At 60.5% G+C, this 225946-nt stretch overlaps 18 protein-coding genes across 34 annotated transcripts; 6 read left to right on the top strand and 12 right to left on the bottom strand.

Moving 5' to 3' along the window:
* Positions 1 to 2707: 2707 nt before the first annotated feature.
* LOC147599344 (uncharacterized) lies at positions 2708 to 7350 on the top strand. 2 transcript variants are annotated; one of them, XM_086756495.1, is made up of 5 exons: positions 2708 to 2864; positions 3225 to 3626; positions 4918 to 5022; positions 5679 to 5713; positions 6736 to 7350. In XM_086756495.1, exons 1-5 carry the CDS (start codon positions 2813 to 2815, stop codon positions 6925 to 6927), a joined length of 786 nt encoding a protein of 261 aa, XP_086612621.1. In that variant the 5' UTR covers positions 2708 to 2812; the 3' UTR covers positions 6928 to 7350. The 2 variants fall into 2 exon arrangements, with proteins under 2 accessions (XP_086612621.1, XP_086612622.1); XM_086756496.1 differs by lacking the exon at positions 4918 to 5022.
* Positions 7351 to 10518: 3168 nt separating this feature from the next.
* LOC147599343 (uncharacterized) lies at positions 10519 to 17109 on the top strand. Its single transcript, XM_086756084.1, has 11 exons — positions 10519 to 10608; positions 10801 to 10855; positions 12196 to 12540; positions 13343 to 13612; positions 14142 to 14258; positions 14786 to 14887; positions 15303 to 15425; positions 15606 to 15698; positions 15968 to 16060; positions 16273 to 16330; positions 16930 to 17109. The coding sequence occupies exons 2-11, from the start codon at positions 10801 to 10803 to the stop codon at positions 16979 to 16981; spliced, it is 1308 nt and encodes a 435-aa protein (XP_086612210.1). The 5' UTR covers positions 10519 to 10608; the 3' UTR covers positions 16982 to 17109.
* Positions 17110 to 19408: 2299 nt separating this feature from the next.
* Positions 19409 to 27271, top strand: LOC147599342 (uncharacterized). The gene is made up of 11 exons (XM_086756430.1): positions 19409 to 19431; positions 19852 to 19977; positions 20966 to 21307; positions 21908 to 22177; positions 22353 to 22469; positions 23355 to 23456; positions 23632 to 23754; positions 23955 to 24050; positions 24401 to 24493; positions 25672 to 25745; positions 26100 to 27271. The coding sequence occupies exons 2-11, from the start codon at positions 19944 to 19946 to the stop codon at positions 26295 to 26297; spliced, it is 1449 nt and encodes a 482-aa protein (XP_086612556.1). The 5' UTR covers positions 19409 to 19431; positions 19852 to 19943; the 3' UTR covers positions 26298 to 27271.
* A 1577-nt stretch (positions 27272 to 28848) lies between these two features.
* On the bottom strand, positions 28849 to 32144 carry LOC147599341 (HEPACAM family member 2-like). 2 transcript variants are annotated; one of them, XM_086756706.1, is made up of 5 exons: positions 30772 to 31414; positions 30401 to 30670; positions 30181 to 30240; positions 29479 to 29530; positions 28849 to 29258 (listed from the first exon to the last, which is right to left on the bottom strand). In XM_086756706.1, exons 1-5 carry the CDS (start codon positions 31133 to 31135, stop codon positions 29255 to 29257), a joined length of 750 nt encoding a protein of 249 aa, XP_086612832.1. In that variant the 5' UTR covers positions 31136 to 31414; the 3' UTR covers positions 28849 to 29254. The 2 variants fall into 2 exon arrangements, with proteins under 2 accessions (XP_086612832.1, XP_086612834.1); XM_086756708.1 differs by lacking the exon at positions 28849 to 29258 and adding an exon at positions 31798 to 32144 and having other exon boundaries at positions 29475 to 29530; positions 30772 to 31101.
* Positions 32145 to 37791: 5647 nt separating this feature from the next.
* LOC147599340 (tumor necrosis factor ligand superfamily member 10-like) lies at positions 37792 to 42640 on the top strand. Of its 2 annotated transcripts, none has more exons than XM_086756668.1 (5): positions 37792 to 38045; positions 40138 to 40284; positions 40531 to 40567; positions 41014 to 41121; positions 41384 to 42640. In XM_086756668.1, the coding sequence occupies exons 1-5, from the start codon at positions 37824 to 37826 to the stop codon at positions 41824 to 41826; spliced, it is 957 nt and encodes a 318-aa protein (XP_086612794.1). In that variant the 5' UTR covers positions 37792 to 37823; the 3' UTR covers positions 41827 to 42640. The 2 variants fall into 2 exon arrangements, with proteins under 2 accessions (XP_086612794.1, XP_086612793.1); XM_086756667.1 differs by having other exon boundaries at positions 40927 to 41121.
* Positions 42641 to 48921: 6281 nt separating this feature from the next.
* Positions 48922 to 84548, bottom strand: LOC104486771 (Cl-/H+ antiporter 5). 4 transcript variants are annotated; one of them, XM_086756664.1, is made up of 14 exons: positions 84530 to 84548; positions 83974 to 84046; positions 71017 to 71166; positions 62966 to 63117; positions 60670 to 60769; positions 59019 to 59203; positions 58305 to 58427; positions 57633 to 57839; positions 56897 to 56977; positions 55468 to 56010; positions 54140 to 54326; positions 52866 to 53264; positions 50786 to 51002; positions 48922 to 50148 (listed from the first exon to the last, which is right to left on the bottom strand). In XM_086756664.1, the coding sequence occupies exons 2-14, from the start codon at positions 83975 to 83977 to the stop codon at positions 50058 to 50060; spliced, it is 2439 nt and encodes an 812-aa protein (XP_086612790.1). In that variant the 5' UTR covers positions 83978 to 84046; positions 84530 to 84548; the 3' UTR covers positions 48922 to 50057. The 4 variants fall into 4 exon arrangements, with proteins under 4 accessions (XP_086612790.1, XP_086612789.1, XP_086612791.1 ...); XM_086756663.1 differs by lacking the exons at positions 83974 to 84046; positions 84530 to 84548 and adding an exon at positions 81671 to 81795; XM_086756665.1 differs by lacking the exons at positions 71017 to 71166; positions 84530 to 84548 and having other exon boundaries at positions 83974 to 84059.
* Positions 84549 to 89281: 4733 nt separating this feature from the next.
* LOC147599339 (regulator of cell cycle RGCC-like) lies at positions 89282 to 91902 on the bottom strand. The gene is made up of 4 exons (XM_086756641.1): positions 91400 to 91902; positions 90947 to 91027; positions 90575 to 90637; positions 89282 to 89866 (listed from the first exon to the last, which is right to left on the bottom strand). The coding sequence occupies exons 1-4, from the start codon at positions 91551 to 91553 to the stop codon at positions 89859 to 89861; spliced, it is 306 nt and encodes a 101-aa protein (XP_086612767.1). The 5' UTR covers positions 91554 to 91902; the 3' UTR covers positions 89282 to 89858.
* Positions 91903 to 93881: 1979 nt separating this feature from the next.
* ARHGAP36 (Rho GTPase activating protein 36) lies at positions 93882 to 105171 on the bottom strand. Of its 4 annotated transcripts, none has more exons than XM_086756726.1 (11): positions 104567 to 105171; positions 102062 to 102217; positions 100349 to 100411; positions 99434 to 99690; positions 98734 to 98929; positions 98252 to 98307; positions 97579 to 97726; positions 96849 to 96997; positions 96060 to 96234; positions 95391 to 95488; positions 93882 to 94711 (listed from the first exon to the last, which is right to left on the bottom strand). In XM_086756726.1, exons 2-11 carry the CDS (start codon positions 102174 to 102176, stop codon positions 94580 to 94582), a joined length of 1389 nt encoding a protein of 462 aa, XP_086612852.1. In that variant the 5' UTR covers positions 102177 to 102217; positions 104567 to 105171; the 3' UTR covers positions 93882 to 94579. The 4 variants fall into 4 exon arrangements, with proteins under 4 accessions (XP_086612852.1, XP_086612851.1, XP_086612854.1 ...); XM_086756725.1 differs by having other exon boundaries at positions 96064 to 96234; positions 104567 to 105169; XM_086756728.1 differs by lacking the exon at positions 100349 to 100411 and having other exon boundaries at positions 96064 to 96234; positions 104567 to 105169.
* Positions 105172 to 105626: 455 nt separating this feature from the next.
* On the bottom strand, positions 105627 to 131429 carry ENOX2 (ecto-NOX disulfide-thiol exchanger 2). Of its 4 annotated transcripts, none has more exons than XM_086756723.1 (15): positions 131407 to 131429; positions 126370 to 126513; positions 125116 to 125250; positions 122991 to 123146; positions 121161 to 121367; positions 120332 to 120565; positions 119516 to 119728; positions 117803 to 117909; positions 115265 to 115379; positions 114057 to 114238; positions 112539 to 112646; positions 111692 to 111748; positions 110448 to 110556; positions 109633 to 109718; positions 105627 to 107283 (listed from the first exon to the last, which is right to left on the bottom strand). In XM_086756723.1, the coding sequence occupies exons 3-15, from the start codon at positions 125210 to 125212 to the stop codon at positions 107152 to 107154; spliced, it is 1803 nt and encodes a 600-aa protein (XP_086612849.1). In that variant the 5' UTR covers positions 125213 to 125250; positions 126370 to 126513; positions 131407 to 131429; the 3' UTR covers positions 105627 to 107151. The 4 variants fall into 4 exon arrangements, with proteins under 4 accessions (XP_086612849.1, XP_086612847.1, XP_086612846.1 ...); XM_086756721.1 differs by lacking the exon at positions 131407 to 131429 and adding an exon at positions 130996 to 131298; XM_086756720.1 differs by lacking the exon at positions 131407 to 131429 and adding an exon at positions 128913 to 129030 and having other exon boundaries at positions 125116 to 125247.
* Positions 131430 to 133404: 1975 nt separating this feature from the next.
* Positions 133405 to 134394, bottom strand: GPR119 (G protein-coupled receptor 119). The gene has a single exon (XM_086756639.1). It carries the CDS (start codon positions 134383 to 134385, stop codon positions 133405 to 133407), a length of 981 nt encoding a protein of 326 aa, XP_086612765.1. The 5' UTR covers positions 134386 to 134394.
* A 3317-nt stretch (positions 134395 to 137711) lies between these two features.
* SLC25A14 (solute carrier family 25 member 14) lies at positions 137712 to 145986 on the bottom strand. Of its 2 annotated transcripts, none has more exons than XM_086756511.1 (9): positions 145899 to 145986; positions 145653 to 145800; positions 144893 to 144987; positions 143295 to 143380; positions 142468 to 142563; positions 140372 to 140496; positions 139255 to 139390; positions 138831 to 138911; positions 137712 to 138171 (listed from the first exon to the last, which is right to left on the bottom strand). In XM_086756511.1, exons 1-9 carry the CDS (start codon positions 145960 to 145962, stop codon positions 138130 to 138132), a joined length of 873 nt encoding a protein of 290 aa, XP_086612637.1. In that variant the 5' UTR covers positions 145963 to 145986; the 3' UTR covers positions 137712 to 138129. The 2 variants fall into 2 exon arrangements, 1 of the variants encoding a protein (XP_086612637.1); XR_015259722.1 differs by lacking the exon at positions 137712 to 138171 and adding an exon at positions 139692 to 139897.
* Positions 145987 to 146348: 362 nt separating this feature from the next.
* On the bottom strand, positions 146349 to 148353 carry RBMX2 (RNA binding motif protein X-linked 2; the record flags this gene model as incomplete). Its single annotated transcript, XM_086756672.1, has 5 exons — positions 146349 to 147085; positions 147486 to 147666; positions 147810 to 147939; positions 148011 to 148062; positions 148161 to 148353. Coding segments are annotated over 5 exons (987 nt in total), but the record flags the coding sequence as incomplete, so codon positions are not given.
* Positions 148354 to 148559: 206 nt separating this feature from the next.
* RAB33A (RAB33A, member RAS oncogene family) lies at positions 148560 to 152400 on the bottom strand. 2 transcript variants are annotated; one of them, XM_086756304.1, is made up of 3 exons: positions 152123 to 152400; positions 148711 to 149167; positions 148560 to 148673 (listed from the first exon to the last, which is right to left on the bottom strand). In XM_086756304.1, the coding sequence occupies exons 1-2, from the start codon at positions 152339 to 152341 to the stop codon at positions 148712 to 148714; spliced, it is 675 nt and encodes a 224-aa protein (XP_086612430.1). In that variant the 5' UTR covers positions 152342 to 152400; the 3' UTR covers positions 148560 to 148673; position 148711. The 2 variants fall into 2 exon arrangements, with proteins under 2 accessions (XP_086612430.1, XP_086612429.1); XM_086756303.1 differs by having other exon boundaries at positions 148560 to 149167.
* A 1926-nt stretch (positions 152401 to 154326) lies between these two features.
* MARS2 (methionyl-tRNA synthetase 2, mitochondrial) lies at positions 154327 to 159315 on the bottom strand. The gene is made up of 3 exons (XM_086756302.1): positions 159100 to 159315; positions 158418 to 158752; positions 154327 to 155549 (listed from the first exon to the last, which is right to left on the bottom strand). The coding sequence occupies exons 1-3, from the start codon at positions 159305 to 159307 to the stop codon at positions 154371 to 154373; spliced, it is 1722 nt and encodes a 573-aa protein (XP_086612428.1). The 5' UTR covers positions 159308 to 159315; the 3' UTR covers positions 154327 to 154370.
* A 77-nt stretch (positions 159316 to 159392) lies between these two features.
* Positions 159393 to 173965, top strand: AIFM1 (apoptosis inducing factor mitochondria associated 1). Of its 2 annotated transcripts, none has more exons than XM_086756301.1 (17): positions 159393 to 159520; positions 161925 to 162052; positions 163374 to 163467; positions 164235 to 164264; positions 165252 to 165364; positions 165480 to 165610; positions 166161 to 166251; positions 166984 to 167068; positions 167700 to 167776; positions 167995 to 168103; positions 168798 to 168905; positions 169654 to 169742; positions 169823 to 169963; positions 170473 to 170615; positions 171950 to 172074; positions 172656 to 172852; positions 173745 to 173965. In XM_086756301.1, exons 1-17 carry the CDS (start codon positions 159424 to 159426, stop codon positions 173814 to 173816), a joined length of 1830 nt encoding a protein of 609 aa, XP_086612427.1. In that variant the 5' UTR covers positions 159393 to 159423; the 3' UTR covers positions 173817 to 173965. The 2 variants fall into 2 exon arrangements, with proteins under 2 accessions (XP_086612427.1, XP_086612426.1); XM_086756300.1 differs by lacking the exon at positions 161925 to 162052 and adding an exon at positions 160955 to 161097 and having other exon boundaries at positions 159400 to 159520.
* A 1360-nt stretch (positions 173966 to 175325) lies between these two features.
* BCORL1 (BCL6 corepressor like 1) lies at positions 175326 to 198751 on the bottom strand. Its single transcript, XM_086756305.1, has 14 exons — positions 198682 to 198751; positions 191197 to 191331; positions 188642 to 188732; positions 185844 to 188411; positions 185365 to 185527; positions 185040 to 185120; positions 184460 to 184885; positions 182657 to 182886; positions 182335 to 182541; positions 182077 to 182243; positions 181754 to 181899; positions 181401 to 181478; positions 177262 to 177415; positions 175326 to 176884 (listed from the first exon to the last, which is right to left on the bottom strand). The coding sequence occupies exons 2-14, from the start codon at positions 191280 to 191282 to the stop codon at positions 176608 to 176610; spliced, it is 4674 nt and encodes a 1557-aa protein (XP_086612431.1). The 5' UTR covers positions 191283 to 191331; positions 198682 to 198751; the 3' UTR covers positions 175326 to 176607.
* An 8529-nt stretch (positions 198752 to 207280) lies between these two features.
* Positions 207281 to 212799, bottom strand: UTP14A (UTP14A small subunit processome component). 2 transcript variants are annotated; one of them, XM_086756532.1, is made up of 14 exons: positions 212494 to 212799; positions 212194 to 212258; positions 211883 to 211947; positions 211585 to 211727; positions 211266 to 211421; positions 210400 to 210519; positions 210226 to 210320; positions 209883 to 210006; positions 209717 to 209794; positions 208984 to 209356; positions 208440 to 208858; positions 208152 to 208339; positions 207981 to 208080; positions 207281 to 207728 (listed from the first exon to the last, which is right to left on the bottom strand). In XM_086756532.1, exons 1-14 carry the CDS (start codon positions 212551 to 212553, stop codon positions 207456 to 207458), a joined length of 2259 nt encoding a protein of 752 aa, XP_086612658.1. In that variant the 5' UTR covers positions 212554 to 212799; the 3' UTR covers positions 207281 to 207455. The 2 variants fall into 2 exon arrangements, with proteins under 2 accessions (XP_086612658.1, XP_086612657.1); XM_086756531.1 differs by having other exon boundaries at positions 212194 to 212264; positions 212494 to 212798.
* A 246-nt stretch (positions 212800 to 213045) lies between these two features.
* ZDHHC9 (zDHHC palmitoyltransferase 9) lies at positions 213046 to 225657 on the top strand. Its single transcript, XM_086756535.1, has 10 exons — positions 213046 to 213123; positions 213446 to 213715; positions 220629 to 220789; positions 221351 to 221509; positions 222467 to 222604; positions 222758 to 222806; positions 223092 to 223194; positions 223364 to 223467; positions 223977 to 224145; positions 224948 to 225657. The coding sequence occupies exons 2-10, from the start codon at positions 213549 to 213551 to the stop codon at positions 225050 to 225052; spliced, it is 1155 nt and encodes a 384-aa protein (XP_086612661.1). The 5' UTR covers positions 213046 to 213123; positions 213446 to 213548; the 3' UTR covers positions 225053 to 225657.
* Positions 225658 to 225946: the final 289 nt, after the last annotated feature.

Raw genomic sequence — 225946 nt, 5'->3', positions numbered from 1 at the left:
GACATCTGGAGGGGGTTTGGGGGCGCATGGAGGAAAGTGGAGGTGATGTGGAGGCTCATGAGGTGGGAAGGAAGCTGAGGTGAGCACGATCTGAGGGCAAGCAGCAGGAGCTGGCCCCTCCCGGGTGTGCGGTACAGCCCCTGGTTCAGCTTCTGCTGCTCCTCAGTCCTTCAGTGGAAGCAGAGCCCGCCCCACCCCTGCCCTTTGTAGCACGGGAAATATGAAAGGCAGCACGCAGACCGCCCGGTGAGCAACCTCAGGAGCAAACTCTCCTGGAACCTTCCTTATCTCTGCTGCTCTTAAATTCCCAAATAATCCACAGCAGCAGAGATCGCTGCTTTGAGTTGACGGTTTCGAGCAGGGAGACGCGGGTTTTCTCTCCAGCGCACCAAACAAGCGGGAGCTGCTGATTTTACCCAGTCTCTCTTCTCTCCTCGCTTTTTTTTGTTTGAACTTCAAAAACCCCCGTAGTCGTTAGCCAGAGAACCTGCGTATGCGCTGGCAAATGTCGCTGTGCTGCTAATGGGCAGTGCCCGTTTCCAGTTCATCAACTGGTGCCGTAGCCTACGCTCTGTTGTCGGAATGGAATGGGGAAAAATATACTGGATATAAATATAATATAATAAATATACTGGATGTGGGAGGGAAGCAGATTATCACCTAGCCCCCCTTCAATAACTTCAATGACATGGTGGTTAATTGATCCCTTACAGCATCCCTAAGGCGTTTAGGGCTGGGCACAGCGGTGGGGCTGGGGGCGCCCGGGCTGGCAGAGCACCCTCTGCTCCAGCTGCTCTGCCCTCCAGCCCGAAGAGGCAAAAAGGGGACCAGAAAGGGGGTCTGCGTACAAACAGCCCCTGGGACTCGCCGTAAAACCTGCTGCTCAAAAGCAGTTTGGTTTCTCCAAACAGCCAAGCCTCAGAGTGTTCTACAGGCAGGGAATTCTATTATTTTACTGAAAAAAAACCAAAGGCAAAAGCAGCTTTGTGGTTCAGAAGGGGCAGAACTATTCCCTGCGTAAGTTTAGGGAAAGAAGAAGCGAGTAGATGTTGAATGACGAGATTGTATAGACCCGAGCCCTCCAGAGCCTGTCATTCGGCTCGTCTGGAAAAGCCCGCGTGCAGCGGGACGAGCTCTGCAGGGACAGCCCCTGGCAAGGCTCTGCCTCGGCAGGTTTGCAGATCACCTGCAGAAAGGATGCACGTCAGCTTCTTCCTCCACTTTCCACATTTAATCTTGATTTCCTCGGGATTTTTGTTTTATTTCTGTGTCCTTTCCACATGTTTGCAGCCGTTGTGTGTGTCTTCCTGGATATTGCTTTTCTTTCACTGCGGCTGCAGGTGAAGAGGGTTTGGGGGACAGCGGGGTGATAAAAGGGCCGTCTTCCCGTCAGCGCCTTGATGAATTCTGCTGCACAAAATCAGCCCTGAAGCTTTCCCTGGGGAGCGGAGGCCGAGGGGCTCGTGCTGGGTTTCTGTGCCCACGATGGACGGAAAGCACTGCAGGCGGGGCCGCGTCTCTTGCTGTGCGCAGCAAGAACGAGCTGGGCTCTCTGGTGGGCAGCGGGGTGGGGATTTTGGATTTTCCACCTTTCCCAGAGCATGTTTGAGGAGGAAGCCAGAGGGGGACCGCTGTGTCCCAGGATGAGGTGATCCTCCCTAGGAAAGCATGCCGTCCTGTCCCAGGTGTGCTTTGCCAGGCTAAAACCGAAAGGAAGCAATTTCACTCCCCCTCTCCAGGGGAGACGCCTCTGCCACGTGGGCTCACACGGCTCTCGGGCGTCGAGGTGAATTCTCTGTGGGTGTAACTGTTGGGAAGGTGGGTGGTGAGGGATGATAACGCCTCGTGGCCTGGGGTGGCGGGGGTGGTGGTCACCTGGCAGCTCTGCTCTCACAGGTGGTGAGAAGCTGGTTTCTTTATATTGAGATATTAAGTGGTTGTGGTGGAATAGCAATTTTTTCCTTTAGATCGAGTGTTTCTTAGCTATCCTTAGATCAGACTTCAATTTCTTTATGTTTAAGAGTTTTTTTATTTTTTTGGATGGGAAAGTCACATCTGTGGGCTCCCAGGCATTACGTGAGCGTGTGGTGCCGAACACACAGCGCTCTGCCATGGAAACGGGCTGCCTGGGCCGATGAGCTGTCGCTGGTTTCCCGGTGTCTCCCGACTGGTGGATGCGCCGTTCCCCATGGCGAGGGGCTGGTGATGGTCCCACCTTAGTGCGAGGTGGAGGCCTCCCCCACTTCAGACAGGTCATTTTGCACCCTCTCCCCATCCAGTGCCCCCTCTCCAGCCGAGCGGACGCCCCTTCCCCCGGCAGCTCCATCCCCGCAGAGGCTGGGGCTGCGCAGCAGCATCGCTCTGGGCTGTCCCGGCAGCCGCGCAAGAGGAGAGGTAACTTTGCAAAGCTCCTCGGCGGGCCCAAAGTGCGCAGGCACCTCGGCCGGGAGCTCTGCGAAGCCTTCACCGCGGCGAGGAGCAGCAGCGAGCGGGGCAGGGGAGCGAGGCGGCTGCTCCCCAGGAATCCGCCGGGCCGATCTTCACCTGGGACCCCCCGTTTGCCCGCGCCAGCAGCCCCCGAGCTGCAATTGTCGCGCACAGGAAGAAAAGCCTGGGCTGTGAAATAAACAAACCCTGCGGCGCGCAGGCTGCTGAGGAGCTCACCAACTTCCTCCTCGCGGAGATGCTCGCCGGCTGCCCGGGCGTGGAGTGTGGTGGGTCCCAGCCCGGGACAGTGCGCTGAGCACCCGGCCAGAGCTCCCGCTCCGGTTCCTGCGCCGCGGTGGGGGCTGGCCCCCGGCAACCAGAGGAGATGTCCTCCGGCCGGCGCCGCTGGAGCCTGGGCTCCCTGCTGCTGCTCCTGGGTGAGTCTGGGCCGAACTGGGGGTCCCGGGGGGGGACGGGGGGTGCTGCCAGGAGCAGCCCGAGGGAGGGGTGCCACGCGGGGCAAGGTCGGTGCGGCTCCTTGGCAGGGTGGCGGTGGGTGGCTGTCCCCTGGGGTGGCTGTCCCCATGGCACGTGCCATCACAGACCCGCGCTGGCGTCGATGCTGGTGGCAGGGGCAGCTCCGTCTGCCAGCAGTTGAAGAGGAGGGGGCTGCGCCTTCGCCTGCTGAGCATCACTTCGCGCATAGATGGCAGAGGGGTGGCGGGGCTCTGCGTGGGGAGGGGAAGGGGCAGCAGGGCCAAGCATGTGGCTGATCTGCCCCTTCCCCTTCCCTGCAGGGAGAAGCCTGGCTGTCCTCGTGGAAATCCATCGGGATTCGGTCAACGGCACCGTGGGCCAGCCTGTGCTCCTGCCGGTCTCCTACAGATTTGAGGGTGCCCCTCACTTCCCGGTGTCCATTGTCTGGACGCCCCCTAACTCCTCGGACCCGCTCATCACCTGCACAGTGTTCAACTGCTCCCTGGGGGCCTGGGGGGCTCCCAGCGACTGCTCTGCAAAACATTTCCTGCACCCCACGTACCACAACCGCGCCAAGCTCTTCCCCGAGAACGGGTCCCTGCTGCTGTGGGACCTGCGGCTCGGCGACAGCGGGGTTTACGGGATCACCTTCAGGCCCTCGTCCCAAACCTGGCACTTCACCCTGACTGTGCACAACCCACGTCTCGCCCTAGAGCATCCAGGTGAGCGAGCGTGAGCGTGGTGTGCGTGGGCATCTCCCAGCCAGGCGTGCGGGAAGGAGCAGGTGCTGGCAGAGCACTTGTCCCTCCTCTCAAAGAGATGGGCTTTCGCGGCGGAGCGGGGATTTCCAGGGATGTGTTGTACGGGGCTGCAGGTTTCTTATGACAGGAAGCCCATCCTGTCCTGCAGCGGCAGCTTTACCGCAGTGCGAGAGCTTCCCGTGCGGCCGGCTGTCCCTGCACGAGAAACGCTCCCTGCCAGCCTCCCCCTACCCAACGTGCATGGCTGCGGGTAAGCGGGACGTGCTGGGAAACCCAGGCACAGGGTTTGGGTCCTGCGCTGGACCGAATCCAGCGTTAGCTGGGGAGAGCAGGGTGCTCAGGGACAAACCTGCGACTGCATGGGCCAGGAAAAACGTGCCCAAAGCATTGCCACGTACGCCTGTGCACGGTGCGGTTAAGCCGGCAGCCTTCGGCGGGGTGGGCTCCTGCCTTCACCTGCCCGAGCTGCCAGGCGTCCTGACGCCATGCTTCGCCCCTGCCCCTCTCTGCATTTGTCCCTTGCTGCTCCCCGCCTGGTCTGTTGCTCTCCTCAGTGAACACGGGGGCTTTGACGTCCCAGCTCCGCATCCCGTAAATTCCCAGTTCCCTCCCTGGGTGTTTTGCCTGCTCGGCAAAATCTCCCCGGGATGAAACGGAGCTCGCTTCCTCCGTGCCAGTGACTCTTGCACAGCTCTGCTCCCACCCTACGTGCAACGTACGTGGAACCATCTCCGTTGGCGGTACCGGCATGGATCCGTGCCGGTCGCCATGTGTAGTGCTGGAATGTCCGTGCCATCCGGGCTGGGACCGGCGAGCTCCTTCCCGATCCCCTCCGGCCGTGCCGCGAGATGTGCGCGTGACTCCTACCCTCTCCGGGATGGAAATACCTCTGGAATATTGTCTGGGCTGACACACGAATTCCAGCCCCCGGCCAGCACGGGGTGAAGCTGCAAGCTGCGAGCTGAGCGCCCGCGCTCCCGGGTCCGGCACCGGCCCGCTGTGGCAGAGCCACCGCCACGTCTCGGCGCGGGGCGCACCGCAGGTGGGGCGCAGGCAGCGTGCGAAAGGAAACCGGCTGACACCTCGGCCAGAGGTGCCCTGGGGTTTTGTCGCAATGCAGCTTTTCCTCTGGCCCGCGCGTCCGTCGCGCTGCTCCCTATTCCCAAGATTGCCAAAACTGCCAGGAACGCTCTGGAAAATGTGCAATGTCGTCTTTAGCAAACGCTTACCCCACGTGTTTCCCTTCAAACAGCGAACACGGTGGCGCAGAACCGCATCCATCACTGGGCAATCGGCATTTGCTGTTCCGTTGCGCTGCTCCTGCTGCTCCTGCTCCTCGGCTGCGCGCGGCGCCGGGGTGAGTGGCTCTGCCTCCGCTCGTCGCCCTCCGGTGCGCCCGGCGTACCCCCGGCTGTCGGGGTAGCGGAGGGCTGGGGGGGTTGCCAGGGTTCGGCTCTTCGCTCCCAAATTTATTCGCTCCCAAACGTGCCAGCCCGTCCCACTCGTAGGAGTGGTGGCACGCATTTTGGGGTTCTCCGTGCGGATTCACGAAGCAGGAGCACAGCGCGGGGCCGCTGCCGTGGTTTTCTGGAGAGCTCGTCCCGTTTTGGTGCTGAGACCGGAGTCGGGAGACTGCAGGGCTCCGGTCTGTAAAGCAGGTCCGGTTCCGCGGGCTCTGAGGATGCATCCTCCACGTGTGGCCACCACCATTAAAACTCCAGCCGGGGGATACCTCGGGGGGGTCTCGGCTTTAAAACAAGCCAGCAAGGTGCCTACATCCACAGCTTCCATCAGTGATTTTTGGGTTTTTTTTCCAAAACCATCGTCGCTGAGGATGCCTTGGTCAGGAAGCAAATCCATTTCTTCCCACATCACCCACTGGTGAAACTGCCGTCGGGGTGATCCCGGTCCTGCAGTGCTGGGAGAGGGAAGGTGCAGGCCATCGGTCTGTCTGCCAGATAATAAAACTCTTCTTTTTTTTTTTCTTCCCCCCCCCCCACCGGCCACGTGCAGCTCGGCAGCGGCGGAGGAGCACTGAGCAGCGGCAGGTACGGGGGGACGGTCTGAAAGCGCTCGGGCACAGGCGGCCGCTAACCGCTGGCTTGGATACAGCGCACCGCGCCGCAGGAGCTGGGTCCTGGGTGTAAATTCGGGAATTTGGTTCGTTATTGTAAGGGAAGGCTGCCAAGGGCCCTCCTTCCACGGCTGGCGAGCCGCGGGGCAGCTTTGGCTGGCAGCAGCAGGGAAAATAGAGAACGGTTAAATGCAGGTAAATGTGAAGAAAATCCCAGAATCACGGAGCAGTTTGGGTTGGAAGGGACCTTCAAAGGCCCCCCAGGGGCCTTCAGGGGTCAGTGTGGGTGATCTAGGGACTCACCTCACAGTTTTGCCTGTGAGAAATAAATAAAGCACAGAGAAAGACGCAAAGAAACCGAAGAAGGAGACACGAGGCCACGACGGCTCAAGTGCTGGGGAGGGGGGCGTCGCGGGGGTGTCCCAGAAGGACCAGGGCACCCCAGTGAGCATGTCTTGCAGATCCTAGCAGCTACGGTTGTTTCCACACAAAGAGGGTGAGGAGGGTTTTTGAGCAACCTGATCCAGTTGGAGATGTCCCTGCTCCTGGCAGGGGGTTGGACTGGGTGGGCTTTAACGCTCCCTTCCCACCCAAACTGTCCTATGATTATTTTTTCCAGTGAAAATAGCCAAGACTGAGGGTATGTTCTTCACCCTCTGGTCTGGAAACAACCACAAAACTTCAGCAAAGGTTTTTTAGCTCCGTTTCCAGTGTCCATTGAGCTCTCCCACCGGCTCTCCAGGCCATGGCTGTTTTGTCTGAGAGGTCCTTGGCCAAAGGAGACGTCACCCTCCAGCGCACCCGATGGGCTGTGCCGGTTTTGCATCCGTGGGGCGGGGAAGCTGGGACCAGCGTTGTCCCACCGCTGCTGTGGGCAAAGCCGTCTGGGCTTACGTAGCTCCTCTGCCTGCAGCCAGGAGCTCTGGACCGCTCCCGATCCCAGCACAGCCCCTGGAGAAGGCTCTCCCCCTTGACGTTCTCTTGGTGCTTCTCTAGGTCCCAGATGCGGAGGCGTCCCGCGCGGGAAGCGCTGCGGTGAGGGGCGCAGACGTGGAAACCATCTACTCCAGAGTCGGAGACCGCTTCGGAGAGCCACGGCCGAGGATGGTGGCAGAGGTCGTTTACACGTCCATGGCTAGTCCCAACCCCCCAAGACTGACCGCCGGCCCCTACCAACTCCTGGTCTGACCCCGGGAGCTGCCGCAAGCGGGAGCTCCGCGGAAGGTAGCCGTGCCTCAGAGCCAGGAGGACAGCTCTTGTCGCTGACACCGCACCCTCCGCGCTCCCCCTCGGGCAGCTCCGCACGCTGAGCCAAGGCCGCAAAGGGTCTGGAGCGGCAGAGTACGGAAATGCATTAATTCGCCTCAAACTGCAGTCCCATGTGGATTTGAGGGACAAGCTGGGTTTAGCTTCTCCTTGCGACTTCCCAGAGTCCGAAGATGCTCAATGTGAGAGAAAGATGCCTGAGAGAAAGGAACGGTTCGTCCCTGGGAAGCTTGCTTCCATAGACTCGCCGTAATTTGAGGGGTAACGGAGAGCATTAAATGGGTTTTAACAATGTCCGCTACCAGTAGCCTGGCCGTATTAAAAGGATATTTGAAGATCCCTTGACGTGCAAAGTTGTCCTTATTTTTACCAGCGTGCCAAGGAACCGTGGAGCGGACTCATCCCATGATGAATCCCGCTCGAGCGCGGGATGCCAGGACAAAGCTCCCAGGGAGGGCTGGACGTCTGCGGCACGGACCTGCTCGTCGGGGGGTTAAACCCTCCCCGTGGGACCCGGGCCGTGGCCCCACACCGGGAGCTGGGTCTGAAGAGGGCCAATCTCGGTTTGGGGGCTTTCTCGAGCTCCAGCAAGGCGGTAAGCTACAACCCGTGGTCCTCCTGAAGGGTGAGTTGAGCTGAGGGGAAATTATGGCACTTTGCATGCTGCTGATAGCATAAAAATGGGATTGGGGGCAAGCAGCCAACTGGGTGATAGCAGTCGGAATGAAATTGGTCTCTTGGAATGAAATTATACTTCAGCGACCAGGGGAAAGACAGACCCCTCCCCAATTATGCCAGAGACAGACTGAAAACAGCCCAAATTCAGGTTTTGCAAGAGTTTCCAGAATTGGATCTCTCCTTCTGCTTTTTGGTGAGGGTGGGATGCAGAGAGGAAGGGGAACCGAGCGTTTGACACAGACCGACGGCTGCGGCTCCGTGCAAAAATCCACGGGGGTGTGGCGGGCGCGAGAGGGAGAGGAGCACAGCCCGGGACATCGCCCACCGCCGAGCGATCAGTTTTTGGGCCAAAACTGATTTTGTGCGTTGAAAATTGGCACCCAGGCGAACACCGGTGATGGCCAGGAGTGCACCGGCCACGGCAAAGCCCTCGGCTGTGGGGACGGGGGCGCCTCCTCGGGCTGGGGGCTGCGGGGGGGTGAGCGGCCGTCAGCTGCTCCGTGCGCCTTTGCAGCGTCCTGGGCTGGGTGCTGCTGGGGGCCGAGGGGTCTCCGGCCGCTGTCTGCGACGGGGATGCTGAGCTTGACCAGCAAATGCACTGGAATTTTTTTTTTTTAAAAATTTTTTTTTCCATCCATGCATTTCTGATCTCCAGCAGAGACGGGCAATCGCCCTTTCCTGCCTTTGGGGTTGCAACCGCGTGGGAGGGGGCACGGGGGGGGCGAGACTGGGGCTGCCCTTTGGCCAGCCCGCAGCCCCGGTTTCACATCTGCTGTCGGTTCTCGGCTCCTCCCGTCTCTCCAACCGCAAGAAGCCGCGCTGGCCGGCGCGGCGGGCGCGCAAACCCTCCCTGGCAGCGGGGTCCGCGGGTGTGGGCTGCTGTCCGCTTTCGCGCAGCCCTGCAGGCGGTGCAGGGTGCGATGCAAGTGCTGCGGGAGCAGTGGAATTATAGAATCACAGAATGGTTTGGGTGGGAAGGGACCTTGGAAGGCCACCCAGTCCAGCCCCCCCGCCAGGAGCAGGGACTGTGGATGATGGGGACGTGGTGGGAGCGGCGGGTGGGCAGCGCTCGTCTGCGGCAGCTCGTCCTTCCTGCAAGCAAATGAGAGATGCGCCCGGAGAATGCGCGCGTCGTCCTTCGGCGCCTTTCTGAAGACCCCTTGGGGTGAGCGGTCGCCCCAAGCGTGGCTGGTGCACGTTGGCACGTCCGCAGCGGCTGCCAAGGGCCCACGAAACGCGCGGCTCCGGGGACAGAGCGTCCCTGGGGGAACGGACGGAGCTGCTTTTCCTTTCCACAAATGGCGTTTTCCCGCCCGTGCCTTTGCCTTTCAGTTCCCTTTAGCCCCCGGGACATCCCAAGATCACCCAAACGGCAGGCGGCACGCGCAGCCCTTCGCTGCGGGGACAAAACGCCGCTGGAGGCGTGGCGGGACCTCACGCACACCCGGCCTCCGCGCTGAGGAGCCGAGAGGACGGGACGGAGGACCCCCGCTCTGCTGGGCGCAGGGAGGAAGAGGAGGTAAATTAAAACCAAAAATGCATGTCTGGCCACAAACCGGCAGAATCCGAGCGGGAGCAGCTTCCCCTTTCACGCAGCAAAGCGAAACAGAAAGCTTTGCTCGGCACGCAGCTTGGAGGGAGCGAAGGCGTGAGCCGAAATCCTCTGAAAGATCATCGCCCTTCCTCCTCGGAAGCGCCTGTCCTGCGCGGGGGCTGCAGGTACGCGGCCCCCCGCTGCCCAGGCTCTCGCCGGCGGCTGGAAAAACCCCTGACGCAGGCAGACGTGACGCCCGACAGCGTGAGGAGCACCCAACGCGGAGCTGGCGCCTGACGTACGGCTGGGTTTGGTGGGGGGGACGTGGGAAACAACGGAGCTTCCCGGATAACCGTGGGAAGCACGGGGGGCACCTGGAGGGGAAATTGCGAGGCCAGCATTGCCCAGGTAAAACTGAACTGGGAATACCAGCGAAAGCCGCGATTGCCTGGTAATAGTGTCGGGAATATGGAATTTGGGGATGGATGGAGCAGCATGAGGACCAGTGTGGGAAAAGCCATGGAGCCCACAGGTGTGACCGTGTTGGTGCTCCGGCCCCGATGACTCCTGCGTCCACCCACCGCTTCCTGATGCTTACACACCCTCTCCTGTCCCAGCACCCACGTCTCTGGTTTTGGTGGTCCGGGGAGTCAGACAGGACCAGCCACGCTCAGCGGAGCGGGAAAGCTTTTTCCAGCACTCCGGAGCAGAGCCCAAACCTTCCCACACCTTCCATCCCTCCGCTCTCCAGTCCAGAGCCTGCAACCTGCTCCAGGGTGGTCCTCTGCTCCCAGGGGCGTCTCTCCCTTGAGCTGGAATTCCCTTTGCAGAGAGCTCGTGGGGACATGGATGATCCCAGTGGGTTCCTTGGTGGAGGAAAAGCTGCTGGCGGTGGGACAGTGCTTCAGAGCCCCCCGAGCCCCCGGCCACCGCTGGACAGGGGCTGGAGGGTGAGGATGGCTGAGCTGTGGGAAAGGAACAGGGATGGGTCTCCTGGCCTCGGGGCGTGGGAATGGTCCGTGACATCCCCCGTCACTTACATCTCTGCGACATCTGAAATAGGAAACCCGCTCCGCACGCGCCGTCGGGATCCCGCTCTGCCCTGCCCCAGCAGAACGGCCGTCGGGAGCCGAGCGCTGGCCGCCGTGGCTCCCCGCCAGCCGTCGGGGATCAGGCGCCTCTGCCTCTGCGCGGGGAGCGGCCGGCACCGAGAGCGTGGGGGCGAGAGCGGGAGCTGGGAAAACCTCCCGGGAAGAGTCCTGCAAGGAAGGAGGGGAGCCAGCGGCGGGGAAACGGCGAGGCTGGAACTGGTCCAGGCTGGGATTACGCACGGTGCTGCCCTCACGAGCGTCTGAAATCCGGTCCCTGAGACCTCGGCGACGCCTTGCACGGTACCGACCCGCTATTCTTGCTACGGTGTGGGATTTTAGGGGGGTCGTTACAGTACCGACCCGCTATTCTCATTACGGTGTGGGATTTTAGGGGGGCCGTTACTGTACTGACCCGCTATTCTCGTTACGGTGTGGGATTTTAGGGGGCTGTTTGAAAAGCGTGCCGACTTTTGAGCTGTTTTTCCTCGGCAGATGCGGATGTGCCGTCCCGCGGAGCTGCTGGGGATCGGCTGGCTGCTCCTTGCAGGTAAGGCGTCCCCGGCGGGCGAGGGGCTGGTGCCGCTGTGCGCGGGGGTCTCTGGTCCGTATGGGTTCGGCAAAACGCTTGACCCGAAAGGGAAAGGCATCTCTGCTTCGCTGCCCCAGGATGGAGGGGGCAGGCGCGTCCCGGGAGCTCGGCGCGGTGCCGGGGCCGCGGGCAGAGCTGTGCCGAGGCTGCTGCGCATACCACGCGACATTTCTCGCAGCTGTAGTCACGCGAACCATCTCGCTGTGCTCCTTACGGATGCACCAGCTGCCTCGCAGCACAAAACATAGACAGCTTTTCAGGGCGAGCGTCTGAAACAGACACGGAACGCCTTGCCTGTCGCCTGGATTTTCAGACATCACGGTCGCAGGGCGCTCCGAGCGTCTATGGGTCAGGCTCTGGGTACGGCAGCTGGGAAAGCTGCCTGCAAGGAAATGTCTCCTCGTACCTCCCGCTAGCGGTGCCGCACGCTCCGTGTAAACAGCGTTCCCTCAGAGCGAGGGGGTTTCGGTGGCAGGATTGTTCCTCTCCCTGCACGCCCTGCGCTTTGGGAGGCACCAAGGCACAGAAATAAAAACCGGTGGCGTTTGTCAGGGTTACGGCAGTGAGAAACAAAAATCGCCACCTGAGCTGGATCTACTTGGGTGGTTACGCCGATTTTCTTTCCCACCTGTGCTGCAAAATTGCAAAGCGGGTCAGGGCGCAAGGGCGAGCTCTCGGGACTGTTTGCAGAGACGGCGGGCGGCAGGGCAAATGCGTGCGAACATCTGCTTATCGGGGCAGGAGCCCAGAGACGGTGGAGAGAAGAGCAAACACAGAGCCGGCAGCCGGCGGTTGTGCTGGGAGCAGCCAGCCGCCCGCGGCATGAGCATCCCTCCCGGTCCCCAGCATCCTTTCTGGTCCCCAGCATCCCTCCCAGCTCCCAGCATCCCTCACAGTCCCTGGCATCCCTCCCGGCCCCCAGCATCCCTCCCAGCCCCCGGCATCCCTTCTGGTCCCCGGCATCCCTTCTGGTCCCCAGCATCGCTCCCTCAGCTCGCTGCCGGCAGCCAGGTGTTCAGGGCTGCCAGCGATGGAGACGGGTTTCCATGATGTCTAACTGGACCTCTACCTGGGTCGATAAATCCCCTTTCTTCCGTTTCCTCTGCCTAGGGCTGGCTCTGTGCTTTAAACATTTTAACCTCTTCTTAAAAAAAAAAAAAACCAAACAAATCCATTTTACAAGCTGGGACTGTGGTAGTGGTCCGGGTACCACCCACGTGTCCGTGGCGCAGGGGGTGCCCGCGCCTCTCCCGGGCCGTGCCGACTTTCTCCATCTCTTCCCGTCCCCCGCCACCCAGGGCTGCTGGCGCCTTTGCGACGGGCTGCGGAAGCGGCGGGACCCCTTGAGAGAAAAGTGGCCGCCGTGGGATCCCGGGTGCTGCTTCCTGGGCCGGATAACACCACGCGCGCCCACTCCTTGCGGTGGGAGTTCCTCGACGGCACCAGCGCCCACGCCATCCTGGACTACCCCAGCGGGTCCCGCAGCCCGGCCATCCACGCGCCCTACGCGGGACGAGCCGTTTTCCATCCGGCCAACAGATCCCTCTTGCTGGAGGACGTCAGGGAAAGCGACAGCGGCACCTACAGAGTGACCACCAACGCGGGGGACGGGGAGAGCCTGGAAATGCTGCTGGAAGTCCTCAGTAAGCGGTGGGCGCGGAGGGAGGAGCGGGGTGGCGGGTGCGAGCAGGGCAGTGGCATTGGCTGGGTACGGACCGTTTGAACCCACCGCGCATGGAGACGTTCTCCAGGGAGGCTTTGGGAAGCGGTTCCCAACCTCTCCCAGTGGAGAAGGTCTGGTGGCACTGGGAGTTTTCCACTCGCAGCGCCGGGACGGAGGGGCCGGCGTGACGCCGTGTACCCGCTGCCGCCCGCGGGGAGCATCTCCGGCGCTTTCACAGGGGAGAGCGGGCAGAGCCGGCGGAGCTGAGCCCAGCGGGGTGGGCTCTGTGGAGAAGTCATGGAAAAAAAAAACCCCGGCGCTCAGACCATGCCAGCTGAAAGTCTGTTTGCGCCGCGGGCGCCAGCCGCCGCCGCGATAAGAGCAGGCTTTAACGACAGAGGAGCTCCTCCTCGGTGTCCCTCTCGGCAATTTCCTTAATTCGCCTTGGCATCGTCCTTCCCCTGCTACCACAGCGCTGCCAAAGCGCGACCGCAGCCCCTCACCAGCCATTTCTCCCTTCCGCCACACACAATTCTGCCTGGGATCCGCATCCTTTTCCCCTTTTTTCTCGTTTTCTGAGGTATTTTTAATTGCCTGTTTTCCCTGCACTCGTGTACGCACAGTGACTCAGCGAGGAAAGAACGCCCCAGCCCGGAAAGTGCTGCTCTTCCCAGGGGAAGGCACCTGCGGCGGCACCGCTGCAGACGCGAGGATGCCGCGGTGACCGCTGCAGCCCGGGTCCCCATGGCGGGTGCTCCAGCTGTTTCTGTCCCCTTTCCCAGAGCCCGTGTCTCGCCCTCGGCTGCGGAGCAGCGTCCTCGTGGCCCGGACCACCGGTGAGCTGCGTTGTGAGGTGGCGGAGGGCAGGGTGGACGCCTTCACCTGGAAGAAGGACGGGCAGCCCCTTCCCGCGGACAGAGGTTTCCACCTCTCCGGGAACCTCAGTGTTCTGCACCTGAGGCCGGCGAAGAAGTCGGACTGCGGCTCCTACTCCTGCAACGCCAGCAACGCCATCAGCTGGCAGGAAGCCTCCCTGAACGTCACCGTTGCAGGTGATCGCTGCTGGGGTTTCGCCTCCCAGCGCCCTTCCCTCTCTCCACCCTTCCCTGGGGATCCCTGGGTGGTCCCACCCCATCCCTCTGCCTCCGTCCCCCAGGGCCTGGCCACCCTCTCGTGAGGTTGTGGCCCACGTGCTGTTGGCAGCAGCTCCCCGCCGTAGGGTGGCCAACAGCAATTCCCAGTCCCCGATCCCACCAAGGCGTGGTCCTTGGCAAGATGGGCAGCGGGAGATTGACTGCTCCTTTTTGGAGAAGGTCCCAAGCGACGGCCCGTGGCCAAGGTGATGGCGGGCAGGACACGGGCGGGGGGTGGTGGCCAGGAAGTCCCTGGGCAGAACACGTCTTGGGTTGGACACTTCATGGACCACAGCCTTCAGCAGCAAGCGTGGATTTGGCCACCAGCCAGCGAATAAATTGAACCCATCCTGGTGACGGGGTCTGAACCCCGCAGCCCACCAGCGCCGCCCGTGCCGCTCCCGCCCGTGGCCTGACGCCTGGCCCCTCGGGGCTTTGTCTTCCCCAGGTCTCTCCCCTGCGCTGCAGCATGCGCTGAGGATCGCGGTGGTTGCCGTGGTCTTCGCTGCCGTCTCGGGATGGGGAATAATTTTTCCCGTCTGCCAGTCTGAAAAGCTACGGATCAGTGAGTCTGCAGGGGGGACAGCCGGACCCCCGTTCCCCTTGTCTGGTGGGGGGGAGCGGCTGTGGGAAGGGCTGGGGATGGGATAATTCCCTTCCAGCTTTCCGAAGATCTCGCCTCGTGCCACCTGGCAGGTCTCTGTAGGAGCAGAGAAACCCTCCTTGGCAGGTTTTTAATGGTGAAAACTGGTTTTACTCTGTTCTCCAGCTGGGTTGGATCCTGGTACTTCCCAGACATTTCTGTTCCAGGGAGCTGCGGTGACTGGCTGATGCTTTTATAGAAAAATGCATTTCGCAGCAGCTTTTTTTTAATTAATTCCAAGGCTCCATTTTTAAGAGAACGTGTTTAATAATTCACTGTACCCGGGGCACAGAGCCCCTTCCAGCGCCCACACTGAGCGGGTCAAACCCACCGAGCCCCGCAGCGTCCCGGGTGGGGACGGGCCGCATCCCCCCCGAGAGAGGGGTGGGGGCTGGCTGGGACGTCCCGGGGGGTCCCGGCAGTCACTCCACGCCGCTCTGGGTGTCTAGGGGGGGAGCTCTGGAGGTGGCTCAGCGTCTACATCTGCGGGCTGGTGTGCATCGCCTCCGTCCTGGCAGGCACCGCCGGGGTCCTCTGGATGCGAGAGGAAGGTAGGAGGGGGCTGCGGGGTGGTTTTGTGGGGGGGGGGTGGTGCTGGGCAGACCCTGCTCCTGTCCCCTGTGCAATCCTGGCTGTGCAAGTGGGGTGAAGACCCCGCGGGAGGTGTAGAGCCTCATGGGCGAGGGTCAGGCTGCCGAACGCGTGGGGATAGACCCAGCCGGGGCGACGCCTCTGCCGCGCGTGCGATCTCAGCTGGTCGCGGTGGGCTGGGCCGCTGGCCGGACTGCGCACCCACCCGTACGATGGATGCGGTCGTCCCGCTTCGCCCAGAGCCGTTAAGTGATCGAGGATGGAGAGGCTGGAAGGGCTGGGAGTGGGGAGAGGGACGCGATGGCGGGTTACAACAGGGTGAAGGGGGTGGACAGTGGAAGAGCTGGTGCTCTGCCTGGTCCCGTTCCCTTCCAGGCCCTTCCATTGCGATCATACTGCCGGAGATCGCCCTGACGTACGTGATCGTGGTGACCTTCCTGGTGTCTGCCACCGTCACCTTCCAGCCTACAAAGCTCATCCAGCTGAAAAGCAAAACAGGTGAGCTGCTTTGCCAGGATGGCAGGGAGGGAGATAAAACCTCCCCACGGGGTTTTTATTTTGCCCAGAACTTTGTAAAACAAAACCTTTATTTCTGCTTCCATGCGAACTCAGGCTGGTGGATTCCAACCCCGTCTCGTAACACACATTAACGTCGCTTTATCGTCTTTCCCTCGGCAGCGCAGAGCACGATGGGCTACGCCGCTCCCGGAGGGGTGATCTCGGTGGTGCTGATGAGCAGCTTACTCATAAAGAACATCCACCATCGCCACGGTGAGAGGAGATGCTCCAGGGACAGCCCCCAGCATTTGTCACACGGGGGCTAAAATTTGTCCATGATATATAATCCTGCTATCACTTCAACTCGGCCATTCAGAGTTAACCTGCTCAGGGAAGCAAAGTCTTTGCAGAAGGGTTTTTTGGGTTTTTTTTGGTTTTTTTTTAACGTGTGCATGTTCTGACGGTGGCAATTTGCCTTCCTTCTTTCTCTCCTTCTGCATCGGGCGGCGGTTTGTGCTGCCGCTGGGTTGGTTTGAGCGCAGAAGAAGGATGCACGAAGTTCGTGGACGTGACCGCCCTCATGGTCAGCACGGCGGCCGTCTCGGCCCTCCCACTCCTCGCCATCTTCCTCTGCTGTGAGTCCCCCTGCCCCCCCGAGCGCCTCGTGTTTAGCGAGCTGCTTCCCCTCTGTCCCCTCGCGAGCAAGCAGCCATGCAAATTATTTGTCCGGCTCTCATGAAGACCCCGAGGCCTCTCCAGTGACCGTTTCCCTTCCCCGGTGAGCCCCAGGCACCAGCAGCGAGTACGCTGGGCGCCTCTCACGCGCTTTCTCCATGTCCTGTCGCAGATCACACCACTCAGGGGCGGATGAAGGAGCGCGAGTCCGGTTGGGCGGACAAGGAGAGGTAGACGCTCCATTGCCTTTTTCCACGTAAATTCCTACCATCTTGAAGGGAAAAGAGCGGGATACGGAAACGGCCCTGAGCCTTGACTTAAGTCCTGGACCCCGAGAAAGATGCAGGCCAGTGCTGCCCTCCCGGCCCCTGGTGTCACCCCGGGCTCACTGGGTACCTGTGGGGCAGGTCATCGTCCAGCAAAGTGCTTGGGCATCTGCTCAAATCTCCCCACAAATCCCTCCCTCCTGGCCTCAGCCCGAAGCCTTTAAGCCTTAATTCCCGCCGGCTTCGTCCCAGGGCTGTGGATTTCAGCTGTGCCGTGGGCGCGTTGGGGCTTAGCCAACCGGCGTGCTGCGCGGGAACACGTCGCAACTTCGTGGGCCTCAACCGGCTCCTCTGTGCCCCAGCCAAAACCACCCTGAGACACAGAGGAACGAGTACCTACACCCAGCACCCTTCGCAGGGTCTTCTCATTTCTTCGGGTCACACGAGGGTGGGTGCAGAGAGAGGCCCTTGCTCTGCCCGGCGCGCGGGGCTGGTCCAGGCGGGCACGCCCGAGCCCCTGGCTCTGGTGACGCTCAGCACGTCCCACCTTCTCTTCCTTCCAGGTCCTTGGAAATGTCTCAGCCCAGCAGCAAGGATGCTGGCTCCTCCCGGTAGAAGCCCAGCGGCGTTTCTTGCGCGGATGAGTCAACCCCATCTTTCTCCTGGGTTTAATGGGCTCAGGGCTCTTGGTTTTGGTGGGTTTGGTTCTCTGCAGTGTCTGTAATAAACAGCGACAGCATGGACTCGTTTCTGCCTTTTTTTTCTTTAACCCAGAGCCAGGCCAGCCCAGACGTACATTTTTCCCGTTCTTGCTCTTTAAAACCAGGGCGAAGGCTGGCGATGGGGAGCCAGGGTTTGGAGGGGGCCGTTCTGCCCGCACCACAGGGCAGGGTGGTCTCGCTCCTTGTGGTCAGCAGGAGTCTGGATCCTTATAAACTTTTTTTTTTTTTTTTTTTTTTTTTTTTTTTTTTTTTTTTTTTTTTTTGTCTTCCTCCATGTTTTTTCCTGCCTGAACAGGCAGGGTCACATCCACACCTCAGCTCCCCCCCCACTTTCCCCCTTCTCAGCAACACCTGGCCCTCTTGGATCAAGAAAATGGGAAAAAATCCCGTTAGCTACGGCGGGAATCGTGCTTTCTACAGGCCCTTCTCCAAACAACCCGATTTAGGAGGAGCATGCAGCCGAGGATCAGGAGCTGGGTAAGGTAGAGGCATAAGGAAAATCCACGTAAATACGAGAAGTGGGGGGTGAGCGTCAGCGCGCTGTGGGTTTGCCCCGTGAAGCGATGATTCACGGCCGGCTGTAACTGCAGGGAAGCCGCGAGGTGCAGCTCAGTCTCGGGTTGAGCGTTCGGAGCCTGGGGGGTTTCGGGGCCGTCAAACCGCAAGAGGCCGCAGGGGTCGTGAGCCCGTTGCACGAGGCGAATCAGCGGAGATCTCGGGCGAAACGCCCACATTCTATGACCACACCAACGCGATGCTCGGCTTCTTCCTGGCACCCGAGAGCCACCTGCTCTGCTCTACCAGAGAGGGCAGCTGTGTTGGAGGCAGGAGTGAAGAATTCGCCCGTTTCTAGGGCTTCTTAAAGTCACTTTTTTCAGTTTCACCCCCACCAGGTGTTCCTAAAAATGTAACTGAGCCCTGCACGTGTGGGAAACCCCGCAGCCAGCACGAGGGGAAGCAAACGCAGGCAGACCAACCCTCGCTGCCATTTGTAAAGGGAATTTTCTCCTCGTACAAGCGCAATATCACAAGACTCTCTGGTTAATACCGGATGGAAAGGAGTTTCGCCGGGGTAACGGTCGTGTTTGTGTAGCTCGAGCCCTGCGCCCCATGTTCCTGTTGCCCTGGGAGCCGTGAACATGAATTATCTATTGACTTTCTGTTTGCGTAGCCCTTGTCAGCAGCATCGCTGGCTGTTCTGTAACACCGTTAAGGTTAAAGGATGGAGAGTCCCCAGCCTCTCTGGGCAACCTGTGCCAGCACATAGCCACCCCCACGGTAAGACGGTGTCTTCTTGTATTATGATTTCGTTCCTTTCTCATCTGTGCCCACCGCCTCTCGTCCTGTCAGTGGGCACCCCAGAAAAGCCTGGTTCCCTCTTCGTTACAACCCCCGTTAGATGTTTATCCCCCTTGAGGAGACCCCACCAAGCCTCCCAGGCTTGGCCAACGGTTGACGTCTAAAGGGTTGTACGTGCGCTGCCCATCCGTTCCATCACTCAGCCAAGATTTCGAGGTTTTGACGCTCTTGTTCCCAATTCATTTACTGAGTAGCTGGCGCAATGAGGGATCTCTCGGCCTCGACGCGTGACATTGAGAGGCGTTCCCTAGCCCAGGGGAGACGCCGGCACGCGGCCCGCTGCCGTGCGGGAGAGCCCCAGGGGCTCTGGGGCTGCTCGCTGTTTATGGCGTAAGAGAACGGGCTCACAGCCATGGTTGCACCCCGACAGCAGATGTTGGGTTCTGCCAAACGCGGCTGGAGCCGGGCATCGCCCAGCACTGTGGCTGGGTGGGCGCATCGCCATTGCCTCCCCCAAATCCACTTTAAGCCGGACACTTCCATCATGACCAGATGCTTCCATCGCGCCCGTCACTGGTGGGTACCGCTGGAGCAGGGTTACGGGGATGCTGGCCATGTCGGGGTGGGAGCACAGCATCACAGCCGTGGAGGGGGGGCAGAGGGAGCTCGTCGCTGCGTGGGGGCCCCGTGGCTTAGGAAGTGGGCGAGGGGCTCAGCAGAAGCCAGGCCACAGCTGCTTCCAGCGGCTTTGCGGGGATGGGGTGCAGAGCGGGAATGGGAGGGGACGGAGGAGGGACGGGACGGGATGGGGGGCGGAGGGAATGGGAGGGGTGCGACGGGACGGGACGGGACGGGACAGAGAAGGGACAGGATGGACGGCGGAGGGGACGGAGACCCCCAGAGAGGTCCCCACGGGGAACAGCGGGGTTCCCCGCACCCCATGCCCCGCCCTGGGGGCAGGTAGCCGAGGGAGGGGCAGCCCCGTCCCGCCCTGCGCCCTCCCGGCCCCTCCCGCCCCCCCGGACATCCCGGTGCGCAGCGGCGGTGTGTGCGGGGCCGGGGGTCCCGTCGCGGGGGATGGGGGGATGAGGATGGGGGCTGGAGGGTTGAGAATGGGGCCAGGGAGCAAGGACTGGAGCGGTGGCGCTGGGGACGAGTGATTGTGCTGGGGACTGGACCCATGGGGCCGGGGGCAGGACCCATAGGGATGAGGACAGGGACTGGAATGAGAGGACCAGGGACTGGAGTGCTGGGAACAGCGACTGGAGCAGTGAGCCTGGATACCGGCCCCACGGGGCTGGGGACGGAGCGATGGGAACGGAGCGATGGGGCTGTTGTCGCTGCGCCTCGGCGGAGGCGAAGCAGGAAGCAGAGCTCGGCGGGGTTCCGTGTTTGCCTCTGCGACGTTTAATCTTTCAAAGCTGAAAGATTTTTTTTTTTTGCTTCTGACGGTGTTCCTCACAGCCCTGTCCACAGAGCCTAGAGCGGCCATCCCAAGAGCGCGTTGCTGGAGAAGGAGCCTGCCCCTCGTTTGAAAGGATCCATGGGGCTTTACCATGGCAGCGTGGCCACGGGCAGTCATCATGTGCTGTGAGTATGACAGGGGACTCGCGTGGGGCTCGCCTCGGCCGGGCACCTCCTTAGAGAGCGCGTGCTTGCAGCGTTGCCGCGCCCTCCCTGCACCCCTGCTCCGGGCCGCGGCAGCGCTGGTAGAGGCGTGCACCGGGGAGCCAGTGCCGCGGCATGGCCGTACCTGGGTGCCACCGCCTCCTCTTACCAAGCAGCCCTCCTTCGCCGCCTGCCTAAGGGCTGCTTCCCTGGGGTTCTTCTCCGCTCTCCGACTGTGGTGTACCTGCCAGTACCCTTCCCTGTCATCCTTCCTCTCTGCTTAGACGGGTTTTGCTTTTGGTTCCTGTTCCTGGAGCTCCTTCCCTCTCCAGCCACTAGCACGACCTTTTAACCATGCTGAAAGCGGCTCCGGCACGACGGTTGTGGCAGATTTGGGGGCTGGAGGTGTCGGACGTGGCTTCCCGCTCACTAAGACCTTCAGTGCCAGCAGTTCTACAAGGGGGCTCTGGCGTCCGGGTGCTGTACAGCCAAGGGGACGCTTGCGGATTGACCCCCGACGTTGGCTTCATTTTCCCTGGGGGAAACCATAAAAGCAATTTTATAAAAACCATAAATACATTTTGAAGGCAAAGGCTCTTCCGCAAAGGCCTGGTTAGGTCCCTTCCCGTGCCGCCGTGGTGCTGAGGGGGGCCAGGAGAGGTGAATGCCTGGGGGATCAGCTCCTCCCGATGGGTGAGGCCACTGAGACCCCGGCCAAGTGCGAGCATCGCCTTCACAGGGCTTAAACCCCTCTTGAGAGGATGGTGAGGCCAAGGCCAAAACAAAACGTTACGGTTTTTATCTTGACGAGGGAGGAAGGAAATCGGCTGAGTGGTATAACGTACCAGGAAGTCAGTTGGTAACTTCTGTCAAAAATAAACAAAAATGGGGCGTAGGAGCAGATTAAGCCACTCTGTGGCTTCTCCTTTAAAACTAACCTGTCCAGCTCCAGCACCTCTCCTCTTTCCAGATGCGTTGCTGGTTTTGCAGGGGTCCTCCACAGCGGTGGAGGTCACAGAAAGAAGAGTGGCAGCCGAAGGGTCCTCCGTGCTGCTGCACGCACCCAGTGTCGCCAACGTTAGCGTCATTGAGTGGGAATACACACGGAACGCCACTGCCGAGTTCATCCTGCAGTCCTACGCGGACCACCCGTCCCCAACCATTTACTCGGCTTACCAAGGCAGGGTCATCTTCTACCCGGAGAACGGCTCGATCCTCCTGCAGAGGCTACGAGAGGCAGACAGCGGCCTGTACAAAGCAACAGTTGACCTGATGCAGCACAAAGCCAGGACAACCCTCCTTGAGGTCATCAGTAAGTCGAACGCGTTAAGAGAACGGTTTCCTCAAAGATTTGCCAGTCAGTCATCTTGGTTGCCTTCCTCTGGACACACTCCAGCAGTTTGATGTCCTGCTATTGAGGCACCCAAACTGCACACAGTGCTCGTGGTGGGGCCGCACCAGTGCGGCGTGGAGTGGGACGATCGCCTCCCTCGACCGGCTCGCCATGCTGCGCTTGGTGCCCTTCCCGGGACACGGTCGGCCCTTCTGGCTGCCAGGGCAGGCTGTTGACTCCTAGTCAACTGGCCATCAACCCAAACACCCAGATCTCTTTCCTTGGGGCTGCTCGCCAGCCTCTCGTCCCCCAGTTCCTACATATAGCCATGTGTCCGTGTAGGGGTGGCGGGTGGCAGGGACAGGGACATCTGCTTTCTGCGTTGAACTTGGTGGACGTTGCCCTGCTCCTGCAGTATCTTCTCTCCCTCCAAACCCCCCTGGGGTGTAAGCCAGAAGGGAAGGCCCCGCTGGCTCCCCAAGTGAGCCGGTGCTCTTGCCCGCCAGCCGGTTTCCAGGTCCAAAGCAAGGCAGCGCTCCTGCTCCCGGGGGTGCTACCGTGCTGCTCTCCGCGTTCCAGAGCCAGTGCCCCAGCCCGAGCTCCAGTGCAGGTCGAACCTGGCCGGTTCACCCATCGATCTGGTCTGCGTGGTGCCAGAGGGAACGGTGGCTTCCATCTCCTGGAATAAGGAGGGACATCCCCTTCCAAACAAAATGTACTACCTGCTGGCTGAAAACACGACCGTGCTGCGGATCCGGAACGGGGAGAAGTCGGACTGCGGCTCCTACTCCTGCAACGTCAGCAACGCCATCAGCTGGAAGGAGGCAGCCCTGAACCTGACGGTGACAGGTCCGCTGATTTGTCCTGTTGTCGCAGGTCCACCCCACACCTTGGGGTTTCACGGGCAAGGAAGACCCAGGACTGGTCCCTCAGCTTTTCCAGCATTCTGCAGTTTCCTGGGATGGCCGCTCTGCGTTGCGGGGTTGTTCCCAGCGCGGGGTTTCCCTCCTGCCCTGCCTTGCAGGTCTCTCGCCTCCCCTACACCACGCGCAGAGGCTGGCCGTCGTCGCGCTGATGCTCGTTGCCGTCCCTGCCATCAGCATCGTTACCCTGCTCTGTCAGCCGACGGAGCACAGGCTCGGTGAGTGCCAGGACCCCAGCTCCCCAAACCAAATATCACAGTACCAAGCGTACGAGTCATTCCTTGCCCATTCCTGGGCATCCCCGGGGAAGAAATAAAATTGCGGGACGCGCAGGCCGCGTGGAAGCACCTCCCTGCCTGGGCTGGGCCAAAGGTGATGTCTCATGGGTCCTGGTGACCAAGCACACTGGTGTGTGGGTCATGGCGTTGGATCCGTACCCAAGGAGCGTGCAGGTTAAGGTGGGTGCCTCAGTAGCGACGTATATATTGATTAACAGAAAGCAGACCCAAAGACCTAGCCAACAGCAAGCCCACCAAAGTCTGTAATCTCCTAGCCGTGGTCCTCTGCCCACCAGAAATAACCCGCAGCGTAATGGAGACCACCCGGAGAGCCAAGGCGAAGCCCTGCAGCTGGCAGGAGAGCTCTCCCGCGTGTTTGTCTCTCAGCACGAACGCTGGGGACACATGCAGCATTGAGTCTTGCCTTTGAGTGATCTCCCCCGAGGAGCTCTCCGTGCTTGGCACTTGTGGCAGGAGCTCCTGCCACGGGGACTTCCCCCCACGAACTGGGTCTCCAGAGGAAATCCAGCACTTGTCAGGTCACCACAGGAGGCAAAAACTCGGTGGGAGTGCTGTAAGGTGCCTGGCTTTGTGGAACTGGTCTCTGGTTCAATGTGGAAGAACGCCAGATCCGGCTGTTTTTTCCTGGTTTCCCTGGAATTCAAAGCAAGCCCTTGAATGTTCACCAGGTTTTCTTTTCAGGGTTTCTAAACCTCAGGGATTCAATCATTTACAAAGAAAACGTGTGCTTGTTCCTCATCTTCCCTTCGCAGGTTGCACTCAGCCCGTTCGTGTGCTACTGAGTGCATTTGCCTTTTTTCCCAGGAGAGGAGGCTCAGAAATACATCGACCTCTCCGTGCACGGACTGCTGTGCGTCTCCTCTCTCCTCCTGCTTGCCACCTGCATCATCTGGATGCAGGAAGAAGGTAGGATTCATTTAACCCGATTTGTTCCCGATTGCTTCAGCGTCTCATCCATCTTCTTCCTCGCGAGAGACCTTCCAGGGTAAAACCTGTCCTCAGCTGTAGGATATGCCTTGTTCTCAGACCACTGCCTCCACCAGTTGCCATCTCACCTTCAGGTTTCCTTCCGCCCCCGCAGGTCTTTCTGCTCCCTTCGTCCTGCTCGGGCTGTTCTTCTTTGCTGCGGCGCTGGGAACGGCCCAGGTGGCAGCGGCACTGGTGTGGCGACCGGCAGTTCCCAAGCTCTTCAAAACCAGAGTGCGTAAGTTGCTGCTTATGCTCTAAACCTCCGGTGGAAAAGGCCAGCTGTGAGCCCGGGAGTAAGCTCCGTAGGTTTTCACGCCCAGGAGGGAGCGGAGGCTCGGCACGCTGCTGCGGTGCACGTCCAGAGATGCCCGGCTCCGCCGCCTGCATCCCTTGGGCGTTTTCCTCTCAGTCATCAGCGGTTCTTCCCTCTCGCAGGCCACCATGTCATCTGGATCTCCATAGGCCCCACAACGCTGACCGTCAACACCTTGTTCACCACCCTCCTGATCCACAACATCTGGCAGCTCCACGGTGAGGGCTGGCCCGGGCTGGCACCGTTCGTGCCCTTGCTCGCCTTTCTTCGGGGAAGCGCTGGGGTATCTGGGGGGGGCGTTGGCTTCACACGGGGCAGAGAGAGTCCTTGGGTGGCTTTGCACACCTGGTCCAGCAAGAAACCTTCTTGTTGTTGACGTAGCGATGGCAGCTTCACACTGAGCGGGGAGGTTGTAGCTCTTCCGTAGCAAAGAGAGATTCTCCCCGCTGGCTCCACAGTTTTGGAACACAAGGAGCCCCCCTCTCCGTCGCACAGGATTAAATCGTTCAAAGTGGGGGTGGCATCCAGATGAGCAACTGCTGGCAAGTTCTCCCTTTCTCCTCGGCAGAGCGGGGCTGTGCGGAGGCCGTTGATCTGACCACCAGCTATGTCTCGGCGGCCGTCGCAGACCTGGCAGCGCTGCTGCTGCTCCTCCTCTGCTGTACGTAGCCCCGCGGTTTCCTTCCAGCCACCAAGAAACCCCCCCGGCTCCGCTCTCGCACCCTCCCCTGGCAGCAGGCACGAGGGGAGACGCTTTCAGTTCCATAAAAGCCAGATTTCTCTTTGAGAGAGCAGGGCTGTCCAAATCAGCTGAGGAGCCAACTCTGGCTTCCGTCCTTTTCGGAAAGCCACAGTAGGTGCTGGTCCCCGCCTGCGGTCCTTGCCAGCACCTTGGCTTTGCGCACAGCTTTGCGCAAGGAGAGTGGTTTCTCCTCCGGAATCACAGAATCATAGAATCTTAAGGTTGGAAGAGACCTCCAAGATCATCAAGTCCAACCGTCCACCCAACACCACCATGTCCGCTAACCCGTGTCCTGGAGCGCCACCTCTACACATTCTTTGAACACCTCCAGGGACGGTGACTCCACCACTGCCCTGGGCAGCCTGTCCCAGTGCCCGACCACTCTGTCAGTGAAGAAGTGTTTCCTGATATCCAACCCAAACCTCCCCTGCTGCAACTTGAGGCTGTTTCCTCTCGTCCTATCACAAGTTATTGTCCTATCACAAGAACATCCTACCGTAGTCTTCTCTAGTGAGCCATACCCTGGTCACAAAACCCTCAGCTGTGGCAAGCTTGGGGAGGAGAAAACTCGGGATAAACAGGCAGAAATATGTCTGGGACCATCTTATGACTCAGGAGAGCAGCTGACCAGTCATCCCAGTGAGGTCAGGTAGTTCATTTCCCATCCTCCAGCTCTGGGAGGTGCTTTCCACAGTCTACTGCAGTTTTCCCAGCTTCTCCTTTTAAATTTCCTGGCTTCTGTGGTCTTGCCATGTGAATCTGGCCTCCCCCTGCATGGGGGACAGCTGGCTGTCCCAGCAGCCTTCCCGAAAACGCCGGCTCAGCCTTCGGGATCCCACGTAGCATCTCGGGGACCTGGTAGGAAGGAGTGTGACCAGCATACCGAGGAGAGGATCGAAAGGGGCTCTCGTGCTTTTACAGACTTGCTCTCCACGCTGCCTTCTTGCTTCCCCCCTCAAAACGGGGCTGTACTGGTTTTGAAAACAGAGGGGCTCTCCCTGGTGAAAGGCTCCCTCCCACGAAACACGAGGCGCGGCCTGAATGGCCGGGGGTTGTTGGGAAACCCAGGAGTTACTTGACCCTTCCTTTATTTCCAGATCTCAGGAACAAGCGGAAGAAGACGAGGAAAAACCAGTATGCCACACAGCTCACACCAGTCACGCACACCTTGGTAACTCTGCCATAAGGTGGTTCTCTGCTACCGCAAATCCTTATTATTTAACGATAAACCTGTGGTTTAACGGTGAAAATGAATATGTACGAATATTTAATTCGGAATGACGCGGGAGCATCTGCCGGGCTCCCTGCAGAATGCCACGGGCTTTGTCACCTCGAGGTGATGTGGGGGGATTTACTGCCTGCCCCCAGTCTCTGTGGGTGACTGGAGGGACTGGGGTGTTTGAGAGGGGTGCGAGGGCACCGCGTGCTCGTCCCAGGGCTCGCCCTGCCACGGGATGCTGCACTGGGGCCGAAGAGCTCCAGGTCCCTTCCGCGCCACCAAAGGACACGGTCCCTGTGTTTTCAGCAGGCACTGGAAGAAACCCAAGGACCGAGGGAGGAAGGGGAGCAGGGGGGCGTCCCTCCATCGGCCAGGGAGCCGGGCTCGCACACCGCGAGGAGCCCCGAGGAGCTGAAGCCGGGCGGCCATCAGCTCCGCCTCTACCCGAGCATCAGAGAGGCAGAGCTCTCGGCAAAATATCCCGGCACCCCAGCCTCCGAGTGAGAGCTCCAGGTGAGAAACGCCACGTACCTGCCCTCCGTCCATAAACCCCAGGCTGGGAGGGAACACGGGCCTTCCTAACACCGCTCGTCGGCCAAGCAGGGGCAGCTTTTCCGTGAGCCAGGAAACGTTAATGAGTCAAAAAAAATGGAAAAAAAAAAAAAACACCACAAAAAGGACATGTAAATGTCAATCAGGGGAAAAAGCCGATGCTCTTCTGCTGAGCGTTTCGAGGCACTGGATCCGGTTCTCTCAGCTGGAACGTAGTGCTGCCGTGCTCGCGCAGACACCCGCAGCAGGGCAGGTCGGCTCCAGCGTCAGCCGCTGGCCAGGCAGCATCCGTTACGGGATAAGGACGAGTGTGCGGCGCTGCCAGGCACCACCCGGGCCCGCTGCTGCTGCAGAGCCGCCCCATCTCCGCCTCTCCTCCCAGAGCTTCAGCCCGGGTGACGATTTCGGCATCGCCACCCCTGTCCTCCGCCCGCCTTTCCCAGACCATTTCCCACCTTCCCCCGCAGCTTGCCTTCCCTCAATTTTTGCAAGGCAAACGTCCCCGCACCGCGTGACCTTCCTCAGAAACCTCGTCCCCTGCCCCGTCCCCGCTCTGTGCCCGCTGACGGCCGCAGCTTTGGCTCCCCGCTCCCACCCTCAGACAGGGTCCCTCGCCCTTGGCAGGGTGAGCGGGAAGGGCAGCTCCGGCAGCATCCCTAGGTACCTACCTCAGGGGGGGATTTTTTTTTTTTTTTATATATTTTTGTTGGGTTTTTTTAAATGTACTTTAAAGCATCCCTGAACTAGCTTGGCCTGAGCCGATTTCCCTTCCCCGGGACCCTGCACCAGCCGGCAGCAGCTCCCTTTGAGGGTGTCTCATTTTAGGTGAAGCCGGAGTAAGCTCTGCTATGGTCCCGTTTATTTTTGGTCCCACTTGGCCAGTATGCCAGCTCTAAAATGTGATCATCAGTTACATAAATAAAGGAAAAAATACCTCATGTTGCTTTTTTCTTCACTTTGTTATAGCTGCTCTAACAAACTTATTTCACGCGGATGCTTCCATGGGTATCCCTGCCTTGCTCCCTCAAGCAGAAGATGCCTCCATCCCCTTCCCGGCCCCTCTCACAGACTGGTTCCTGCCCTGGCAGGTGCTGGGCCAGGGAATCGTCTGGGCGCGAGGCCCTGTTTCGGCAGGGAGCCGGCTGGGATGCTGAGCCAGCTCCTTTCAGGTTATGGGATCGGGGATCTGTGCAAAGCGGGCGCAGAGACACAGCCCAGGCAGACGGGGGCGAGGGGCGACGATGCCAAAGACCCAAAAAATCTCCAGTCACCAGTCTTGGAGAGGACAAACCTGGAGTTTGCCTTGTCAAGAAGGAGGAAGATGAGGATGCAGGATATTTGAGGGGGGGACGTGGCACTGGGGGAAAAAACTTCTTATGGAATGGCTGGGAGAAAGGGGCTGCCTGTGCGTGAACAGCGCTCGTCTGCCCCAGCCCCCAGAGCCCGCAACAGCCCGAGACCCCTCGACAAACACAGAGCCAAGAACCGGCAACAAGCAAACCATATGGGAAGGGGAAAATGAGTCAAAAAAAAGGTGGAAAACCACCTGGGAAAGTAGGAATCGGCAAAAGGTATCGGCTGCTTCAGCTGGAGGAGGAGAGAAACGGCGCGGGAAAGCAAAGATTGGGCTGAGAAAAATAGGAAATGACATTATCGATGGGCTGTTCCAGGTGAAAGAGAAGCAGCTCCGAACAGCAGGGTCCCACGCCCCCTCACATCGCCATGGTATAAAAATTCCTTGCTTTCTCCCCAAAAGGGAGCCTCACTCTGTGAGAATGGGACCCCGCTGGGTGCTGCCTGCCCGCCTCCCGGTCCCCGACACAGATCGGGAGGGAGACGCTCCTGCTGCCCGGGACAGGTGCTCGGTTAGGTTTTATTTACCCTGCTACAGCAAAACGGTTGAATTCCAGAGCCTTTCGCTAACAGCTCTGCTAATTAGGCGTACAGCGCGTCAAGGCTGCCCAGGGAGGGGGAAGAGGCACGGGAGGGAGGAAGGACACGAAGGCACGAGCACAAGGAGAGGGATGCACCGTGAACCTTGAAGCCCAGCCCTCCCCGGAGAAGCACCCAGCGGGTGCAGCCCCGCGGCGTCTCCCACCCCGTCGCGCTCGGCTGGCACCTTCCCCCGGGGCTGGGGGCGGCTGCTCGCCAGGTCCCGGTGACTCAGGGAATCGGCGCGGGTTAAAAATAACCCTCACCCGGCGTCGCAGCCAGGCTCTCGGGTTGGGTTTCCCCCCAGCTCAGCTGCCCCCCCCCAGCTGCGACGGCCGCAGGAGGAGCTGGGAGGGGGACGGGGACGCAGGAGCCCCAGTGCGGCAGCGAGCGACCTCCCCGAGCGCAGAGCGGGACATCGGGGTAAATCCAGAACCCCCAGCTGGATGCAGCCCAGCACCGAGGCCCACACGGGGTCCGGCAGCAGGGAACAAGTCCCCCCGCCACCGTGGGCTTCGGGAACACCGAGGGGCTCGTTCCCAGCCCTGAAGAGCACGACAGCATCCACCGAGATCATGCATGCGCTTTATTACCAGCAACAGACATTAAAAAACCACAACGTCTCCAAAACGACTCACAGCCAGCTCTCCCAAGAGCCTAGAAAAGTATTTTTTTGGTAAAACATGTGGCTGCATCCGTTCCACACCTGCAAGCGCACCAGGGGACCTGACAACCTGCGCCGCAGCTTAAAGCCGAGGCCGAAATCCAGCTCACCCCGCCCAGACCGCTCCGCCTCCTTGACTGCTTTAACTGCGACGTGGGAGAGCGCGCGTCAAAACAGTTGTGGGGTCCGGCAGCTTGAGCCATTCGGAGGCGAGCCCAGAAGAGGCTGGGACGGCGTCAGACGTCCAGCGCTCCCCAGGCAGCATCCACCACCATCTCCATCACCACCACCCGGGCACAGCCGCCCAAGCTCTCTACCTGCAAGGAGAAAAGAGGTCCTCTCCTGAGCCACGTCCCGGGTGCGGATCCTCGTCTGCCACGCACTCGGACTCTCCCCGAGGCCTTGGGTGGCCGTGGGGGCATCACGTGGTGGTGGTGGCCGTGCTGAGAAGGGCTGGACCTGTGCTCCACCCGAGATTTCAGGAGCTGCCTCAGGAGGAGTCATCTGGGGCCCCAAGAGGGGCCGAAGGCATCTTACCTACAGCCGTTGCGACACGGGCGGTCCCTCCTCCTGCACCAGACAAAGACACCTGGGGACAAACCAGTCACCATCTCCTTAAACGCCCGGTTTGGAGATGGTGCTCAGGCTGGGAAACCTCGAGCCCGGAGCGCTCCCTGACGCAGGGAGGGTGTTTGGGGTCTGGAGGAAACCGTCCCCACCCATCTCCACGCTACCCCACGGGCACCCAGCACCCCAGCTCGGGGAGCGGAGCCGGCCCCAGCCCCGGCCACGCGTGAGCAGGGACGAGGGGAGCATGACGGGGACGATGGCGAGAGCAGCAGCATGCCAACAAGCTCTCCCAGCGCCCGCAGGCTTCTCGCTGGAAAAACCCGAAAACTTTGTGCAATAGCAAAACAGACACATAAATCACCGAGGGGGAACCTCCCTCTCCTGCTTTGAGCCGCCAGATCCTCTTCCCAGGTCCAGATTTGGGCATTAAATTGGAATTAAAATCCCCACTTTGCCAGAGATCGGAGACGCAGGAGGCGCTTTCACTGCAGCCCTCCCTCCCACGTCGGACACCATTGCCTCCTCGGACCGGGGACACCCCGCTCGAATCGACGGCAGTGACGCCCAGCCCCTATCCCGGGTGGGAAACCCAGGTCCCAGCGAGGACGCGCCACAGCCCCCTGGCCCTGTCCCTCCCCGCCCGGGTACGGGGTCAGCCCTGGCACTCACCCGCGAGCGAGCCCACGGCAACGCACGCCAGGATCACGGGCAGCACCACGTCCGCAGCGTCTGCAGAGGAGAGGCCCCACAGTCCCCGCAGCCAGGCCGAATTTAACCCCCGGCCCACGCCCTCCGAGCAGAAACCCGCCGCCGGGCAGCTCGGGAGTGAGGGGATGGGGTGTTCGGGGCCGTTTCCTTCCCCGGGGGGTCAGGAAGAACCCCCACTTACTCTGGACGTGCAGCAGGAAGGAGGTTTCGTTCTGGCTGACCTCATTGCGGACCACGCACGCGTAGTAGCCGCTGTCGTTCATCGACGCTTTAACGATGCACAGGGTGCTGTTGTCAACAAACTGCAGGCGGTCGCTTTCCGGCAGCAGCTCCCCGTTTTTCTTCCACCGGAACAGGTCCACCTTCCCCTCCAGAACGTTGCAAACTAGTTTGGCGTTGCCTCCTTCCTTCACGGACGAGTTGCCCACGATTTCCGGCTCGGACAGCGGTTCTGGGAGAGACGGAGCGACCGTCAGCGGTCAAACGCGCGGCGCCCTGGGTGCCAGGCCCCAGGCACCTTCCGGCACAGGGTTTGCCACCCCCCCTGCTCACCGACAACGCGCAGCCGCAGCCAGCCCGTGGCCTCCGACTCGGACCTGAAGCGGTACAGCCCGTCGTCCCCGCGCCGCAGCACGATCCGCAGCGAGAAGTCCGTCTCGTTGAAGGCCGTGCGGTTCTCGTAGGGGCGAGCGGTGTCGGCGGCTCCGTCGAAGGCATAGCTGACGACGGCCCCTTCCCGCGGGCCGCTTCTGCGCTCCCAGGACACGGCTTCACTGGCCCGCAGCGGCGGGGCTGTCAAAAGCACGGTGCAGCCCACGGCCGACACAAGGCTCTCCGACGCCGGCCTGAGGTCAGCCGAGTAGCACGGAGAAAGTGTCCGGGCTGGAAAAATCCAGACGTTACTCTGCGGCTTCATGCCGCGGATGAGATTCAGCTCCGTTTGCTGGGGGCGGCTGCAGAAACCGCGTCCCGCAGCGCTAGGGGCTCCGCTTTTGGCGCAACCGGCGCCGCGGGAAAGCAGAAGGTGCCGACGGGCGCCTACGAGCTCCCTTTGGGTCTCTTGCCCAAAACCCGCGGTTGTTCCCCTCGGCGGCCGGCTGGTACCCGGGGATGGCGGCCGCGGACCCCCTTCTCCTCCCTCCCACTCTACCAGGGGCGCAAACCCACGGGTGACCAAGCCAAAGCTGCCCGCACCACGCACCGGCCCCTTCCCGTGGGATCACTGCCAAGAAGCCGCAGGAGGAGACGGGAAAGCCCCTTCCCAAATTTCCCCCAAAAGCTTTTCCCCGGGGAGAGAACGGGGAGCGCCCACGCCCGGGACTTCAAAAAGAAGCCGGGAAAAAAAAGAAACCACTCGTGGGTTTAAAAAAAAAAAAAAACCCACCCCTGAACCCGGGCAAGGCGCAGCCCGGCCACAACGCTCCCCGGGCCGGCAAACGGCCCCGAAAGGCGCCGTGCCCGGCCCACGGGCACCCGCACAGCGCGACCGGCCACCCACGCGGGACGCGGCCCCGGGCGCGCGGAGCGGGGGCCCGAATCGCGCCCCCCCCCCCCCCCCGCCCCGGGACAGGGACTTGCCTGTGATCCCCAGGGCCGCGGCGGGGGGCGGCAGGAGGAGGAGGAGGAGGAAGAGGAGGAGGAGGAGGGGGCGGCGGCCGGGCAGCATCTGCGCGGCCGTGGCGGGGGCCGCGGGGCCGGGGCACCGGACGCGCCCGCCGCGGAGGGGGCGGGGGGGAACGGGCGCGTCCCTCGTGGGTTGGGCTTCGGGCTGGGCACCGGGCACGGGGCCCCGGGGGCTCCTCCTCCTCCTCCCGGGAGGGGCCGGGGCGGGGGGGCCGCGGGTTGGGCTTCGGGCTCCCGGCCGCGCTTCCCCTCTTCCCCTCTCCCGCTGTCCTCCACCCGGCTGCTTCCTCTCCACTTCTCTTCTTCCTCTCCTTCTCCTCTTCTCTTCCTCTTCTCCACCCTCTTCTCCTCTTCCTCCTCTTCTCCACCTCTTTTCTTCCTCTCCTCTTCCTCTCCTCCCCTCTTCCTCCTCTCCTTTCCTTCTCTTCCTTTTCTCCTCCTCTCCTCTTCTTCTTCTCCTTCTCTCCTCTCCTCCTCCTCTCTTCTTCCTTTCTTCCTCCTCGTCTCCTCTTCCTCTCCTCTTCCTCTTTTCCTTCTTTCCTCTTCTCCTCCCCTTCTCTTCCTCTTTTCCTCCTCTTCCCCTCCACTCCTCTCCTCTTCCTCTCTTCCTTCTCTCCTCTTCTCCTCCTCCTCTCTTCCTCTCTTCCTCCTCCTCTCCTCTTCCTCTCTTCCTCCTCCTCTCTTCCTCCTCCTCTCCTCTTCCTCTCTTCCTCCTCCTCTCCTCTTCCTCTCTTCCTTCTCTCCTCTTCTCCACCTCCTCTCTTCCTCTCTTCCTTCTCTCCTCTTCTCCTCTTCCTCCTCCTCTCCTCTTCCTCTCTTCCTTCTTTCCTCTTCTCCTCCCCTTCTCTTCCTCTTTTCCTCCTCATCCCCTCCTCTCCTCTCCTTTTCTCTTCCTCTCTTCCTCCTCCTCTCCTCCTCCTCTCCTCCTTCTTCTCTCCCCTCCCCTCTCCTCTCCATCCCAGGGCGACCAAACCTCCACATTCTGGTCAAACCCCACAGGCAGGGCCTGCGCCCACCCCTCACATGCCCACTCCACGCCCCACACTGCGACGCAGCCCCAGGTGCCAGCTCGGAAGGGTGCGGGGGGATCGGCACCTTCCCCAGACCCGCGGCTCCTGCAGGGCTGTGAGGGTGAGCGAAGGAGCCCGGAAAACAGCCGAGAACGGGGATTTTAGTAATTTGTGGGAGCAGCCTTCCAGCTGGAGGGTTCGGGACCGTGGCTGAGCGATGGCCCTGCGTGTGCGGGGCTCCCACGTACGGGTTACCAGCCAGCGGCCGTGGCGCGGGGGAGCTTTTTTCCCTTTTTCCCCTTCCCCACGCTGGTTCCATCACCTCAGCAGCGGAGGGCCTTCACGTGAACGCTGCCGTTCGGCCACAACAGAACCGTACGCCGCGCTTCGCGTGAGCTGGCGCCTGCCAAAAGCAGCCCTGCAGACACACAGACACACGGACGTACGGAGAGACAGATGCGAAACCGAAGCCGAGCCAAACTGGTTTGAGAGCTCCCCGTGCGGGCACGCTTCCTGCTGAAGGCAGGTCCGGACACCACCGCGCCGCTGTTCCCAGCCCCAAGCAACTTCTCAAACGCAACGAGCTCAACCCCGCCCCGGCTGGGTCCCGTCCCGAGGCGGGTGGAGGGTGGGTGCTGGGGGTCCTTCCAATGTCCCCCCAGATGCTCCTCTAACTGGGTATGTTCCCCTGAACCGGGCAGAGCTGCTGCACAAACCAAATGCACGCCATCGTGATGCACAAATGGATTTTTTTTTTTTTTTGGGAAAAAAAAAAAAAAAAAAAAAAGGACGCGGGTCCCAGGTGGGTCCTGGCAGGGGGTGGGGAGCCGGGGTACACCCAGACAGCGCAGGCATCCTGGGTCAAGGCCAAGTGCTGGCCCAGGGATGGACTGATGTCCCGCAGCAGTTAACGAGAAGTCAAAGTTCCCAGGAGTTAACGAAAAGAAGAAAAAGCCTGAGGGACGATAGGTGATGGAGACACACGGGGGAACCAAGCAAGGAATGACCCTGTTGGCTTAAGAAAAGGCTTGGTTTCGAACATACCAAAAAGCAGCACAGGTAAAGCCCAAAAGATCGCTGGGTTGGCGGTCGCAGCCCCAGCGTCCCATTCCCGGATGGCAGCACATCAGTCGTTCTGGCTCCTTGAGGTCGGGAGCAGCTGGGGTACCTGGGGTTATTTTCCTCGCAATGAGGCTCAGAGCTCCTGGCTTGGAGGCAGAGCCCTAAATCTTCTGAGTGTTTCCAGGGATGGGGCATCCACCACCTCTCCGGGCAACCTGGGCCAGTGCCTCACCACCCACGCCATAATAAATTTTTTCATTGTGGCCAATCTAAATCTGCCCTCTTTCAGTTTAAGACCATGACCCCTCGCCCCATGGCAACAGGCCCTGCTGAACAGCCTCTCCCCGTGTTTTTTATCGTCTGTGCATCACAGGGAGCAGCGCAGGGACGCGTGTGCGCCGTCCCACTAGAGGGGGCGAGAAGCTCGGCTCTCGGCGGAGGCAAGCGGAAGAGTTGGGACCAAGGAGCCCAACCCAGCCAAGAGGCCACCGGCAGAGAAACTTGGAGAAACTCGCCGGTCTGTGGCTTTACGGGGCTGGCCCCAGCCTCCCCGGTCCGTCCATCCCTCAACAAACCCCGAAAAGCCAACAAACCCCCAAAGCAGAGAGCCAGCAACGAGCGGGGCAGGGCTGACGCAGGCGCCTTGCTTGGGGCACGACATTGGGGAGGGCTGGTTGCCGACGTCTGGACGCTTGAAAGCTGTAGAAATGAGCCAGGCCCTGAGGAAAAGGTTTGGCGCAGTCTGGCCCGGCCCAGGAGGGTGGCAGCCGCTGAGGTCTCCGTCTCCTTTTCCCGCTCCACGGAAACCAGGCTGCGCGCCGAGCATCACAGGAACGGGATGGGACACGGGACGGAGGAGGGCGTTTCGGTCACCCCATCCCCTGCCACCACATCTGGCCAACACCCCGGACGCGCAGCCTCGGGACAGGGATGTCGTGCTGGGCGGCGGGATGCCGGGGCGGCAGTGGGACACAGAGCGGGTGCCCGGACACCTTCTGTGCCCGGGCCTCGGTTCCCGCTGCGAGAGCAGGAGCCGACAGCGGCCCGGGCGGAAAACGAGGGAAGTGGGGCTGAGCCTACACAGGCGGCTGACGCGCCCGCACCCCAGCTGGGCTGTGCTCTGGCTGTCCTTTTTCTTCTTTTTTTTTTTTTTTTTTCCTTCCTTTTTTTTTTCTGATGCTCTGCTTTGCCAGGAGCTTGCAAAACCCAGGCGATGAGTCAAAACAACCCCAAGCTCCTCTTTACCCCCCGCAGCCCCACAGCCAGCCCCCGGCGATGGGCAAGGATGGGTCCTCCTGGCCGATGCCCGCCCCTCGCAGCCCCACAGCCGGCACCCAGTGGGGCGGGGGGGGCTAAAACCAGCTACCCCTCAGCCAAAGCCGGGCGTCCCTCCAGCCGGGATGAGCGAGGTTCACCCAAAAAAAGTGTTTTGATTGAAATATAAGCAGGCGGCGAGCAGAGGCCGGAGGAGGGGAAGGGGCCTCTCGCAGCTCTGCGGGTGGGAAGGGTCTCAGCATCTTTCCGAGGGGCTCGCGGAGGGAGGAAGGTAGGAAAAAGCCCTGAGCCAGCAGAAAACCTGCAGTGGGGAAGCTCTGAGTCAGCTCCAACCACCGCTCTGCTGGAACCAGTCCCCTTCCCAGCCTCCGCACGGCTTGGGCCGTTCCCCGAATTCCCAGGAACCAAGCGAAGTCTCCATTTAACGGGAGCACTGGGACTGCGGCAGCAAAGGACGCCGTGCGCGGTGCGGTGCCGCGGGGAAACCGAGGCAAGGAGCCGGGCCAAACCCTGCGCTTGGTCCCTGCCAACCCCCGGAGAGCGGTTTTTCCCCCAAAAAAAAATCTCAGCACAGGAACCGGTTGGCCCAAACCGAAAGGCAGCGCGGCTGGCGTGAGCGCTCCGGGGAGGTTAGCAGAGGCCGTCCCAAGCCGCACGCAATGACCTCACCTCCCGCGGGGCTGCTGGCTCCCGGCCGGACGCGGCGTAGCCAACACGGCAGAAAGCAGCAGCTGCTGGAGCCGGGGGCCAGGCTGGGCTCCTGCGAAACCAGCAGCCCGGCGAGCGCCGGGGCTCTGCTCCGGACGGCACGAACCGGGAGGGTCGCGCTGCTGCTGCCCCAAAAGCCTCGAGAGGGGTCCAGCCCGGGACCCAAGCGGTTCCGCACACACCGTGGCCCCATCAAACGCTGGAAAGCAAAAGGGACCGGCTGGAAGATCCCGGAGATGCAGCTCATGTCTCCATGCGGGAGCTCTCCGCCTGGTCCCCCCCACCCCAGCGCTGCGCTGGCCACACTGGCAAGACCCCAGAAAAAAAAAAAAATAAAATAAAATAAACCCTTCTCCCGCACTTGCTCTGCACCACTGAGTGCTGAGGAAACAAACTTCCAGGCTCAGCTGACCCGGCTCTCCTGTGCACACACCAGGAAACACTCAAAGTGAAAAACAACTCCTCAGCCAGCATCAGGAGGAATTTTTTTAAAAATATTTTATTTACCTGGCTCTCGCCCAGCGCTCCTTGTGCAGTTCCAGTTCTGGTCTTGCTCTCCAAACCTCCCGTTTCCCAGGCACGGAGAGCAGCCCCGGGCTACCAAGTTCCTGTGTGTGCACGCTTTCGACAGCCCACGTGCGCCCGCGCCCCGTCCGACCCAGCAGCGCTCGGCCCGGGGTCGCAGCCGGTGGCTGCGCGTACGTCTTCACACTTCAAGCAGGAGCTCGGCCCCGTCCTGCAGTTCTGCTAAAAAAGAAGGAAAAAAAAACGTTTTGCCACCCAGACGATGCCAAGGAAACCACCAGCCCCGCTTTCCCCGTGTTTGGGGGGTGATGGTAGCCGGCGACGCGGCCCCTCTGTGGCCTGGAGGGGCCCGACGCACCCGGCCGGCGCTGCCGAAGGCTGCAACCGGGCATCGCCGCCCGTAAGAGAATAAGCAGGACCGGGAAGGCGCCTGGGGCTTTTTGGCTTGGTGGCCACGCTCCTGCGGCACGGCCCTGTGAACGCCCCGTGGCCTGACGTCCCGGGCCGCAGGGCAGCCGCCTCCGTCGCAGCTCCTGTCCCAGGTCCAAATTCTCCTGCCGCCCGTCCTAAGCTGCCCGCGGCCCCAGGCTCGGGGTCGCCGGAGCTGCCTGCGGGTTTGGGCCGGGGCCAGCCTGTGTCTCCCACGCCCCGGCCTTGGAGGAAAGGGGAGCGGCGCTGGGGCGGCCGAAGCGCTCGCGTGTTCTATCAAGATCTCGCTTTCGCTTCGGAGATAAAAAGCCGCAGACACACCTGAGCGCGGCGCGGCTGCCGCGGTCAGCAGGTCACAGCCCTGCTGTTTGCTCTCCAAACAACCCAGCGCTCCCAGTCCAGCGGGGTGGGGGGCTCTGCCCGCCGCAGGACCGAGCCGCGGGGGGACGGCCTGCCCTGCTCCCGGCCCCGCATGGGCTCTCACTGGTGGGCAGCAGGCACGTTCCCCGCACCGGGAGGTGCTCAGCAGCAACTGACCCCCTTTCTGCAAACCTTTCCCCCCTTTTTCTTGGGGTGGGCAGCTGAGCCCTGGCCGCGTCTGCGGGTCCTGTGCCCGCCAGGTCATGGACCCCCCCCTATTCCGGGTGTCCCCACACGACCCTGTGGTCCCACTGCCCGTCTCCCACTGCTGACGGGGCACCTGCTGCCACTGCACCGTGTCCCCGCAGCCAGGCTGCGTCCCCAACCCTGGCACCCCCCCACGGCCCCCAGCCCCGGGACCCACCCACTGTCCCCAACCCTGGCATCCCCCCCCCCACGGCCCCCCGTGTCCCGGACCCCCACGGACGGGAGGTGGGTGCGGGAAGGCCCCGCCCCTTATCGCACAAGCCCCGCCCCTCGTCCCCGCCCCGCCCGTCCCGGTCCCCCTGGCAGCGCGGCGGGTGCGGGGCGGCGGGCTCGGGGCGGCGGGCGATGGCCCCGCACCAGCCCAGCGCCGGGCAGTTCCTGCGCTCCGACAGCGGCGGCTCGGAGGCCCCGATGCTGGGGGGCAGCCCCGGGGGGGAGCGGGGCGGCGGGGGGGCGCGGCGGCGGTGCGGGCCGCTGTGGGGCAGCGTGGCCGTGATGGCCATCCTGGCCCTGCAGATCGCCTCCACCACCGGCCTCTTCGTCTACTTCACCATGGCCATCTCCAAGGTGAGCTGGGGGGGGGGGGCGGGGGGGCACTGCCTCGGGACCCCCGGGAGCCGCGGGGCCAGATGTGGGGCGGGGCGGGGCGGCGGACACCGCCCCCGCCTCCGCGCATCCAGATGTGGCGAGAAGGAGCCTTTGTCCCGGCTCCGCCCGGAGCTGAGGGTCCGCGCTGGGGCCGGGGGTGCCTGGGGTCCCCCAGAGCCCGCAGCTCCGGTTGGGGTGAGGGGGTCCTGGGGTCCCCCCAGAGCCTGCAGCTCCGGTTGGGGTGAGGGGGTCCTGGGGTCCCCCCAGAGCCTGCAGCTCCGGTTGGGGTGAGGGGGGGGGTCCTGGGGTCCCCCTAGAGCCCGCAGCTCCGGATGGGGTGGAGAGGGGAAGTCCTGGGGTCCCACTAGAGCGCGCAGCTCCGGATCGGGGTGAGGAGCTGCCCTGGGGTCCCCCCCCCGAGCCTGCAGCTCTGGATGGGGTGTGGGGACCCTGGGCTCCAGCCCCCATTCGCCCCTGGGTCCCACTTCATCCCCCTCCCCGCCGTTCCTGTCCCACCCACCTTAGGACCCTCCGAATCCTCCTCACCCCCTCTGTGGGGTGCTGGGACCCCCCTCGCCCCCCACACCAGCAGCTGTGGCTGAATCACACCAAACAGCCCCCTCCCGCAGCATTGCCCCTGCCAAACCCTTCCCAAACTGGGACGCGACCCCTGCTAACAGACCCCCCCCCAGCTCAGCCCACTGGGGCCCAGGGCGATCCCCGAGCAAGGGGCGGGGGGGGAAACACCAAACAGGAGAGACCTTTGCCGTGGGGAGGGGAATTCGGGGCGCCAGGCTGCTCCGCCGACGGCACCCACGGAGGGCGTCCAGAAATGGGTCAAGCGTGACAAAATCCACAACCGAGGCGAGCAGTAAAACAAAAAAAAAGGACAAAGCCCAGCGCCTGGCGGCAGGGGAGCGGCCTGCACGCGGCGAGCATCCTCTGCAGCCGACCTCAGCCCTCGCTTCGGGCTTTGTTTCCAGCCCTGGATCCCATCTGGGCCGGGAGGGATTCATGTGAAAGGCACGGGGGAGAGGAGGGGAGCGCGGGCGGATGGAGCCACAGGGAAGACAAAGCCCCGCAAATCGACCTCTTGCGGCTGATTCCCGAGGCTCGGTCCCCGCCTGGGCTCCGTCCTGGGACCTGGGAACGGCCCGGGTGGCGACAGGAGGATGCTCAAGGTGCCGGCTCCTGGCACACCGATTTTGGGGCAGCCGTCCCATCCGTGCCTCAGTTTCCCCACGCCCTAGGCAGCAGCACCCTACAGCCCGCCACACCTGCCCCCCGCTGCGACGCCACAGCCGGAGCCGAGCCGGGACAACCCTGGGAAGAGGGAGCTCGCCGGCGTCACGTGGAGGGAAGGCTTCCCAGCCCAAACCACAAGCCAGCACAGGCCAAGCACGGCTGAGATCTGCCCAGGCTGACGCGGCGCTGCCAGCGCTCGGAGCCCCGGCTCCGGCCAGCGCGGCTCGGCAGCTGGAGGGGCACAGCTGGCTTTGCAAGGCTGGCTGAGGCCGGCAGCGGGAAGGCACAAAGAGCCAAGCCTCGCAGGGCAGCCGGGAACATCTCGGTCACGGCTCGGGCTGGGTTTCGCTGCTTGAGAAGCCCCAGTCCCCCGGGCTGGGAAAGGAGGAGGTGATGGAGACGGAGAGTGGGAAACGCGGGTGCCGGTTCCTTACCTGGTGCTCAGCAGCTTGCGCAAGTCCTCGAGCCTGGCCGCCTCCTCGCGCTCGGCGCTGGGACTTGACGGGCCGTTGCGTTTCCCGGAGAGCTGGGATGAGCGAGACTCGCTTCTGCCAGGGGTCATCGGAGGACGAGATGCGATTTAACCTGTCCCATTCCCAAAAGCAGATTTTTTTTTTTTTTTGACAGACCTTGGGATTCACCCGGCCTCCTGCCCCCCGACTCCATCCCGGCACGGGAGGCGCAGGCGGTGTCCGCATCCCGCCCCGTCCCAGCGCCAGCTCTGCTGGTTCTGCGCAGCTCGGGGCTGTTCCCGCGCCCCGCGCCGTGCCGTGCCGCTGCGGGAGCCGGCCCTGACGCGGGGCTGTTCTGCGTGTTTGCGTTCCAGCTGAAGGCCCAGGCGCCGGGGAGCGCGGAGGAGCTGCGGTGCCTGCAGGCCATCAACCAGCAGCCGGAGGGCTCCAGCCTGGAGGAGCTGATCAGCAACCGCTCCTGCCTCAAGCTGGCCAACACCATCAAAGCCTACGTGGCCACGGTGAGCCTGCGCCCGCCGGCTTTGGGGACTGGGGGGGGGATTGGGACAGCCGCCGGGAGAGCTCCCCTCTGCCTCCCTGCCTCAGTTTCCCCGTCAGCCTCACCGGAGCGGGGGCAGAGGGGATGGTTTCAGAGGGGAGCGGGGCTGCGCGCGGCGAGGGGCTGGAAGAGACGAGAGGAGCTGGGGCGCGGGGAACGCCTGCTGCACCTTTAACCGTGGGACTGTTTCTCCTCTCTGGCGGCCCAGGTGACGGAGAACGTTATCCGCAGGAGCGCGGTGAAGGGTGAGTCCCTCCGGCCCAGCCGCAGGGCCGCCCGTGCAGCATCAGCAGCCTCTTTGCCGGGGGGACAGACGGAGCCGCGGGCCACGTGCGCAGAGCTCGGCGTGCGGCCGGGGGTGCCAGCGGGCTGGGGGTATCCGTCCCCCACGGGGCAAACTCCGCCGGGCTCGGCGCTGCGAGCTGGGGCAGGAGAGGGGCGAGCAAGGGGCGTCCCAGCGGGCGGGTGAAGGGCGTACGGCCCCGGGGAACGGGTCGGAGGGGCAGCCGCGTACACCTGTTGGGAGCCCGGGCCACAGAAAGGTTAGATAATGATTGACCAGGCACCTCCATCACCAAATAACCCCCCCTCTTCCCCGGGGCAGTGGGGCAGTTCCCGGGCTTGCGCAGCAGCACGGGGCTGGGCGTCCCCACGCTCGCTCCTCCGCAGCCGCACGTCCCTCTTCTGGCAGAGGCCCGGCGGAGCTACTTCAATGCCTCGGAGGGGCTGGTGCCTCCCAAAACAGCCGGCAAGCCCTCGGCGCATCTCACCCTCCGCCCGCAGAGCCTGGCCCAGCACGGTGAGTCGGGGAGCCTCGCCGGGCGCTGGCGCGTTTCTGAGGTGGGAACGGGGGAAAGATCTCATCCAGAGGGAAGGGGGGCGGGAGGAGAGGATGTGTTCGGTGGCAGATGGGGAGATGTTTCTCCTGTCCGGTCCAAGACCACCTTCTCCGCCTCTCCAAGCTGGATGAGTGTGGGAGAGAGCGTTAGAGCCACCCCTACCCTTCTCCTGACCCTGATGGGAACACCTCGCTCCCCTCACTGACTCTCTCTTCTCCCCAGGAAACTCCAAGCGCTTCGGGAACCTCTCGCAGTCCTGCCGCCACGCCATCGCCCGCTGGGCAGACAGCACCGTCCACTCGCACCTGCAGAACATCACCTACCGGGACGGTCGGCTGCGCGTCAACCAGGCGGGCAAGTACTACGTCTACTCCCAGATCTACTTCCGCTACCCCAGCGACAGGGCCAGCGCCCGAGCCTCCGGCCCCCAGCTCGTCCAGTGCATCAACTGGAAGACCTCCTACAGCCAGCCCATCCTCCTGCTCAAAGGGGTGGGCACCAAGTGCTGGTCGCCCGAGGCGGACTACGGCCTCCACGCGCTCTACCAGGGCGGGCTGTTCGAGCTGAAGGCCGGCGACGAGCTCTTCGTCTCCGTCTCCTCCTTGGCCATCGACTACAACGACGCAGCAGCCAGCTACTTCGGAGCCTTTCGGCTCGACCTGTGACGGCCGCCTCCGCCTCCCCCCTTCCCGCCGCTCCTGCCCATCGCCTGTCCCGCGGGGCAGCAGCTCTTCGAACGGGACAACGGCCAAACGGCCCAGGCGCGGGGCCATGGCGGGACGGCCCTCAGCAAGTCCGACCGGGGAAGACCCATCCAGCCAGGCCACGGGCGCGCGGGGACCCCAAGCCGGAGGCGCTGGGACAGAAGCCGGGGTGAGCGGAGAGCAGCGGTGCGGGGTGAAGCCGCAGGGGCCTGCGTCAGCCGGAGGTGCCGGAGTTCCAGTTCGGGCCAATTGGAAACCTGGAGCGAGGCCAGCAGCCGGCTTCGGCGCGGTCAAAGAGCAGGACCACGACGCCGGCGCGGTCAGCAGCCCAAGCAACCGCACCCGGGCACGTGGCGGAGCGGCACGTTTCGCCCCGGCAAAGGAGCAGGAGCTTCCCGCGACACCTCCCCTTCGCTTCTGACCGAGCGCCTCTTTCCACGGGGCTTTTTGGGCCTCCCTGCCCCCCCGGACCAGCACGGCCCCCAGTTTACTCACGTGCCCAGCCCCGGCGCTCGCCAATCTGCAGGATTCTGACAAGTGCAGCCCCTCGCCGCCAAAGGCCGCGGCAGGTGCAAACGGTGGGGTCGAGCGGGGCAGAGCGGGCTCGGCGCAGATGCTGGGCTGGACGCAGCCCCCTTCCCTCGGTGCCTGTTTACTCTCTGTATCACAGCGAGAGCGCTGGCGCGGACGGGCAGGCCGGCAGCGCGGGCTCCCACGAAGGACGCGAGCAGCCTCCGCCCCAGGACGGGGTTTCAATAAAGCCTGTACTCCAGCACCGCTCCAGCACCTCTTGGCGTCCAGCAGCCGGGCGACGCGTCCCGGGGCTCCACGCGCACCAGACATTTTGGGGTCCGGGCCGGTTCCCACGCTCGGCTGGGACGCCGGGGCCCAGGCAGCCCCCCCTCTTTCCCTGCCCTGGCGCAGAGGCTGGCAGCGAGCGGAGCTCTGTGCTGGGACGCCGGCAGAGCAGCCCAGTGCGATGGCGGAGCTGCCGGGTGCCGAGCCCTGGGGAAACGGGCTGGTGCGGTTCCCAGGAGCTCTGGCCCCGAGAGCTGCAGACGGAGCCCAGCGCAGGCTGCGGGCAACAGCCGGGCCCTGCCTTGTCTTGCAGCTGTAGCGGCTGGAAGGGCTCCACCGCCGCCGCCGCCTCTCCCCCACGGACGCCCGGGGCGTTCCCAGGGAGATGCGCTCCTGCTCCGGAGCCCAGCGCCTCCCCTCTGGAGCTCCAGCGCCATCTCCCCTGCTCCCATCAGCTCTCAGGGGCTCCGTCTCACCGGGATCCCGGTGCTGCTCATCCTCTCTCCACTTTGGGGTCACCAAACCCAGCCCCAAACCCGGGGAGCTTGCTCCCCGTCACGCCGCGGCCAGGCAGGGGCTGCTCCTCGCTCCGGCCATCCGTCCCACAGCTTTCCAGCCCGGAGCCCTCTCTCCTTGCATCCTCGGCCCCGACCAACACAAACACAACCCAAAAGCACACAGCACGGCTGGGTCCCCCATGACACCGCTCAGCAAAGACCCCCAAACGCGCCAGGCCCTGCTGCTCCCAGGGCTCTTAAAATCCTTTCTGGCCCCGGGGCTCAGGGTTGAACCTGGGGCTGCGGGAAACGCAGCAGGTGGCTCAAAGTTTTCCTTTGAAATAAGAAAAACTTAAAATAGCGGCGGAGTGGGCAGGAGGTTGGCGTTTGCTGCACAGCGAGCGGGAGCCGGCGCAGGTAACGCAGCCCCGTGCGTGAGCCGGGCTCCGCGCCAGCGCCGCGACGGGCCGCCCCGCTTTCCTGGAAGGGAGAGGACTTCGTGGGCGGATGTTTTCAGAGGAGACAAACTCCTCGAGCGTCAGGCCAGACGGAGCCTCGCCAAGTCCGCCCAGAACCAAGCAGCGTGGGGCAAGGGGACGGATTCGGGGGGAAAGAGCGGGCAGGGTGGGGCGTGGGCCAGCCCCGGCCTGGGAGCGTGAGCCGAGGTCCCGGCTCTGCAGCTTTTCCAGGGGCTCCTCACAGGCGTCCCCCAGCCCTGGGTGCGCGTCCCAGATGGGTTTGAGAGGCACAGGGACTCGATGGGCTGCTCCAGGAAGGTCACCGGGCCCCGACGCTTCATCTCGCCATCCCCCCCCCCCCCGAAATCTCCCCTCCCAGAGCAACCTCGCGATCCTAGAGGAGCCTTAATGCAGAAAAAAAAAAAAAAAAAAAAAAAAAACCAAAAAAAAAACCACCGCAAGAAGCCAAAAAATAAAAAAACCTAGGAGGCTGAGAAAAGCAAAACAATCCTGGGAACCCACTGCACATTTGACATGCGCCAAACTGGAAGACAGCTTTTGGTTTCCCAAACTCGTCTGAAACTGAACACAAGCAGCCAGGGCCGCGGGACAGCGGAGCCTCCCCGTCCAGCACATCCCGCCCCGGCACATCCCGCCCCAGCTCTCCCGCCCCGCTTTCGTTCCCAGTCACGCCAACGCGCCCGGGGCCCGGCGAGGCCGCGTGCCTGTGCAGAAGCAGGCGCTGGCTTTTCCGAGGTCGCCGTTGATGGCAAGCCCTGAGGCCCAGGCAAAGACCGACCCCGTGGCCACACGTGCCGTGGCTCGTGGACGCATTACGCAAAGATTTGGGTTTTTTTCAGGAAGGCCTGGCGGTGTGAGGAGGATGGGGGAGTCGCAGCCCACCAGCCCTCCCCTCTGATTCCCACAGCTGCCGCGGTTGGGGGAAGCAGACTGAGGTGGGCAGGAACTGGTGGCTCATGAAGCCTCCGTGCCTCAGTTTCCCCACTTGCAGGGGATTCCTGTGGACATGGGGCTTCGTAACCGGCTCCAGCCCGCGGGTGAAGGCCCCTTGCTCCCACACCAAAACGTGGGGGCTGGCGGGGCACAAGCACACGCAGAGCACGCGGCCCCTCACTGTGTATAAAACGATTCCGCGGGCCGGCTGCCCGGGCAGGGCGGCTTTGCCCTGCCGTGATTTCTGCCTGCAGCTGCGAGGGCGGAGCGGGGCAATGCCAGGGAAGGCTGCTGGGAGGCACCTGTGGTTTCGGGGAAGAGGATGGGTGCTCAAGAACTACATATTTAAAAAAAAAAAAAAAAAAAAAAAAATCACCTGAAAGAGAAAGCTGGCCCAGCTCCGCAGCCCGGTCCTCGCCAGATGACGGCTCAGAAGCCTCCCCGGCCCTTTCCTCCCGCTCCGAAAAGACCGGAGGGGCGGGGAGGACAAGTGCAGCTCTAAACATTTTCAGGTTGACCTTATTTCTCCCGGCTCTGTCGTGCCGATGCGGTCCGGACACACGCCCCTTCCTCGCCATCGCTGCCAAAGGCCCATCGCATCCTCGCCGCCGCGAAGCCCTGCTTTCAGCTCAGCGCCGAGCAGCACGCCAGCCAGCACAGGGCGTTTACGGCCCTAACTCTGCTCTCCTTTGTCTCAGAATAAATTCTGGGGCCGGGATCTCTTTTATTTCCCCCCGCTCTGTTGTTATTAACCAGCCCACCGCTACACCCAAGCCTTTTGTTCCCTTCCAAACAAGACCTTGTTTGACTTCCCCGTCCCGGGCCCAGAACGGGCTCGCCGCGGGAAGGAGGAAATCCACACCGAAAAACACAGCAACACCCCAGGAAATCATTTCTTGGGACATTGTAAATAAAGCGTTCAAAGCGAGCCAGCCCAGGGCGGTGACCCCGCCGGCACCCCCGGCTCTGCCCGACGTGCAGCCAGACCCCGACGTGGCACCCGGCCACCCCCAGGCGCGGGCTAACCCCCCCACAGGGACCGGGGTCCCGCTGCGACGCTGCTCTGCGGGCGATTTTTCCCTCCCCTTGCAGAGGGAATTGCCTTTTACTGCTCAGACCTTGGACTCTGAGCAACGGGCCTCGGGGCTGACGGCAGCAGCTCGGCCGTTCCCCGTGCGTGGCCCGCGGACGCAGCCCCGCGTGCCTGCCTGCCCTGCCAGCACCGACAACTCCCCGGCGCTGCCCCTGGGATGAGCCGTACGCACCAAACAGCTGAGCCAGCGCGATCCGGACGCAGGGATCTCGTGCACGAAGGACACGGATTTCCCCGCGTGAGACAAGCTGGACCTACCAGGAAGGAAAAATTCCCCTCACCTGCTGCCAGGGAGGCGGGAGCCCGTCCCTGGGCACGCGGACAAAGCTGCTAAAGACATCCTGACCCTGCAGGAGCCCACCCCTCCCAGACATCCCCACATCCACAGACTTAATCCAGCTGGAAACACGCAGGGTGGGAAGGGATGCACAGCATCAGGCTCCCTTCTCCACCGCCTTTCACCAAGGCCACGTGCCGAGGACGGGAGCTTTTCCGTGGGCAGGCAGAGAAGAGGAGGCCGCGCTGGCCCCGCAGCCCCGTAACAAACCCCCTCGTGCATCCAGCGTCCCGTTCCAACCCCAGCGCCGGGCCGGGGGGCCGAGCCAACCACCCCACCTCGCGTCCCGCCGTTAAGAAGGCTGAGGGGTAGGGCAGGCACCCGCACCCCTCCCGGAGCGGTCCCCAGCACGTCCTGCACAGACAGGACACTGGGTGAGGGTGCCCCACGGCCACCTCCTCGCACGGAGCCTCCCCCCGGGGTTGGGAGCTTTTCGCAGGAGACAGAAAAGGCGTTTACGAGAACATCAACCGCGTCCATCTGTGGTTGTCCAGCCCGGCGCTGCGAGCGAGGTTTCTCGCTCAGCCGAGGAGATCCCAGGCTCCGTGGTATTCATCCAACGAACGGATTGCCTCCAGCTCCCGCTCGCAGAACCAGCCCTTTGCTGAAGAGAAACCGCAGGGCTCCTCCTGGAGTCGCTCGGAAGGTAAGGCAGTGGAGACGCAGCAGCTGGAGCGGGCAAAACCCTGAGCTGTAAGGCAACAGAAAACCAAGAGCCGGACCAGGAAAAACCCGGCGCAGCAGCTCCGCTGCCCAGGGCAGGGGAGCCCCTTCCAGCCAGCGCCGCCGAGCAGGGCACATGGAGAAATGCTCCAGTTAAACAAAACTTGAGTTTGGTCTCTCCCCTGAACAGAATTTTTGAGGAAAGAGCTGAACTTGTATTTGTAGGAATGTAAGGAATTCAGGAAAAGCAGACGGGGAACGGCGCTGTAGCCCACAGCTCGCCGGGGAAGGAAGGCACCACTCCCAGCACCGCGCCGTACATCTCCTCCCGGATAACCCCACAGGAGCCCCCCGTTCCGGGCACAGCTCGGCACCGCTGCAGCTAACGCAGCGACGACCATCGGCTCACTCGGCCTCAAAGCGCCCTGCACAGAGAACGACGGCTTAGAAACAGGTCGGAGCGCAAAGGAGTGTTTCCCTCACGTTCTGTGAGGGTTACTGGGGCCGGGAGGTGTTCACAGGCTGAGCAGCCACAAAGCCTCGCTCCAAGCTCCCATCTCCACCCTGCCCACGCGCACCAGGCCTCCAGCCGTCAAAGCGTGCACCCCCGTCCGCAGGGAAACTACCAGTTTCCATGTTAAAAAGCAGCAAGGGTGGAGAGATCTGCTCCAGCAAGCAGCAAAGGAAGGTCTCGTACCATCACAGCGTTTCCCTTCTGCTTGCCCATAGTCACCGTGTTCGGTTTGGCATCAAACCCTGCCTGCCCCAAGGACTGAGCCGCTCTAAAGCCCGGCTCTACCGGGCTTTCCCGCAAAGCCAGGGGCTGTTTTCCCACACTCTCACCTTCCTGCGTGGGATTTTCTCCGGCCAGCCTCCCAAGGACGCCTCTCCCACGCAAAAAAAAAATAAATAAATAAAGCCACATGATGCGCAGACCGACGGCCGCGGCAGAGCTGGGAGCTCGCCTGCCAGGCAGATGTTTCCTGCCCCAAGCTCCCATTTCCAGCGCTTCCATGCCCAGACAGCACAGCGGCTGCGGTCCCGCTCCGACGGAGCTCTCCCTGCCCTGCCGCTTCCCCGGGAGCCTCCGGGATGACCCCCAGCCAGCTGCGACGCTCCCGCCTGCTCAGGGGTTTCCCTTTCGGCACCTTCTGCCCTCACCTTCGCAGCCAGCCGCAGCAGCCTGCCCACAAGAGGGAGAGGAATGGGCTCACGTATCGCAGGTGTCATTGAAGCAGGGACCGTATTTTTCAAGCTAGAGCTCTCCTGAGTACTCTAAGGTTAAGAGAAAAGCGGAAAAAGCTTTGTCTGTCTTGTGTTCCAGACGTGCCACAGGGAACAGGAGCCCGCACACACACGATGCAGCCTCTTCCAGCGGAGGCAGCCCCCAGGGAAGGGGAAGGCAGCGGCTTCTCCCCCGAGCTCAGACCCAGACTCACAGAGCACCCATCTGGGGAGAGGGGACAGCCCTCTGCAAAGGGCATGACGACGCACCCAAAGGCAGAGCCTGCTGCCAGCCAAGGCAGAACACACAGCATTCCAGACCGAGTGACTTACGGGCACGCTGCGCTCTTTGTTTCAAACTCAGCAACCGCCTCCTGCGGTACAAAACCGCCCCAGGCAAAGGCACGGCATTTATCATCTACACAGAAGATGTCTGACCCATGGGCAGCGTCTTGGTTCGATTCAGCTTCACGCTGTACGAGAGCCCGGGGCAGCAGCACCTCGCTGCCAGGCGACAGCGGCGGCAGGCACCTGCCATCGGACGGCTCTGGGAAACACGCAAGCAGGCTTCTGCTCCAAGGAGAGATGAGGAATTCGTTTATATCCGCGAGAGTTTAAGATGGACCAAACTCCAGCCAGGAGCCCCCACAGGCCAGGTTTATCACGGGCAGCGGCAGCAGCCTCGCGCAGACAGCCCAGCACCTCCCGTCACCGAGCCCCAGCCTGCATCTGCCAGTGCCTCCGAGGGACACAGGGAGTTCCTACCACGGCCTCCGCCCGCGCGAAGCACAACACCTGCTCACCAGCCAGAGGTCTGCTGTCAGGAAGCAGAGTCAGAGCCCTCGCTCCGTAATTCTTGGCCGTTACTCAGCGGCTTGGCTCCCTCCTGCAGCCTCGCTGGCAAGGCAGAGGTGAGAGGAAGCCCTGCTGCCACTGATGAGCCCCAGCCACGGACAGAAACAGGACATCCGCCACAGACTGAGCCACGATGAACAACATCGCCCTCCAAAAGCGGTCAGGTACCTTCCAAACTCCAGGCAACGGTCACAGTTTTATTAACAGGAAAATAATTTGCTAAGATCTGGGAGAGGGGCTTGAGGAGCACAGAGGTGGAAGGAGCTACTTGGCCGACCGTGGCCAGGAAGGGCTTTATTGCATAGTTGTTGGCAAAAGGAGAGACACCGAGCGGTGCACGTCCGTCAAGTGGCAGTGCTGCCGACCCCGGAGCCGGGATCCGCGCCCGAGCCGGGTGCGGGGAGCAGCACACGCAGCCATGTAACGTCCTGGCGCAGGGCTCTCCAGCGGGACGTCCTCAGCCACCCAAGACATCGAGGAAGAGGTCAGTTGTGCAATATCAACGCGATCAGTTCACCGGGAAGTGCGGGAACGGCGGGGCAATAACCTAGGACTCGGCCCTTGCGATTTTAATTACATGCTGAAGGGACGTCAAGGGGAAGATTCGTTAGGCGTGTATGTAAAAAAGGAGCCAAGATGAGACTACGACTGTTAACTCCTCCTGCCTCCTGCTCTCCTGGCAAGGCAGCATCAGAGTAACAAAATACATTCACAGGAGATTAATCAAATACGCTTCTTCCCAGTCAGAAACTGGGCTCCATTTTAAGGAGATCTGGTCTTCTGGGGGGTTTGGTTTTGTGGATTTTTTTTTTTTCCTTCTTTCAGCAAAATATCCTCAGCTAGCCCATTTTTTTTTCCCCTCCCCTCTTTTTTCTTATTTTCACCAAGTGGCTAATCGGGAATACACCGCCCCTGAGCTACGTTTCTACCACCACCTGAATGCTGTGTGCAAAATCATCCTTCTTCAACTCTTCTGAAGGTACAGACCTTGTCTTTTCTCCCTACGTTAGTAACAAGAGTTCAGACAAGATAGGAAGAGGAGATAGAATTCTATAGGCGTTTGCTTTTACTCCTTCATGGAATCTTTCCAACGCAACTTCACAAAAGCAACGTAAATAAAGTCTTTTTTCTTCTAAAAAGAAGATTATCTTCCACAGATTATGTAGTGCAATTGGTTATCTGGTAGAAAAAAAATTGTCTTCTTCAGCTCCATGGAAGGAAACGCTGAAAACAGTTCCATGGTCTCAGTAAAAATCGGACAGTACATCCAGGACCTCCCACAGAGTTCCTTTTGTGCTGCGCACACCACACCTCTAATTGAAGAGTATGGAGTCCGGGTCCTGGTTAGCCAGCTGTGCGATGTGCTTCAGTACGTCCTTTTTGGTAATGATTCCCAGCAGCTTCCTGGAAAAGGAAACCACATTTTAGTGCACCAGCACCCACAGAAGGCATCCCGGCTCCCACACCACCTCCTCTGACAAGATCAACCTGAACGGCCGGCGCTGCACTTCAGTCCTAGAGCTCTCGGCGGCTCTGCTGTCAGAAAGCACCAAAGGCACGCCAGGAAGGAGGGAATCGGGCAGGGTCTGCTGCGGAGAGACGCCGAGCAGCCAGGAGCTGGTCCAAACGCACCGCAGCAGGGAACGGGGAGAGCATTCCTGCTGGTGCCACACTTTGGGGAACAGATCGCTCTGTTTCTGCCCTCATTCCTTCCCGTCTCACCAAACACACCGCTTCTGACCGACCCCAAAGCCAATTCAGGCAGTTACGTGACACCCGTGGCCAGATGTGAGAGGAGGCCATCAGCCTTCCCACCAATTTGAGAGACCCATCACCCTACGGAGCCATGTCTTCGCCTTACAGGCTTTGTGCTACTGCTTCAACGGGAAGCAGCTCAGGGGTTCCACAACAGCTTTTTTCCAGATAACAACTGCTCCAGCTGGAGAGACCAGAGGCCTTTGTCAGCTGGAAGGAGAGGCGGCTTTGACTCCTGTCTGCAGGCAACCCCGGGAGCCCAGGGCTCTGCCGGCAGTGCTCTTACCCATTGTGAGTAACCAGGCACTGGCGCAATCCCAGCTTGCGGAATATATCCACGACGATTTCCATGGGCGTTTGGTCTGTCACCGTGAAAGGACTGAGGTCCAGGATGCTCCTGAGTTTCAGCATAGAGGGGGAGCTTGGAGGCAGCGGAGGAGAGTGGTCCGTGAAATAAATAATTGAGGTGCTCACAATCCCATCCTGCTTCTTCCGGGCATTTTCTGGAAGAATAAATATTTGATTAAATGTCATCCCTCCTGTCCTTCTCCAAACTGGAGAGTATACTCTTCTCTCTCTGCCCACACTGGAATGGCCTTAAAGATCATAGAATCATAGAATCATAGAATGGTTAGGGTTGGAAGGGACCTTCAAAGGTCATCTAGTCCAACCCCCCTGCAAGGAGCAGGGACATCCCTGACTAGATCCACTCCTTCCCTTGCCTGCGCTGTTTCTCTGGGCAGCCGATGGCCCAAGGAGGGTGCGAGACGTTTCCATCCCATCCAATAACTACATCGCAACCCCTCAGGACTCCAAGGTTCCCCCCAGGTGAGATCAGCACAGGCTTTGCGTCACGGCAAGGCTGCCACGCATCTCAGCATCTTGCTCTGGCCGTGGAAATGCACGTTGGGGATATCTAACTTCCCAGTTTTAAGAGGAGGTAGGTAAAATGCTTCACGCTTTCAGCAGCCACCGATTTGGGTCCCACGCAGAGTAGCTAACAAAGTATTTTTAAGCACTTCACCTGCTGGCTCAGGCTCCACGCCCGTGACCAGGGTGAAGAACAGGAACAAGGGACGTGCTTGCCACCGCTCAGGTATCTACACCAGTGCATCACAGCCCACCCCTGCCACACGGGCCACGTGGCCGTCCGCCGCACGGCAGCTTCGGTTTGGTATTTCCACCCGAGACTCCCCGGGGAGGGCCAGCCCGGCAGCCCAACACCAGACCGGGTGCTGGGAGCCGGCTGTCCAGAGCCAGCTCCCTGTCTGCGGCACGCAGCAGCGCACTGCTGTGCGTATCTCGGGGAAAAGATTACTGCTCACGAGTCCCCGGAGAGCCAAAGCAAAACAAATGCAAGAACTGGTGGTCAGACCACAAACTGCCTGACAGGAGGAAGGCAACGCACATAATTATAACTGAGAGCGCGCTTTCTTCTGTCTTTCATTCCACATCGGCATAAGGGTTTGGCCAGACGCTTATCAGGAGGAGAGCAGCACTATTCCCGTGCTCCTAAGGACTGCACTGCACACCCCAAAACCGACACCGAAACACTCACCTGAGAGGAGAGAGGGAACACACGGGGCTGTTTCCAAGCTGCAGGCAACCTAACGATAAGAACTACTGCAGCTCTGTCACGGGACAAAGCCAGCCCAGGACCAAGCCTTCATACATTCCACTCGGGTCTCACGCTGGGAAACAGCGCTTGCAGGATTCTAGGAAACTGGAGAGCAAGAGGAACCCAAACGTGCCCTAAACTGTAATATGGCAACGCTGCTTCCAAAGGAGCTCAGCTCACACCACGGATGGAAGCTGCACCTGAGCGACGTCAGGACAGTGTTTACCCAGTCCCACAGCACCGCACACCACCTGCCTCACCACCACCACGAGTGGCACAAGTGAACGACCAGGCTGGCTTTCCGTGGTGAAGAGAGAAGAAAGACTTGAACCCCAGTATCGACATTTACAGGTTTGCCAGCACCACCTCAGCAGTGACCCAACAGTCACAGACCAACCAGACCTCTTTCCTTGACTAAACAAAGTAAGGTTTGAGACGCCAACAGTTAAGAAAGCTTTTCGCGCCCAGCCAGGAAGGCTTAGTTCTTGTTGGCAAGAACTCTCAAGCTTCACAACCGTGCCCTAAGGTTTATGAATTCAGCAGAGCCATGCGAACTGCACCGGGCAAGCCATCCTGTGCTTCGCGCTCAACGCACGCAGACCCCACGCTGCCCGGGGACGGAGATGCAGGCACCACTGCGCATAGCCGCCATCGCCGCTGGGTGTTTAAACTCGCCAAGCAAATCACGGCTGGTGCCGCTTAAGGCCTCCAACAGCATCATTTATCTACGCGGTATCCTGCCCCTTACCAATTGAAATGATGAGGTCTCTCCTGAGGACAAACCCAACGAGCCTTTGGGACTCCCGTGACACCACCACGGGATAGCCGCTGTACGTGGTTTCATTGACGATGGTCTCCACATCTTCTACGGTCATGCTGTCCTGAGTGATGACAGTCAGAGGCGGATCGTTCCTCCGCGGCCTCATTACGTCCATCGCAAGTGTCTTGTGCGAGAACTCTTCCTTGGCCTCCAAGAAAGGGTATCCGTTGAGGCGGATGTGGGCATCATAGATGCCCTCCCGCCCAATGGCGTCGGCCACCCACTTGCTGGTCATGGCTGCTGCCATCAGAGGAACGATGTACTCCAGTCCACCAGTTAGCTCAAACATAATGACCACCAGTGACACAGTCATTCGGGTCACCCCACCTGCAGACAGAACACAGAAGACGTGACATGAACAGGCAATTTTGGGGGTTTCCAGGCAGAAGAGCTGTTCTGAGGTTTGCTACAGTTCTCCTCTGCCAACACATCTCGAGAAGGTCCTGCACCAGCAAGAGGTTGTGCTGCTGGGCTCCCACACCACGTTCAGCATCGCAGGGGAAGTCAAACATAAGCTTGTTTTAACTATGCTTTTGAGATTCAAGTCCCAAAGCTACTCTGAAATACTTCAGAGCAGTTCCTTTCCAATCACCACCTCCTCAAGGGGCACACGCCCTTTTGTACTGGCCAGTGGCAAACAGAACAGTTAACAAAGCGGAACCGTATTTATTTTTCATCTATTACATGCAAACAAGAAGGTTTCTCCCCTTTGAAAAGGCCGAGGACAGGGTTTGGTAGCATGCTCTTATTGCTCCTGAAATTAGACTGTCTCCTGATACAGCAAGGCAGTCCCTTAGGAGTTAAACATGTTACTCCGAGGAGGAGATGACTGGGAATTACAGTGAACGTGAAGTTCAGGCGCCGGCACTCAACTCCTCACATTCAGCCAAGCAGAAGAACAGTTCCCAAAAACAGATAGCTTGAAAGAAGAGTCACATCGTAAGATTTAGGGCCAGAACAGGAAGTAAAATGAATTAAAACCCCACAGGAAAATCCAAAATCCCTGGAATCCCTGTTCTTGGAAAAGAACACAAACGGGATGAGAAACACATGGGACACTCTACTCCAAACTTTCCTGCTCTTGAGATGAAGCCACCTTCTAGGCACTGCAAGAAGAGCAGCAGCACCTCACTCCCGAGCTTCTTTACCCAGCCGGCCAAGCCCCACACCGCGGCCCGGGCCCCACAAGCGCCCTCGCTTACCTAGACACGCCGCAGCGCCAACCATGGCGTAGAGGCCGGGGGTGATGCAGTCGGCTCCTTGGCTGCACCAGCCGCTGAAGATGGCCCAGTCGTGGTGGTAAAAGGCCAGCTGCTCCACGGCTACGCCGAGCAATCTGCCCGCGATGGCACCCACCGCCATGCTGGGGATGAACAGACCCGAGGGGACCTGCGAAAGCACGCAGCGGTAAGGCGCCGGCTCTCAGACAGCTCAGAGGCTAGCGACGGAGTTCAAACAGGGCCAGGAGTTAAAACTGGCAGGGACGCCTCGCTCTATCGCCTCTGCCCTTCCTGCACCCTCACGCTCTGGAGTCTCCCCAACAGAGTTTGGATGTACTCCTATCTGAGCAGGAGAAACAGCCACACAGGAGGTCAGTGTGGCCAGAACGAGCCTTTTTCCAAAGCTTCTTTCCCAAGAGAACTTAACAGAGCTCCACTGGCACGCTGCTACACTCCCCCGTGCCTTCCCAGCCACACCAGTACGTGTTCACTGCGGGGGTGGGATTTTCCCACTCCACTGGCTTTACTGGGAGTGGAATCATCCTCCTTCCCTGGCGGAAACTCAGACTCTGCTGCGAAGGTGAGGGTTCCTGGAATCAGACACGCAGCACAGTGACACCCACAGAGCCACCGCCAGCGAGTTTCACCTCTGCACTTCAGCTGCTCCGGGACTCGAAAGCTCCTGTTCCTTGAAGGCAGAATCTCCCCCTGCTGTTCTACACATCTGTCACACAGCTTTCTCACAGATGTGATGATTGCCCTGGAATGCCAGGGACCACCTCACAGCAACCACCATGTCCAAACCCCTGTGGTGGGGTCACCTCTCTGGACAGGCCACTGGAGGACTGGGGTGCGGGGAAGATGCTCAGCTCCACCTGCTGAACCTCACTGCAGGAAAGCTCAGGCCTAGGCACTGCATCCACAGCTCAGGAGGCTGCCACCGAGCAAGCTCTGAACCGTCTGACCAAGGAACAGCCACGAGAAGTGTTTACAAATTAAGCTTTGCAATTAGCCATTGCATATCTATCAAAAAGGCTTAAGGCAGGACAATTCAGAAGCATCCTGTATGGAAAACGGGACACGAAGCCCCGAGACAACAGCTTCAGTGGCTGCACCTGGCACCCACGCTCAGGCTAAAAAGTTTCTACTGCCCTCAGTTACGAGCAACCGGACAAATAACTGCAGTCTGTCACTGCGCCCCCTTCTTAACAGGGCCCGGGGAGGAAAACAGGTCTGTTTATTGAGCAAACAGAACTTTAAGACCTGCAGAGGACGAGAAGAACGCAAGTTCCTCTACAGGCAGCTCTCACCTTCATGCCAAAGGTGAAAATCGTGATGAAGACTTTCATTACCAGGGCCAAGGCCAGCTGCCACATGGCTGTGTAAACTCCCGGGCCAGCAGCCCGGTCTGGCAGGTCGTCCCCTTTGGTGCTGTTGAAATCGTTCACATACTCGCAGAGCTTGGAAGAGTCCAAAATCCCACAGTCGTTGAAGAGCTCAGAAATCAGCTCGCTGGTGCTCATCCTGGTGTACTCGTTGGGGAAGGCCAGAAGAGCCGTGATGGCGGTCACCACAAACACCTCCAGCACCGGGTATTTACCAAGCTTGGTCGTCTTGCGCCGCCTGCACCAGGCAATGTTGCTGCGAATGAAGAACGCTCCCCAAAGCCCACCAAATATTCCCAAAAGGATGAACGGCACGAGCTCCAGAAGATGCCACGGCATGTGAAACTCCACGTAGAAGAGAACCAGGCGGCTGTTCCCAAAAGGGTTGATGGAGCGCAGGGTGAAGGCGGCGACCAGAGCAGCAAAGAAGGAGCGCCACAGCGTCTTGAGCGGAAAGTAGTAACTGACCTGAAAAGGAAAAACCCAGCAGAGTCAGTCACTTTAACACCTGTCACTACCCCCATTGCTGCCCAGTAACAATAAAACAAAAGCGAGGCCCGAGATCGACATGCACTGGGCACACGCCCTCTCCCCCACCAAGCAGCCCAGGCTTTATTCTGAGCCCCCGTTCAACGCGGCTTGCAACGACCAGGACGCGTCCTGGCCTGCACACATCCAGTGCCGCAAGTGCCCCCTGTGATGCTTGAAGCGCAGGTGACTTCCTGGGATAATAAAAGCTGTTACAAACCAGCTCCGAGCTGAACCCTGAGAAATATTTGCCTTGCACGCTCTGCAAGGTCCAGAAGTGCCAAACAACAGTGATCGCCGCAGCTGCCGCCACAACTACCGTGCAGCTGAGCGAGACCATCCCACGCCCCCTCTGAGCTGAGCCCTGCAGCGAGTAGTGCTGATTCATTCCACGTCTGGATCTAAAGAACGAGGATGACAAGTTCCGTGGGAAGAGAAGGGGTTTGGTAAGCCAGACCGGTTTGTTCTCAGGTACCCTGGGACAGAGCTGTCAGCAGTGAGCGCGTGTACGGAAAACATGCTGGAGGCGGTGGCTGTGAGCGGTCAGCGGTGCTGAGCACGGACAGACCAGGGGGAACCAACGGCTTTACTGCAAAGCTACAGAGACACATCATCCACAGTAAATGCTCCAGAATTGGGAAGAATTACCTGAAACCCCAATAAGTTTTCAGGTTGCTTGGCCTTGTACATACACCACCACTCAGTATTCAAGAGGGTCTCCTTTCCACACCCAAGCAGTTAGGAGAGGGCTGTATTTTTAAACCAGCAGGGTCAGCTCTTGCAATAAAACAGCTCGCCAAGAGTGAATAGAAAATGCTGATGTTACCTCTTCCAGGCTAAAGAGCACTCCTCCGATCGGGGCACCAAAAGCTACAGACACACCAGCAGCTGCAGCTGCTGACAAAACCTGAGAGAGAAAGCAGAGACAGTCAGACGTTTTCAGCTCCCTCCCACTCCAAACCTTCCCCTCTTTTTCATTGTCTTTACTCAAATTTGTACAACTTTTATCTGCAGTGAAGGCACAGTAAGCCAAGGCCTGACTGTTTGAAGACAGCAGGGAAAAGACGGAGTGAGCCAGTGCGACACTACGCATCCCACAGCAACTGCTCTCCAGTGACTCGTCCAGACAAAAGCCTTGCAGCACTGCGAGAGAACTCTCACGAACCTCACCCTAGGTGGTAGCTGGGCTCTTACCCATCTCCATCGCTGTGTCCCTGCCAGCAAAGCCCTCCAGCCTACTCCTACAGCTAGGGCCAGGTCCCTCAGACACTCCCAGCACAGTTTATGGAGTTCCACGGCAAACACACACGAGCGTTGCAGAACGGGGCCGCAGCAGGTTAGTGCCAGCGAACGCTCCCACCACAAATGAGATGATGACCTGCGCTGGGTGATGCTGCGGTGTCTCTTCCTAACCGAGACGGCTTTTGCCCCAACTAGGCGTTGCGGTGAGGCACACCGAGAACGCGACAGATCAGAACAATCCACACTCAGGGCAAAGCGCCAGACCCGTCCGTCTCCCCACGCCACCTCAGCCGTTTCACACCACCACCGTCTCTCCATACCTCTCTGCGCTTCGCTTCGTTCTTCCTGTATTTGGTGAAGAGGTGACACAAGATGTTTCCGCAGCAGCAGGCGACGTGCACCAGGGGCCCCTCTTTTCCCAGGCTCAGCCCAGAGGACACGGCCAGCACTAAGGTGATGGTTTTGATGACCAGCGTCCACTTGCCCAGGTAGCCTCTAATGATGAAACCACTTAAGATAGTTTTGATCTGGAAGTCAAGCACACAAAGCTCTACAGGCTTTCATTCAAGCCCTGCTCAGAGCTCCTGTTTTACTGGGCGCTCCCAATCCTGCTCTCAACTTTCCCCCACAGCTTTCAGCGTCCCTCCCCAGCTGTCAGTAAAAACATCCCTCCGTGCAAAGGCAGAAACAGCCTTCCGAGTCCCTCCTTTAGGGCTGCTCTCCTTGCTGAAGGAAAATCCGAGGCTAGCTCTCATAGCTTTACACAAATGGTGCGCTTTACTTTGTACCTCCTGCAGTAAATGCCAAAATATTTTAGTTTTTAAAGGGATTACACAGAGACTTAAGTACTAGACATGTTTCAGTAAAAAGCATATATTAAGCTACCATCTAACGTGCAAGAAACCGTTATTCCATAGCAGGCATGCGTAATCTTTGGGTGGTGGATCCCCACCCCACCTTAAAAAACCCAGCCCCCTTTCTTTCTCACTCACCTCTGGGATTCCTGAGCCACAGGCGTAAGGAGCAAACCCCTTCACAAGTAACACAGCGAGCAGGGAGAACAACAAGGCCCAGATAACGTACATGAAGTAGTTGAGAATATATGCGAAAGCCCCCTGCAACGCAGAGAAAGTTACCAAAATCAGATCATTTCCGCTGAGATCACACCAAACCTGCACGCTGAAGCGAGCACACAAACAGCAGGTAATCTCATACACGTTATCAGCCAAAAGCGAACTACAGTACGCCTGAGGTTTCAAGGACAAGTGTTTGCTGGGTTATGGGGACAGGAACCAATTGCACCTCCAAAGCCTGTCATATAAAATAACAAACGAGGTATACGAGTGGCCTGGTCGGGGGATCAGTGCTGTCCCGGGCAAGCGGGCTGCTCCACTGGACAGAGCTGCTGGAAACACAGGGCTTGAGCTCCCCTGGCATTCCTCTAAAGCATTCACGGGCAAAACATCCCCTGAGCAGCAAGTCTCAGACACTCGGCTGAAACACTGCCCCTGCAAACACGTCAGTGTTCTGCTTCCTCCCATCCCCGCCAAGGGCAGCACAAGTAACCTGTCTGAGTTTGTTTACTCCCCTGGAAGTAAACCACCGAACCACCTAGAGCCTGCGCTTCCAGATCACCGGCAAGTGACACCAGAGGCCGGGGAAACGGACACGCGGCAGCAAAACCAGCTGTAGGCACACATCATCACCTCTCCGTGGCCAAGGATCAGCTGGGACCAGCTCTTCCACTCCGGACACTTGTCCCTGTCCGTGAAGGTTGTGTGGGACTTCCAGCAGCAGTGCTCGTGGTTAAACCAGAAGCCTGCTAAACACACGCCTTCTTTCAAATCTGTCATCCAGTGGGCAGAGATGTCTATCAGACCCGCTAAGGAACCTAGATTACAGGGGGAAAAAAAAAAAAAAAAAAAAAAAAAAGATAAAAATGTAATAATTGTCTTGTGCAGATTCAAATATCTGAAGGTTACAGTCTGCCCTACTAATTCTTTACTCACCTACCAACAAATAGAGCAGTGCTGATATTTTTGACTACAATTCATTTTTATTCTATAGAGAGCTAAACAGCTTACATATATAAATTGAAAAGAGTAGGTCAGGAAACAAAGCATGCCTAATAATATTGCAAAGGCTGACCGCCACAAACTGCACTGAAATCCAGCCTACATCACTAGAAATTAACTCTTCTCGATTACACTGACAGAGCACTCCTTAAATCCAGCGCAGCATGCGGTCTGAGAGCAATGTACCACACCTCAGGAGGACGCAGACAAAATGTGTCACTGGCTTCCAGCACAAGAGCTGGAATCCAGGAATTACACTAACAGACTGTGACAGGAACAACTTTGAATTTGGAGAAAAAATTGCCAATCCCAATCTAAAAGAAAAGAAAAAAAAAAAAAAAAGAGGGGAAAGTTACAAGTCTGCCAAGTGGAACAAAGCAAGCAGAGAGCCAGTACAGAAAGTAATTCAGCTTTTACAAGAGGAATCTTCAAGCAATTTCTTATTTTTATGTGAAGAATAACTCCTGCAACGCCCAAAGATAAACGCTGCAGCCAGCTCTGTTCTCAACTAAAACTCTACATCCACAGAGAGGGCAGGGGCAGAGACCCCTGACCCGTGTGAGCAAGCGCTGGCACAAGCTGCAGAGGCAGCAATACACATTTAGCAAATCTTCCAGTTAATGGAAAACTGGCTAGCAGCTTTCCTATGTAAATATTAACAGGAGAGTTCATTTCATTCCGTGCTGAACACTTAGCTGCTCTCTATCGGGAAGATCTGTATCCAGCTGATTTACTCCGGCTGCCCTGGGTCCAAAGTTTGCTTCTGAAGGAACTGAAAAGGTCTCAGCCAGTCAGCCTCTGAAAGAAGCCTGACTTCCCGAGAAACACCGCTCACTTTTTATATCCAAGTATAGTAGGAAAAAAAGAAAAAGAAAATCTTGCTAGCATCCTTAGCATTAATCTCTCCAGTGTCAGCAAAGAGCGTTCAGCAGGGATGTACGGCGTGACACTCTCCTCTGACCCAGCACTCTGATCAGCTCTGCTTTGATGAATTTATTTCTTTTCATTTCAGAGCTCCGTACCAGCAGCAGATCCAGAGCAGAGTCCAGGACAGCCTTGTCTCAGTTTTGTATCTGGCTGTCCACACAAGCACAGCCTCAAAGTTTTTAAAAATAATTCCCCGTAAACTGCAAAGCAGCGGCAGAGCCATATCGGTGCAGCCCCTCGCGCAGCCGTTGCTCCAGAGAGAAAGCCTCCTGCCCCAGCCAGGGTTTGCGGAGGAATCGATACCGACGCTGCAGGGCAGAACTAGGACTCTGCTTTCATTGAGGTTTGCTCTCACCTGCCAGCAACCCGATGAGAAGCATCAGCAGCCAGCCGGAAAAGGCATCGCTCACGCTGTGTAGCAGCGCCCACGTGGACTCCTTACTTCTGCTGGTGATCTAAAGAAGTTTTTTCAAAAAGAAACAACAATCTGTTAATTCACTAATCTGCTTTGGTGTAAACACTCTAAAAACGACACGGTGCTGCTGTTAGTGGAAGATAGCCCCTGGCACTCCAAACAGCAGCTAGCACGACATGTCCTGCTTTGAGAGGAGAGAGAAAAAGCATTGGGCAGTGTCTGCTCTTACAGCTGGTCCAGCAACGCAGCTCTGGTGAGGAGATGTGCAAGAATTGATCCATTTTTCCCAGAAAAAAACCAAAGTGTTCAAGTAATGCTTTCCTCTTCTGCATAAGAACAGGACAAAATCCATCCCTCCACCTTCTACAGCCGTTACGAGTCAGTAACGGCAAGTTACGGACACGCTGACGCCACAAGCAAACATGAACGCTGAAGAAACCGTTCGAGTGCTTTGCCAGTGTCGCCTCGTGGGTCCTGACTCCCAGCAGCCGCGAGAGCGGAGAAGCTGTCACCAGCACTCCGTGGTCTCCAGCTACTGTCCCCACACCTCCAACACAAACTAGATGCTGCTTGGAGCGGAGGAGACCCTGCCAAGCGCCGGCCAGCCAGAGACGAGGTGGCTCGGGGGTTTAACCCCCAGTGGAATGGCCAGGCTGGGAAGCAGGCTGCACTGGCGGCACTGGAAAGCGGGACGCAGAGCCAGGACGTCCCAGGAGGGTGAGCTCCTCGGAGGCTGCAGCGCAGCTCTGCCAGCGTCTGGCAGGGACGGCTGAAGCCCATGGGTCTCACTGCTCTTGACAGGCGGACAGAAGGGCGACAGCACGGCTATTGTGTGCCCCCGGTACCCCGGCGGCCTCCCCCAAGTACACTCCAGTACAGCACTGCTATTCCCAGACAAAAAAGCACATTCATGTAAACAACCCGTGCTCACTGAACGAGGAACGGAGCAAGAACCCTTTCTGCCTGAGTGGGCATCGTTTGGTTTTTTCTCTGGATTTTTGTCTTTCAAATGCCACGCTGATCCTAAGAACTGCTACTGATTGGGGTGGGGTGGGTGCCAAACTATTTTCTTTGTATTTCTTTTCCCTGGACCAACCCCCACACCTCTTTGGCCAGCAGTAACTCCTGCCGTGACCTGATTTCAACTCCTTTCAATAAAGACAGAAGCGGACTTTTTATACCAGCATCTCTGCAGACAGGGAGTAGATCGTCCTGTTCCACGCGGACGGGCACCGTCTTTGTGCACGTGCATCTGTGCGAGGGGGCGTACGTGTGAGAAGCCTTTTGGGTTTGTACCCTTGGATGGGAACAGCTTTTTGGGCAGGAGGCAGCGGAGGCATGGAGCCCCTTAATGTGGCCAGCGCTTGCTCAGGTTTGGGCATTATACTGTGCTCTACGCGCTCACACGCCGAGCAGGGACGGTGTCCAGTTTGGCACTGTTACTGAGATACAAGTTGTTTTGTGAGGCTCAGGGGAAAAAAAAAAAAAAAAAAAAAAAAATGTTTTGGCAAACAAATAGACAAGTTCAGTTCAGTCACCACCCTACAAGAGTCCTGCCAGCAAAGGTTTCTCGTGAACCAGCAGCATGCTGGGGACACCAGTACTTTATTTAAAGCTCCCCTTGCCTGCTAAGCAGGTTCCTTCAACTGCAGGGAGCAGCGAAGTCCTGGGAATGGATTCTGAAGGAACTGCACTGAGTTTTCTCAAACATGCAGCATGAAACAACTCCAACAGAAAGAGCATCATTCACAAGTGCAGTTGCAGGAGCAAGAAAAGTCTGGTTTTTATCAATGACCAGGACCGTGGCTGCTCAGACTCTTCCGCTGCAAACCACGCAACAGCCACGTAACTCTTCCAGACAACCAGGCACCTTCCACGAGCAGGAGCGCAGGGCTTGCTGTGCTCCGAGTCGAGCAAGTTCAACACGGCACAAGACAACGTGCCACTAAGGCACTTAAGATGTCTACCAGAAATCCACCACAGCTTTTTAAGGAAATAAAAGCCTTCAGAGGAGAACTAGCAGTTGATGAACTGCAACACGTTCAGTTTAGCGTTCCTTTTCCTCAAACCGAAGATCCCGCAGAGAGGTTCTCAGCGCCCACCCTGGGGGCAACCCCTCCGTCCTAGGCGTGTCTCCAGTAAGTGCCTCCCTGGTCCCGCAATCAGAACTAAGATTAGCTCTAGCAAGTCAATTATTCCGCCTTCAGTGCCAGCAAGGCGCAGTACGAAATTTTACCTCTCTGTGCCTGTCCCGGTCCCTGGACTTCTCTCGCACCCAGTCTATAGTGTTAAAATCTTCGTAGGTCCCCACGCCAGGAAGAGGTTCCTCCAGGAAATCCATCATTGTGCTTGTGCCGTTCATCCCTCCTCCATTATATGAGGAAAATCCTGGGAGGAGAAAATAAAATAAAAATAAAAATAATCAAGCATTTCTTAGTTTTTCCCCTTTTTAGGAAAAAAAAATCCTTGTACGGTTTCCTAAAGCCCCTTGCAAGCCGTTTGAAGAAGGTGTTGAAACACAGAGGGAAAAACAAAACAAAGGTCTTTTAAACCTTATCCAAGGAAATCAAGCCGTTTTCTTGACAGATTAATTGAAACAGAACAAGTTTTTCTGTGCAGTTCAGCCCAAGCTTCATTCCTCTGCTTGTGCAAGCACCGAGGCCCCTGCTACAAGTCAACTCCACCAGAAGCCTTCAGTAACGACTCCATCTATTTTTCTTTCTAAGCCCCCGAATGCTGACAGGGCAAAAATTCCACGGGTTACTCCAAGAAACACTGTTCAGTCTCAGCAGAGGTGAAAGGTGCCCTGCAGTCCATTATCCACTACACAAAGGCGAGCTCAGAAAACCTAAGTGGCACTACGTTACACACCAATTGAAAGGTGGTGGAGAAGAGAGCGCCAAGACCCCCACACAGAAGGACAATGTTTAATATTTCATTAAGCGTATTTATGTGGTAGACACCACCAGGGCAAAGACGTCTTCGGACGGGGAGAAATAAGGAATTCAAACAGCTGCTCCCTACTCCACCACCTAAAAGCAAGAGAGAGGAAAGGACGACCTACGATGCCTTCCCAAGCGCATTTCCCAGACTGGCACAGCAGGCTCCTAACAGAGAAAAAGCCGCAGGAAGAGGAGATGAGTCATGTAGCAAACTGACAGCTACCACGAAACAGCCCACTCGAAAAGGCTCCTTGCTTCATTCTGGACAAGACGAGGGGAACTGAAGCTCTCCGGAGCTCTTTCCCAGCGGTGAGCGCACAGACTGAGCGCCACCTGCCCAGCCTGCAGGGTAAAGAAAATGGGGCAGATTTGGCACGTTTGCTGAGCGCCCCGAGGAACGACTCCTCGCATCCGCAGCGACACGCCGACACACAGCACTGAACGTCCCCCGGGTACCAGCCCGCCCGAGCCCACCTGCAGGGACCTGGCAACGGGGCCGAGGGCAGAAGGGACAGACGGTGCGACGGGGCTCGCGCGCTCGGGACCAGCCAGCTGCAGAACGGGCCACCGACCCGGCTCAGCCCAGCCTGCCGGCCCCAACGCAGCAGGGTTTGCGTTGCCAAATCAGAACCCCAAGCCCCCCCGGCCACACGCAGCAATTTCCCAGCCGTGTAAGCGGACAACCTGTCCATTTGACAGAGGATAACGAGAAAATGTCCTGATACTTTTTCCAGGAGCAATACTGAACTATAAAATGGCTGACAGCCATAAATATTTATCAAGATCATATTTCCTCCCTCAGCTTGTCGCAAATCAAGGATCCTAGGATAACTAGATAGGAATAAAGAAGAAATCGAGCTCAGCAATGCCTTGTCAAAATGCAGCGAAGATGCTCGCACAGGTTGCTGCAGCCACTAAGGCAGGGATCTCTAAATCGGTATTTAACGCCTAGAGACAAGTTAAACGCAACCCTGCTAGAGAAGTACAGCTCATTCTTTAAACACGGATTTGTTCACGTTTTCATCACCTCCTCTTCTCAAAACGGGTTAATGCTCTACTTCAGAGAGAGTCTGCCTGGCGTGGGATAAAAAAAAAAAAAAAAAGCCAGTGCCTGTTAAAGTGGCAGGCATCTGTCCCTCGCCCTACGGCAAACCCACGGGGGTTTATCAATCTTTATCAATCGTCCTGCCAGCGCAGCACGGGGACAGCCACGGCACCCGGGAGGGTCTGCCTCCGCGCCGCCGCCCTTGCTCTAGCAAATCTGGGGAAAAAAAAACAAAAGGGTTTTGGGGACAAAAGGGAGACCAGCGGTAAACAACCAACCATTACACAGCAGAAATCCAGCAGACCACCCCGGCTGCTCGCCCAGCCCCACCACCCCCTCATCCCAGCTTCCGACGCAGCCTCCCCAGCGCGCGCCTGCGGACAGAGACGCTCCCCCGCCGCTTGCGTCCCCTCTCCTGCGTGGAAGGGGTCTCCTCACCCTCGCTCAGGCACTGCCTGTCCCGCAGGAGCGCCTTTGGGAGCCCGTCCGTCCCATGGCCGCGCGGGTCAAGGGATGGTGAGCGCTCTTCGGCCTCAGGGTGGCACTTGCTGCATCCTCTTCCTCCGGACTCGGGCGAAGAGGAGCCCGCCGCAGCGCTGGGCCCTCCCTGCGCGCCCGGCGTGTCGTCAGCGTCCTGGTCACATGAGCCGGCCTTTGCACCTCGCTGGAAGGGGCAGGATTTGAGCGGCGCGGGGAGAGGTTGACGCTCGCGGGTCAGGCGAGCAAGGACAGGGGATCGCGACCGCCGACACGCCCGGAATGGGGGCTGCAGCCCGGAGCCGCGAGTGGAGCTGCGCTCGGGACGCTTTATCCAGCGGAATGCATTCCCCAGGAGCCGTGCTGCACAGACCGGGCGCTGCAGGCAGCCGCGCCGACTGCGCACGGGCTGCGAGATGGGGAAGAGCCCGGCGCTAAGGCTGCTGGCTCTCCCAGGCGCTGCAGTCGGGCGGGTTAAAGCTGCGCCCTCACACCGCCAGATCCCCTTCAGCGCCGCGGTCCAGCCCCAAAGGTCTGGCAAAGCAGGCGCTCGCCCCCCTCGCCCACGCTCTGTTTGGGGGGACGCCCCAGACACCAGCACCCAGTTAAAACCACCTCAGCCCAGTGATGCTCCCAGCGCCAGCCCGGGACAAACCCTGCTCCGCGCCCGCGGGCTATCCCGGACCACGTCAAGCTCCAGCACAGGAAAACACACACTTGTGGATGGAGTTTCCCCGACGTTGGTGTGTCAGCCACGCGTGTACCGGAAAAACCCTTTCCTTTCCCACCTATCTATGTTTTGCTGGCTAAACAGCCAGCAGCAAGGATCTTTGCTCACTGCCTTTGCAGGAGGCAGGCACTGAATTCCCTCTCCCTCTCCGCACCGGTAGTACTTCAGTGCCCTCCCAGCCCCCCGGCCCCACCAGCTCTTTATCTCGCCGTTCAATGTACACACGAGCTCAAAGGGGCTGCTGATTAAGTTCTCCCGGCTGCAACTGGCCAGCGATAGCTTGTCATTTCAACATTGTCTGGCAAGCCTGAAACGCTATACCCCGGCAAACGCTGACTTTGTCTGACCCGATACGCTGGTCGGAGGCTGCTCCGACAGCCCTGGGCTTCTGTCTGGAGGTGAAGGAGGAAGGTGGCTGAAGAAAAAGGCCTGAGGAGAGATCTCCCGGCTCAGGGATTGCTCAGAGGCTGGCCCTTCAGCCCTGCTCGCGGACAGGTCGATTAGTCCCACCTGCCCGCTGCAGCTGTTCAGGGCCAGCCCTGGCTGGCAAACCAGGGAAGATGTTTAATCCCCCTGAGCGCAGCAGCCAGCCGGCCACCCCCGATACTGCAGCTAGCTACGCCGCCACCTGCAGCTCCCGCTGCGCGGAGCGCGACAGGGACAGGGCTAGGGGATAGAAACAAAAATCCGGTGAAACCAAGCTTCATGAACCCTGCTGCACGTTTGGTGTTATATGTCGCTACTGCAATTCTCAGCGCTTGCCCTCAGAGTTCAAAAAGAAAAACAATATTCTTAAAGTCCTACAGCAAGAAGGAGACCTGCCAGCCATTGAAACATTTTTAAGTCTTCCTCCGAAAGACGTGGGGCCCACAGTCCTGCCTGTGCTCCCTACACCCAGAGACAACCGCGATGCCCGGCCGTTACACGTTCTTCCTCCCCAGCCCAGCATCTGCCTCGCTGCTGCCGTAAGCGGAGAAAGGGCTGCCGAAGAAACACACAAAGTCAGCCAGCATCGCTGCCTAGTTTACACACCCAGCCAGAGCTACCTCAACCTATTCAGAGGAAACCATTACAACGGTTTTGGAAAGGGATACCAAGGAGTTAGAAACCAGTAGAGCCTACCCGCACAACAAACCGCCTGGCAGACGCAACCCCTCGTCTAGGGCATGTTACTTGGTAAGGCAGCTGCGCCAACTGATTTTGCTAAAGGAATCAAGCCTCTTAAATCTTATCTTTCTTAAAAAAAAAAAAAAAAAGAAAAATCCACAGGGCTGCAGATACAATCTAACTGACCGTGTACCTGGGTATCCATGAAGCCTGGGACAGAATTTCCTCTAGAAGGCTTACGCAAATTTAGCGCTTCGGGAGTAACAGGGAAGGTTTTCTCACGGAAAAGCATCTGGCTGCAGACACGGGATGCTAACGGCACAAATTCCTACGTTTTCAAAACAAAAGGACGGCAACAGCGGAATCCCTTTCACTTCTGCTTGCACTGGACTACCCAACAGATCTGTAAGTGGTGTGGGACAGCAGTGCCTGCGTGTCCTGTAACCTGTGCGGGGCGACCAGCGTTTCCTGGCTGGCTCTGAAGGGCTGCAGCGGGACGCCAGGAGAGCAGAAGAAACCCCAGGCCACCAAAGCCAGGCACAGGGGAGGGGAGAGACAGCTGTGAGCAGTGTCACGCCCTCAGTCAGCATGTCTGGCTCAAGAACTCAAGTGTCTGCGGGTAACGCTCTGCAAGTCATTGCTCAACGCTTCAGAACAGTCAACAAGGCAATAGCTTTAAAAAAAAAATCCCTAAGACTAAGAAGCAGGAGAGGTTTACTGCGGTACAAACGCCCTTTGAACGCCACGTGTAGTTCTGGTCGCCTTCGCTGTGGCACAGAAAGGAGGCGATGCCAGTGAGATGAAACAACTTCTGGGAAGCACGACTGTATCCTTAAAAAGTGCCCCCCATCAGCCCTTCGGCTGAGATCAAAATCTGTGCTTCGGCAACAACTCTGAGCGCGTTGCTAAGGTTCACTTGCTGCCTGGGGCAAGTATCACCACTACCTCAGCGCCAAGGCTACAAGGAAAACTAGAACAGTGTCAGGGGATTTTATTAAAAAGCCAAGTTTGATTCCCAAGCACAACTTAAGAGCATGGAGGGGAGGAAAAATCAAAAAGTTAAAAAAAAAAAAAAATCAAGGAAAGTCTTATCTGTTACCCTGTACTGATGAAATGCTGAAGTCCAAGCAAGAGGAGATAAGAGTGAGGGAATGTGCTGCTCAGTGAGCGCTCAGTAGGGCACACAGCGCAGCAGCAGGCACGCCACGCCACTGCAGGCCATTTTAAACCATGCTGACCGAAACAAGCCCGAAGCACTCCGAATACACACGTTTTGGCTCAAGCTCTTACAGAGCTCCAGCCTTCGGGAAGCAGGTGCATCCTGCCAATACCAGTTAGGAAAAAAGGTCTCGAAGTCCGTCTAGATCCCACGTGAAGGTATTTTCAACACAAGCACCCTGGGTCCCAGACACAGGCAGGGCTGGCGGCTCCCGCCGGGGACCCGGCACAGTCCAAACCTCCTGTCGCTCGCTAGTCAAGGGCTTCTGAGAAAGCACAGACGAGCGCCGGCTGCAGATGCACTCCAGGTTCCCAAACCTACCACGGCGCAGGCGACGCTGCCCGCTCTGCTCACTCGACGGGGTCTGTAAGCCGCGGTGGCCACTGGTTTGTCAGCTGGAGATGCCACGGCTCTCACAGGAGCCCGACAGCCTTGGACAGGGTGGTACCAGAGGGCTGGGCTCTGGCTCCCAAAGCTGTCACTGGCTCACCCCACCCGCCAACACGCCAGCCAGCAACCGCAGCAGGGCCCAGCCCGAGGCCTCCACCACGGCAGAACCTCAGCCACCACCGCCCCAGCTCCAGTCCAGCCTGCGCCACCCCATCTTCAGGCCGCGTGCCTGGCACCCAGACATCCGCCAGCAGACATCTCCTGAGGTCAGGAGGGGAAATTCGCGAAGTGAACTGAAAGCAGTATTTGGGCAAGCAGCTCTTTCCCCTTTCAAATTTCCTCCTTTACTTCGTGTCCCCCCCGCAGCCTTGAGCATCCTGCCGACACAGAGCCCGTCTCAGGGAACCGCTCCTCTCTGCCGCCGGGTGCAGGGCGGACCCCCGAAGCGCCCTCACCAGCATCGCTCCAAGCCGCACGCGCCAGCAAGGTGGAACCCCACTTTTTTCCCAGAAGCAGCCACAAGCCCTCAAACGCCCCGAGCAGAGACGGGAAAAGCCGATTTAAGCACAGAGAGAAACAACCGAGTGCTGCTTCAGGCCAGCAGCAAAACCAAACTCAGCTCAAGGCACGCACCACTGCTTCTAAGCTCCACGGGATAATAATTTCTTTACAAGAAGTTAAAAAAAATCGGCTCCTTCTCTAGATATTAAACACGAGCACACATTCACTTCAGAGAGCTGACAGCCTGATGGCTATACAAAAAGCTGTTCCCACCAGTATGAATTTACAATTCCATTTCCAACACGTGATTACTTCTGTGTACCTAATTCTGCACATACGAGTGACCAACAGATCTCCAGGGGTCACGTTGGTCACAAGCCGCTATTTCAAGCTCTGCGCGCGGAGTTTTGACGCGGGCTCACAGAGGTGCCCAGGTCTAAAGGTCCCTTCCACCTCCCGGCCAGGCTGGAGCGAGCACACTGCCTGGTGCCCGCGCCGCAGCCAGTCCCTACGCACCAGCCGCCCGCCACCGCGTCAGACGGAGCCCAGGAGACAACACGCTCAGGATGTCAATCTTGCGTGCATCCCCTTGGTGCAGGGACAGCGGGGTTTTTAACCACAAACCAGCACTTATCACTCAGAGTTAACGCAACCGCTACAAAAACAGCGATCCATCCTCCGCCTGAGCCCGAAAGCAGTGCGAGGGGCCAAGCTAAGCAGAGAACAATCGCATGGTCCTTACGGGACCTCCGGCAGCAGAAGAGCTGATGGCTTCTGCAAGTGACAGGCGGTGTTTGAGGAAGTCTATCTTCATTTGCACTCCCCAGAGGCAGACCACACAGATGAGAAGCAAAACAGAAGGATTTCTTTTTAATTTTTGCCCTACAGTAGAGAGGGGTGTGGGAAGAGGACAAGCAGGTTTATGGGAAGTCACGGAGACTTGCAGTCTGCTGTCCAAAATGAAGTATTTTTGCTTTTAAACTGATGATAATTCACGGAAGAAAAATCAGGCAGACCTTGCTCGTCTAGTGCCCAAGCTCAGCAAAACCACGCCGGCTCATCTCGTCCCCGTTCGTTTCACAAGCTCAGGCTCAGACAGCAGAGGCAGCACAGACCCTCTCCGGGCAGAGCAGTGGCAGCGGGGGAAGCCCAGCGTCTCAGCTGCGGGCAAGCTCGGCACCAAACCCCTCTGCGCCGTTGCCTCGTGAGATTCTCTCCACGATGGACAGCCTTTAAAACCACAGGTAAAGAAGGGAAGGGGAGTCTCTGCTCGTACCGCAGACCCCCAGGAACCGCTCTGCGCTGTCAGCCCCGCCCCTCGCGCTCACACGGCCTGCCTCGCGCCACGGCCAGCTCTTCCTACAGCAGCTATTTCGGAAAACTCCAGACAGGACTAGCCAGAAGCCCTAAGAGCCAAGCAGCAGGAGAGGACAGGCTACATGTAAGCACAAAGTGACCACGCAGACGGCTAAGAGAGCAGGCTTCCTCTTTGACAGGCTCCTGGATGCGCACAGCCCGGGATCAGGCTGGAGACAAACGCTGCCTCCCCACCACAACAGTCACTCACGCTTCCTGCAACTGCCCTTTATTTTAAGGAGGCTTTCTGCTTCGCACAGAGCGTGCCTCCCACCAGCCTCCGTGACAAAGCAACGCCGGGAGCCAAAGGCAGCACGCAAGCGGCGTTCAGCTGTTCTGCAGAAGTCTACTCAGGGACGCGGTGCGGTGCAGAATCCTGCTAACTACTCCCCTTGGTGCCGTGAAACGCTGGACCCCCACCCTCGGCAGAGGCCAGTGGGCCCAGACAGGGAATATTAACGTGAAATCCTACCGAAAGCCGTTATGAAATACAGAAATCAGACAGATGCGTGGGTGTTACCTCCCATCTCCCTGTCGAGTGGCGGGTCGTCATCTGCCATGGAGAAGTCCAGAGATGCTCCCGCTATTTCCAGCATATCTTCATCGCTAGTGCTGCTCTGGAAACTCCCCCGTCGATAGCCTTTCTGGTCCATGGCCAGAGCTTCCAAACCTGGGAGCAAAGGGAAACGCTTTAGAGCACCAGCACGAAGACCCATCTTTCTAAGCCAACCGGGCTGACGCTTCCTTGATGCTTTGTTCTGAAGAGCAGGAGGCCGCACCGCTCTTCCCACGTGAGAAAGAAATGCAGCAACGTTCAGGCTAGAACAAGCAACTGCTCAGGACAAAACTGGACGTTTAGCATTCCCAGCAAAGCCCTGGCACCAGGTTTCATATTGCCACATGCCAGAAACAAACAGCAAGTCCCGGGGCGGCACCTGAAGGTAAAGAAATGACTCAGGTCAGCCCCACGTTAGACAAGGCGAGCGACATCCGCTGACGGATTTCCTAAGCAATCTTCACACCTGCTCCTAACAGGTTTGCGATGGCCTTTTTTCTTTTTTTGACCATTTCACCTCCCATGGTGTCCTTGCATTTACTGCTAGAGCGCTGCGCAAAGCCCATCATGGAGGAAGGATCCTCGCAGGGGAAACGCAGCCGCGATGCCCTCCAGACACGCCAAGCTCACCTACCTGCCCTTCTCTGAGATGGAGGCAAACTATCCAACAACCCAAGTGAAGGATGACTCTTAACCACCCACACACGAAGCTACAAAATGCAGTCTGGAAGTGTGCTATTAAACTTCATAAATAATCTTAATTAAGCACCCTTGACCCGCTGCCAGACCGAGCCAGCCCGAGGAGCTGCCCGCGCCAGACAGTGACGCCAGATCTGTCGTCTCTCCTCCTCTTCTCTCAGATGGCATGGAAACTACAAAGGCACAAGCTCTGAAAACACAATAATAAACTAAATTGGAAAAAAAAATAAAAATTCCAGTGTCAGCCTCAAAAACAGCTCTATGCAACCTGAAAGTGGTAACCTTTTCATCTTAAGGAGAAGATAGGCCGTGCTCACTTCTCTCTTGCAAACACACGTATTTTTCAAGAGAATTATAGAGGAACCAAATACGCAGCTCAGCCTTATTTCAGGAAGGGAAAAAGCCAGCCAGCACTTGCAAACACTATGAATTACACACTCTGCAAAAAGCACTTCCTATTACAGAAAAAAAAAAAAGCCACTGCACAAAAAAGAGTCCTGGCATTCTACAAAGTGACTCACTGGGCTCTTCGCTGAGCCTCCCTCTGCGGAACACAATGTTACTTAATTCTTAAGCCCTGTTTACTCATTAAACCGGTGCAGAATACACCAGTAGAGAAAACGCTGAGCACTGGTCGAGGGGAACTGGGTGTCTGAGAAGCAGATGAGCCCTCGCGCGCTGCCCTGCCAGCCGCAGTGCTTCCAGTACACTCTGACAGCGCAGAGCCGGCGCGGACCGCAGTACTCCATCAGCATGCGCGGAGAACCGACAGCAGGGGACACCGAGGAATTCAAAGCTATTATTTGCCAGCTAACAATACAAATAATGAAGTTCCATTAAAGTGCTGTGGGGCACCTGTGGTAAGCTGCTTCCAGGGAGCACGGCGGACGCCAGCGCCCAGCCCAGGAGGCAGGGACGGCCCCTTCACCCCGGCAGAGAACTAAAGAAACTCTGTGCTCGCGTGTCACAGCATAGCACGGTTTTACAGGTACCCTTCAGTAAGACTCGGTGTATGTGTGTGTATCTATACACCCACGTGGGAGGGGAGGTTTAAAAATGTCTGCACTGCCATATTTGCTCTGCACAAAAACTACGAACTCGTAGCCCTGCCAGATGCTGACTCCCTCAGCCAACAGAAGGCACGACACCACCAGCCAGAAGTCCCCGTTCGAAAACCAGAGCAATGACACCTCCTGCTCCCTCAATCCAGCCCCAAGTTTGTTCTCATTTACTCCTTAAAAAACCAAAACCAAGCCAACAAGGCACCACCTGCCAGCCACAGCAGAGGCCGGAGCACAGGTTTAGGACACTTTTCTAACAAGAATGCTCCCTCTACGGGTGAGCACTGCCTTTCCAGGCTAAACCACGTGCACAAAAAAAACCCAAAACAAACAAACACCGCCCAACAAAACCAAAAAACACTGTTCTCACGCTTATCTACCCTGTTAGCTCACCGCAGTACTCCATCGGGTAGCAGCGGCTCCTTTCCCGCCAGGCCGAGGCGCTCTCCGGGCCGTGCCCGCAGCAGGCGTACGTACCGAACGGCGCACGGTGCGCCCAACGCTTGCACGAGCCAGCGGCCATCCTCCTCCTCTGCCTTCCTCAGTGCCTCTGTGTTCTTCACATCGCAGCCGAGCAAAGGGAAGCAACGAAGCCAACCCGGCGGAGGCAGCCCCGCGACGCCTGGAAGTGACTCAGATGACAGCGCTGACAAGCAGGAAGCCGGAGCACCCCGCTGCCATCCTGCGGAGCACACCCAGCCCCGGCCCGACGGCGGCTCCAGCCCTCGCAGCGCTCCGCGGGCAACACCAGCCGTTGCAGGCTCTTCTCCCCACTCCACGCTTCGACACCGCCAGCAGACCCAGCTCCCCCAGCACGCGTCCCAGTGCCACCGCGGCACCGGCACAGTCACCCCTTGCCCTCTCGGGGGCAGCAGCCAGGGGAGTGGGACCGGGGCGAGCATCACCGGTGAGCCATGGCACTGCCACCACCACGGCTGCGTCCGCCGAGCCCCCGGCCAGCGACACGGGCTCGGAGCAGCCCTTCCAGCACGCAGGTCCAGCGTTTCCCGAGCCAGAGTGAGGTAAAAGTTCCCGCAGCATTTTTCTCCCCCCGTTGGATGGGATGCTTGGCTCCGGCTCCACCAAGACGTGGCACCAGGAGAATTAAACCTCAAAAGGAGCAGGCAGTCATCCTGACCAGCCGCCTCGGTCAGTCATTCCCGCTGCGGCGGAAGGAGCGCGCTTACCACCCAGCGGCTATTCCACGTGAAAAACCAAAGCCTGGGTCACGCGACCGCCCTGTTTTCTGAGACCGGCAAGTCTGAGCCGAGTTTGCCAGTTCAGGGCACTTCCTCCTCCCCATCCCCACAGCTTCTCTGCACAGGGGCAGGCACACCCCTTTCCACAATTACCAGATCAATGGCACACAAATGAGGAAAAAAACCCAGAAAATATACCAACTGTAACTGCAAAAAAAACAAAGGAAAGGAGAGAAAAATAAAATACTTTAGCCGCTATGTCAATTCTGCAGGTACGTGGCTTGGGGCCAGCAGAGCAAGGCTTTGCTGCAACATGATCACTCCAGAAGCTCACCTTGCCGTTAAAAAAAAAGTGTACGGCCACAAAAGCATCAATGTACCTCTTGCTGCCCGCCTGCCTGCTGCTCCTCTGAAGAGCAGACAACTCCTCCATCCTCCAGCATCTCCCGGTCCCCTCCTCTCCCCGCAGGCGACGGCAGCTCCCATCCCCGGGTGCCCGAGGCAGGCTCCGGGGCTGCCCCAGCCCCACGGGAGCGGGAGAAGCTGTCCCTCCAGGGCTGGAGCAGGCAGCGCGGAGACCCCAGCCCCGGCACAAGGCTGACCTGAGCGGCAGGGGCCTGCCGCTCCACCCCGTAGCTCCACGCAGCGACTCGTCCTCGGCGGACAGCGGGCGAGCTGTTTGCATTGGGCAAGAGCGTACGTACGGCCAGGCTGCTCTGGAACAACAGACATTTCAGAGAAACTGGGAAATCCACCAACACAAGCCGAACACAAAGACCTGAATTGTTTTAGGGCTTTGGGGGTTGTTCTGCTGTCCTTTAGCACGTACTCACAGCGGCTCCAGGGAGAGGATGTGCCACACTGCCATCCCGGGGTGCTTACGTACTGCCAGGCACACAGACGCTGACAGCCGATGTCCTTAACTCCGCGTATCTCCCCTTCTGGAATAATTCATCGCTCCCCGTGGCTGACAGCACTCAGGCCGGTACAGGGCAAAGCGCAAGCGGAGGCAAACATCAATCACAGCTGATTTCATCCTCAGCTCGTGAGAAACTGCCCTTGGCTTCTGAATAAAACCTTCTTTCTCAAGTGTTGTTGATAGAATCACATACACCCGCCAGAAAAGCGTATTTCCAGAAGCGAGATGTTCCAGTATTTCACTTCTTAGATTGAAAATCCCCCACAATCATCCACCACGGCTTGCTGCTGCAGATGTTTTATGTAAAAGGGATTTCTAGAAAGAAGAAAAAAGCAACCCGTTTCTCCTGCTTTACCAGGAATTTCCACAGCTCACGTCAGCTACGCAGAGCCGGTCAGAAGACTTTGGGGAAGCAAAACACAGCCGTAAGGCAGCAGAGCTCCTTGGGTTTGCAAGAGAGGGCAGAGCGGGGGATTTTTTTGTGTTGGTTTTCCTGGTGGAGAACGGGAGAGGAGAACAAGCAGCTGAAGACCTCTCTCCTGGCGTTTTCCACACGGTAAGCACGAAAACACTGAACACTTACAACGCAAGAGGCTTTAACGGCTCGGAGCTGTTCGGGTCACTGAAGAAAGCCCTGTGCAGTTCCAGCAGATCCCATGGGAACGCGGTGCTGTGTACCTCATTACCCAGATGGCAATCAAGGCAGCGCAGAGCTGTTCCACCCCAGCTTCTACACTAATTTGCAACTATTTTGCCCCGTCAGTACCTGGAAGGCACAGCCCTTGGGAAAGGCTTTGTACGACTTTCTAAAACCGCTATTTGTGAGGAAAGTTTTGGCATAAACACTGTACACGCTGCTCCTAATCCCCGGGCCTGTGCACATTTAAACAAAAACCAAGTAGGAACACGCCTGCCAAGCGCTTGGGGAAACAAACAGCAACAAGCGGGAGTGGGATGGGAGCTCTGGAAACATCTGGCTTTCTGAGCGGAGAACAAAGGCCAAGGACATCCAGAAAGCGCCCAGGCTTGGCAGTGCCACTACAGAGCCGAGTCGGCCCAGCCGCCCGCCCGCCACACGCAGACCTCGCGTGCTGCAGAGACGACAAGAGATGGAAAAGGACACAGGGAGGCCAAGGTTCTGGGGAAGGTCTGCTCCCGAGAGTCATCCCAGGAACAAAGGGCTTCCAGCCAGCCCCTGACGTTCGCCTGCTCCCGCACCTTGCTTTCCTTTCTGACACGAAGCAGGAGCTCCTTTTTTTCCCGCGGTACCAACGAGCAAAAAGACATTACAAGACAAGATCGCGCGGGCAGACTTGAGACCAGGAGCCAACAGCCGTAGGGCTGCATCCCTGTCCCACAAAGCAACCTGTGGATTTTATCCAAACCTTGTTATCTGCCTCAGTGTCTCCATCCACGAAACGGGGGGAAGCTTATTCACCTCTTGCGGAAATGGCAGAAGCTGCTGGGTTTCAGCTATTTGCATGAAAGGCACCTGCGGGTCCGGGCTAGCGGCAGGGGTGATTCATACTGCATCGCTTCACTTCCAGGTGAAGTGAAATCACTTCCAGAAGCAGACTGCTGTGTTCGTGTTCCCCATCCCAAAAACCACACTGGGCGTTTTGGCACCGCCGCAGCCATAACCCCAGGCACGACTGCAAGCAGCGCCAACCGAGACGAGCGAGCACACGGATGCAGCCAAAGGCACTCCTGTCCCCGTTCAAGACCAGCCCCAGTCCTCTGGAAACCAAAAGAAACGTTGTTTAGCACAAGTTCAGCTCAGCTGCCAACTGACTGATCATAACTCATTATTAGAAACGTATTTTCTCAGTTACCTCCTCCCGATTATCCACTGCATCAGCTGGCCTCTCCCGGAAACCTCATTCTCCCTCCCTCTTCCCAGGCGTGCTCCAGTTCCTTGCAGTATTGATCGCGCTGGGTACAGTTTTAAGGAATTGCATTAAAACAAGCCAAGTCACATTCAACAGTCAGCAAATGAGAGCGACTGCGAGGTTACCGGGCTTACCAACTGTCAGGTTGCTGAATCACCTCTGGCAAACCAGGTCCTGTTCCGGCTGGGGGCAAATTCCCATGAAAAACTTCTTACAACGACGCAAGACAGCGACGGGGAAAGCTCTTGCACAGAGAGGAGCTATCAGCGAGTTTCCACGCACAGAAGTGAGGCACAGACCAGGGAAGCGCACGCTCCAGCGCTGGGAACTGTGTGCAGCACTGGTGTTTCCTACAAACGCTGTGGGGAAACAGGTTTCCAAGCAAGGCGGCGTTAGCTCCACAGCCCACAGACCCTTCCGCACCTCCAGGGCTTGCCCTGTTCTCTGAAGGTGAATTTGAAGGGGAATTCAGACGCAGAACCAGTCCCACAACTGCCTGCAGGCTGAAAGCGGGTTACGTTTCCAACAGATAGCATCTTTTCAGTACGCTACACACACCACCTCGCTCTGCTTCCTAAAGCCGAGGAGCAGCCCTTCCCGACACCAACAGGCAACCACAGCTCCCAGTGCCCATCCCACCCACAAAGCTGTCGGCTCCCAATCAAACATTTTTGTTGATATTGCCATTGTTTTTCTACAGTTGACCTGAGGATGAGTGTGGGAAGACGCACTCGGCCAGACCGACCCCAGCGTCCCTCAGAACAGCCACATCGCTCCTCTTGGAGCCACGGCGTCGCTGCGATTGACTGGCACCCCTCCCGCCACACCGAGCACGGCCCTCAGACAGCTCTCGGGCCCAGCTCACCTCCCGCTCAGTCACCCAGCTTTCTCCAGCAGGTTTGGTACAACATTACCCCACCGCAGCTCTGCTCCAGTGCGGCTTCCCTTCCTTCCTCATCCTGACTCCGACAAAGACAGCAGGTTTCCAGGTGTCATCATCCAGAGACAGCACCTCCAGCGTCGCTGCGGGCTCCTCAGCCGTCTGGTCAGGAGGGTGACAGGAGGCGCTGGGGAAGCGCGGGTTCAGATCAAAGCAGCCTGACCGGTGCGCTTACTGGGACTGCAGACATTTCAGCGCTGTTCTCCAGAAATCCCCACTTCTGTGAGACGCTTCGTCACACAGAAACACAATACATGCTGAGGCGCAAGTCTGACTGCCCTGCTTTCACTGCATTCAGTTTTGTGCTCCTAAACTTTGCGTGATTTCCATTTTAAGCCACAGTCTTGGCTCAGACACCTCTTCCCCGGTCCTGAAGCACAACCACCACACGAGTCCCTAACAGCCACGAGCTCCTTGACAAACACTTCCAGCTCCTTTTCAGGTTCACGTTTTGACAAAAAGCAGCCTAATGTGAAAATGCAAAAGACCAAATTCACAGGCAGTCTGTGGCTGTGCCCCACAACAGACAACGAAGGGGGTTTTGGTACTGTTTTTAAAGCTTTCTGTATTTTCCAGACCAAATCCAGTTATTTCCAGCAGTTTCCATACTGGAACACAGCCGGCAGCTTCTCTGCCATTACCAGCCTCTCTGGAAATCCAGGGCAGTGACACCGGTTGATCAGCACGGCTCTGCGTAGGCGTTTCAGCTGAGCTAGGGCTTTGTTTTTAAAACATACCTGTGCAGCTGGTAAGCGGTGACACTGAAGTGTCTGCAGGCCACCCTCGGGTTAGCAGCTCTTCAACAACGCGCAGCCGGATGTCGCTGCCTTCACCCAGCCCGCCCAGCGCACGTGGGAAGAGCGTGGTTGACGCGTGACCCAGAGCGAAACAGCCAGAGTGAATGCAGGCGGCTTTCACCACGGAGGCTGCTTCAACGGTAAGAACAGACCTGACATGGTTTGCAGCCTGAAAACATCAAAGTCTTGGATGAAGACTCTAAAGCCACCTCCTGCCAAAACCTCTAGTCTTAAACTGGATCACCGAAGGCTGCAGGACCCCCCCTCCATCCTCTCCCTGTGATGGGGTCCGGAGGGAGCAGTCCCCCGACCTGCAGCTTCAGCCCGGCGCGGTGCGACACGCGGCGCTTCACGGCGGCATATCAAACCAGCCACAGCACATCCGCCACAAAATCCCGTGGAAAAATGACTTGGATGCAATACAAGAAGATCTTAACACGGAAAAGTCTTCAGGGCAGCATGAAAACCGACAGTACCGGCCAAACGCGGTTTTTCTAAAAAGCGTTCTTTTTCCTCGTTACGGCAGGGAAGCACAGCGGATACGCACCAGCCTCATCGAAACCAGACATGCTGCGAGGCCCGGCAACGTCTCCTAAAAGCGATTCCTGACATAGCGATGGGCACAGTCCACAGTCACACGCCATTCACGCGCCACAACCACCAGCCACGCAACGCCAGCACAGCCGATCTTCGCTTTGGGATGACATGAGGGGCAATCACCCCATCTTTATCTGTTACGTTTACACTGCAATTCAAAAATGACAAGGATTTGCCCTTACAGAGCTGAAGTCCTTCAGATCTAAAAGTTTTGGGCATAAGCTTTATCTGTGTCAGACAAAAAAAGCTAAATAACCATTGATAAAGTATCATCTCACTTCAAACACCACCACTTTTTTCCCCTTCTCCTTTACTTTTTCCCTTTTTTTTAAAAAATAAGGACCATCACGGCTACAACAGCAAGATTTCAGCAAATATTTCCTGTTATACTTTACAGCCCAGTTTAGGTTCAAGCTTGCATCAAGTTTCAGCAGGAAAACTGACATTCCATGCTTTTGTGAAGTGCCAAGCACTGTATGTCTTCCAGCAGGGTATCCGATCTCTTTTTATGAGACACTTCACAGCACACCCTGAAATTCAAAGAGCACAACGTGGTATCAGAGAAGACTTCTTCTGGGGAGACTGCAGCTCTGCTTCTTGCTTGACAAGGTAGAAAACAGCCAAATCACTGAAATACAGGCTACAAGGGACTTAGGGGGGGATTTTCCAAGGCACAAAGAGAACATAAAGCACCCAACTGGCACAAAACCCTCCGTGAGAAAAGCCTGCCAAAAGCCTCCCCGTCGCAACAGCAAGGAGGTTACGGGGGGAGAATGGGAGCCGCGGCGAGAACTGCCGCTAAGCCTGCCCAGGGAGCCAGGTTCCTGACCCAAACGGCGCTGCCAAATCGCAGGGAGAGCCACGGGTGGCACGTGCCGAATGCTGCGACGCAGCCAGGCCCCCAGCGCTGCGCACACAGGTTACCTTCCCTCTCCACGAAATCCACCTGCGCTGCTCAGCGCACGTGAGGCAGGGGATTTCAAACATTTTTTTGTCAAAGCAATGGGTTTTGTTCTGCTTGCAGGCTGGCTACTCGATCCAAAGTGCACACGCTTTCCTCGTACAGTCACTAGATGTTTTAAAAAATAAATAAATAAATAGAAGTTCCTGAAGAGGAGGGATAAAAATGGCATTTTGGAAGTGCTGAATGCCCAGCAGGTCTGAAACCCCCTGCGCTGAACTGGAACCAGCTGGCACCCCAACAACAGGGCCAACACGCTGACGGCAATGCTGCAGCAGCTCTGGGACTCACTGGATTTCCACAGACGGCGCAGCCTCCTGCAAACCAGGACACACGCTGCACAGCTCACCTTCCACCCTCCAACAGCGGGAGTTGCCGCGTTTGGGGTCCAAACGTTCCGCAGCTACCCGCAGCGCCAGCGCCCTCGGAACACAAAGAGGTTTCCGTATCCCCCTGGGGAAAAGCGAAACACATCTAAGGAACTAAAGCCTCCGAAACAAGCAGCCTGACCCTCTGCTGGATTTCCAGCCAGGTTCCCGGGAAGCAACTCAGCGGTGGCACGGTCACCTCAGCCGCAGCAGGCAGGTTTCAGCCCCTCTGCTAACGGGCACCTTCCACACCTGTTGTATAAAGCGTTCCGGAAAACGCAACTGCAGGTACATTTCACCAGGAACTGTTCACCGTATTGTCACGCAGCACTTCAGAGATCACGGGCACGATACAAACACACAAAGGATTTTCCCTTTACGGACTGTGGTCCTTACGCTCTCTCGAAGGGCAGAAGTGCCAGGACTGCCACTGACTCCCACGGACTTATTTAGAAGTTATATTGTAGCAGGAGTCACTAAAAAAAAAAAAAAAATCAAGGTAATTTCATACACCTTGTGTAGCTCTCACTGCAGTACTTAAATTTCCTGAGAATTTTCTGCTGAAAGCAAAATCCATGAAGAGGCAAAAGGACTTTTACAATGAAAATGACAGACACGATTAAAATCTCCCACCCCCCAAAAAGCCACCGGTTGCCTCCATCCAACCAAAGCGCCCGTCTGGGTGTTCTCACCTCCCCCAGGCCTGCAGCGTCCCCGCTTCTGAACAAAACACACTCACAGCCCCGGCACAGCCAAAACCAAAGTGCAGCCAGTTGGCTGCTGAAGCTGGACTGAAAAAGAGTCACACAGAGACAGCAGCAGCTTCCAGGGCAGCCCGCTCTGTCCTGGGAGGGACAACCTGACCCTGCCCTGCAGCGCAGCCACTTCTTTCCTCGCCAGATAACAACAGGGTGCTGCAACAGCCGCCCGCCCAGAGCCAGGCTCACCCCGTCCTCAGCCCCGAGGAACACCTCGGCGGCTTCACCCCAAGGACGCAGGGACAAGCCCCGAAATACGAGTTAGGGTGTTTTCGCGCCACCTCGCAGTGCGCAAGCACCGGCCTCAAACCGAGGGCACCACACAAACACCTGCAGCGGGACAGCGACGGGCGCGCAGCACGACAGAAGCCCACGTCACCCGGCTTTGCAGCTCCTCCTGCTCCGCAGATGTAGATGTGCCCACCGTTACCTCGGCCGAGGCGGCGTGCCGGCTCCGTCTCACGCGGCAGGCTCCCCCGGGCCCTCATCCGCTCTGTCTCCAGACGCTGCCCGAGGAGACGGGCGGCCCTCCGCGCTCATTTGGAGAGGGATCCTCCAAAGCCGGGGCCGGCGGTCCTTCCGAAACACCCGCACGCGGAGCTCTGCGGCACAACCAAGAGTGAGCTGGTATTCCAGGGGGAATAATTAAAAGCATGATGCAAGATGCAGGTAAATATTCAAACACATGCTGTCAAATTGTGCACTCGGGCGCTGAATCCAAACTCCCGGACGAACCCGCTGGATGAGTCTGGCCAGTCGATGGCAACGTCAGCCACGGCCAGCCCTCGCCCGGCTGCGTGCGCAGGCTGGGACGCCGGCCGCCCGGTCGGACCTCATCCATCCCCAGAACACCCAAACGACTGGCGATGCTACAGGGACGAACTCCACCCCTAAGTAAGCACGCTCAAGGCGAGGAATTTTGGGGGGCAGGCTTGTCTTTCTGTCACCAGTGACCAGATCCAGCTGGAGACACAGCTGGTGCCCCCTGCCACACCAAGGATGGAAGAAGAAAATGCAGAGGGAAAGAAATAACGTGGGCGTGGGGGGAGGAGGAGGCAGGCGAGGGTGGACACCTTTACAAACCCCCCCGCTGAACCCTGCCGCCGGCTGCTGGCGTGACAGTAACTGCTGCTCACCTAAAAGCTTGCTTAACGATTCCTCCCATGAAACCAGCTTGTGAAGAGCAGCTCCTGATCCAGAAAGCAAGCGACTCCGTCCTCTAATTGTACCCTGCCGCGCCACAATTGCGCAACCGGCTTGTCCTTGCTATCGCATCCAGTGCCGAAAGAATAAGGTATTGTTAGCAGACGTTTCCTGAAATATTGGTGTTACAGCCGCATTTCTTACTCAATTACCAGCTTCATAGCTTACTTTTTTTTGTTTGTTTTTAAATTAAAAAAAAAAAAAACACAAACCAGATCAATGCACACTGGACAAAGCAACGCTGGAGAACAACCAAAGGCGAGTACCTAGCTGAAAATAAACCTTGCCTCGCAGCGTTACCCACTCCCGAAACGCTATGGGGCTGCCGAGAGCAGCCAGCCACAGAGAGCAGCAGCACAGTCATACGGCAAGGGACACGAGAGAAAAGAAAAGTACGTCTGTGTGGCACAATTCCCAAGAAACTCCTGCAAAACATGGCAGGAGAGAAGAGAATTGAGCTTCGGTATTTTATGGCGCAAGGGTAGAAAATCACCCATTTTAGGGGTGATTTACTGCCTTCTGCAGCTTTCTGGTAGCTGACAATCGTGCCCTACGAGTCCACAGGGAGACCAAAGGAAACCTGCTGTTACGTTTTCAGGTGTGCGCAGCGTACAGAGGGGTTAGAAGGAGCAGAGACAACAGAGCTCCATTAAAAAAAACCACCACTGGTTGGGTGCTGCTCCCAAACCATTTCAGCTTCTGGAGTTACTGGGGAACAGCTCTTGGCTACAGCGCCACAAAATCTTGGGCAAACCAAATCCAAACCTCAAAAGATGTTTTGGTGCAACCAAGTCTAAGGTCAAACACCACAGACCTTCACCTGCCACCGCGCAGAGGAGCTCCACAAGGCTCCAGCTCGGGCCGGCAAGAAGACAATTTGGCCATTGCCTCCCGAAAAATTACAAACAATTCGCTATTTTATACAACCGTCACTCAAGCAGTATTTTAAAAACAAAAATAGCCCTGTTCTCAGTTTCTTCTGGGAACAAAGGGAGTCAGAGGCGCAGCTGCGTCTGCCGAGCCTCGCATCCCTGCCACCTCCCAGCTGCCAGTGCTCCCAGTCCTGCCCCACGGCCCCCCAGAGCAGAACCACCAACACCTGGAAAATTACAAATCGTGCCCTTCACAAATACCTGCTTTGCACAAGCATCAACAGCTAAACTGTTCCTCCGGTTCCGCCTGCAAAGAAAACCGAGGTACAACCTGCCAGCTTAACGAAGGCTTTAACGCTTGGACAAAAAACGCTCCCAACAGCCAGACGCCGGTGGCACGCACCGAATTACAGCATTCCCAAGCTCCGGCTGCCCTGCTTCCCACCCTGTCTGCTCCTGCAGGCTCCTTCGCCTGGGAATTTGCCTCCAGCACCCGAACGGACCCGGAGGAACCCCCGCCCCGGCCGAGGCGGGCAGAAGGAAAAGCGGGTGGCGTGACTCGGCAGCTGGTCACCCCGCCGCAGGCTGCCCGAGCCCGGCTCCCCGGTCCCAGGCGGGGTCAGTAATTACCCTCAGTAATTAGGAGAGGGGCACTCACCCATCCAGCGAGCGCGGCCGTACCTCCTCCCCGGGCTCGGCCGCTCCCGCCTGCCCTCCGACGCCTCTCGGAGCTGCGGGAAGAGAAAAGAGGGACTCGCTCAGGGACGACAAGGCAGCCAGGCCCCGCCGTGCTACCGGGGGTCAGGCCCCGCCGTGCTACCGGGGGTCACCCCCTCACCCGGAGCAAGCGGGGCTGCTCCCTCTCCAGACGCGGGCCTCGCCTCCGGTTTCCCTGGAGAACGTCCCTGCCCGACGCGGGGACCCCGGAATCCTCCCGCGTCGCGATTCCCTTCGCCCTCCCTGCTCCGAAGCCCCCGCGCCCCCGCTGCCAGGGGGGCCCCAAAGCCGCCCCCCCTCCCACCCCGCCACATTCCGACCGCAAAACGCAGCGGGCAAAGAGGCGGCCCCGCGCCCGGCCCCACAAGTTCTCCGCCCCCGCCCAAACACCTCAGCCCCCCGCCCCAGGCCCCTCGCCCCTCGCCCCCCACCTCCGCCTCCGCCGCCGCCGCTCAGGCCGAGCCCGGCCCCGGCCCGGGCCCCCGCGCGCGCTGCACCTGCGCGACGGCCGGCTCCGCGCGCGGCGCGGCGGGGCGGGGCGAGGAAGGGGCGGGGCCAGCGGCGGCGCTCGCGTGACGCCCCGCCGCCCCGCCCTGCTCCGCTCCTCTCTGCTGGCAGGGCTTGCGCGCAGGCGCGTTGCGCTGCCGTTGAAGCAGGAGCACGCCTTGCCGGCGCCATCTTGAGTGTGGGCGGCGGGCTCTTAAAGGGGTACGCTCCTCGTTTTGCAGGGGAGGGGTCAAGGGCGGGGAAAGCGCGTGCGGAGGGTCCCCGCGTGAGCCCACCGCGAGGCCACAGCGGGAATCGCACCTCTGTCCTGCCGCTGCCTCCGTCACTGACCCCAAACCGGGCACGTCTGGAGGAGAACAAGCAGTCCTAAAACCCTCCAAAACCCAGCACCCCCCCAGTTCCCCCACCCACGCCCCCCTAGGTGGGCCAAACCCAGCCCAGAGCCCCCCGGCGTGTGTGCACCCACCGGCTGCTGCCCGGCTGCTCCCCGTAATCCCCCTGCAGCCTCGTGCCGAACTGGGGAGCCGCGGTGGTCTCCTCCTGCCCCCAGCGCTCCCCAGCGCACCCCCACGTCCAGCTCCCACGGGACCCACAGTTTTCCCACTAAATGAACTTTAAATTACGGTTTTCTTGGAAAGAAAAAAATAAATCAGCATTTATTTTCTCAAGGCCTGGAAGAACCAGAAACAACCAGGACAGGGAGGTGCCGCTCGGAAACCTCAGCAGAAGAGATTTTCTGTGAGGCAACGTGTTTGGGGTTGGGGCAGAGAGGGAAGGAGAGGGCTCTGCTCCGCTCCTCCACCCTCCTGCTCATCCCGACGTGGCTGGGACGCTCCATCAGGAAGCTTGGGAAGAGAAACACGGACCTGGAGGTCCTTGTGGATGCTCCACGGGCAGAGCGGCCGGGATCGGGAAAGCAGACCCCATCCCCGGTTTCCTGCCCATTGTTTTCTACGCCACTTGCCCAGGAGCTTCACCAGAAGAAAGGAAAAAAAAAAAAAAATCCCCTTGGCCGAAGGGGAAAGTCAGACCCACCACGCGATGGCAGGGACAGCCCAGCGCCATCGGCCTCGTCCCCAGCGCCAGGAAGCCGCTGGGTTCGGGGAAACAGGAAGCCCTGAAATAGCCGAAGCTGGAAACACGTGGCCGGGATGGGAGCGGAGCTGAGAGCACCCCGCGTCCCACCACCGCATCCCCGCGGCCCCTGCTTTGCCCCTCAGCGTCATTTTCGCCCGCCGCCCTCTGCCTCTCCCGCCACTGCGGTATCCTCGGCCCCCCACCCACCCCGTGCCAGCAGACCCCAGTCCAAAGCACTGGGTGCTCCGGGACCTGCCCTGCTCTGGGACCTTGGGTCTGGGACCTGCTTGGAGAGAGCACCCCAGGAGAGGTCCCGGTCCCGGTCCCAGTCCCGGGCTGGGGCAGGCGGGAGGACCGAGAGCCAGGCCCGAGCTGACCACGCAGAGGGCGAGCGGGGGCGGGGGGGGGTGCTCTGGACCACCCAGGTTGCGGGAGGACGGTGCTCTTCATCCACCGGCGATACCCACCCAGCCCTGGCCTGCTGCACCCCCCAAAAAAAGCAAATATTACAGAAAATTGGGAAAAGAATTGACCTTTAAAATCCGAACGTGCCCTACAGCGGTAGGACAGGAAAACCCATGGGACACTGAGGACAGGACCGTGCAGCTGAGCATCATACTAACCAAACCACAAAGACTTACAAGAGAAAAAAAAAATATTTTGGGTCCAAAGATCGTTGTATGGACAGACTGCTAGCCCCCGGGCGCGGAGAGCAGGCGATTATGTCGAGGAGGGGTATCTGCAGGCTTAGCCCCCTGCTTGAGTGCAGCTGTGGTGCCGAGGAACGGTGACTCAGGGCCGGACTCTGCTGGTGTTAGTCTAATTAGCTTAATTGCGAGATGAGTGCCCACTAAGCCAGCAGGGAGCCCCAGCCCGGATCGGCTGTGCTCCCCTGTTCTCCCCGCAGCTTGCCCCGACCCGGGCCGGCCTCGCAGCCTCGGCCGAAGGGTTTTGGGTGGGGTGGAAACCGGGCTCCTGCCCAACGCTGCTGGTGGGGACCGCAGGACGCAGCGCGGAACGGAGCAGGGGGAAAGGCGGGGGGAGAAAGCCCCTGGAGACGGGATAACCCTTCCCCGCCATCATCCCGCGCCCCACGCGTGCTCTGCCGCCGGACGAACGCCGCCGAGCCCAGCGGCGCTGGGGCTCCTTGTTGGCGGTCCCCGGGGACGGCCCCTGTCCGAGCAGAGCAGAACAATCCCGGGAAGTGACCTGGGGGGCAAGGGGACAGGATGCCGCGCTGGCCGCCGCCGCCGCCATTGTCTCCCGGATACCTGGGGGATGAAGTCAGGGCCCGGCTCGGTTCGGAGGAGCACGGGGTGGGGTTGAGCGGGAAAGAGCATCCAGGAGATGCCTGCGCCCGGCTGGTGTTGGGGGCGTGGGGGATCCGTGTCCCCAGGAAAAACCTCCCGAGCTCTGCGCTCCGGTGCTCCTTCCCACTCCCCCCGGGACGGGACCCCCATGGGCGCTCCCCTCACTGCCTCCAAAGGCCCCCTCCAACCCAAACCGCTCTGTGACGCTATGAAAATAGGCTCCTAAGTCAGGACCTGAACGGGTCCTACCTCTCCTTTCCCCTAAATGTGGGAAGATCACCCCAAAACACGTCAGAGGGCTTGTTGGGAAAGAAAGGGGCCAGCAGACGGCATCCCGCGGGGTCAGGTTATCTCCCAAAATAGCTCTCATTTCTTTAGGGGAATTCTGGTGACTCCTCCGAGCGTCCCCAGCCTGGAGGGGGGGCTCACTAAAGACCCTGCGGAAAAAGCGCGTGGCGGCCGCTCCGCCGGCGCTTCGCCCCCGCCGGCTCCGGAAAGGCTGAGTCTGCAGCGTGAAGGAAAAGGTGCAGGCAGCCGGGCCGCGCGGTTGCCCCCGCTCCGGTTAGCCGCTTCCCATCCCTCGGCGGCCCCGCGCACGCCGCTGCCGCTTCTAAGAAATCCGTCAAGTGGGCGGCGGCGGTGCCTGCCGCAGCCTGGCGATGTCTGGGTTTCTGCCCCGCTGACCGGGGCGGGACGGGGGGCTGCAGCCCCGATCCCTGCCCCACCAGCCTGGACCCAGCTGATGCTGGGGGCTCCAGCATCCCCCTGGCATCGCAGGGCCTGCCCGTCCCCGGCTCCTCCAGCGCCCTCAGCGCCGGGTGCCTCCGGAGGGTGGGCTCCCACCTTGGCGGGCCCAAAGGGCTCTCCCAAATCTGCAGAACCCCACAGCAGTGCTCCCCAGCCCCGCTCCAGCCTCCTCCCGGCTGCCGTGGGAAGAGGGGCCCAGGAGAGGAACCGGCCCATGGCAGGACGTGCTCGTGGCGCTGATTATTTCTGCAGCCCCTCCACCGCATGTGCACAGAGGGGACGGCCGACCTTCCGCACTGACCGTCCCGCTCAGCCTCAGCCCGCCCTGCGCTGGGGTTTCCAGCCGCCCCGGGAGCACGGCCGGGGGGCAGCGACCCTCCCAGCAGCCCTCGGACAACTGTCCCACCGCGGGCTGGGGCACGCCATAGCGCCCATCCCTGTGCCACCCAGCCGTGTCCATAACCCCTGCCCGGGGTCCCCAGGGACAAAAAAATAAAACCCAACACCCTGTCCCGAGGGAGAATCTGTGCCCAAAGGGTTTGCTTGCAGTGACGCGCGCAAATCCATCCTGGGGGGGTTTGGGCTGAGCATCACCACTGCTCACCCACGCGTGGAACCAGCGCTGTGGGGTGCCCAGTGCCAGCCCCACCGCCCTCCCAGCTCTGTCAGCAGGAGCCGGGGGGGCACCTCAAACCCCAGAGAGGACCCCACGCGACGCGGGACAGCTCAGCCTCGTGGCGCCTGCGGCACCCGCCCAGCCTGCGCGATGCGAGGGGCTGGCGGAAACGTGGGGCTAAACCCACGCTCCTCTCCTGGCAACCCCCACAGCAAACAAGCTCTCCGGAGCGTCGCCGCAGCCGTTCTTTCACCGCAGGGCTGTATCAGCCGCAGCACATCTGGGCTTTGAGCGTGTTTGTATCCGCAGCCGCCTGGCAACGCCTGCAGACGTGGCACGAGCCGGCCAGCGGTGCCCACGGAAGGCGACGGCGCGGGATTCCCCAGCCCAGCACCCAGCATCGCCACGACCTGGCCGGAGACCGCGCTGCGGGGCGGGCCGGGGGTGATCTGCTAAAAACCCCTTCCCACGCGGACCGGCGCCCGCCGTGTGCGGAGGCAGAAGGGACCGCAGGTGGGAGAAATACCAGGGCCAGACGGCGAGGGCGAAACGCCTGTGTGCGATGACTCAGAGAGGAAAAACATCTCGAGTGACGTGGGGGTCGCTGCCACCCCCAGCGTGCACGGCAGGGACGTCCCCGCAGCCCCTGCAGCCCTGCTCCCCTCGATGTGGGCTGTTTCCCCGCGGAGCAGGGTGCTGCGGCCCCCGCGGCGCATCGAGCATCACCGGCGCATCTCCGAGCATCACCGCTGCATCTCCGAGCATCACCGGCACATCTCCGAGCACGTGGGGAACAAACCCACAGCCGCCAGCCCAGCTTGGGCCAGGGCTGCCCTCTGCCTCTCCTTTCTGTGGAGCCAGCGGGAAAACCCCCCCGAAAGGCAGCTCTGGGGTACAGTGGGCGGCTTTCCAAGGAAGAGCATCAACGGGGGCACAGCCGGTCCCACCACGCCCCCGGAACGGGTCCCCAGGGAAAAGGCTGGGGGCTCAGAGACTTGGGATGCCGTTTAATACAGACACAGCCCGCCTGCACAGCCTGCAGCGCCCTGTCCGCAGTGTTCACAGCGGCAGCGGGGGCAGTGGCGCGTGGGGCGCGGGCGGGGGCCCCCAGTTGAGGCCGCCCGGGCGAAGCGAAGGGCCAGCAGCAGCGGTGGCTGCCTGCGAGGGACGCGCTGCAGGAGCAGGCTTTCCTGACCTGGGAGGGGACACCGCGCTCTCGCTGGTGTGCTGCAAGCCGGCCTCCCCCAGAATCACCCGGGGTTCCTCGCTGGGCCTCGACAGCGGCACAGACCCCCCCAAACCCACTCAGTCCCAGGAGCCGCCAGCCCCCGCTGAAGGGCAAAGCCGGGCGCCCCCACCGAGAGCTCGTCCCGTCCCGTGCTGGCAGAGCCCTGCCCCGCGTGCGGGAGCGCAGCAAGGCGCAGGCACCCGTCCCACGGCCGGATCAGTCCCTGCTTGCGGCTGGCGCTGGCGTCCCAGGCAGGGGCGCAGAAGCTGAGGGTGCGTCGGGGGGCACGGGGCTCATCTGCTGTGGGTCCTCCGTGCCAAACTCGCCGCCAAAACCACACCTCACATCTCTGCAGGACAATCAAAGGGGGAAAACAAAAACAAAAACAAAAAATCGGTGAGATGACTGTTGGGGGGAGGAGGGCTGCACGGTGTGCTGGGCCCCCCCAGGCACCCCCAACAGTGGGGCTCGAGCAGAAATCTGCTGGGGGGGCTCTGGCCCCCTTCCTGCCCCACCGCCTCCCGCTCTGGCTCAGCACCAGCAGAAGCAGCAGCTTCCCTCCGGCCACCTCATTTCGGACGCTCAGAAGAGAGGGGAACAGATACCGAGAACTGCGACTGAGGCAGCCTGCTAGGGGGAAACGGTCTGTTTTTTTTTTACATCAAGCTCTCGCTGCCTCCAGCCTGCCACCCAGGGAGAGGAAGTGTGGCGCCTGCCTCAGTTTCCCCAGGGAGGAAGCTGCTGGGGAGCAGCCAGCCTCACGGACCGCAGAGCCGCACGCACTGGTAGATTTTCCCAAAAACATCGATAGCTCTGCAGGCTGTGCTGCTGGGCCGCCTTCTCTGCAGACCCTCGTTGTCGGGACCGACCCGGCCTTCGCACCCCCAATCCCCTCCTGTTCACCAGCTGGGAGAAACGGAGGCACCCGAGAGAAGAAAAGACAGATTGCACCCCCACAGCCAAAAGCAGGCTCTAACCCACCGCAGCGGGAGCCCAGGGGCGTGCCGCCAGCCTGGATGCACCTTGGGAAGCGCGGGGATCGGAGCCGCGTACGTACCCTCCAAGGCTTTATCCAGACCCGCAATGAACTCCTCCAGCTCCTGCGTGTCTCCGAGCTTCGCTAGCGGGGAGAAGCACACCGTCAGGGCTCTCCCACTGGGAGAAGGAAGATCCCTGCCCCTCGCTTCTCACCGCAATTGCCTGCGGCTTCTGCACCGGCCCTGGGTGGGGGTTCAGGGGGCTGCCCAGCCAAGCACCCCCAAAAACAGCATTCCCGTGGGCCGGTGCAGCTCTGTGGGGTCACAGCCCACGCCTGCACCCCAGCTCATTCCCACCTCCGAACCCTGCTGAGCCCCACGGACGCAGCCGCGCTCCGGGCACAGCCCGTGGCTGCCGAGCCGAGCCGGCGGGGCAGAGCCTTCAGCCTCACCTTTGGAGGGGTACGCGTCGGCAGGGGTGTTGAGGTCCTCCTCGCTGGAGCTGAGGCTGCTTCCCGGGGACGTGCTGGCACCTGTGGACGCAAAGCATCGGTCGCTCTCCATGGCCGCAGGCACCGCAACAAAAAAGTGGCCGGACCAGGAGCGTGGGGACAGCCGCGGGGGCTCCTGGGGTCTGTTACAGCCCACGGGTTCCCTCCGAGCTCTGGGTTCTCGCAGCCGACGCAACAGGAGCCCCAGCAGAGGCTGGTGGGCCCTAGGCCAGCATCCCGCAGTCACCGCCCCATGCAACCCATCCGGCCGCTGAGAGCAGAGGCCAGATCGGCGGGAAGCCGGGCGGGAAGCCCGGGGGTTTGCCACGGAGGAGCCCCAGAGCTCCCAGCGCATCTCCATCCCTACGGACACCGCTGTCCCGGGACCCCCTCGCTCCCCAGCCCCAGACTCACTCTGCGGCTCGCCGAGGCCGCTGTGGCATGGGCCGTGTGCCACTCTCCTCTTCGCCTCCTCCAGATGCTGCTCATAGCGGCACGAGGGGCCTCTCTCGAAGTCCTCCATCACCTGGTCCAGCTCCCGCAGCAGGTCATGCAGCTCCTCGGCCATGGCTGGGGGCGAGGGGTCAGCACAGGGCTTTGGGGGAGCCCCAGCGGCTCCCTGTGTCCCCCCGGGCTTTCAGAGCCGGTCCAAAGCAGGCAAGGGTCTTGATCCCGGTCCCGGCCCTCGGGGGGCTTCAGCGGGGCTGGGGGTCCTGGGCCGCTCTGAGCCCGGGGGACCGGCACGGGATGGCCCGGAGGAGGCTGCTCCCGGGGGACGGACACGGACACGGACACGGACACGGACACGGACACGGACACGGACACGGACACGGACACGGACACCGCCGGGTTCCGCACTCACCGGCGCGGTGCGGGCGCTGGCAGCGGCCCCGCCGCGCGGGACGGTTTTACCCGCGGGGGCCGCCCCGAGCCGAGGGGGGCGGGGGGCGTGGCCGCAGCGCCCCGCCCCGCCGGACACGCGGGACCGCGTCACGCACGGTGCTCGGGGTTTCTGGAGCAGAGTCACGGAACGGCTCGGGGGGGGGGTGGGGGGGTAGGACCCTGCGGACCGGCGGCTCCGGCCGTCAGCCCGCAGCCAAACCGCATCCGCGCGGCTTTTAAACCCCCGCGGGACCGGGACCCCGCCGCCGGCCCCCGCAGCCTGTTCCGGCGAGCGGCGACCCGTTCAGTGAAGAAAATGTCCCCGATCCCCGGTTTCCACAAAGCCTGGCTGCCTGCGTGGGCTCCCGCGGGTGCGGGAGGGCGGGCATCGCGGCGGGGAAGGGTCCCGGTACCGCACGGCCGCGGCGGGGGAGCACCGTTACCGCTCCTGCCCGGTTTCCTCACCTTGCGGGGAGAGCGGGCAGCGCCAGCAGCGTTCGGCCGCGTCCCGGGCGCTTCCCAGCGCGGGATTTCACCCCTCGGGACGATGCCGCTCGCTGCGCTTACCCCCGCGCGCGGGCTGATCAGCGGCGCACGGGAGAGACATGGGCTAAAAATTAAAAAAAAAAAAAGAAAAAAGAGAGAGAAGAAAAAGGATCTCTGCTTTCTCCCTGCAAGCTCCTCCCGGTTGTACCCTTCTCAAGAGCTCTAAGCTCGGCCCTAGCTGGAAAAGCCGCTCCAGCGCCGGGCGCCCCGGGCTGGTTTTAGTGGTCCCGGTGCTAACAACAGGCCAGCGACCACCCCGGCAGCCACCCATCCCTGTGCCGGCACCGGCCCTCGAGAAACAGCAGGACAGGAGCTTTCAGAGGGCAAATTCAGCTCGGGGAGGAGGGGAAAAGCGCCCAATAATAACTGAATCTCAAACGTAACAAAAGCTACCCAGCTTTTCCGGAGCTGGTCCAGAGCGATGCTAACGCTGCACGAGTGACGGTGATTTGCAACCGGTACTTGTAAAGCCGGGTTTATTCTGCGAGGCGAAACATGGCGCGTGAAACCCGGGGGCAGCCGGCCCGTCTGCCGGGAAGCCTGCGCAGGGTTTGGTGCTCTCGTATGCGCAACGCCCAGCGGTGACCACAAATCCTTGGTCACCCTCTGAATCCTCGCGTGGGCTCCGAGGGGACCGCACCCAGGCGGCTCAGCGCCGCAGCCTCGTGCAGACCTGCTGGCCGCGTGGCCGCAGCCCCCCCGGGCCGTGGGTGCGTTGGGGTTCGCGCGTTATCCCTGTAATCGCTCTGTGCTTCGTCCTCAGAGAGAGGCGCGTGGCAAAAGCAGCGGCAGAACAAATGGAAACTCAGAGGAACCAAGGGAGAGGAGCCAGCGCGGTGCTGGTGGCACCGACCTACGGCGCAGCCGCCCTCCGCCGGGGTGACGGGGAATGAGGAAATGTTCACTGCTCCAGTTTTTCTTTCTGGCTGCTGAAAAATTTGATCAAAAACCCGCGATGGAGGCTGCGTGGCCTTCTCACCGTCGGCCTCGGTGCCCCAGCAGCGGCGCACCCCCCTCAAAGTCATGGGTTTCCAGGCTTCGTATCGCCACCCCTGCACCACCGTGCCTTTCCCCTCCCTCTTCCGTTACAGCGTGTTCCTCCCTGGCCCCGGGGAATCCAGCGCACGACACCCTCACAGGGACGTTCTCCCCGGGGTGGTCCGCCACCCGTGGCACCTCGTGAGCCTCACCCACCCACTCCCCGTGCACCCAGGACTCCCACGCTTCGCATTCCCCCCACGATGACCAAAAAAAGCCGATCTGCACTCCAGGTTTGAGGTTGGCAAAATTATTTGAGCGCCCTTCTGCCCAACCGAAGATACAAGGATCGCCGGCTTTTGCTGGGATCAAAAACTCTCGGTGGATGTTTGTATCAGCTCCTCCCAGCCGGGGAATCTGCCCCCTTCCCCCTGCTCCCCCTCGGCCGGGACGCCCATCCACCATCAAGTCCCGGCCGACAGTTACTGGAACACCTCGTCCTCGCGAGCGCGTTGCTGTTAACGGGCTGGGGCCGCTGCGCCTCACGGGAGATAACCAGCCACCCGCACCACGCGGGACCCACGCCACACGTTGCCGGAGGAGCGGAGAGCCATGCCGACGTGCCAGGGACTCCCGGGAGGAAATTGGGATGGTCCCCAGCGGAGCCGCTCTGGCAGCAGGTCCGTCCACACACAGCCTGTCCTCCTCGGACGTGGTGGGGGTTGCCCAGCCGATGCTCGAGCGCCCGGCCGGCTCAGCGGACCCACGGTGCCCAAAATTTATCGGCTCCTGCAGGCCCGGCAGCGCTGCTCGTCTCGGAGATATCGGCTCCCGGCAGGCTTCCCCCGGCTATCGCTCAGCGCGCGCTTCTCCCCTCGGCCCGCCGTTCTGCAGGAGCCGCTCCCCACCCGTCCCGACCGCACCCGCCCAGAGGGAAGGGACCTTCACGAAATAGGAATCACAGGAGGGTTCGGGTGGGCAGGGAGCGTTACAGCCCATCCAGTCCAACCGCCTGCCAGGAGCAGGGACATCTCCAACCGGATCAGGTTGCTCAGAGCCCCGGCCAGCCATTCGCACTCCTTTCACTTCTCCACTCCTCCAAAGTGGGACAGAGGACTGGTTTTTGCCGAGGAAAGGTCGCCCAGCGCTGTCCACGGAGCAGAGGGCCCGGGCCGGGCTTGCTAGATGTCAACGTGCAGGTTGAGGAACGAGACGTTGCTGAACAGCTCTGAGGAGACCGAGCTGCTCTCCAGGGCGGGGGCCCGACCAGGCGGCGGGGATGGAGTGTGCTCCGTGGCCGAATCCTCGCTCTCTGCGCTCCTAAGAACGTTAAAAAAAGAAACAATAAAAAATAAGACCCTATTTGCAAACGGCTTCCGTTGCCACCTCCACACCCAAACGGCCTCTAGCAGCGACCCCCAAGATTGCTGGGGTCTGGGGGTGCCGGTGCTGGGGTCTGGGTGAGGATGTGTGCAGCGGGGGGGTGCTGGTGTGGGGCCCATTTGGGAAAAGGAGAGAGCACGGCACAGGCTGGGGGGAGGGAGAACAGAGAGCTCCAAGGGACGGGGGCGCTGGGACGTTTCAGCTCGCGGAGGCGTGAGCGCAGAGCGTGAAGGATTTCAGCCGGGGAGCTCCTGACCAAAAGCGGTGGAGGGAACAGGAACGATGGGCAGGAAGATCAGCAGGATTTAGAATCGCAGAACCACAGGCTGGTTTGGGTGGGCAGGGACCGTTAAAGCCCACCCAGTCCAACCCCCTGCCAGGAGCAGGGACATCTCCAACCGGATCAGGTTGCTCAGAGCCCCGGCCAGCCTGGCCTGGAATGTTTCCAGGGATGGGGCATCCACTGTCTCTCTGGGCAACCTGGGCCAGTGCTCCACCACCCTCAGCGGAAAAATTTCTGCCTTACGTGAAAGCAGCGCGGTGAGGCTGCTGCGGGAGGGCTTTGCCCCGTGCAGCGAGCTGCCCTCCCGCAGCACCGTGCCGCGCGGGGACTTACGGCGCGGCGCTGAACTTCCTGCGCAAGAGGTAGTCGATGACATCCGGGTCGGTCTGAAAGAGCCTCCGCAGGACGTCGCGTTGCATTTCTGGAGAGACCTGGGAGGGACACAGGGACACGGGCGCTCGCGGCACAGCCCGTGGCGCAGCGGGGACGAGCAGCGGCGGGGGCACTTCCGACCAGGAGGAAACTCTTCCCGCGAGGGCAGCACGGCCCTGGGACGGGACCCAGAGGGGTCGCAGCTCTCCGTCCCGGGACGTTCGGGAGCCCCAGGGCCTCTTCCCACACCAGCCTGTGTGACTTTAAAGGATGCTTTCAGGAACCCTGGGCGGATGCACGCCCTAGGAGAGGCTGGGCGCTCCCTGCCTCACGCTGGTGGTCCAAACCATCCCCTGAAGAGCAGATCCGACGTGCTCCCGTCCTTCCCTGCGCTCACCAGCTCTCCCCACTGCTACGGCCTCCCCATGGCTGCCTGAGGCCGTGGCATCTCCACCTCACGCCATCGCCTCCCAGCTCCTTCCCTCTTCTGGAGTCTCCCATTTTTACCTCTTCTCCCCATCCCTTACCTGCCGCTAAACGGGGCCGTGGATGCCTCCTTCCTTCTGCTGCCAGGAGAGGAGCTCGGAGGGGAAGGAAGGATCGAGAGGAGCCACCCTGAGCCAGCCTCACCTACCGTGAACAAGGTCTGGTGGTGCTCGATCAGCCGCTGCAGCACCAGTATGACGGCAGCGCTGTCCTCAAAGTTCATGGCAACAGCGTCCTTCTCTCCAGGCTTCTCCTTCTGCAGCACGTTAGGACCGAAGACCATGGCCAGGTTCGAAACCGTCATTTTATTCCCAGGAATCTGGCAGGCAAGCGCAAAAGGAGATTGCAGATTACAGAGTGAGATTCCTGTGGCGCGACGTGTCCCAGGACAGCCTCTCCCACCCCAGGGCAGGAAGATGAGCTGCTGAGGGAGCCTGGGGTGCTGATCTGGGCCAGTTTGGTCCTTTCCGAGCTGGTGGCAGGGCCAGCACGAAGGCTTTGTGGTGCTGGGGCACGTGCTCGTCCCCTCCTGGCATCAGGGCTCCCATCCCACCTACCTCACCTGCACAGCCCCCACCAAAAGGCAACAATCCGTATTCCTGTGTCACCTTCAGCACGGGACAAAAGCAGCCTCTCTGAGCCACGGAGAGACTTGGAGCTCAAATGGCCCAGAGAAACCAAGATCAACCTCAGCGCACCATCCTAAGTCCTTCACAAAAGCTGGCGGTGGAAAACCGGGATCAGTCCGCGAAAAAAAGCCCCACGGACACGCAGCCAGGCCTGTCCGCATCCCGAACACCACCTCGCTGGACCCAGCGCAGCCCAGCGCGGCTGCGGGCGAGGATTCGTCAGCCGGGTGGTTTCCCCCAGGCTCGCAAGCAGTTTGAGAGCGACCCCTCCGCGGCGCGGCCGGCCGGCGCGGGGCAGCCTTACCTCCCGGCCATCAGGGCCCCGGGAGCTCTGGGCGTGCCGGGCCACCTCGCCGAGGAAGCGCAGGAGCCGCTGCAGCGTGTCGCTGTGGCAGGGCGGCAGCAGGAAGAGCAGCAGCTGCAGGGCGGCCAGCTGCGCCGGGCCCTCCATGGCTAGGGCAGAGAGCAGCGTCAACCGGGCACGGCACGGCACGGCTCTGCCCCGCGCTTGGATACGCCAGCCCAAGGGCGGCGGTCCCCCTGCACCCCCAACACGCCCTGCCATCCCCCCAGCTGGATCGCACGCCCGTCGGTGTGCGGCTGCTGGCGTCCGACGCGGAATTCACGGATTTGGAGAGTCAGATCTGCGGAGGGAAGGACAGCCAAAGGGAGGCAGAGAGGTGGTGAAGGAGAGCGAGAAAGGGTGACGCTGGGAGCGCGCCGACTGCCCAAAAACTCAGTCACACAAAACACGGAGGGCAGGGGGACAGGGCAGAGCATTTGCAAGGGCCGAGCTCCTGCGCAGCACGCCGAATTGCGCCGGGAGCTGGTACCCAGGTGGGCAACTGCACAAAAAACATTCCCTTTTTTTTCTCCTCACGGGCCGTGCTGGGGGGAGCCGCGCGCCCTGGTACTCACGGGCCGTGCTGGGGGGAGCCATGCGCCCCGGTACTCACGGGCCGTGCTGGGGGGGATCCGCGTGCCCCGGTACTCACGGGCCATGCTGGGGGGGAGCCATGCGCCCCGGTACTCACGGGCCGTGCTGAGGAAGGCTGCGTAGAGCTCTCTGGGAATGAGCGAATCCGGCATGTCCCGCAGAAACTCTTTGAGGAGAGCGGCCACGTCGTGAACGCTTTGCTCGTCCAGGAAGACATCCAGCCCTCGGTCAAACTCTTCCCTCAGCTCAGAGATGGAGGAAATGGGAAGGATAAGAGCAACAGTCAGTTCTTCCTCTTTATACGAGCGGCGCTACCAGGATCTGCCCCCGCGGTGGCGGCAGAGGGGGGCTGCCGGCTCCCCGCGTCCCCGTGCCGCAGGGCACCCCAAAGACAGCGTGCCAGAGCCCAGCGTCCCGCTGCTGCCCGGAGAATGGGCCACAGGGAGTGCCAGCTGCTGAAGGGAGCAGAGAGGGATCTCAGGAGCGCCGGCCAGGGGATGGGGGCTTGGGAATGCCAGCCAGGGGATGGGGGCTCGGGAACGCCGGCCAGGGGATGGGGGCTCGTTGGCTACAGGCAGCTGGGAGAGACGCCGCCGGCTCTCCACACCCAGGAGGACCCAGGTCACAGCGTGTCTGGGATCCCGCACGCGCCTGTGAGCTTTCAGCCCCCTCCACGTCGACGGCTGCTCTATTCACTCCCCACCCGCGCGCACATCCGTGCTCTGGACGCGGGGCTGCTGCGGAGGGTGCAGCGGCCATCTCGCCCTCACCTGCTGAACCCTCTTCTTGGAGCTCCCAACCCGGAAGATGCCCACCGTCTGGAGACCTGGGAGACAGGTGAGTTAGCGCTCCGCAGCCCCGCGGCCCCTGGCCACCCCCACCGGCCCGCGGGGGGCCGCGTGTCCCTCCCCGCTCCCGGCAGAGGGGGTGAAAAGGAAAGGTTTGGAGCCGCAAGATTTCCCGGGGTTGCCTGGGGCCAGGGAGGAGATCTCGCCCACGCAGGCGCTCCGAGCTGGATGCCGGATTTGCAGGGGGAGCGGAGGCCAGAGCGCACCGGGAGACGGGTCACCAGTACGCACGGTGACACTTGCTCCTCGGCCCAGAGGACTCTCCCTGGGTGGCTTTTCAGGAGCGTGCCCTGCCCCGGGAATCAGCTGCCCCCTCCTGTCCTGGGGAACGGCGGGGCCGGAACGCCGCAGCCCACCGCGCAGCACGGGGACAGGCGCCAGGCTGGAGCGGCGCGCATGCTCACCGTGCGCTTCGATGTGTTTGCAGCACTTCTCCACGATGCGCGGGACCTGCCAGGTGATGGGGTTGAGGCTCAGCATCTTCTTCTTGCCCAGGCTCCTCCGCGGGTCCAGCTCATGGGGGTGCGACAGCTGCAGCGCTTCCAGCAGCTTGGAGGCGTTGTCGCTCAGGTCGGCGATGGAGTCCACGGACATGGCGCCCTGGGACGGAGCAGAGGTGGTTCGCAGGGGGGCAGGACCCACCCCACAAGGTCCCACCCCCACCGGCATCGCTGCAACCTCAGCGCTCCGCGGGAAAGGGGGGCGGCCCCTCCAAACCAAGGTGGGGGTCCGCAGACCCCTCTCGCCCCCGCGTGCTGCTCCCCCCGCAAGCGCGAAGCCCAGTCTCCATCCGCGACGCTGCCCGAACGGCGACGCCGTTTGACAGAGAAGCCCTGCACATTCCCAGCACTGCTCACCAAGACGTGAGCGGAAAACCCAGTGCCACTGGTGATGAATCCCCCTACCCCCACCGCGGCCTTCCGGGACCCTCGGCGCCACAGGAGCTGAGCCAGGAGAGCGTGTCCCACCCTCCCAGCCCTCCCAGTCCATCTCCTGGGGGCAGGAGGGGCATCCCGCTTCCCCAAGGGCAGACCGGGACTGAGCCGGCACGCAGCACAAGTAACTCGTTAAGAAAAGCACCGGCACGGCGTAGCGCGACCCTACCCTTCGCTGGCTCCAGGAGCTGCTGTCCAGGAAAGCCGGGGAAAGCGGCTCCTCCGGGAAGACCCCGCAGGGCACCAGGCCGCAGCTGCCGCCCGTCGGGGACCTCTGCTCCCTCTGAGCCCGGAACCTCGTCACCGTCGCCTCCACGCCCAGGCAGAGCCGGCGGCTGTCCCTCACCGCCTCCCGCAGCCGCCTGCGCGCCCGGTCGTTGGCGATGACCTGGGAGAGCGGGATGCCGAACGTCTGAGGAGGGCAATCTGCGGAGAAACGCGGGAGAAACGGAAGAGCATCGCTAGCGGGGAAAAACAAGAGGGAGCCCCACTGCCAGGGCTGTGTGCGTGCCTGGATACAATAATTAACAGCGGAGGGAGTACCGGGATACGGCCGAGGCGACCAGCCGCAGGAGAGTGACGGGGACAACGCGTAAAACCGACCCAGCGCGCGACAGGGAGACCTGCAGCCCGAAGCCAGTGCGGCCGTCCCGTAAGGATCAGCGCCGCCGCCCCGTCCCCGCTGCTCCCCGCAGTGCCGGGGGGTGGGAAGAGCGTCCCCCTCCCCCGGGCAAACCCAAAGGGCGGCTGCTGCCCTGGAGAGCCCCGGGCGCTGCACGCTGGGACGGGGGACACGGGGTGGGGAGGGGACGGCGTGGGAGATGGTGTGCCGGGCGAAGAGGAGGGGATGCAGGGGGGCTGGGAAGACGGCAGGAGGTCTCCGTCAACGTGCGCGTTACGCGCGTCCCCACCGGACCCTCTCCTGCTCTCACGTGTCTCGTTACACCCCACGCCGGGGAACAGCGGGACAACACGGGACAAAGCGCCTTGCCAAACCTGGGCACCTCCCAGCTCAGCCCCACCAAAAATCACCAGTTCCATTCGGAGCAGGGACCGAAACCCGGGTAAAACGGAGGCCGCTCACCTTTCTTCTCCTTTGAGAAGCTCTCCAGCTTCTGGCGGAAAGATTTGCTGCCTCTGGGCCCAGCTGCGAGGAGAACAGAAAGCAGAGGCGCTGCGCTGTTGGGCCATCCCGGCCCCATCTCCCCTCACGGGACGCTCCCAGCACTCCCCTCGCTGCGCGTCCGGGGACAGCGGTCACGGTTTGTCGCAGCGATGAACTCAAAACGCGTTCACTGCCCGGGACAGATCACCCCGCTCTGTCCCACGCTTATTCCGAGGAATTCCAGAGGAATTCTCTTCCCAGACACAGCCTGTGCAATTGTCCGGGTGGCTCCGTCAGACGCAGAGGGAAGCTGCGGGGGTACGAGCAACGTGTGCGTGAAGGAGCAGCCGACGCCAGTCAGCGTGCGGCACGCCCGCCAGAAAAAGCCGTGCGCGGGCAGAAATCCGCAGGGCGGGAAGCCGGACGAAAGGCAGAGGGATGCACCGGGCGGCGCGCCCTTCCTTCAGAAACCAGGGGAGCGCGGGAGCGGCGTCCAAACCACGCAGGAGGACGAGAGCGGGGCCTTGCACCCGTCCCGCCAGACGGGAGGAGGCGGTGGGACGGACACAGCGCGCTTTGCAGCGAGGAAGGAAATACTTCGCTTTTTATTTTGCACCGCGCTGCTCCCCAGAGACGCTGCTGCTGCAGGGTGTCGCTGAAAACGGGATCGCAATAGCTCAAAATAGGAAAAAAAAATAAAATAAAAAGGAAAGGAACCAGGATAGTTTTGGTCAGAGCCCCCGGGGACTTCAAGGCAGCCTGCGGTGACTGGTGCTGCAGCCCTGGGGCGACTGGGGGCTCTGGGGAGGAGGGGGGGCGTTCTCTCTTCCACTCTTCCCGAGGCCCCATCGCTGCACAAAATCATCCCGCTGCCAATTAAGTCAGGAAGCCCAGCGTGGATGTCCAGCACGAGGCTGCCCGGGGACAGGACCCCAGGGACACGAGGGCTCCACCCGGGGGGGTCCCAGCCCCGGGGACAGCCCTGCTGCGGGGAGGGGGCGAGGCTGGGGACCCCCCGCTCCCTTTGTGCCCGCGCTGCCATGGGGCCGGTGAGCGGCACCTCCCACCCTCCATCCCCGCCACGCCGACGTGGCCCAGGGCAGAGGAGCCTGGGTTTTAAGGTGCTCTGCCCGCTCCCGGGTGAATTTGGGAAGCAGCCGGCGGGATCCCCAGCTCGCTGTGCCCGCTCGCTGAGGCGCATGGGCGTCAGGGGACGCGGGCGGCTGCGGGGACCCCCACCACGCCTGCGCGCCCGCCCGGGCCGGGACAGAGGAGCCCCACTCCCTGCGGAGCTCCTGTATTTATCGTCCCGTTAATTCCAGCAGCGCGTCTCCCAGCCGCGCGCAGCTCCGTCCCGGCCCCAGGGCTTCGTGCTGGACGTGAATCCAAAGCAATTTTGTCCCATCCCAGCGGCACTCATACGGTCCCGCTGGAGGACCTCGCCAAGTCTCAGGGCATCTGGTTTGGATTAGGGGGATGAGAGCCCCACCACACGCAAGGTCACGTTCTCACACTCCTCCGGACACGCGCGCCCCCCTCAAAGCGCCGATTAGGCCTCCGAGCCTCCGAGCAAAGCAGGAAATGGACCGAAACACGTCACACGTGTCTTTCCACAAACATCACCCCGCCTCGCGCAGCGCGGGGACAAGTGGCAGCCACAGCTCAGCCCTCAGCCCCCCATCCCCTCCTCACCCAAATCCAGGCTCAGCCGTCCCAGCGGCAGCGTCCCCCGCAGCTGGCAGAGCGCGATCTCCTGCAGCCTGGCTCTCTCCAGCTCCGAGAGGCTCTGCAGCGCCGCAGGCTGCATCTCGTGCGCGTCGTCCCAGCAGAAGAGCCGGGGTGATGGTCCTGTGGAAAAGACACGCGTGAGAATAAGAGAGGCGGGGGCGCGTGGGAGAGACGCTGCTGGAAGTGCCACAGGACACCGGGCGCTCGGCAGAGAGCACCCAGCCTAATTCCCGCTGCCGTCTGTTTCCCACGGAGCCCAACGCCATCAGCGCCGCGTACGCGGGACGGGGCACGTCCTGGCTGGGCGGAGGAGGGACCGTGGCCCTGATCCTGGGACGCAGCCGCTCTTTGCCACAGGAACGCGGCTCCCGGCTGGGATCAGCCTGGAGACCGCGCTCCGCGTGAGGACGGAGGGAAGTCCCACCTTCTCCTCGCCAAGCCCAGACGGCTCGCTGCATGCCGAAGCGCAACAGAACCCCGCGCGAGGGGAACGGCAGCACGCAGCGCTCTGCCGCGCTTGGCCCGGCGCCTTTCCCAGCGCTTCGCCTCCCGCCTGGGCGCTGCTCGGCAAACGCCACACACGCGGAGCCGGGGCGGACGCGCGCCCCTCTCCTCTCCTTCCCCCGCGTCCCACCGCGTGCTGGGTACAGGAGCGACGGAGGAGCCGGGAGGGAGCCTGGCGCGGCTCAGGCTCGGGCTGGCTGACGGTGGCTGAGCACACAAGCTCTTCTTCTCCACCTTCTCCCCCATTTAAATTGGTTTATTTCTTAACTTACCGCTGAGCTTCAGCTCCTGTAAACTGGATGCTTCCCGCACCAGCGCTGCCGAAGTCACCCCGCCGCGCAGCTCAGGGCCCAACGCCCCATCCCCTGTCCCCCATCTTTGGGGAGCGCTCCCCGCCGGCTGCAGCCTCCCGGAGAGGCCGCGCAGGGACCCGCGCCGGCTCCCGGCCCCTCGCCCTGCGCCGCGGCCGCTCCTCCGCCCCAGCACCCAGCGAACGCGGCCGCGGGCCAAAGAGCAAACAGGCACCGCACACGGAAGAAAGGAGCGGGGTTATCGGCACGTGCGGGGAAAGATGCGGTCAGAGTACAGGCTCTGAACGGCGCCTTCCTGAAGGGAACCTCAAGGCAACAACGAAAAATAAATGCCTGGAAATGTCCTCGGGCCGGCGACGAGGCTGAGAAGGGGCAGGGGCATGAGGAGGCACCGGCTCTGTCCCAGCACCATCCCCTGCGCCCGACCCCACGGCCCGGGCCGTGCTTCTTTTGGCCGGGTTTTCAATATCTGCAGATATTTAGAAACTTATCTAAACACATAGAGAAGAGAGTTTTACGAACTCCCCAGAAGGGCCCACCAAGGAGGGAACTCAGCTAAAGACACAGATATTCTTGAGACGTCGATGTTTATTACAAAAGCGACGTGCCTGAGCGCGGACGCGGTGAGGAACGCGAGGGGCGGCCCAGCCACGCTGCCTGGCACAGCCCAGCGCTCCGGGACAATTCAAACCGGGCTGCCCAGGCGCCCACGAGCACCACGTACGCTGGGACAAACCCAGCCCATCCTGCCAGCAGCAAAGGGGCCGGGGAGCCCCAACCCCCGGTTAAATCTCAGGTGATGCACGCTCCGCGGAAGCACCCACGCCTTGCTGGAAAAGGGGCTTTTTCGTTACGAAACGAACACGAGGAGCTGTTCTCCACGCAGGTCGCTCTGGCCACCCCTCCGCGCGCTCCCTCCCAAGGCGAGCCCGGCACCAGCCTCCAGCCAACACCCGGCTTCCATAACCTTCACCCCGCAGAAAAATCAAAAATATCCATGGAAGGAAGCAGCAGCCCTTCAGGAACGCGTCTACATCTTGTCTCAGGGAGGCTGCACGTAAGAGGTCAGCGTTAAGCTGAAATAACCGCCGGGCAGCGCAGGAGGGACGGCGGGAGCGGGGCCAGGGAGGATGCGGTGCCTTGGGGCGAGGAGGAGGAAACGCCCTTGGGAGAGGCAGCAGGAGAGAGGAAGGAGAAGGGGCAAGCTGCTGCTTATCTGCCCTACTGCACGCGCCCAGAAAAGCCCCAGGAAATGCCACCATCGCCAGCTTTCCGATAAACTCGTGCTTCAGCTGTCAGCCCCAAAAAAAACCAAAAACCCTGGAGCGAGCGCGATGGGGACCACCACCGACAGCTTCGAACACCCCGACGGCAGCATAGCGTGGATGCCGTGGAAGGCACCTTACCAACTCGAAAACAGAAATAAAAAGCCTTTCGCTGGGAGCGTCAGCGTGGCCCTTCCTCGCTGCAGCGGCTTTCCCCGCTCATTTTTAAGACCAGGGCTACTTGGTCCAGGGCTACTAAGGAAATCCCATGGGAGAAGCTCAGCTCAGCCACCCTTTCCACTCCCAGCGCGCTGCAGTTGCTCCCCCATTTCCAGCAGCAAATTTTCAGCTTTCCCTCTCCCCAGCCGGAACGAGGGGCTGGCATTTACCTTCCTCCCTTCCTTCTCGCAGCGGGACCAGCAGCAGCCCGGGCTCCCTTCTCTTCTCTCAGGACGACGGTTTTCAGAGCGGCGTCTCCACCGCGCCGCGCGGCCCCGTAGAGCGGCAGGGAGAACCGTCCCGGCCTGCCGGCGGGAGGGGAAGCGGAGAAGTGAGGGAGAGCGGCTGCTGCGGCCGAACGCGGCCGAGGGGAGGAGAGGGGTGATGAGAATGCGAATTTTCTGCCAAAAGAACTGAGCGCCAGAAAAACTGTGTGGAGACAGAGGACAGGGTCAGATGGGAAGGAGCCGCACTTCCCACGCCTGACAGCGCTGGTGCCTTGGCAGGGGACGGAGCAGGGCTCAGTCGCCTCCTCCGGCCCCGCGCTTTCCCCCCCGTCGGTCAGCAAGACTCCCACCGAAGGGGTAGCCGCGCTGGCAGATGGAACGCGAAAGGGCAGTTTGCTGCCTGGGCGCTGGCTTCCACCCGGGCTCTCCGCGCAGAGCTCTCCACCGCAGCACCTTCCCGAGAGCAGGTCTCCAGCACGGTCAGGCACAAGGCCCCGCTTTCCTCTCAGCGCAGGCTCCCAGCCCTCCCGAGCGCCCGGCTCTCCCTCGGCAGCTGGAGCGGCTGTCCTGGCGCAGGCAGAGCGCGGAGCGGGACATGGGCTCGCTGGGGCCCTCCCATCCCCAGCGGGACTGCCAGCACCAGCTCCCACGGAGCGACTCGACCCCAGGATGCTCAGAGCCACTCACCGCTGAGCGCGAGGCCGTTCCTGGCTCCTGCCCCCCACCCTGCTCTGCTACTGCCCGGACGCCCCCTCTGCCTGCTGCCCGAGGGATCCCTGCGTCTCCTGACCCAGCAGGCACCAGTTGCCCCAGTTGACTCACTTCCTTCCCTGCAGCAGCTGCATTTTTAGAGACCACAGCCAGGCTTGCAGCTTCCCCCAGAAGTGCTGGCTTTACTATGAGGACAGCGAAGCCCCACGCTGGGAGAGGACTTGGGACAGAGCACCTCCTCCCAGCAGCAGGCAACGGAAGCTAGGTGAGAAAAAGAAAGCAGCTGGGCCAAGATTTGCCCATAAAAAAATGTTTATTCCTTAAAAATACAACGTTAACCCGCAGCGACGTGACTGTTCAGAACATTTCGTTAGAAGGGTTTCCATCTGCTTCCAGCACAGCAAGCCGTCAGCGCGAGGAGCAAGGAGCGCGGCAGGCAGCCGCCCCTGCGGGCGGCCCGGTCCCCACAGAAAGGCTCCTCTCGCTCCCTCCCACTGCGTGGGGCCCTCGCCAGCTGCCCGCTCCCAGAGCTCCCTGGGGACAGAGGGGTCTGGTACCTGCAGCCGCATCTCGCTTGCACAGAGGGAAACTGCGACAGAGCTGCCGTCACGGAAAGCCGGTGCTGACTCCCACAGCTGGAGCGCTGCAAGGGACAGCCAGAAACGCTCCTGAAGGGACAGGCGAGGGAGGAGAGGCGCTGGGGCAGCCCATGATTCAGGGAGCGTTTCCACTGGCCAGAGCTCGACGATCCAGCTGGCGGCTGTCACAGGTGGGGCTCCCCAGGGCTCGGCACCGGGGTCAGCTCTGTTTAATAAATCCTCACCAACCACGCGGACGAGCGGTTGGATGCACCCTCAGTGCGTTTGCAGACAAGGCCAAGCTGGGCAGGAAGGCTCCGCAGGGGAATCCAGACAGGCCGGATTTCACCCTCCACCTTACCGACCTTCTGCAGAGGGCAGGGGAGGAGCCCGGTGCTTGCCGAGAGCGGGAGGAACAGGAGGAGCTGCCTTCGGGAAGATTCAGGAGACAAGTCTGTGCTGCTCGTAGCACTTCCAGAGGCTTTGCCTCCAACGCAAAGCGGGTGGAGAAACTTGGTGGTAAGCCACTCCCGAAACAGGTCTGCTGTAGGCGCTCTGCTCCCCCCCGACCAACAGAACACCAAACACCCTTCCCAGGTAAAAAGTTATTTACAGACTGACTGCAACGCACAGACACCCGCGGCGCCAGCAGAACCGCGCGCAGCTCCCAGCGACACCGCCTTCACCTCAGCTTGGCTGTTAGCAGGGAAAACGGCACGAAAAAGAACCAATCGCTTGGCTCACAGAACTCTGAGCCATCTAAACCTTCGTCTGCTTAAACATCTCAGTTTTCAGTCATAGAAATGTCTAGAAAACTCCTTTTTTTTTTTTTTCCTCCTTTTGGTGGTTCTACAGGCCAGGAAACGCCCCTTTGTTGTCACTTCAGAGGACAGTCTACGGCTGTTCCTGCCAGTACGGAGGTACAGGGTGGGAGATTTGGGCACACAAAACACAACATTGGCAAAACAAACAGTCAACACGCCGCGCTTAGAAATGTCAGACAGGAACTTTTTTCACAAAATACGCTGAGCAGCACTCGCCCGCTAACAAATAACTGATCAAAGAAGGTACAGAACTTAAGTTTCTCCCAGCGCTGCTCTGGACTTACAGTTTCACTTACAAATTATCCCACCCGCGTTCGTGCTGCGTGCAAGGTAATGGTCACGGGCAGAGGCAAGAGGCATCCCAGGTTTTCTTGGCGTACATATCCTTGGCTGTTCTCAAGTGTTAAGTCGAAGCTCAGGTCATTTTCAGTCCATCAAAGCCACAAAACTTCCACCTTTTCTCCAGGCTGGCCCCAACGCCACTCAGCTCCTGCCTGAAGGTGTTCTGCAGCCGAGTCATGAGCACTTCCACTTCCGCGGTGCAGATCTGTGAAAACGAAGGAAAACCTCACCAGAAATGAAGGCGCTTTTGGCTACGGAAGCCCTGTAGTGACCGACGATATTGAAGCTCAAGCACGTTTAATTGCTAGAGCACACCTGGGAGTACGTCTACTACTGCTGCAAAACCAGAGCTCCCAGTTACCGGGTACGGAAACCAGGGACACGGGGAATTTATATCACACCCCGAACGGCCACAGGCATGCATCTACAGAGCAGCCACCACGTCCCTAGCAGCGCAGGAGCTGCTCAGAGCTCAGATGTGAGACCCGGAGCTTACACCGCTGCAGAGAAGAAACCTCAGCACAGCAGGCGGACTAGCAGACTTGCTGGAGCAGGGCAGACCAAGGGCTCGGCAAGCCGGACTCTGGTTCCGGGTACTGACCCACGGCAGAGCAGAGCGCAGTGCAGCCCCGGGGACGTCACCCTGCCGCCCTTCCAGGGTGACTCTCTGTGGTAGCTTTCCAGGGTTTTGTAACACAGGCAGTGGCAGGAAGCATAACGTGTTACAGGGTTTTCTCAAACACCTCAATCTGACTTCCAAAACCCCTGCCAAAGTTACATGTCTTCTCAACGCCGCGCCCTGCGGAGCAGAGTTCAAAGCCTCCGCGGTGTTTCCACAGGGCTGGGGCAGGGCACACACCTGCCAGCTTCACCCAGTCACACATCGGCTACGCGGTCTGCATCAATACCAGTCACACGCAGGCGGGCAGCCCCGCGAACCTCACTGCTCAGGCAGCCACAAGGTACAATGACAGTTCAGCAACCAGAAAAGCTGTTAGGATGCTGCTGGGCCAGAGCTAACTTCCCTCTCAGTAGCTGCTGCGGTTTGGATTTACTAGGGGATTTGGTATGAGAAGAATGTTGGTAACACTGATGTCATGAGTTGTTGCTACAGACCAAGGACGCTGTGCGGCTTCCCAGGTTCCGCTAACGTGCGGGCGCAGGAAGCTGGGAGGGGTACAGCTGGAATAATTGACCCAAACTGGCCAAGGAGAGTATTCCATGCCACAAACGTCACGCTTGGGTTGGCTGGGAGCAGCTCGCTCACTTTCGCTGCTCGGGCCAGGCTGCATCGGCCATCGGGACGTCAGGTGGTGAGAAGCTGTGCTTCGTTTGTTTTGTATATTTTAGTACCCTTACATTTTGTTATTCTTGTCATTTTCCTTCGCTATTCCAGTGAACTGGCTTCATCTCAACCCAGGAGTTTTCCTTTCCTCCTGATGCTCTCCCCGTCCCCCTGGGGAGGGGGAGTGAGCGAGCAGCTGCGTGGTACTCGATTGCTGCCGGGGGTTAAATCGCGACAGGAAGACAACCGAAGAACGGTAGGGCAGAACAGGGAGACACAATTTCTTTCAAAAGGCCCTGCACAGGCCCTCGCCATTTACTCTGAAATGGAGTCTGAAGCCAGGGATACAGAAATACTGCAGGAAACGGCAGCTGCTTCTTGTACTGAGGAAAATGCACGAGCACCACTCTAGTTATGGCTGATCTTGGCCCCTGCACCCAGGACTCGATCTCTCCACTCAGCACAGGCCCCTGTAAGCAGGGACTGCGATTCACTGCTTATGCTTTTGTAGTGTAAGGCCTCTGCACAGCACCCTCCTAAAAATGACTGCACTGGCAGTATCAAAACAGCGACAGAAGAGGCTCAGTGAAGGGCTACGAGATCAGAAGTATGCAAAAACTTTGCTCAGAGACATTAAAACAATATGAGTGTTGAGTTTAGAGAGAACATACACAAACAGCGGCATGGCAGCTGTTCCAAGATAATAAACAGCATGCAAGAGGAGGGCTGTTCGCTCTTTTCCTTAGAGGTCACAAGGACAAGGGAAACAAAGGCAGCAAACTCTAACAGAATAAACAGAAATACATTTTTGGTTGAGATTTTAAAGATGGGACTCACTGCTGCAAAATACAGCTAGGGTCAAGGGGTTTCCTGCGATTACAGGCAGGACCACAGCCGAACGCCTGCAGTGGAACAGCAGCCTCCGCTCCGTGCACAGGCCAGCGCTCAGCGGTGAAGGGCTAGGGCAGGAGCCGGGGTGCTCTGAGCACTGTGACCCAGTGGAAGGCGGCCCTGCCCGCGGCAGCGGGGTGGACATGGTGATCTTCAGAGGTCACTCCCAGCCCAAACCATCCTGGGACTCCACGCTCACCCCTTCCCTTGCCTTCCTCCGGCAAGTTATTCCCGTTAACACACGCCAGTTCTTACTGCCCAGCCCCCACCGCTCCCAGGGAGGGGTGAACCTCTCCCAGCCGCACAGACCGAGCACAGGCGGGGTACGCACGCTCCGCCCAGGCTGGCTCGGGGCACTGGACACACTGGCACACCTACTTTGCTGTCCAGACGCTGCAGGTAGGAACAGATGTACTCTATGCTTGCTCCAAACGGGTGCACGTGAAGAAACGTTGAAATTATTCCTGGAGAAAGGAACAAGGAGAGTGTGGCTGAGTGACCATGAAGTAAAGACAATGCCTTCTCCCAGCAAGACAGGGATTTCTGTCTCTCCTCTGCAATGCTCCACAAAATCCCCAACCACCCAGTGCCCTGGGCTGAAGAGTCGCAGCATGCCACGCTAGGTTACTGTTCAATGTTACTGGGAACAGGCAGGGGAAAGGAATTCAAAAGGGTAGCGGGTACACCTGCGCTGTAAGTCAGAGGTCACCAGTCCCTTCACGAGCACCATGCCACAACGCTGGCAATACTTCTCATCCCATCACACCTGGCCCTCTCTCTGCCACCCTTCTCCACCCTCTCTGGCTACAGCTTCTAAAGCTAGAGGAGCGTACCTGCGTGGGTCCGTGCCTGACCTAACGGCGTGCCTCGCTGCTCTGCGCATCCACAAGCGTCATCCACGCTGTGAGGCGCTGCAGCGCCCAAGCTGACTAAAGTCTCAGAGCCTGTGACACTGCTGAGGCTGCTGTAAGGCTGGGTAGGCTCTAACCAAACGAAGCCAGACCCTCCTCTTTGCACAGGCAAAACCCTGACCCCACCAAGGCTCGAGGCCTCCCCTGGTGCCAGCACTCCCACCCCTACTGGCACAACCAAAGGAGGAAGAGGGGCCAGAGGGAGCCGCGAGGCCGCCTTGAAGCAAGTCCCACTCAGCTCAGGTCTCCAGCGTCACCACCAAGCCCATCGAGAGATCTTACCAACTAGCAGAACTTCTCGTTCGGATTTCACAGGGCTGTTGCTCAACGCCCTCTCAGCCGGACACTCCTTCTCCTGGCTGCACGCACAAACTCTGGGTGTGCTGCTCTCCTGCAAAAAAACCCACAGGGCCTGTTCCGCACTCCGGCAGCACAGCAGGCGCTCTCAGGCATCAAGCAACAGCGAGGTCAGGCCTGACAGAGTCTGTGTTTTTGTTTTCCTGCTTCTGTGAGTCACTGCTTTCATTGCATTGCTGTGTCCGCTGTTTGTTTTGTGGAATGCTCCCAGCAAAGCACAGCTATGTTCATGCTGCTGTGTCTGAGCCCGTGACGCTGAGCAAGATGCCAGAACGCACACTTTATCCGCCCCGTTCACTGGTACATGTCTGCTCTAAGAGGGCCTTATTTTAAATAACAAAGGAAAAAACAGACTAGAAGGAAAGCCTTGCAGTGACTAATTCAGATGTAGATGTTTATTTTTCAGATGTCCCGACCGAGGCAACGTCATTAACCAAGTGCCCAATGGCTGCTGGAAGGGTTTAGGATCAGACTGTCCTTGACTTGTGTTTGTGGTACTGAATTTAACCGGAATTTTGCATCATTTATTATCCCCAAAATAAACAGAGGGCTGCCAGCGATGCAAAGACTTGGTGGGTGCACTAAAAGCAGGACTTTCTTTTATTCTTAAGTTTTATGTGGAATTCCAGTGGTCTGAGAGCTACAGCCAGCCATAACTGGAAACAGCCCCCAGTCACTAGTGAAACAGACTGGACTTAGGCCAGTAACAAAGATAGAACGCAATGGTCCCCTGGGTTGGTTTAGCTCCTTACGCCAGTGCAGTTCTCAGCCACGCAGGACTGAAACTGCACAGTCCTGGCCCAAGCAGGCAATAACGTGCCTCCCCAGGAGACAGCAGCGTTATCCTGGAAAGGCACTGTCTGCTTCCTCCCGGAGATCCAGCAGATCGCTTTGAAGGCTTGTGAAAAATAACAGTGCAACAAGTTACCTTGCACACCAAAACCCATGTCTACAGCAGTGTTGTGAGCACCCACTGCTCCTCCAGCCAGGAGCTGCTAGCAGTGGCTAACGAGGATCTGAATTTGCAGATAAGGCAGTCTGCGCGTACCACACCGACACACTTCGCAACAAACCGTGCTTTGGAAACTGCTCATCCCACAGCGAGGTGTCGCCACCTCCCTCAGTAAGATATTCTGAACCGAAGCAGCGGAAAATAAACTTGGACTTACACTGCCTTGACAGTCAATTGCATCTCTCTCCTTGTCCTCCTCATCTGCTATGCTTTGCTGTACACGGGGAAAGAAAAGGAGAGATTACTGACAGTAGTCTTATTTCTGTTCTGCGATATCAGGCACTGAAGGTTACTGGGATACAAAGCCATTTACTATCTTCCCTAGCTCATGGCACAAGAAGCTGGGGCTAAAGACTGAAAATCCAAGACACGACCTAGCTCTACAGTCCCCAGGGAGAAGTGCTGCGTAACGTTCTTGTCTCTCCTGTATCATTGCGCCTGTGCTATCGAGGACCAAGCGAGGTTAGATTCACGCGTGGGCCCACAATCAAAAGACAGAGTGGATCACACCTGGGAAGAAGCAGTATTTATGTCTAGAATAAATCCAGCCAGCATCACAATATTATAACACTGACAAAGCCTTTCCATTAAATAGTGTTTATGGAGGTCAGATCAAAACCCATCCCTAAAATGCAAATCTAAAAATCAGTGTTTGATAATTGAGACGCTCTTTTCTTATCTTTTAAGGCCGAGGCTGCAGAAAAACACATTTCAGCTGCAATGCCGCTGTATACCACAAAATGGAAGTTAATATTTTATTTACTCAGTTGCTAAGTAGATTGCCTCACTGGTACACAAAGCCATCAGCACGTTCATTACTGATACACATCCTCCAGTCTGGCAGGTCATTTTTTCCAGCTTTCCAAAGACAACTGCTCCTAAGCCAGGGCCAGGCATCTTCTAGAGCGCAGGAGGACAGAGGCCGTCACCGTGCTCACGATGGACCATGAAATCCAAGGTCTGCATTTACTGCTGAGAATAAGGAAGCCCTGGACAGCACATACCTGCTCCTTCAGGTTTTCTAATAATGTCTCTATTTTCAGTTTGTCTTCTTTCACTTTTTCTAACTCAACTTCTCTCTTTTTGTATTCCTCTTGTACTTTCAAAAGATGCTGGAAGAGAAAAGAAACGAAATTCTTAACCTGCCTTTCACCTCCTATTATTTAAAGAATAGGAAGTGAGAAAGGGCTTTTCCATGAAGACCAGACAGATCATACTCAGAACAATTAAAAGGTTAAGTACATAACAAGAAGAAATCTGTTCCACAATGTACTGTAGAAACGTCTTTGCCTATTAGCATACCAAAAAAGCCTGACTCCGTAAACACGGGGCAGTAATTCCATCATCAACAAACCTTCACCGTCCCCGAAACGAAGCAGGTGCTGTGCTCCAGACTGCGGGCCTGCCTGTTAAAGCTAACGCTTCCTCTCCCCGAGTCTGGCTCACGCTGTGGCCATCCAGACAGCCAACACGGGACAGTGCAGCAGAGACGAGCGATCTGGAGGAGAACAGCTTGAACGCTAGTATGGCAAGGGCACCAGCCTAGCAGCTCTCCTAACTCAAACCAGTACACACAAATGTGTGTAAATATATATTTTAGTGAATGCTTTCTTCCATGCTTAAAAAACCCGAATCAGTTGCTTACTTTTTCTCCCTCAACTAGAAGAAAAGAAAAGAAAAGAAAAAAGAAAAAGGCATCAAGGCAGTTCCTCCAGAATATTGTCCCAGCACCACTCATCCCGGTAGTGGCGTAAAGACAAACCTGACCTGCCTGACACCTGTGAAAAGGGAAATCTGTTACGTCCTGCAATTCCTGCCATCTCCTCCCACACTGAAGGCTTGTGGTGACCACAGAAGGCTTCTCCCGCCAGCTCCAACATCACAGACACCAGTACTGTCAGTTTGTGTGTCAGGTTGATCCAGAGAACGACCACAGCCTTCACCACACCGCTGCGGGTCCTTCCTTTAACGAAGCGCTCCCCTGAGCCACCTCACGCTCCGGACGGTGGTTATCAGTCTGGCTCAACAGCCTCAGGGCTGCTGCTAAAGGTGGCAGGACCCAAAGCACTGATACTCCCCCCAGGGAAATTCCAAAGAACAAGACATGCCCTACACACTCCTACATGAGAACAGAAGCCCAGTAAAGCTCAGAAAAGGTGTCAAAGCAAGGGTGGGATTTCCAACTTCTTGGTTACGCTGGTAAGCTGGATCTCACATGGGTAGGGAGCGGGTAAGCACAGACTCGGTACTTGAGAAGTCACAGCGTGGTCGAGCAAATTGCACACAAGTCCATAAACATGGATTGTTTCCACGCGACTTATCAGCTCATACACAATCACCATTTTGAATGTTTGGTTGTCTGGGTTTTTTTTTTTTCCCCACACTGGAAATGACAAAGTTGCCCCCATTTGCCAGTTTTGATCCCACTGAAAACCAAACCACCTTTGCTTGTGTTTCTGCTCCACGTCCCAGCCCCTCTGCCTCTGTAGCAAGGCCATAGCCACAGAAAAGTCCAGGCCCACCTTCTGCATCCCCTGCAGAGCCTGCTGGAGAAGCTTCATCTGCTGCTCCTTGGTCGTGTCCTCATCCCTGCTGGCCTTGCCTTGCTCCTGCTTCAGCAGCTCCACTTCATTGCGGTAGGCGTCCAGCTGCCAGCGCAGGCTGTCATTCTCCTCTTTCAGGGCTTCCACCTGTGACACCAGTGCTGGAGAACAAGGCAGGGATCAAAAGTCAAAGAATTGGGGGCAAGAAGTCCCTGGGTGCTCTCCCCAGCGCACAGTGGCCCTGGACAACGGCAGTTTCCAGGGTCATCCCCCGCTCTTTAGCAACACAAATAGCCTGCAGATTTTTGCCACGTCATTTGGCTCACGGGTCTGCTCTTTGCTCCCACTCACCACCTGGCCGCACAGAGCAGAGCCAGGCAAGAAGGTTCTCCAAGCTTCTACTACAGCTGAAGGAGATACACGTGCAAACACGCTCACACACTGCACCGGCAAGTTCAGGAACAGCGAGGGGCAGGCGGGACCACTGCTGGGCAAGAAAAGCCCTCCAACGACAGCCTAGATATCAATAGCCTCCTAGCACACGGCAGTGGGAAACGCACCCGAACATCACCGAAACACTTGTGTGGTCAACGAGATCTGCGCCTGTTTGCCAGTGAAACACTCAGTGACAGCAGGAAAAAGCTGCAGCGTTTCTGAGACAGCGCAGGTGTCTCAGCAAGGCACTTCTGGAGACAGCGGAGGGGGCTGAACAAGCAGGTGTCCTGCTGCGTATTCCAGGAAAGGAAATTCAGAAGGAAGATAGACTAGATGTTTTTAGCGGAAATGTTTGGAGAGATGGGCCTTTCACAGTTTTCTGAGGCAGACCACAGCCTAGGGACAAACTACATTGCTTAGGACAAACGTAAGGACCCGGCTACTTCTTGTCAGATGTTCTGAGCAAAGCACGGTGAGCACGTCAGAGCATTTAGAGCCTGGTAAAACAGACCCCACACGTCTCACCAGGGTCTGCAGTTCGGACACAGCGTCAGGCTGTGACCGTCACAGGGAGGAGTGCCAAACACAGGCTACAGAGCCAGACGCCAAGAGGAAAACAGCTCCAGACAGCTGCAGGTGGTCTTGCTCTGCCTGGGACAATTTGGGGTACAGACCAGCCAGAACAGAGCTCCTGAAAGAAACCACTGAAGAGACAGGCACTTGGTTTACGAGCTGTAAAAAGTTATTTTTACCTGATTCTTCTGTTTCCTTCATCTCGGACGGATCTTCTATTTCCTCATCAGACATTTCCATTTCCTCCTCTCTTCGAATACCCATTAGTTCATCATTGTGAATGTTACGAATTTCCTAAGGTTCAGAAAGTAGAGGGGTTTTTAAATACACATTCCAAGGAACAGACTGGTTGGATAAAAAGATGCTGAAATCTAAGTCTGCAAAATTCAACTCCATGACATAGAAAGGGGAAATGATAAAGAAGTGGCCCAGACTAGGAGATCAAGGGCAGTATCTAGCACAAGGCAGTCTGTCAGTCCTACTGGTGTCGCTAGCTCTTCCATCTCCCTTCTCTTTGCCCCAGGGCGGGCGCTGAGCCTTGCCCAGCGCGGTTTCTCGGTGAACCGTCCCGCAGCGGCCCACGCGCCTCTCCTACGTTCAGCGCTGCCCAACCTTCCGACCACTGGCAGGTCACTGCCTCCTGTCTTCTTGCTCACAGTACACACCTACATCAGGAACGCCCTGCCACCACCAGCAGCACCCGTGCTCTCCCCTGCCCCGCACCCCCGAGGGCTGGGCCACTCTTCCCCTACCCCGATGTGGCTCTGCCCTGCCTCCTCCCTGCTGGGCTCCGACCCCACGCCCTCCTGCCCAGCGCCCGTGACAGACGCACGCACTGAAGTCAGCCGCGCTGTGCAAACCCTGAGAAATCCTGCCAGGCTGCACCTCCTCCGGAGCCGACAGCACCGGCCTGAGCTGGGACAATTCCAGACTGGAACCACTACAGCTGCACACCGGCACAAACACCAGAGCGGGTGAGCGTGCGTCCGTCACCTGACGCTATAACTATCTGCGGCCCCCTCGAGCTTTCCTGTGCGGCAGCAGGCTGGGTGGCGGCGGTCTCCCTTGAGCAGCGACGCCTCTCAGGGTTACCTCTCACAGCCGAGACCCCCTTTACTCAGCATCTGATCTCTACAGTGAGGTAAGTGACATTCTAAATTACGTCTGAAAGTATATTGTGTGCTAGCAACATTTTAATACATATGCACATATCTCCAGCTACAGCTTAATGACTAAAAGCGTAGTAAGCGTTAGTGTTTGACCGCTGTCAAAGTGCCACTCAATTATTGCTCAATCACCATTTGATTACCGTTTAATTATCATTTGATCCTTGTTTAATCATCAATAAAGGTGAGGAGAGGAAAAAGCACCAGAGAAGCCAAACACTTGAGCAAGGCCCTTCCTAAGGCCTGGTAGCTGGTAGCTACCGTAGCACGGTGGTTCACCAGGTCCCAGCCTTCCACGGCTTCATATGAGCCGCTTGCAGCTACAGGAGCTGCCGCCCTGCCTTAAGTCACCACTGATAACATAAAACCCTGGCCTAGCCTAACAGCTCCCCAACACACACCCATTCCCTGAGCTGCCCGCCAGGCTTTCCTCTGATGCAGTGACCCGCAGGATTAAATTCTGCCAAAAGCTGTACCAAGAACGTGCGTCTTGTGGGTCCACCTTCCTTTAAGGGAAGACCCTAAGCGGGGGGAGACCAGCAGGCTGAGCCCAGCAGCAAGAACTCCTGGAAGAGGCCTCACCAGCGGTCTCACAGCCTCCTCCCAGCAGGAGAACTTACCTTGGAACAAAAGACAGCTCCAAACGGAGAGAGAGCCCCCACCCTAGCCACAGAAAGCAATCTCAGTAAGCAGGAAAGAGGAGCACTAGGGCTCAAAGTAGAAGTCTAATCCGGATCAGGCTCTCCACCTGGCTCATCAGGCATAAACCAAAACCTTAGCTCCTCCTTTACCTACTCCGAAAGGCTTCACTCAGTGGGATTTGGAAAGAAAGTCTCAGAAGTGCAGTCTCACGGGGAGATCACAGCTGGAAACTTCCCAGGAAAACACAGTCAGAGTTTTCCAACACTGTGGAGGATCGATCATCCGCTCTCTACCCACTGGCTGGGTATTACCCAACGCCACGGGCTTTTCTCAGGTCCCAGCTGCACGGGAAGGCGGCCAGCGTATCCCCAGCCTAGTGTGGATCACCCATCACCAGCCTGTCAGCTTCACCCAGATGTAATTTTGATGTTAAATAATCTTAAATCCTGTACTTCCCCAGCAGCGTCGCTGCACGGGATAAACACACAAATATGAGAGCACTCTCCCTCAAGTTGTCCAGACTGTCCAGCTGCAATTATTTCCACCTCTCAATAAAAAGGTGATAAAGCAAATCTCTGGTGACGCTTAGGGTTGTTCAGTTTGGTTTTTTAACATCTCTCTAGAAATCCCTCTTGCTTTAACATTAAAAGCAGCAGGAAACAGATCAATAATTATTATTGTTGCACAAAACTTCAATCAGCATACAGATCTCGAGGTATTGCTGCTAGAAACACAAATACCAAGAGAAAATTTATTACCTGTGACACAAGAGACGACTGAGCAATTCCCACCTTACACTGTGAATTAAGGTGTGTTACCCACGCGAGCATCGCGCAAACTTAAAATCAATATCCTGACAAGAAAGAGACTGCGCCGGACGATCTAACGCAATAAAAAAAAGTTACCAACCTCTGCTTGCTTGCACCACACGCTGATGTTCTTACGCTGAGCTTTCGTGAAATGGTCCCAAGCCTTTTGTTTGGAGGCAGAATGGTACACGGCCACTATCTGCTCGACTGAAGCAGCAAATCAGCAGTCAAATCAGGGCAGAATATCATCCAGAGAGGGCGAACAAGAGGAGTAAAGGAGTAAAAGAGCGGAATCAGGCAGGTGGTTTGGCTGACCTTTTCTCACAACACTGCACTGCGCTGAAGCTACGCTCAGGAGAGGGGCTCTGAGCCTGGACAGGAAAGCGCAGGCTTCACCAGGCCAGTGCCAAATGCTCACACAGTAACAACCAGCTGGGAAAGCAGCATCTGCTCTCAACTGGACAAAAGGAAGGCACACGTTGCGCTCAAAAATATTCAAATACGCTGTGCAACGCGGCCTAGGAGTGTAACAAGCACACCCGGGCAGCACACGCTGTCTGCAACGGGATGAGTCAGTACAGCTGCGAAAGCGGGCGCTGCGGGTCCTCGTCTGCCCAGCAGGTGCGATCCCAAAGAACAGGGCCCCAGCCTGAGCACGACCGCATCCCCGCCCAGGAGTACTGCGGAAAAGGGATTCTGGCATCAGCCTGCACATTTTTTTTTGTTCCTGAGATTTATTCCTTCTGTTTCTTTAGAAAATTTGCAGAGGTTTCTGGAAATACAAAGTGCCTCTCCTGGGATGAGAGCTCACCCAGCAGCAGAAAGCACATCTACCTGATTATAGATACTTTTTTTTACACTTGTGATGTTGTAGCAGGCATAATTCTTATAAAATAAGATCAGCTCTCTGCTACTTAGATCAACCTAAGAGTGGCTGAGGTATCAGTGGGTGTTATAGAGTGCACTTGCATGCCACTGTCTATTGCTACTTACTCTGCAGTGCTTACTGTATTTCCTTCTGGACTGCGTGCCTGTATGTTTTACCACGAATAGAATTAAAAAACAAAAAATAATTTATAAAAAAAAATCAATTATCAAACAAGTAACAGCCAAAATTATTGAATATAAAACTAAAAGTTAAGAATGTTCACAAGGGGCTCAAGGAGACTTAGTACGATTGTGGAGAAGGAACTCTGAAAGGTACTCTTAAAAAAAGTGAAACAAAAACATATTCAGACTTAGTAAAGAAAGGATGTGTAAGAGACAATGAACTGTTCAAGGAACTGTTACAAATCACGTCTTGGAACCAATACAGTCCATGCCTCTTCCTTAATTTTGTGGTTTAATCAAGTACTGGGATTTGAAAGACCCAGGCTCGAAACGCTGCTCTGCAAGCAGTTTTCAGCTGTGACTGAGCACGGGGTGTTGGGAGCACGCTGCTGCATCCTACCTTTGGTGAGAAAATCCTGCACACTCCGCTGAGGCACCACATCCCCAGGAACTTACCTTGGCTGTGCACAGAAGTGGAGTTGAAAAGATGACAGAACTACTACTAGACTATAATTGGAAGAGGTAAAAAAATGAAGAATTCATTCTCTCCTCCTTCCAGGAGGTGGACTCTTACTCCAGCAAAGAGAACCACAAGAAGCGTTTGCCAAGTTAATGATCAATGCTTGTAAGTTAACTGGAGCCGCACAGAAGCGACTGCTGCTTCTTTTCCTGGGGCCCTTCTAGTGTGGCCTCTCCAGACTCTAGAAATTAAGCACCTTCCCTACCACCAACAACCAACATTCAGTGCGGACACACTACTCACACTGAACCAGAATCCCTGAGAGAGCAAGTTTGAATTTCTCTTTAGCTTCCTCCATCTCTTTCTCGTGAGCCGCTTTCTCGTTCACTAGTCTGCGAACGTGGCTGTTGGCCGACTGGATCATGGAGTAGAAGTTGTTGGCAGTCCTCCTGTTCACTTCTCCGCGCTCTATCCAGGTCAGCAAGGTCTGAATGGCTTCCAAGAACTTTGTGTCATCTGCAGCAAGAAAGGACACCTTTACAGCACAGGGTCACCTGCGCAGCGTTCTGACCCTTTCCCTGCACTGCTGACTGCTCTCTTTTAAAAGTCAGCTTACTCTGGGCAGCTAACCACAACTCGTGAAAGCACGGTATTACCCGAGCACAAGGCTACACAAAGGAAGGCAAGTCTAACAGCAGGCTGACGGAGCAAACCATCTGTTGAGGTGCAACAAGGAGGACCAACTGCTAGAAACCTACTGGAAAACTTCCTATGCCTATCCAGATGTACTTTTCCACGAAAGAAAATATCCTCCAGCTCCAAATTAATCAGGCCACACACGGGTCTCAGGCTTCAAAGGTCTTGGGACTTACACTAGTGCTTTTAACATGAACAAAAATGCTTTCAAAGAAACTGTTGTGCTCAAGTATGGGTTTGTTTTTACAAGAAGACAAAATTCTGAAAAACAGCTAGCTAGGAGAGCTGCTGCGTGCAGGCTGAGGACTCTGCAGGGTCTAGATGGCACCAGCACTTCAGTTCAGCACAATGACCACTGGAGAACACAGATCTCTGTCCCAGAGTCTGCACAGAAGGGTGGCCATGCCCCGCAGAACCACTTACCTTTCAATTTCTCAGCGACAACGCTGCACTCGTGGTCAGAGTAATGGACGACGGGAGGTGGGGAGGGTGGGCGGAAGCGCTCCTCTTCCAGCCTCCTGCGATGGCGCTCCTCTCGCGCCAGCATCCGCTGCTTACACTCCCACTCGTACAGATCATCCCGAGCCTGAGCGAAATCCACGTGCAGACGCCCAGTATCCTTCTTGTCAGTGCTGGAGCCCAGCCTGATGCGGTAGCCTGGCAGCGACGACAGCAGTGCTCAGACAGGACAGGTGACTGACCTCAGGCTCCAGCCACCCCCACACCTGTCTCTCACTCCTACAGAGCCAGAAAGCCCCCGAACAGGAGAACTTACCGAAGAGTTCAGTGCACAGAAAGCGATGCTGGGAAAGGAAACAGCGGTTAGAGGGTTTGCTGCTACCTGCCTGTGTTTTGTACACGCTAGCCAAGACCTTACGGGGCTGCTCCTCCTCTAAGTGCTACCAGGTCCTGGGTGTCCAACAGCAACTGTTGAACTGCACGTGACCTCTCAGGCTGCAGGACTAAGCCCAGCTCTTCACGTGGGGAAGGAAGATCTGATAGCTAGGAGATTCCTCCACACTTTCACAGACTCCAGAAGTTGGGGATGGGAAGGAGGGAATGAGAGGCGAGACATGGCAAAGAGACGGATGGCAGTAATCTCTGGAACAGCCCCCATCATCCGGTGCAAGTGGGAGTAAGGTCAGCAAATGTGTACGTCCACTGCGTGGGAACTATCATGATAACTATAATTGAGTCATTACACTGCTGTTCCAGAACATTAAGCTGCCATGTGAGACAGAAATACACCTACCAGAAAGATAAAGTGCCTTGTCCACCATGAACTCCTCGGCGAAGCGGATATGACAGAAATTCTTCTTACTCTTTCGAATAGCTATGACTTCCCCACACTGCTCAAACACTTCCATGATGATCTGCTCAGTTGCGTTTTCTGGCAGTCCTCCAACAAACACCGTCTTGCATCCTGGGGGCCTCTCTCTTGTTGCTGGAGGGGGAAGATCTGAAGAAAGCAAGAGAGAAAGCAAACCGGGTTAGTTTGTGGTTTGTCAGCACACATTCCTTTCATTTACCTAAGAGACGACCATGCCTTCCCAGCTTCCTTCAGAAGCACACTGGGATCCACCAGCCTCGAGTGCCATCTGCTGGCACCTTCTTATGAATCATACAGAGACACAGCTACAACCATCTCCCGCAACCTCTCTGCATGATGAAAGCATCCTGTTTCCAGTGAACAGCACTGCTTCTGAAAAGATTAGTTAGGTCTCTGGTTTTCCATAGGTAACTTCAAGACTCTCCTGTGCTGACACGGTCCCAGAGACTCCTGCGGGGCTCCGACACTGTGGCCAGGCTGCGCAGGTGCTGTGTGGAGAACCATGCCTGAGACTTATGCTCCTACCTTCCCCAGTTTGTAACTTCTGTTAATTTCATACTTGAAAATTTAACATTAATGCTTTGCAGGGTGGAGCGCTTCTGACTCTCTGCTTGTCTGGCAGCAAGCACAGCCCACGGGATCTGACTTACTCTTCTTCTCTGAAGGCAACAAGGCAAACAAAGCTTGCAGGGAGAGCAGTGCACAGCAGCTGCAGAAACACCAAGGCCAGGGCAGTGCTTACTGCCGAGCTGCATGCACTGACCTGCTGCTGCCAGGCTCTGCCGCACGCGGGTACGCAGCACAGAGGGCAGAAGAGGGGACCACGACTCTGCGCATCTTGTGTTGATAACTCCAGTCATGACAAGCACAGGGAGGCAGATGTGTTGGTGAAGTGTCTTTCCTATTTTCTTCATAGAGCAAACAGAGACTTACCCTCTCCCCCGGTACCTGCACCTCCCTCTGCTCACATCAGTCCGTGTAGCGGAGCGATGAACGAAGCAAGAGCCCGCATCACACTGACAGCACTGCAGAGCTACGGCTTCTATCCCCTCTAAGCTGGCTACGAAACCAGTCCCTGCAGCGAGAGGGCACCAGCTTTGCAGACGTGAGCTCTGCCAACAGCACGTACAGGCTCCTGCAAGCCTGTGCATTACTAAAGCTGGATCTTGCCAAGAATTCTGCCTTTGCTTAACCTCTGACAGCCTCCCACTGCCGTGGCCTGCTCAGAGTAGAAACAGAGCACTACAGGGCCACAGCCCAACATGCTGGGTCACAGGCCCTTTGGTTTTCCAAGTCAAACGCAATTACTGACCGTTTCTTAAAGTTTTCTGTCTTATTTCCAACTGCCTCTACACTCCTTCCATCACACTCCGCAAAACCCAGGGCACAGACTTGCACGGACCACGCTGGCTGACCCAGTCCCCTTAGCTCCAAGGGCTTGCTGTCTTTGAAGCCTTAGAGGGCACACGCAGGAATCACGCCATGAAGATTAGAGTTCAAATATTCAAGGACTGGAACGCTTTCTTTCCCAGCCCTTACCAACCTAACAACCGAAAAGGCTGCTTACTGAAACGGCAAACACACAGGGACAAGAAGAGCCTTTTCCTATTGCTCTGTCACCTGCTTGCCAGCACGGACTCAGAGCGACTCACCCCAGAGCAACGCAACGGCTCTTCTCTCATAGACATGTTTGTACACACACACACTCCTATATAGACAGACAGAAAGAGGAAAAAATACAAAGCCAGTTACGTGGGTTAGGTGGGAACAGAGTGCAGCTTTTGCAGTGAATGATCTCCTTCGCAGCAGGCATGTCGGGAGGGATGGGAGGCGGGACTATTCCCAAGCCTGGCATCATCGGGTTGATCGGAGGGATCCCCGTCATCATCCCAAGAGCAGGATCAAAATCTAAACAGGGAAGAGAAGAAGGGAGTCAGGTAGGGGTTCGGACTCGGACAGGAACTCTTTATTCAGACAGCAAACGGAGTAGAGAGGGAACATCACAATACAACTCACCAGAGCTTCAGATGTGTGCCCTTAAAACAACTTTTTGACAACTACTTCACTGTTGATTGCCTCAGCCAAATTTTCTCTGTTCAAATAAACCACTTCTTTTTGCACTCTGTAGACACCAACTCCCACCTAGTGCCGAAACCTTCCCCAGCAAGGTTTATCCACATAACTGAGCCTGTGGCACACATAAGCAGCGTAACACCTCACCCAGTTCGGTTTCATTCAGTAGTGCAGATAGCTTGTGACACAGGGCTGAGGGCATCACCCAGGCAGGCACACGAACCCACCACTGCAGCTTCTGCAAGCCTCTAAATTCAGCCCCTTCACATTTTAAACTCTTCATGCCAATGAGAGCAGCCTCACCTTGTCCTGGTAATTTGTTACTGCTTCAAGGTTAGCTGACAGAAACGGGTACGGATGCCAGAGAAAACCCTCACTGCAGGAACAGAGCAGCTCGGGGAATCCGAGGGAGGTGAAAGCCAAGATGGGTGGTTTTCTGATCAAGCAAGACTTACAGCTTTCTACAAGCATGAGTGGACGCAATTATCAGAAGCAAAAGAACTAGCAGGGTAATGAACTATCACGTTATGATGAAAGGCAGAAAGCGAGTACGCGAAGGCAAACAGAGCCTGTGGTCTCTGGATCTGTGGTGAGCCCCACTGCTTATTGCTCAGCCAGCAAAGCGCAAGACAACTTGCCAGCTCGCGTGGAGATCTGCTGCTTCCGTTAAGAAGCTGAGCCCATGGCTACAGGCCAGCATCCAAGAGGCTTAAGAAGCCGATTCAGAAGAGCCAGTCTCCAATTTTAAGAACTAAAAAAAAAGAAGAAAAAAGTCCTCAAGGACTCTGAAGAGTTCCAAAACACCAGGCCTGGCAGGCACTTGTTGGTGAAAGCGGTGATACCCTTTTCTACGCAGAGCTGGCAGTAGCTGGATGGCGTGAGAGGTGCCGTGCACTCCTTTTAGACACTGAGGTCCTCCCACAGCATCTCACAACTACACGCTTTACTTCATCTGTAGGAACAGAAACTGGCCGGTAAATTCTTACGCATCTCTAGACTTTTTTTTTTTTTTTTTTTACTGTGACCTGAAAATTTAGTCCCACCTAGCTTTCAAAGATGGCCCAAAGCACACCAAGCTGCCCTTGTCCCTCACCTTTAACAGATGCTATAGATACGGCTGGTCTAAACTTCAAACCATCACTGCGTTTGGGAACTGCTCCACGTTCACCAGAGCATCCTGTCCTCCCGCAGCCAGATCACAAAAAAGTATCTCGCTCCTTCGAAGACATTCTGCGTTGTTTGTGTTGGGTGCAGACCTCGCAGTCTCAAAGGGACCAAACCAAACATCACGCAGAAGCCTTCCCCTGCACCGGGGAACGGGGAACTGCCTTCAAACTCGTCTGCTCTCCTAGGACAGGCTTCTGTTGGTGTTTACGTGACTGAAGCACGTGAGCAGAAGGATGACATGAAAACAACACTCGTGCAGTGAAGACAAATGTGAAACAAGGCCTAGGGGACAGAAGAGTACAGACTGCAGGCCAACACGGCAGTTTAAGCGATGCTGTTAAACACAGCATCAGCCGCACAGCTAACCACCTGCTCCACGCCACAGGAGCGGAGCAGGACTGCAGAGCGCTGCCCACGCAGACGCTCCCTCCCCGGCTGAGCAGGCAGTTATTCAGGCAGGGGACACCATGCTTCTCACACGCTTAATGCGGTAAATCACTTCCAGACACACGTGCATTTCAAACACAGCTTATTCATGTTTTTGTACACGGTAGGCATTTAGCCAACTCCACCCAAACAGGTTCTTCCCAAAGACGTTTGAAAGGAACAGGGGACCAGTCTGGGCAAGCTGACGTACCGGGCAGGAGCGGCTGTCCCGTCATCCCCATGGGAGCCATCCCCAGGTTGTTCATCGCAGTGGCCCAGGCAGTTGGGTCCGACATTGGCAAGCCCATCGGAATGGAGTCGAGGCTTAGATTTCCACCACCATCTGCTGACAGGAAAAACGTGATTAAGAGCTTAGTGCGTGCCTCCTCTCTTCTGCAGGGCAAACGTGGCCCAGCAGGGCTCCGCAGTGTCAGCGCCCAAAAATAGATCTGAACCTACCCTATACAAAAGGGCCAAACGAAAAGAAAAAAACCAAAACCAAACCAGTTCCCTCCCTCTAGAGCAGACATTTTATGGAAGCAAGGTCTATGGAAACACTGCCTGCCAAGAGCAGCTAAATGACGGTTTCTGCACCACAATCAAAAGCTCTAAGGGGCCTTAAAGGACACTGATTAAAGATAAGGGGTAGGTTTGACTCCTCCAAAGAGATCTACGAACAAAGGACAAACATTCAGCAGGTATAAATTGTCATAACGGCACCGCATTTGCAGAGATGGCCAGCCTGTTCCGGCAGAGAGCACTTCCCCTGCCATTAGAAGACATTTCTCCTCCATGCTAAAAGGGGAGGTGAAGCAAACAACAGCGGCACGCTGCCGGCAGCGGCAGTACCAGGGTTATTTACTCAAGGTCGAGCAGAGTTACCCGGCAATCCGGATGGAATCATTAACATTATACAAACATGTGGCTTAATTAAGCATCCGGATCTTCCTCAGTGATCCAGCTGGGCCAACCAGGCCTTCAGCTGGTTACTTCCACGTACCACCAAGACACACGCTTGCTGGTTTTGTTTGCACGGGTTTTAATGGGAGGTGCCCCAATGCAAAAATACTTCATTTCAAAGAGGAAAAACACACTTAGCACAAGGTTAACTCTGCATAGAAAAAAAACCAACCCCCACACAAACTTTTTTTCTTGTGGAAAAACACAGAAAGACTCATCCAGTTCAAAAAAAGCCAACAGTCTGCACCCAGAGCAATCTTCTGCTGAGGAGAAGAGAGAGCTGCCCAAAACAGAGCAGGGACATCAAACCTGGCCATGTGCAGTCAGAGCTGTCTCACACGCTGTCTTCCTGATGAAGCTGCCACAAAATGAATGCTTGTTTGAAAAAAAAAAACAAAACCCCAAAAAACACGGCTTCAACAACAGAGTGGGAGGGAGCGGAAAATCCCGTCAATGTTTGTGCGGCTGCCCCCTCTGCCGCCAGCCCGAGCTGCCACCCGCTCACCCGGGGGAAGGCTTGCTCTCTTCCTCTTCTTGCCCGGATCACTTCCATTCTCGGCCAGGCTTTCCAACACCTGCGGGCCAGCAGCACTGCCGAGCTGCAGAGACTCGCTGCTGCTGGCAGGATCGAAGGACAGATGGTTTAAGCCTAAAAGAGAAAAAAGACACTTAGAGACCTTCTTTAATTGGGTTTGCGATGCTTCAGGACCACAGCAGTAGGAGAAATGCTCAGTCCCAGGGACCAGGAGCCTTTCAGGGAGCCTAGGAAGGAGCGGCTCGCCTTCGCAGCCAAGGAAGGGTGCTCTGCCCACGCACCCCCAAAGAGGGGAGTGCACAGCCCCTGCCAGCTGGACCAAACTCCTCCTCAGGCAAGCGATGGAGCCGCTGTCGGAGCCCAAACTTCTTCAGCCCCAGGGCTCGCGTGCTCTCCCCACCCCACAGCACAGGCGCAGGTCCCCTTTGTGGGCACCGACTCGTCAGCGATTCCCACTCCGTCAGTCCTCAGCCGCACCATCACCACCCGCCCCACGCGCTGGGCGCGGGCTGATGGCGCCCGCAGGAGATGCTGGCCGCGCCTCCAAGGCACGGGAGCACCAAAGGTGACAATTACGCCGTCTCAACGCACTGACGGGTCAAGGCATTTCTACCAAACCTTTCTCTAGACACTCTGCAGCGTCGTGATTTCTATTCTAGAGGGTTTCACTTCCAAGAACTTGTTAATAGACATGGTTGCAGTGCAGGGCTGTAAATAGCCAAGAAAGCGGGCACAGAGAGCCTGCAGGGCTCTTCTCTTCCCTCCTGAAAGGTGAGAACACAAGAAGCCGCCAAGAAGCACGTACCACTCGGCTGGCAACAACAATAGTCACGCCCGGCCACACCGGACGCCTCCTGTGCTGTTTCTTAAATACCCCAAAGTCAAAATGTCACCGAGGTCCTGCAGGCTCAGGAAAACAAACCTCAGAAGCAGGTTAAAAATAGAGAGAGGCCGTGCGCAGACCAGAGAAGGAGCAATTGTAAGATTCACCTCTCATCATCCGACTGACAGAACAGGCACCACTGAGCTAGAAGATTCCTCACTAGAGGAACAGATGGGAAAAACCAGTGAGGATGCTTAAGGATGAGCAAGAAATGACTGTGAGCAAGTCCTCTCACGCAGCAGCAGGTGGCTGCAGGCGGCCTTCGCCTCTGGAAACGCACGCCCAGGTGCACCTCACGGGAGGGCGCACGGCAGCCTCCCACCGCCCCAAACGGCGCCGGCAGCGCACAGCCCCGCCCGGCCCTTCGGGAGGGGCTGCTCCGGGTGCGTGCGGGTGCTATATACAGCTGCAGCTTCCACAGCACGCGTTCAGAAGGGGCTGGATAGAAGAGATCTCAATGTTCCAGGCATAAATCCACCCTCCCTGGGTCCCACGCCAGATCCTGCACGGGACTTCGTTTTCCAACCACTCGTTTCTGCTAACGGAGCTTGGCCGCTTGCCTTAACGAGCAGTGAAAAATAAAGAAATCAAACGGTCACCAACGTGAGCTGAACAGCAGCGTGTTACACACCGTTCCCGCTACCGAGAGCTGAACGCGCCGACAACGCCTCTGCCCAGCGCGTGGGCGCGCGCAGCTCGCTGCGCAAGGCTCCAAGGCCTGCACGGGAAAACAGCACCCCGAGGGCTTCCGCTCCACGACTTGCCATCCGCCCCGCTGCGCTTGCGTGTCCAGCCCAGCGCCCGCAGGAGCTCTGCCCACCAGCCTAGCGCTGCTTTAGAGGCACGTAAACCAGTTCACCCGGGGCCAGACGGGGGAAGCGCACGCAGTGATGGCGACCGCGCGCTGCAGCCGGTCAGACGCTCGAAGGGCTCCCTTGAGGCCCAGCTAGGCGACAGAGCAGGTACTCAGAGCTCAGAGAAAAAACTAGTGACAGGTATGCCGACACCTGAAAGCGTTTTAACCACACACTTCAGAAGCCTACACAGATCACGCCCGCTCACCAGCCGTCTCTCTTACCCGCCATCACGAGGAACTTCAGAAATGGGCTGACACAGGCTTTGCTATAAATACGGATTTCCCTTTTGCCAACACTGGCAATATCTGCAATAAATATTGCTCGGCCTGGACAGAGGTTCCTTTTCTCTTCTGCTTGGTTAGAAACAAACTGCTTCCAGGACACAACTTGCCATCTGATCACATCCTGCTGGTTTTCAGCTCTAAAGAAACACACTTCAGAAGAAAGCAATCAATTAGGGAGCACAGAGCAAACAGCGGGAGGGGAAAGGACAGGAGACACCGAGGTTCCAGGTTACATTTCGACGCCAACTATTTGCTTTCCAGCCTGGATCCCAGGTTCAACACCTGCTGTTGGGCTTGCACGCTCCTTTCTGCCGTGCCCCTGGCTTAAGCGTCAGGCTTGGAGCTTCACAACCCTCTGTTTGATCCAGAAGCCGCCCAGGCGCACCGACGAGAGAGGCGGACTTTCAAGCGTTACCTCTGCCGGCTCCACAGAACCCTACACGCTAACAAGACGTTCCCGGAGAAACGCACATGGAACACACACTCTACCTGCGTACTGCACAAGAAACATGGCGAGACGGTGGCCGTACTCCAGCACCTCAGCCAGCTCTCCGGCCTCCCCCAGCCTGTCTGTCTGTTTAAAGGACGCAGTCCAGGGTCGAGCTCCCGCACTCGGTGCGGCTCCATGCAAGCCTCTCAGCGCAAGAGGAAATTTGGGCGCTAACGAGGGTAAAACGCCCCCCGCGCCGCCCCGCGGGCGGGCAGCGGCAGCCCGGGCTGGAGCTGGCAAAGGGCACCGCACGTGTCCCCGTCAGTCTGCAGTGAGTGACACCGGCGGGCAGGCTCTGGGACACGGGGGACACAGGCGGGCGAGCAATTAGCAACGGGCGCGTTTGAGCTTGCGAGGGATTTCATACATCAGTGCTCTGAAGCGCTGGCGCGCGGCTAGACAAATCCTGTTTGCATGCCGGAGATTAGCGACCTCAGCGCAGGAAGATTAAGTTCTGGTAATCCTTGGCGGTAAGAGGCGCACCGCTCACTTTCCCTGATCCTGGAAGCTTGTACTCTGAAGAAATATTGACTTCAGACAAGCTATTCTAGTAGCGCACCTAAAGAGAGAAAAAGAAAAAAAAAAAAAGAGACACAAAGAGTCCCTTCTTCGACTCGGCGTTCAGCAATGCCAACGGGCCATCTGCAGGGCTTTCACCAGACTGTATTTTCACAAACACACATCCACAGCAGCAAAACCACAGGGACTCGACCAAGCTGTGCACGAGCCGCACCGTTTGCTTACTCTCACAGCCCAGAACAAAGGGAAAAAGCTCTTCACCGGGGTAAACGCACGCGTGTGCACCGGCACAGACCCAGGCACTCGCCGCCGCCGCCTCCATGGGCAGTCTCCAGCAGCCACTCCAGCCACCACGCCGCACCACCAGGAAAAAAAGAGGGGAAAAAAAAAAAAAAAAAGAGGGCAGTCTCAAAGAAAACCCGGCAGAGTCAGCAATCGGGATCACGGGACGTCCTAGTGCAAAACCCGGATGGAGCGGCAAGCGTTGCTCCCCCGCCACGAGCCTTGTGGAGGGGCAGCGCCAGCGAGGGCCCAAACGGCTTCGTCCTGGTCCCGGCCAAGAGCGGAGCAGCTGGGCGCAGGGGGAAGGCGTCACTCCGGGACGGACGCGTCGGCACCGGGGGAATGTCAGCAGAAAAGTCGGGATTAGGGGAGAAATCTCACACCATCGTTGGAAGGTGCGCAGAATGCCTCTCTAGCAACACCTTATCCCGGACATTACTGGGAGATTGAGCTTCACCCCTTCCACAAGCTCGAGTCACCCACACCAAAAACATGACCTTAAAGTAGGAAACCTGACCTCACAGCGGCTCAGGCGGAGCTTTCAACAACTTAACGCAGGGCTTTTAAATCAGGCGTTACAAAACCCCACAAACAAAACCTAAAGGAACAGGAAAACCAGCCAGCCGGCGCCCAGAGCGGGAAGAGCTGCGAGGCTGCAGTACGAAGGAGGGCTGGCGTGCTGGACAGCCCCCAGCCCAGCCCCCCAGCCCAGCCCGCCTGGCATTTCACCCCCACCCGTGCTCTCCAGGCCGGAAAAGCTCGGCGTGGCTGCGCAAGCGAGGCACGGGGGAGCGGAGCACGGGAGCTAATGGGTAACGCGCTCCGGGCACTGCAGCACGAAAGCACCTCCGCGCAGCACGGCCTGGACCCGCGCTGCAAAACACGAGCAAAACTCAGGCCGTAAGAAACACCTCGATGCCAAGAAGCTCGAGCAGAACGCCTGAGGAACTCCACAGACCGGGGCCGCAGGGCAGCGACAGCCCACCGGCAGCTGCGGCTACCGGCTGTGAGCGCTCCGGGGCTTCCCACGGACGGCTGGCGGCAGCAGGACGGGAGCAGGGCTGGGCAGGGCCGAGAGAACACAGAGAGAGAACACAGCCAGGGACCCCCGGCCCGCGGCGCCCCAGCCCCCTTCATCCCCCGCTCTGCAAGCCAGCCGCGCCCGGGGCACCGCCAGCCGAACGGTCTCTGTAACCGCGCCCCACCTCCGCCTCCCCCCCGCGCCGCGCTCACCGCCACCGAGCCCCGAGGGAGCCTGGCGCCCTCCCGCACGCAACGAACCTCTCCAAACCGCCTCCCCGCCCGCCGAACGGCCACCGGGGCCTGCAGCGCGCCCCCTCCGCGCTCGGCCGCTCAGAGACGGCCCGGCGGGGAGGGCCGGGACCGGGACCGGGGCCGGGGCCGGGGCGGCCAGGAGGCCCCGCAGCCGCGCCCGGGGCCGGGCAGGAAAAGCTGGGGGGGCCCGGTGGGCGCTGCGGCCTAAGAAACCGGGCGGGCGCAGACCCGCAGGAGCGCGGCGCACGCCGGCCCCGCCGCCCCGGAAGCGCTGCCGGCCTCCACCGGAGCCGCCGCCCCGCTCCCCACGGCCGCCCCCTCGGCCGCGGACCGCCGCCGCCCCCCGGCTCTCCGGACGCCGCGGGGCGCGGAGCCGCCCCCTCCCCCGGCCGGGCCCGGTCCCAGCCCCGCGCTCACCGCCCGCTCCGCGCCCGCCGCCCTCCGCCACCGGCCGCTCCGCCCACCGGCCCCACCGCCGCCGCCCATTGGCTGCCGCCTCGCCAGGGGGCGGGGCGATGCGCGCACAGCACGCCGGGACGGTGGCGGCCGAGGCTCAAGCTTCTCAGCGCGGCGGCGGGCCGCGCATGCGCCGTGCGCCCGCGGAGCAGGGGCCGGGCCCGGCCGCAATGGCCGCGCGTCGCGGCCCACCCAGCCCGGCCCCCCTGCCCCGGGCAGCGCCATCGCCAGGCGGGACGGGTCGCTCAGGGCCCCGGCCAACCTGGCCTGGAACGATTGCAGGGGTGGGGCACCCACAGCTTCTCTGGGCGGCCTCTTCCACCCTCCCAGTGCAGCCTTTGCTCCGTTTGTCTCCTCTGAGCCGCCCCGTTCCCGTTTAGAGCCATCACCCCTCGAGCGCGGCGAGGGGCTTCGCCTTGGCATCGCGCTTCGCCCCCGCGCCGCCGTTGCTGCGCGCTGCTGTGTCGCGGGGAGCTCCCGGGCCGCTGACACAAGTGAAATTTGTATTAAACATCAATAAACGTCAATAAACATTCCACACGCGAAATCTCCGACGGGTATTTACGCACCGCAGCGCCCGGTGGCCCGTGGAAGCGGGGCAGGGGCCCGCGCCCTCACACCCCCTCCTCGCGCACGCCGCCCGTCCCGCCACGCCGCCGTCCCCGCTCGAGGCACCGGCGCACCGCAGAGCCAGCGCTGCTCCGCAGGGGCCTTCTCTGGGGCCGGCGCTGCGCCGCGCGGGCGGGAAGAGCGTCCGCCGCGTGAGATTCCGTCTCAGGCCCTTCCCGGGCAGAGGTGGATGGCTTTGTTTTTCAAAAGGCACTTTCACTTTCGCCTTTTCCTCTAGGACGGGAAGGCCTCGGGACCAGGGCAGGCTCTGGACGCAGACTGGATGTGGCCTTGAGCCTTCCTGTCTCGCCACGGGGCAAACGACAGAGCTGGGAACAACTGCTATTTACGCGCAGCACCCTCATTTTCCGGTTAGGGTACACGCTTAGCTAAGAAACCTCTTTTAAGGTTTCTTGCCACATGGATTAAATGGACGAGATTTAAGGAGAAGAAATTAAATACCATCATAGCCTGCGGCCGCGTCAGCAATCCGGCCAGTGCTGGAGCGTGGCAGGGCACGCAGGAGTGCTGTGTGCCCCCACGGGCCGAGTCAGGGCGTGGGGACCCTCGCAGCCCCAAATCCGGCCCTGCAGCCCTGGTGGGACACCGCAGCCCTCCCGCGCGGGGTTTCCCTGGCTCCAGGGCAGCCGTTCCTCCCGCGCCCTCGCCGCAGCTCAGCTGTCAGCGGTTAGGCATTAACTCGCTTTACAGCCCCAGCCAAACAGCAACAGCGCAGCGCCTGCTGCCCTGCACCCTCCCGGGCGTGCGGCTCCGCGCTCTTCCTGCCGGCTCCGGTGCGGGACGGCTGCTGCCCGGGAACGCGGGAGCCCTCCCTTCATCCCCGCTGCCACGGCCGAGAGCCCAGACCCAGACCCTCGCCTCTGCCTGGGGTTTGGTGGCGGCAGGGGACAGGTCTGGGGATGGCCCAGGATCGTCAGTTGGGCTTAGGAAGGGCAGCGACCGGGAGCGCTTGCGGTCCAGGACAGATTTAGGACACGCACACGCCTCCCAGCCTGCGCCCAGCGCGAAGGGGCAGCCGTGGCTGAAGGGTCTTAGCCCACGGAGCGAGCGCCGGGGGCTTGGTCCCAGGAGACAGGAGGCTGCCCTTGCTGAGGCTCTGCAGGCAACATCGAGTGTGCACCACGCAGCCGCAATTTGGGGTGCTCGGGGCTGGCGCAAAACGGGCCGTGCGGTGAGCAGGCTGGAATCTGGCCACGCTGACGTCCGGGAATCAGCATCCAGACTGATCTCACCCTGTCTGTGCTGTCCTCCACAGCTGGCAGGCGCCGAGCTCACGGTCACGATGCGGGAGATGAGCCGGGCGGCTGGCGAGAGCCGCTCCGCACCGCGTCAGTCCTGGAGCCGCGGGCAGGACACGGTGGGGAGCGGCTTGGCGCCTCTGCCAGGGAGCCGGCGGCCGTTCCTCAGGCGCAGGAGGATTCTCCTCTTCACACCCGCGGCCAGCTGGGAGAGCCGCAGCCGCACGTCCTTCTGGCAGTAGGAGTAGAGCAGGGGGTTGAGGAGGGAGTTGCCGAGCCCCAGCAGCCAGAGGTAGTTCTCGATGACTTCGTAGGGGAAGCACTTCACGCAGATGGTTTGCGCGACGCTGGCGATGAAGAACGGCAGCCAGGACAGCGTGAAGCAGCCGATGAGCACAGCGACGGTGCGCATGGCCTTCATGTCGCTGGTGGCGCGGGACGGGGGGCAGCCCCCCGCCAGCCCCGCCTGCTCCACTTCCCGGATGTGCTGCACGTGCACCGAGGCGATCTTCAGCATGTCGCAGTAGAGGTAAATGAAGAGGAAGAGCGCCGGGAAGAAGCCGAAGCAGAAGACGGCGAGCATGTAGGCGGGCTGGAAGATTCCGAAGAAGGAGCACTTCTTGTGGTGGGAGATGTTCTGAAAGCCCGGGGAGAGGACTGGGAGGAAGCCGATGAGGGCAGCAACCAGCCACAGCCCCAGCAAGCGCACCCCGACCCGCAGGCCCGTCACTATCTGGAAATAGTGGAAAGGCTTCCTGATCGCCAGGTGCCTGTCGCACGCAACCAGGATCAGGGACAGGATAGAGGCCGCAGAAGAGGAGGTCACAAAAGCCATTCTCAGGACGCAGAAGATCTGGGACGGATGGAAGGGCTGGGAAAACTCATCCACAACCAGCCCCATGACCGTGAAGCCAACCATGGCATCCGCCACGGCGAGATTAAGGACGAAATAGAGCCCCTTGCAGCCGCTCTTCTGGATGAGGTGAAGGAGCGTGACGGCCACCAGCGCGTTGGCAGCGATGATGAGCGAGGCCAGCACAGCGAGGATGGCTCCCAGGGCTAGGTTAGCCATGGCTGTCCCCTGTGGGGCACGGCCCCAGGACGGCGCGTCCCCAACACGATTCTAGGGCATCCCTCACCTGGGGCTTCTTGGCACGTTTGGCTCCGCAGCCGGGCAGCGGGCGGCCCCTCGCTCTCCGGGCGGCGCAGCGGAAGCCCGGGGTTCGGCGGCGTCTCTCAGGCTGGGAGCTGGGCTCTGCTGAGCAGCTGCCTGCCGGAAGGGACCGGTGCTCCGGCAGCACCTGCTGTGCCCACGGAGGTCCCTCCCCTCCAGCCACGTTTCCAGACAACCCTGGAGCAGCGGGGCGAGCAGCGAGCGCCTGGGCAGGAAGCTGCCGCGATGGCACACGGGGTGGTGGACGCCCCCCAGCCCAGCGCCAAGGAGCCCAGCAGGGCCAGTGCCCGGGGCTGACACCGTGCTGGTAACAGGGAGCAGGCAGAGCTCCCAGCGCCCAGCCCCACGCGAGGGGCTCCTGCGGGGTCACTGGCAGAGCCAGGGCTGCCCCTGCCTGCAGGGACCGCGGGAACGACACCGATCCCTTGTCGGAGCAGCGGCCAGAAGGGTGACCTGGTCATAACGGGGAGAAGCGTGGACAAGGGACATCTGCTAGAACAGAGGTGGAGAAACCGCCTGCCAGCCTGGGACCGCGGCGCATCCTTGGCGGGCGCAGGTGGGAGCCTGCAGCGCCCTTGGTACGCGCAGCCGGGAGCCAGGGCATCCTGGATAAACCCAGACCAAGGAAACCCCCACAGCCCGTGGGACAGGGAAACGGCCGCGACCCACGCAGGGGCCTCCTCAGCAAGGAGTCAGCAGCAGCTGTTCCAGGAGCCGGTGTCCTCTGCCCGTGTACGGGTCAGTGTAACCGTAACCGGCTACCGACCAAAACCAGCCCCTCCGAGAGCTCCCCTGCCCCTTCGGGCCCGCCGGGGACGCCTGGCTGGCTCCGGGCTCCGGGACGCGGATCATCTCCAGAGATCCACCCGCCATCGACTGACGTGGCTCCTGGAGCAGCGGAATGATCTGCACCGTGGACTTGGAATGAGACAGATGTAGGTGCTGCTAACACCAAACACAATCACACACACACTCGCTGTCTTGACCAGAAGCGTGTTTACCTGCTAACAGTGACTTGTAACAAAGGAACTCTCGGACACAAAGACCTGTGCGCTACAGAGTCCTGCAAACACGCTGCCACGTCCCTCGCACTCCCGCAGGGAGTCACAGCTCCATCCCTTTAAACGAGGAGCCACAAGCCACCTCTCCTGCCTTCTGAGCCGGAAAAATCCCAGCTGCCAGGAAACGCGGCAGCTCCGAGCTCCTCTGTCAAACAGTAACCCGAGGGGCGAGCGGCCGGGGGAGGCTGGGAGCGCGGGCGGGACGCGGGCACGGCCGTGGGGAGGAAGGATGCAGCACATGTCCAAGCTGCGAGACCACAGCCGGTTCAGCACCGGCAGCGATTCCCCCTTCCCGCCGTGCCGCTTCGTATTTCTGCGTCGGCGTGCCCCTCTGCAGCTCAGCACCGCCCGCTTCCCCTTACCACCCCAAATGCTTCAAAGCAGGACCTTTGTGAGAGCCCAGCAGGCATCTCCCTTCTCTCTGCCCCGTCTGGCCGCGGCGATGGCTTTCATGGAGGGCTCAAACAAAAGCCTTGGGGAAACCCGGGCAGACCAGATCAACTCCAGCTTCCCGGTCCCCACGCTCGCCGACCCCTCCAGAAACCTCCCAGCAGATTTGAAGTCTGGATTCCTCCTCTTCCTCATCCATCAGCCGTTGGCCCTTCCAGCACATCACAGTCTTCACTTTTCTGAGCAGTCCTTTCATTCCTCGAGCGCCCGCCAGCCCCAGGGCCCCCCTGCAAGGCTTCTCCCTTCTCTCTGAAAGAGGGCTCACCCTCAGATTTGGGGATTTAGCTTGGTAAGTGGATCCCTCTGGCCCCTCTTCTGGTTCTGACCTGGCTCACTGCCATTTTTATATCAGACGCATCAGGGACCACGCAGATTGGTCCTTTCCACGCTGGGGCAGGACTTTGCTTGCCAGGGCGCCTCGAACACCAGCTCCACATCAGAGTGAAAGCAGCTGGACCCTTCTGTGGGTGCACGGGGAAGGTCTCCTCCAGCGCCCACCTCTGATGGGACGCGTACTTACCGGGCACGCGGCAGGCTCTAACACTCACACCCACGCTCTCTTTGCGGTGTCTGCAATCACTTCTCAGCCCCTGACGGCAGCACTATGGACACGCTCAGGTACCAGCGCCGCCGCCCGGGGCGGCAGCAGGATCCGCGTCAAGGCGTGCCTGACGTAACTAGGGACAGACGGCTCGGCTACGCTCTCACACGTTACTGGGCCGGGAGAGAGAAGCCCAGCGTGACTCAGCTTGTCCTCCTCTCTGCTGCAAGGCAAGATGGCTCCGGGAGGAAGGGTTTACGACCGCCTTCGGGAAACGCCAGGCATGGAGCCGAGGCATGCTCACGGCCAGCCTCAGCTCGCCGCCACGTCCGCAGAGATCGTCACCGCTCGCCACCGACATGCGCTCACCTGCGGTTACTACTGACAACGGGAGGCAGGGACACGTGGCAACGTTTATGGCGGCCAGTGCAGCCAGAGCTCGGATAAGGGACGTCTCCGGGGCTGGGGACTGCCCAGGCCAGCGGAAGGCCATCCCCAGAGCCACCCAGGGGAGCTGGTCCAGTGCGAGGAACCCTGCAGACGACCCTGCCAGCCTACCGAGCTGCGGCCCTGCAGTAACGGCCCTGCTCAAGGCAGGGTGTAAGTGAAGAGCTTGTCGGTGTCACCTTCCTTACGCACGCAGCTGGCACGAGGCAGCTAGGTCACAAGGGACCTTCATCCAAACTAAAGCCACCTCACGGACAGGAAAAGGAGTAGGAACGTAACGGCTGTTTGCTTTCGTAGCCGTACTCATAGAAAAAAAAAAAAATCAAACAGAAAAGGATGACCAAGGTTTCTTGCTTGATGTTCTGCTTCACCCTGGCTATGTTACAGCCACTGTTTTAGAGCAGCGGGGCACCGAGTTCAGCTTTAAATCACATCACCTGGCTCTAAAAACGACATAAGCAGGAATAACACCAGCAATGAGGGGAGGAGAGTGAGGTTTCGCAAAACTGAGCTCAGAGTGCAACACCGTCGTTTTCTGACACTTACAAGTAAACCTTGTTTTAGAAACATTTCTGCTGTAATGAATCCTAAAGATCACTTGTGCGTACACGTTCGGGGAAAAGAGACACTGCGCTGAAAAACGGCTTCTGTTCTCTCCAGAGCAGACACGCCCTCCGCTCTGTACCACGCCTGCAGTGCATCTGCACAAACACAAACCCGAGCCATCCGGTCAATAAATAATTTAATGAGGTTACAGCTCTGCAGGGAAACACGAGCGCGCCCCTCTCCAGCCTCCAGCCTCGCCCCGCAGGCACGGCACAAAAACGCACACCAGCCAAACAACAACCGCCACTGCGCCAACGGCCGCTGGAACGCACGGATCTTCACAGAAGATACGGCTTCAGGCCAGACCTCGGACACCGCTAACGCCTGCCTCCCTGTGGAAAACCAGGCAGCGCCCGCCAGCAGCCTCCCGGTGACACCAGACCGCGCTCCGGGGACCGTGCACCCGGGGGAAGGGAGAGCCCGGACCCACGTGGACCAAAACACCGAAACAGGGGGATGGCGACAGGGAGAGGGAGGCTGCAGCGAAGCTCTCCGCTGCAGCTCGTGAAGACGACTGTGATGAAGAGAAGCCAGCTGTCAGAAGGGAAGTCGCTTCAACTGCTCATAGGTGATAAAAAACTGAGGGGAACGTCAAGGAATCGGGCCGAGGACGCGAGGCAGCTGCAGCAGGCCAGGCCTGGCAGGGCCAGGCAGAGCAGCGCGGGGAGCCCCTCTCCAGCAGCAAGAACTGACTGCACCGGTGGGACAGCGCGGTGGGAGAAGGGCTGCCAGGACAGGGAAGGGACTGACCCAGAAAGAAACCGGCCCAGGCTCGCCTAGACCACTGAGAAAGGGAGGCAGCCCTAACCCCGAACCGGGGCTTCCCTAAAATAAGCTGTGCACACCATTTCTGAGGGCAAGAGGGACCTGGCACAGCGGCGCTGTTCTGCAGAGCAGGCCAGCACCCGTCTGGGAGCAGCACAACGCTCCCCAGGCTTCCCGCAGGACACAGGAGCCGATCCAGAGCGCAGCCCCCCCAGGGGAAAGCCCCACGCCAGGCGCCCGAGAGCGCTCGCTGCAGGGAGCCGCCCGCGCCGCTGCACTGCGAGTCCCCGCGCTGGCCAGCTGCGGAGCTGTCAGGAGCAGGGGGCACAATCAGTGGCACCACAGCTGACGTCTGTCCCGCAGGACAGGGAAGACAAACGGCTGCACCACCCAGGTGCCGGCCCCGCACTTCCCTTTCCAGCTCGGCTTTCCCGTCCGCACCCGCGACCTCCCAGCAGCACGGTGAAGGATACAATGATGTTCCAGGGACCGAGCCGAAGCCAGTTGGGCCAGAAACCTTTATAGAGTGCGAAAAAGCCCTCGCTCTTCCATGTCTGGGAGGAGAGAAGAGACAGATCCGTTATGAGTCGCACCAGGTCCTCGCTCTGCCCCCTCTCCAGTGCCACGTGTGCTATCACGACCTCCACGGCTGCTGCAGCGGGCGGACAGGCCAGTTCAGTTGTGTGCACGGGCAAAGTTTTGCCCCGTACGGCTGGGAGGACGCTCAGGCCGGAGTGACCTCAGGGAAGTGATCTAGGCCCTTCTCTGCTTTGTCCAAAACTCTCCCCGACGAGCACGCTCTGTGGCTGCGGAACCTAACTGCTCCCAGCGGCGTGCGGTGCTGGAACCTGGCCGGCCCCTGAAGCGGGGCCTTGCCCGCCCCGCTCTCCCCCTTACCTTCACCAGCCCGTCCAGGGTGCCCCTGTAGAGCTCCGTGCTGCCCACTATCGCCCGCTGGTTCATCATCCGCGTCCGCACCACGTCCACGGGGTTGGAGGCAATGGCCCCAGCCAGCCCACACGTGAAACTGGAACTGTACACACACAGGGAGGGGAGAGAGGAACGCTGAGCACGGCCTTTCCGGCTCAGCCGGGCCTCGACGTAAGCACGAGAGCACCTTTCACTGGATTTTAAGAAAGGCATTCAGCAATAAACCTGCACTACCTGTTCCCACCCAGCTAACGGGCAGAGGCAGAGCCGCAGCAGCTCAGGCCCCGGGGAGCTCGGCAAAGGAAGACGCTGGGCTCTGCATGACCAAGAGCCCGCTGCCGGCTCTCTGCAAGGACAGCCTGCGGCATGGCCAGCGTCTCGGGCGCTGTCAAGGTGACACAGACCTGAGGGCAGCCTCTCGGAAGCGCACATCCTCCTCACCAGAGCAAACATTTCTTCGGGGCGGGGAAGGGGGCGGGAAGACCCAAGGCAGCAAGAGGGAGCATGCAGCTGCCAGTCTCCTCCCTCCACGCACGGTCTAGTGCTCGTCACCTTCAGCCCACAGCAGGCAAACCCAAGAGAAGCACGGCAGCGCCTCCAGCTAAAGTGTCTGCCAGAAGAACAGGAAAACGTAGGTGAAAAAGGACTTTGGGAGGTCTCTAACCCACCCCGTGCTCCAAGCAGGCCGACCTCAAGACTCGGTCAAATTGCCGAGGGTCCCGCCAGCTCTGCCAGTCTCTGCCAGTCTCTGCCCGTCTCACAAAGCCCTCACAACAGCGACACACCCGAGCTCCTGCCGTGCGGCACAGACACAGAGCAGCAGCCTTCCTGGTCACCAGCGAGCTGAAATCAGGCTGACACGTCACGTCACCAAGGGGTTCCTCCAGGGCCTCCCTGGGATACCTGCTGGTCATTCCGAGCCGCTCCAGTCCACACAGCAGGTCCCTCAGGAGCAGCACGCCCGTTCCCTGCAGCTCCAGAGCACCTGCTCCACGAGCCGGGCTCGCCCCCCATGCCACCTCGCTCCTCTGCTTCACACAGCCCGCCAAGCCCGGAGAACGCAGCGGCTGCAGCAAATACTCACACGAAGTGGGCAAAGATGGTGTCACCCATCAGGCCTGACAGAATTAAGTGCTTCTTTGTGATGTCGTAGACCGGCAGCTCCACCCCGACCACGATGGCGGCCCTCTGAGCTGTTGGGACCACCCCCTGTGGAGCACAAGCACCCGTCACAAGCGCGCGCTGCTGCCTGGGGACTGCAGCTGGTGGGACAGCTCCCCCAGCTTCCTCTCAGGGGCCTTTTCCTGACAGCCCACCCCGCACCCTCCTCGCCCTGCCCTGCAGCTGTAGCTCTCCAGGCAGAGCAGCTCGCTGCCTCCCAGCTTTCCTCCACAGCTAAGGATTCCTCCACCCTGGCAGCGTCACTCCAGCGAGATTAACTGCATGCTGCTGCTCTCCTCCCGGCCGCCAGCGCACAGGCATCGGGCTACAATCCACTCGTCTTCCCCCGCTGAACAGTTCCCACAGGCTCAATACCAGAAAAAAGGTTCTGCGCCACAAGAGCAGCAGCTGTCGGGGAGCCAGGTGGGGCTCCAGGGCCTCCTTGCTACATAACAGCAGAGTCTGCTTTGATAAGGGACTCCATTTAGCAGATTTCGATGTTTTCGAAGAGTTGCCTGTTCCCAGATCAATGTCCTGCCAGCGGCAAGGCAATTACTGGAACAGCTATGAGCTCAGCTAAGAGGAACCAGCTGCCCTCTGTCTGAGAAATGTGCCAGCAAACCCCTCCTCAGGAACCAGATGAAAATACCTGCACGTTTTTATCGGCTTGCGGAACGAGGAGACCAGGGCAGCAAGGCAGAACTGGGCCGTTTTACAGGAACTGTAACACCAGCCAAGTAATTCAGGGAGACCCACGGTGCCACCAGAGAGCTCCCTGGGACTGGGAGCGACCCTTCGCGTGGCCGAATTACTAGCCAGCCCATCAGACCGCCAGCTTGCTCACCACACAAAACCAAAGCCACTGCTGAGAAGTACAAGTGCTGTTCAGGTTTACGGCCCTGCTGCCCCCATCGCGCCGAGCCAGCGCGGCGCCCGCAGCCTCCCCGCGTTCCTGGCTAACCCCGTCCCAGCACGGCCAGCTCGCACCTCCCCACAGGACAAACCCCAGAACTGGCGAGCACAAACGCCTTCGCCTCCCTGCGAGGGCAGGCGGGAGGGCGCGGACAGCGCTGGTCCCACACCAGAGAGCGGCCAGACCAGCTCATCACCGGAGCCCGATGCGCCTGCCCGTGTCCCGGCTGCAGCACACCTCAGCAACGCAGCGGGGCTCAGTGCTTTTCCAGTCGCTCTGCCCCTCTTGCGTGTCTGCCTAGAGAGCAGAGAGGGTCTCGCAGTACTGTGTCAACACCGGCAGCTGACTGACAGCTCCTCCCCTTCCCACTCAGAACACCACCGCAGCTCCTTCTGTAACGGTCGTCAGCGACCAGGAGAGGGAGAAATCTGACTGTTCCCTGGAAAAAACGCACTGGGATTCCGCAGCTCCCGCACCTGGCCTTGCAGCGTGGCAGGCTGCCGGACAACTGAGTGTCTGGAAGATGTGCAATGGAAGGACAGTGAGGTTCTCTAACAAAAGTGAAGAGCCACTGCTAAAATCCAAACAGTCACCGCACCAGCTGCCCCAAAGGCCACCGCTGTCCTACTCTTTTGGGCTGAAAGGGCAAGTTCCAAGGGGTCCAGGCGGGGACAGCGGGCAAATTTGTCCCTTTGGAACTTCAGAAAGTTTCTGTACGTCACTACTGTCTCTCGGGTTACTTGGAAGAGCTCCTCTTTCTCTTCCTCCACACAAGGAGGTGCTCAGCCGCTCCCATCCCGAGGCAGGGAACTGGCCCCGCTCACTGCGCGCGGGGTCCCCTCCAAGATACACCAGGCCGAGCACCCTTCCTGCGGCCGGCCAGTGAGAGGATCCAGTCCCAAACGCCGGTCCCCTCAAGGGACACTCGTGTATGTCAAACCGGCCCAGCACAGACCCGATCCCCACCGCTGACACTCTGTTTGTCTGGTAACCAGAGCAGAACCTTGCTACTACCCGCGGTTCACAGTTCCCTCCAAGAGCTGCGCCCGGGTGGAGGGAGCTGTTAGTTCTGCTACTGCTGGGGGTTTCCAGCGGCTGGTGCTCACCCTCCAGAGGCCTCGGGTGCCCTCCTGCTGGTAGATGTCGATGAAGCTGCCGATCATGCCGCCCTGGAACAAACTGCCTTGAGCCTGCATGCGAATCTGCAAGAGAGGTGAGAGTCGGCGGGACGACGGCCGCGCCTGCCCGGGACGGCAGCGGTAGCAGCTGCGCAGAGCTGCTGGCAGACAGGACAGAGCGGCTCAGAGCCGACACCGCCGCCCACGTGCCCTGGACGGGCAAACCACGCGGCAGACGATGGCGGCAGGCAGGTACAGGGACAGCAACAGGGCGGAAGCGCAGTGCAAAACGCAGACAAGACAGAGCAGCGCCGGGCAACGCCCTCCCGCTCTGAGAAGGCGGATCAGCGCGGGGAGAAGGGCGGGAACATTCTCCAAGCTCTCCGCTCAGAGCAGAGCTACCCGGCCCCAGTAACCCCCAGCAGGGAACGGAGGGGACCAGGCCGTCCCTGCTGGACTCTGGTCGCTCCACGTAACAGGCACAGCACGGCGTCCGAGGGGAACGGAGCCGGGAAGGCCTGCCGAACAGCTGGCTGCCGCCCCACCCGCCGTACCCCGCTAAGATACCGCGGCCTCCACCCCCGCCTCAACGCGTCTCATGAATTTTAAGAGCTGCATTTTCAAAAATCTGTTTGTTGCTCTGGGCTTCTGCTCCCACTCAAAAACCCCCACCAAATTAGCAGAACGGACGCCAGCAGTGGCTCAGAGAGCACCTCACTGCAGCTGGGAGAGACGCGTCTTCACTGGACAGCAGCAGCTCGGCCCTGCCAAACCGCAGCCAGGCAGGAGCGGTCTCCGGCCACGCAGTTTCTTACCTTCAGCACATCTGTCGGGTTGGCAATTGCGGAGGAGATCACCCCCGAGACCACCCCGCAGATGACATTGATCAGCAACGTTTCATCTGCAACCGAGAAAAGAAGGTCAGACCCCAGAGAGCTACAGGGAAGGTGCGCAGATTGTACGGAACAAGCGAGAGGCTCCGGGGAGAGCAGAGAAGCTCAGTTTGCAAATCACACGGCGAAGCTGCACGAGCAGAGGCTGGCCAGCTACCACCAGCTCGCGGCAGACCAGTCCCCGCAGCTGCCAGCGAGAGAAAGCAGCGGCTGAAACACTTGGCAGCACACCCTCACAGAGAAGGGTCTTGCTGATGGGTCTAGCTGATCAGGCAAGGAAAAGACTGTGACAGATGACAATTTTGAACAATTATCTGAGGTTTCAGTGTCCAGTGAACCATTTCTCATGATGGAGACAGAGGGAGACAGAGAAGGACAACCCAAGGCTTCTCAAGGCAACCAGACACGCATTTGTTTTGATCTGCAGCCCCAGCCGCCACGCTCAGAGCGTGCGGCCACCTCGAGAAAACAGAGAGCAGCTGGCCCAGGCAGAGAAAGTTAGAGGCAATTAGTTCCGGGGGACGGGCAGAACGACCCAAGGCTGCCAGGCCCGGTATTAGGGTGAAGGTTACGTTGGAAAAGGCACGGCCCTTTGCTGGTACTGACCACTGCACTTCCCAGAGGAGACCAGGCCACTGGCTGCCCCAGGCCTGTAGGGAGACAAACATTCAGAGAGCGGCACCCGCGATGGAAACGCTGCGGCAGCAAGCGAGGAGGGACCCGCGGCTCGGTGTGCAGGCGCAGGACCACGCGCAGGGAGGGGCGTTACTGGGGAACGGAGCAGCCCCCGGAATGCAGCTCTAGCGCGCTGCGCTTCCCAGTCCTCTCGCCGGCCCGCTGACCGGCCCGGGCCGCCCGCCTCCCTTCCCCGGGTCGGAACAGCGTTACGCTCGTTCCCGGCACGCCAGGGCGTGCGGTGCTCCTTCAGCGAGCACGGACCAGAGTGCGGCTCCACTCCCGAGGCAGGAGCCGCAGAGCCCCTGGTTACCAGAGGCGTGCAGCTCAAGCATTGGGGTGTCCCCTCTCTGCGGCCAGAACCGCAGCTAGCGCGTGGGACGGTACGGTTCCTGTCCGGACGCGCTGCCGCCAGGCACAAGGACTCAAAGGCTCCCCGGGCAGACAGGAGCGGCTCGCCACTGAAACCTTCAGTCCGTGCAACTCAGCTGACGTACGGATGGGACCTGATGCGCTCCCGGAGACTCACCAGAGGGGAGAGGCGAGCCGGGGTCAGAGGTGCCATTTTTTGGGCTCTGACCAAAACAGAGACACAGGCTGGGGAAAGGACAGGCCTGGCTGGGGGAGGCGCCTGGCCAGGGACCGCGGGCAGCGCCACGCACAGCGACATCCACGTCTGCACTGAAACCTGTCCTTGCTCTTACTGCACTAACACAGCCACAGCGCGGAGCGACAACGGCTCCGTTCCGGTGGGAATCTCTGGCTGCGAAGGGCAGAGAAGGGAGCGAGCGAAAGCGCCCAGCGGAGAGAGCAGGAGGCTTGGTGCCGCCTCCGCTGACACTGACCTTCCAAGCGATCAACAAACAGCCGCTTCAGGCTCTGGTAAATGCCGATCTTTATGGTGCCGTAAGACGCCTGTCTCAGCAAGGCGGGGGCAATCCTGAGCAGGGAACAAAGGAAACCGCTGAACCCCGGCAGCATCGCGGCCCTCCCAGCACCGCGCGCTCCCCAGCAGCCCCCGAACTGCCAGGGGCACAGCCCGGGCCAGGCGTGCCCGTGCTGCGGCTCTGCTGCTCCCAAGAAGCGCGGCTCTGCCGGGCGCCCGGGATAACAACCCCGCGTGCCGGGAAGCGCCTCGCCTCGCCCCCACGCGCCCCACAGCCCTCGGCCTTCCCACCTCGGGGAAGCCCAGACCCCCGGGGCTGCGCAGCAGCGTCCCTGCCCCGGGCCAGCCGGGATCCCGGGGGGCTCGCAGCGGCGAGCGGGCAGCGGGGGGGTTCTGGGGGCTGGGAGAGGGGCCTGGGGTGGGCAGGGAGGGATCCTGGGGCGGGCGGAGGGGGGGTCCCGGGGCGGGCGGAGGGGGGGTCCCGGGGCGGGCAGGGAGGGAGGGGGTCCCGGGGCGGGCGGAGGGGGGGTCCCGGGGTGGGCAGGGAAGGAGGGGGTCCCGGGGTGGGCAGGGAAGGAGGGGGTCCCGGGGTGGGCGGGGGGGGGGGGGTCCCGAGACGGAGGGGGGCGTCCCGGGGCGGCAGGGAGAGGTCCCTGAGCGGAGGGTCCCGGGGCGGAGGGGGGGGGTCCCGGGGCGGAGGGGGTGCAGCCGCGGCTTACCCCGAGTAGAGTGCGCGGCCGCCCTCCTCCCGGCAGATGCGGAAGAGCGCGTGGAACATGCCGCGGTACCGGACCTCGCGGAAGCGCGCATCGGCGCTCTGGCCCTGCACCTGCAGGCGGGTCTTGGTCAGGTCCACGGGGAAGGTGCCTGCGGGGAGGGGAGAGCGGCCGTCAGCGCCCCGCACCGCCCGCCCGGCCCCGGCCCGCTCCCCGCCGGCCCCCCGCCGGCCCCCCGCCCCGGCTGACCGAACTCGGCCACGATGGAGGCCAGCCCGCCGTAGACGAAGGGTTTCCAGTTCAGCGCGGACATGGCATGGCGGGGCCGCGCACCTGCCGCGCGCCCGCCCGGAACCGGAAACGCGGGTTGGCGCGGGGCGTGAGGGCGCCCCCTGCCGGGCCGGCGGTACAAACAGCTGAACCGGCACCTCCCTGTCAGCCCCACGGGGGGCAAACCGCAGCGGGACGGCCCCCCCCTCCCAAACCCTAACGGAGCCCCCCCGGGAGCGAATGTCCCTCACAGCAAACCTACCCCCAACCCGTCCCCGTCCCCCCTCGGCTCCGGGCCGGCCCGGCCCGAACGCGGCGCGAGGAAAAGGTCCAGCGAGCGCGAGAGAGAAAGGGCGCTGGCAGGGCCGCCGGCGGGACAGCGGGGAACCTTTATTGACAAACATCACAGAACAAACCGAACTGCCCACGGCATCCCGCACCCCGCGCGGGCGCCCAGCTGGTGCGACACCCCCCCCAGGACGGGGCGGTTTTGGGGAAGGAGAGGTCTCACCGCTCCCAGCGACCGTCTCCACGCCGCGCACCTGCGCGAAGGGCTGAGGGAGGCCAAAACCCCCGCGTCCCACGCAGGCAGGGAGGGGAGCCCTGTCCCAGGGCGGAATGGAACCCAGTGGGAGCTGCTGGAGGCGGACGGCCCAGCCGCGGTGCCTGCTGAGGGGCGTGGGGAGGCTCCGAGCAGGATTTTGGGCGGGCTCGGGGCGACGCCCGCCCCAGGGCTCAGCAGCGGCTGGAGCCTCTCGCGGAGCCGCGCTCCCGGTGCCTGGGATGGGGCTCCCTGGCGCCACGCTCCCGGGATCGGCCTCCCTCAGGGCACTCCTCTCGCCGGCCGCCGTGCCCCTCGCCCTTCCTGCCAGCCTCCTCTCTCCTCTCCCTCTCCTCCCGCAAGCCGCTGTGTCCCCGCTGCTCCTGGCAGCCCCTCTCCGCTCTCCTCCGGTGCCTCCACTCCTCCTCCTCGCGCTGCGTCCCGCTCGCGGGCTTCCCCTCGGAGCCCCCGCAGGGCTGCTGGCTCCTGCCGGCGCAGCGCTCATAGGCCGGGTCCTCCTTCTCCTTCTTAATCTTGACCCTGGGGGGCGCCTCGTCTGCGGACGCCCTCCTCTTCGCAGCCCGCGAGCTCTGCTTTTGCCGCTCCGCTCTCCTCTTCTCCTTATCTGAAATGCAAGGTCCGTCTCCAGGGGCAAGCGCCGCCTCAGCTCCCCAGGCACCGCGGCACCTTTCCAGCTCCCCATTTTAAGTCCTCCCCGCTCCACCCGAGCTCCACAGCCGGTTTCCCCCACGCTCCCGTCCCCGACACATCTCTCCTCTAGCCTGAGCCGCCCCACTCCCTTCTTCAACGCTCACACGTCACGCTGTCCCCAGGCACTTCAGCGCAGCTGGCGTCTCCAGCACCCTCCTGCAATCCTCTTCCCACAGCAACGCCCACTCCAGGGACGCTCCCCCGCTCAGCGCACAGCCCGGGCAGTAGGGCTGCAGCTCTTCCAAGCGCACACCCGTCCCTGGTGTCCCCCCACCCTCCCACCCGGGGTCCAGGCCGGCAGGAACACACCTCACCTTTTTGTCTTTTTGCGGGCACATCATCATCTTCCGACAGGGAATCGGATGACGTATGAGGCGGCGTTTTAACTCCACAACCCTTTGCATGGAGGGCCTTTGTGATGTCATCTAAGTCATCGGAATCTTTGGGGGGCCGATAGTTGGCCACGTGGTCCACTCGGATCGTCCTTCCTTTGATCTGCGAGAGGAGCCGCGGGGTTAGCGAAGGCACACGCCAGCTCCCCACAAGACCCGTGGCGCCGCGGCTCCTTTTTGACGTGAAGCGGCACGGCGGGAGCCACGGCGGGCAGGCCGGCCGCCGCCCCAGCCTGCGCCACTCACCTTGATCCCATTGAAGTTGTCAACAGCAAGGATGGTGCTCCTCTGGTCCTCGTAGCACAGAAAGCAAAAGCCTTTGGACTTCCCGGTCTTCTTGTCCCGCACCAGGTTAATGTTGACGACCTCCCCGTACCTGCAACGCAACTCTTAGCACCTGAGGCAGCGGCGGGGGCACGGCAGGCCCGGGGGGGCTGCGACACTTACTGCGAGAACACGCAGATGACATCCCCCTCCGTCAGCTGGTAGGGCAGCCCGCCTGCGGGGACAGGGAGAGGAGGGAAGGGGCACTGGCCCCGCGCAGGCCCGGCCCGGCCCGGCCCGGCCCCAGCACCCCCGGCCCGGCCCGGCCCGTACCCACGAAGATCCAAGCGCTGTCCTTGTATTCTGCGTGCCACGAGACCGCCTCCTGCACGCCCAGCTCCGCCTCCCGCGCGTTCAGCTCGTTGATCAGCTTCACCTTCGTCAAGGGGCTGCGAGGGGGCGAGGGCACCGTCAGCACCGGGACCGCCCGGCCCTGCCCTCCCGCGCCGCGCCCCTCACACCTACTTCATGGCGGCGGCGGCGCACACTGCGCATGCGTCACTGCGGCCGCGCATGCGTCACTGCGCCCCACCCCTCCCTCCGCCCGAGCCGGGCCGAATGTGGCCGAGCTGAGCCGAACGTGGCCGAGTGGAGCCGAATACAGCCGAACGTGGCCGAGCCGGGCCGAGCGGAGCCGAACGTGGCCGAGCCGCGCAAAGCACCACGCAGAGCTGAGCGGAGCTGCAGACACTTTATTGGGGTGACCGCGACAGGGGCGGCGGGAGCCGCGGCGCCTCCGGGGCCGCCCGCGCAGCACGGGCAGGACCTTTCACCGGGGCCCCCTGCCTCAGCACGGGCAGGAGCTTTCACCGGGGCCCCCTGCCTCAGCACGGGCAGGAGCTTTTACCGCTGGCGTCGTGTGTGGGCTCCAGCCTGCGGGCCGGGCCCGGCCGCCCCTCCAGGTCCCGGCAGAGCAGCGAGCGCTGGGCCTTCAGCCGGCAGGCCAGGCACATGAAAATGGCGTCCACGTTCTGGCTCTCCTTAGGGTCCTTGGCCGAAGTCTCAAACAACAGCATGTTGTGAGCGTCGGCGAACTTCAGGGCCATGCTGGATGGCACCTGGATCAGGTCCTTCAAGTCACACTTGTTCCCCACGAGCACCCTGGGGACGAGTTGGGGCACGGCGTGCCCGTTGCACTCCTCGATCCACATCTTGAGGTTGGTGAAGGAGGTCATCTTTGTGACGTCGTAAACAAAGACGACGGCATGCACGTTGCGGTAGTAATGCTCTACCATGCTCTTCCGAAAACGCTCCTGGCCAGCCGTGTCCCACACTTGCACCTAGGAAGCAAAGCAGAGAAGAAAAGGCTACAGGAGTGCCACGCGTCCAGCCGGGCAGGGCCCACTGCCCGGGGAGCGGGCTGGCCTGTTGAATTCCCTGCGCGAAGATGCATGAGGGCTTCCCGCACAAAGCACTTCTCATTTCACACACGTTCTTGCGCCAGATCAGGACGTTCGTCCACCTAATCCTGCACCATAAAAGAGAACCCCAGCAATTCCTCTGCGGTATGTATAGAAGTGTCAGGGCAAAGAGAAGATGAGGAGGAGGAGCCGCCCTTTGCGTGAGAGAGCAGCGGGAGGGCGTGGAGCTCTCGGGACGGGTGAGGAGCCAACTGCGCGCTTGCAGGTGAGGATCGAAGAGCACACCAGCATGGCTGGTGCTGGCGCGGGGCTCTGCTGTAGGCCCCTGCCCAGGAAGAACAAGCGGATGAGGTGCTCTGCAGACAGGAGCAGCCTCGTGTTTGCTGGCCTGGTCCTCCATGGCCCTGGTCCTTCAGCCACCCCGATGGCTGCTGGAAGGACAACGCAGCAGGGCACGAGCAGCAATCCAGGACGTTCCTGGAGAGCACTGATGACGGCTTCCCAACCCAAGTGACACGGGAGCTAACCAGCTCCTGGGCTGGATGAGCAGTGAGGTGGACTGGAAGCTGTCTGAACGTCCGGGCCTAGGAGGTGGTGACCAGTGACACAAAGTCTAGGTGAACACTGGTAACTGGCCGTGTACCCCAGAGGTGAATACTGGGCCCAGTCCTGTTCAACATCTTCATTAATGGTCTCGATGGTGGGGCAGACTGCACCCTCAGCAAGCACCCAGATGACCCCAGACTGGGAGGAGCGTGGCTAGGATGCGAGATGGTTGTGCTGCCATCCAGAGGAACCTCAGCAGGCTGGAGAAACGCACTAACGGGAACCTCATGAGGTTCCACCAAGAGAAGTGCCAAGTCCTGCCCCTGGGGAAGAACAACTCCAGACACCAGTACATGCTGGGGACCACCCAGCTGGAAAGCAGCTTTGCAGAAAAGGACGTGGCGGTCCCGACAGACGCCAGGTTGAACAGGAGCCAGCAGTGTGCCCTTGCAGCACAGGCGGTGAACGATACCCTGGGCTGCGTGGAACAAAGGGTTGCCAGCAGACCCAAGGAGGTGATGCGTCCCCTTTGCTCAGTGCTGGCGGGGCCACTCCTGCAGCGCTGCGCTCGGTTCTGGGCTCCCCAGTACGCGAGAGGCACGGACAGGAGAGTCCCGCGAAGGGCCACGGAGATGATGACAGGACTGGAGCGTCTCTCCTGCGGGGAAAGACTGAGAGAGCGGGGACTGTTTAGCCTGGAGAAGAGCAGGCTCGGGGGGAATCTTACCAGTGTGTACAGAGACCCCAAGGATAGAGCCCGGCTCCGTTCAGCAGCGCCCGGCGCCAGGAGCAGAGGCCGTGCGCACACTGAAGCGCTGGGGGTTCCCTCTGAAGGTCAGGAAACACCTCTCGCTGCGCAGGGGAGGGGGCACGGGCACAGGCTGCCCCGGGGGGCTGTGCAGCCCCCATCCTTAGGGGTAGCCAAACGCCACCTGGCCGGGGTCCTGCGCAGCCGGCCCTGGGCTGCCCTGCGTCAGCGGGGGCTGGAGCAGATGACCTCCAGAGGTCCCTTCCAGCCCGGGCTTTGCTGTTAGCCTGTGACTGCCCGAGTTCTCCTGGCCCTTGGGGGTAACGTCTTGAGGCCTGGAACGAGCAATTTCCAAACGAGCGCCGGGTTAATCCAGATCGCCCTGCGCCCCACTGAGACAGTGCCTGCCCCCGAGTCTTTCCGAGTGGAAAACGCTGGAAAAGAGCTGCTGCTCCTTCGCTTCCCTGCCGGCCTCTCCCAGGCCGGTCCATCTGGCAGAGCAGGAGAGGGAGGGCACCTCTCCCACCCCTCACCTCCCCTCCTGGACGCGTGGTCCCAGGAAAAGGCCAGTTTGCTGCACCGCCTCCCGCTCCCGCTGGCTGGGGCACGAAAAATAGCCGAAGGCAGAAAGCCTGGCAACGCTTTCCAGCGAGCGGCAGCAAGGCGGGCTGCGCGCCAGCCTGCACTACAGCGACACCACCACGGCTACGCAGTGTTGGGTAGAGGTGGGGAAGGCGGGGGAAATTAGCACCTCTCCTCTTAAGGGAGAGAGAGAGAAATGTTCATGGGCAGCTTACAAGCGCAACTGAAGTTCTTACCCACCAACACTAGCTCTAATTTCATTGTGATCGGTTCCTCAACTTTTGATCGCCCGTCTGACGGCGAAACAGCAATGTTTGCTTCTTCGGCAGTCGGTCCTGCACCCAGACGGCTGTCGGCCCTGACCACCTAACAGACGGGCCGAGCTCGGCTGCAAACGCTGCTCCCTACCAGCTGCTGTCGATCCGCAGATCCGCTCCGGCACACCAGCCAGGCCTCTTCAGGTCTGGGCTGACGTGTTTCTTACAGGTGTCACACTGGCCTTCGTACAGCAAATTTGTCCTGTTCCAGTTCTGCTGAACCTGCACCCCCCCGCGCGTGCTGACAGCACTCTTCAGCGCTCATACCACAGCTGCCAAGCCCACTGCAACCAGCTCGTGCAAGCTCCCGGCCTTCCAGCACCGGCACCGCCAGCCTACCACCATCTGCTCCCCCAAAAGCACACTGATTTCCGCCCACAGCCCCTTCCCCCGGCTCCCTGCAGCGTTGCCTCTCTTTCGGCCCAGCTGCTCTGGCGCGTTGGGGACCCGGTTAGGCGGGGTGGCGGGAGAGCAGGGGGACAGCAGCGTTTCACCCCGAGCCGTCGCTCCGGACTGCGCGCAGCCTCGAGCAAACCCCATAAATAGCGACAGCGCGGCCGTGACGGGTTTGGAAAGCGTCTCTGCAACGCGGGGACGAGAAACCTTCCCCCGCTCCCCTCCCTTGGGCCGGGCCGACGAGAGAAAAGCCCCCGGCCATGCCGGGGTGCTGCCGCGGCCCACCTTGATGCGCTCCCCCTCGATCTCCACCGTCTTCTCGCGGAAGTCCACGCCGATGGTGGCCTCGGTCTTGTCGGGGAAGGTGCCCCCGCAGAAGCGGAAGGTCAGGCACGTCTTGCCCACGTTGGAGTCTCCGATCACGATGATCTTAAAGATGCGGGTCTGCACGTAGGGCTCCAGCGAGGAGTCGGGGCCCGGCGGCCGCCCGCCGCCCGCCGCCATCCCGCGCCGCCGCCGCCTCACCGCCTCATGGGGCCGCGCCGCCCCGCGCACCGGCTACGGCACCGGCACGGCCCCGCCCCGCGCACCGGCTACGGCACCGGCACGGCCCCGCCCCTCCGCACCGGCTACGGCACCGGCACGGCCCCGCCCCGCGCACCGGCTACGGCATCGGCACGGCCCCGCCCCGCGCACCGGCTACGGCACCGCCGCTGTGGCGGCCCCGCCCCGCCTACGGCACCGCACGGCGCCACGCACCGGTACGGCCACGGCCACGGCCCCGCCCCGCGCACCGGCTACGGCACCGCCCCATGCACCCGTTACGGCACCGCCCCGCCCCCGGCCCCGCCCTGCGCACCGGCTACGGCACCGCACGGCCCCACGCACCGGTTACGGCCCCGCCCCGCCCCCGGCCCCGCCCCGAGCACCGGTCACAGCCCCGCACGGCCCCACGCACCCCCGCACTCGCCGGGCACGGGGACCCGGCCTCAGCCCTTCCCGGGTGAGGGCGGCACCGGGCCCGGAGCCCAGCCGGGCGCCCTCCCGCCGCCGGGCACCCAGGGCTGGCGCTGCCACCGGTGCGGAACGGGATGGGGTCTTCTTGTCCCCCCCGTGACGGGGCAGCAGGGGGCCTGCGCCGGAGCCACGGTCCGCAGCCCAAAGCAGCACACGGGGACAGCAGGGGCAGGGGGTAAAACCGCCCGGGGGACGAGGAGTACCCCCGCGGGGGGGGCCGAGGGGACCCGGCTGTCCTGTCCCGGGTAACCCGGAATAGGCCGGGCAGCACGGCCTGCGCTCCCCTCCGCCGCGCCCGCACAGACCCCCGGTGCTCCGAGGGGGCTGCACGGCCCCTGCCACAAGACGAGGCCGGCAGCGCAGGCGCTCGACGGAAGCAGGGAGCCCGAGGCCGGGAAGGATTTACCACCGCCCCAGCGCGTCGGTGCTCGGCTGCCCACTTCCAGCGGCACTGAAAGGAAACGAAGAGGCTGCAATAGACCCCGCAGCAGCCGGAAAAGCCTCATAAAGTCGAATCCGGGTGTGAAACACACCCCTCCTTCCCAGCTTTGGTGGTGTCTGCAGGCCTGCGCAGCTGAGCGAGACCAGCGCTCGACCGCTGAACTGGAGTGCCGCCGGCACAGGGCAGGCACGCGGGGGGATCCTCCCCATCCAGGCTCACGCCGGCATCAGCACGTTCTGTCCCATGAAGGAAGCTCAGCTGATGGACCCAACAGATCCCTGCGGACTGCGTCCCAGAGATGTTCCCAGGAAAGCATTTCTGACTGCCCCCAGCTCCTCCTGGCCTGGCCAAAAACCTGCGGGGCAAAGTGAAGACGAGGACATCAGCCGAGTCCCTGCACGAGCAGAGGCACCCCTGAGAAGGTCCCAGCAAAGACTCCTCCTTTCCTCAGGGGCAGTCTGATCCTCCTGGAGCCCAGCTGACGTGCTAGCCTGAGGAGGGATTCCCGGAGCGAGGGAGCTGGGCAGTCGCTGTCTCGGGAGCAGACTGGCTGCCACATTCCTGTTTAAAGTGTCCTGGGCAGAGCCCCAACCCACTCCTCCCAGCAGAAAACAAGTACGAGATGAGACACAGGCAAGAGGGCTCTCACGTGGAGCCCCAGGACGGTACAGGAAGAGTTCCCTATTTTAGGGGGATAAGAATTTGCCTCAGATGCTTTTTACGTCCCATAAAACGCACCAGGGGAAAAAAGCAGCAGTGTTCAAACCCAGGCTGCGTCTTCAGTTCGTTCTGTACCAGCTCAGCTAATGAGGTGCTCGTTCAAGGCCACCACCCAAGAAGCTCCCCTAGCTCTTAGCCCCGCTCACGCCACAGATCTGCCCGAGCGTGCCTGCTTCCCACGTCAGGGAGAGACCTGTGCCGGTCCCCGAGGCAGGACAGCACAGCCCTGCTCAGCCTCCTCCCCTCACCCACTCCACACCACCACCAGGAGATGGGAGGGACGCGCTTTTGACAACGACAACGCCTGCCGTGGGCTCCCGCGGGCTTTTATTTACAGAAGCCGTTTTTCAGAGACTAGAGCTTCTTGGTTTCCCTCTCATGCCATCTGGACTTCTCCAGCCTGTGAAATAAGACGCCGGTGTCAGGTCCAAGCCGTCTCCCTTCGAAGGGACATGGCTTCCCGTTGTAGCGTGGCAGAAACGTCAAAGCAGAGAGACCTCTCTCCTCTGGCTCCACAGCCAGCCTGGAGAGCAACTTGTCTGCTGTGTGCGGGATGACGGGCTGCAGGAGCGTCCCGTAGACACGCAGGCACTCCAGCGTAACGTGGATGACGGTGTCGAGCCAGAGCTGCTCTGCGGGGTCTTTTCGGTCGAGTTTCCAAGGCCTGTGTCTCTGGAAGAAGCCGTTGGTCTGCCTCACGCACAGGGCAATGCATTCTAAAGCCTTGTAGATCTGGAAACCTTCAAAATAACTGGCCACCTGCAGAGGGAGAGAAGCCACAGAGGCCACGAACGCATAGTCTTCAGCAGAAGCCCTACCTGTGCCTTTTGTCTCCCCGCAATCCGAGAGCTTTGGGAAACAAGACTCGGAGAAACACGGGTAAGTGTTGCTGGGGTTAATGCTGAGGGCTGTCGACCGGTTCAGAAGCCCCCCAAGTGCATCTGCCAGTTCCGAGTTCACCAGCTTAACAACCTTCTCATCGTAATAGTCGCAGTCCCGCTCAGGGACACCCTGCCTCAGCAGGAAGTACCGAAATCCGTCTACCGTGTACCGGCCCATGCAAGCCAAGGGGTCAACCACGTTGCCCAGGCTTTTGGACATCTTCTGCCCGCGGACAGTCCAGTGCGAGTGCACAAAGATCCGCTCGGGGGGAGCCAGCCCGGCGGCCATCAGCAGCGCCGGCCAGTAGACGGCGTGAAACTTGAGGATGTCCTTGCCCACGACGTGGTGCGCGGCAGGCCACCACTCGCCGTGTGTCTCGGGGTAGCCCGCCACGCTCAGGTAGTTCACCAGGGCATCTACCCACACATAAATGGTTTGCGTGGAGTCGCTGGGCACAGGGATACCCCACTGCAGCCGGCTTCTCTCACGAGAGACAGACAAGTCTGGCAAGTCCTCCTCCAGCCACTGGAGCACGCGCTGGTAGAAAGGGTCAGGGGAAATGGCCTGCGGTTTGTCCCGGAGCCACTTCCGCAACGGATCCCGGAACGCTGACAGCCTGAACATGTAGTTCTCCTCTTTGGTCCAGTGCACCTGAGAAGGCAGGAGAGAAAAGAATTACGGCCCAAAGGCTCTGCAGTTTTACCATTTGCACGCAGCGTTCTCAGCGTGGAGTCCGTCAAGCACTCCTCCTGCGTTTGGGGGTGCTCCCCGCCGCGTGTGAAGCTCCCAGTATCCTTCTATGACTGGTGGGAACGCCCTCTCCTAAGGCAGCGCCTCCCCGGGCTCCGCGCTCTGCTGTTAACGACGCTCGTGCCCCGGGGAAGGAATACCTTTCTGCCTGCCAGATTAATGTGTCAGCAGGCAAGAAACAGCGAGACGCGAGTACACTTTCTTAAAAACCTAGTAGAAAATAATGAAAAGACAAAACGACATTGTTAATTACTGCCTTACTAACAATCCTGGTGGGTGCCTCTGGCTTTCTCCTAGGGGCTATGCTCCTCTTTTTCCAGAGCTGAAGCATTTGTGCACCTTAGCTGCTGACTTTGTTAGCCTATAATCGCGTCCAAGCCCCGACGGCACTTCTCCCACTCGTTTACATTCACTGCGTAACACATTCAGCTAAATCCATGAAAACTGGTGGGTAGACACAGTACGAGCGAGTGGCGTAAAGGCGCTCGAGAGATCTACGTCAAGACTTCTTACCTTTTAAAGCTAAATAAGGCTCTAGGAGGAGAAAGCGCAGGCTTTGGCATCACACAGGGGAGTTCGTTTCCAGCACTGAACCCAGCAGCTCCTGCCTGAGCCAGGGAGTGCCCCGCTCAGTACAAGCGGCAGAGAGCCCGCCACGCCCCCAGCTGACGTGCCCTAAGGAGTAATTAGTCCTGGTGGTACGAAACTGCTTTGTGACGTAGCTGAACGTATCTATTGCCAGTAGCAGCCAGTAGCAAATACTGTCTTTGGCTTACTTGATTACAAGTTCATCCCAAAATGAATATTCTTCCCCACACAAATCACAAACACGTTACACAAAAATGTTCTGCTTCCCCCCTACCGCCCAAATTCTTTATGTTTTTCCACAGTCTGAGTGCCAGCTCTGAGCACTCTGCCCCGGAGTGACGCTTCACACAGATCCAGCGCCGTGTCCTCCAGCCAGTATTCCCTTTTACACAACCCACTGATCCTTTCGGGAACGACTCGGGACCCAAAAGCCGCCTCAAAGCGGGACCTGCAATCATCTCTTCCGAAACGGTGACCAAGTCCGGTCTTTGGCTCTGAACAGCCACCTCACGTCATCTGCCACGCGTGAAGAGCTGAGCTACCCACCGCCAGCCACCCGCAGAAGGTGCTTGGCAGGCGAGCAGCCAGCCGCTCCGGGAAGAGGAAAGGGATTAGGAATAGGCTGTCTCCTTAGAACTGCCAAGCTGCAGCCCGGAGCGCACAGCGAGGTTGATCAAGGGCAGAGCAATTATAACAGCCCGCAAAACCAGCATTCCAGCTTGCCCGTGAACAGTTCCTGGAATACGTGCCCTCCAGAGAAACCTGCGTGCCGCCTCTCCTGACCTCCAAATGGCCTCAGGAGCACAGGGTAACTCCGGGAGCCTCCAGTCCAGCCTCCTGCTCACAGCAGCCACCTGTGGGGGTAGAACCGGTTACTCCGGGCTTTAGCCAGGCGCGTCTTGAAAACTCCAAAGCAGGGAGACCGCAGAACTTCCCCAGCCTTCTCTGCCGCTTGGCTGTCCTCGTGGGGAAACAGTTGCTCTGGAAATCCAGCCTGGACCTCTCTTGTTTCAGCTTGCACCGACTCTTTCATCCTCCTGCCACGTACCATTAGAAGAACCTGGCTCCATCTTCCTGACGACCTCCTCGTCGTAGCTATTGGGGAGCTTTTCCCACAAGGCCCTCCCAAAATCCCGTCTCCTCCGAGGTTGAAGCAGCCAGCTCCCTCAGCCTCTCCTCAAATGGCAAGTGCTCCCGCATCCTAACCATCTCGGAGGCCCTCCACTGAACGTCTTCCAGTCTGTAAATCACATTTCCTGTACTGGGGATGAAAAACTGGATGCAGTGCCGAGATGTAGTCAGAGTGCTGAGCAGAGGGGGATAATCACGTCCCTCGAACAGGCACTGCTCCTGCTCACGCAGCCCTCTCAGTGTTTGAGGAAGACCTGAAGATCGTTCAAAGATGAGCTATACATTTTCACCCCCAGGCTCTACGGGATACAAAAAAGTCAGACGCTCACGAGAAGTACAGGTTTTATGGCATGTTGTAAACTCCCTTCCCTTCACAAAACCCTCAAGCAATGAGCTACCCAACTCCCTTTCTGGCCGGAGATAAACACCTGCCATCTCTTTCCACCGCCACCTTGCAAGGTCTCTGCACCACGCACACTGCCGTTTCTCCTGGGGTTTGATGTGCAGCGACGGCAAGTAACCGTTCTCAGGGTGTACGTGACTGCGAAGCCTACTGCCTGTTTTAGAGCTAGAGAGTTATTTCTTTGCCTGGAAACTCCACCTTTTCCCCAACTACATTAGGTGCTTTTCAGAGCTATTATTTGCCAACCTACCCCTCTGTGTGAGCCAACAAACACTCCTATGCCCCAGCCTCACACAAACACCACAAAAGCATCACCTCTGCTTGGCTCTGAAGCACGAGAGCTCACTTCTTTCATCACCGCTTTAAAACGCTGCTTCCAGGCCAACGGCCTGTGGAACCCAGCAGCAGAATCCTTCCCGAGGCACACGGCCGAAATCTGCATCTGCCGGCAGGGGTTTTGGCAGCTCTCCCCTGCACTGCCCACGCCACTGTAAACACGAGACACTCTATGAAACAGGGGCGAGTCTCGGCTGACGTGCTACGGGAAGCATTAAACACCCCAAATTTGGCCAGACCACAGCAGCAGAGGAGCGTGCAGTGCTTCCGCCGCAGTGGCCGCCCTCGACCCCCGGTGCCGGGGCTGTTACCTGGTGGCCGGTCTCCAGCGACACCTTGCAGGGGCGTCCCTGGGCGTCCCTGCGCTCGGCGAGCTGGCTCTCAGGCAGGAAGCACTCCTCGGGAGTGCAGTACCAGCCCTCGTAAGACCCCTTGTAGAGCGCTCCGCCATCCCGGAGCGCACCCCAAAAGTGACGCACAGCTCGCTGGTGGCGGGGCTCGCTGGTGCGGGTGAAGTCCGTGAAGGAGACGGCGGCCTGGGTCAAGGCCTGGCGGAAGAGGCCCGAAATCCGCTCGCAGAGCTCCGCGGGCAACGTCCCTGCCGCGGCAGCTGCCTGCTGGATCTTCAGCCCGTGCTCGTCGGTCCCTGGAACGGCAGAGAGGCCGGGGGTCCCGCGGGGGCCACGGGGACGGGGGCTGTGGGGAGGGGGGCACAGGGGCTGTGGGGAGGGGGGCACAGGGGCTGTGGGGAGGGGGGCACAGGGGCTGTGGGGACGGGGGGAGCGGGGGCCGTGGGGACGGGGGGAGCGGGGGCCGTGGGGACGGGGGGCGCCGGGGGGCGCCGGGGGGACGGGGGGCACGGAGGGAGCGGGGGCCGTGGGACCTCGGGACGCGCCTGGAGACACGGGGAACGCGACCAACCCGCCCCGGGGCAGGCGGGTGAGCCCCGGGGCCGAACCAGAGGGTGCGGGCCAGGCGCGGGCCCACGCTCACCCGTGGAGAGGCGGCCCGGGCCGGCGTCCCGGAGGCCGCGGTGGCGGTGCAGCGCGTCGGCCAGCAAGGCGGAGTAGAGGTGCCCGATGTGCGGCGGCCCGTTAGCGTAGAAGATGGGCGTGGAGAGCAGGACGCGGCGGCGGCGGCCGGGCCCGGTGGCGGCGGCGCGGCGGAGCGGAGGCGGGAAGCGGCGCGGCGGCCGCAACATGGCGGCGGCGCCACCACCGAGACGGAGGGACAGAGCGGCCGCCCGGAAGGCTCGGCGGAGCGGGCGGCGGCGCATGCGCCGTGCGGGGCGGGGAGCGGCGCGAGGCCGGCGCAGACATGTTCCGCTGCCGCGGGGCCGCCGCCGCCGCGGCGGGGGGGCTGGCGCGCGCCCTGCGCCCCCTCAGCCCCGCGCCGCGGGCCCGCGCCGCCGCAGGTGAGCCGGGACCGGTACCGGCGCCGATCTGCCCCGGCCGCGGCGGCGGCGGCGGCCCGGCCGGCGGGGCCCTGCCGATGCGGCAGGCCCGGGGGGGATCGCGGGGAGCGGCCGATCCGGTGCGGGCTCCGTGAGGGCGGCGGGCGGGATCCGTGCCCCCGGTTTCCCCGCACATCGCGGGTCGGGGAGCCCCTTCCCGCCGCGCCGGGCCTGTGTCGGGGCGCAGCGGCGGCGCGGCCCAGCCGGCCGCTGTCCGGGGAGGCGGGTGCCGGCCGGGATCCGCGGGTGTGCGGAGCCGGTGTCGCTCGGGGGCTGCCGGTCCCCGTTAGCCAGGCGGAGGCACCCGCAGCGCGGTTCCCGCGGCGCTGGGCGCTGCGGGCTGAGGCAGCGATGTCCCGCAAAGCCCCGCTGCGGCGGGGAGGCGGGCGCGGGCGCTGCCCTTGGGCCACCGGCGGGACGGGCGCTGGGCTGGCGGGAGCGGGGGGAAGAGCGTCTGCGGTTTGGGAGGCGCCAGGGCCGCGGAGCCGCTCGGCACCTGTATCCGTCCGGGTGCGCCTGGGGCTGCTGCGGGTCCGTCCCGAATCCGGGCGCTGAGGCGGGGGGCAGAGCGTTGGCCCGTCGCAGCGGGCGGAAGGTGTTCCTGCGGGAGTGCCTCCTGCGGAAAGGCCCCGCCGCTTCCCCCGCCTGCAGCCGGCTGTGCTGTAACGCAGCGCTCGGAGCGGCCGCCGCGGCCTCGTCGGGACGCGCAGGAGCCTGGCGTTAGACTGGGGTAAAATAAAGTGCGGTACAGCCGTTCGGCCAGGCGCGCTCCTCGTCTCGCGTGCTGGCAGCTGCCTTCACCCGGACTGGCAGACCTTGCTCCTCTTCATTTGGGACGCCCGTGCTGTCAGCAGAAGCCCCGTTCTGCGGGTGGTTCACCTCGGCAGAACAAGCTGTGTTAGCGAAGGGGTTTTTTGCCGGTATAACCACACCGACTGCTCGTCCCAGCGAGGGTACGCGAGCCTCTGCTCGCACGCGCAGGAGCAAAGTGCATCTTTAGGGCAGCACCTGCCTCCCACAGACGAGGCCTGGAGAGGGGCGTGGGAACAGCCAACGCGCAGTCCACGCGTCTCTGCTGTGCTCGCCCCACGATACGTGCCTTGAAGGCTCCTTCCACTGGAGGTAGTCTCTCTAGCTTCCCAGTAGGTGTTCTGCTATTAATTTGTGCAGTTCCGCTTTGATCTTACAGATGTTTTTGGTATCCACAACTGCCCGGAGCCATTTGTTGTGGCAAAGAGTAATTCACGGGAGTCACTCAGATGTGGTACTGGGCGTTTCAAACAAGGAGCCTGTTTACTTGGTTTCAGAAATTACTTGGTCTCTAAATTTCAAAGTATAACTCGGTATTGACAGTCTTTTTGTGTTTTTTTTTCTCTAATAAATTGTGTTCCTTAGGCAACTTGTTGCAGCGCTGGAGCGTTCCCATAAAACTGCAGACGAGCAGACAAGTGGCTAGCTCTGGTGCGCCCGGGGGCAAAGGCGATAGTTCTGTTTTTGTCCTTATTGTGGGCTTATCAACCTTAGGAGCGGGTGCCTATGTAAGTAGAAAGGTAGCGCTTGGCAAGAAGCTGCAATACATCTCTCCTGTCCAGCACTTGCTGTACTTCAGCTGACTTCACTTAGCTTTTGTCTCTGTAGCTGTTTCCTCCTTCAGAAAACTTCAAGGGGAGCTAACTGACCTGGCTGGAACTTAACTTCTTATGATAATTTATTTTTTACTGTGATTTCAGTTACCTTTAGGTTTTTTTACTATAAAGGCACTTTTTTTTTCCCCCCACACTATGACCACCCGCAGCTCTGCCTGGTGTCTGGTGTGCAATAGTAGCATTCAGTTCAGGGAGAGCTGGGTGGCACATGCTTTTCATGCCAAAGCAACCATTCTTAGCCAAATCTCAATTCCGAACGTCAGCGTTGACCTCGTGTAAGTATCCCAAATCAACCTAAAATTGGTGAGCGTACATTGATGTCCTACTCAAAAGATGCAAAAGGATAAAGCTTTTCAGCCCGAGTCGGAGAGTAACTCACACTCCCAGACAGCAGAAGAGTGGCAGCGTTACCTAGCAGTGGATGAGTCCTAAGCTTACATCATACAAACCCTGGTTTCAGAATTCTTTCTCTTAGAGGATCATATTGATTCCTGATTTTCTCCTCGTGAAACTGTTCACATGCAGAAGGCAGGAGGAAAAGTCCTTTCCTATTCCCTTTAAATAATCTTTGCTGTGCCCTGCTGTACTTTTTTTGACAAACAAGGTAACTGAAATTGCAAAACATGTTCTGCTTTTCCCGAGATCTGTTTAATCAAGAGTCCTTCTTAATACTCAGCTCTTTCCCTCTCTTCTCTCTCATTGCCTGTCTTCACCTACAGTCTTGCAATGCCATCATCTAAGATGCCCTTCTAGATCACTGACGTCTTCAGGTGTTCCTGGCAAAGCTGGCAGCAACCTATTGTTATACTTAATTGTAGGAGGAACAGTCACTGGGACAGGAGCTTATGTAAGATGCTTAAATGAATGTGTTTATATGGGGGGGGGGGGGGGGGGGGGGGGGGGCGCCTTTCTGTATGCCATACCAAGTTAGCCATTTACTGAGCCGTCTTTGTGCTCCCTGGCCTCAGATATTTGATTTCAAGGGACACTGTCAAATAATTTAAGTTTACAAATTTGGTATTCTCAAACGGTGTAGCTCTTAGTGGGAAAAATTGCCTTAGAATTAAGATTTCTGCATTCAGTAAAATGCAAAACTAAAAGCAAAACTGGCCATCTTCGATTTGTAACCATCAGAAAGGCACAAATTACCTAACGCGTGTATTCTGCTGTCTGCAGTGCTGGCGTACAGAAAAGGGAAATAATCACCTGGGTACGAGTGTGCTAGGGGAAAGAAAAGAAACCGTGTCTAACTTTGTGGTTTCTTCAGAGAAGGACACTGAAACATGGCTCTGTTATCCAGCAAAGTACGCCGCTGTGTTTCTGACAAGAAGGAACTTGGCATTGTCCCTTTGGACAAATTTCCCCTGAAGACCTGGTTTGATATCTCACCTGTATATAATGGCCATTTTTTTTCCAAGGGATCAGATTTAGTTTGCTGTATGTTGCTCTTTGGACTCACTTAAAAACTTCATGGTTCTGCTTGCAAAAGCAGAGGTAGTTTTGTTAACCTTGACTTTTACATGTTTAAGCAAAAGGCTTTTAAAATATCTTTATCCTAATTCTTTCCAACACCGATGAGTTCTTGGTTTATGATATTTTTGACATTGCTTCAGTTCCCTGGATAGGCTTTTATCTGCCTGTGCTCTTTTTCGTGCCTGACGTTAAATTCCTCCGTTCCTGTTTGAGACTGTTTGCTGTGTTATAAAACACTAATTGTGGGGACTGGTAAAATGCAGAACGTCTAAGGAGTGAAAGATACTTCCGTTCCCCAGAGGAATTAACTTTTGTTCAAACATCGTTCGGGTGTCATAACAGTTGGTTAGCTAACAGTGAGTGGTTCGGCATCAGCTGCAGCGTTACCTGTCGTGCTTTTGCATTTGGGAGGCTTTTCTTTCTTGCTGGAAGAGTTCTGGTCTTACTGTTCTTTCACAGTTCAAAATACAGTAGCGGGACAGACGGCTGTGTTTCCGGCTGCCTTTTTCTCTGTTATAAACAATGCACGCTGGAGGTTTTTTCAGTGAGGCGTGTTTTGGTTCTTGTGCTGTAACTGAAAGCAGATGGCCGTTCTGAGCAAGCAGGAGAGACAAAAGCCTGTTGGGGGGTAGAAGCAGAACGGTGCCTTGATGCTGTACGGTACGCAAGGTAAATGTCTCCTTCTCTATCTCCAGGTATACAAAACACTGAGAGAAAAGAAAGAGCGGTTCACCAGCCGCGTCGCAACAATAACTAAGCGATCTCAAGAAAGTGAATCGTCTCCTTCTGGTGGGTACTAGCCTGCTGGTTCTAGGTTTGGGTCTGGTTTTTGTAAGCTGCTGACTTGAGACCTGTGAAACGAATGGAACAGAGCCCTCCTGAGAACACAGATTAGCATAAGTTGGGCCTTCGCCGCGTTGTTCCTTCTCCACGCGCTGTTGTTTGTGAACTCCCGTGTCTTCCCAGCAGAGATGGTGGCACTGGCTTTCCATGACCCAGAACAAGGGTCTCCTCGTCCGTTGTTACCAGTTTGCCAGTCTGGCTCATCAGGGGAGGACGCTTTCTTTGACCTTCCTTTTCTGGCTGACGTCAGAAGACCTCCCCACTGTTCTTTGCCTCCCTTGCCAGGTTGAGCTCAGTCAGCGTGTGGACCGCAGGTCTCTTAATTGACGAGATCTCACGCTGCAGTGTCTGGACTGCTGGGCCAGAGGATGATCTGTTTCTTAGCAGCAGGTGACCGAAGATAGGGTGTTCTGTCACTTTGTGGGGGAACCAACAGAAAGAAATCCTGCAGGCAGGACAGAAAACTGATGGCTGTGGTCTGAGGGAGAGGCTAAAACGTATTTGTCAGGGCTGAGGCCGGAGGACAGAGAGCCAGGGCCCGAGTGCTGAAGCTGAGGTGTTGCCAAGTCTGCGTTTCTGGAGAGGCTGTCCCTTTGTAGCGGAGCCCGTTAATCCCACGGTTCCCCCGAGCCAGCCCAGAACTGCAGCTGCCGCACTACGGTACCCTTGGGAGCCCGTGCTTCGCTGAATTAAGGCAGTGTCTTCTCTTTCAGATACAGATGCTGCGTCTCAGGGCACAGCAGGTGAGTCCTGATGGTAATATTTAACTGACTGCTTTATTCCTACGTACGCTTTAACTGCATGTTGCTTGGAAACAGGACCTGCGTGTGGGAGGAGATGCATTCTGGTAGGAACTCAGAAGTTGGTCTCCTTTCAGAATACGATTACAGAAAAACATGCTTGGGCATTCTAGGGAAGTTTACTTTGTTACAAACTGTTCATGGAGTGGCCAGTGCAGAGTCTTGGTCCTGCTCACAGGTTGATTTGTATCCTTAAAGAAGACATACAGCTAGGTCAAACACTTTGCAGTTCATATTTTCCAAAGAACTTTGAAAATTGCTCTCTGGTTTGAATGACACCCAGGCCATATTTCTTCTCCTGGTGTTTTGAATAATCTTTTGGCTGTGTCCCTCTTGCCAGCTCAGCAAACTGTCCCTTGCTGTGAAACCTGAATGCTGGATCTCCAGTGCGTTGTTTGGCCAGAGTGGAGGCCAAGCATCTTCTTGCTATCCTCACTCTGCTGTGCAGAGATGTCCTGACCTCATATGAAGCTTCAGAGTAAGGCCTGATACCTGTTAACAGGCTGTCCGAGTAGCGGTATTTCAAGCCCGTTAGGCAGATCATTCTTATTATTATCATCCTTAGCTGAAGAAAAGCAGATCTGTAATAGAGGAGCTGGAGCCACACGGAGATAGGCTGTGCTACTGACCCGTTCCAGAGCTCTGCAACTGCCACTGAGCTCAGCTGTGCAGATCTAGCTTAGAAAAAGCAACTTTCTGAAACCTGACAGCTTGATTTCTGTAGGGAGCCAGCTTTGAGTGAAGCAGTAGCATGGCTCTTGGGAATGACGTTGGGGTGGAAGGGAAGGGGAGGGTAAGGTATTTACCTGAAGGGCCGTTTGCCAAAGGACGTCTGTATGGGAGAGGCATCTGGTGACGTACTCTGTTCTTCGGGGCTGGGCCGTGCTCCCCGCTGTATTTGCAGTAAGCTGTCCTGTCTGTCACCTGCAGCCCCGGGAGCTCACCCTGAGGTCCCATCTCACGTTCCTTTCCTGCTGATCGGTGGAGGAACTGCTGCTTTTGCTGCTGCCAGATCCATTCGGGCTCGTGACCCTGGTGCGCGGGTAAGAGATGCCGTTCTAGAGCAGAGTGTGGGTGACCGAGTACTGTGCTTGCTTCAGAGCCTCTGTAGTGTGTTCTGGCATTGAAATAGCCGATATGTTTAATGACTAATTAAAGGTGCTGATTGTGTCTGAAGATCCTGCCCTGCCCTATATGCGTCCACCGCTTTCCAAAGAACTCTGGTTTTCAGATGATCCAAACGTGACAGAGAGTCTGCGATTCAAACAGTGGAACGGCAAGGAGAGAAGGTACGTGTCACTTACGGGGAGCAAGGACGGAGGAGAGCGTTCAGAGCGCTCAGTGAAAGGTTGAGGATGAGCAAACTGTTGTTGTGAGAGCCGCTGCAGAGCTCTGACAGACCCCAGAGCGCTGTGTGGACAGATCGCTGGGTAGATTTCTGTTTTCGTGCCGGCTCTGAAGAGAGCCTGGGGCATGCGTGTGTCTGTGCGCACTGTGGCTAGGCTGATCGAAGAAGGGACACAGCATTGTGTGCTCAGAGCATACACCACCACCGGCAGAAATCCTGTGAAATGAGTTAATGCTAAAGGTGAGGGTACAGCTTCACGGTTTAGAGCAGAGTTCCGGGACCCTGGCTCGCCTTTGATTCTTGTGACTTTTGTCATAAAGCCTTACTGATCTAAAGCCTTGAACTTCAACAGTGTGAAGACCCTCATTCTTAAAAGTAGATAACTAAGAATGCTGGAGCTTGTTACGGATGCGTAGAGTTGTGTCTCTGTCTTTGGCAATCGCTGGTGTCACAGAGAAAGTGGAACCCGTTGATAACGGAGCTTTTTTCAGTATATATTTCCAGCCGCCGTCGTTCTACGTGCCTGTTCGCGATCTGCCCTCCGTAGAAAACGGTGGAGTAGCAGTTCTCTGTGGCAAGAAGGTGAGTACAGTGCTAGCTGTTCTAGCATCACACGGTTCTTCCCAAGCAGAGCCTGTGGTCCAGGCTGAAACAAAACCACTGCAGATGTGGGGTGGAGGGCTGGCGGAGGAGGAGGAGGATGTGTACCGGTTTGGGAAGAGTGTGAATGGTGAAGCAGGGAGTGTGCTATCTGAAGGACAGCATGAGTGAAGTGTGAAAACGGGAGAAGCTATACGGAATAGTGGAGAGCTGAGGGAAGGGTAAGTTTTGAGTCTGGGCATGGGACAAGAGCTTGTCACATGCGGGATGTGACAAAATGGGAACTAGGCTGTATAGCAGCGTGAGGTAAGGGGAGCAGAGTGATCCGAGCAGTGGGTGAGAGAGCATTGTGCAGAGGCAGCAGGAAGGTGGAAGAATTTATGGCGAGGCTTTTATGGCAAGGTATTTGCTTCCTCAGTTTTTTATATGTTGCTAAAATAAGTTTTCAGTGACTCCCCTTACTGCTGAGCTGCACTGGGTGTCTGGGTGTCTTGAGTCTATCTCTTAGACTTAGATCAGCCTGATCTAGTATAACTGCCAAAGAAGTTGTCACAATTCCTACTTCCAGTTTTCTCCTTTCCCTCTCACATCCCCCTAAACTGAAAGGTGGGAGAACGTCACTTCCAAGTTTGCTTCAATCAGTGGTCTGTGCAGCGTAACTCACACAGCCTGCAGTGCGTGGGAGCCTGAGCTCTCCTGCGTTTCCTTCTGCAGGTTGTACACATGGACGTTAGAGGCAACATAGTGAAACTCAACGATGGTACCCAGATAGCCTATGACAAGTGTCTGATTGCCACTGGTGAGTTGTCAGGGATTTTCTCTGGGTCCTTTGTCTTGTACCAGGCTTTTTAGTTCAGTGGCATTTACCTGACAAGGAAGTTTCTGCCGCGTGTGCCAAACACTTGGTAGGACAGTCGTACAGACAGCCACGCTGTTGGGATTTTCACCTGCCTCGCGTCAGCCGGCTTCTCTGGGATGTTCAAAGTTTTGCGCTGTGAAAATCAACAGGGAAGGAGGAGAACGTGACTTCCCATGCAGCTCGGTAGAGGACCTCCTGTACAGGCCAGCCTCTTCAAATCCTGCCTGCGTCAGTAGCGAGCAGAACAGCCAGCTCGTGCTCGGGCAGAGCACTGCTCCAGCGTCTAACCCGAGCGGTTCTACAGCCCTCTGCGGTTAAACGGAACTGGCTGGCTCCGGTCAGTGCAGCAAGGTCTACAGCGTTAGATCTTTTCCCCTGGTGACTGTTGCATCCCCTGCTCACACAGAATGTCTTTCATGTTAGAAACCCAGACGGCAACAGGGAACAGAGCATATTGTAACCGTTCGGAGAGCACAGTCCCAGTTAAAGGCAGCTTTCATTGTCTGGACAGCCAGTGGCATGGCCATAGTGTCATTAGTGTCTCTCTCTCTCCCCCTCCCCTTGTCCCCAGGTGGTTCCCCAAGGAACTTACCCGCCCTTGAGAGAGCAGGAAAGGATGTACAACAGAAGCTGACGCTGTTCCGAAAGGTAACCTCCAGCTGCTGCTAGTCCTGGGCTGAGGCTGAAGTTTCTTCTGAGCCAGTTTTTTTCTGTGCAGTAGACAAACAGGAGGAAGGAGAGACATATTTCCCTTTCTCAGCTGGGGAGAGATTTGCTCTTATTTCAAAGGGAGAAATCGGAGAAAAATATCTTCTGCTGCCATTCCTGTTTGAGAATATTTAAAATGGGAATAAATCTTCTTTCAGATCGAGGACTTCAAAAGTCTGGAGAAGATTTCGAGAGAAGTCAAGTCCATCACAATTATCGGTGGTGGTTTCCTCGGCAGTGAGCTGGCCTGTGCTCTGGGAAGAAGAGGTGAGCGTGCTTCTGCAGGCAGCTTGTCTTCAGCTGGCACCTGGACAGAAGTGACAGACATTGGATGGAACCAGCCTGGCATTATAAACCTTTTTCATCCCCCCAGTGCTGAGTTTTTGCACGGACTTGTGGTTTACCCGAAATAACCTTAGTGCCCTGTGTTTTGTTGGCTGGCTGGCCTGACTGGTTTCCCATTTTCTCTCTCATCAGCTGTCAAGCAGCCCCTGGCCGCTAAAGTTTTTCTAAGTTGGGCTCCCTGGAAGCTCTGCAGGCCAGTGCATGTCACAGTCATCCCACCCTGTAAAAAGTTACATTTGCTCTCTCAGTGCTAACAGCCACCCTAACAGCATTCTTTCAGAGAGGTGGTGAACAACAGGGTGCTTCCCATCAAGCGCGTGCAGCTTTTTGAGTAGTGTCTGTGTGGTCATTTTCCTGAAAAGGGAAGTTTTCCCCGGAATACCAACCATTATATGTAGACGCCTGCTGTCTGTTATCCTGGAGTTGGCAGGTGCACGTGAAACAATGGTCGATCACTTTGTGATTCCTGTGGACAATCTGGGAGCGAGAACTCCCAGTTTTGGGAATTTCTGTCAAGCTCCTCGTGTAAAGTAAAGCACGTGCCTGTGTCCTGAAGGTTGTGCTGCTGCTCTTCATCCATGGGTTGTAAGCAGCCTGCTCCCCGCTTTCCTTTCAGCACGATCCAGAGGCCTGGAGGTGATCCAGCTGTTTCCAGAGAATGGCAATATGGGCAAAGTCTTGCCGGAATACCTGAGCAACTGGACCACAGAGAAAGTCAGAAGAGGTGAATGCGCGAGCGCAGAGCGCGGTGGTCAGGGTGGCGGCTCTCTGCAGCTGTTCCCTGGGAGGTACAGCCCTCCGCTCGGCGCGTCAGCGGGGGCTCAGGACCCTGGGTCCCTTGCAGGGTGGCACCGGGGCGGAGCAGGACAAGCTGCAGTTCAGGCAGCTCGAGCAGCACAGAGCTGCCGTGCGTCTCTGGCTCCTTAGCGGCTCCTCTGGGAAAGCCAAGCAAATGTTCATGCTGCTGCCAGTGAGATTTTCTCTGAGTGAATAATCCCTGCTGCCGTACTCACGAGTTACTTTAACGGCCTCCATAATCTGGAACCGGAGTGGTCCTGTGGTAACTGCCTGTTCTCCTCCTCTGAGCTGCTCCAGCCTGAGGTAGCTGTACCTCTGACAGCCCGGCGCAGTGTCCCAGAGTCCCTTGAGAAGGGGTGCGTAGCCTTCACGCACCCCCTTTCGTGAGGCCAGCTGCTGTGGAGTTCAGCCGATAGCCGGCGAGACCCGAGACACCTCCTTGCATGTGCTGTGTTCAGGGCGGGGCACGTTCCGCACGTTGGGAAGCGGAGGGGGGGTAGAGGGAGGAGGGGTACGGTTGGGGCTGCACATCCAGGGCCTGACAACCCCCAGGTCTGAGTTACCTTTTTATCTACGGAAGCGCCTCGTCAGACCTGTGCGCCTGGCTGTGACGGCGCCGTAGGTACCCGAGTGTCCCTGGCACAAGCAGTTACGCTTCCCGTGTTTGTTTCCAGAGGGCGTTAACGTCATGCCTAACGCTGTGGTCAAGTCCGTCTCTGTCTCAGGCAATCGGCTGGTGATTAAACTGAAAGACGGCCGAAAGGTAAGTATAAAAGCAGGGAGAGGGCGAGGTTTGCCGGGGTGCCGAGAGGATTAAGGTAATAATTACGAATTCCCAAACAGGTGGAGACTGATCACATCGTGGCTGCGGTAGGGCTGGAGCCTAACGTGGAGTTAGCCAAGTCCGCGGGGCTGGAGGTGGACTCCGACTTCGGCGGGTTCCGGGTGAACGCGGAGCTGCAGGCGCGCTCCAACATCTGGGTGGTGAGCGTGCGCAGAGGAGTCGCGTGTGAACACCCAGAGAACGGGGCTGCGTGCCTCCGTTAGGTGAACGGGGGCAAAAATAGCAAGTGCTGAGAGCAACCGTAGCGCCGATCTGCCGGCAGGCAGGAGCCTGTTCACGCACCGCGGCACGCTTTGTTGCTGTGGTAACGGCGGTGCGAGGCTTTGAATATTTATGCTGTGTAAGAGGAGCTGGGGTAACCTAAAGATAGTACGGATTGCTGTGTTGCATAAGAGTCCTGTTGGTGGGAGTCGAGACTTTGATTCCTCCAGAAAAACGTACCTGATGCTGTTGTATTTTTCCGAAGATCAGTGAAAAATGCTGAGAAACTGGGACTTGCGTAGCCTGGGGAGCGGGATACGGTAGTGGTGGTGGCTGGGGTCTGTCAGAAAAACGCCATTCACAGTTCCACTTGGTGCCTTTGTTGTTTGTGCATGAATTTAAGCTTTTGATGTCAATGTTCAGTCCTCACTGAGTGATTCTTTTTAAGGCAGGGGATGCTGCCTGCTTCTACGATATCAAACTAGGGAGGAGACGCGTAGAGCACCACGATCACGCTGTTGTGAGTGGAAGACTAGCTGGAGAAAACATGACAGGAGCCGCGAAGCCCTACTGGCATCAGTCCATGTTCTGGTAATGTTGATTCCTTCCTGTGGCGTCTCTTACTCAGCCACGTGGCAGGAGCTGTGAAGAGATACACCTCGTAAGGCTTTGTTTCCTGAGCACGGGGAGACTGCTTCAGCAAATACCTCCTACAGATTCTTGTTCCCAGGAGCTCAGGGAAGGCATTTGAGCATTTGCTGCTCTGCCCTGACCTCTCTGAAATGCTTTTCCTTCCTGCAGATCCCAGTTTCTCCCTGAATGAGTCCCATTCAGCAAAGCAAGTGGCAGTACAGAGCAGCCCCTTTCCTCAGAGCAGGCTGATTGACGGGCTGAACTCGGTAGCAGCTTTTCTCTTACGATCACCTGAAGCTCCCCAGCACAGCCCGTTGGGTTCAGTTGTGTTGCGCCTTTGCTGGCGAGCTGAACCGATGCTTTGGTAGCAATGCATCGCTGCGTCCAGGAGCGTACGTGGAAGTTTGTTGTTTTCCAGAAAGAGGTACTAAAAAATGGGCAGGCCTGCTGTGTCTTTTTGGAGTTCTTTTTAAAACAAAACAAACAAAACCCGTGAAAAAATTTGCCAGAGCCTGTTAGCTCAAGATCAGAAACTTAAAGTTAGCAGGAGTGTAAACATGGGGAAGAGAGTTTTACTTTTCCTGGATCAATCCCCTCGAAAGCAGTTATTGCTGACTGCTGTTGTTTACCTGAACGCTTACTTGGTCTGTACTGCATGGACTCTGGCCCCAGACGGGTTCCTCACTCCCCTTTTAAACAGGGACACGGCCGGATCCGTTTCCTCTGCGTTTTCCCTCGGGACGCTCTGGTCGCGGCACAGGTGGACTGGGGGACTGCGAGCTGCCGCCTTGTGTTCTGTTGAGAGGTGTTGGCTCTGGGGTTTGCCAGCCCTCGCCGAGCGAGGCTTCCTCCTTCTGTGCTGGAAAGCTGGCAGACGGCAGGAACCCCTCCCGCGTTTTTTGGGATGTCAGGATCCCTCCTGAGCTCTGATGCACCCGCTGCTGGCTGCCTGGCCGGGTTAGCTGGCAGGTGACTGTGTTCCAGCTGTGTGACTTTCTGAAGGGCCAGGATACACACAGCTCCGGGATGCCAGCCCGCCCGTTCGAGGGGCAGGCCCTAACTGTTCCAAGCTTTTGTTCATCGAACTGGTTTCCTCTGAACGTGATGGCCGTAGACTGGCCGTGTTCCTTGCTCCACCCTAACACATGCAGAGGAGACGGGTGTGCGGCAGTCGGCCGGCGCCCCGTCAGCTCTCTCGCGCCATGCCGCCGTTCGGGATGTGGGGCCGGATGGAATTGCCTCGTCCTTGTCTCACTTACCTATCGATGGTTTCTGTTCTGCTTCATTTCCAGGAGTGATCTGGGCCCTAACGTAGGCTACGAAGCCATTGGCCTTGTGGACAGTAGTTTGCCAACAGTAGGAGTCTTTGCCAAGGCAACAGCAAAAGACACGCCGAAGAGTGCGACGGAGCAGTCAGGTAGGGCCGCGGCGGTGCCTGGCAGCGGGGAGGCTGCTGCGCCCCGCGCTGGGCAGCGGCCACAGAGTCGGTCTGAGCTCGCTGGGGAGTGCCAGGAGACGTCAATCTGTGTGCCGCTTTTCTAGCCCAAGCGTTACAGGCTGGGTTCGGTATCAAAGTGTGATTAAAACGTAGCATTCCTCCAGGAGGACATCACGTAACTCATTTACCAAAATTTACATTTAAAAAATTAATTTTTTTTCCCCAGTGAAGCGATTTCCTCCGTAGCAGTGAAACGATCGGTTTTTGCACAGACGAGATCGCGTGGATCTGAGCATCTTTCTCTGTATGTTATGTCCTGCCTGGAGGAAGTAGGCTGTTCTGTCTCGGGCATTTGGTGATGGAAGCTGGGAATTGTCGGGTGCTTCACGTTAGGGTTGCTTCGTTCTCGCGTTACTGAAACTTAACTTTTGCTGGACGCAGCTCAGAGAAAAACCCCTCAGTGCCTTACGGAGCCCTGCTCCTCAGGCTGCTTGCACCATCGCAGGCAGATTGCTGCTTTCTTCTGCTCCGGTGGCTCATGGCCCTTGTCTCTGCGTTAGGGACGGGCATTCGATCAGAGAGCGAAACGGAAGCAGAAGCCGCCGAAATTCGCGTTTCCCCAAGCTCTTCACCGACGCCTCAAGTTCCAAAGCAAGGAGAAGACTACGGCAAAGGTGTCATTTTCTACCTCAGGGATAAGGTTGTGGTAGGAATCGTGCTGTGGAACATCTTCAACAGGATGCCTATTGCGCGAAAGGTCAGTACGGGACGGGGCTGCTGAGCCACGCGGCTCGCTTAGATCCGGGATTTTCCTGTGGGAAAATCAATCCACCAGTTTGAAATGAGGATAAGTAGATGCAGGCGGTCTGTCTGGAGCAGAGCTGTGCAGTACCCAGCAGCAGCCCTGTCTCGGTGAACCGTGGGACGCGGCCTTGTGCTTTTCTGCGTGTTTGTTCCAAATTCCTTCAGAAACAGCTTCCGTCGCGTTTGCGCTTCGGGCCGTGCCGTTGCACGGCTGACGTTCCAGGTCTGCCGCAAGCACAGGCAGGAGTCACGCGACCACGTATTAGAGTGAAACGCCCTCGTTTTGTGCTACGTTGTCTGACGCACACGTGTGTAAAACGGTCTCAAACAGCTGTCGTCCCGGGTACAGAGCCACAGACAGGGTGAGGGGCAGCCTCCTGGCCCCAGGAACGGGATCCTTTCCTCCCGATCAGCGCGCCAGGCCTGCGCCGGCTCCTTGCCCTCTTAACCTCGTAGTCCAAAAGACGGTTCTGCATGTTTACGCCGCTTATAGCAGCTCCTCTGAGTCAGCACAAAGCGGCTGCTCGTCATCCCAGAGGTGAGGGGCATAGCTTTTTGAAGACACGTGTTCGCCCAGCGGTGCGGGGAAACCCAAGCAGCGCAGATCCCGCAGGAACGGGGAGGGGCTTAACAGCAGGCGGAGAACGCCGCGCTGAGGGCTGCCGTGGGAACGGGGCTGCAGCAAGCGCTGAGGCGTTGTGGAGAGCCTGCCTTGGGGAGCTGTCAGCAGCAGAGCTTCAGAGAGGATCCGGGAAGCCCGTCACCCTGGCCACTGGCCACGCGCAGTCCTGCAGCACTGGCTGTTCGCAGTTGTGCGGGTTTTAACGCGTTCTGTCTTCCTTCAGATCCTCAAAGACGGGGAGGAGCACGACGATCTCAACGAAGTAGCAAAGCTTTTCAACATCCACGAGGACTGAACTCCGGACTGGGAACAGCGCAGCCGGAGGGAGTGGGGCAGCGGGAGCCGCTGCCTGCGTGGACGGCATCCTCCGAGCACTTGTGAATATTCCCCGGCACCAAGAGTTCTGACGTTTGCACCAATAAAGGCAGATTGTTCTCAGTGAAACGTCTTCTGCCTGCACCTCTGCGCTCTGGTTTGGAAAGGGGAGTTTGCTGCTGGCTGCTGTCAGTTCTCCCCTTGCAGCAGCAACGGGGAAGCCTGCAGAGGGGGCTCCTTCCGGTGAGCTTGCAGTGCTGCTGGCCGTCGCGTGGAGGGCTGTGCTCCTGGCAGCAGGCGCTGCCCACGCAGGAAAAGCGCGTCGTTCGGCAGCTGCGGGTTTAACAAACCCTCCGACTGCACCGGGGCCATGGCCCAGCACCGTAAACGCAAACACCTTGATCCCACAGCCTCCCTGGGCCCCCGCAGGCACCAGCGCCGAGTGGGGCGCAGCCGTGGCGAGACCTGAGGGCATCGCTGCCCGCTCCAGCGCCAGCGCCACCGGCCGGGAGAGCCCGAGGCCCAGCGGCAGCATGGGCCCGTGGTGCCTTCGGGTGGGCTGGCCCAGGGCAGAGCGAGCGGCGCTGCGGCTGTGGGCTGGGCTGGTTCCCGGGCTGCAGCCGCGTCTCCTGGGGTCGCTGGTTTGGCACAGAGCAGTGCGGCTGGGCAGCAGAGCTGCCAGAGCCTGCCTGGGGGGGGAGGGGTGCTGAAAAGGGAGTGGGGGTGCGAGCGGGGCCCCTGTGGCGCCCAGGGGCCTGGCACAGCAGGGACCCCCCCAAAGGGCTCAGGTGAACCTGGGCTGCAGAGCCTGGGGACACAGGCACACATGGTGCTGCGGTGGCCGGCTCTGCACACAACAGCACACGTGTGTGTGCACACAGACACCCCCCAACCCGCACCCCCCCGGCGTGCCCCCAGCCCCACACACCTTCCGCTGCCTCCTGCCCACGGACTGGCGCTCCGGGAGCCGTTCTGGGGTCCAGGGAGAGCCCGGGCGCGCACAGGGGCTGCGCCATCCCTGCGCCCTTGGCGGGCACCTGGGCTGGGGAAAACGGGTTAAAATGGCCCTTCCCACGGCAAGCTTCACAGGAAAAAAAAAACCAAAAAACCCTACAATGAATAAAATCCCAGCGGTGCCCCACCAGCCCCCTCTGCTCCTGCAGGGGTGAAGCCACCCAGCGCTGCCGGGCCCTGGGGCTGGACCCAGCTCAGCGGCCGTCGGCGGTGGCGTTTGGGCACAGCTGGGCCCAGCCGCAGCGCTGCCGTTACCGGCGTGAGTCCAGCAGCGGGTGTCCGTGTGCGGGAACGGCGGCGTCTCCCAACAGCTCCTCCGGCGCGGCGATGTTCCCCTGCTCCATGGTGCAAAAAGAGATGGCTTCCTGCCGCCCGCGCCCGCCGCAGCGCCGCTGTCTCCCCTCGCCGAGCCCCGCGCTCCCGCCGTCACGCAGGGCATCAGACACCGCGCAAGGAAGAGGCGGGAGCCAGGGGGCCTGATGCAGGTTTTTTTTCTGTACATCAGTGTTTTTGACAACACAGCCTGTTGCTGCTTATAATAAAACAGAAATCAGAAAGAGCAACCAGAATACACACCCAAAGGCAAAAAACCCTCGGCTTAAACAAGGCGCTGCCCGGCCCCCGCGGGGGGAGGCTGGCGGCGGGGAGTCCACGGGGAAGGGGTTACACCTGCCCTGGCTGGGAGAAAACACAACACAAAGAAAAAAAAAACCAAATCAACAAAAAAACCCCACCCAACGCTCCCGCTGCGGAGCAGGGGAGAGCCAGAAAAACCCAGATTGTCCCGTTCTCAGTCCTGTTAGCACCTGTACAATAAAACTGTACCATCTCCCGGGGGCGCAGCGGCCCGCCCCGGGCCCGCTCCCCCCCACAGAACTGCTCCTGGTGACGCAGGAGGGGCGCGGGGAGCGGGGCGAGGCCGAGCAGACGCGAGGAGGGGGCTTCTGCAGTGGCAAGAGACCCCGGGGCGGGGGGACAAGCGTGGGGTGAGCCTGGGGACCGCGGGCCGCACCTGCCCGAGCGACGGCGGCCGGGGAGCGGGAGCAGCAGCACGAATGAGACGGAGGCAGGAGCCCGGCGGGAGGATGGAGCAGCGGGGCTGGCGGGCCAGGGCCTTCAGCAGAAGCCGGCTCCGAAGCTGAGGGAAGCGACTGTCCCCAGGCTCTCAGCCGAGGGGCGAGAGCCCGGCCCTCGGGGGCCGCGAGCCCCCAGCTCAGGGGCTGCCGGTTCCCCGGGGAGCGCTGGCCTCGGGCGCTGTTGGAGAGCGGCCGGAGGAAGCCCGCATCCCCTAGCCCGGAGCTCACCATCACAGTGATACAGACTCAGCAAAAACAAAGGAAACGTTACAAATTAAATACTAATTAAATAAATACTATGGAAGACGTCGGGAGGGGGAGGGCAAACAGAGAGGCGCAGTTCCGTGGGGTCAGGTGGGGAGGGGCAGCGGCACCCACCACCCCTCACTTCGGCGGAGCCAGAGCCATCGCTGCCCCCGAGCTCCGGCTCACGCAGCCCCGGGGAGGGGGGCTTCACCGCCCGCCGGAGCTGGATGGGGCCGACGGCCGCCACTGCCGCGGCTTGGTGTGAAGGGACCCTGGGAAGTCCTTGGAGGCAAGGGTCTTCTCTCCCCAGCTGGAGGAGACCCTGAGAGGAGGACCGGCTGGCCAAAGACTGGGGTCCTCGCTGCTGGCGCTGAGAGGGCTGCTTCCCCTTGGTCCTTATTATTGCCTCGTGATGCAGGGAGCGGTCCGTCCCCGTCAGCTGCTCCAGGCCTCGTACTCCACCGCCGAGCCCAGCAGCTGCAGCAGCTCTGGCTCGTAGTGCACCAGCTCCACTGTCTCTGCAGAGCCCTGCGCCGGCTCGGGGCTCTCCGGCAGCTCCTCCTGTGCCAGCACCTGGCTGAGAGAGACCTGGCGCTGGAACTCAGCCACAGGCAGCGCGGCGATCTCCAGGTGCGGGAAGCGGGCCTGGAAGATGCGGGAGGACAGCTTCAGCCGCTTGAGCACGTCGGAGAAGAGGAACCAGTTGCAGGGCCTGCGAGGACGGCAAGAGGGTGGCGGGTGAGGGGCGGAGGGTCCGTGAGCGCGTGTCCCTCCTCTCCCTGCCTGCCAGTCGCCAGCGCGCTGCCCTGCCCTCTACGTGCAGAGCAGGGATGATGACAGCTCCTCGGCTGGAAGAGTGCTTTGAGATCTACAGGACACACCTGCAACTCCATACGGCCTGTCTCCTCAGCACACCATCAAAGGCATGCATGAATTTTCCACATTTCCTATGTTATCCCTCGCCTGGAGGGCAGCCTAAGGCTTTCTCGTGCTGCTGCTGTGCTCACGAGCTCCAGGGCTCTGTTCCGGGAGCTCCCCCTCCCCAGCATAACGCCACCCAAACGCTCCCTGCTCCGGGAAGATACTCACGCCCGAGAGACCGACACTTGGAGGTTATAGCTGGGCAGCAGAGGCTTGTCTGAGAACTCAAACATGAAGTTGTCTGCTTCTTGCTCCTCTTCCTCCTGGTCTGAGCTTCCAGGAGGGTTGAGCAGAAGATCGCATCCAAAGTTGTCCTTCCCCTCTGCAACGAGCAAAACAGACAGCACCGCTCAGTTTCACAGCAGCCAGTGCTCATCGCTCCCCGGGGAACAGCTCTGCCCAGCAGGACCGGCGACCACCGCAATCCTGCGTGCACCTTCCCACAACGCCACAGCAACCGGGAGAGCCGAGTCCCAGCGGCTCCTCCCGCTCTCCCTCCAGCCCCTCATCTCGGAGAAGCTCCAAGCGAGCGCTGGCTGCTCTGCACAGTGAGGCTCCACGCAGGGACTGGGTGAGGTGGAAAGAACATCTTGTGCCAGAGCAGCAGCCTTCAGGTTTACACCGCTCCTGCACGCAAGAGGAGGCACTGCCTGCTTCCAAACGAGCCCCCGCCACTGGCGGTCTTTTGGCTCAACCACACGCTCGCCCCCCGACTCTCCCCGAAATGGCCTCAGCCCTCTGTTTTTTGCCTCAGCCGGGAAGGGCCTGCGCCAGTAGGAAGGAGGTGGACGTACGAGATGCTTTGCACAGACCCTGCAAAGGAAGGCACCGCGCTCGGCTCCTCCACCCAGACCCTGCTCCTGACAACCGCCAGCAGGTCGGAGAGGCGCGTGCCAGCGACTGTGTCTAAAATAAGGAGTGCAGGGCTGTGCCACCCAACTGCAGCAGGTCTGGAGGCTAACACAACCAAACAACGGCGAGCGCGACCTCAGAACGGGCCCCGCAGGCTCCTGGCACGGAGCTGGCTGCTCCAGGAGGGAGCTGAGCTCCAGCAGCATCTGCTTCCATGGCAGACGGGAAATAGCATGCTTGATCCTTACTCCACTGAAGACAGTGAAATTTACTGTTCACCAAACTGAAAAGCATCTGCTGAGAAATAGCTTGCTGCCTGGATTTTATTGCTAAGAGGTGTGAACAGTCCTGGGTTTGCAGGGTGTTTTTGTCCTGCTGACAAAATACAGGGTGACTCCAAAAACTCCCAGAAAATAGAGTTCAGGTTCTACGGAGAGAAGTCAGACCAACCGTGCTGGTGAGCAAACAAACCAATCACGCAAAAGTTCAACACCACGCACGAGAGAAAAGGTTGTGAAAAAAAATCTTCTGGTGTACTGCATGAGAAAGCTCCACGCACCATACTGCTCCCCGAACCACCGCAGCACCCAGCAGAAGGCGATTTCAATAGAGAAACAACAGCAGATGACAGGAAACACAGGCTCAAACAAGGGCTCCGGAAAAAAAAAAAAAGAAATTGTTTCTTAGTCTTGCCAAGGAAAAAAAACTCCCTAAGAAACAGAAAAATACAATGCTTAAATCTTCAGAACTTCCTGCAGAGCAGGACAAAACTAAGGAACACGAATATCAGTACCACTGCTCGGCAAAGCTGGGATGCCATCACCAAAACCACTCACATTTCCTGAGCAACCCAGGACAAAAGGATGAAACGCATTTAATGTGGCAGCAGCACGGTCCAGCGTTTATCCGAAAGCCTCCCGCTCAGTCCTGTCCCGAGCCAGCAAAGGCTGCGACAGAACAGGAACATCCTGCACCGCCCCAGCAGCGGGCGGACAATCAGGCAGGACAATGCTGGTCCCAGGCGTGGAACCAAGCCCCGCAGCGGGACTTTGCGCCGGGAACTGCAGCAGCACGAAGCGCAAGGCGCTGATGACTTTACCACGCTTCAGCCTCGGAGATCCCACACCCTGGCTTCTCTCGTTATCTTGTGGCCCCCAGAGACTCGCGGACCTAAAGGAAAACGCGGACAACATTCCCACCTCAGAGAACAGAAACAGCTCGAGCAGGGGCCTGGGGTTTCTCCTCCACGCTGAGGGCCACGCAGCGTTTTGCGCTTTAGCTGGTAGACCTGGTAGACAGCCGTGGGGTTCCAGAACATTGTGGCCGACGTTTCTCCAGGGATTGTCACTCAGGTCCAGGAGGAACCTGTGCTCTCCCACGTGCTGTGCCTGTTAACGTCTGAAGCGCCGGAGACGCAAGCATCAGCCCAACCAGCACTGGAAGGCTCTCTCCACTGCCGCAAAGATGAAAAGGCAGGGTGCAGACGGATCAATGCGGGGTTTGTCTGGCTGTTCACCAACTTCAGGTAGCACACGAGAGAGGGAAGACAAAACCTGACAGCTGGCACCCCACGGATGACAGGAACCCAGGAGCGACACATCCACAGGGCCAGGAGTTAGTGTGACGTCCCACTGGAAGAGGCAGGACGTGTTTAACACAGAAGGCAGTCTTTCCCCACCCTCAGATGAAGAAATACTCCAAAAAAGCTCAACCAGAGCCCAGGGGGAGGAAAGGAAGCGCCGTCCCCAGCACTCCCTGTGGAGATTGTCCAGGTATTGGCCAAGTGTCTAAGCAAGGCCCTTCTGAGCAGCAAACCGCCATCACTGGTGGCATCCCAATACTCCATCCCCCCAAGAAACACCACAAGAGTTGCTCGTGGCTTGCTTACTGAAAAAAAATCCCTTTCTTTTTGCCTGCAGGGGTGGAGGACAGCCATGTGGGAAGGCATGATGCAAGACAAGACTTTTCCAGACAAGCCGAGGGATCTGGAAATGAAAGAATAGAAACAAGCAGCTAATCTGAGCGAAACACAACTGGCTTGCCGTTCCAAGATCCACCTGATTCACTTCGGGCATGAGGGCACCGGAAAAACACGAGGGCACATCTCTAAACGACCGGCATGTGGGAGCGGGGCTCCCAGAGGCTACGAGAACGGCAGCCTACAGCCCACGGCAGGTCCTGAAGAGGAAAGGACGGCGATGAACGGGACACGAGCAGAGACTGGAACTCAAGCAGGTGAGCTCTCTGGTAAGCAAGAACGCCGCAGCAACCGACGAGAGCCAAACTCTCCCACCCACAAAACCACACCCTGTTTGTTTACCAGAGAAATCCAAGTGGGAATCAGTGACGAATCAAAAGGAGCAGGTTTTTTTACTTTAAAAATATTACAATCAAATAATAGCTATTCTTCTTGTGGTGAAGAGGCTGCTGCTTAAGGGACTGCGATAGCTTCAAGAGCGAGGAATCCCAGGGAAGGGGGCTGTGGTTTGAAGTTTCCTTGGCACGCCCGAGGTGCAAAAGCCTCCAAACAAAGCGTTCTGAGGAGCACAGAGCTTCCTCTGTTTGGAAATGAGGAGACGTCAGGGTCCTGCAGGGATAAGCTCTCTACCAAGAGCACCCTTCCACACATATCTCAGTGTTTTCATTTCTAGAAGGACGTTGGAAATGACAGAGGTGAGCAGCTAAAATCAACAGCCTCTAGGTTTGCCAGCGCAAATGACCCAGGTCTTCACGAAGGGCTTGAGAGCGCTCATCTGCTGCCGCAGCAGTGGTTGGCAGGGCCTCTGCAGCCTGCCAGGGCCCACGGCTAGATCCAGAATATCTTCGTTCCCGGATCCTGGGGGAACTGGAGCAACACGCTGGACAATTCGTGGACATTGTGTCTGTACCACTTCAAGAAAACTTCTAAGCTGGTAACCACAACTTTCAGGAAGTGACAGCAAAAGGCAGAAGTCGTGCCTTCCCTGGGAAACACCTGGCCTTGTAAGAAGAGGGCCTGCCCCGGATGAACACCGCCCCTCCAAAGCAGAGGAGAGAGATGGGCAGCTCTGGGAACCTGGAAGTTCAAGATTTCTACTACGGAAAACACCCCGAAGGAATAAGTGTTTCCTCTGCCCTCTGGTTTTATCCTGATGACGGGTTAGCAGGGGCACAACAAGAACTGCTACAAGAACAACATGCTCCGGGACCGATACCCAAAGACCCTCCGGAACCGCCGGCAGCACCTGGAGCCCAGTCTTGCATGCTGTGTTCGGCCTACTCAGAGGGATCCACACATGAAGCTTCCCAAAGAAAAAGTCCCTTTCAGGAGCAACTCTCAGCACGTAACCCTACGGCAAGATCTGTCTGAGCCGGGAGCTGGGACACGGACGGGCCTGAGCGAACGACAGGTCACCGCCCGGCACTGCTGCTCTCCGCCCTGCCGCTGCAAGCGAAACGGCACGGACTGAACTCACCGAGCACAGAGCTGCTGTAGAAGTCCCACGCTGTTCGAGGGTCTCCATCGGCACGGCCCTGGAGATCCGACAGGTAATCTAGAGATAAAAATATCAGAAGGTTAACGCTCATCTGCTGGTCAAAGCACGATCCCGGCATGCACATCCATCGACCCCGGTGAGCCACGTCACCTCCGCTGCTCTGCCCCACTTCACAGTTAGGCACGACGGCAAGAGCTGAGCACACACGCGTGACAGGACAGAGCCAAAATCATTCAGTCACCTGCTGCTCGAGCACTTCTAGACCCTCTGACAGCCTGTGTGCTGTCACACAGGAAGGATGGAAGCACTGCCACCCCAGGCTCAGCACCTACCGCAGAGGAAGCTCTTCATCACTTCGCTGGTGGCGAGCTTCACGGCCGTCTGCCCAGAGTAAGTGGCCAGAGTGGGATCAGCACCATAGGAGAGTAGAAGCCACATGGTTTCCAGGTTGTCATTCGCTACAGCATCGTGGACAGGCCTGCAAGGACAGAAGCATTAGCAGAAAGAGAAGAGACCGGAAGAGTTTGCAAAGCAAACGCTCTGGTTTGGGCTAAGACAAGTCTAGTGATGACCAACAGCTCATCCTGGAGAGCACACCCTGCCCCATGCCCCCACACCTCCCAGTGCTTCCCAGCTGCTCCCCTCACTGGCTTGCCTTGTGCCATCCTGCGCGCTGCAATTCACGTTGGCGCCGTGCTCCAGCAGAATGTGGAGGATGTCGATCCAGCCTCGCGCACAGGCTTCGTGCAGAGCTGTGTAGCCCGCGTTGTCACGGTGGTTCACGTCGCTGCTCTTCTTCTGCAGGCAGTAAAGCACTACGTCCTGCGGGAACGAGAGCATTGAAGGCCTGGTTATGCACAGACCCAGACACGGCAGCACAGGACGCAGAGCACAACAGGGCACCAACACTCACCTTATAGCCCAGGCGGGCCGCGCGCTGCAGAAGGGTCTCCCCTGCGTTTTTGTTCACGATCAGCCGCCGAGCTCCAGGAGGAACATCCTGGGCCACGGGCACTTCGGGGGAACTCCCCGGGCTGGCCCGACGGGACTTACAAAGTGCCCACAAGTCCTGGGGCTTCTTCAGAGAATGCGTTTTGGGCTGGTTCCAGCAGCCTTTCCCCTGGGAAAGAAAGGAATACAACCCCTTGGCACATGTGGCCATGGCTTACTAACAGGAGTCCCCTTCTCTCTCCTCCCCACCCCACGCGTGTTCCCCTTCTCAGCCCAGGCCATACCTTCCCCTCGTCACAGATCCCTGCCAGGTGTTTTGTTTTACATTTGCGTTTTCCTGACGGTTTCTCCAGCTCTTCTTGGACAGGAGAGCTGTCAGAGTGCTCCAGGAAGAAGCCATTCCGAAAGTCTGGGCGCCCTTGAGATTTTCGGGAGGACGGGGAAAGCCTGCTCCTCAGTCGTAGCTCTGTGCTCTTACCCTTCACAGACTCCTTCTGCTTCCGGTACCTAAAATCTGAAGGAGAAACGGGAATGAGGAGCTTCTGCAGGCACAGCAGAGAAGGCCTCCTTGGATCACACCGAGCTGCAGGGCTGCTCGTTAGAGAGCCCTGCACATCGTGCAAGGACAGGCGCTCTGCTTCCATGAAACAGCAACATCCCGTAGCAAGGGCACAACAGCCGCGGGAAAACAAAGTACGGAACAGGAAAGTAAATCCCCGTGAACAAACAACTGCCTGGGCTTGTGTGATGCCATACGCTCCCTCTGTGCAGACAACCGGTGCCGGAACAAAACAGGTTACAGAGGAAGAGCCCTGTGCAGGCCGAAGGACAAGAGCAGGTGTCTGTACACAGCTTCGCAGAGTCCCAGCCTCTCGAGCCTGGCTCTCTCCACAGCTTTGTGATCTGCCTGGGAACAGACTTCGCTTCATTTCCAGGTGAAGAGCTCGGAGATGCCCCGGTGGGTTAGCTCAAGGGATCAAGAGAATAAACTTCATGAGCAAACTACGTCTGCTAGGGACACTGCTGCCTCCAGCAGAGCAGCATTTTCTCCACGTCAGGCACCACACAACTTCCACTCCTGTCTTGCTACTGCCGGGAAGCAGGGGCCGCGGGTCTCGCACAGCAAAACGGGTGCCTCTCCCGAGGACTGTCGATCCGAGCACTGGCGCGGCAGAAGGCAACAGGTCCGTACCCACTGCATCACCTCCAGGAGAACAGCCCAAGGCTACAGAGGGGCTTCCCCCAACACCGCGGCCCCTCTTCTGCCCCCCGGTAGAAGTTACCTGCGGGACACTGGGACACGGCAACGAGCGACCAGCCAGCTGTCAGCAGACACACCGAGACATCGGTGCAGCCTTACCTCCAACAGCCTCAAACGGCCCCTGCACGGACAGGGTGAAGGGACCGCGGAGGCCGCTGAACCTCAGGGAAGCGCAGATCGCTGATCTAGTCTGGACCACACAGTCCAGGCAGTTACGGGAGCAAACGCAAGAGCAGAGGCAGTGCACCGGGCAGGACGCAGGCGGGCAGCACAGCGCTCTCCTCCCAGCAGAGCTGCAAATGCCAGCCACAGAGGGGGATTTCTCCGTCGCTGCAGACACTCTGGCTTTGTTAAACCCTCGTGCCCGGTGCAAGCTTGCAAGTTGCCTCAATAACGCAAGGCGAAGCGTAAAGCAGCCCAGTTGAATTGTGATGGCTGCATCTCCCTCTACTCTAGCCAGGAATGCTGAACACTACTCCCAGGGGCCCAAGCCTGTCCCGAAATATTGCGCTGCGCTACCTCAGCCGGGTCTCATTTTCCCACGCCCCCTGTCTTAATCCGAGGGTACGATCAGTATCTAATTAGCCACGCAAGCTGCTGTTTCCTACTCCGAAATCTACTGTAAATATTTCTGAAAGACCAGCTGATCAATTGAAGCGGCCCATCCTGTTGCCAACAAGCCATTAATAATTAGGGAGTTTCATCGTTACAAAAAAAAATCCCAAAAACAAAAACTCCCCAAAAATCCCACACACAACAAAAAAAGTAACCAACCAAAACCAACCCACGTTGGTCCCCAGCTCGGTTTTCCATTCCCAGACCGTACCTGCTTTGGATTTTCGCCTCCTGTGGGGGTAGCCCACTCGCTCCTCTTCCCGCTCAGTCAAGTATTCCCCTGTCTGGTATTTCCGACTTTTTTGTCGTCTCCTTTTCTTCCTTTTGATGTGGCTGTCATCTTCCTCCTCCTCGTTGGGCTCCCACAGCTGCCTGGGCGATTCCACTCGCCAGGGCAGCTCCCGGGTCCTCCTCGCGTAACAGCTGCTCCTCTCGGACAGAGACCTGTCCCTGGCCCTGCGACTGTGGTAGCGTGATGTCCTGTGGGATTTTCGCAGCTTGCGACGTTTCAAGGATGTCTCTTCTTCCTCTTCCTCCTCCTCTTCTTCTTCCTGATCGTCCTCCAGCAACGGTAAAATCTCCTGACCAGTCACGTCACACTCTCCCGTCACACCAGCAGAGGAGCCAGCGATGCTTCCTGCAAGAAAGCGGGATTTCTAGCTGACCAAAAAAACAGTATCTACAAGAAGAACCGTGCGAGGCAGGACAGAAGACAGGGACAAGGCCACGCAAACAGGGAAACGCTCACAGTCCACCCAGCACTCCCAGCGGGGTTCCCGGCACCACCTCACCTGACTGACTGCGCGTCCGGCTGCTCAGCACCACCGGAATGAAATCCCGGAAGTTGTTCTTGGGCTTCTTCTCCAGGTAACCTGCGGGGAAAACCGAGCCTTGAGGGAACGTGCCACAGATCCACGTGCGCATGCACGTCTGCCGGCCTGGGAAGGGCTGGGCTGCCCTTCCACGCTGCAGCCCTGTTCCGGATCCCCATCGGCTGCGGGCAGCCAGCGGCTCCAGAGGCTGCGCAGCTTCAGGAGAGTGGTGGTTTGGCCCCACGGGCACCAGGAACCGCAGCAGCCTGACCCCGCAAGAACACCTCACAGCTCTCAAGAGTACCTTCCTCGTGGCCGTCCCCGCGGTGCGCTGGGGACAACTCCATCTTCGCTGGCCTCCTGCGCTTGCGCTTTACCCTGAGGCTGTTGTGATCCTTCCCCAATCCCAGGCCGGCTCGGCCTTCTCGCTTGCCGAGCTCGTGCGGATTGTCGTGGTGTTTTCGCCACTGTGAACGGAGGACAGAGACCAGAGCGTGAGCTGCTGACTGACCGAGCCGGAGAAGCAAAGGAGAAGGGGCAAAACACTGTCCCCTGCTCATCGTGCTGGTGCCCTCCAGTGTTTTTGACACCCCAGATGAAAAAATGCATCTCTAGAGAACCTGCAGACACGGGCCCGTTAACCCACTGCCAGGTAACGTCAAAGAGCACGGGCGGAAAGCCCCTCGTGCTCAGCTGCCCGCCCCGGGGAGGGCTCCCTCCTCGCCCCCAAGCTCACCCACCAACCTCTGCCACAACCCCACAGCCCTAGCCCGTCCCACCCACCTTCCGGCCGTGCGCAATCCGGCTTCCCGATTTGCTCGGGGACTCCTCGCCGTCCTGGGCTTGGCACTTCAGTCTCTTGTGGGCCTGCCTGGCGTCCCCGTCATGCTGCCGCTTGGACTTGCAGCGCACGCCGCCCTCCTGCTTGATTTGGCCTGCTCCTTTGAGCTTGAGCTCAGCAAAGGCCGGGGGAGCAGCCCCGGCGCGCAGGCAAGCCACAGAGGTAAACGACACGTCGCACTCCACCCGCTCCTTCTTCACCCTGCACAGATCCACCTGCCGCACGCACTCAGCAGCCGGCGGCTCCTGGGAGCCTTCGCAGCCCGGCTCCTTGCGTTGGCTCTCCATGGGCACGGCGGGCACCTCTGAAATCGTTCGCAGGCTCTGCTGCCCAGCCGCGGGCAGATCGTGCGACAAATACGCCGCCAGCACTTGGTTTTTAGGCTTTGCGTCCGACTGCTTGAGGCTACAGCTTCCCTGGGAAGTCTCAGTCTGTCCGTTGCCCTCCTTACCAGAGTCCGCCTCCGGCTGATCGCCCTCTTGGCTCTTCTGAGGGTTGTCCAGCTCCCCCTTCCCCCCTTTCACATCCAAAGCACCGGTCTGAAGAGACGGACTCGCATCCAACGGGACTGGATTGGCCGGCTCCTCGTAGAGCTTGGGCAAGGCCCGGCAGCTCTTGCTCTTGGCCGCAGCCTCCCGTTCCTGAGCAGGGAGCCTGGGCAGCCCCTCCGGCAGGCTCTGGGCGGCCGCGCTGGACTCCGTGGGCTGCACGCTCGGGAATGTCGGGAGCTCTCCTGCACCGGCTGGCTTGCACGAGCTGCTCTGGCTGGGGGGCAGCTGCCCTGTCGTGGAGATGCCAATGGAAAGCAGGGGGGTTTGATGGTAAGGAGACCAGCCGAGCGGCAGAAGCTGAGGATTGGAAGGTTTTCCATTCACGGGGCACCGCGGGTACACGCTTCCCTGGCCAGGATTCCAGGTGGACATGTCCTTGGACTGACACAAAGGAGCTCCTGGAGCCACTCTGCCATGAAGAAGTCTCCTGGCAGGATCCTTCTGTCCTTCCGTGCTGACCTGGCTGCCTTTCTTCCCACAGGGAACGCCAGCGCTGCGAGGCTCTCCTTGGTCGATGATGGAAATGGGCTCCTGCTTGGGAAGGTGGCGCGGGTCCCTGCTGAAGCTCACGCCGGGGTCCTTGCTGAGCAGCAGCGAGGCAGGCACCGGGTTGGCGACGCCGACGTAGGTGCCCGGAATGGTGCTGATGAGCGTGGTGTTCTTCACCCAGGAGCTCTGCTCGCCGTTGCGCAGGAACTCGGGGAAGATGACTAAGGGAGGGGTGGTGCCGAGACACGAGGTGACGCTGCTGCCCGCGGTCTGCGCCGCGCGCTGGGACTTGGAGAGGACGGTGGTGAGAAGCGCTTTGCTGCTGGTGTGCACAGGCGTGAGGATGGGCATGGGAGGTGTTTTGCGTTGGCTGGGTGGAGGCAGTTTCTGACGATTGGACTTGGAGGAGAGATCGAGAGGCATCTCGCTGCACTCAGGAGAGGAGATCATCTCGCGCTCTAGCTGCGGGGGGGACTTCAGAGGAGAGAGCGAAGTGGCAGCCCCCGGCGCGTGTGGCTCGGGCGCTGCCGGGGCTCTGGTGTGAGGACCGGTGCCAGAAGAAGGAGTCGCGCTCCCGCACGACGCTGCCAGCAGAGCCTGGCTGGATGGGAGGGAAGGGCCAGCGGTGGACGGGGCAGCACCCTCGGGAGCAGCCTGGGCACCGCTCCCGCCTGAGGGCGAAGGGCAGCTCAGCTGATTCACCTCCACAGACACCACCTTGGCGTCTGAAGCCAAGGGCCTGGTGACGGAGAAGGTGTAGGGGTAGGAGCGCAACTCCGGGGAAGCAATAATGCCCGGCAGGCAACGCTCGTGTAGGTAGGAAGGCAGGACGGGGAGGGTGATCGTGGAGGAAACCCCTAAGGTGGCTGGAAGCGTGGCCACGCTGAGCGGCTGCCCGCAGTTGGGCGGCGGGATGTACACCAGCGACTGGCTCGGGCTCAGAACTGCCCCGGGCTGAAAGGACAGGGGCATTTTTTGCATAGCAGGCGCCTGAGATGCGGGAAAGCACACTCTGTTCAAAGTAAAAGTAGCGGGAGTGGAGGCAGAGGTGTTGCAGCTGGAGACAACCACAGACAGTGTCCCTTCTGCCAGCACGCCTGGCCCTTGGGCTCCGGCGCTCGGGGTGGCTTTTTCCTTCCCGGCAGGCTCGCTCTCCGGAGCCACGGAGCAGGCTGCAGGAGCATCAGCCTGCTTGTCACTGTGAGGATCTGCAGGTGCCCAGGCGGCATCAGCACCGCCGCCCTCCTGCTCGGCAGCTCTGGGGGTGGCGGGCTCCTGCCCTCTGCCATCCCCCTGGTTCGCCAGCGGGCCCGGAGCATCATCTTTCACAGTCTTTCCCACACACTCCGGGCTCGGGTTGGGATCAGGTGGCTGCTCTTCCAGTTTGGGCCCAACCTTCTCCTCCACCTTGCCATCAGCATCCGGCCCCTGGGCACTGCTGCCACCACCGCTGACTGCTGTGAGCTCCACCTGCAACGGGAAGGGAGAAGGCACTCCTGAGAGCTGCGCAAGCGGGTCCTGGCGAAGCAGGACGGACCTTCTCTCTAGCCCCCCCAGGACACAGGGGCAGAGGGGCAAACAGCTCTTGCCGAACCAGAGCGTCGCAGGCGCGGCTAGGCGCACCCCTCTCGAGAAGGAGCCACGGCACCCATCGGGCAGAGGCTCGCTCTTGGACCCAGACACGCACGCAACGCGCTCACCTCGGAAAGGCTGCTGCTGACGCAAAACTCCTGAGACCCCAAGTGCTGGGAGCTGCTGGTTTTAGACTCCTCATCAGAAAGGGGGGCTCTCCTAGGAACAAGACATAACATTAGGAACCCCTGAGACACCCTCCCGGCATCCTACCCCTCCCTGTCCCCGCGCGGGACAGCGGAGTGGCTGGCAGCCCAAAGAAGCGTGCCTGCCCCCGGGAGCCAGCTCCTCAGCACCACGTTACACGGCGGGTATCGACCACCACAGGCCAAGGGAGCGAGGAGCGCTGCTCCTCCCGGAGCACAGCCTCCTCACACGAAAATGCTCACCCCACGGCTCCTGCGGGCCTGACGAGACTGCCGCCAGGGCCCAGCAGCCCATTTCGACCCCCAGGTCACGGGCCAGCCTGGCACGGCTGCACACACCACTCGTGTCCCCTCCTCTTCCCGTTCTGCCCCACCGCGTTTCCAGTCCCATCCTGCTTGTCCCTTCTTCCACAGGCACCTCCTCATTCCCGTTCCTCCGTCTCCCAGCCCCGGGACGTCCCAGCCCAGCCCCGCGCTCTGCTCCAGCCGCAGACGGAGATCTCCCTCCAGCGCCAGCGCTCTCCCGGCCCAAGCCGTCCGCGAGGGGAGCGGCAGGTGCCTGCAGCCGCCCCGCCGTGCAGCGTCCCGCTGCCCCGCACGTCTGACCCTCTCTCTTCGGAAGACAGCTCCCGAGCGGAAAGCAGGAACTCAGGACAAGGATCGGGAACTGCAGGGAAATGGGGAGCACCGAGGAGGCGGTGGTCCTCGCGACCTCCGAGCCCGCGGTGTTTGCCCAGCGAGGGCTCTCCGCTCGTCAGGGCCCGTTTCGACGCTGCTGGCGCCAGGAGAACCAGCCCGCGCTCCGCTTCTGCCGATGACGCGACTCCTTCGGGATCTGCTTTCACAGCCACCTAACAGACACGAGCTACGCGAGGAAGCTTCCTCCTCGGCCTCCCGTCCCCTCGGGCTGCCCCAGCGCAGCCCCCGCTGCCGGCCCGCTCCCCTCGAGGGGCTCCCGCCCCCTCGGCTGCACTGGGACAGGGCCCACCCGAGCCGGCCCGGCCGCAGCGGGGCGGAGAGGGGCGAGCGGGCCCCGGGGGGCGCGGGGTGCCGGGGCCGGCCCGCCGTCGCGGCCCGGTCCCGCGGGAGCCGTGCGGCGGGCGGAGCGGGGCCGGCACCGCACGGCGGGCGGCGCGGCGGCGGGACGCCAGGGGGCGCCCGAGCGCAACCGGCGGCGCGCGGCACCGCGACCGGGAGCTGGACAGCGCGGCCCGGCCCGGCCCTGCCCCGGCCGGCTCCTCCCCGCCTCGGCTACCGGAGGGGCGGCGGGCCCAGGCCCCTGCCAGCTGCCGGGACGGCCCCGGGGGCAGCGCCGGCCGCGGTGGTGCGGCCTGGCCGCCGCCTCCCCCGGAGGCCAGCCCGGCCCGCGGCCTGGGGAGCGGAGCCCGCGACCTCCGGCCGCCGCGGGGGACGGGGCCCGCACGGTCGCCCCGCGCCTGCCGCCTCCCCACCGGCCCTAAACGGGGCCAGCGGCCAAGGGAGAGCTCGGCCGCAGCCAGCCCGGCTCGCCCGCCTTGCTCAGACGCCCCAAACTTTAACGTTTATTGTCAACAAGGAGTAGCTCCGGGTGATTTAGGAGAGGCGGAGGGCAACGCCGTCCCCAGCTCTTATCTGCGGGACGCACGGCGGGCCAGGCGGCTGCTGAGGGCTGAAGATGATCTCAGCCCCGGGCAAGAGCCTGAACCCTTCCCTGTCCCGCCGCTCTCCTGGCCGGCCCTCCAGCACTCGCCGCCAAAAGCCTCAACGCCCGCGCCAAGGGACGGCAGGCACGCGCTGCCTTTGAGCCCTTAAACCTCTCCTGGCGCCAGCCACGGCAGACGCGCTGCACAGGCTTACTAGCCTGGAGGAAGCCACGCACTGATCAGTTTCGAGAACTGATCAGTTTCCTCCGCAGAGCTGCAGGAACAAAAAGGCAACGCAAAGCCGTGGGGCAGGCCAGGAACTCGTCCTGATCGATTCTGCCTCGCAGCCACTAATCCTCCCTAATCTCTTATTTGGTGGCATCTCACAACTCTCCCATCTAATCATTTGGTCAGCACTAACCCTCCTGGGTCACCGAAAGCTCCTCTTAGCGGCTTGGCTCGCAGCGGGTCAAACTCTTTCCTCCCTCTGGCAGCTAAGAGCACAGGTCTGGCGAAGCCAACGGCACACGCGGACCGCTCGGCCTCATCACCCACCAACGCTGTGGAGGCGATGCAGCTGCGCACAGCCAATGGCTCCTCTGCAGAGACCTCCAGCGCGCTCAGCTTGTGGGCCCTCCTCGCTGGAGCACGGCATGTGGGGACCATCACAGAACACCACCATTTGACCACGCGTCGCCCCACTCCCTGCGGCTCTTTTGCACCTCAGGCTGGTTTACAGCCTGGCAAGAACGGGCTGAGCCAGCACCAGCTCCCTTCCCGTAGCTTCTCCAGATCCCTCACTCACTTTCTCCGCTCTCTTTCTCCTTCCCCCGCCACACCGCCCACGCACCTCACCTCTCCTCGTTGAGGCCACACATGCGAATCCGCTCTGTGCTGGTCCAGTTGTGCACGCCACTGTAGAGAGGTGCTGTAGAGATCATGACAGCTGCTCGTCACCGACTGGGACCTGCTGGGGCTCCAGGGGCCGCTCTGCCGACAAAAAGAAAAACAGAGGATTGGTAAACTCTCCCTGGGATCCTCACAAATCAACCGTGCTTCAGAGAGAGTCACCCCAGCTTTGCTGCCAGGCAGACTGGGTACAGCGCCCGAGATGCTCCACGTCCATCTGGAAGAAATCAGCAGCGCCTTGGGACAGAAATCACGGTCCGCTCACCCTCGTATTAAACAACTTCATTGCCAAAAAGCCCCTGGCTACCCTGACACAGGCTGTTTCACACAGGTGTCTTCACACACATTCGCACCCCTTGAAAGACTCCTCTCCTCTTCTCCTCCCTCCAGAGGGACCTCCAGCAGCGGGCAGCGAGCTGCAAGACAGAGCTTTACCCAGGACGATGGCTCGTGAAAACGCTGACATCCCCAAGGCTCACTGGACTTCCACAAACCACCCCACGGCGCGTTCACAGGGGAGAGCCTGACACAAGGAGGCAGCCGGGGGACTCCGGAGGGGAGCAGAGGTTTGCCAACGGTGCCGTCGAGCGACTGTCCCCTCTCTCTGTCGGGAAGGTGCTGCTATTCAGTGGAGTTACGGGCAGAAAACATGAGGAAATCCAGAGATCCGTGAGCATCCAAGACGCACCGTCGGCTGGGTGGAGCTTTTGAGGGAGAGCGTTGCAGCCAATCGTGCAGCACTGAGTGTTCAAGCATTAAGGCAGCTTTGCTGCTCAAGTCGTACCAGGGAAAAGCAACGAAGGAAGAGAGGATCTACGGTGCTAACGAATGGACTCGGTCGAACCAAGCAGGACTGACTAGAAAAGGCAGAGAGAGGCTGTCACAGAGGCTCTTGGTTCAGAGAAATACCAAGCACCCGAAGGTAAAACAGGCACAGAGCCGCGGCCATGCTCTCGATGCAGCGGGTGAGAGTGGGAAGAAGCTGGAAGTGACATGTGATCCCAAATTCTCCTTTGGTTTTCTTTTCCCTGACAAACTCCTGGTGACACAAGCTCTGAACGGGACAAGAAGCAGCTTGCGCCATCCCCTTACGCTGAAACAAGCTGCGCCGGGATCGACCCGCCAGCAGCCCAGGGGATCGAGCCGTGGAATCGAGTGACTCCTCTTAAGGCAGCTGCTGCTGGGTATCCTCGCCTCGGCCCACACGCGTCACTGGGGATCCTCCGGACAGAAAAGGAGGGCCAGGCACGTAGGAGAAATCGGGGCAAGGCAGCTTGTTTGCAAAAAAAGAAGCGACAAAGGCGTCTGCACGTACGAGGGCACAAGTGAGCAAACAGACTACAGAAATCAGAGGTCAGGAGAAGAGGGGGAAACCTGCTGAAAGACGCAGGTTGCGAGATGGAAGAAATACTGTGTAACGAAGGGGGAGCGGGCAGCCGCTAAAACAGAGCAGGGTCATACCCAAAGAGAATGAGAGGTGGCTTGGAGCAGGAAGGGGAGGAGTCTTTTGGTGCTTGGAGAGAAATGCAACATAAAGGAAATAGGGGAACAAACAATCTGCGGGGATTTCACCATCTTAGGCTAAACTGAAAGAAGGGGAGGGGAAAGGTTCTGTCCCTGAGCACTGCGGCAGGACAGATGTTTTGGGAGAAATCAAAAGGGACCTTCTGTGCAACGGGGGACAGGGACGCGTACGGCTGCGCGACGTGGGACGGGAGCTGGAGAGGAGCTGAAGCCTCAAACACGCAGAGATCAGGCGTGACCCCAGAATAGGTCTGGCAAGGGAAAGGTGGTAACAGGGTGGCGCGAGGAGCTGGGAGAAAGAGCTGGTCAACAGAGGAGGCACGGCGGCCACGAGAAGAGAGCCGGGAGGACACAGCAACATAGACAGACACTGTTTCATGAATTCTTGGCCTCTATCCTCCACGGACGACGTGGGACATGTGCCAAAGACAGGCATTTCACAGGGAATGAAGAAGAACAGAAGAGAAAAAGCATCAAGACTTCAACTAAGAGAAGGAATAAAACAGGAGGAAAAAACGACAGACGCGGTCTCAAGCACAAACCAGTGCGAACGGCGAAAGAACAGCATCCTTAAGGCGGCGGACCAGGAAGTTTATCGAGAAACGCAGGGATGAGCAGCCTCCCGATGCAACACCGACCCAGAGAGAGCGACTGCAGCCTCCCCGGGTCAAAACACGCTTTCGGTCGAGTCAACGCAAGGAAACCGAGCAGATCTCTCATCTACGCAGGTACAGCTTCAAGCGACTTTGAGCGGATGTAATTAAAGTAGTAGGAGCCCTTGGAGAACGCAACTAGGGCATGGCTTCATGTGCGCAGCTTCGAGTAGAAGAAGCTGTTGAAGAAACTGTTGAAGCCCTTCTCTCCCCTCACGCCTTCAATCGTGTCACTGAAACTGACCCTGCAAACTTGACCAGGGAGGTGATCTCTGTTTAAAACCCTTTTTTTTTTTTTTCCTTTTCCCTGGCTGGACTGGTTTTAACCCATACTAGCTCCTAGATGAGGTTCACCAAGAGGGAGAGAGGGCACAGCCTGGCACAGAATCTGCCTAATCCACTACGTCTGCCAAAGGAAGTGTACGTGAAACCACAGTCTTATTTTGATTTAGCTAAATAGGTGCCCAGCCAATTCTAATTAACTCCAAAGAAAACTAGCTTAGAACAAAATAAGAACATCAACACAGCATCTCACGTGGAGGAGCTTGCCGTGCGATGTTAAAGCTCCTTCGCCTCTCAGAACAAAACGCATTCTAAGAACCACGAACAAGAAGGGTGCCGAAAGCGTTCACCTCCAACGAGCCCTTGGAGGGACTCTCAGTGAAAGTAACGTGGTGAAGTAAAAGCAAGGAGGGATTTTGTTCATTATGGCAAAACCTCTCCTCGCTCTGCAAAAGGAGGAGACGCTGCCCTGCACACCACTCTCTGCCAGGCTCCAGATAAAGCAAAGCCTTTTCCTTGTAGTAAAAGCACACTTTTGCTCAGGTTAGCGATGACTTAGCTACACGTGGAAGCTCCCTTGGATTAAATCAAGAAATGACTACCTCTTCTGAAACACAGCCAATGGAACCATGTTTCCCGAGATGGAGTTCTTCAGGAATGGATATTTTCTAATAATTGTCTCTAGACAAATCCTCCTTGCACTAAAATCCTGCCAGCGCCAAGACAACTGTAGTTTGAACACAGGCCGAGCGGAGGATGGCAGGACAGGCTGCCGCCGCCCTCACCCTCACCCACCAGCTCCCACACAGCTGAACAGAATTCAGCCCACGTAATCTCCACGCTGACCCCATTAAAATCCCGCCTGCTGCTCAGGACCCTAACTTGAGTTGCTCAAGGTGAGGCTTCCTCATTAAGTTTTCCGCTGCAATGCTGCCCCTCGCACCTCCCACCCCCGCACCAATGCGGCAGAGGGGTACAGGAGTCGCAAAGTAGATTTGCAAGCTATCCTCGCCCCCCACGGCTCCCTTCCTCGCCGGATCAGTCCCCTGACCCGACTCAAGGCTCAGCTTCTCCAGCGCTTGCGTTGGCAAACACGTAAGGCAGCTTCTCCAGGCGGCCACCTCCCTTCCAGCCACAGGCAGCAAAGAGTTTGTTTTTCACGGGGAGTCTGGTACCGTCGGTGTTTGCCTAACAGATGTCAGGGCTACGTTGCCGCCTGGTCTGACCCACTTGGGTACGGCTTTGGCCAGGTCAGCCAGAGCCACGATCTCCAGCCGCCCACCTCTGCAGCAGCTGGGGTGCTCCCAGACCCACGGGTACGGAAAGGAGCTCTTCCCTGTTCCTCACACGGACAACTTGTGCCACCACCAACGTGGGGCCAACGCATCCCGCTTTGGGACCGTGCTGCCTTGACCCCCCAAGAAGCTTTTCATGTATTTTCCTGCTCAGTACATTTCCGAGTACCAAACCAGCTTGGATTTCAGGACACTTACCTTTCCTCTCCCCCATCGCAGCGCCAACGCGTGAACTACGTGCCATCAGATCGCCACTGCCTCAGCTGCGCCCTGCCTAGGCAGGCACGAGATGACGGGGAGGGAAACGTCAGCACCCAGCCCCCTAAAATCCCCCAGCGCAGGGCTTCCCTCCGCCTGGGCCGCGGGCTGGCACATCGTCCCCCGACGCAGCCAGGAGAGCACCGTGCGGCGGCGGCGAGCAAAGGCCCGACGGGCGGCGACACGCACTGTTGCCGGCAGCCAGGGTTCAGACGACGGCACAAGCTCCCCGGGGCGAACAGCGGCTTCGCCTTTCCCCGCTGCACGAGCGGCAGCCGCGGCACAAGCCCCGTGAGGCCAAAGGCCGGCTCGGGAGGTCCCACTGTGGGTCGCGCCGGGGGGCACTCGCTGCAGCTCGGCAGACAAAGCCGGGCTGGGCGCCGGGGCCTTTACGGACACGGTAAAACGCTGCCCGCCGGCGGTGCCGCCTCTCGCGCCAGTGGCGCTCTCGGCCGCTGCGTTAAGCGGGCCAGCGGCACAGAAGGAGGAAAGGGAGACCTCCCAGCCGGACGGTGTCGAAAAGGAGCAAGCCCAATGCATCCCCCTGGAGCGGGACGCGGGCACTCGCCTTCGGAAGGAGCCGTGTGGCTCCCTTGGCCAGGGGCACTGCGGAAAGCCGGGAGGGATGCACTTTGACCCTGGAAACACACCCGCAGGAGGTACCTTTGTGACATTCGCTCCCAGAGAGCAGCCAAACCTCGAAGGCAAGGGCTTTCTCCCCCCAGAGGGCTTCAAAACATAAAACTACGTCGGCTGCTGGAAACTCAAGCGGGACTTGGAGCGCATTGCCTGCATCCCGGCCACTTCGACGGGAGCCAGGGCGGCAGAACGAGGCGGCGTGCGCCCTGCGGCCCCTCAGCGGGGTTCAGATGGGCCAGCAGGAAAGGGGGTCTGCATCGAGAGGAACGGTCTCCTTCACTTGCGATAGTTTGCTCACTTTGGCAATCTTCGTTGCCATTAGTAACACAGGCAAGAAATTAGATTGGTTTTTATGATTGCCGGGCGTCCACTGGAGGTGCAGAGGTCCAGAGCGCGTGCCGATCCCGAGGGCTGCCCGAGACGCCTTAGCGGGGACTCGGCTCTGAGCACCGCTTCAGAAAACCCCTTTAAAGCAAACTGCTTGCAAAAAATTAAAAATTAAATGGAAAAATTAATTTTAAAAATCATGACGGTCCTCTCACAGGACTCACAAGGGGCCGGACAGACAGCAAGGGAAAAATTTAAACAAGAAAAATGAAAAAAGGGAAACAGTTTATCTTATATTACGTTACCACCGGCGCAGAGGTCAGAAACTGTAGCAGAATTGACCAGGAACAAGCAGTGTGGAACAAAACCCAGCAGGGCCAGGCCAGGCCAGCTCCGCTGCCCGTCCGGGCGGGAGCCGGTGCCAGGCGCAGGGTCCGGCCCCGGCCTGCGGCGGCCCCGAGCTGGGTTTGGGTTTGCCGCTGGCGGCACAGCAGCCCCGACCGCCGCCGAGCTGAGCCAGGCTTTGCCTACACGCATTTGCTTAAGCTGATTTAAAGACACAGTAACACCGCAAGTAATTATAGATACACGGTGCGATGAATGGGGAATGAAAAAGAGAAAATCCATCCCTGTTTTAAAAAAAAAAAAAAAAAAGTTTGCCGCACATTGGGTAGCCCTTCAACGGTGAGCCCCAGCTGCTGGGTGACCGGTGTCGCTAAACCCTCGCTCACGTGAGACAGCCAGGCTGTCCCCATGAAAGCCAGCCGTCGCGTATTTTTAAGGACCGAGAAGAAGAGCCACGAAGAGCGGACAGCGTTAAGCAATTTTGCGTCCAAGAAGGCGCGCATCGTCCGAAATGCCGCAATGGGAGCGCAGCTCGCCGTCCCCGGGAGACGAGCTGGCACGCCAGAGCCCGGGGATCCCAAGGGCAGCTTCCTTCCGAAGGCCAAACCGCACCAGAGCCTGGTCTCTGCAACCCTCCCGAAACGCTGCTCCAGACCCAGGCGACAAAGCGACGCAGCCGCTGCCCTCGACAGGCACCGGGCGGCCTCCGGACCGGGGGAACCCCAAGGCTGGCAAGAGCGCTGAGAAAGGCAGGGCGGGGAAGGGAAGGCTGATGCAGGCATGGCAAAAAAAAAAAAAAAAAAAAAAAGGAAAAAAAAAAAAGAGATGCAGGCGAGCTGCGAAGGGCGCGGGATGCACCGGCCCTTCCTTCCCTGGCGCAGATCGGCGAGGACAGGGTGCTGGAGAGGGGATGCTCTGGGAGGAGAAGAAACTCGCTCCCTCCGCACCCGGGCCGGCCAGACCTCTTCCCGGTGCTCTTCCCAACCGGCTGCACCCCCGCTCGGCTGACGGTACCGGCGCCGGGGAGCCCGCAGCGAACCTCCCGAGCACCGACGCTCCACCGAGGGAGTTTTGGTTTCCTCCCCGGTGAGGGCGGCAGGAAGCGCCTCCTCCTCCTCCTCCTGCCCGCTCCCCGCCGCTGCCCGACCCTCACCCCGGGCACGGCCGGGCCCCCGCCGCACCGGCGCTGGGCTGGGGGGGGGCGTGCGGCGCTGGAGCGGCCCCGGCCCCTGCCCGAGCCCACCCTGACGGCCCGGGGCTGCGACCACCGGGGGGATCCCCCCGCCCCAGCCCCCTCCCCGCGGGGGCGCGGCACGGCCCGCGGCTCCACGCCGCGGGGCCCCCCCAATCCACCCGGGGCCAGGCCCCGCGCCGGCTCCCGCAGCCCCCCGGCCCCAGCTCAACAGTTGCCCCCGGGGCCGCCCCCGAGGGAGCCCCGCAGCCCCCGGTAGCCGCGGCCGCGGCGGGGCAGCCCCGAACATGGAGGTGGCGGCCGGGCGGCCCCCGGGAACGGCTCTTCCGCCATCGCCCGGTACCCGGGAGCTGCGGCCGGCCCCGGGCAGGGCGGCCGCCGGGGCAGGGCTGGGGCCGCGCCGCCAAACTCCGCGAGCGCCCGGTGCCGCCGTCCCGTCGCCGGCTGCGGCCGCCGCCCCGGGAGCTCCGCGCTCCGGTCGCCGCCCCGCCCCGCCCCGCCGCCCCGGGACCCCCCGCGCCGCCCCGGGAGCGGCAGGTGCCGCCGGGGCCGGGGCCGGGGCCGGGCAGGGGCACGCCGCGCCGTCGCGGGGCAGGAGCGGAGCCCGCCGCTGTCAGTGCCCGCCGTCCCCGCCGCTGTCCCGCCGCAGGACGCTGCCCCCCCCCCGCCACCCCCGGGGGTGTCCCGGGACCGTTTCCATGGAGACCCCAGGCCGGGCGGGCACGGGGCGGCGGAGGGCGGGGGGGGTCGGGCCGCCCGCTCCCGTCCGCCTCCCCCCGCGTCCACCGCCGGCGGCGGGTGCGGGGCCGCGCGGGCCCGGGGTGCCCGAGCAAGCGGGGGCCGGGCCGTCCGGTGCGGGTCGGCGGGGCGGAGAGGAGGGGGAACGCGCGCCCAGCACGCACCCGCGGTCACGCACCTGCTTCCCGGGGCGGGCGGGCGGGGAGGGGGGGCGGCGGGGCGAGGCGGGCCCCTGCCCGAGGCGGGCGGGTCGGACGGTGGGCGCTGCGAGCGGCGGTTCGGCGGCGGCGGCGGCGGAGACACTGGCAGCGGCAGCCGGAGTGTGAGGGCGAGAGCGAGCCGCCGCCGCGGGGGCTGACGGGAGCTGTAGTCCGGTACCCGCCGGCCGGCCGGCCGCCCCGCCGCCCCGGGGACTGCGGCTCCCAGCGTGCCGTGCGGCCAGCCCTGCCCGCGCGGGGGGGCTGCGCGGAGCCGGCCGATCCGGGGAGGGAGAGGGAACGAGCGAGCGAACGGGCGGGGAGGGAGGGGAGGAGGGAGGGGGCGCGGGGGGGGGGGGGGGCGGGGGCCGCGCCCGCTCGGGGAGGGGCCGCACCGCTCCCCGCTCCTCACGGCACGGGGGGAGCCCCACGCACACAGAGCCGACCCCGCGGCGGGGCACCGGCGCCCGCACCGGGGGGAGGAGGAGAAGGATGGAGGAGGAGGAGGAGGAGGAGGAGGAGGCGGCGGGGGGGGCGGGCGCTCGCTCGCTCCCTCCACGCCCGGGCAGCGGCTGGGCGCACGGCAGCGCTCGGACGGGCAGCGCCGGCAGCCAGCGCGGCACCCGCACCCCGGTGCGGGGCGGGAGGGGGGTGTCCCCCGGGCCAGGACGGCGCAGCGTGGCGCGGAGCTGCCCGCCCGCCCGAGGTGGGCGCGGGGTCCCCGCCCCGGCCATGGCGCTGCGTGCCCGTCCCCGTCCTCGTCCCTCCGCGGGCCCGGTGCGCTGCGGGGCGGGGGTCGAGGCGCCTCCCCCGCGCCATGCGGGGCACGGCACGGCGCGGCGCGGCGCGGCGGCTGGAAGTTTCTCACCGGCCCCCGCCCGCGGCACCGGGGCCCGCAGGCCGCCGCAACCCCCCCCCGGCCTGCTCCGGCCCGGCCGCCTCGCCCCGCACCGCCCCGCCACTGACAGCCTCGCCCCCGGCCCCCGCACGGGCCTCGGGCACCGGCGGCCCCGCCGCGCGTCCCGGCCCCGCCCGCTCCCGTTCCCGCTCCGGTTCCCGCTCCCGGTCCCGGCCCTGCCACGCCGCCCTGGGCCGCGCTCCGGCCGCCCGGGCCCTGCGCAGGCACCGCCCCGCTGCCCTCTCCGCTCCCCCGGCCCCTCGCCCCGGCCTCCCCCCGGCCCGGCCCCCGGCCCCGCCGACGCCTCCGGCCTGGCGGCTCCCTCCCCGGCCGCCTGCGAGCGGGAAGGGCCGGGTCCCGTCCCCCCCCCGGGGGGGTGGCGATGTCACCGCGCAGGGACGCGGGGGAGGCAGCGGCAGCACCGCGCTCCGGCGGGGAGCGGCCCCGGGGCCGAGCCGACCTTTGGGGAGCGGCCCCGGGGGCTGCGGGGGGCGGGCCGGGCCGGGGCGGTGCTGCTCCCGCACCGCGGCCCCCCGCGCCCGTGGCGACTGCGGGAGGGGCCGGCCGGGCCCCCTCCCTGCTGCTCCGGGGAGCGCGCACAGGACCCCCGCTCCGCCCCGGTGCCCGTCCTCTGCCCCGCGTTCGGCCCGTCCGACGGCGAGGTCTCGTCCCAGCTCGGCCAGTCCCAGGCCGTCCAAGAGCTGGGCTTGTCCCCCCGGCAGCCGCGGTGTCCCCCCGGCCGGCACATCTGGGGTGCCACCTGGTGCCTCCCACCGCTGCTGCGAGCACCCTCCACACCCCCCTTTCCCCTGCCTGAGAGGGGGAACAGCTTGCAAAGGGGTCGAGCTCGTTTTTGGCCGGAGAGGCCACAGCAGCCCGGGGCGGGGCGGCGCGTTGGCCCTTGGGGGCTGCGGGCGCGCTGCGGCGGCGACTCGGGGCGCGGGTCCGCGGGCAGGACGGTGCTGAGCACGCAGGGGTGCGGGTCGGGCGAGGTTTGGTGACGGCAGTGCTGCCAGGGCTGGCGGGGGAATCGCGAGGGGCTGAGGTGAGGGAGGGCAGGAGCGGGAAATCTCTGCCCGCAGAGGGGAATTCCGCGTTTCTCCTCCGTTATATCCCTGCCCTCCCCTGCCTGCTGCCTCCCGCCGGGCTGCGGGCAGAGAGGGTGCTCAGAGAAGCGTTTCGGAGGCTGGAGGGCGGTTAGGGAGCCGGGCTGGCACAGCCCGCAGTAGGCGCGCAGCCGGCCCCGGGTTTATAAGGACCAACCTTGTCTGCGTCCCGGTGCCACGAGAACCGGACAGTTTGGGTAACGGCCTGGCCCTGCGGCTGGCCTCGCCCGGTCCCCGCAGGAATTGCACCGGGGGACGCGCGATGGGACGCCCTGTTCCCACCGCCGCGTCCTTTCACACCGCCCCGCTCCTTCCTGCTTGGACTAGAACCCGCCAACGCCTCAGCGTCTTCGGGATGGGACAGCGGGCACGCAGGGGCTCTAGAAGGTGGTGCTGAAAGAGCCCGCGGCTCGCGTTGGTGTGCCAGGGAACGGGAAAGCCTGGGGAACAAGGAGCATCCCTCCTCGGGAGCGCGGTTAGTCGGCTGCCGGTCGCAGGCTGGCTCGCAGAAAGGCCAGCATGAATTACCTGGCGATCCGCGCTGCGAAAATACGACTGGGAACGCTCACCAGTCATTTCTCGACAGAAAGCAGCCAGGCTGCCCGCGGCGGGTGGAGCTGGGGGCTCGTCGCTCCTCGCCTGCATCCCAGGGCCACCTGTCCCGGGAGCCCACCCGGCCGTGGGCAGCGCCGGGCAGCCCTGGGCCACTGCCCCGCCTCGCTGGGCCGCTTCCGCCGCGCTGCCTGCCTGGGCAGAGGGACTCCCGCCAACCCCCGCAGCTTCGACAGCGCTGGAACGCTCTCCGAGCGCCCGGGACCCCGCATCCGGCTGTCCTCTGTCCCCTGCGCCACCGGGGCTCTGGCGCTCGGCTCTGACCTGGCCTGCACCCGATGTTGCCGCTGTGCTGCTGTTGTTACCGCTTTGTTTTCTTTCTTCCTTTTATTCATTTCACCCCTTCCCTCTGTTTTTTGGGCATTGCTTGCCCCTCCCCAGGCCAGGAACAGAAACGCATTGGCTAACACGGCGCGGCACGCTCCGCGCGCTGCCAGGCCGCGGGGGGCAAGACCCCAAACCCCTCTCGGGACCGCGTCGGTCTCCCTGCCCATCCCCTCTCTGGCGGGGCTCAGCGGTGCGGGTGCCTCTGAGCCCCTGGTGCCAGGAGAAGGGCAGTGGGGGTGACACCTCGTGCTCGCGGTGACACCGCGTCCCACCGCCTCATCCCCTGCGTTGGACGTCTGGCTTCAGAGCCGGGGCATCGCTGGGAGCATGGGCTGCGCCCTGGAACCCGCCCTGAGGCCGGGGAGGGGGCTTCCTGTTAGGACAGACACGCGTCCGTCGCCATGGGGTCTTCTCTTGTCCTTGGGGCTTTTCCTTCTCCCCCGTGCCGCTCCGTCTGCGGCGCAGGCCGCTCGCCCGGGTGTTCCTGGCGAGAGGCGCCAGTTCCAGCTGCAGACCTCGGCTTCCCACGGGCCGGCCCTGCTCCGGTGACAAACACTTCTGCGGCGCATCTGACGGCGCAGCTGAAAGGGGACAACTCTGTTGGATCGGCTGCCATCTCCTCAGGAAGGTCACGAGCGTCGCCGGCGACGCGGTGGGCCAGGCTGCTGCCCGCCCTTGTGCCGCACGGCCCCTCTTCCCCCCAAAGGGGCCTGCGGCTGGGACCGAGGAGGGACGTGCGATGGAGTCCCACCTCCCGCGCGAGGAACTGAACCTCTCGGTTAGGAGCTCGGAGGCTGACGTTCCGAACCCAGCCAAGGGGGCCAAAACCACGCGGCTTCTGCCTTGGGTGGGCGGTTTCATCGCTTGAGGCTTTGGGTTGCTTCACTTCTGGCCTCCCGCCGGTGTCGCGGGGAGCTGGGAGCTGGCCCCCTCCTCCCCACGAGCCCCAGAGGGCTTTTTGGGGACTGGCCTCCGCACTGGCTGGAGGCGCGCGGAGAAATGAGGCAGGGAGGCACCGTGCTGTGCCCGGGAGCCGAGGGGAGACACGGCAGCTTGGGCGAGAGCGACAGAGGGGAAAGGGGTGCAGTGGGTGAGCAGAGCTTGGGGTGCAAGGGGAGCCCCAGGAAACAGGCCAGGAGCCCTGTGGGGTGCGCAGGGGTGGGAGAGGGGTACCTGCAGGGACCCCGGCTCCGCTCCAGCCTCTTTCCCAGGACTGCGGCAGGAGGCTGCCGCGCCGGATCCCCGGCTCCTTCGTTGTCCGTCCTCCAGCCCTGAGCCCCCCGGGTCCGGCTTCGGGAGCAGCTGAGGGCTCCTAACTGTAACCGGAGACAAAGAGAGCTGGTCTTCGGCCACAACGCACGCTGCGTCTGACAGCCCGTGCCCGGAGACGCTGAAGCCCCGGGGACGGCCAGGCTGCATGGGGCCCTGCGGCCCCCCAGGAGCTGAGGGCTGCCGTGGCCGCCGGTGCCCAGCCGCAGGCATTGCCCCCAGCTCCCGGCTGCGGCTCCCCACGGCTGAGCCGCAGCCACGCTCCGCAGGGATGCGGCGAGGACCCGGCTGCCGCCACTCGTGAGCGGGGAAGCCCCCGCGGAGGCTCAGGGCCGGCCTTCGCTCGGGCCGGGACGTGGCAGCCGGAGAAGGTCGGGCAGGGAGCGGGGAGCGCAGCGGGGGCCGCGGCAGGGAGGGGTCCGCGGGGCGAGCCAGCCCCACGTCTCCCGCAGGCACGAAGCAGGCACGAGTGTATCCCAGCTCCTTGCTCCTCGCCTGCGCGGCTCGGGCTCGCTTTTCGTGAGGATTTGGCTGCGTGCGGAACGCGTGACTGCGACCTCTGCGGTAGCTGCGTTTCAGCGAAGGCTGCTTTTGTAGCACGGCCAGGGCAGCCGCACCACACAGCCACCCGCCATGAGGACATCTGGCTGTGCAGCCTCCGCTCCCCCCGCACTGTGCCCCACACCTGCCCCGTCAGGACCCTCCTTTTCTCCCCAGGAGGTGTTCGGTGCTGCGGCTCTGCCGGGGCCCAGACAGGCAGCCCCCGGCTCCGGGATGCTGCTGGCTGGGGGCTCGGCTGCCTGACATCCCCAGGGACGGGGGTCCAGCCCCGTGCCTGGCGGCCCTCGCATCCCCCCCGGCCCCGGTGTGCCCAGCACGTCGCTGTGGGAGTTGCAGGGTGGCAGCTGGGACAAAGTCATCAGGGGAACTCGAGGACTTTCCCCCTCTCCTGCCCGGGCAGCTGGAGCCACAGGGACCCGTCAGCGCCGGGACAGCCGGGATGTGACACTACAGCGCGAGCTGCGTGACGGCGTCCCCACCCCGGATGGGTGACGAGGCTGCTCGAGCGCCAGCGACTGACAAAGCCAGCAGCTGCCCGCATCCCAGCGCCCGTCACCCAACTCGGGGTGAGGAGCGGCTGGGTGCCACCGCACGCCATCCTGGGAGCCGCGTGGGTGCCGGTCACCCGCCTCTGCGGGAACGGCCCCGCTGCGGGTGCGAGGGTCCCGGCTACAGCATCTTGGGGAAATCTCTCGCTCAGGTTGTGCCGTGCTGGATACGGCATCTCCATGGAAACCCTCCCGCTCAGGCTGTGCGGGCTCGGGAGATGCCATCTCCACGGAAACGGGGCTGCGGTGGCTGTGCAGGCCGGGATGCGCGGCCGGGCACCGGGTGCCCACGGCGGGAGGGTTTTGGGGGCCCGGGGCACCCCTGGCTGTGGGGCGATGGAGGAGACCCGGACCCACCCCGGAGGCTGAGCAGGGTCCTGGGGAGCAGGGGAGGGAGCGCAGGCCACCCCCATCCCCGGCACGGGGGCAGGTGGAATGGGGAAACTGGGGGGGAGCGCTCTCGTGCTGAAAATACCAACACAAAATCTGCCCCCCCCACCCCAACCTCTCCGCACTGTGCCAAGCAGAGCCTCCCCACTCCGTTGGGTTTTGGGGGGCTCACCCCCTCTCCCACCCCGGGGCCATTTCCTACGCTACAGGGTCCGGACGCGTCGGAGACACAGAAATCCTCAGATCCCAGAGAGCGAGGGTGCAGGACCCCCCCGCGATGGCAGGGGCCCCGTGGTGGCCGTGGTGCTGGCGCTCACGTCCCACGGCACAGGAAGCTGGAGGGCCGAGATTTCACCCTCGGAAACAGCGCAGAAAACTCTCTTACAGGTTATTTATAGCCTGTGTCAATAATAATAAAAACGCCACCAAAAGTTCCTTTATTTGTTGATTTTAAATCTGCCTTTTGCTTTTGTTCCGCTCCCGCCGGTCTCCTGGGACGGCGGGTGCTGGAGCCCGGCTGCGCTGGCGGCTGGCGGAGCCCCTGGGCTCGGGCACCGGCTCCGTGGGGCGGCGGGGGCGACACCGGCGGCGGCTGTGCCACGTCCCCGGCACGGCACCCAGTCCGGCCACGCCACGCCGGGAGAGATGCAGCCCCATCGCAGTGCTGCCCTGGGCCGAGCGCCGCACTGGCCGCCCAGGCTGGGATTAGCCACCGCTCCCCGCTGGCACCGGGAGCAGCTCGGCCGCCCTCGCCGAGGCTGCCGGCTCTGTAAGCCCGGCTTTGACGTCGCCCGGAAAGTAGGCCAGTAAGAGCAAACTGCAGCCGCCCGCAGCTCTCTCGAGGGACGCGTTGCTTGCGCGGCCGGGGGAAAGCGTGCGCGCTCGCCCCATGGCTCCCTGGGGATTACCGCGCGGCCGCGGGGGCAGCTGGTGGGGAGCGGGGGGGTTTTTCCCTGTGCCGGAGCTCCCGGTACCCCCACTCGCACCCCGTGCGGCAGCCAGCCGCCCGCAGCAGCGCCTGCTCCGCGCCAGGGCCCCGCGAGGCTCCCCGGCCCGTTTCCGCCCCGCCGGTGCACAACAGCCCCCGGGCAAGGGGCTCCCCCCGCCGCAGCTCCATCCCCAGCATCCCCCCTTTCCTGCAGCAGTTTGCAGACCTGCAACTGGTTTTTAATTAAAAAAAAAAAAAAAACAAGCGCTGACATCCCTGTGCCCAGCAATTTTATTTCTGCAGGGAAGTCAGAGGTGCAACCGTCGTCCTTGCCGCGGGAGCGCAGCGGCTCCGGAGGAGCCTGCGCTGGAGCGGGCGAGCTGGCCTGGCTGCCTCTAGGTGCCCCCTCTCACCCACCCCAGCAGCTCCCGCGGGGGCTGGCTCTGTGTTTTTGGAGCCTCTCTGGGCGCTGGAAGCACCAGCCCAGCCCAGCGCTGCACTTCCCCCAAGATGAGGCACATCAGCTCTGCGGCTTGAAGCCGTCCCGCTCACGCCGCGGGAGCCACCAGCCACAGCTCCGCGTCAGGCAGCCCCCGGCCTGAGGTCCTGCTTGCTGCTCCGGGTGGTCCCAGCTCACGACAGCCGTGAACCCACCTTCTCCGCCACGGCCTGAGCCGGGTTCAGAACCAGTGGCCTCCATCCTCCGCAGGATCTGCGCCCCGGGAGGGGGCTGCCCTGGTACCACCCTCGCCCCGGCGGGGAGTGTTGCTCCTGCTCTGGGGCGGCTGAGGGGGTCCCAGCCCAGCTCAGGGCAGGGGGAAGCTGGGCTCCGAGCTGGGGCCACAGCACAGTGAGGGGCTCTCCGGCGTCACGGCACGGAAACTCTCTCTGCTCTCTGCTTCCTTTCCTTTTTTTCTTTTTTTTTTTTTGCCTGGGGTAAATTAATGCAACGCAACCGTGGCGCTGGCCTCCTCCCCGGGGCAGCTGCGCGGGGCCAGCGACACCCGGGCCAGGCCCTTGGCAAGGTCACGGCAGCCCCCAGCCCGACGGGTGCCAGCACCCGGAGCAGGAGAGCCCTGCACGGGTTTGGGGTGGGAACTGGGGAGTCGCAGGGCTCCCGCTCGCAATCCCGTGGGTGCCTGCGCCCCAGCCCCACGGGACGCCCCCCTCGCCCAGCGTGACCCGACTGGCGGGGAGAAGGGCGACGGCGGCAGCTCTGCCCCAGCCCTGGGGACCCTCCCGGCTGCTTCCCTACACCGGCTGCGGTGCCAGCGTGGGAGGCGGCCCCGGGGCCAGGGACGTGTTTCCCGGGACCAGCAGCAGCTCCGGCGCCTTGGCTGGGGCTGGCACCGGCGCAGCACAGGGGTAGAGGCCCGGGAGGTCCCTGCCCGCTCCTGTTCCCCCCCGAGGCTCCGGCACATCCCTGCGCCGGCACGGGGCGCAGCCAGCACCCCGCTGTCACCCTCCGAGGGGTGGGCTGGGCTCAGCCACAGAGAGAGCGCAGGGAGGCTGCGCAGGGGGGCTGTGGCGGAGCAGAGCCGGCTCCCAGCCTGCACACAACAGCAGCCGCAGCGCATGGACCCCTTTTACACCTAACAGGGTTCGTTAGGGCTGGGAAAACGTTACCGGGGAGCCGCGGGCAGAGCTGCGGAGCGGTGCCTCCAGGGCAGGCTCAGCGCAGCAGGGCCAAGATAAAAAAAAAAGAAAATATATAAAAGTTACAGTGTATTTATAAAAAAGGGGTTTGAAAGGCAAAGGCAGAGGGCAGGGGAAGCCCAGCCCAGCGCAGCGCCGGCGGCTGCTCCACCCCCTCGCCACACTCGCAGCCCCACGCGTCCCTCCCCGGCTGGGCTGCGCGCAGCGCGCCGAGCCGTTCACGTTACAGCAGGCCGAGCACCCTGCCCCGCGCGGGGCCCCAAGGACAGGCGGGAGCCACCCAGGCACAGGCAGGAGGGCACCAGCTGTCCCGGCCCCGGGCGCGGCGTGGGCAGCCACGCCGGCCGCGGGGACAGCGCGGCCCCGTTTATTGGGGGGACGTGGTAGAAGGCGCTGGCCAGGACCAGGAGCCTCCCCGTGCTCCTGCGCCCGCCCCAGTCCGAGCGGCGGAGGCACAGAGCTATCGCGCTCTCCGGCGCGGGTGGCGAAAGGGCTGCTCCTGCCGCTCGGGGACGATTTCTAGCGCTGGCTCGGCTCCGCCGCCGGCCACGGTGGCCACGTTGGGGACATCCTCAGCAGAGATGGGCTGGATGATGTGGCCCGCCCGGGTGACGACGCGGGGGGCGGTCAGCTTCTGGAAGGCACGCTGCGTGTTCCACGTGGCGCCCACGGGCGCCCGGATGCTCTGCTCGAACTGCTGGTGCCTCTCAAAGGGGAAGGGCAGCTCGCTGACCTGCGGGGAGATGGCGCAGTGGGGAAACTCCCCCCGCGACCGGGGGGCTGCTTCCGTCGCGCTTGGCCAGCGCCTGCACGCACTGCCCTTCCCGCCCCCGCCCGGCTGAGCGCCTCGCTCCCTCCATCACCCTGCTGGAAACGAAGCGGCCAGGCAGGGATCAGGGACATTTTGGGAACGGGTCTCATTTTGGGCCCGCGTGGGCGCTGGAGCGCTTGCTGCCGCCACCCGCGGGGGCCGGGCGTCACCCACCTGGTGCGCTGCCGCGTGGATGTTGCGCTGCTCGCTGATGATGACATGGGGCAGGTGCTGGTCCTTCCTGGGAGGCGCCGGGGGCGGCTTGAGCAGGAACCTGCCGGGCAAGAGAGACGTCAGACCCCGGAGTCGGGCCGAGGCGCGCGGCTGCAGCCCTTCCGCGCTCACCGTTTGACTTTCTTGGCGCTGGGCTTCAGGCCCGTGCCTCCCCACTCGCCCCAGCCCGGCAGCACCAGGTTCAGCGGCTGCGGCTTCGCGGCCTGCTCCGCCTTGCGCTTCTCCCGGCGGAAGTCGGCGACCACGTCGTCCCCGGCAAAGGCCTCGGTGATGATCCCTCTTTGGTCGACGCCCCCGTCCTGCGGAGCGAGGAGTCAGTCCCCTGCAGCCAGCCCCGCCCCGGGGCCACGGGACGGGCCCGCCCTGCGCCCGCCGCCCTGCGCCCGCCGCCCTGCTCACCTCCTCCTCCACCACCACGGGCAGGCTGGGGCACTGGACCTCCTGCGCCTTCCCCGCCAGCACGGCCTGCAGGCTGATCAGCTTCTTCTTGGCCGGCGGTTTCCTGGGACGCTCGTCCCCACCTTGGCCTTGCTCCTGCCGCCGTGCTTGCTTCTCCGCTCTCGGGGCCGCCGGCTCCTCCGGCTCTGCCACACGCTGCTCCGGCTCTGCCACGCGCTGCTCCGGCTCTGCCACGCGCTGCTCTGAGGCCAACGCCTCCATGTCCTCCATCGTCCGTGCCCGGCGCGGCTGCTCGGACAGCAGGATCTCATCCTGGGCCCGGGGAGGCCGCTCAAGGCCCGCGCTCGCCGGCTCCTCAGCACAGACGGGGGGCGCGGGGCTGACCGGCAGCTCAGAAACTGCCTCCCTCTCACCAGCACCTGTGTGGTGAGGCAGCGGGTGAGAAACAGTCGGGACAGCGGTGTGAAGCGGGCAGCAAACACCCCCGGGGCGCCCTCCTTTGCCCGCCCCTGCGCCACAGCAGGCCCGCGCTGCCCGCCCTCACCTTGTCCCGCAGGGCCCCCTGCGCGCTGCCGCCGCGTGTGCCGCTTCTGCGCAAAGTCTTGCAGCAGAGCCTCCTCCTCCGACATCTCCTCCGACATCTCCTCCTCCTCCTCCTCCTCCTCCTTGCTCTCCACAGCACCAGGCGCTGCAACGTCTCCAAGATGCTCCTGCCCCTCAGGCTCCCCGGCTGGGCCGCTGGGCTGGCCCAGCATCCAGGGGTTGGCTCCGCCGGCACCTGCGGGGGCGGCGGGGACGGCCACCGACGCCGGGTCCTCCTCAGACGCGTCGCCCGGCTCCTCCTCAGGTGGCTCCACGCGCACCTTCTGCATCAGCTCCTTGCTCCTGGCCAGCTGCTCCTGCATGGCCTTGCGCGCCTGGCAGGGGACAGCAGGGTTTCTAGCGCAGGGCAAACACGCAGCCCCACCTCCTCGCCCCCCCTCAGCTGCCTCCCCCTTCCCCAGCCTGCGCTGGAGACCTTCCAATACACGAGACAGACAGAGAGAGACTGCGTGCCGAGGCCCGCAGCGATCGACAAGGGGCAACTGCTTGAAGCTACGAGAGGGCGGGTTTAGGTTAGACACAAAGAGGAAAGGTTTTACGGTGAGGCGCTGGAGCGGGCTGCCCGGAGAAGCCGTGGACGCCCCCGTCCCCGGAAGCGTTCAAGGTTGGCTTGGACTGGGTGGTCCCTGAAGGTCCCTCCCGACCCAAACCCTCCCGCGGCGCCCTGCTCTCACCTCCAGGTCGTACTTGGCCATGATGGCCCGCGAGCGGGCCCACTTTCCCTTGTTCTGGTGCTTAAGGCTCATCCGCTCCTGGGGGGAAGAGGAAGAGAGAAGCATCCCAAGGAGCGCCCCCGCGAGCGCTGGCCTCCCAGCGGCGGGGAGATGCGCGAAAGCACACCTGCATCCTGAGCTGCTCCAGCTCCTCCAGCCGCGCCAGGGCCGCCGCGGGGTCCGACCTGTGCAGCAGCTCGAAGTCCTTCAGAGCCTTGCGCCTCTTGCTTCTCTTCAGCACGCGGTGGTACCTGCAGCGCCAGGGCGGAGAGGCGGGCACTGAGACCTCTGGGATCACAGCGCTGTTTTGGGCAGGGGGCTGCCCCGTTCGTGGCAGATCCCGGGGAGGCAGGGGGCGGCCGCTCCTCCGCGTTTTGGCCACGCTCACGCGCCGGGCAGTCGGCCCCAGCGCCAAAGCCAGGGCCCAGCCCTCTCCCACCGCACCGAGCCCAGCACGGGCAGAGCCTTACTTCTTGCTCTTGATCCTCTTCTCTCGCCGAGCCTTGGCTTCGTAGTAGGACTGCAGGGCCCGGGCCTTCTGCAGCTCTGCCCGCCGCCGCCGGGCCTGCCCGCGAGCGCAGAGTGAGGGCAGGCGCCGAGGCGGGGGCCTGCGGAGGCAGGGCGGGGCGGGGGGAAGCGCTCACCTCCTCCAGGCTCATCGCCTGCAGCGAGGCCGCCTCCTGCGGCGTCAGCAGCGGGTCCGTGATGGGCTGCTGCGTCTTGTGCAGCAGCGCAAAGATCTCCTGCTCCAGGGGCGTCCGGGCCTGCTGGGACAGAACAGGCACAGCAAGACCACGATGAGAAGAACCACAAGAGCCGGCGCCCCCCAGACCTCCCCGTCCTCCCTGCTGCCCCTGAGCGGGCCCACGGGAGGGCCCAGAGCAGCGCCCCCCCCCCAGGGGGCTGGGTCCCACACAACAGCTCGAGGGCGGCTGCGAGCCCCATCCCGCCAGACGGAAAGGGGCCCTGGGCAGAGCGAGGGCCGGGTATGGCGGGAGCTCGGCGGGGGCCGCCCTGCGCCCGAGCACCCGCACAGCGGAGAGAGCTCTCGGGGACGACAGCGACTCTCCTACCAGCGGCACCGCGCCCACGGGAACGCGCACGCAAAACCAAAAGCGCCCTTCCTCACAATGAAGGTTCACGGGCGCACAGGCTTTGGCAAACCAAACCCCTCCTCTCCTCAGCACAAGCGGCCCAGGGCTGCTGGCCCAGAGACTGGGGAACGGCAAACTGGGCCCGCGTGTCTGAGGCTGAGGGGCTAAAAAGAGGAGAGGGGACAGAGCAGGCTCCGAACCGGCTCACGCCTTACCTGGCCTCTCCCAGAGCATCTACACACCTGCTGTGCTTGAAGAATGCAGAAAACCTCCCTTTTGACCTCCAGCGCGCACCTGCCCAGAGCTCGGCTACGGGCTGGGCCTTCCTCGCGCCTCCCTCGCTCCCCCCAGCGCGGCCAGACGCCGCGCTGCCCCAGCAGACCCCCGGGAGCTGCCCGACACGCGGCAGCGCCCACCTTCCACGCCGAAACCGCTTGCTCCAGGGGGACGACCGTGGGAATCTCTTGCTTCAACGGGAACACCAGCTGCTCCGCACGCCGGTTCTGCAGAACCACGGGCTGCCACTTGCTCACGTCTTTGGAGGTCCTGACGTAGGCAGCCTCCCTCACGACCTGCGGGCAGGGGCGAGAAGGGAACAGGATGAGCAGAGAAAGGCCGAAGCAAAGAACAAGAAAGCCTGTCGGCAGCAGAGGGGAGCAGGGGGGCGCTCAGGGGCTCAACCCCGCTACCCCTACGGCCAGAACTCCGCTCTGCTGCCCGCGCAGGCCCGCTCACCCGCTCTGCCTCCTCTTTGCTGAGCGGCAGCTCCACCGCCTTTTTCTGCTTCACTCTGGTCAGCTCTTTCTTCACGGCGCTCAGGGCAGATTTGGGGCGGATGGGCTGCAGGAGCTCGGACAGAACCAGCTTCTCCCCGGCACCTGCGCGAGGTCCCGTGCGTCACCGCGGGAACGGCAGCACCGAACCAGGGGCTGCGGTTGCCTTCAGCCCAAAGATCGCGGGCAGCCAGGGCAGATCGCGGGCCGGCAGCGGGCAGCGCTGCCCCGGGCAGACAGCAGGAGCCCGGGGACTTCACCTTTGCAGCTGACGTTGAACTCGGACACCTGCACGCTCGCCTCCGTACGCTCTGCCAGCTTCCGCCTGCGGAACGGAAAAGAGAACAAACCAGGAGCTCCTCACGTGCTCCTGCGCGCCTCTCCTCCTCTCTGCTGCGGGGGCGGCGGCAGGGGAGCCGCTGCCAGCGGGGAAGGGAACCGAGCGACCCCCCCGCCCCCGTTCAAAGCGCTCCGGGGCGGCCTCACAGGGGCGACGGGGAGAAAACGCAGCGCGGCTGCGGCGAGAGCCCCGGGCCGAGCGGCGGGAGCCCCCCCGCCGCCGCGCACTCACCGCTTCCGGCCGGACAGGGAGCTGACCGCCTCCAGGAGCCGCCGGTGCCGCCGCCCGCCATCCTCCTGCCCCTGCAACGCGGCAGGCGCCGTTACACGGCGCGGCCCCGGCCAGCGCTACCGGCGGCAGCGCCTGCGGCCCGCTGCCCCGCCGCCACCGCCCGGCCTCGCCGCGGGGCCCCGGCCTGCGCCCGCCCCGGCCCCGGCCCCCCCGGCGCGGCCAGGCCGCCCTGCGCTGCGGGGGAGCGGCGGGGGGTGCCGGGGGTGCCCGGGGAGCCCGGCCCCGCTCCGCTCCGCTCACCTCCTCCTCGCCCTCGCTGGCGCTCGCGGCCGCCGCCTCGCCCAGCCATTCCTCCGCCATCCCGCCGCACGCCGGCCGAGCCGCAAAGCGCCGCGCCGCGCCGCCGCTCCCGCGCGACCTGCCGCAAAGCGCGTCGCTTCCGCTCGAGCTGCTGCTGCTGCCGTCGCCGCCGCCCGCCGCGCTTCCGCCCGCCTCGCCTGACGTCACGGTTGCCGTGGCAGCGGGGCCTGGCCGGCGTAGGAGAGGCTCGGGCCGCCGCCCAGGGGGGCTCCCCCGCGGCCAGGCCAGGCCGGGGCACGGCCCGCCCCCCCCTTCCCGGCCCCGCCGCACCGGGCCACCGCCCCGGCGCCCTCCGCCCCGCCCCCGGCCACGTGCCGAGCCCCGGGGCGGCCCCGCCCCCTGCCCCGCCTCCCCTTGTCCTCGCCGTGGGCGGGGAGGGGAGCCGCGGCAGAGTGAAGTCTCAGACGCCCAATGAGAAAGCGAGGAGCGGCGGGGCGGGGCGCCTGGCGCGCAGGGGCCAATGGCTGGCGAGGCCCCGCCCCCGCGGCGGCGTGGGGCGTGGCGGCCCCTCCCGCGGCGCTGAGGGAGCGAGCGGCCCGGCCCGCCCGGCGCTGCCCGCACCGGTACAGGGTGAGCGGCGGCGGCGCGGGCCCCGGCCCCTTCCCCTCCCCGCCCTTCCCTCCTCTCCCCTCGGCCCCGGGTCCCGGGTCGCGGCGCGGGAACCGCCCTGCCCTGTCCGGTTCCCCTCCCGGTGCGGGCTGCGCGGGGCCGCCCCCCTCCCCGCTCCCCTCAGCGCCGGGGCCGTCCCCGGCCGCGCCCTGCTCCCCCCCCCCCGCCCCCTCCCTCCCTTTCCCGGTGGGTTTCCATGGCGACACCCCTCCCGGGGCGCGGCGGTTTCCACGGCGACGGCCGCCGCCCCCCCGCCGCTGAGCGCCCTCCGTTTTCCCCGCAGCCCCGGAGCCCCGCGGGGCCCCCGATGATGCCGGGGGCGCGGGCGGCGGAGGAGCAGCGCCCGGACGCGTGGCGGCCGCCGCCGCCCCAGTGACGGCCCCGCCATGTCGGTGATGGTGGCGAGGAAGAAGGTGGTTCGGAAATGGGAGAAGCTGCCGGGCAGGAACACGTTCTGCTGCGACGGCCGCATCATGATGGCCCGCCAGAAGGGCATCTTCTACCTGACGCTCTTCCTCATCCTCGGCACCTGCGCGCTCTTCTTCGCCTTTGAGTGAGTTCCCGCTGGCCCCGCGGCCGGGGCTGTTGCCCGGTGGGCGCGGGAGAAGGGAGGGGAGCGCGGCGGAGAGCAGCCTGGCGTGGCGCGGCTCTGGCTGGGGGGCTCTGCCCTCGGCAGATCGACCCCCGAGGCCTAGGGGAGGCCGGGCCTGCCCGGAGCTTTGCCCCGGCTCGGCCTGCGGCGTGGCGCCGGCGCTCCGTCCCTGCCGGTTGTGCGTCCCTGCACCGGGAGAGGAGCCGGCCTGGATCCTGCAGCCGAAGTCTGGGGCGCTGCCAAAAGAGCAGGACCTGCCCCCTCCCCACGGCTCTCCTGTGGGAGCTGGGGGGGGAGCTGCTCCGGCCTCAGACCAATCTGACCAAAAACCCAAAGCAAACCAAACAGAAAAGCCCGTGTTTGCCTAGAGCTGTTGTGAGGAGGGGGCAGGACTGCCCCTTCTGCCGGGTTTGAGGATGAGCCCGGATCAGCCAAACAACCGGGAGACTTCCCGTCCTCTGTCTCCATCGGCATGTTTAGGTTGTGCGTTGGGAAGCGAAGGGCCTGAGCAGCGCTGGGTAACGCAAAAGCCCCGTAAGCCAGGAAAGCAAGCAGGAGCTGCTCGCTGGTTCAGCCCTGGCTGTTCCTCCAGGCCCATGAAGCACCTGGCCGGGACGCCGCGCTCCCGGACGTCTTCCCCAGGGCAGGGAGCTCGTCTCGGCCTCCCCTGGCCTGGCTCTCCCCCTGCTCTCCCTGCTGCTCTCCTTGGCGGCTGTCGCTGGCAGCTGTGGAGCGGGCTTTCTGGAACAGTCTGCCGAGGCTCGCCACATCCCCGCGGTGGCAGGGGGCGGCTGGCGGGGGACCCCGCTCAGGCGTGAGGCTGGTTCTACTGCTTAGGCATCGTGTAGCTTCGGAAGCAGGAGCTGTACAACGTCGTGTGAGGTGCTGGGGTTCCTGAGTGGGCAAAGCCAAAACTGTCGCTGGCGCAGGCTGGATTCAAAGGTATGGAATGACACCAATGCTTGTTTTGTTCTTTGGGTTTTTTCCTGTCTGAAAAACGGGGCTAAGGCTTCCTGCCTTGCAGGAGGAGCGAACGCTGCTCCAGAAACACTTATTGCGAGGGACGATTGCTCTCTCTCCCTGCGGAGCTCGTCCCTCGCAGAGCGGCGAAGCCACATCCCGCTCTGCCACGTTTGCCCTCGCCAGCTGCCCGCCGCGGGGCAGAGCGAGCCAAGGCTGCCTCTCCGCCCCTGGGCCGCGTCGCAGAGCCGGCGGCGCGATGGTTAGTTTGGCCGGGCGTGCAGCGAGTGACTGGGAATTCCTCGGGAAGCCCCTTCCTGTGGAGGGGTTGCTCGCGTCCTCGCTCGCACCGAGACACCCAGGACGTGCCTCCTCCGCGCAGGAGGGTGGGCTCTGCGAGGGCTGCTGGCCAGGGGAACTGGTACTGGCAGCAGGATTGTCTCTGAATTTTAGTCAGCTGAGTGGTTTTGACTGGGGAGATGAGCAAAAGTCTGGGAAAATCCAAAATGTCCGTGTGATTCTCTCAGTGCACAGCAGTGTTTTCTGTTCGCAAAGGATGGGTTTGTTCTGAAACTGTCTGGGCGTTTTTGAATTGGGGGTAGGGCTGAAATGCTGCCTTCCCGCCTGAAACGCTCCACAGGGTCTCTGTCTCACCGCCCAAGCTGAGAAGATGAGCAGCTCGGCGGCTGGAGAGCCCTGCACGCCCGGTACGCCTGCTGCGTGCGTGAGCGTGCTTTGCAGGAGGGTCTCGGCCCTGACCTTTGCGCTCTGTTATCCATTCACTTCAGCTTTTGCCAGATTCTTTGACATTTGCATGGAATTTTGCGGTTTCCCCTTAAAGCTGGTGCTGTGGAGGAGCAACTGGGGTTGCGAGGGTCGGTTTTGGAGCGAGGCGGGCTGCGGTGGGTGGAGGAGCCCTTTCGGTTCCCGTACGCTCGCTGCAGGGGAGCCTGTGCTGCGAGCGCGGCTTTCATTCAGCTGAATCACTTGCGCAGTCACACCTTGTCTGGACCGGGCTCGGGAACGCCTGTGGCCAGAAAGCGTCTCCCGCTGCATCCGAGCCAGCGCGCCGGGTCCTCACCCTCCGGGCTGCTTCGACCGGGCTCTGATGACAAGCGCGGTTGCTGGCGAGCCGGTGGCGACTGGCAGCGTGCGTCATGAGATAAGGCGCCGCGTTCCTCGCCGACCGTCCTCCCGGCCGTGAAATGACAGCCGCTCTGTTTGGGCTGCTGCTGCTGGTGTTTTCTATTTTTTTTTTCCTCCAAGCAGCTGCGGTGCCATCGCTCGTCTGCTGAGCGGTGTGAGGGCAGCCCAGCCCCGCGTGTGAGGATGTATCCCCTGGGCCGCAGAGCCGTGGTCGGGAAGCGGACAGGTCTCTCCGTCGGGCAGCGAGCGGGACCCGGAGCTGGCTGAGCTGCGGGCGCTGTACCTGGAGACCCGGCTCCTCCCTCCCAGCTAACGCAGAGGGCCGGGGAGCTGCGCTGGCTCCTGGGGAAGTGCTCTGCAGGGCCGGAGTCCTCTGCCCAAGGACACCTCTCTCCACCACCTTGGCAGAGGCGGCTCCTGCCGCTGGAGCGGTGAGGCAGGTCCCCGCGGGGTCCCAGACCTCTGGGTAACTGGGTCTGTGGCCGTGTGTCACCTAAAATCCTGTTTATGTCCTGCTAGCATTATTTCCCACACTCACTGGGTACGCCAGCCGTTGTGAGAGGGCGCTGAGCTGTCTGACTGTGCTTGTGCCGAGGAGAGGCACTCGTGAAATCCCAGCGGGAACAGACGATGGGATGTAGCGTCCTCTCCCTGGCTGCCGGGAGTTTCCTCGCTGCAGTTTGCCAGCGTGTCTGTAGCGGCCCTCCTGAAGCCGGCGTTCCCCATTCAGCTCCCCGAGGCAGCTGCATGAGAACGGAATTGCTTTTGTCTCCAGCTTTTCAGCGGGAGTGCTTGACATCTGTAAATGTTACGGGCAAGATAGCGCCGGCGATGCCAGGCTCCTGAGCGCGGAAGGGGGCTGCTGTTTGCTTTTCCAATAACTGAGCATATTTATCACTTCTTTTTTTTCCTACTTTCTTTGCTTGTAGAGATTAGAAGTATTTGTTTTCTGATGGGTTGAAAAAACCTATGCTGACCTTTCGTGTGACTTAATTTTGTTTTTTTTCTCCCCACGCTCCAAAGATCCAAGATTTTGCACAGATACAGAAGTCCTTCTGAGACGGCTTTTACCTCTGGTTAGTGCGGTGTCGAGCATTGTCAAAACTTACACGCAACTTGATCAGCGCTTTCTAGTAGTTGCGGTCTCTCTCGGTAGAGGCAGGCTTGTTGGCGTGCGGAGTTCCGCCCGTTTTGCTCGTGGAGGCGTGTTTCTGCGTGGAGCGGCTACTCCCGGGTTTCTGGATGTTTTTCTTGAACGTGGGCTCCTTGCCAGCAGACAGCTTCGCCCTCCCTGCAGCGTGCGCGTCCTCCATAGCACCGCCGTTCCCCGCCCAGGTCTTGGGGTGCCTTCCTGCCTGCGTGGAGATTTGGGAAAAGAGCAAAATGCCGCTGGCGTACCATCTCTGTCCGCTGCCTACAGCCGGTTGCCGCGGTTGGAAGCGTGAGACGCGCGCTCGCAGGGAACCGTGCTTGACGTGGGTCTCCAGCGAGCGTTTTTGGCGTCGCTGTTGACGGACGGGGAGCGTTTCTGTTGGCAGGTCCGGTTCTGCCGGAGCGCTGCTGGGGAAGCGCCCCAAACCCGTGGCGTTGCAGGGCGGCGGTTCCCCGGGCTTTCGGAGCTACGGTTTCCACGCTCGCCGCGAGGACATCGGGCTCTGAGATCGTCCCGCTCTGGGAGGGGCAGATGGCTGTAACGGCTCTGGTGAGGGTCAGACGTTTGGTGAAGACACTGCTTTGCCTCGCTGGCGTTGGGGACAAGGACACGGGGTGGTTGCGCCTTGGGTTAGGGAAGTTAAAATGAGTGATTGGCAGTGAGGTGTGAACGAGTTGTACAGCAGAGCTTGCGCTGAGCCCGGGAGGGGCCCGGCCCTGCCACGTGCTGCCCGATGCCCGTGGCTGAAGCCCACCTCCATCAGGGCTGGCGTGTTTCCCCTTCCTCCAGAGCTCTGCCTAACATGCTGCTCACAACAGACCTTCCCAAATAATCCCCAAATAATGGGTCAAGCAGTCCTTGCGCCGCGACCTGGTGGCACCTCCCAGCTGCTGCTTCTTGCTGCCCCCCCATTCTAACGCTCTTTGTTTCAGCCGTTCTCACCCCCAGCCGCCCCCCTCGTGACGAGGGCTGCGATAGTGCTGTTATTGTCTGCGATTAGATGACAGAATGCTCAGGAGCACAGATATCGCCCTGGGAGCGGAGGAAGAGCAGTGTCCTTAGATGCCAACAGTGTGTCTCTGTTGGCTCCCGGCTTTCCCCAACAAAAGGTCTTTAAAGCGTCTGTTACGGAGTGCTGTGGGTGAATGGCTGAGCGCAGTCCTGCGCAGACTGGAGACATGGTACTCACTGGCGCTGGGCAGCCAGAACCTCTCGTGGTGGCCCTGCCTGTTGCTCCGCCACTCCGGGCGGCCCTCAGCTTTCTCTGCTGTGGCAGATGCACCGGGCACGTTCCCTGGGAGGCACCTGCCGAAAAGCGAGGCTCTGACGGCGCAGGGAGGGACGGGAGGCGCGCGGTGGGCTCGGGGCTGGGTCTCGGGGCGCACTTCAGCGCGGCGGGGGTTTGTCTAGCTCGCACGTCGCTGACCAGCCCTGCGGAGGGGACGCAGCAGCAGTGCCAGCCCTCCTGTCTGGGGCAGCCTGGGACCCTGCTCGGCCTCTGCTGTGCCAGGGCACGTCTGAGTGACGGGGCTGAGCGTCAGCACGGTGCCTGGGCCTTTGCTTCCTGCTGGAGGCAACGAACGGCGGCCGAAGGAGCTAGCGTTAGTACTCGTCCTGTGAGCGTCTGGGCAGCTCTGCCCCATCAGACAGGGGAGCAGGCGCCTGGTGTTCCTGGGGCTTTGCCCCTGTCCTCCTCCCCTGCCCTCCTCTGGGTGGGTGGGCAGTCTGTCTGGGATGGCTTCTCTCCCGGGGTGTCATCCCCAGGAGAACTGGGGACCCAGCCCGCCCTGCACCTGTGCCAGCTGGGAGCTGGGTGGGAGGGCTGGATGCTGGCTGGATGGTGCCGCTTCCCTTCCTGCAGCAAGGAGGACAGTCGCGCGCTCATCTCTTTCATTGCCGCACTCTGCGATGTGGTCACATCAGTCCTGAGGCCACGCTTGCTGCGCCTTGGGGCGGCAGGACCGGCGTCCCCCAAGGGCAGGTTTCCTTACGGAAACGCACAGGAACTGGTCAGCAGGGAGCGAGTCGCATCCCGCGCTCCTGCCCGCGCGCAGATGGAGCAGGGGCCGCGCTGGCGGCTGCGGGGACAGATCCCGTTTATTCCGGAGTGCCGCTGTGAAAAGCTTTCAGGCCCGTGCCTGGGAGAGAACGCGTGGCACGGATCGTGCGCTGCAGGTAACGCATCTCCTCGCTGGCAGCACACCAGAGAAACTTGTAAGGTGTTGGTGCGCAGCTGAGGCTGGAAGCTCTGGCGCGGGCTCGGCGCAGCTTTGGCACCGTTCACCAGTCCGTATGTCAGCCCGTGGTGTGTTCCTGTTGTCACAACGGTCACCAAAGCTGTCGCATCAGCCGGACAAGGGTCAGGCTGCAGCCCCTTGAGACAGGCTGTGTCCAGCTTTTAGGCGAGTAAACCCATATCCTTCCCAAAGTGGGATCCAAGGTTTGTTTGGCTGCTGGCTGGCCTGCGGCTCTGTCTAGACTTTGCCCTTGCAGAGGGAAAGCAGAGTTATCTCGGGCTGCCTGAGGGCCGTGAGCTGGGCCCGCCGGCTCGGCGTGGCCCTTCCAGCGCAGGCGGGGCGCTGCGCGTGGGCGGTTCCGAGGGTTGTGCTGTGGCAGTCACTGCAGCCGGTGGTGCCTGAAGTCAATGGTGTCGGTGCGGGGAACAGGCCCGTGCGGCTCTGTGGGCTCTTGCTGTGGCGGAGGATACCGTAGCTTCGGTGCTTGCTGTACCACGTTGCGCTCGAGGGACGGTCGCTGGAGTCAAGCGATGGCAAATTAAAGCCCTGTGAGCCTTCCAGCAGCGGGCGACGGGCTTGCAGAACTCACTGCTGCAAAGGAGCCAGCTGGAGCTGGAAACTTCACTGCGTTTGGAGACGGTGTGGGTGGGCAGGCTGCCCGGAATGAGATGGTTAATGCCAGGACGTCACAGAAATCACCTTGCTCAGGACGATAGATCCACTGGGGAGGATAATCCCGTGCCTTTCCCCGCAGCAGCCTTGCTTGGGAGCAGCTGTGGATGGAGCAGGAGTCAGGGCTTACCGGAAAGCCGGGGTGCCCGGTTCGTTGGGAGGAACCTGGGGAAGCGCGGCGTGCAAGGAGAGGTGGCGTTCTGCACAAGCGTTGGGGTTTGGGTGGGGTTTCCCTTAAACTGTGGGAAAGCTCCCTAGGAGCTTCACCCCAACATAAACGGGGTTTCCTGCAGGAATGGGGCTAAAGACCTGTTTTCTGTCAGCCCAGTACGGCTCTGAACCATGGCTTCTGACAGGCCCTCTGCACAGCCTGTGCTGCAGTGCCCACAGAGTTTGGGGGTGTCCAGAGGTGACACGGGCCACAGAGAGATTAATCGCCTTGCTCCCTGTGCACTGCCTCAGTCAGCGGGGTTAGCAATGTAAATTCCTCACTGGACCTTCCCGTATTTCTGAAGCAAACAAACCTTACACTGTTTCCCCTCTTGAGCTGGGGTTGTCTCAGGGCGGGAGCCCTGTGGTGGTGGTGGGATCAGAAGGAAGTGCTGAACAGCGTCTCTTCTCCAGACGTAACCAGTGTTCGGAGAGCTCTGCCCTCTGATGCCTTGCCAGCTTTCCGGCTTTTTCAGCTCCTGCCGTTTCTCCGCAGGTGTCGGTACCTGGCTGTCCAGCTGTCCCCAGCCATCCCTGTCTTTGCGGCCGTTCTCTTCCTGTTCGCCATGGCCACGCTCCTGCGGACGAGCTTCAGCGATCCTGGGGTGATCCCGAGAGCCCTGCCTGACGAGGCAGCCTTCATCGAGATGGAGATCGGTGAGTGTGGGGCCAGCTGGGCGGGTGACGGCTGGAGAAGCCTCTGGCGTAGCTGTAGGCTGCGTTCTCTGCAGAGCCTTCCTTCCCCACTGGCCTTCCAAAAGGGAGGGTTGCCCAAAGGGGCCCTCTCCCCGCCTGCAGGATAATTCTGCGTGGCCGAGTCTCAGAAAGATGGTGCGATGTACCTGCTGCCCTTCCTGGGAACCTTTTCACGGGCTGTTTTCTCTCTTGTAGCTGTGTTCCCGTTTGCTTTTGGGAAGGGGGTGCGGGAAGCTTGGTGTGGGCCCCTTGATCCTTCAGGCAGAGAGGAAGTTTGGTGGATGCGGGTCTGTACAGTGCCCCCCCAGCCCCTCTCGCTGTGCCCGTGAAAGCTCTCGCGTCCCTTTTCTTGCCACCGAGCTGCCAGATTGGCTCAGAACCGTGCGGGCAGAGCTGCAGCCGCTGGCTCTGGACCCGGAGGGCTCTGGTCCCACTGGCAGGAAAGGCAGGGAGGCGAGTTGTCAGTCTAGGCTGGTCACGTCGTAGCAGCAGCTCTGATCTCTGCTTGGTTCCCTCTGCCAGAGGCCACCAACGGGACCGTGCCGCAGGGTCAGCGCCCACCCCCGCGGATTAAAAACTTCCAGATCAACAACCAGATAGTGAAGCTGAAGTATTGCTACACGTGTAAGATCTTCCGTCCGCCCCGTGCCTCTCACTGCAGCATCTGCGATAACTGTGTGGGTGAGTGGCGGAGGCCGTGCCTGCTCCTCACCTGGGTGTTGGCTGAGCGCCGTTGGAAGAGAACGGGTGAAGATCTGCTCCGTGTCAGGTCTCGCACTGCGCCTGCTGAGCGAGTCCAGCATGGTGGTGTGCGAACAGACGGGGACAGTCGGCCTCATCTGGAGCTCAAGGAGCTTGAGATTTGCTCCGAACCTGAAGGCAGATGGTTCATCTCTGCCAGCACTTTGGCAGTAACTAGTCTAACGTGTCTAACTTGTCCATGTAAACGTACGGTCCCTTCCTGAGTTTCACTGAACTGCTGGCCTTGCCGGGCCAGAGGGTTCCAGTGGAGAGCTGCGTCTTGCGTGAAAGCAGCTCCTTGCATCAGCACGGAGATTCTGCCGTTACGCTGAGTGCCCCTGGTTGTTGTTCCCTGTGCTGCATAGCAGACGGTCTCCTAGCCCTTTTGCGTATCGTCACTGGCTGGCGTTCAGCATCCCTTCTCAAGGAAGAAATCCCGTTCTTTCAGAGCCTCCTCCTCCGCAGGCTCCCAGCCGTTTGAGTGTTTATGCAGTCCCTTCAACCCTCTTCTGATTATTCCGGTAGGAGTAAAGTGGCACATGGGTTAGCTCAGAACTTCTGAACCCCAGGCCTTCATCCAGCCTGCGTGCTGCCTTGGTAAAAGCTGCTGTCCCTCAGGTCTGTGGGGCAGAAGACACGCGTGGGGCCGAGCCCTTAAACTCTATCGTAATGTGCAGAACGACTCATTAGTAAAACAATTTTGCACTTTCTTACCTGGCCTCCCCTTCTGGAAGGGGTCTGTGATATGGGGCCCCGAGTTAGCCGGGAGCTGGACTTGGTGGCCCAGGGAGTCCGTGTCAGCCGTGGAAGTTTCTGGGCTCAGGGCATGGGTGTGAGTGTCTGGAGGCAGGCAGGACCACGCTAGGGCAGCACTGATCTCCGTCTTCGCTTTCACAGAGCGCTTCGACCATCACTGTCCCTGGGTGGGCAACTGCGTGGGGAAGAGGAACTACCGCTATTTCTACCTCTTCATCCTCTCGCTCTCACTCCTCACCATCTACATCTTCACCTTCAACATCGTCTACGTAGCACTGAGTGAGTCTGGCTGCGGAGAGGGGGGTGGCCGGGCTGGCTGAGGGTGGGGGGGATACAGACAGTGTTGTGAACCCAGAAGTGATGGAGTGGGAAAGGGAACTGGACGTGGTGTGAAGTTTCAGAGAAAAAAAATATCTCTCTTTCTATTGCCAGAATCTCTGAAGATTGGGTTTCTGAACACGTTGAAGGAAACCCCAGGGACATATCCTTCCACAGCACGCAGTGGTTGGCTTCTGCAAAGCCAGGGGTTAGTGTGAGCTGCTTTATGGAGGGACTGGAGTCTTGGTGGCCGGGCTTCTTCTAAGGAGCCTTGCAGGGCGTTTTCCCCCATGATTACAAGGCGAGGAGCAATTTTGTGGCTTTGGGGAGGAGGGTAAAACAGAAAACCATGTCTAGGAGAGGTAGAGAAGTTAGGGTAGTGTGCCTGGGGGCACACAGCTGGGCTGGGATGGTTCCCAGGCTGTTCCCAGTCCTTAACTGTTCTCACTGTACTGGAGGTGCTCATCTGTTTCTTCACCCTGTGGTCGGTGGTGGGGTTAACTGGGTTCCACACCTTCCTGGTGGCACTGAATCAGACAACCAACGAAGACGTAAGTAGTGTCTTTCTGTTCCTCGGAGCCTTCTCTGTTTCTCGTCGTTCCTCGGTGTGTGGCAGCTGCGTCCACCGTGCTGGCGTGCCCTGCAGGCTGAGGCGGGGCTCCGTGGGCTGGGGGCAGGTGTGGGTGCAGCAGACCTGAGCTTGTGCCCTGCCTGTTGCAGATCAAGGGGTCCTGGACTGGAAAGAACCGCGTGCAGAATCCCTACAGCCATGGCAACATAGTGAAGAACTGCTGTGAGGTGCTGTGTGGGCCGCTGCCCCCCAGGTAAGCTCTCGAGGGGCAGCCCTGCTGGTCTTTGTCCCTGAGGAGCTCCCCTTGCTTGGGTACAAACCTGGCTGCTCTTCTGGCACTGCGTGTGCTGAGGGCTTCTGGAGGTCACTTGGGGCACAGCTGGACGCTTTGGGGAGGAAGGCCTTGTGTTGCCTTCCTTACACATTGTCAGTGATTCAGGGCTGCGGTGTGCTCCCCTTCACCACGTGCGGGGGAAGCCAGTGGAGCAGTGGCTGTGCTCCCCGGGGCAGCGTGTGGAGCAGAGGCCCTTTCTAGGGCGCCTGTTTCTGTGGGCTCCCACGCTCTGAACTGGGCTGCTCCCCAGGGGGCTTGGTTTTCGCAGGAGGAACGTAGACACTGTAAACCGGGTTTGGGCTGTGCACAGCCTCTCTGGGAGAGGAGCCCCTTCCCCTGGTGTTTGTCTTCCACCAGCACTTTTCCTACCGGGAAAAGAAGTCAGCTTCCGAGGAGGCGTGGGGCTCTGACGTGCTCTGTTCTTGCAGCGTCTTGGACAGACGAGGCATCTTGCAGCAGGAGGAGAGCACAGCTCAGGAGGAGTCGTGCCCGCGGGGGCCCAGCGCTCAAGAGCCTGCCGCAGCTCAGGGCCCCGGTGGGCAGGCGGAGGAGGGTGGTGCTCAGCAGAAGGATGGCAGCCTTCCTCACCCCAGCGCCGTGAGTGATTCCCTCTGCGCGGGGCGTGAGTGGGCTGCGCCTGCTTGGAGCTCCTGGTCCTTGGGCCAGCAGAGAGAAAGCTGGTCGTGTGACTTAGCAAAGTGACGCTCGGGGCCTTGCTGGGAGGCTGCCGATGTTGTGCTCTGGCCCTGGAAACCTCTGGAGCTGGCTGGGAGGGTGCTGGGCCTCTCTGGCTCCTGGATAAACCTCAAAGGAAATCACAGCTGGCTGCTGTTGTGGAGATGCCAGTTCTGCCATGGGAACACCCAGGAGCTGGCACCTGTGGACCTAGGAGGGGTGGGAGATTGCAGACACCCTGTTTTGGCACTGGGTGCAGGCTGAAGGGCTGTCCCTGGGGAGGGCCCTGGCAGGTGTGGGATCTCCATCCTTGGGGAAAGCCATTGCCCCGCTGGATACTGCCCTGAGCAGCCTGCTCTCCCTTTGAAATCAGCCCCTCTTTGGGGTATCGTTGGACAGGAGACCTCCAGAGTGCTCTTCCCACTGAAATTATGTGAACGTGGTGGGAAATGGCTGAGCCTACTCCTGCTGAGCTGCCTGTTTCTGTGGTGGAAACAGTCCAGACCACTTCTGCTGGAGCAGGCCAGTGCTTCACATCTTCATGAAGCTGCTGTTTCGCATGTTTGGTGGCCCCTGGTTTCTGCTTCTTGCAAGCACAGTTGGGACCTCTGCCTGGCGGAGCTGGAGGCAGGGGCAGGGCAGCGGGGCCAGGGGTCTGTGTGCTCAAACAGACGCTTGGTGTTGGGGTGCATTCATGCAAGTCACTGTTGTCTTCTCTCTCCAGGTTCCTGTGCCATCCCTGAGCAATGCTGAGATGCCAGAGGAGAAGCAGCTGACATCTGGGGAGCTCCCCGTCCCATCCCAGGACGCTGGGCAAGCAGAGCACTAGCCTCTGCTTGAAAGGGAGAACTTTCTTGTTTTGTCTAATCAAAGCTGGAAGTGATTGAGGAGAGGAGGAGATGGGCTGGATGGCAGGCAAACGATTCCTCATGGCCATTTTGCTTTAGTCGTTATTCACCTCGATGCGCAGGCGGTGCGGGCTGGCGCCGGCCTTGCACGGTGTCAAAGGATAACAAGGGTGAGCGGCCCAGCGTGGTCGCCCAGGGCCCTCACCACCACTGGGGCTGGTCTCTCTGCAGGCCGAGGCAGGACCTCTTGCTCTGCAGGTTGTCCTGGATGCTGAACACCGGCCCGGTGGCCGGGGCTGTCCCTCCGCTGGCCCAGACTCTGATGAGACGACTTGTGGTCGAGCGGCTCGGAAGTGGCGTTAGGGTCGGCCTGCTCCCTACTGCTGAGGAATCCTGATGGGAAGGGGAAAGCAATTTATGGCAGCCATGTCCTCTCTCCCCTCCTTCCTCCTTCCTCTAATCTGTGGCATTGTTTTATTGGTTAACGTGGCAGGGGTTGTCAGGAGACATTTTGGTGCCAAAAGGGCCAAAACAGCTGGGAAGGTGTACTGCTGGCAACGGTTTTTAAAGTAGCTTCCTTCCCGTGCTCCTTCTTTGCGTGTGACTTACCCGGCGTGAGCGCAGCCGCGGCGGGGGGGCCCTCCTTCCCGTCCTGTTCCGGGGCTCACACCTCGCTGGGGGCTCGGGGGAGGGAGTGGGGCAGCCCCGTCTTCCTGCCGCTCGCTTCCGCGCTGCGCCGGCCGCAGAGCAGTTGTGCAAGGGGTGCACCAAGCTGTGCACAGCGAGCCGTCCCCGTGCCCCCCAGGCTGTGGCACGCCGCTTGGCTGTTGCTCTGTGGAACCTTGGCCCTGACTCTCGTGTCCCTGTGTCCCCCC

Source organism: Chlamydotis macqueenii, chromosome 11, assembly GCF_036417535.1.
Source record: "Chlamydotis macqueenii isolate bChlMac1 chromosome 11, bChlMac1.mat, whole genome shotgun sequence".
Lineage (NCBI taxonomy): Eukaryota > Metazoa > Chordata > Aves > Otidiformes > Otididae > Chlamydotis > Chlamydotis macqueenii.
This window is presented reverse-complemented; position numbering and strand designations above follow the sequence as displayed.

Coding starts and splice junctions, on each gene's coding strand:
- LOC147599344 (XM_086756495.1), top strand. CDS start 2,813: ATGTCCTCCGGCCGGCGCCGCTGGAGCCTGGGCTCCCTGCTGCTGCTC. Junction 3,627..4,917: donor TCTCGCCCTAGAGCATCCAG/GTGAGCGAGCGT, acceptor CCCTTCAAACAG/CGAACACGGTGGCGCAGAAC. Junction 5,714..6,735: donor GGAGCACTGAGCAGCGGCAG/GTACGGGGGGAC, acceptor GTGCTTCTCTAG/GTCCCAGATGCGGAGGCGTC.
- LOC147599343 (XM_086756084.1), top strand. CDS start 10,801: ATGCGGATGTGCCGTCCCGCGGAGCTGCTGGGGATCGGCTGGCTGCTC. Junction 15,426..15,605: donor CCAGCTGAAAAGCAAAACAG/GTGAGCTGCTTT, acceptor TTCCCTCGGCAG/CGCAGAGCACGATGGGCTAC. Junction 15,699..15,967: donor GAACATCCACCATCGCCACG/GTGAGAGGAGAT, acceptor GTTTGAGCGCAG/AAGAAGGATGCACGAAGTTC.
- LOC147599342 (XM_086756430.1), top strand. CDS start 19,944: ATGGCAGCGTGGCCACGGGCAGTCATCATGTGCT. Junction 19,978..20,965: donor ACGGGCAGTCATCATGTGCT/GTGAGTATGACA, acceptor TCCTCTTTCCAG/ATGCGTTGCTGGTTTTGCAG. Junction 24,051..24,400: donor CAACATCTGGCAGCTCCACG/GTGAGGGCTGGC, acceptor TCTCCTCGGCAG/AGCGGGGCTGTGCGGAGGCC.
- LOC147599341 (XM_086756708.1), bottom strand. CDS start 31,885: ATGCTGCCCGGCCGCCGCCCCCTCCTCCTCCTCCTCTTCCTCCTCCTC. Junction 30,671..30,771: donor GCTGCGGCTGCGCGTTGTCG/GTGAGCAGGGGG, acceptor CGTCTCTCCCAG/AACCGCTGTCCGAGCCGGAA. Junction 30,241..30,400: donor CTTCCTGCTGCACGTCCAGA/GTAAGTGGGGGT, acceptor TCTCCTCTGCAG/ACGCTGCGGACGTGGTGCTG.
- LOC147599340 (XM_086756667.1), top strand. CDS start 37,824: ATGGCCCCGCACCAGCCCAGCGCCGGGCAGTTCCTGCGCTCCGACAGC. Junction 40,285..40,530: donor TCAAAGCCTACGTGGCCACG/GTGAGCCTGCGC, acceptor CTGGCGGCCCAG/GTGACGGAGAACGTTATCCG. Junction 40,568..40,926: donor CCGCAGGAGCGCGGTGAAGG/GTGAGTCCCTCC, acceptor TCCCCGGGGCAG/TGGGGCAGTTCCCGGGCTTG.
- LOC104486771 (XM_086756663.1), bottom strand. CDS start 81,728: ATGAGGGCCCGGGGGAGCCTGCCGCGTGAGACGGAGCCGGCACGCCGC. Junction 59,204..60,669: donor TCTCATCGGGTTGCTGGCAG/GTGAGAGCAAAC, acceptor CCTGTAATCTAG/GTTCCTTAGCGGGTCTGATA. Junction 54,327..55,467: donor TTTTCACCTTTGGCATGAAG/GTGAGAGCTGCC, acceptor GTGCTTTCGCAG/GTCCCCTCGGGTCTGTTCAT.
- LOC147599339 (XM_086756641.1), bottom strand. CDS start 91,553: ATGGCCGAGGAGCTGCATGACCTGCTGCGGGAGCTGGACCAGGTGATG. Junction 91,028..91,399: donor CGGCCTCGGCGAGCCGCAGA/GTGAGTCTGGGG, acceptor TTGCGTCCACAG/GTGCCAGCACGTCCCCGGGA. Junction 90,638..90,946: donor CGACGCGTACCCCTCCAAAG/GTGAGGCTGAAG, acceptor TCTCCCCGCTAG/CGAAGCTCGGAGACACGCAG.
- ARHGAP36 (XM_086756725.1), bottom strand. CDS start 102,176: ATGCAGCCTGCGGCGCTGCAGAGCCTCTCGGAGCTGGAGAGAGCCAGG. Junction 100,412..102,061: donor ACGGCTGAGCCTGGATTTGG/GTGAGGAGGGGA, acceptor TTCTCCTCGCAG/CTGGGCCCAGAGGCAGCAAA. Junction 96,998..97,578: donor AGCCTTCCTCAGCACGGCCC/GTGAGTACCGGG, acceptor TCTCTGCCCTAG/CCATGGAGGGCCCGGCGCAG.
- ENOX2 (XM_086756720.1), bottom strand. CDS start 128,934: ATGTTTCTTGTGCAGTACGCAG. Junction 123,147..125,115: donor GGGACAGCCGCTCCTGCCCG/GTACGTCAGCTT, acceptor TTCCCTGTTTAG/ATTTTGATCCTGCTCTTGGG. Junction 114,239..115,264: donor GAAGGAAACAGAAGAATCAG/GTAAAAATAACT, acceptor CTTGTTCTCCAG/CACTGGTGTCACAGGTGGAA.
- GPR119 (XM_086756639.1), bottom strand. CDS start 134,385: ATGGCTAACCTAGCCCTGGGAGCCATCCTCGCTGTGCTGGCCTCGCTC.
- SLC25A14 (XM_086756511.1), bottom strand. CDS start 145,962: ATGTCCGCGCTGAACTGGAAACCCTTCGTCTACGGCGGGCTGGCCTCC. Junction 138,912..139,254: donor CCCTGGACGGGCTGGTGAAG/GTAAGGGGGAGA, acceptor CTCTCCTCCCAG/ACATGGAAGAGCGAGGGCTT. Junction 138,172..138,830: donor TCGGTCCCTGGAACATCATT/GTATCCTTCACC, acceptor CGTTCCCCTCAG/TTTTTTATCACCTATGAGCA.
- RAB33A (XM_086756303.1), bottom strand. CDS start 152,341: ATGGCGGCGGGCGGCGGGCGGCCGCCGGGCCCCGACTCCTCGCTGGAG. Junction 149,168..152,122: donor TCGAGGGGGAGCGCATCAAG/GTGGGCCGCGGC, acceptor TTTGCTTCCTAG/GTGCAAGTGTGGGACACGGC.
- MARS2 (XM_086756302.1), bottom strand. CDS start 159,307: ATGTTGCGGCCGCCGCGCCGCTTCCCGCCTCCGCTCCGCCGCGCCGCC. Junction 158,753..159,099: donor CCCGGGCCGCCTCTCCACGG/GTGAGCGTGGGC, acceptor CTGCCGTTCCAG/GGACCGACGAGCACGGGCTG. Junction 155,550..158,417: donor CGCTGGAGACCGGCCACCAG/GTAACAGCCCCG, acceptor CTGCCTTCTCAG/GTGCACTGGACCAAAGAGGA.
- AIFM1 (XM_086756300.1), top strand. CDS start 159,424: ATGTTCCGCTGCCGCGGGGCCGCCGCCGCCGCGGCGGGGGGGCTGGCG. Junction 161,098..163,373: donor CCTTAGGAGCGGGTGCCTAT/GTAAGTAGAAAG, acceptor CTCTATCTCCAG/GTATACAAAACACTGAGAGA. Junction 165,365..165,479: donor CTCGTGACCCTGGTGCGCGG/GTAAGAGATGCC, acceptor GACTAATTAAAG/GTGCTGATTGTGTCTGAAGA.
- BCORL1 (XM_086756305.1), bottom strand. CDS start 191,282: ATGATCTCTACAGCACCTCTCTACAGTGGCGTGCACAACTGGACCAGC. Junction 182,542..182,656: donor GGATCTGTGACGAGGGGAAG/GTATGGCCTGGG, acceptor TTTCTTTCCCAG/GGGAAAGGCTGCTGGAACCA. Junction 176,885..177,261: donor CAAGTGTCGGTCTCTCGGGC/GTGAGTATCTTC, acceptor CCGTCCTCGCAG/GCCCTGCAACTGGTTCCTCT.
- UTP14A (XM_086756531.1), bottom strand. CDS start 212,553: ATGGCGGAGGAATGGCTGGGCGAGGCGGCGGCCGCGAGCGCCAGCGAG. Junction 211,422..211,584: donor GCAAAGAGGAGGCAGAGCGG/GTGAGCGGGCCT, acceptor CCCTGCCCGCAG/GTCGTGAGGGAGGCTGCCTA. Junction 209,795..209,882: donor TGGAGCAGCTCAGGATGCAG/GTGTGCTTTCGC, acceptor TCTTCCCCCCAG/GAGCGGATGAGCCTTAAGCA.
- ZDHHC9 (XM_086756535.1), top strand. CDS start 213,549: ATGTCGGTGATGGTGGCGAGGAAGAAGGTGGTTCGGAAATGGGAGAAG. Junction 220,790..221,350: donor CTTCATCGAGATGGAGATCG/GTGAGTGTGGGG, acceptor TCCCTCTGCCAG/AGGCCACCAACGGGACCGTG. Junction 224,146..224,947: donor GCCTTCCTCACCCCAGCGCC/GTGAGTGATTCC, acceptor TTCTCTCTCCAG/GTTCCTGTGCCATCCCTGAG.